Source organism: Oreochromis aureus, linkage group 18, assembly GCF_013358895.1.
Source record: "Oreochromis aureus strain Israel breed Guangdong linkage group 18, ZZ_aureus, whole genome shotgun sequence".
Classification (NCBI taxonomy): domain Eukaryota; kingdom Metazoa; phylum Chordata; class Actinopteri; order Cichliformes; family Cichlidae; genus Oreochromis; species Oreochromis aureus.
The window spans coordinates 15,781,691-16,025,839 of record NC_052959.1 but is presented as its reverse complement, the minus strand read 5'-3'; the positions used below and the strand labels follow the sequence as shown (position 1 = coordinate 16,025,839).

General features: G+C 40.5%; 16 protein-coding genes, 1 long non-coding RNA gene and 2 other non-coding genes across 32 annotated transcripts in view; 6 read left to right on the top strand and 13 right to left on the bottom strand.

Moving 5' to 3' along the window:
* Nucleotides 1-12,116: 12,116 nt before the first annotated feature.
* Nucleotides 12,117-23,879, bottom strand: LOC116316948 (solute carrier family 12 member 9-like). Its single transcript, XM_031735589.2, has 14 exons — nucleotides 23,454-23,879; nucleotides 21,475-21,609; nucleotides 19,881-20,018; nucleotides 19,695-19,801; nucleotides 19,237-19,438; nucleotides 18,934-19,041; nucleotides 18,036-18,147; nucleotides 17,551-17,708; nucleotides 16,984-17,066; nucleotides 14,607-14,731; nucleotides 14,299-14,491; nucleotides 14,016-14,190; nucleotides 13,620-13,766; nucleotides 12,117-13,473 (listed from the first exon to the last, which is right to left on the bottom strand). The coding sequence occupies exons 1-14, from the start codon at nucleotides 23,653-23,655 to the stop codon at nucleotides 12,587-12,589; spliced, it is 2,772 nt and encodes a 923-aa protein (XP_031591449.2). The 5' UTR covers nucleotides 23,656-23,879; the 3' UTR covers nucleotides 12,117-12,586.
* Nucleotides 23,880-24,001: 122 nt separating this feature from the next.
* thpo (thrombopoietin) lies at nucleotides 24,002-30,338 on the bottom strand. Of its 3 annotated transcripts, XM_039602600.1 has the most exons (6): nucleotides 30,308-30,338; nucleotides 28,006-28,217; nucleotides 27,793-27,917; nucleotides 27,518-27,604; nucleotides 26,680-26,844; nucleotides 24,002-24,879 (listed from the first exon to the last, which is right to left on the bottom strand). In XM_039602600.1, the coding sequence occupies exons 2-6, from the start codon at nucleotides 28,016-28,018 to the stop codon at nucleotides 24,733-24,735; spliced, it is 537 nt and encodes a 178-aa protein (XP_039458534.1). In that variant the 5' UTR covers nucleotides 28,019-28,217; nucleotides 30,308-30,338; the 3' UTR covers nucleotides 24,002-24,732. The 3 variants fall into 3 exon arrangements, with proteins under 3 accessions (XP_039458534.1, XP_039458535.1, XP_039458533.1); XM_039602601.1 differs by lacking the exon at nucleotides 30,308-30,338 and having other exon boundaries at nucleotides 27,518-27,568; nucleotides 28,006-28,308; XM_039602599.1 differs by lacking the exon at nucleotides 30,308-30,338 and having other exon boundaries at nucleotides 28,006-28,303.
* Nucleotides 30,339-34,759: 4,421 nt separating this feature from the next.
* On the top strand, nucleotides 34,760-89,098 carry clcn2a (chloride channel, voltage-sensitive 2a). Its single transcript, XM_039602598.1, has 24 exons — nucleotides 34,760-35,234; nucleotides 52,267-52,432; nucleotides 62,157-62,288; nucleotides 62,883-63,011; nucleotides 63,364-63,497; nucleotides 63,861-63,941; nucleotides 66,784-66,862; nucleotides 69,596-69,721; nucleotides 71,141-71,225; nucleotides 71,672-71,773; nucleotides 74,763-74,847; nucleotides 77,079-77,234; nucleotides 77,563-77,632; nucleotides 77,721-77,831; nucleotides 79,430-79,643; nucleotides 79,823-79,956; nucleotides 80,251-80,495; nucleotides 80,838-80,949; nucleotides 81,040-81,086; nucleotides 83,691-83,759; nucleotides 84,298-84,336; nucleotides 84,427-84,531; nucleotides 86,091-86,177; nucleotides 86,301-89,098. The coding sequence occupies exons 1-24, from the start codon at nucleotides 35,184-35,186 to the stop codon at nucleotides 86,814-86,816; spliced, it is 3,075 nt and encodes a 1,024-aa protein (XP_039458532.1). The 5' UTR covers nucleotides 34,760-35,183; the 3' UTR covers nucleotides 86,817-89,098.
* Nucleotides 49,136-51,839, bottom strand: LOC116316961 (zona pellucida sperm-binding protein 4-like). Its single transcript, XM_031735607.2, has 8 exons — nucleotides 51,470-51,839; nucleotides 51,194-51,381; nucleotides 50,926-51,023; nucleotides 50,276-50,433; nucleotides 50,010-50,202; nucleotides 49,785-49,932; nucleotides 49,615-49,690; nucleotides 49,136-49,321 (listed from the first exon to the last, which is right to left on the bottom strand). The coding sequence occupies exons 1-8, from the start codon at nucleotides 51,750-51,752 to the stop codon at nucleotides 49,203-49,205; spliced, it is 1,263 nt and encodes a 420-aa protein (XP_031591467.2). The 5' UTR covers nucleotides 51,753-51,839; the 3' UTR covers nucleotides 49,136-49,202.
* Nucleotides 89,099-92,530: 3,432 nt separating the features above from the next.
* fam131a (family with sequence similarity 131 member A) lies at nucleotides 92,531-98,303 on the bottom strand. 2 transcript variants are annotated; one of them, XM_039601721.1, is made up of 5 exons: nucleotides 95,386-95,893; nucleotides 95,097-95,208; nucleotides 94,825-95,007; nucleotides 93,594-93,731; nucleotides 92,531-93,488 (listed from the first exon to the last, which is right to left on the bottom strand). In XM_039601721.1, exons 1-5 carry the CDS (start codon nucleotides 95,437-95,439, stop codon nucleotides 92,950-92,952), a joined length of 1,026 nt encoding a protein of 341 aa, XP_039457655.1. In that variant the 5' UTR covers nucleotides 95,440-95,893; the 3' UTR covers nucleotides 92,531-92,949. The 2 variants fall into 2 exon arrangements, with proteins under 2 accessions (XP_039457655.1, XP_031591507.2); XM_031735647.2 differs by lacking the exon at nucleotides 95,386-95,893 and adding an exon at nucleotides 97,852-98,303 and having other exon boundaries at nucleotides 92,532-93,488.
* Nucleotides 98,304-100,247: 1,944 nt separating this feature from the next.
* Nucleotides 100,248-122,401, bottom strand: eif4g1a (eukaryotic translation initiation factor 4 gamma, 1a). 4 transcript variants are annotated; one of them, XM_031735641.2, is made up of 31 exons: nucleotides 121,941-122,401; nucleotides 120,121-120,247; nucleotides 119,932-120,018; nucleotides 119,707-119,739; nucleotides 118,289-118,459; nucleotides 116,652-116,751; nucleotides 114,643-114,794; nucleotides 114,339-114,428; nucleotides 113,128-113,197; nucleotides 112,138-113,037; nucleotides 111,960-112,048; nucleotides 111,651-111,846; nucleotides 111,180-111,313; nucleotides 110,461-110,580; nucleotides 109,700-110,068; nucleotides 109,337-109,483; nucleotides 109,014-109,250; nucleotides 108,699-108,803; nucleotides 106,853-107,131; nucleotides 106,652-106,769; nucleotides 106,463-106,562; nucleotides 105,922-106,235; nucleotides 105,694-105,815; nucleotides 105,412-105,584; nucleotides 105,187-105,312; nucleotides 104,823-104,904; nucleotides 104,586-104,684; nucleotides 104,109-104,252; nucleotides 103,913-103,994; nucleotides 103,478-103,618; nucleotides 100,248-101,759 (listed from the first exon to the last, which is right to left on the bottom strand). In XM_031735641.2, the coding sequence occupies exons 2-31, from the start codon at nucleotides 120,193-120,195 to the stop codon at nucleotides 101,578-101,580; spliced, it is 5,037 nt and encodes a 1,678-aa protein (XP_031591501.2). In that variant the 5' UTR covers nucleotides 120,196-120,247; nucleotides 121,941-122,401; the 3' UTR covers nucleotides 100,248-101,577. The 4 variants fall into 4 exon arrangements, with proteins under 4 accessions (XP_031591501.2, XP_031591502.2, XP_031591503.2 ...); XM_031735642.2 differs by having other exon boundaries at nucleotides 114,646-114,794; XM_031735643.2 differs by lacking the exon at nucleotides 119,707-119,739.
* LOC116316994 lies at nucleotides 108,892-108,966 on the bottom strand. Its single transcript, XR_004199213.1, has one exon. It is a non-coding gene; the product is annotated as a small nucleolar RNA SNORD66 (small nucleolar RNA).
* Nucleotides 109,581-109,658, bottom strand: LOC116316995. The gene has a single exon (XR_004199214.1). It is a non-coding gene; the product is annotated as a small nucleolar RNA SNORD66 (small nucleolar RNA).
* A 2,294-nt stretch (nucleotides 122,402-124,695) lies between the features above and the next one.
* Nucleotides 124,696-132,360, bottom strand: tfa (transferrin-a). Its single transcript, XM_039602326.1, is given in 19 exon segments — nucleotides 124,696-125,026; nucleotides 125,150-125,200; nucleotides 125,203-125,341; nucleotides 126,157-126,338; nucleotides 126,424-126,491; nucleotides 126,825-126,975; nucleotides 127,175-127,339; nucleotides 127,949-127,969; nucleotides 128,068-128,164; nucleotides 128,269-128,337; nucleotides 128,339-128,436; nucleotides 128,524-128,677; nucleotides 128,784-128,956; nucleotides 129,320-129,375; nucleotides 129,472-129,601; nucleotides 130,828-131,019; nucleotides 131,149-131,251; nucleotides 131,976-132,127; nucleotides 132,218-132,360. Coding segments are annotated over 19 exon segments (2,085 nt in total). The 5' UTR covers nucleotides 132,258-132,360; the 3' UTR covers nucleotides 124,696-124,982.
* Nucleotides 132,361-133,342: 982 nt separating this feature from the next.
* Nucleotides 133,343-139,685, top strand: LOC116316957. Of its 3 annotated transcripts, XR_005609067.1 has the most exons (4): nucleotides 133,343-133,515; nucleotides 133,662-133,708; nucleotides 134,757-134,883; nucleotides 139,395-139,685. It is a non-coding gene; the product is annotated as an uncharacterized LOC116316957 (long non-coding RNA). The 3 variants fall into 3 exon arrangements; XR_004199211.2 differs by having other exon boundaries at nucleotides 133,343-133,708; nucleotides 134,754-134,883; XR_004199210.2 differs by having other exon boundaries at nucleotides 133,345-133,708.
* A 1,767-nt stretch (nucleotides 139,686-141,452) lies between these two features.
* On the bottom strand, nucleotides 141,453-156,632 carry ubxn7 (UBX domain protein 7). Its single transcript, XM_031735599.2, has 11 exons — nucleotides 156,525-156,632; nucleotides 151,359-151,512; nucleotides 150,987-151,051; nucleotides 150,789-150,854; nucleotides 150,530-150,642; nucleotides 149,169-149,315; nucleotides 145,715-145,805; nucleotides 145,114-145,244; nucleotides 144,275-144,782; nucleotides 142,601-142,680; nucleotides 141,453-142,466 (listed from the first exon to the last, which is right to left on the bottom strand). The coding sequence occupies exons 1-11, from the start codon at nucleotides 156,628-156,630 to the stop codon at nucleotides 142,305-142,307; spliced, it is 1,623 nt and encodes a 540-aa protein (XP_031591459.2). The 5' UTR covers nucleotides 156,631-156,632; the 3' UTR covers nucleotides 141,453-142,304.
* Nucleotides 156,633-158,514: 1,882 nt separating this feature from the next.
* Nucleotides 158,515-164,671, bottom strand: ppp1r7 (protein phosphatase 1, regulatory (inhibitor) subunit 7). 2 transcript variants are annotated; one of them, XM_031735606.2, is made up of 10 exons: nucleotides 164,573-164,671; nucleotides 163,763-163,858; nucleotides 163,526-163,581; nucleotides 163,237-163,302; nucleotides 162,930-163,060; nucleotides 162,665-162,827; nucleotides 162,392-162,508; nucleotides 162,203-162,307; nucleotides 162,007-162,093; nucleotides 158,515-161,372 (listed from the first exon to the last, which is right to left on the bottom strand). In XM_031735606.2, exons 1-10 carry the CDS (start codon nucleotides 164,610-164,612, stop codon nucleotides 161,196-161,198), a joined length of 1,038 nt encoding a protein of 345 aa, XP_031591466.1. In that variant the 5' UTR covers nucleotides 164,613-164,671; the 3' UTR covers nucleotides 158,515-161,195. The 2 variants fall into 2 exon arrangements, with proteins under 2 accessions (XP_031591466.1, XP_039458504.1); XM_039602570.1 differs by having other exon boundaries at nucleotides 161,230-161,372; nucleotides 162,199-162,307.
* A 4,653-nt stretch (nucleotides 164,672-169,324) lies between these two features.
* Nucleotides 169,325-175,571, top strand: LOC116316980. Of its 2 annotated transcripts, none has more exons than XM_031735635.2 (6): nucleotides 169,325-169,482; nucleotides 171,217-171,399; nucleotides 171,491-171,748; nucleotides 173,579-173,677; nucleotides 173,952-173,969; nucleotides 174,253-175,571. In XM_031735635.2, the coding sequence occupies exons 1-6, from the start codon at nucleotides 169,368-169,370 to the stop codon at nucleotides 174,324-174,326; spliced, it is 747 nt and encodes a 248-aa protein (XP_031591495.2). In that variant the 5' UTR covers nucleotides 169,325-169,367; the 3' UTR covers nucleotides 174,327-175,571. The 2 variants fall into 2 exon arrangements, with proteins under 2 accessions (XP_031591495.2, XP_039457761.1); XM_039601827.1 differs by having other exon boundaries at nucleotides 169,428-169,789; nucleotides 174,253-175,567.
* A 431-nt stretch (nucleotides 175,572-176,002) lies between these two features.
* On the top strand, nucleotides 176,003-180,068 carry cdc20 (cell division cycle 20 homolog). 2 transcript variants are annotated; one of them, XM_031735588.2, is made up of 11 exons: nucleotides 176,003-176,125; nucleotides 176,471-176,681; nucleotides 176,811-176,950; nucleotides 177,026-177,122; nucleotides 177,232-177,357; nucleotides 177,890-178,086; nucleotides 178,183-178,277; nucleotides 178,373-178,610; nucleotides 178,725-178,850; nucleotides 179,366-179,483; nucleotides 179,598-180,068. In XM_031735588.2, the coding sequence occupies exons 1-11, from the start codon at nucleotides 176,018-176,020 to the stop codon at nucleotides 179,774-179,776; spliced, it is 1,635 nt and encodes a 544-aa protein (XP_031591448.2). In that variant the 5' UTR covers nucleotides 176,003-176,017; the 3' UTR covers nucleotides 179,777-180,068. The 2 variants fall into 2 exon arrangements, with proteins under 2 accessions (XP_031591448.2, XP_039458467.1); XM_039602533.1 differs by having other exon boundaries at nucleotides 179,366-179,556; nucleotides 179,598-179,708.
* A 575-nt stretch (nucleotides 180,069-180,643) lies between these two features.
* elovl1a (ELOVL fatty acid elongase 1a) lies at nucleotides 180,644-188,095 on the bottom strand. Its single transcript, XM_039602535.1, has 9 exons — nucleotides 187,800-188,095; nucleotides 183,858-184,086; nucleotides 183,197-183,287; nucleotides 182,810-183,000; nucleotides 182,643-182,723; nucleotides 182,449-182,505; nucleotides 182,261-182,366; nucleotides 182,009-182,148; nucleotides 180,644-181,868 (listed from the first exon to the last, which is right to left on the bottom strand). The coding sequence occupies exons 3-9, from the start codon at nucleotides 183,255-183,257 to the stop codon at nucleotides 181,560-181,562; spliced, it is 945 nt and encodes a 314-aa protein (XP_039458469.1). The 5' UTR covers nucleotides 183,258-183,287; nucleotides 183,858-184,086; nucleotides 187,800-188,095; the 3' UTR covers nucleotides 180,644-181,559.
* Nucleotides 188,096-190,245: 2,150 nt separating this feature from the next.
* Nucleotides 190,246-199,586, top strand: bokb (BCL2 family apoptosis regulator BOK b). Of its 2 annotated transcripts, none has more exons than XM_031735612.2 (5): nucleotides 190,246-190,711; nucleotides 191,131-191,458; nucleotides 192,440-192,568; nucleotides 196,119-196,282; nucleotides 198,534-199,586. In XM_031735612.2, exons 2-5 carry the CDS (start codon nucleotides 191,236-191,238, stop codon nucleotides 198,657-198,659), a joined length of 642 nt encoding a protein of 213 aa, XP_031591472.1. In that variant the 5' UTR covers nucleotides 190,246-190,711; nucleotides 191,131-191,235; the 3' UTR covers nucleotides 198,660-199,586. The 2 variants fall into 2 exon arrangements, with proteins under 2 accessions (XP_031591472.1, XP_039457620.1); XM_039601686.1 differs by lacking the exon at nucleotides 190,246-190,711 and adding an exon at nucleotides 190,810-190,968.
* Nucleotides 199,587-200,483: 897 nt separating this feature from the next.
* thap4 (THAP domain containing 4) lies at nucleotides 200,484-208,854 on the bottom strand. Its single transcript, XM_031735597.2, has 5 exons — nucleotides 208,691-208,854; nucleotides 202,286-202,439; nucleotides 201,810-201,919; nucleotides 201,043-201,146; nucleotides 200,484-200,901 (listed from the first exon to the last, which is right to left on the bottom strand). Exons 1-5 carry the CDS (start codon nucleotides 208,713-208,715, stop codon nucleotides 200,785-200,787), a joined length of 510 nt encoding a protein of 169 aa, XP_031591457.1. The 5' UTR covers nucleotides 208,716-208,854; the 3' UTR covers nucleotides 200,484-200,784.
* A 151-nt stretch (nucleotides 208,855-209,005) lies between these two features.
* Nucleotides 209,006-214,798, bottom strand: agxtb (alanine--glyoxylate and serine--pyruvate aminotransferase b). Its single transcript, XM_031735596.2, has 11 exons — nucleotides 214,444-214,798; nucleotides 213,860-214,052; nucleotides 213,671-213,735; nucleotides 211,976-212,076; nucleotides 211,818-211,888; nucleotides 211,647-211,731; nucleotides 211,423-211,521; nucleotides 211,162-211,231; nucleotides 210,048-210,143; nucleotides 209,705-209,833; nucleotides 209,006-209,371 (listed from the first exon to the last, which is right to left on the bottom strand). The coding sequence occupies exons 1-11, from the start codon at nucleotides 214,717-214,719 to the stop codon at nucleotides 209,264-209,266; spliced, it is 1,293 nt and encodes a 430-aa protein (XP_031591456.2). The 5' UTR covers nucleotides 214,720-214,798; the 3' UTR covers nucleotides 209,006-209,263.
* Nucleotides 214,799-225,717: 10,919 nt separating this feature from the next.
* The window catches only part of kif1ab (kinesin family member 1Ab), a 23,441-nt gene continuing 5,009 nt past the window's right edge, over nucleotides 225,718-244,149 (top strand). The window contains exons 1-38 of one of the 2 annotated variants that reach the window (XM_031735640.2): nucleotides 225,718-226,041; nucleotides 227,134-227,308; nucleotides 231,617-231,690; nucleotides 231,924-232,103; nucleotides 232,224-232,292; nucleotides 232,538-232,716; nucleotides 232,805-232,916; nucleotides 233,235-233,312; nucleotides 234,901-234,966; nucleotides 235,064-235,081; nucleotides 235,167-235,245; nucleotides 235,338-235,416; nucleotides 235,746-235,888; nucleotides 237,243-237,373; nucleotides 237,569-237,648; nucleotides 238,503-238,578; nucleotides 238,682-238,761; nucleotides 238,856-238,962; nucleotides 239,045-239,128; nucleotides 239,263-239,443; nucleotides 239,531-239,603; nucleotides 239,710-239,800; nucleotides 239,888-240,036; nucleotides 240,458-240,636; nucleotides 240,818-240,955; nucleotides 241,039-241,157; nucleotides 241,275-241,360; nucleotides 241,498-241,633; nucleotides 241,771-241,948; nucleotides 242,271-242,361; nucleotides 242,515-242,633; nucleotides 242,721-242,776; nucleotides 243,054-243,162; nucleotides 243,282-243,348; nucleotides 243,449-243,533; nucleotides 243,632-243,737; nucleotides 243,846-243,869; nucleotides 244,005-244,119. In XM_031735640.2, coding sequence (XP_031591500.2) covers nucleotides 227,203-227,308; nucleotides 231,617-231,690; nucleotides 231,924-232,103; nucleotides 232,224-232,292; nucleotides 232,538-232,716; nucleotides 232,805-232,916; nucleotides 233,235-233,312; nucleotides 234,901-234,966; nucleotides 235,064-235,081; nucleotides 235,167-235,245; nucleotides 235,338-235,416; nucleotides 235,746-235,888; nucleotides 237,243-237,373; nucleotides 237,569-237,648; nucleotides 238,503-238,578; nucleotides 238,682-238,761; nucleotides 238,856-238,962; nucleotides 239,045-239,128; nucleotides 239,263-239,443; nucleotides 239,531-239,603; nucleotides 239,710-239,800; nucleotides 239,888-240,036; nucleotides 240,458-240,636; nucleotides 240,818-240,955; nucleotides 241,039-241,157; nucleotides 241,275-241,360; nucleotides 241,498-241,633; nucleotides 241,771-241,948; nucleotides 242,271-242,361; nucleotides 242,515-242,633; nucleotides 242,721-242,776; nucleotides 243,054-243,162; nucleotides 243,282-243,348; nucleotides 243,449-243,533; nucleotides 243,632-243,737; nucleotides 243,846-243,869; nucleotides 244,005-244,119 — 3,843 coding nt within the window. In that variant the 5' untranslated portion in view covers nucleotides 225,718-226,041; nucleotides 227,134-227,202. Of the gene's footprint in view, nucleotides 226,042-227,133; nucleotides 227,309-231,616; nucleotides 231,691-231,923; nucleotides 232,104-232,223; nucleotides 232,293-232,537; nucleotides 232,717-232,804; nucleotides 232,917-233,234; nucleotides 233,313-234,900; nucleotides 234,967-235,063; nucleotides 235,082-235,166; nucleotides 235,246-235,337; nucleotides 235,417-235,745; nucleotides 235,889-237,242; nucleotides 237,374-237,568; nucleotides 237,649-238,502; nucleotides 238,579-238,681; nucleotides 238,762-238,855; nucleotides 238,963-239,044; nucleotides 239,129-239,262; nucleotides 239,444-239,530; nucleotides 239,604-239,709; nucleotides 239,801-239,887; nucleotides 240,037-240,457; nucleotides 240,637-240,817; nucleotides 240,956-241,038; nucleotides 241,158-241,274; nucleotides 241,361-241,497; nucleotides 241,634-241,770; nucleotides 241,949-242,270; nucleotides 242,362-242,514; nucleotides 242,634-242,720; nucleotides 242,777-243,053; nucleotides 243,163-243,281; nucleotides 243,349-243,448; nucleotides 243,534-243,631; nucleotides 243,738-243,845; nucleotides 243,870-244,004; nucleotides 244,120-244,149 lie in introns of those variants that run through there. The other variant, XM_039602548.1, reaches the window with a different exon arrangement.

Below are 244,149 nucleotides of genomic sequence, written 5' to 3'. Positions count from 1 at the left end.
GTCACATAACTCAAGTAGTAAAATTAAATAATGAATAATAATTATATTTTGGTGTGACAACCGTTCCTCTTAGAGTTGTGGTTCCTTCAGGTAGGCATATACACAGGTCTCTTCACTTCTGTCTCTTCATATAATGAGAGGATGATGTTGAGGTCAGGGCTCTGTGGGGAGGCACACTCTCTGCAGGACGACCTGTCCCTCTTGTGGCTGAATGTAGGTTTTTTTTGCCTTATTTTATTTTTTAGATATCGTGGACTTAAACAGATACTGAGCTACAGGGAAATAATAATAATAATAATAAAACAACAACAACAACGACGACAATAATAATAATAATAATAATAATAATAATAATAATAATAATAATAATAATAATAATGATACTAATAATAATATGTGTTGAGGTGGCTGTGGCTCAGGAGATAGGGCAGGTCACCTATTAAGCTGAAGGCTGGGGGTTCCCTTCTTGTCTTCTCCAGTGCCAAATATCCTTGAGCAACATATTAACTCCAAGTCTCTCTCTGATGTGAATTTGTATGAATGGTAGATAGTAGGGATAGAAACAAGTGAATGTGGCATGATTTCTATAAAAACAGTGCTTTGTGTGCTCAGTTTGGGTAGAACAGTGCTATATAAGAACCAGTCTATTTCTTAGTTAATAATAATGCACCTAAACATTTTACAAATGTTCATTTTTCACCAGCCATTTTATTAGATACACCCATTCAATTGCTTGTTAACATAAGTATCTCAGTTATGCAACTGAGCACATTTAAAGCATGTGGACATGGTCAGGACGACCTGCTGAAGTTCAAACTGAGCATCAGAATGAGGAAGAAAGGTGATCTAAGTGACTTTAAACATGGGATGGTTGCTGGCAGCAGATGACCTACTCTAAGTATTTCAGAAACTCTGATTTTCCTGGGATTTTTCCACACATCCATAGGGTTTACAGAGAATGGTCTGAAAAAGAGAACATTTCCAGTGAGTGGCAGCTGCGTGAAAATTTCCTGCTGATGTCAGAGGTTAGAGAGGAATAGCCAGACTGGTACAAGTTGACAGGAAGGCAAAAGAAACTCAAGCACAGACATGTTAGAACGAAAGTATGCAGAAGAGCATTCTCTGAATGAACAGCATGTCCAGCCTTGAAGCAGATGGACTAGAGCAGCAGAAGACCATGCTGTGTCTGGGTCTTCTGTCAGCTAAGAACAAGAAACTGAGGCTACACTTCACAAAACAGAAGACTGGAGAAACATTGCTGATGCAACAGCCAGATGAAAAATAGTATGAACATTCAGAATTTGGCATAAGCAACATGAAAACATGGACCCGTCCTGCTTTGTATCAGTGATTCAGACTGGTAGCGGTGTGATGGTGTGTGGGATACAAGCCACAGCCTATCTGCATATTGTCGCTAACCATCTTTTGATGGCTACTTCCAACAGGTAGCACACCATGTGACAAAGCTCAACACATCTAAAACTGGTTTATTTAACATGACAGTCATATCCAATAGATCAACTTTAGGATAAGTAGGAACAGGAAATTAATCTCATGGATGTGCATCAAACAAATCTGCAGCAACTGCGTGGCGCTATCACATCTATGTGAATCAAAATCTCTGAGGAATGTTCCAGCAACCATGGGGAATCTGCAGAACCAAGAAATGGGGATGTTCTGGAGGTAAAAGGAGGCACAACCCAGTACTACAAAGGTGAACAAACTGATGGTACATGTAGCCTGTACTCATGTTTAAAAGGCTCTTGTATATAAAGTATATCTATACACTGGTAATTAGTCCATTATACAGCAAGACATGATTCAGATTTTACATACATGAATGCATAAAACGTTCATATTGCCCAGTAACAACTCTTAGCACAGTCAGAAGGAAGCAATTCAAAATCTTCAACGTTAAAATGTCCCTACAGGGGTCTCTTTTGTACAGACATCAGCCTGTGGTGAAATAGCTTGTGGTTGTTGACTTGTCTTTTGCCCCAAAGTCTTAGTGGTCGATCCCAACATTCATGTTTACCCTTCACTTTTGCTCCAGTTACATTATAAGAAATTTAAATTGAAAATCCTTACAGTTAAACACATTTTGTGGTTGTGTTGATGCTTGCATTTCTTCCTGTTCTGTATTTACAGTAATGTATCACAGGTTGCCTGTGTGAGGCAGTGCCAAGTTTTAAATGTGTGGCATTGGAGTAGCTGGTGTAGCAGGCACTTACATTTGTTCCAGTTGCCACTAAGTAGTGTGTGTTCACAGAGGCAGGAAAAAATCAGTCACATAGTGGCTTCCCACATTCTTCTTAGTGAAGCTTGGTGACATATTGGAAGTCTTTTGTGTTAACTGTCTGTGGGTGTATCAAAAAGCTCTGTGATTAATACTGAGATCTCAAAATAGGTTGCATGAATTTACCCACATTTATTGTTACTTACACATTATTCATTTTGCAGTATGCTTGCCATGAGAGTAGAGTATGTGGCCTATGGCTCATATTTATGTACAGCCAGTTTATTTTTCTACAGTTTGCTCCTCTGTGTGATATCAACAACCGATTATGTTTCTGTGAACTAATCCAACTGATTTATGTGAAGCTATCTCTCATCCTACACTGAATATCTCATCATGTGTAAGAGGCTGGAGCATATCCCAGCTAACCTCAGCACGAAGACAGACAGACACATTACACACACCTAGTGGTCTGTAGTCTCCATCTGGCCTGCACTTCTGGAAACAGAAGCAGCTGGAGGAAGCCCACACAGACAGAGGGCGACACGTGCTACTCATCTTTTCACACAGAGTCACTAACCATAAAGCTACCATGCAGCCCTCCCTCATATTCCTTTCATGATACACTTTCAGCTAGAAGGCCACTGATCATACATGCATCCACCGTGGAAGGTAAAATACAATGCAAAGTCATATTTTGCCTTTATCAGCTGCTCCCTCTAGGGGTCGCCACAGAGGATGATCTGCCCCCTGGCATCTCACCCTTTCCCGAGCTTCCTCCTCTGTCACACTAACCCTCTGCATGTCCTCCTTCACAGTATCCATGAACCTCCTCTTTGGTCTTCCTTTTTTTCACTTGCCTGGCAGCTCCATAATGTGTCCCATATATCCACTATCCCCCCTCTGCTTTAGTCAAAACCATATAACTTTGTCATATTGAGTCCTCTGACTTCCTGAGCATCTTCACCCTCTGCTGCTGTCTTTTATCCTTCTGTCTCCAAACCAACATCACTCCTGACACTCATTTCAACCTTCTGTCACTCCACTATTTTTCCCACTCCACTATTTTTTTCACCTCTCTTCTGTGCTGTCTGGTGTTTTGAATGGTTGGCCCCAGGTATTTAAACCCCTCCACCTTCACTGCCTCTGCTCCAACAGCTTCACTGTTACAGTGCTTGTGCTAAAAATCCTACTGGTCAACAAACACTGCACCTCATGCACTGTTCCTCTGACGTCTGATCACTGATTCAGAGACATACTGTGAGGCACCAAGTTGGTGATAGCACAAGGTATAAATAAGGAAGCACCGTAGAAGATCTCATCCCGTCACAATTTTCAATCTGAAAGTTATGTTGTTTTGTATTCACAAATACAATCAAGAAGGTTTTGAACATCTATGATTGTTGGACATCATTGATTTCAAGATTTGTAAAATGATTGCGTGGTGCACACGTTTCCAAATGAGCCAGCCTGGTGTAAACCCTTTAAATAAAACCAATAGAGCACATAAAAGTGTTTTGCGGTATACTTCTAAACTATTACTGAAACCAAATCAAAATAGTTGTGGTCTAACTTCCGGTATCATTCAGTTCACCATTATCTGGGTCCACAGATCATCTGTCTGTGCTTACACAGAAAAACTGTTTCCATATAAGGAAGAGAGCACCAGATGGCAGAAAGAACCAGCCAGATTTGACTTGTGCCAGGTGTGTTGTGCCGTGCAGCAGACTGAGCCAGGGCAATGTGAAAAGGTGAGAAAGCAGGCGTGCCAGACATGTCCAACCTCCCAAAAACAAAGATGACACAGACATGTCCTCTTGCATTCAACCTCCCAAAAAAAAAGCGACAAAGATGATACCCAGACTCCAGTCAATCCATCAGTATAAACTAAAGATTGCATTCAAAAAAAGTAAAGTAACAGACAGACTCCCCACAACCCTGCGTTAGGAAAATGGAAGAAAATGGATGGATGGATGGATGGATGGATGGATGGATGGATGGATGGATGGATGGATGGATGGATGGATGGATGGATGGATGGATGATTAAAGTGCTTCCAGTGCCACTGCTACAAAGCTCCAAAACGTAAACCTACTAATCCACTGCTACGCAATCAGTGACGCAGACATCCTAATATTTCACTGAACTGGGATTAGTAATACCCATGTAAACCGCTGATGGCTGACAAACATTATGAGACATCATGATGCAACATAAGCAGCTCCCTTGTTTGGTCCCTGGATGTAAAAGAGTGAGACTGACGCAAATCAGCCCATCGGTCCATGCTGCTGTCAAGGCCTCCATAAAAACAAGGGCATCCCCGCTATGTGGGGGTGGCGTGAGACAGCCACTGCATGACCATCAGAATCACTCAAGGCAAACAGTGAGTCATTTAGGATCATACAAGTTACTGTTGTAGGCATGTGATAATATTCTATTACATAAAGTGATCTAAAGGAATCCTGATAAAGTCAAGAAATGAAGTCTGACAGTGGCAACTTCCTGAGCTCCAACAATCAAAAGTGGCTAATAGACTTCTAGCTGAGCCTGTGGAGGATGCTGAGACCCGAGGTCATGTTTTGTTCTTTAAGTTTCAAAGACCTTTATTGGTAAATAAATCAAGTTTTTTTTTTTTTTCATGTGCTATGTGCAGAGGTGTTTTTTTTCTGTTCTCAAACTGATCTCCCTGTTGGAGCTCAGTCTGGGAGGAGTTATTTTTTTTCTCCTTATCTTTCCTCATGTGGTGCATTTTCCATTGTTATACCTCTCTGCTAAATTTGATGAAATCTGGTCAACTGAAACTTCCTTGATTGGTATACATTCAGTTTATACCGAGCACATTTACCTTAATAATGAATTATTTGAATTAATTAACCTTTGATTTTAAATATTTGACTTGCATGTTAAATAAAATAGTTATTTTGTGTTTATTGAGGGTGAACTGAAACTTCCTTGATTGGTATACATTCAGTTTATTTTTATTAATAATGTTGAGCATATTTGATTTTAAACATTTATGTGGCAAATTGAAATAGTTATTTTGGTTGTCAAGAATTTTATTTATTTGTTTATTTATTTATTAAAGTTGAGCATATGCTAAACATTTATGTGGCAATTGAAATTGGGTTGTCAATTTATTAGGGACACCTCACTGACACAACTGCCCTTCAAGAAGGTTGTTATTTTCTTTTTTTATTATTTCCAAAATCATCTGATAGTGCTTCCTAAACTTTGTGTTCATTTTGGTGAGCACTGCCGCCTCACATCAAAAAGGTTCCTGGTTCAAACTTTAGCTAAGACATCTCTTTATGACATTTCCATGTTTCCACTGTGCCTGTGTGGAGTTTCTCCATATGCTTCCTACTACAGTCCAAGGACAGCTCAGCAGAATAAAGTGCTGTATGACGGAATAGTTTAACGCTTACCATCAGACTTGAAATGCCACTCCATGTTGGTCTTTGAAGGCGACAGGTTGTGTCGCTTTTTAACTGCACTGTATTATACAGAGAGGTGTTTCTGTTATCAAAAGGACCATCCATGTAATGAGCTACACTTCAGCAGCACCTTAAATTTAAATCTGAAATTAGACCAGTTCTCCAAGAGGGTTAAAAATGGACATTATAACCTTCATGAAGGAAAGTTTATTTAGGGAAAGCTGCATCAGGTTCGGCCAAGTGCCCCAGTTTAGCCACCTGTGTGCAAAGAATAAAGCAATGTGATACAGTAAACGACTATCAAATAAAAGCAGTGAATAAGTTGAAAGCAAACACCAAAGCTATCAGTATTTTTATTGACACTGTGCCCAAGGTCCTGCTGTGGTCTCAATTGATAACAGTTATATTTGCTTTATGTAGGGCAGCAAATGGAGACACAAATGCATCTAAAACGAGTCACTTCCTCCTTTAAGTCATGACCAAATTTGACAAAAATCTGTCTATTTAACTGACAGAACAAACTCATAAAGCCTTCTTTTGTTTATCCCCCAGTTACAAAATAAATAATATGCTAGGAACTGACTATTTATTAACATGTATTTAACCAGGAAGTGAAACTCTTAAGATCAAGTATTTCTTTGGCAAGAAAGATTCTAGTAAAATCTCAACCTGAACTAGGCCTGTGGATGCTGTGGCAGCAGGAGGAGAAAGAATCGTACACTTCCACAGGACTAAACTGTCGACATATCCTCCCAGTCCGCCCACTCTCACATGAAGTGGAGCTATTTCCACAGTAACAGCAGTTTGAACTACGTCACTAGCGCAGATCCAGAGAGTAGAGGCAGATGATGTGGGAAAATTTTACATCAGCGTACATATATTGGCAGCACTATGCGGCCAGCTCCCACTCACACTATTTTTCACTTGAGTGGTCCTCATACTTTAAGAAAATGCAGCTGATGGTTAATCAGAACTTATAGATGTGTCTTTTCAGAGGTTTAATAATGACAAGACTACAGAGGAGACGTCAGAGAAGGAAATTCAGAAAAGACTTGATAATACCACAATTATGCTTGAAGACACGTGAGGACAGTTGTGACAAAAACACACCGTCATCCATCAGCTGTTTAAAGAGTATGGAGTACTGCTTAAATGCCTAGAACGCTGGTGAATTACACCCACCGCCACTTCATTAGGTACACCCATTCAACTGCTCTTTCACGTAAATATCTGATGAGTCAATCACATGGCAGCAATTTACTCCATTTAGGCATGTAGACATGGTCAAGATGACCTGCTGAAATTCAAACCAAGCATCAGAATGTGAAAGAAAGATGATAAACATGGCACTGTTGTTGGTGCCAGACGGGCTGCTCTGAGTGAATACTGTTGATCTACTGGGATTTTCCCACACAGTCATCTCTAGGGTTTACAGAGAGTGATCAGAAAAACAAAAATTATCCAGTGAATTAGCTGAGTGGAAATGCCTTCTTCATAGGGGATATTGTGTTGGCACACTTTGGGCCCCTTAGTTCCAAATGAGCATCATTTAAACACCACAGCCTACGCGAGTATTGCTGCTGTCCATGTCTATACTTTTACAACAACAGTGTATACATTTTCTGATGGGTGCTTCCAGCTCACATGACCTCAGTCTGGTTTCTTGAGCGTGACACAGAAACAGTCACCAGATCACAGACCAATACAGCACCTTTCGGATGTTGTGAAACAGGAGATTTGGATCATGGATGTGCAGCTGATAAATCTACAGCAACTGTGTGATGCAATCACGTTAATATGGACCAAAATCTCTGAGGACTGTTTCCAGCACCTTATTGAAACTGTGAAACAAAGAATTAATGCAGCTCTGAAAGAAGCAGGCAGTTAAACCCAGTACTAGCAAGGTGTGCCTAATGAAATGGCATGTTAATTTATACGTGAAATATACTTCCTTTCCCAGACTGCTCTTTGTATGTTAATGGCAGTTTGCAGACTGTTGTTCAAAGACAAAGTAAAAGAACCAAAAATCGTTGTCATACTGCTTGTAGAGGATGATATGCAATACAATACAATACAGTTTTATTTATATAGCACATTTAAAAACCCAAAGGCACACCAAAATGCTTCACATTAATACAGAAAATCAACATAAATCAATTAACAAAGTACAGATGGGGCACTGGCACTAGCACAGACAGGAGGCACTAATAGACCAGAAAGGTTAAGTAAAATAGGTATCGAACCTCAATTCAGAAGGAAGGTCAGTTCACGGATACAAAATATCAACTAAGAAGTTAAAAGAAAACAGCAGTAAAATTAATTAGATTAGATGGAATAAGGGTATTAACTGGTCGGAAGCCAGGTTAAATAAGTAAGCTTTCAATCTTGATTTGAAGGATTGGATAGAGTCTGAGGCACAAATAGAAGCAGAAGCATTTAATTTGCAGAAGCATTTGATTTGCTTTCACTTATAAATTATACAATACATCCTATGGAACGCTGCTTATGGCTGTAGAAACAGCATACAAACTTTTGGGCTGGCATAAAGTAGGGAATCGAGCCAACAGGAAGACGAGCAGACCGACCATCTCAAATCCAAGCCAACATATTTCAGAACAGAAATTTAGCAAAGATATCGTCATCCCAGCAGCAACATATGAGCAACTATTTTTAGTCATTAGCATTTTTGCTGCCATATCTACAATCATATCTACAATCTGCTTCTCTGATGTTTCTCATACCATTTATGTGAAGTTGGAGGATTGATCGGACCACCTGAATTCTATGTAAGGTTTTGGACCTAATTTAAACCTTTTGTCAGGAGGGCATTAATCTATCCCCTTCTCTCAAACTGTCTATAGTATTTTGTTTTTTGTACACTAATTAAAGACTAAAGGCAGGTCCAGTTTTTCTTTTCTTTCATTACTGATCCTTCTTTATACTTTTCATATATCAGCAATTCTTCATTCAACAGCTGGTCAGTCGGAAGTGATTCAACCTGTGGGCATGAAGGAATCCCCCTCAAACCAGTCCCCAGTGCTGCACGAGAAATACGCGCTTAAAGCAAAAAGCCTTCTCCATGTAGGAGGCATGTAGGACTACTGCACGCTGTATCCAGTCCAAAATAGTTGAACACTCCGAGTTACTTTTATGACTGCGAACGTGACATCCCCTTATAGTGCTCAGAGCCCAGGCTGCCTCCGCCTGTGAACACGCTCCCTCCCACACGCAGTTTGTCAGTGAGGTGTAGGCGGGTGTCGATACACTTATACGAAAGATATGCAGCTCTGCAGCAAATGTGACGTATGCAACAGTTGGCACAGTCTTTTCGTCACAAGATGCATTATAGCTGTTGCCCACAATCACTAAATCTGCTGTTGGCAAATTGCATCAGCCAGCTCAGTGTCATGCCAAACTGGTGGGCAATTCATTTTCCCAATGGGAGCCACACTGAGGGACTGGGACTGTTGTGGAACACCGCAGCAATAAACTGAACTCGTTTCTGCTCATTATTCACTTTATCTCTTTATAAACTCTCTATAAGCTTTGCAGCTCTCCGGTCAGCTCAAATGACTGAGATCAGGTGCTCATTAACATTTTCAAAGTGGAGCAAAGGTGGTGACACTGGGTGGATACACAGCTGTTTGGTGCTGAAGTGGGGCCCTCAGTATTTGTCTTTCATTCTGACTAATCCTCTGAGTGTGATTTCTCTCCATTTAACTGCTGTGTTTAAATCCTTGCCCAGCAATGAGACTCCAGTAGTCTTTTTGTCATCTCCTCCTCTGTCCTCTCCCTGACTGCCAATGCCCATTGGACTTGTTCCCCACTCAAATCAAGCTGTGCATACAATTACTCTGCATGTTTAAAAGAGCAGCTAAGTAGAGAGTTAGACTCTGTATGTATTTAACCTGGCTTTTTTTTAATAATTACATTCAAGAAACCAGCTGTTCTTTTTGTGGCTGCTCATCTCATTCACTGCTCCTGGAGACTTGACCAGGAATCTCTCTCTCTCTCTCTCACACACACACACACACACACACACACACACACACACACACACACACACACACACACACACACACACACACACACACACACACACACACAAAGAGGAGAGTCTGATTGTTTGGAAAGATTTAGGTTCAGGGGTGGATACTAGAAGGTGTTTTCATTTGTGAAAAACCAGTAAGTAAACATAATTGTTTTGTTAGGAGCATTTTTCTTTGCTTTTCTTATAACCCCTGACTGGCTCTTATTTGTCATTTTGGACACTGATGTGTCAAGGAAATGTGTGTAGATTTATAATCCCCAAAATATATATAGATTTTTAAGATTTCTAGCCTTTAATTTAGTAATATTTCACTTCTAACTGCCGAACATTGTAATGTTCTACCGTAAGCAAGGCTAACAGGCCTAAAATGGAAAGATTTGCTGCACCAGAAGCCTGTAGACCAGGGGTGGAGAACTCCAGGCTTCAAGGGTCGGTGTCCTGCAGGTTTTAGATGTGTCCTTGATCCAATACAGCTGATTTAAATGGCTAAATTACCTCCTCAACATGTCTTGAAGTTCTCCAGAGGCCTGGTAATGAACTAATCATTTGATTCAGGTGTGTTGGCCCAGAGTGATATCTAAAACCTGCACGACATCGGCCCTTGAGGCCTGGAGTTCCCCACCCCTGCTGTAGACCAATCCCAACATTATTAAATCAATCGCAGACAAGAAAAAAACTGCACAGGTTTGTATTGCACTCCTTTGTATTTTAAGCAATTTATAATTTAAGCAATAATATTTGTTATTTCAGTCACTAATATAGGTTGGATTCTACCTAATCAAGCATCTTTACTTTAACACTCAGAAATCTGCGAGTGTTTGGAGCTCAAGATTAAGCTGTTACAAGCTCTAAAAAAATGTATTCATACCCAGTATTTCACATTATGTCAGAACAACAGCACTTCCTTACTTTTTTGTTCATGGACTACAGCAATCTGCATTTAAAAGTATCACAGCCTGGAAGTGTTTTTATTAGTCTGACCTTTAGCTTAAAACCTTAAATATAAAAGATGGGCCAGACTTGATGTGCGCCCACAGTCAGATCACAGGTGCTGGTGCACTATTGCTTCTTTGTGACTTCTAAGTAAATGCACTCATTAGAAAAGTGGAGAAAAAAGGTACCTCGGTGTCCTTGGATCTGCCGCCATCTGTGAACAAATTCCCTCCCACATACTGTTTGACAGCAATGTGTAGGTGGGTGTTGTTTTCTGCTGTAAACCCATTAGAATTTCTCTAAATGCGACATGCCGCTGGCTCTTATTCAGTATGCACCGCCTCACCCACCACAGCATACATGTGCGCAACAATAGTGTCATTCAGAAAATCTTCACTGTATTTTAATTATCTTTTAAAGCAACAGATGAGTTTGTCTTGTTATCAAATAATCTACATCATATTCTTATTTTAAAACTATCTTGTGGCACAAAAACACTTGTAAAGATCTAACATCTGCACACTGGATTTATTCTGGGGGCAGACAAGTAAAAATCCCATTATGAAATAATTATAGTACAAAACAGTCTGACTGGATAAAACAGTCATGTCTTTAATGATCATCTTCAGTAATCACTCACAGCTCAGGCTGGAAAAACTAAGTTAAGTCTTGAATTTAGTAGTTCAAAGAAACTTCTTTAGCAACAGCATTGTTTCCTGGAGATGCTGATAAGGAGTGCACAATGAGTATTTTGGGGATTTCTTGATTTTCCAGCCTTGCTCAGCTCACACCACAGCATTTCAAGGTGGTTATAGACCAAAATAGTTTCTTTTTCTTTAAACCATCTGTTCATTTAATTGTGCACCCCAGGTCAATGTCATGTTGCATGACCCAGCCTGTGGCATAGCGCCTTGACATTCTCCACTAACATTTTTTGACTTAATTTTAGCTCCCTCAGTGCTAAACAAATGGTGCTTTGGTGTTTGTATACAGCAAACATCATCCTCCTAGAAGTCGTATCCAAAATAATAATGAAAACACTTGACTCCAAGTTTAATTTGGTACACATAGGACTCTATTATTAGTTTAGTTAGACTGACTTGGTCCATAATTACAACTCAAAAGGAGATCCTGTCAGCCCTGAGAAGTTTTCAGACGTTTTCCTGGGAACTGCATTCTATATTTTGGCAAGAGAGCCGATCATAAACAGACCGACCACGTGGAGAGTCTGTTCTAAATGAGCAGATCACTCTATATTAGCTTATTTGTAGTACACATTCAAATAGATGGTATTTGCACCACTGTGGTGCACTAAGAGCCTTGTAAATTCTTACTTGTATAGCTGTGATCACCGTGGCCAGTTTACTAGGCAAATATTGCCCTCTGCAGGTTCAACAGGTAACACTCAGGTGTAACTCTGTAAAATCAAGTAGCTAACAACTATTAACTACAAACAGGCCATTCAGGTAATACAATCATTTATTTTTCTATAAATCTGTGCCAAATTTAAAGCACACAATAGCAAGATGACACCCAACTGTGGCAGCAATATTTTAGCAAATAAATGAGAATCTAATACATCAATATATAATCAGCCGTCTACTAATACAATCATCTCCTCTCACACAAAAAAAGTGCAGATTAATTTTCTTAGTGCCACTATGGCCTAATCTCAGTTTCAAAGGGATAGGCTCAGCTCCCTAAAGCATTCATGTTCGTTGGTGTATTAGTGGGGGAAAAAATAGGTGTGTGTGTGTAACATTCATGTTTGATTAAAGTTTAAAACTGAGATTTGCGGCATCAATGTTTTTATCGTTTGTGATACTGTGGTTGACGGCTCTAACATGTTAATAAATCGGGAGGCAACAGGCACAGCTCCATCCATGAACGATACTAGATTCTGTTAGTCGATGACTAAGAGTCAGTAAAATTCTAGATGTCAGTTGTAACCACAGGAGTGACTCCGTGCACGAGCAATGTCGGCCCAAGGTTTCGACTCAACAGGTCCACCTGATGCAGGTAGGCACGGTAACGGCTTCTATCAGCTGTGGGGTGTGGCAAATACAAGAAACGCACAGCTGGCTGAGGGACACCATGACGGCAAATCATATCGTTGACGGCACAGATGTACTCATCTGTAAGTTGAGAGGCATTATTGGGATATGTCTGGTTACAGTCTTCTCTCTCATCTTCCTCATTCTGTTCGGCCCTTTCTCTTTGCCTCTGCCAGTGCAGCACCACCACCTCATCCCAAGCCACCATCTGCACCTGAGCTGAGATCCTTAGATCCCTAAGCATACCCTGGAGCTTTGCTTCCTCCTTTTCTTGCAGACTGTAGCCAGCCTCCATGCACAAGAAGAGTCGGAGTCTCGCCTGGTTCCAAGCACGGGAATCGTGAAGCACGCAAGCCAGCTGGAGAAGAAACAATGAGCAGATGCCAACATAACCATGGCTGTCCGGCTGAAGAAGATTCATAGGCCACACATCAATGAATGGCCCGCCCACACCTCTGATCTTTCTTCCTGTCCCTAACACTCTGTCCCGGTTGAACTGGTCGAAATACCGAGCCAGAGTCACATTCTTTCCCATTTTTACAGCATCAGCAATCACAGACACGTATTCCTCTTCCTGGAGGTCTTTGGGGTCCTCAGCACCCCGCAGACTGGGAAAGAAGGGAGAGCGTTGCACTCCAGGGTCTTTGGTTGAACAGACCGTATCAAAGCTATGGCCTGTAGACAGGAGAATATGACCTTGGAGGTGGTCTTGAGGAGTGCAGTCATCATAGAAACCCAAGACAAGGGTGTTGGGCCTCATTCCACCTAGAATTAAAGACTTGTATCAACTGTACTTTGAATAAGAAAAATATGAATGATAAAATTATGTATTTTAATGAAAATGCTGCCATAACTACTGCTCAGTGATAGACAGGACCTAATCCTACAACAGTAAAGGTAAAGCCACCTACCAAAGCCAGAGATGAAAAGCAAATTCTGAACGCCGTGTCGGACGGAGTCGGCCAGGGTCAGGTTGACAAACGCTTTGATTTTCAGATGATCCACTAAACAGAGCCAGGAGTCATATCGACTCTGCAAAGGATCAGAGGGCAGCTCATCTGCACACACACAGAGGCACACACAATATAACTAGAATCAGATTTTCATAAGGAAAACAAGAAAACTTCTGTTTTAACACTTTTCCCTCTCACTGTGAAATCTTGTTAACTTTAGGATTAAAACTGATTTACACTCAGAAATAACAGCTCTTTTCATCAAAGACTATCACTGAGGTACAAATATCCCCCTGTAAGACCTAAAGTACTCAAGAATCCACTAGATCAGGCTCCAGCGTACACATTTCTTACCCAGCAAACCGAGCTTTATGTGTCCAAGCACATAGAGGCCGCTCTTCTTCAGATCATTAATGAAAGTCATGAGGCCTGTACAGCTGCGAGGGTTTGCAACCATCAGAAGCACCTGGGGCCTCCAGAACTTAACATGGTCCTTTCGCACATCCAGCATCAATAAGTACTTACGCACCTTGGTAATTACGGGAAAAAAGTAGTAAATAATGATTAAAAATAAGTGATTCATGCATATTTAAGTCATATTTGTGATTCATGTGAGTGAAAAACACTGTTTATGCACCTGGTGGAAGATGAGGGCCTGGCTGATGTAGCCCCAGTTGCTGATGGGCCCCAGGTAGTGGATAAGCATCAAGAGTAGCAGCATAAAGGCTATGCTGGCAAATGCATAAATTGCATTGATCAAAAATATCATGATGAGGCAGCCAAGGATGCCCAGAGTGCAGGTGTGCCATGTAAAGAAACGGAACGACGGTCTAAATAAAAAACAAAAATGAAAGAACATGGTATGAAAATGTTCCATTGTGGTTTTACCTGTGCAAATAAAATCTAAAGCAGAAAGGTAAGCCACTGCCTTACGCTGCACTGTACCTGAAGTTTGGTGCAGAAGCCCATTCGAGAGCCAAACAGGCCAGGTTCACAGCAGCATACACCAACAAGAAGAAGATGGCTACAATACCAGCAATGGTGTTCAATTTACCAGCAAATAGCACCATCTAGTGGGGGCGATTGGAAACAACAGGTTTTAGTGAAAATTAAGAGTGGCTTTAGTAGAAAATCTCAAACTGATATGCCAGTGAGACCAAAAATTCTTCTCTTTTTTGTCCAGAAAAATATCCAGTCAAATGATACCAAGGGAACAGGCTTTGACACGCATCACTAAAATGCAACAGAACAATGTTTGCAACAATAAAACTCACCATACGTAGACTATGATAGCTTTGAACCCCCAGCTGCCTCGACACCACAAATTTAAACAGCTACACTGTATCTGAATGTACAGGATAAAATTTAAAATACAAAAATCCTTTCACTCTAGCTAATGAGCCGAAGCCAAGCAGCATGGTACTGAAAGAATTCACTTATTAGTTTGACAACATTTAGCTCCGTCTCCCTGCCAAAACCTTTCAAGCTGTGAGTCCTCTTCACTCGACAAATGAGCGAAAATCTGAAGCTGAGCACAATGATGCTCAAAGTCTTTTTGCATCACTGAGCAGTGGCTGAAGAATGAGCAAAGTTAAATGAGCTATCAGTTTGTTGTCTGCTCTTGATTTTTCTTCCTCTGTTCCAGCTTTAAGCTTTCATTTACAATCATCTCCAAACAGCACTGCACCTTTAGCAAACAGTGTATGACGTCAGTGCTGATGCAGCATCACTACACATATCCTATTTTTATTTTTTTCCACCTGTATTAGAAACAGAAGACAGGGTGGATGTGGAAAGCTTTTCTTTTCTTTTTAAAATTACTTTTCTTAATATGCTATTACTGGCTTTTTCACTAGTTTCCTCAAATTTTATTCAGGGTCCATAATTCAGACCAAGAGAACAAGAACCCTTCAAAACGTGACTTGGACACTAAGTCTGGTTAACTTTTGAATCTGAGCCTTCGGCACCTTGGCAAAGCTACAAGAAGCCCCCCAAGCTTCGCCTATTCACAGTTGCCACTGTAAACATGTTCATGCATTTGAGGGCGTCTACACGTCTGATGGCAGAGCCATACTTGGCGAATGGGCAACAAGCTGGTGCACTGATGTGCATGACCTTGGTCTTAGAAGTGTTAAGGTATAGACTGAGTAGCACTTTTGGGTCTGTGCAGAAATTATTTTGCAACTTCAATCGTGTCTTCAAGAAGGCAGATGTTATCTGCAAAATCGAGGTTCTGAAGGATAACAGCTGCATGCTGGGAACCTTCTCTGAGTGGGGCCATCAGTACTGCAATGCGTGTAGAGTATGATTGTAAAGGTGCAAGTGGATTTCCCTGAAGGACACCAGAGTTGATGGTCAGTATGCCCCATTTCTCACTCTGGGGTTAGTTCAGGAGCTGAGGTATTGGCCCTGACTGACTATGGGCCAATGTTGATCATATTAATGTACTAGTTTGAGCAGAAGGTGGTTGTAAGTAAGGGTGATGGCATCTACAGTCTTCAAGAAGGGTGAGGTTTCCTCTTGTTAGTATACCTGACAGACCTCAACATCAACATCAATGGAGAGAAGTTTTAAAAAGCAGTATTTTCCAAGTGTTAGGTCTTCCTTCACCTTTATATGAAATTTTCTTCAGTTTTCTTGCCAGAGAGCTCAAAAACTAGTTTTCAAAGTGATGATCAGGTAAAATCTGACCTAATCAAAGACAGGCTGCCGTCTGTGGTGATGTGAATGAACTCTGCAGTGTTTTCAGTTAGTAGTTAATGAGTATGTCCTACGAAGAGGTGATTAGCCACATCTGCACCCAGCAGTCTTTTTGTGCCATCCTAAATGTTTCCAGGAGGAGCCCCATCACCTACAGAAACCTACTGAAGATCTTGAGTGTCACCCGCAATCACCGACTCCCTCATGATGGCCATGTGATGCTTTAACATGAGATGACTGGGGCTGTCTCACTGTGGGACAGAGATGTTAAGAGGTAGTGGGGCAGACCATCTCTGACTCTCAAGAAACTGATTGAAGAGGACATTAGACTGCAGAAAGAAAATGTGTGTCATGCTGAACTGAGGTGTTTGGAAGGACTTCATAGTATAACCAAGAAGAATTGGAGGATGATGTGCCTGCCCTTTACCATTCATCTATTTTCATGAAGTATTTAGAATTGGTTGCTGTATCCTGGATTACTGGGTACGTGTAAACGATCAGTGTAATTAGGCTCAGCCTATGAGCTAATGAGATATCTGCTTTCAAGGTGAGACTGTCTAAACTTCAAGCACAGAGGAAAATGCAATTTGATGTAACATATGATGTTATACTGATATCCTACCTGCACAAGCAACCAAGAGACAAGCACCGAGACCCAGGGGTTTCCACTTTGAGAGGTTTTCCTTGCCAGAGCCAGAACACCACCTGCAGAGATTTAGACAACTAACAAAAGCAAAGTCTCTCTGTCTGTTTCGCTCATCGTCCCAAATCCAATAAATAACTGAGTCACCACACAAGGATTTTTTTTTCCTTCTGAGAAAGTCAACACCGCGTGCCATCTGTTGTCAAATGAAGCTTTCCAGATTAACATGTCTCCACTTGGAAAATGACACATGATGAAATTAATAACAAGTGACAATTTCTCACATTTGAGATGGAGACCCAGCTCAGCAGATGGCTGAATATTAAAATGTCGACTCAGCTATAGAAGACCAGATGAGTTGGATATGCTTTTATATAATCCAGATCAACACTTCAGCCCTGATCATTAGTAATGAACTCCTTTTTATTACAGAAAAGGTCAGCATCCACATCTGATGGTTTCTTATAGGAAATTGTTAATGTTAGAGACAACAAGCAATACAAATTACAATCATCAGTCAGCAAAACACATGCTCAAGAATCTCACCAAACAGGTCATCTTTGGACAGGGCGTACAGCACCCTGGAGGCTCCAATAAGGTTACTCATTGCTGCAGACAGGGCCGAGGAGTAAATGCCAACTGTGACCATTGGTGGCAATATATTAATGTCCCCCAGGAAGCTGTAGTCTCTTTGGAGAAGATAACTAGGAGAAATTAGGGAAATTTGACATGTGAAACTAGTTGTAAAGTCTAAAAAGTTTATTAAATTTTAATTACATAGTTCTAATTCACAACAACAGTCACCTCAAGGTGCTTTATATTGTAAGGTAAGGATGCTACAACATTAGAAAGAAACAATCAGACGATGTCCTGTGAGCAAGCACTTGGTGACAGTGGGAAGGAAAAATTCTTTTTTAACAGACACTGTTTTGTTTTCACAGATCCGACTCTGAAAGCAGTGACTGTCAACATTTTAAGCGAGAGTAGTTGTTTATACTTGTTTCAGAGTGTGTGTGTGTTGTGTGTCTAACCGGTCACAGGACCACGCCGCCAGCAGACTCAGCACATTGTATGTGATGAAAGTTGTAAGAACAGCGGCAAGAGTTCCTCTCGGGATGGAATAGCCAGGGTTTTTCAGATCACCTGAAGGAGGAAAAATAAATCAGCATCCATGTTGAACACATTTAAACATAGTAAGATTAAGGTTTGGCCAAACTCAGACCTTTCCCACATTATACACCGTGTGCCGAATCTGTGCCTGGATCCAAGAAAAACCTGCAGTTCTAGAGATGCGTTAGTCAACACATTATTTTGCTCTGCAATCAGGCGATTACCTACAGCTTGTTATGTACACACAGCATATTTTTCCATTTGCCCTTTCAGGCTGTCAACAGTTGCTGGTAAATACAGTGCTGTGAAAAAGTATTTTTCCCCCTCACTGATTTCCTTGCATGCGAGTCACATTTGCATGTTTTATTTCAAACAGAATTTAACAATAGACAAAAATAACCAGAGTAAATACAAAATGCACTTTAAATGTTTAAATTATTTCCTTTAAGAGAAAAAAAATGCTATTCAAATCTGCCTGGGTCTATGCAGTAATGTAACAAGTTATTTGATGAATAACTTGAATTTGATGATCTGTGTGACAAATATAAAAACAAAGAAATTAGGAAGAAGGAAAATACTTCTACACACCACAGCAGCTAAAAAAAAAAAAAAGGTAAATTTTAAAAACAAAATCATTGTAATTTATTTGATATTAATAACTACAGGTTTTTACTCTGTGGCCTCTAACAGGACTTTCTTTTATGGCTTTTGTGAGAATTATAACACGCAGCATGTTAAACTTGTTTTCATCATTCCTGAAGTGACACACAGCTAGAGAAAGGCACCACTGCTTCCCTAATTTCTTTAATGAAGTTTTACCTGACATGTTGGACCCTGCCATGATTCCAGTGCAGCCGTTGAACATGACCGCAAACACTCTGGCAAAACTCATCATGGCACCAGTGGTGTAGTCCACCGTGTAGGCGGCTAAAGGGAGTGACAGGAGGGTCGACTGTGACATTTATACAAACAACAAGGATGTTTGAATGTAAATGTCAGCATTTTTTACTAATTCAAAGCGTTAGTGGAAAACTGGATCTGTAATTGCATTTTTGTTCTCCTTACAAAGCAAAAACTAAATAAAAGCCAATCAACACATGTGGTGACATGTCCAACGCTTACGGAACAGGTTTCCCTCCAGCGTGTGTAGCCTGAAGCCAGTATAATTGGCAGTGCTCATGCTGGTGGTGTTCACTGCAGACGTATGTGGCAAAGTCACCACGGTGGGCCCCACAATGAAGAAACTAATGAAGATCGAAGCCAGGACTGTCATGACTACGATGAAGATAACGAAGGTGGCTTTTGCATAGATGTGGGCTCCCACCTGTAATCATAAGCTGGTAAAGTTACTCCACTTAAATATATCTATACATTGTTTCTATGCATGAATCAAAAATTCAGATATAAATATCAAAAGAAAAGTATAAAAAAAAATTTGGAACAGTAATTATTGTTGATTTAAAACATTCAAATTCCTCAGTTCTAAATCTTTATTTGTTTAACTCAAAAAATACAGTGAATATATCTCAGTAATTTTAGAATATATCTAAAAGAAGGGCAATGAAAAACTGCAATCTCACCAGACACACAATGAAACACAGGAAAAGCAGGGTGGTGCCATAAAGCAGAGACCACCAGTATCCTGACGGCAGCACGTGATGGTGACCTGCAGCAGCTGCAGCACCCTCTGAGTGACAGTAAAACAGAGTTAGTACATAAACGAGGCAACACATCTACATGTCCCATCCTGTCCCAATGGACTTCACCTTCTGGGACCCCGAAGGTAGATGTAATAGCCTCGACCAAACCCAAAATGTAGAGAGCACTGCTGCAAATGTTGGCAAGGAAAAACATGATCCCAATGCTGCCACCAAACTCTGGACCCAGGGCTCGGCTGATCATGTCTGGTGGTCCAAGTTGAGGAATTTCTGACTTGAGGGTGGCAGTGGAATAATTAGTTTTCCCCTGGGGGGTCTTAAAGGACCGAAATGACCAAGTGTCACGAACATGGATGAATGCTCTAAATTAGAATGAAAGTTTTTTCAATGCTTCACTTCTAATCTCCTGAGAGAGAATACAGTGGACCATCATTACAAGAAAAGAGAAAGAGCTAATGGTCTACGACTGCTGGAACTGATCGTGTTAATAAGGATGGATTTTTTTATTGCATCCCAGGACTTATTTAAATAGTCTTCAGTTGTCCAGTTTTAGTGAGGCTGTGCAAATTGTTGCCTCAGCTTTCTGATCTCGCATTCATTATTTTCCTCCGTAAAACTTAGAGATGGTTGTGTTAAAAAAATAAAAAATAAAATAAAAAAATCCAAGCAGCAGGTTTCTGAATACTCAGACCAGTCCGTCTGCCACCAACACACATGCAACATTCAAACTCACTTAAATTTTTTGTTCCCCATTTTGATGCTCACTTTAAACTTCAGCTGGTTGTCTGAACAATGTTAAGTTACTGCCAAGTAACTGGCCGAATAGTTGTTTGCTGTCGTAAACGGTTGAACAGGCGTACCTAATAAAGAGGCTAGTAAGCATATAAAGTTTGAGACAATGTAATATTTAAAGGTAAGCCACTGCATCAGTTAAAACCTAATTTATGAATTATTTGCAGGCTTTAGGATTATCATGTATTATTTTATTTTGGGAATGACGTACAAGGGATCATCTCTTCATTTAGAATAATAATAATAAAAAAAGAACAGTGGGCCAGTAGGTGAGCAGCAAAGCTCAAAGGAATAATACTGATTTACTTTTGACACTGGTGTCTTTTTTTTATTTGAATTTTAACCATCTTTTATCTAGCCTGCATGAAAGTACACATGGACCAAAGCTAAGACACCCTTTAAAAGGTGCACAACTCAAGACAACTTGCTGCCATCGCACAATTAAGCAGCCTAATTTAAGTGTGGCTGCATTCTCTTAGAACCTGAATTTGAATGACATCTCCTTCACGTCTTCCCTTACATAACCTTAAGACATTTTCAAAGTCAAGGGAAGACCTTTGACTGCAGCCAGATTCTTAAATATAAAACGGCAAAGCTTGGTCTCAATACTTCCCCTTTAAGACGGCATCTAAAGACCTGAAAAGAAACAAAGGAGACACCTGTGCAGCTGTGCAGCTTTTTAGATGGATGATACAAATTAGCAACATAAAGAGGCAATGAACTAATCATGTGATTCAGGTGTGTTGACCCAAAGATCTAAAACCTGCAGGACACCGGCCCTAAGCCCACCCCTGAGCTGAGGATTAAGCAATCAAATCAGAGGGGAAAAAAAAAAATAAGTGTGTTAATCAATTCTTAACCGAGGTGTGATTTGAAAGGCCACTCCCCTCTCTAAGCAATAAAAGGATACAGTAGGCACCTCCAGCATCTAGAGCCCCATTGGTGGAGATTGCACAGACGGAGAGCACCGTCATTGTGATGATGAAGTAAGCCACCAGGAGCATGGCAATAGAATGGTACAGCCCTGCTTGGCCCACAACAAATCCTGTAATAAGCAAGTAACAGCACATCTTTCACTGAACATCCATTTCTTTATCTCTTTAAACCTTCTAGCATCATTTTTTTTAATGATCAGACAAGAGAAATATCAAACATTTGCTGCAGTTTGAATGCTCATGAGCACAGCTTGCAGTAGTTACTTCTCCAAACTCAGCGCCCTTATTCATGAGTACAGGTTGGACTGTTTTACAGGCTGACGTGATAACAGAGCCTGACTGCACAGCTTCAGTATCAGTCTATTTTCTACACATGTAAGCACAATTTTCCTCAAACAGTCAGTGTGCAGTGCAGAGTGGAGGCCCGAAGTCTACTCAGATTCAACAGGCATGGAGATCTTTGAATAGCAAGCCATAATCACCTCAGCTGCATTCATGTCATTGGGAGTAGATTACCGTTTTTCCTCGATTTAGCTTTTTTACAAATCCAAACGATACAAAATGCTGCAGCCTGACTTCTAACATGTTTCAGTAAGCAAGCCCAGATTACTCCTGTTTTACTTTCCACCTACTCCCACTTTATTTCAGAATTTGAGTTAAAGTAGTCATACTAATCTTAACACCATACAAAGTGCTATGGTCCAGACTATTTATCTCAAATTCTTGCTGCTTGCAGGATTCGCTAACAAGCTCTTTAGTAGTTCGTTAGGGGGACTGGGAATAGTCTCCCACCCCAGCTATGTTTTGCTATTATTTACTACGATTTTTCTTTTTGTATATTATTTTGTTGAACAGCGCTTTATGACTATGTCTGTGGAAAGCATTTAATAAATTTAAGTGCTTAACAAACTTAGTAGACAACCCAGTGTAAGGCTTATGCCACAGCTGCCCCACATTAACAGTATTGGTAATGACCAAAATCAGCTTTTACGTTTCTGTAATGGTTAATCCACCAGTTTACACAAGCTATTTAATGGAAATATTTTAAACACTAAAGTTAAATTATTATTGTAGAAAAATAGTAAAGCACTTTAAAGAAAATTATGTTGCCAAATTACAGTTATTTGCTTGCATTACTGAACAGAAAAAAAAATAGTTTGCAGTCAAATGTTATGCTCAATTGATTTCCTATTCAGTCATTTTTAGTTTCAAACAAGTTTTTCACACATTTCAAAAACATTTGTGTTTTCTTCTTTTGTATAAAAGGTGTATCATATATCATAATAATACACACAGGTCTTCAGACAGCTGCTTTAAGAAAAGGTCCAGGCATTTGTAAAAGCAGATGAATGAGCAGGCGCGACAAGAAGGGTATGACCATTAGCACAAGGTTAAGTTTAATCAGCCCACATCTCGCCTGAATATCCATTAAATACACCCACTAGAAGATGAGTTGGGTGACCTATAAAACCTAGAGGCCCAGGCTATTTTAGTTAAATGCCACAGGTTTAAACCCCTAGAGGCGTTTGATATTTTATAAAGTTATTTTATAAAAACAACTTTATGGGAGTTTTTTGTTTTATAAAGTTTCTAAAGGAGAACAAGCCAAGAACCAAACCAAATCAATTCCCCAGTTTGCACCTGTGGATCCTCACAGAGGGCCATAGCACAGGTGAGGCATTGATGTCCAGAGAAAATGAAGAAATAAGAGTTAACCGGTGATATTAGTGAACTAATCATCAGCATTAAATTCAACTAATTTTTAATTCTCCATAACTGAGGAAAAAAAATGGGTGTGGGGAGTAAAATATCTTCATATTCTGAAGTCGGGCATGAATGATTGAAAACCACTTATTTGGCTTCAAATAATCCACTGAACACGTGTCAGGACTAATTTTTGTTGAGGTGGAGACTTTATTTTTCAGTCTTTAAAAGATCTCCTGCTGATACTCACCAATCCGCAGGAACACAACAACGCTGAACATGGACAGTAAAGTTGGAATGACGACTCCAAACAGCACCCCGAGCTTCTGAGCCGCCCTATCCTTGGGTCGTCCGGGGTGTACCCCTCCTCTGACCCCGGCGCGTTTAGATCCATCAGGCGGTTCGCCGCTGGTGGTCAGTCGGTAGTGTAATAAAGGCGTTTTTTCTGACATCGTAGATTATCAATAATAACTGGTAAGTGCAACTTTATTTAAAGAAAAGACCGCGTCTATTGTTGCTATGGTGAAACGTGCCATCCACGTCGAGAGCCGCCATTTACCTCCACGCCTCACCTGCACGAGCCCTTCACCTTGGGCAGGTAATTTGCTAATTGGAGAAAAAAATGACGTTGCTTCCTGCAAGGGCTCGTCCAATAATGTCCAGTCTCGTATCCTTATAATTAGCTTCTTATTTGGTCTTATTTGACAACAATCAATTAAAAAAAAAAAAAACAATTAAATGATTAGTAAAAAAACAAACAAAAAAAACAAAAAAACAGTTTAATGTCTTTCGTCTATATTATAAAAGTTCTGCATCACAATTATTTTGAATAATGTATCTTTAAATGCAAAATATATGAATTCTATCGAGAAATTTCCAAGAATACAGAGATTTCCTGTACTGGAAAAGGAAATAATAATCATATTAATAATAATAATGCTAATAATAATAATAGCATACTTCTTTAGCAATGCTCTTATTTAAAGTGTAAACAAGATAAGATTTAAAAGTGCAAAGAGAAAAACAAACTTCTACTATAAAGATATTGCAGTATTAGCAGGACTGAAGAGCAACAAAAAATGTTGGAATAAGTCTCATTCTGTTTACATCATCAAGCTGAAAAACATCTGGAAACAGGATTTAGATAATACAGATGTTGTCTGAAGGCAATATAAAAACGCTACATGGCAGATTTTAGCCTGTTGTAGGATCTACAGGCTTACAGTCATATTTAAAGCATCTCCACTGTCCTGAAGAATGATACAAAGATAAAACTAAAACAAACAAACATAAAACGCCTCAATATACATTCATTTTTCTTATATTCATATTACCCTGGCTTTGCTTTCTCTTAATGACCGACAGATAGTGAAGTATTCACTCTCTTCTGGCTACGGAAAACAGAACATCCATAACAGTGACTTCTGAGAAAAGGTGAGGGGAAAAAATGTAGATCAATCCAGTTTTTGCTTTGATGGGCCTCCTTCGTTAGCGACCCCCGGCTGCAGTAGTGAAAAGCTGCTTCCGTGTCACTGGGAATTGGTGCACCTGTGCGCCAGGCCAATCATGAACCACTCCAGCTTGGCTGAGATCAGCAGGTTGTAACTCACCAGGACTGTTCTCAGACTCTGAGTGCTTCGAGGAACACAAGACAGTGATGGAGTCACCACTGGCCCCTGGTGGTTGAAATAGGAAACACAGCAATGATGTGTAGTTTTTAAAATGGAAATGGGGAAGAGCATGAAGCCTGTGAAAATGTTCGGAGTCACCTGGAAATGAGCTTGTTGTTGAACTGGGATATTATTGACAGTAAGTGGTTTGATGACTGTCATTAATGAGCCTCGTTGTGTTTTAATACCACATTCTGTTACCTAATATTATAGTTAAAAAGATCTATTTCCTATTTAATGACAATTTTTTAATTGTAGTAGCACAGCTGATTTTTTTTCTGCTGTTTAACGAAACTTTAATTGAGTTAGTTCAGTAACTGGAGCGTCAGTCTTTTTATGGATGATTATAATTGTAAAATGGACAAAAAGTGTGTGTAGTACACGCTTTATAGAAAAGCACAAACTGACTCTAAACAGCATAAAAATGAAGATTAGATTAGATAAGCATCCAGATAATGGTCTTTGAGGCAGAGCTGTAAATTAAAAATAACACCCAACTAAGACTGTCCACTAAAGGGTAAAGACGGGCTCACAAATAGGATGATAAAATGGGAGATTTGTACAGGATGCTGCTTAGTTGGAGCCAGGTTGCTCCTACAACAGGACCGAGCAGTAGATCCAAACTATTTAGAGAAGAAGCAGGTAGCAAGTATCCTGATGGAGCGGGCAGCACACTTGTGAGAATGACTTCATGAGGCTTGAACACGCTGAAAATTGAAAATACTGGCGGCCAGCAGTGGTACTCCTCAGCCTGCTAGCACTTATGATATAAATTTGAAAAATCGCAGATGATTTTCAGGAAAGTTGAACATCTGACTTTGACTTTGAGGTCAACGTCACTGGGATTCAGACTACTTGGAGATTTCTAGCAGATACACAAGTGGTATGAATCTCAAAATCCTACGTCACCTCATTCATAAGTTATCACATTCACAGTCTTGGGTTACCACACTGCCAGCCTAGCAGGGTGACGACAATACACCATCAGCCTTTTACATCTGAGGGGTAACAAGGAGGCTGCCAAAGGTTTGACATGCTTTGTCGTTTCTTTGACATAAACAAAGCAAAATATTCTTATTATTTCAATTAAAAATAATTATTTCTATATTTGTTAGTGCTGTACTAAATTTTCTATTCACTTTACACCTGATTGGATGATTAAAAATATGAGTTTTCATGTCAAATATAATTTCTTTTTGGGTGAACAGCAAACCTGTGCTCACGCACATTGAGCTTAAGTTTGTGGTCTTGCCCTTATGACTTCTGAGAACGACTTTCTCACTAACAAAGTATGCACCGCTATCTTCTTCATGTCCTGAGGAAGGAAAGCTCGGGTCACACAGCATAACATCATCGCTTCCAGTGCACGGAGATTCCAGAAAGACTTACAGACTTACGAGAAACCAGGATATTTCCACGCCAGAGGAAACTGATAATGCCTCTGAATCACATGCACACCAGTGGTAGAGAAGCCCGTTACATGTGTTCCCTCACGATGTGCGAACTTGTATCAACACAGCACGTGTCGTAATGTGTCTGATGTGCTTGAGTGACAGAGACACTCAGTCAGCTTTTGGATTTGCAGGTGAGAAGACATGCAGACTTTAGTTTGACAGTGAAAGCTTCTATGGAGCTGAAATGCTACGTTGCCTAAAGAAAATATCTAAATCCAAGACATTCAGAAATTTTGTGGCCAAATTTACAACTAGTTTAACATTTGCACTTACACTGAACGGCAAATCGGTGCTTACTGGGAGTGCTTGTGAGCTTGTTTGCATGCAATTTGTCACTGTGAGTGCGTCTTACGCTCAGCTGAAGGCGGGTGAGGATGAGCAGGTAGTTGTTGATGTTGTTCTCCAGTCTCTGCAGCAGCAAAGCGCCACATCCTGCCGGTCTGAGGCTCCTTTCAGACTTCACACCCTCGACAAGAAGCCTCAAAGATGCAACTATCTCTCCTCTCTTCTCCCGCTCCTGCAGTTACATGCGCATTCAGAAAAGGGAGGAGAGATAATAAAATGTTTGGCAGCACTTCATAATAAAGCCAGTGACTTATGGTGCAATTTTCGATCGTTTTACGTGTAATTTTTCTTGATTTAGGGTGTAATTTTCAGTACCTAAAAATACTTAGAACAAACAGGTTTTAAAGGAAAGAAGAAACAAATTATACTTTAAGTATTTTGCTTAATGTGTACCTTTGGTGTATATCAGCATCCTAATGTTTCCCAAATTACCCAAAGTTGACGCGTGAAGCCTAAATATCTATTAGTAATATAATAAGGGGAGGTTAAGATTACATAATGAGGAAGTAGTTTCTGTCTTTTCCTCTAAAAAAAGCCCAAAGGTATTATTCTACATATTATATTGACAGTGTAATCTGGGCCTGCTTTATAATAACCCAAAATGTGTTCACTGCTAAATGCTCACAGTATAATTTGTTCCTTAATTAGTTTTAATCCTCCAATTTGATACCAAGCTGTTCTGTTGTGCCCATTGTGCTGAACATTACACCCTAAATTCAGACAAAACACACTGTAAATACTGGGAAATTACACCATAAGGTGTGGGCTGTGGCACAAAGTGCTACCAAATGTTTTAATCAAATCTGCTGCGGTGGAGGATGGATTCATATGTGTGCCAACATTACCGATTTGTGTCCCCAAGATGCTGCGTGAAGCTCGGTGCAGGGTAGCTGAACCTGTGTGGAGAGGGTTGCCGAGCCATTACAGTTACTCTGCAACGGAGGAGACATGGGAGAGACAAGTGACAGAGACAAGACAGACAGGTGGACAGGCTGACTACAGGTAACAACAGACAACAGACGGATTAGATACAGCCTCCAGATGGAGGTTGTGAGACAACCCATTTCTTTAAAATAAATTGATCTTGAAGCCAGAGAAAGAGAGACAGTGACATTCTTACCAGTGCACTGGACATCTCAGGCACAATATTCAAAGCCTTTCTGGCTGCTCTACTGCACACAAACTCTGTGGACTTGGTCTCACTGTCCCACACTTCAGAGGCTATCATACAGAGCAGCAGAAGTCCTGGATAAGGCCAGAAATACATGCTGAAACTGAGCCGTCCCAAGAAAGTTTGTAATAAAAGACTCATAAGTTAACCTTTTGTACTCACTGCTTAAAGCCATGCCCTGCTTGGCTTCTCCTTATGAGTCCACATTTGTCCCATTAAGAGATGTGCCCAGAAATTGAAAATGTGGAAAATGCCCAGAGTCTGCTGTGGTGTCCTATTTGTCTTCTCACCACTTGATTTCCCACCTTCTCATTCAGTAGTGGGAAGTGCGAGTGTTATCTAGCCTGAGAGCAGGATGTGCTCCAACTTCTCTGCTGCGCAGCATAACAGAATGTTATAAACTGAAAGTGGCATTTTATTGATATCAGTGAGACTATTTTGCTTCTGAATTGGCTGTCGTAGTACTCGGGGAACAGTATCATTGCTGGAAAACAGGTTAATGATCTATTATTGTGAAAGAATCCATTGACACAGCTGTCCTGAAGGATATTTACTTTTCGTCCAGGTTAGCGCTGGCCAACAGAAGCCACAGCCAGGGTACATAAACGTCCCCAAACTGTCATAGGGAGCTAAAGGCGCCAGCAGGTGTGTGTGTGTGTGTAAGCACCATAGGTGTATAACCTGTGTGTGATGACATAATGCATGCGTGACTTAATGTGTTTAGAGAATTTGAGGCGCCCTAAATGCTCAGCAGATTGCAAATGTTTAATTTTTTAACAAAAGCTTATAGAAAGACACAGTTTGTAACTTCTAAACAGGCATGCGGTCTTTGCAGGCAGGACAAGGTGACATCACTGGCAACGTGATTACCCACTCGAGGATCGCTTAATAGCCTGTAAACATGACAGAGAAGGAGAAGTGAACAGTCTGCACCCGGATGCATGCAATCACCCACCGGGTTGCGCTACCTTTAGGGTCGCAGCTGGAGGACGAAGCGGTGAGGCTCCAGTTCAGCTGCCATGTGAGGGTTAAGGTTAAAAGGAGGCGCATTAGCTGTCAACACACATGGACAGGAGACAGCGTGGGGAGTGCACCATTCATCCTCATTTTCAGTCACACGCGCGCAGCCTCCTACCACCTCAGTCTGGACATTGACTGAGCCCCCCTGTCTTCACCTTCCTGCACCCGGGCTATTTTTGCGTGTCATGATTAAGACGCATGACGCTTAATATGGGACCTTAAAGTGTCTGCGCGCGCGCGTGGTGGTGGTGGTGCCACATGCGAGCAGAGAGAGAGAGAGAGAGAGGGATGCAGAGCATGACCGAGCATCAACACTCAGTCTATGTTCTGTTTCCCCCCTCCAACCTCCTTCTGTTTCTGCAGTCGATCCCGGCCGCTGTTAATTAAGACGAATGCGCGACGCGGATCCGCATATGATGAGCGGAGCGCCTGGATTTCTGCACACGAGGAGAAAACTGCGGTCTGTAACACTGACGGTACCCGCATTGCATCACGGACACGACACCCGGTACCCCGCTGTCTCCCTCCCACCTCAGCAGGCGCAGATGAGGAGGCTGTAGCATCTTATCATAGAGTTTCTTTGACTTGTGCTGCCGAGCTCTCAGGCGGCCGGCTGCTGTTGCTCATGGTCTCCAGATTCAGCCAACAGCTGGCTGCTCCTCTGTGAGCCGTTCTGGAGGCGCAAAGCCGGTAATTACGCGCGGTGCTGACAACTTTGGCGCGGCGCTGTATGGAATGCGCACCAGCAACAGGCCATTCTCTGGGATCTACTGAGATTTCCCTTCCTGGGAGTAAAGTGTGATCTTCGGGAGTCATCTGCAATCAGATCGCCTCATCGACTGAGTGAGCGCTACAACCTGTGGCTTTGCGCCACTTTATTTCTGTCAAAATCGGGCTAAGGCGCAATGGAAGGACAGAGCTGACGGTTTTGAATACGCAGCCCGGAGAGCAGGAGAAAAAAAAAGGGAGAGAGGAAGACAGCAGCCCAGGGAAAAAACGTGAGTGCACAGCTGGATCAGTGTCTCTTTTCTGTCTTTTTTAAAGTATCAAATGTCACAAAATGTTCCAAAGTTTGCTCATTTCAGGGTCAAGGGCAAATTCTAACTGAAGGTCTAACTGGGCTTTGGTGTATTTGCTGGTATTCAGGTTTCGTTTTGTCGTTATTTCTTCTCAGTTTTCTTATTCTCTATCAGCTGTATCAACCAACAGGAATGAAAGACAACCGAGAAACTTGGCACACAAAACAGAAGGGGCACAGGTGGTTGCACATCTTCATGTTGCAGAGGAATGACTCAAGGTGCTTGTGGCAGTGTGGCTGTATCATACATCCATGCCAAATGTTCCATAACAAAGCAACTTTCCCAGTGATCGTATGTATACACCACCTAAACATTCACTTAATTCTAATGACAGGCTTTTTATATAATACGGAAGAGCTTCTTACCTCATGTAGACACCGAGGATCACTGGGTAAGAAACACATCAATCTGTCTGTGGGTTTTTTTCCTCTTGTATGCTGGTGCCACACTGGCCTCCATGCACAGGTGATAGATTTCTAAAAACTCCTGTAGAAATGGAGAGATGTGGGTCAGTGTGCTGGTGCTCGGGGCTGCAGAGCACCCAGTTTCTCTGCTGTCAGGACCACAATACACACAATACCTCTGCCCGTTTATGAATGCCAGGTCCTTGATATAATGATGCCAGTGACACATATTCCTCTCAAGGTTATAATGCAAGGCCGAGTTGGAAGCCCACGGTGCATATGAACACGAAGAGCATGAACAATTGTTTTTTGTGAACGTGTGTGTTTCTGTGCGTGTGTTTTTAGGTAAAATGCCTCAGTGGTCTCTGAGGGCCTGGTTCATTTTGGTGCCTGTGGCCCAGCGCTTTGAACCGGTTGCCTTGCCAACAGCCAATAAGCTGCAGCCTTCTGCAGGACCGTCAGCCAGTCAAACTAGTCCCCACAGGAAGTTATGTCTTAAACCTGTAAAATAGTATGACGTTTTTTATTCAGGATGACCTGAGACTGGTTCAATTTTTTAATGTGAGAGCCACAATTTCAGGAATTTATTAGCAGCCTGCCGTTTTGGTGGTAAAACTTTCTAACAGTTCAAGTAGCAGTTTAGAAAAGACTCTTTGGTTTGGCTTTAAAAAAAAGTTTGAAACGTCCTGAAACCAAACAGAAAAAATATTGGCAGAAATGAAGTTTTGGGGTTTTTTTGAAGCAGTGAATCCCTGGAACAGTGGTTATCGTTTAGGTGTGAGGCCCACTTGGCAGCACATCTGTCAGGGCAGTAGATTTCACTGCCAGTATGTAGCACCTCTGAAAAGCCTTCCAGTGAAAGCCCAGAGAGATGAATGCTTGCAGTATAATTACTCCGCACATGTGGGAAAAGGAAATGATCTGAATGTGTAGCAAGTCTTCTTGTGTGAGCGTTTAGAGGTGGATACTAGCTCTCCTGAGACACACACATGAACAGATGGGTGACAAATTATAGGAAAAACATGAACACTTGTGCAGGGTTTTCTGTCTCAAATAGGCCTTTGTGTGTGACCGTTGATTAATCTGCACAGAGGAATGGCAATGAGCCTGTGTTACTTTACCTAACAGAAATCTGTGCATTTTTCTGTATTTTATACTTGAATAAATTAAACACTACTTAAAATATAGTCCGTACAATCATAGTAGTTATCTTTTTTTCCCAAGTCCACTTCTGCCTTTAGAGGAAAAGGTCACTCCAAAGCATGTTAAAACATCACATCAAGAAACATTTCTATCCTTGTAGGAATGCGCTCTTACTGAATGACAATGCCCATATTCATTAGTATGAGAATGGCATGAATCATGAGCTGTGGCCTTTGGAACAGTGTGTTTGGTAGGACAATGACCCATCCCTCCAACTGAGCTCCAGAGATTTTTAATATCAGTTCAGAGACACTTTGAATCTGTTCTGGCAGCACGCGGTGGCCCGACACCTTACTAAGCCACTTTGTCTTCTTTTTTGTTCTATTATTTCTTTTTATTTGCACCCATCTGTTTATACACACCACAGTTTTATGACTCATAGGAGGAGTGGTTACAAATACTTAAAGGCGATCTGTTGTAGTGTTCATTAGCACAGAGCAGAACTATAAAATACTTCTTGTGGAAATGTTTGGCAGCAAGTTTTCATGCAAAATGCACTTGCAGGCAATGCATATTCTTCCTCAATCCATCCATTTGTCTATTTTCTTAACCGCAGCTGCACCGGAGCCTATTCAGGCTGTTATTAGACCAGAGGTGTGATACACCCTGCTCGGGTCTACTAGTCTGCTGCCTAAATCTATAGGCGTAGAATAAAGTGTGTTAGAGAGGGGAGTATGAGATTTCAAGTGAACTGCAAAGTTATGATTATAATTTATTCTATATTCTGTAATTTGGTGTTTTAAAGTTGGTGCTGACAGCACTATTCAGCACATTTACCCCAAAAATTGGTTCTTTGATTTAAAATCTTTCAATTTCACATCATTATTCATGCGATTAGATCACATCCGCTTCAGTTTTGAACCGGTTTCCATGTGCTCGTGTGTGCTTTTACTTATTTTTTATTTATTTCTTTACTTTTGGACGAACTGTCAGAAAATACTATTGTTGCGTTCACTGACTGAAGCATGAAAAAGCTTTGCAGAGAGAAATGCATTTTAGTTTCCAGCACAATATGAGGCATTTTCAGCTCGCACATTTTCCACATAAAAAATCTCTTATATTTTCCTCATTTCATCCTGAGAGTGTGCTGCCTTCGTGCTTCAAAGAGTCAGAGAGTTACTGTCATTTTAGCTCAGATTGCATCAACGTGAGAATGTTTAAAAATTTAAGGCCACACAATACAGATTTCTCATGTGAAACTCAGCTTAATTGTTATGGGAGACGCTAAACGGCCCGAGAAAACAGTTGCATCTTGTCTGTGGCTCCCAGAGGAGATTTCTAAAGTCAGTGAAAACAACTTTGATCATGTCATCGGGGTTATGTTCGGTTTTAGCACAAAAGAGTACAACACCAACTTAGTTACCCCTGCTCAAAACATGGAGGGACTCAATTTGCCCACACACTTTTCAATTTGAGTTTTATCACACATCCTGACTTACTTTTTGAAATATCTATGAAGGATTTAATTCAGATGCTTTGACCTTCCTTCAATTTTGCCAAAAGGTGATTGCTGGTATTTAAACTGATGTAAATGACTTGCTGACCTGTAATCTCTCAAACATCTGACTTACTTTTTATCAAGAAATATCTATGAAGTGATTTTTAATGCAGTCAAAAATCTCATTAAGATTAAAAATCTGCTTTTAAAGAGACAGCCGACCAAAATACAGGAAAAAAAAACATGAGTGAGTGAAATAAGTATTTGATCCCCAAGCAAAACATGATTTAGCACTAGATGAAGAAACCCTTGTTAATGAGTACAGCTATAAGATGTTTCTTGTAGTTGCTCACCAGGTTTGCGCACATCTCAGGAGGGATTTTAGCTCACTCCTCTTTACAGAAGCTTTCAAAGTCTTTTAGGTTTCTTGGCTGGTCTGGAGACTTGCTAGGCCACTCCATGACCTTAATGTGCTTCTTCTTAACTTACTCCTTTGTTTCCTCAATGATCTGTTTTGGGTCACTGTCATGCTGGGAGGCCCATCTATGACCCATTGTCAGTGTTGTGACTGAGGGACGCAGGCTCTCGACGACAATTTTGACGACAAAATTTGATTAAGTTCATCTAAATCTTTTACTTTTAGTCAAATTTTAGTCAACTAAAGATCACTAGGCTAAATCTAAAGTTGATTTTGTTGACTGAAATATAAATTTTAAAAGTTTGTTGTGTTTTTATTAGTGAGAAGTGCTCCACACGGTTTACAAAACGTCTTGTTCTCCTTGACATCAAGTACAAAATGTGTCCATATCTGCTCTTCTCTTTCTCCAACCCCCCCCCCATCCTGTTTCTCAGGGGCAGTTAAAATGTGCGCACCTAACCTTACTGCACAAGGAGATTACCTCTGACCAGATCACTTTCACACTCATCCCGCTTTTGTACACTACTTAATTAGTTCTGATTGGATCTCATCTCTCCAGAAAAGTTTCATCTTGTTTTTATTCATTGACACAAATGTCAGTACATTTCCATCCCAGTTTTTGTGCTTGTGCATTCGTTTTTATTTTTATCAGAAGAAAAGGTCATTGATAAAAACTGATCAAAATTATTGGTCAGTAAAATAAACACTGTTGTACATGGCCCCGTCCTTTCTCCCCTCAATGTAATGAAGTCGCTCTGTAACCTTAGCAGAAAAACAGCCATAAGGAATAATGTTTCCACCTCTGTGCTGGATGTGGGGATGCTGCTCTTTGGGTCATACACAACACGGAGGATCAGCTGATGCCAAACAGCTTGATTTTGGTTTCATCTGACTTTCTCCTAAGCCTTCTCTGGATCATTTATATGTTTCTTCCATTTCCAAATAATCACACCAACAGCTGTCACCTTCTCACCAACCTTCTAATCTGCTGGAGCCAGAATTCCTGCTGGGTTGGGCATCACTTCTTTGACTCAAATGTGTATGACACCTTCAAAAATTCGATTGGTTACAGCCTATTAAGCCCAAAATATAAAAAATATACAAGGACATTAAACGTTAAAAAAAAGCCCAACAACTACAACAAAAAACAACAAAACACCAGAAATGACTTTTTTTGTCACAACACCTGGTCCTGACAGGACTTCTTTGTGACACTCATTGAGCCATAAAGCTAAGCCCACTACATTACTCATCACACTTGATCAATCCAGTGATGACTCAAATCAGGAGCAAAGGAGAGCTGGGTCGTCCATGACTATCGCACAAGAAAAAGAAAAAAAAAATAAAACACTACACATCACTGTTTGTCCGAAACAATCTCGGCAGAGCCGCAGGCTATCCGACGCCCTCGCACTAAAGCACGAAAAAATAAAACAATAAAATGCGAACATCCTCAAGTCCAGTAAGTCCAAAGAGAGACAGACAGCAGCAGCAGCACAGTGAGAGTGGAGGAGGGAGGCGGTGTATGCAGTCCAGCCTCACCAGCGCTGCTGTGACGCTACAGCCGGCCGTGGCTCTCTATCCGGTGCACCCACCTCGCTTTGCACCATGCAGGAGGTCTTACGATAAAGAAACCTGTTACTCTCTGCACACGAGATGGCAGGCGGCAGCACACAGTCCTCCTCCTCCTCCTCCTCCTCCGCAGACTGATTAGCGGGCGACTCCTGAGAGTCTCGGATTTCTTTTTTGTGGGGGTCTTTAATGAGGATATTGCCGCAATGGTGAAGGACAAGGCCGAAAACAGGACGCTCCAGTACCAGCAAACTTTGGTGAGTTTCGGATGAGGTCACAGATCTCGGTTTGAGTCGTGTAGAGGGTTTTCATGGATGCTTGTTTGACTGGAGGACGGGCGCAGCTGGTGCCTGCTCAGCCGTGTCCTGGACGAGAATAGCAGGAGAGTGTGCAGCTCCTGTGTCCAACATTTCTATACAAAACCAAATAAGATATATATCTTTTTTTTTCACTTTTAAAATGTGAAGAAAGGGCTTCGGTGTGCTCTCCCTCCTGTGATATGTAGCGTCACTCGCTGCTCTCCAGTCATTCACCTTGATCCACAGGTGTTGCATCACTCTCAGCCTCTGCCTGCACCCACCTTCCTAATTAATCCCTATCAATTCCGATGTCACCAAACCACGTAAGATTAATTGGTTCGGCTTGCAGTATCTCATGTTTTCCTATCTCCATTAACCTCATATGTGTCCTAATTGCTTATTATTTAGATGTTAATACCCTTGAAATACATATCAGAGCCTGCGTGGTGCATTTGTATTCCAATCACGTCCTGTATTTTCTTATCTTCTCCATTTCTCCTGCACATCTTGGTGTCCCTAGTAATGCCCCCACCCTCCCCTCTTTTATCTTCCTCTCAGCCCTCCTGTCTGTGAGAGTGGCCCCTTGCACATATGAACTAAAAGTGGAGTGTTTCTGAATATTAATTTCCTCGTGCACTAGTTTTCCTCACTTATGTCATTTCACTTGGCTGACAGTGATGCCCTGGAGCACTTGAAACAGTGATATTCAGATAAAGGGAACGAGAGAGACAGACAGATTGGGAGGGAGTCAGTCAGGCAAAACAGTGGATTAAAGTGTCACCCTTCACTGCTTTGTGAGCCTTGGTCTGCAGTTGTCTTTTAGCTTCTGGTGACGTGTTTTTGAGTCTCGCGTGGATTTGCACATGTGGACTTGAGATCTGTTGGTCAGTCTGTGTTCGTGCAGCGGCGTAGGTGTTAAGTGGTACAGAGGTGTTTTTGCTGTTCTTGTTTGTGTGGGGATCGATGCCGCGCCGTGTGCCTGAGCGTTAAGATCAATAGTAATGTAAAATGGCAGTCGGTGTCTCTGAGGATTGGAACGTGCCATCTATCCCCAGAACCTCCTCTGGCCATAGGACTGCGATCAATGGCTTTATCATTCACTCCCTGTACAGCAGTCCATTACCCCAAAAATAGATGTGTGTGTGTTTCTCCACATGCTTGCCATGGTGCAATGTGTCTCGTGATGCTTCTTCCCATAGGTACAAAGTGGCAGCGCTATTCCTCACATACTTTTGTGCAGGTGAAACATCTGTGCTTCTCCCAGGGAAAACTGAGAGATGGATACAAATAAAAAATCTGATAAGTAAAGGCTCGCAGTGTTTCTTCAAAGTGTGGCTGCAGTCTAAAATTGGATTCTAATGTTGACAAAAGGATCTTTTGTGTTTTATTGTTTGCCATCAGCAAGATTCAGAGGATTTTCAGTAATGCTTGGATTTTGGCAGCAGAGGAACACGGGTGCTGTAGCAGGACTGAGCAGATGACACGGAGCAGATAGAGCGATATGGAGATCTGTTTGATAACTTCTGCCGGATGAGGAAGCGCAGAAACACCATCCCTTCATTTACACGTATTATAGTCCAAAAAAAGGCTTTCCCCTCCTGTATTTACACTATACTGGCAAAAATCTTTTAATACACCGAGCAGCAGTTTTTACAAGACAATGAGACAAAAATAAACCTTCAATTTATTTCTGCTGTTGGAGCTGGAGCTTTTACAGCCTCTCAGTGCTGCTGTGACAATCCATTAAGAAAAGCTGTGCTGGGTATTACAAACTTGCCATATAAATGGTACTAACAACTGAATAATTGATACAATTACATTGCAGATGGCCATGTTTGCATTTCTTATTAGAGCCACCCCTAAAGTAAACTGATTTCTGAGATGTAAATAATACCCACTGATATACTGTCCACCGATGCTGCACAAAACCCTAGCTCTTGGAAATTGCTTTGGAAGGAATTCACAGTCTCCACCGATGTCTCTGAGCTTATTATCCAAACAGAAGAGCAAAAACTGAGAAAAACAAGTTATTAATAACCATTAAGACTTTCACAAGAAGGAAGCATGAATGAATTTGATAATTTTAGGCAGTAGCGGTTGTTTTCTGCAGGAGGAATCTGCGTGTGACAGGTTGAAAGCAAACAACAATTTGGTGCATGGGTCACTGGCTTCTACAACTGTCAGGTGCAGTGGAATGCTGGCGGCTGTCTGCCTCCCCGCTGTCTCGTGGGACGGAGGAATGGAGCAGGTAAAGTGAAGAAGAGGCAGGTCAGAGACTGAAAAGAAAAGAGACGGGGACAGACGGTGTTGTGGTGACTTGGTTGTCGAGGTGTTGCCGCTTCCATCTGAAGCTTTTTCAAAAGCCTTTTTCAGAGGTGTGGGAGGTCTGAATGTGTCATTGGGTTTGCGTGTGTTTTCTCTTTTCAGAAGCGTGGGCAAGTTTGCTCTATAGGTCCTGCATGTGCAGTTAGTTTGTGATTATATGTGAGTGTGTGTTTGTGTGGGAGGGTATGCACTGCACCTACGCATATGTCTGCCTACGTACACAGTCTTAAACGAGTGCGTGGTGAAGTCGTTGTCAGAGCAGATGTCAGCAACAGCCCGTTCGTGTCCTTCCCGCAGCAGGAGGCTTTTACATTCAACTGCTGCAAGGATCAAAGTCATCATCCACCTGAGAAGGAGAAGCCAGCCACGCTCCCCTGCCACTACCACCGCCAACACCACCACCAGAGCACTGCAGCGCCGCAGAAATATACAGCACCTACTGTACACATGTTGAAATATCTTTTTTAAAAATGTATGGAAGTCTACACAAGGTGTTTTTTGTTTGTGTTTTTTAGTGATCCAATTCTTGCTATTTAAAAATCACTTTCAACGTGTGTGTGGCCGCTGAATATATAAAGCAACATTACTGCATTTTTATGTAAAGAGAGCACACAGTGGCGCACCAGGACAGAAATCAATTTGATATTTTCCCAGCGAGACCAAATTTTGGCATGTGGATTTCAAATTCTTGTATGGATTATGGAGATTTCCTCAAAAATGTTACTTTATTTAATACAAAAACCCAACTTACGTGCATCTTTTTCATACATGCATGCATACAAATACAGTGCTAACACACTATTTTCATAGCCTGTTAGTTTGCACAGATTGCCTCTAGATCAGCAGCGAGCAGGCGCTCTGTCTACAGAAAACTGGACTCACCAGTGTGAGTCTGTTGCCTCTCTTCTTTCTTTTGTATTGTTTGGTGCAAAGTGTCACAGACCAGTTGGGTTGGTAAATATGAACATGCTGCTTGCAGTTTACTTGTGTCACTCTGAAGGATTTCTGCCTTTTGGAATTAACAAAAGTGTTACCATTTCTCTCAGTGCCATTTGGTGTGGCTAGCTTCAAAAGTTGCCTTTGCGCTCTATGATGAGAGCTCTTCAGGATTCAAACACTGTACATTTATATTCATATATTTTCAGCCTCTTTCTCTGTTGTTGTTGTACACACACACATACACACACATAAAAGCGCTGTCTCTTCAGGGGGGTTTAGTTGCTCATAGTCAGCATTCTGTTCGTTCTCCCACACAGACGCTGGCTCGAGTCCATTTCAGGTCCTGTCACTTCCAAATAGTGCTGTTACCTGCACACAATTGAACAGGCCACTGCAGAGACTGCAGACAGAAGAAAATCTCATTTTAGGCGCTTCTTAAAATAGCCCGTGCTCATTGTACTGTGTTCACGAACCAAATGGTATCCATTAAAAAAAATGCATAGTAGCCATTAAAAATGTTTAAATGGTTACATGCTCTGTGGTGCAACTTCAAAGTGGATGCAGGGGACAGTAACTTAAAACTCAAATAGTGAAATGTTGACAAACCAAAATTCATGATGAGCAACGTGTAAAACAAAGCAGGGGAAGAGTAAAAGTGCCCAGTAACTAAAAATGCAGCAAAGGTCAATGTGGGGGGCAATATACATTTATCCTATGATAATGACGCCATAGTTGGTTGATGTGGCGATAACTAATTTAACTAATTTATATACTGTTGAGTAATACTGAAAGCACAACGTCAGGCTAAATGTGTAACTGTGCTGACGGGTGAGTGATTAGGGTGTACGGCAGGTCCTCAGATTCCAGGCCACCTGGATATTTTTTGTCTTAAAGTCATCCCACTGCTCTCTTTCCTTACACTTCCTGATTTTCTCTCTACTGCAGCTCCCCATGTCACTGGATATATTCCTTTTCCTTTCGGTTTAGGAGAGATTGCCGCCTGTGTGGAACGTACAGGAGGCGGCACACATGACAAGCACTCGCTTGCTGTAAAATAACTGAGCTGTTACTGCTCTGTTCTTATATTAGTGCCATCAAACGTCATAGAGATTTTATAGTAGAGAGCTGGCAGGTTAAAAAAACCTTCGTGACAGATCTTAGCCGGGTACGGTCTATGGGTGTAGTAATAGCTTCAAGCACTATTTTCATGACTAATTATGAATTTTCTCCATGATTTCTAATATTCAAATTAAAAACCTGCTTTTTCATCCCCTGAAAGTTCAAAACCCAAAGATATTTAGACTCATATAACACAAAGGAAATCAGCATTTTCTGACATTTAGGCATCTGTTGATAGACTAATCAGTCGAGTCACTGCAGGGTTGAACTTCAATCAAATCTAAAAGAGCAAAATGAATAAAGTTCAAATAAATAACAACATCAAGGCTTGGCTGAAGAGGTACCGAAGTTTGCAGGATTGACAGTTCAATATGAGAGAGGCCCGAGGGAACCAGATGACTCCAATTGGATGGATCGTGTGTGTGCGTGTGTGTGTGTGTGTGTAAACCATGAACAGATGAAAAAGAGGCATTGGGGAAAATAATATATGAAACACAGTGCAGTATTGAATTTTTGCAGACACCTGACTGCTAACCACATGATGCTGACTTGTCCGTCGTTTTGGAAGTGTTACATTCATGGTGACAATGTAAGGTCAAGTGAATAAGGCCTCAGTCACACAGGCCAGTAACCCCCTGGCAACAATATTAAGGTTTGCCTGAAGATATTGTACAACTGGTCGTGAGGGAAATTGTGTTTTGTGACTGGTTGCAACTGGTTTGATAAGTACAAGATTGACACGCATCACCTGTAGTTTGCATGGAGCATGCTGTTTTGGTCTGCAGTTATTCTACAAGTGCAGAGCCATCAAGAAAGTTTAATTCAGATTAAATGGCTCTGTCCTAGCAGTAGTGAAAATGCGAAACATGTGACACCAAACGGAAATGGTAACCACTTGCTCTCGTAATAAAACCTTTTGAAACATGCTGGTTGCAGCAGTAAAGCACAGCTTTTATTTTGAAGGGGAACATACTCCGCTTCGCGTTTTAATACCGCTCAGCTAGTAGTTTGCAAAGTCCTCTGTGCAAACTACAGGTGACTGCAGCAATCTGTTGGCTGCTGAGAAGGTTTTAGGTGCGGCACCCGCTTTGGCACCAATTTCACCTGGTGACAGTTTTTCACCTCCAATAATCACTCACCAGGGAATCCATATTTTTCCTTTGCGACCTGAGGCTGTATCACGTTCAACTCTTAAGCAACGTGTGCATGACGTCACCTACCAGAAGCTTTTAAGTATAAAACACCAAATTTAACGACAAACAGAATGTACACACATTGTTGATCAAAAGTATCTTTTAACAGTTTGAATTGCACTAAATCAAATTTAAATGCTTAAAATTTAATTGCATATGCAAAAAACAAAAAATAAGTCTGACTGTGTTGATGTTAGAGTCTCTCACAGTCTTCCAGCTGTCTCCCATCCCGTGTTCTGCTTTCCCACTGCTGTGATTGAAGTGCATTTTGTAATTTTTTTCCCTCACACGTGTGCACAAGTCTGCTCGACTACAAAAAGGTTTTCTGCTGCGTGTGTAATAGAGCTCTGACTCACGGTTAACTATCCTAAAAGCAGCCTCCTCTACCTGCATTAATGTAAATGTAGACAGTCGAGTGAGTCGAATGTGTCACTTCCTCCTCTAATTCAATTTTCCCATCCCTGGAGGCTGCAGGGTCCAGATTAGCTCGAGTGCTTTAGTCCTCTTGTTGTTCCCCTGCTCTCATCAATACACACTCAGCATGCGCTTAAGTAATCACACGGCCTTAACGGTATGTAGGAGTTTAAGGGTCTAAAACAGCCGTCATTCTCCCTGCGGTGATGGGTCCACGCCACAAAACAGAAGAGATTAAAATCACGCCATGAATATGTATTAATAAAAAGCAGCAAGGATGGAAGTTTTTTGATGTTCCAGCCTTCATCGTTACAGCGTCAAATATTTGTCCTTGGTGTCGCCTCGTGGTGAATAAATTGTCTCGCAGCGCCCCTGAGAATTGCTGAATCATATAGAACGTTTTAGTTAATCTGTTGTTCTGGACTCGCACATGGTCGGACTTAGAAAGGCGGGAGAGTGTGGTGTAACAGGGAAGTAGGGGGTTTTACGCAGTAGAACGTCGCAGGACAAATGGTCCTCGCTTCTTGTTAAAATGTTGGTGGTTGAATGATTTGGAAAGCTGTGTTCACACTGCCAAAATAGACTGACTACTAGTCATTTGAAAGGACGTGGGCATTATAAAGCTACAGACTGAAGCCGACACTTGCTGCTGTGTGATGGACACGATGAGGGACTGATCAAAGTTGAGAGAGCCTCAGTTTTTTAGCAGCATTGCTTTAATACTGTAAAGCTCAACGAAGCGCATTTATTCATGTTCGCAGACACACACGAGTCCAAATATGATGTTCATGAGTGCTAGAGCAACATTTCAGTATAGCTAACCATGCCTGGCTGTTTAATAACTTTGCTGCTTGTAGTGTTAATCAGTTTAGGGTAACTCTGAGGACAGATTTGGGCTTTTTTTTTTGTTTTTTACAACCATTCACAAGTGATTAAAATTTAAGGTGAAGCCAGAAATTAATTAACAGTTTTACTGTTGATCATAAAAAAATCAACTGTAAAACTAACAATAGGTTTGTCAATGCTCGCTTACAGAGAGGCTACACAAGTGCTAATGAATGATTTTGTTGTGTATAATTGGCTAAAAAAGTCACCACCTGGATTTAACTAAGCAAACAGGTTAGAGCCCGCAGTAATTAGATAATTACTATAGTGATTACTGTGTTTTGGCTGATAACAGGGTATTTAAGCTTAACTGATGCAGTGTGTAGATTTGCATTTCATTCTCATTACATATTCTGTGGTTATAAAAAAGATGTTCCTACGTGTTCAAATTATTGGTTTTCTCTAAGGAAAGAAAACAACTAGAGAGATTATAGATACTAAAGCTGGATTAAGAACTGTCCAACTACGTTACTAAAGCCAGGGAGGATAGTGGAGAAACATTACCTTCGAAGATGTTAAGAAACAAAACCTCATGAGTCATTGTGATTGATTACTTAGATGTTTCTATAAAAACGGTACAACTGGTGTTCATATTTAATAGCGAAAGTAAGAACATTTCAAAATGCACAGTCCAAAGAGAACTCTGGAGATTGGGACAAAATCAATTATCGGTGATGCTAATTGGAAAGCAAAAGGTCTTCAGTTTGCTAGGGAGCATAAAGATTGAACTCTGGATCAATGGAAAAAGGTCATGTGGTTCGATGAGTCCAGATTTATCCTCTTCCAGAATGAAGAGAGTCAGATAGGGAGATGCAAGTCAGATCCTGTCTGTGGGGCCGGTGTTTGATCAGAGGTTGTTTCAGTCGTTTAGGTATGTAGTTCAGCTACATGATGGGTGCAAAAAATTAGGTCAGCTGACTACTTGAAACATACTAAATGACCAGGTTTTTCCCTCATCAGTGGACATTTCTTTCCCCCCTGATGACACTCAGATGTTTAAGATGACAGTGCCACGATTGGGCTCAATAGCAAAAGAGTGGTTCACACACACAAGACCACAGAGCCCAGATTTTAAGCCATTTTGCTGCAGTGGTCTAACTCTCCCCTAATCAGTACAAATCACCAAGGGCTTGGTGAAAAATTCCTACACTCTGAATGATAATAAATATGATATTGCATAAACTCATTGAAAAGATTCAATGGTGAATACATGCCAAAAAAGGAATGAGTGTTTTTGGCTTACAAACGTTCTTCACATTGATGGGAGAATGTTATAAATCGGTGCTGCAGGCTTGAAACACAGGCAATCTGTTACTGATAGAAGCGAATCTACCAAGTATCATCACATGAACCAGCTTTGCAAAGCACTACATTGAGTCATGTCCTCAACGTTTTTTGTTCTTTACCATAAACGGGACCGGCAGCTGAAATCAGTCAAAAACTCAAGTGCACAGACATAGTGTCAGGCTGGTGAACAGTGGAACATAAAACAGGTAGCTATGGATGCACGAACAGAAACTGTTAGCAACCAAAAGTATGCAATAGAGTAAATATTGAACTCCATTGTGATGTTTTAGTCACTGGTGTTTTGTTTCATGCGTTTCCATCTTGGTTGCCCCAAGAAGATACTGGTGAAGGTCTCACCCAGAAATCAAAATACTTATTTGGGCTGCCAGGTTTGGTTAAGCCAACAGAAAATAAAACTTTCAACTTTTACTTGAAATGAAACATTTGAAGTGCGTGTTCAGGTCAGGCATCCCGAGTGGCTTTTTAAAGGTTCCAGGTAGAACCAAGTGCAATTGATGAGGGGGGTGGCATAACCATATTATATATTAGCTTTTTCTATAGTGTCTATTTACCATTAATAATGATTAGTATGTCTGCCATATGTTAAGTTTATTAGTTTAGTATCCATACAATGGTATGGTTTTGTGGTCAGCTGCAGTCTATTGCTGCCAGTTAATATTAGTGAAAGCTTTGTGAAACAGAAATGTTCAGAAGGATTGTGCGCAAATCATATCAACTTTTCGTAACATTTTAGGACCCTTCTCCACAGCGACACCTGCTGGCCTTTTACTATTGTTACATTTTGATAATGCTTTTGTGTTAAATGACACAGAGGTGTTGCACAGTTCTAAACAAGGCTATTTACTAGACCATATTATCAATAACTATGATCGGCACAGCAACAAAAAACAAAACAAACAAACAAAAATCTCTAATTTAGTGCAGTGCACAACAAAACAATTTATAAACTAAATACAGAAATAAAAGAGGTGTCATGGCTGTGCTGTGGCAGGCAGGAAGTGGGTCCAAATACAGGACTCGAACAGGAAAAGGTAAACTTAGAACGGCAGCTTTATTCGCTGGGAAAACTCCTCCATAAAAATAAACTCAGACAAATCAAACCAAAACCCTGAGTAAAAAAACTAAGAACAAAACACTGGGGAAAGTAAAAGCCACAGAACAAAGCTAGAAACCAGAACCATGGCTAGACTTACAGCACATAAAGACATACGACGCAACAAAGGGCAAAGGAAAACACAGGGCTTAAATACACAAGGGAGTAACGAGGGAAAGGGAAACAGAAGGGAAACACAGCCGGGACTAATCAGACATAATGAGACAAGAGGAAGCAAAACTACATACACTGCACACAGGACAGAGACTATCAAAATAAAACAGGAGACAATCACAAAGACAGACTTGACACTGAGACATAGAGACATGACTGACTGGGGAGACAGAGGGAACATGGAGACAAGAGTGACTAGACGTGGAACACGGGAAAGTAACAGAAACCTAACTCGTAGGAACTAAGAATAAACATAAGCAGAAAACATTAAAAAGACCCCAAACCATGAATAACAATAATCAAGGAATATAAGTTAACCAACAAACACAAAACACTGGGTCATAGACCCAGTACCGTGACAAAATGCCACTATGTTTGTTGTGATAACCACACAGGTTTTGTGGAAATGAACGTTGTCTTTGTAGGTATGCTAAACGTAGTCCTTGTGGAAGATGTGTCCTGTGCGGTGGATTGAAGTGTGAATGAATGAGTCAATGATAGAAAATGAAGATCAATAAGAGAAAATCAAGTAAAAAATGTCTAATGTCTTAATTTGTCATATGTACAGATTTTTATTCAATATTATTTCATTTTCTGTTTTTCACTTCTCTCTTAGCAAATTAAGTCACATAACTCAGTTGTTGCAAGTTGATGCAGGAATTTTTTAGTTTTTGCTGAGATAGAAAGTCTTGGATATACCACAAATCCACTTGCCAGTAAACTAGTGGATCATATGCCCTTGGAACAAATGATTAGTGAGGTATCTTTTGACCTCTACAGCAGGATCACCAGTTGCACTGTGGGTAAAATGAGCTTCTCTAACCTGGCTGTCAAAAAACATTCCCACAAACTGTCTCTTGCTGTGGTTTCTGCTAGGGATGATGATGGCTTTTAAGCTTTCTGGGAGTTTGCGGTGTCATCAAGTTTGCTCTACACTCTGTCAGTCAAGCCTAGCAGCAGGTAAGCTACCTGTCAAAACCAGGGTGAAAAAAACCTCACTGAGCTCTGGTGATGTGACGTGAGTTTGGAGCAGTCTTTTGAAACATCCGCACTTTGTGAACTCGACACAGCATCGAAATGTCAGTACTGAGCGACTCCTCACTAGTTGACTTTAGAAGCTGCTGCTGGAGCACTTGTGGGAAAAAACGTCTAATTTTGTTTTTAATTCATTGCATCACTCTAAATTTTAATAGAATAATAGTAATGTTTTATTTTGAGGTATGTTGCTTTTATTGTGATAGTGACAGAGGAAGAAGAGGCAGAAAATAGAGGAGGCAAGTATCTAAAGCAGTAATCTGTTGCATGGGATATATGCACCCTAACTGCTGGTTACCCGTGTTTGTTATATTTGAAATTGTAAAAATTAATAAATGTTCTGTTCTTTTAAAAGAAATGTTTTTCTGTTACAATCATAGGTGTGGGTTTTTTAGTTCAGAGTATATCAATTGTACTATAAAAGCAACAAGACAGATTTTTCTTTGTTTTTTTTTATCTATGTGTTCATGTTTAAAAAAACAACTTTTTAATATGACATAACAGCCACGATAGTTGCCTCTGATTACTCCGCTCCACTCAGGCTTTTGCTGCTATTTAACCAATTAACTGACACCAACTTATTCATTGCAGACGTGCCTTCTTTCTCTCTGTGAGCACTGTGATCAATGAGAAACCAGTCAATACCAATCAGCAGGAAGCAGGAGCCGAACTGGTTTTAAAGGGTTCAAGTGTGGGATGCTAACCGACTGATGTAGATGCAGAGGTTATCCATGTGGGAGTTAAGCTGGTTGCAGATAACAGCTCATTTAACCCACAGGGTCCCACCTGCTGCTCTCGCCGGGGGCCGTGCTCCAGATGGCCTGTGATTTGTTTCACACAGGCCGAAGTAAGAAGCACTAACAGGCCCTGTTTATACTCCCAGTGGGAGTTTGTCTGATGCTCGTGGCGGATTTGTGTGCAACCATGTGGGTGCATGAAAATTTGTTTGCCACCTTATAAAAGTCAGAGGGAATAGAGTTTCTGAGTGTAGTGATTAACATGGAGATGCTACTTTGCTGGTCAAGATCTTTAGTTTTTGACTGATATGAGTCATTTAATTTAGGAGGTACTAATGTATTTGAATTTTATCTTCTATCTTCTGTGTCTAAGTGCTAAGATTCATACTCTGATGAACACAGCAACTCGGGGTTCAGTATTTTGCCCATGGACACTTTGGTGTGCGGACTGGACCCCCCATGCCTGGCTATATTTTGTCAGTTTTTGCAGCACATTGTTTCTTTACACTCATGCTTTGTTTTTTTAGAGGTTTCTAGTGCAGGTGTTCAGCACATGCATGAACAAATACTAAATCTTCATCGTCACTGACCAGATCAGAAGCTTTTAGCAGTGGGGTTCCTCTCGCTGATAACTGAGAGCATCATTGGCACCTCAGCTATGATTCACAGCACTGCTGCTTCCTTATCAAAGGACACTGAAGAATCGTAAAAGCCAAAAGAACAATTCATGTGTCACAATCAAGCACCAGCCTCCAGAGCTGAACAAAGTAGCAAATATGGAATTGGCATAACTTGCAGTTCCTCCAGTTAAGTTGCTGAAAAGGATTCACCTTCCCAGTACATTCACCTGTGGCTGATCCCAACAAAAAAAACAAACAAATACGGGCTCGACCCATTCATGTCACAGAGCGCAGAGTTGGACACACTAGGCTTTTCGGCTAAGCAAGTTAAAAAAAAAAAGTTAAATATAAACATAATGTGATGCTAGTACAAGTTATATTATTCAAGTGTCTCTCCCCCACAGTTAAGGCTGGAGTAGCAGAAACTTACTCTTTATTATCCGCTCCACTCACCGTTGGAAACGGAGTCATGCGTGCCACTTACACCATCAATGAGTGGAGTCAGGTGGAGCCCCCTGTAGTTTAAAATTGGTCAGCCCTCAGAGGAGCCCTCCCCCCGTCTGTCTGTCTGTAAGGCCTCAATCTTTGGAACATTTTCATAAAGCAGAATTATCTGGAAAAAAAAAAATTCCCTGCTAACCAAAACTGAAGTGAAATTGTAGTGTTAAAAAAACAAAACAAAAAAAAGCCCCATAAAACCAGACGGTGTCATCATGGTCACGAGTCGTCTTTTATATAGACTGTGGTCATAGTCGTTGGCTGGAGGTGACATTATCACACTGCTCTTTCTAAAAGGCAAAAATCACAATCTTACAAGAAATATAGACTGAGTAAAACGTGCATGATGTCATTATTGCATGATTGTAGGACATGCTGAGTTTGATGTGAAGTTGTGTCACAAAACCTGAATACGAGGTTTTTAAAAATATTCTTCTTCATTGTACTTTCAAGACTGAACAGAGTTCATCTCGTTTACTAGAAACAGAGATGGAAATGAATTTTCAAAACAATCATACACCCTATATTTTATCAAAATGAAAGCTTTCATTATCTGGAGTTTCTCATTAAGGACAGAAATTGATCATTTACATGAACAGCTCCATTTTCCCCCCCAAATAATAGTTTTCATGACAACTGCCCCCCTACCCCCAGCCACCCCTTGTGTTTTTCTAACATTTAGCATTCCACACAGCACCTATTTTTAATCTATCAACCCGACAGCATTTTTAACCAGTGGCAAAACATTTTCTACTCTGTTTATATCCACACAGCAGCTGTTACTGCTCGCCATCCAATGGGCCAATTCCTCTGAGAATTTTGCAGCGGTGCTTAAATGCAGTGCCCTGAATATGATACATAGCTGCATCATGTTTCAATGATTTCCAGCAGGTTAGAGGTTAAAAATAGAGGGAGATGGACATCTGACAGCACGGTTCTCTGCGCGTCAGACTGAACCTATACAGCTGCTCTGCTTTCCCTCTGCACCTCCTGTTCATGTGAGCAGAAAGACAGAGTCTGGAGGAGTCGTGATGCCCATCTCAATGAGAGGAGGAGGAGTTGAGTGGGACACAAAGGGAGGTGGTGTACAGAGCAGTGGAGGAGAGATGTTGCAAGTTGTAGCATAGAGAAATCTACAGGGACCGTTATCAAAATAAAGTGGAAGCAGAAGAGGAAGCAAGAAGCCTACCAGCAAGTCTTGAGTCTCATCTTAATGAGACATGGTAGGAAAAAAGCAAATCGTATATCAATACTTTGCATCTGATGATGCTAGTCAAGCACATTTCCTGACATGCAGTTTTTCACAACTGAAAGTAAATCTGCTGTGTTATATATTGCATTGAACATTTGAGTATAGATTTTCCAAGCATCTAGTTGTAATGCAATCTTGCTGCCTTGTCAGCAAGAATCAGGAAAACAGGGTGGCACCTTCATCATGTTACTGGCTTGACTTTGCAAAATATCTACCTCAGCAAAAGTTAGTCACCTTCAAGAGGTGATTTGAGACAAAACCCAGTTGTTCAGCATGAGCTTTTAACAAGCTTTTTATTAAAAGTGACAGCCAGAAACGGCATGCCAGTGGAAGGTCATCCTTTCAGTTTAGCGTTCAGTGCTGCTGTGGTCTTCTCAGTCAGGATCACTTCACCACTTGAGACTAGAGCCCTCTGGCTCTGGGAAACTCTCCTTGCTGCAGATACTGCTCTTCCTGCAAGGCAGACATTTTTTTCTTTAAGTGCTGAAAAGGAAAATCTCACAGAAGTGCATAAGTGAATAAGTGAATATGTAAAGCTAAAAATTCTAGATGCCATTTCAGCTCCTCCGGGGGGAAGCCTTTCTACCTTTGAGTGATTTAAGCATGAAAATGCCAATTTCAGTGCGTTCTGCCTTCTTCAAGTGTAAAAGCTCTGGAAAGTTTAGCTAAACTTGCATAAAGCTGAAGATTTCTGGAGTTCTGTAATCTTAAAGTGGTCAGAATGCCAGGCGCTTTAAGATACTCACGCTGCCGATGACAGTACTGCTCACAAGAGTCCATGCTGGTTGGATAGCACACAGCTGTGGTGCAGTGGATGAACACCTTTTTGGAAGAAGAAAAAAAAAAAAAAAAAAAGTACATTGGTCAAGAAAACAGTTTCTGTGAAGGGACCCTATTTAAGTAAGCTCTGCTGTACCCTGTCTTTCTGTGGATAGAAGTCGTTTGGATCCACAAATGTGAACATCTTTATGACAAAACGTTTGTGGTGGGTCGGGTACTGAAGCCCAGAGGAGCCGTCCACATGAATCACTGTGGTCAGGTATTTGTCATCATGGTAGGGACACCTGCAGCAAAGAAGAATCCCACCTTAGCACAAAATACAATTAAGTGTACAAAGTCGCATTAGATTGCTTTTATATACCCGTTAAACAGAAGGTCCCACTGTGGCAGGCTCTCAGGATTTGTGTTGGACGTGGCCCAGCAGTGCTCCAGGTTCAGGATGATGTTTGGGTCAGACCTTGCCAAGATGCGCACCTCAACATAGACGGGTTCCCGTAACACTTTGGTGACTGGGTAGTCTGACGGGGCATAGAAGGAGCTGTACGCTGCCACTTCTGCAAGCAGAGTAATAGTTTTAGTGCAAACAAGTTCATTTCTGTACCGCTTCATAGGGGTCATGCCACTCACCCTCCACACATCCTTTTGTGCGGCACTGTCCACTTCCCAGTCTGAGCTCCACTCTGAGAGGTCCTGCAGCAGCAACCGGTACAGGAGGAGGAACAGGGTTCACCTCCAAGACGAGAGCCTCTGTGGCTGTGCCAGAGTACCGACACTGGAACAGTAGCCTGTCGGCAGAGCACAACTTTGCGGTATTTAAGCAGTCAAAGGCCCACTTCAGTGTCAGTCACTTTAAGAATTAAATGATAGAATGAATGGAAATCAAGTACAGGTTAATTGCTTTGTAGTGTGGCACGATATTAGTGCAATAGGATCAATAGGTTCTCTCTTTCAAGTCCAACGTGTACCCACTGAACTGCTTAAGCTTTTTGGAAAAGATACCTTAAACATGCACTATCAGAAGTGTCTGAACCTTTTAGGGTTGACCGTCATTTTATTTATAGCACATTTAAACAAAAGCTGACTGGCAGTGCTTTAGAGACAGCACATTTACGCCACAGCTGCCAAAGGAGAAAAAAAAAGGTTTACAATACATGAAGCTAAAGGGGGTTTTACATCAAGTTAAATCAAAAATAAATAATCAGTGCTTTTGTGTTGTCATTGTGTTCAGAATTTGCCAATTAATGACTCAATTCACAATTCCCATTTGACAGACTCACTCAAAATGGCTGTCCCTGGTGATTGAGCCTTTTAGGCCAACTCCTACTTCATATGAAGACGACATGTGGTTTTCATAAACCACAAAACCATCCTCCTCCTGTGGGAAGAGGAAAAAAGACCAGTTTTATGATTCAAGATCTCCCATTTTTCATTAAGGTGCCCATCATCAGTTTTGGTATATTTTGAGGTTTTGGACTATGTTAAAGTGATGAATCAGATCAGATTGTATTTTCATATCAAAGATGATCTAGATAACCCTCCACCTACCGTAACTGTGGTGCCACATGCTGTCACAGGGAACTGAAAGATGGCGAAGGCAGAGGTGCCGTCAACAGGGGTACAGAAGACATCGTCAGTCTCCAGCAGGCCGATTGAGTCCAGTTCTATGGGTGGCAGGGTGGCATCTCTAGCCACAACCACCACAAACTGGCCATCCCTGGTACACTGCACAGTCACTGGGAGACAAGACAATAGATGGGTGAAGGTCTGCTCCGTTTCACACGACCACCAACATGAAAAGAAACCTCACCAAAGCACAAATACCTGTTTTCCCATAGTAGCACCGTAGCCCATCAAAGCAGCAGTTCATTTTTTCACATTGTTCAGGGGTCAGATCTGGAGTCCCACACCGGATCTTCTGAGCCTCCTCTACCAGGCATTTATCAAGAGGAGCTGCAGTTGGAGGGACATTTGGCTGTTGTTGAGACCACTGAAAAGAATGAGAAGTTTGGGGTTTCTGCAGAGGAATCATCCAGGAATGCTGCGCAGTAACACAACAAACACAAACAACCACAACAACACTGAACAGCAGCTTGAAAGGCTTCATTATGGTGTTAATAACTAACTACACACTGGCCAAATCTACAACAACCACATCTATGGCTGGGATGCAGTCTTTATACGTGATTGATTGTGTGTAGTTTGCTATGAACACCGCCTCTCATTGTTAGTAGTCAATTGTGTGCCAGCCCTGCAGAGTTAATCAGCTGGGAGCTGACAGGTGGAGCTTATTGTCTGCTCATCTGTCTGAAAAGAAGTCATTACACGACTGCTGAGTCAAAGCTGAGTGATTTTTTTTATTTATTTCTAAAGGAGAAATAAAGAGGAAAGCTGTGAATGGAGTTTCTATTTGCAGTCAGTGAATTTTCCAACACCTGGGTCTGTTTACTCAGAGCTTGAACCTTAGCGTGTTTACAGAAGCTGAATGTATTATTGTGACCCAATACAGTATTAATTCTTAAAGTGCAAAACATGCTGTATCACACTGACATTTCCTACACTGGCTTCCTCTGTTACTACCAGTGTAAAAACTCTTTTTTCTTTTCTTTTCATCTATTCAGATGTATGGGCGGTACACCCAGGAGCTGGGTGTGTTTGCCAAGGAGGAGGCGGCGCGCCTACGTGATGGAGGGGTGCGGGACAGCGGTGGAATGAGGAGGAACGCCAGCGTTCGTAGTCGTGCTGATCTTCTGGAATATGAGAAGGACCCCTGTGCAAAGTGCCAGTGTAAGTGACGATCACTCTTCTAACCCCTAACCCACATTTTAATTCATAAACCACATACAGACAAATTTGATTTTTGGTGGGCCAGGCCAGTGAAACAGTTTCTACAAAATGTTTCAGTTTTTCCATTTTCACCTATTCAGTTTATCTAAATGTATCACTAGTTCACAACCGTCACCTCAAGTCACTTTAGATTGTAAGTCAAAGACACAGTTGTAGAGTACTGTGCATAAGTCTTGAGGCAGTCCTCATTTCTTTGTATTTTGTTGGGAAAATGGGAAAAAGGTGCAGCAATTTATTAAAATTTGCAAACGCGCCTGGAAATACAGTATATAAGGCACAAACAAAGTTTGTACACTTCTAACAAGCTTGAAAGTCAATATTTGGTATGACCATCTTTATTCTTCAACATAGCCTGAACTCTCTTAGGCAAGCTTTCTTGTAATTTCTTCAAGTAGCCTTCAGGAATAGTTCTCCAGGCTTCTCGAAGGACATTCAAAGCTCTTCTTTGGATGTTGGCTGCCTTTTGTTCCCTTCTTTGTCACAATGATCCCACACTGCTGCCTAAAGATACAATGGTTCTTTTGAAGTTGTCTGCTACGTGTAGATACAACACTTGTTCATCCCTTGAGTTTGGTGCCTTTTTATCCTTGAATGATTCATAGGTCAGTGTTGAGTGGCTTAACAAAACAAAACAAAAATTTCCTCTGAAAATGGTCAGCCACAAGGACTGGAGTGAACAAAACCGCCAATGTCAATATAAGAAGTTTGAAAGACCTTCAGAAAGCCTGGAGAACTATTTAAAAAATGCAAATCATAGAAACATATCGGCATGGTGTAGTGTGGGTAATGTATTGAAAACTGACAATGATTTAGACTTTAGAGTTTGGACAAACACGGTCATCTCATGATCTGCTACAACAATACTTTGTGGTTAAGAATAAAATTCTCTCCTGCTGGACTCTGAATGTTTGATATCCCTCTTCAGACTCAGGCTACTAGGAGAAACTGTGCAGGTAGTGCCTGAAGGTCAGACCAATGATTAACTAAAGTGAATCGTGTGTGTGCGCACCCCTAAAACTGTGATTTCAGCTCTCCACTGAGCATTAAGGTCGTGTGAAAGTGACGACTTCTTGAAGTGTGGCACAGCAGCTGCAAGAGATGGAGAAAAAGGTACTATAGTTTCCTGATAGTATTCCCGATGGTGTCAGACTTTTACATCCAATAAAAGTTGCTCAGTTTAAGAGTCCCATCATGGCAGTGATCAGGACAAAAAGGCAGAACTGAGGCTGATAAACGTCTTAAAGAGTAATACCCCCACATAACCAACAAGAAAATCATTTGCATTAAAAAACTAGACTTTCCTTACAGAATAGATCATTTACATGTCACAGTAAGATTTTCTAAATAGCTCATTTTAAGTGTTTTTCTGCTCACACCATACTACCTGCATGCGACTTGCATGTTTTATAAACGAGGCCCAAAGAGAAGAATTAAATGTGTCTGATCTGAGCAACGACCTCCAGACACCAAGGACTGTCTCAATGTCAAAGACAGGGACAGCGTCCTCTGCTGGCAACCAGTGGCCCAGATTGTGTTCGTCAGTGTGTGAGTGTATCTGATTGCTTCACTTTGTGTTTACGCTTGTTTGTGGTAGCAAAACGCTGATCTGAGCCGTCAGATTATTTTATGTCTAGTCTTCCCAGATGACTGCAGATAAAGGAGTGGCACCAGCAGAGAGCTCCACTTGAGACCGATGTACTCTACAGTAATGGAGTGTTTTGTGTATTTCTGTGTGAATGCGTACATCTTCCAAATGTAGTTTGAATGACTGTGATACTGTTTTTCAGAAAGTCACACTGTATTTGTCATTTATCAAAGCTATCAGCTCTACAAATGAAATCATCGTATCTTAATCAATCCAGGCGAAACCTTACGGATAAATACGTATCTTAAAGCTGGAGTGTCTGTTGAGCGAGGAAATATTTTAGTGTCTCCTTCGAGTCGAGTCGACCTTCTTTCCAGAGCCTTGTACTACAAAGTGAGTTTAACACAGCCAGGGTATCTTTTTGTTATCTGAATTCACTTACCCTAACACAGGCATTCAGGATAGGCAGCAACACAAAGGTAACGATCTCACTGAGCTAACCCTGGGTTTCCCTGCACATTCACGTGAAAGAGGTGGTGTTGGCAGCATCTGACCATTCACAAGAATGGCTGTGCTTTCAAATGAAGAACTTGAACTATACTATGGGGAAAAATATGACGAGGTTAAACACAGCAACACAGCTCCTGCAGACAAATCAGCAGTGTGAGTTTGCGTGAGAGGAAAAGCACTTTAGAGTAATATCGTATTAAGAGTGTCTGCTTTAAGTGCTTTGGTCAGTAAGGCTGGAAAAGAGCTGCTATATTAATAAAGTGTAGCCTATTTATAGCCAGGAAAGAAAGCCAGTAAAAATGCATAGTGTGTGAGTTAACAGACCTATCAATAACACGGCTCTGTCGTTAAGATAAGGGAGATTGGGAGACTCTGATAGATTATGAGTATTTGATTACATTAATGTTTAAAAGACAGTTTTAGTTTTTATTCTTTTAGCAGCAGCCTCAGTGGTGTTTAACAGCCTGACAGTAAAGAACAAATATAAAAACAGAACTCAAACTTAGGCTAAGTTTACGTGCAAGTTTGAGATGAGGTCAGCCAAACATGTTAATGTTATGATGTCAATATACCCGGTAAGAAGTGATCCACAACTCATAGTATTAAGAATCCAGGGTTAACGTTAAAGTTGCCTGGATAAAAGAAAATCATGCCTCGTAGTACAGAGCTCTGCTGGTGCATTTTGGTTGGTAAAACAAGGAAACTGATTTATTCTATTTATTATTTTATTTATTTTTTAATTTTTGTAATTTCTGATTTTATGGAAAAAAATACTTTCTCCAGCACTTTATACTATAGTAAAGATAATTAAAGATCCTATAATAATAATAATTCTTAAGGTGTGCTTTGCTGCATTTGCATTTATTGCCAACACCATCAGCAGCTGCAGCTGTAGGAGCAGTTTAATAAAACTGTCTGTGCCCACTCTCTATAGTTTGTGTCAAGATTGTTTTTTTCTGCTTAGACTCCAAACTTGGTAAAGTGTGAACATGCAAACAAGGGCCACATTTTTAAATTCAGTTTGACTTTCACTCATATTTGTTTAATATATCATTTTCAGGTAGTATCACAGTTCAAGGCCTCCTTCCTTATAGTCATGTGGAAAAAGGCTTTAAGAAAATAAAGTAAAGTAAACAGCCTCAGATGAACAACAGCACGATATATTACACCATGTCATTGTTTATTTAACAACAATGAAGGAAAAATGCAGCAGCCATGTGTGGAAAATTAAGTACGCCCTTACTACGTCCATAGGAACTGAGGAGGGTAAGTGGCAGCCACAGCCACAACCTATTTGTCAAAGCAGAAGTTTTGACACTTTGCAGATCTGCAGCTTTCACATGTGTATCTAACACATCACACATCATAGAGAGATGGCATGGCCTTTGGAAGTATTGAGAAATGGCTCTCTTAAGTGTTCCTTTGAGCGGCTCAAAGATTACGGCTATTAAAATCTGTTTTTCAGACCTTTTTCTGGAGCATAGAGATTCCTCCCAATTCTCTGAATCTTTTCATGATACTGGCACTGTGGTGAAGTGGTCTTAGCTCACAACAAGAACTATCCTGTGTGGACTGCATGTTCTCCTTGTGTCTGCATGGTTTTACTACTGGTGCTCTAGTTTCATCCCACCACCCAAAACATAGATGATGGGCTAATTGGTGATTCTAAACTGGCCATAGATGTGAGGTGGATAGAGGTCTGACTGAATGCATGGTTAAATGTGATCATACTGTCAGCCACTGTCAGTCCACTGTGTACAGAAGATGAAACTGAAGTTCTCCTTATCAGTATAGCTAACTGTTTAGAGTGGCCAGACCCTCCTTATCTTTACCCTTGAAATAAGTAACAATAAGGACTTAATAAGGCAACATGATTGATTATTCCCAGTTTTTGTTGCTTAATCTTTTGAGATTTTCCCCCAAACAGAAGCTTTAGCATCACATACTTTTTCTGTCTTTTGAGTCTTTATTTTATTATTAGTCTTAATTTTTTGTTTCTTTGCTTTATTGATGTCTTTTTTTCCTCCATTTTGCAATTTCTGCACTTTTTTGGAAACTGGATTATAAATACTTAAAAGTTCCACTTGCAGTTTACCTGATTGTTTTTCAGAGGGGACACAGATTTATTGAACTCTATTAGGAACTGAAAAAAAAGTTATGTAAGACAAATAACTGAAAATAAAGTGTTAAAATAAATAATCACTCTCAGGGATGGCTCTCAACAAGGCAATAGGAGGGAAAGGCAGTGTTTGTTTTTACTCGTGCTTGCGTAAGTGAGCCAGCGTGGCTGCTTTCCAGTATCCATCTCTGCCTCTTTGCCCTTGTGACTAGTGATCTGATTAAAGAGCGATAGATTGCACTATAGGTGAAAGCTGCGCTATATCAGCACAGCGTTGCTTGCTGGCTGTAACGGAAGCCATTTAAAACAATCAGTCAGATCAGCAGCCAGCCAGAGTGATTTGTGTGTTCACTGTCTGCCGTGTGCGCTCATAGATCAAGAGGTGTTTGTATTTTTAGACTCATCTTTGGAGAGGCGCTCAGGCTGGCCGGGCACCGCTGCTTTCATTCTTAGGTAATGTGTACTGAGAGAGCCTTCAGATGTGGTGGAAGTGGGAGTTTTAGTGCTTTCCTCTCATGCATCTGTGTGGGAACATCATATCTGTGGGTGATGGACTAGTGTGTGCCTTGGTTCGTATCAGTAGCTGGAGGTTTTTGAACAAGGCAACCTACACATGCAACTAAAGGCTGTGCTGCTGGTTGTGATGGTGAGCTACAAAACATGTACTCCCCTCACTGTGATTATTTTTGCCTCACAGAGTGAAATTTTGGTGCATTTTTGTAGCAGGTATTAATCAGATCTGGGACTGCAGGTTATTCCAAGGTTCAGCCTCAGTGAATAATATCACAGCTAGTGTTTCACTGTACATTCGAGGACTGTAAATCTTTGAAAAGGGCTGTAGGTGAAAGATCTCCTGCATTTTCGACATTATTAATGATTAGGGTGATGCAATGCAGGACTCGCAGAGGTGGAGAAAGTGTCTGGCGTTGGGTGTGATTTTTAGTGCGGGATCAGGAGAAGACATCTGTGAACGCCACTGAGCCTGCGGATGTGAGTCTGAGCCAAGATGCACATGGAAGTATGTGGTGGTGCAGGTGCCAGACTGTGTGTGTGTGTGTGTGTGTGTGTGTGTGTGTGTGTGTTGTACTTGTATAGCTGCCTTTATGAGGACCCCTACAAATTTTAAGACCATCAGAGTGGGGACATTTTCGCTGGTCTCAAGTCAAATAAGGGACACTTCATCCTCCAGTTTAAACAGATGCATTTTTCCCTGTTGCCTGTAGTGCTGTTTATCCATCTAGATTGCTGTTATGTGAGTTTCCCAGTTTTGCTTCAGTATAATGGAGCTAAACAGGACCTGCCAAAAGAACCCTAAAAAGAGGGTAACCCAGCAAAGCAATATAGATGATTAAATGAAACTACACGTGCCCTTTTAAGATTAGGTTTCATATTAAAAATATTTTTAGATTATGCACTTTGTTGTGATAGTTAAGGTCAGGTTAAGAGGCTAGGGAATGCATTACGTCAGTGAATGTCCTCTTAAAGATTACCAGTTTGTTTGTGAGAAAGAGATTAAAGGGAATACATACAGAGAAGCTCTGAGAATTTCCCCTATTTCTTTTATAAAAGAGTTTCAACTGAACTGTCAAGTAAAATGACACAATCTAGAAAACCATGTCATCTCATATGTTTATCTGCTAAATATTTTCCAGAGGCATGTTTTCTTTATAACTCTGTGTGATGTGTCAGATTGCATGTTTATCCCATGTTCATGTGTAGGTTCTATGCTGGCTGTTTGCCATCCAGCAGGTGGCCTAGCAGCTGGACAGCCTGTCCCGTCACCCACACAGTTGTGCCTCATTTCCCTCAGGAGACGCTGCATCCCATTGTGACCCGCTTCCCGGCCTAGAAAGACTGCTGCAAAGTCCTTTCATTTATCATTTTCCTTGTTATGGTTTTTGAATAGCAGCATGCCATTCAAACAAGATTTAACACTAACAGTTCTTTTTTTGAGCCATATCAAAACATTATACAAGCAGCATAACCACAAGATATCTTGATGTGAAATAATAAACATTATCACGTTACATGGTGGAGGCAGAGTAATGTGACTCATTGTGAACTCAGTGAACTCACTGTCATGTTCAAGAAAGCAGTTTGAGATCATCATCAGAAAGCCATCAGAAAATGGGTACACTCTGGTCATAATCAGAATACTTTATTAATCCCAGAGGAAATGATGTGGTCACAGTTGCTCCAACACAGTTAGAAAAGTAACTAATTATACTAAATTAAATAATTCAATAAACTACAAGTTACAAAATACGGCAAAAAAGCTCTAAGAAATATAAATAGCTGTGATTATAAATATCCCAGTATATTACACAAAAAATATATAAAGTTGACGTTAAGATGCCCTTCTTATCATATTGACTTTTCTCTGTAAAGAAAGTGATATTAAGGGTCTGCAACTATTGCAGTGCATACTTGTGCTTTAGATGGAGGAATTGTACAGTGAGATGCCACAGGTAGGAATGCTTTCCTGTGTCATTCAGTGGTGCATTTGGGTAATAACAGTCTCTCACTTCTTCTGTGACTGGCCAGCACATCATGGAGTGGGTGGAAGGTATTGTCCTCTCGGTAACTGGCCTTGTGGATCTGTTTATAGAGGCCAGTGGGGATAGAGCTATGGTCAGCAACAATTCTCAACTAGGCTGTGGTGTTTAAACTATGTTCATTTGGTACTAAGAGGTACAAAGTGTGCCAAGAAAACATCCCCCACACCATTAGCTCACTACCATCAGCCTGAATCATTGATTCAAAGCAGGATGAGTCTTTCTTGTTGTTTACCCCAAATTCTAAAATCTGAATCGCGCAGCAGAAATCAAGACTTAGACCAGGCGGTGTTTTTTGAATCTTCTGTTGTCCAATTTTGGTGACTCTATGTCGATTTTAGCCTCAGTTTCCTGTTCTTAGCTGACAGGAGTGGCACCCGGTGTCCTCTTTTGCCGTGTAGCCCATCTGCTTTAAGGTTTGACATGTTTTACATTCAAAGATGCTCTTCTGAATAGCTTGGTTGAAATGAGTGGTTCTTGGAGTTGCTGTTGTCTTCCTACTAGGTCTTTGGCATCAATAAGGCATTTTCACCCAGACAACTGCTGCTCACTGGATATATTCTCTTTTTGAGCTCATTCTCTATAAACCCCAGAGATGGTTGTGTAAGAAAATCCCAGCAGATCAGCAGTTTCTAAAATACTCAACGTCCAATAACGATGCCATGCTAAAATTGATTTAAATCCCCTTTTTCCCCATTTTGATACTCAGTTTGACCTTCAGCAGGTTGTTTTTAACTATGTCTGTAAATGCATTGAGTTGCTGCCATGTGATTGGTTTCATTTAAAAAGGATAAATCATTTCATAAGACAGCTCAGTACTTAAGCTTTTAGCAAATGTCAGCCAAACGAACATTTATTTCCAATTAGTCACATAATCAGTGGCGAATAAAAAACTTTTTCCTCTACAACCGTTTCCATTTCCTCTACGAACAAGCTGAACAATTAACAAAAAAAGTGTTTTTGGTTTCTCACTTGGCTGTAACGCTGTCATGAAGTGTGGATCTGGCAAATGTGTTAGTAGCACATTTTTAGCTCCTCTGGGGACCGGCACATCTATGAATGCTCTGGATATTTGTGAATTCCAGGCTTTGGCAGTGTCCGCAGACAAGAGAGGAGAAATGAGTCCAGCAATGCTTCTTTTAGCTGACCTAACCCAGAGTTATAGATTATAATGTAATAGTAGAATTTATAACCATGACCTAGCTTTTTTTTGTCTTGATATTGTCATATTTGAGCAGAATGAAGATAATGTGATACTCTCATTCTCTCATGTGCAAAAATGATAACATCTCTCTGCTCACTGCATCTTTTTATTCTCTTGTTTCCTCCATTAAAATACACATAAAATCACTCAAATTTTGTCCAGTAGTGACATAAAAAATGTATTCAGTTATTTTATTTAAGACTAGTGTAACACCATGATGTCTCATGCTCACTGAACCACTCTTTTACAATTTGAACCCAGTGAATCCTGATATAAATATGCCTGTGCCATCAGTGAAAGAAAACTCCACTGGTAGAAACACCTTTTTGGGCACATAATGTTTCTGAACGTAAACCTGAGCACCTGAAGCAACTCCAAATCAAAACACCGCCCCTACAGGCTTGTACGGCAAGCACTAGTCATGATGGGTGCATCGCTTCATCCAGCTCTCTTCTTACTCTGATTTGACCTTCACTGTGAAACGGGTCAAATCTTGAATCAACAAACCACATGAGCTTTTTCCATTGCTCCAGAGTCCGATCTTTATGTGGCAAATTGAAGCCTTTTTTCCAGATTAGTCTGACTGATAAGTGTTTTTCTTAAGTCTATACAGTTGTTTATTGCCAATCCTTCCAGATCCCTTTGCAGTGTATATGTCGAAATACTCTTACTTTCACAAGGAAATACAGTTGTGAGTTCTTTTTTGGGTTTTTTGGTTTTTTAAGACTTTATGTTTACGTGATCTGTTATCAAAATCATTCAAGAGTTTTTCTCCAACCATATTTCTTCTTAAAAGATCATAGTTCGCCACTGTCTTTGGTATAGTTTCAGGAATCTCCTTCGTTGTTTTCATCACTTAATGCTGGCCAATAATTTAGTTACTCACTGTCCCATTAGGGTTAAATAACTTGTTGCCAACTGAAACATATTAATTAATGCAACCAATGGGTGACTGAGTTTGTAGGACCAAAAGAAATTAAGTTCCTTGAATGCAACTAGTTGTTGTTTGTTTATATTACTGAGTTATTATTTTTCCATATGTACTAGAGTTGAGTGATCACGTGACTTTAACAAATATGACAATTAGTAATTTTTTGTGGGCTAGTTTTTTGTTTAACTAGCTCACAAGAAATTTAGGTTACATTTACCAAAGAGAAGTCATATTTCCTCTTTAAAAGCTGGGCTATGGCAGGCAAGCATAGTCCTAACAAGCTGGTTAGTCTTAGTAACAGTTATCTGTGGGGCAGCCGACAGTTTTCACTCTAAGAATGTCCATCCATCCATCCAGTTTTTACCGCTTGTCTGGTTTTGCGGCCCGAACCTGGTTAGGCATATCTATACAGATATGCTAATATGCCTGTATATGTAGTAGCCATATGTCTATGCCTATTATGTTTAAATGAATGGGTGTATTAATCTTTTATTCATAGCTTTTTTAACTCAACCATTCAACATCATATTGCAGTTTTTAATCTTTTTTAAAAGTTTTATTATTTAAGCTTCCTTTTTTCAGCTTATTTATAATTCAGTTTGATTATTTATAATTCAGTTTCCTTCTTCTCTCCCTTCTCTTTTCTCCTTGACACTGGTGTTTCTTTGAGTCGCATACAAATAAGTATATCTCTGCAGTCTCATCACATCTGGAATTTCTTTACTTTTGATTCCCTCTCTCTGTGTCTTTGTGCCCTCAGTGTGTGCATCTCGCTGCCAGAAGTTCTTGATCTCACGGGTGGGGGAGGACTGGATCTTCCTCATTCTGCTGGGGCTACTCATGGCTCTGGTCAGCTGGGTGATGGACTATGCCATCGCCTTCTGCCAAGAAGGTAGGAAAGAGATGCATACCAAAAATGAGAGAGAGATCTGTGATGTGAATAGAAACTATACAATATTTGATAAAAATTCCAAAAATGTCGCAATAAATTATAATAAACCAGATTATTTTTCCTGATATTTTTTCCTAAAAGTGTTCAAACACAACCCAAACTCGTAAAAAAAATAAATAAAAAGGTTGACACATCATTAACTTTAACAAAACGCTACTCAGCCATGACTGAGCAAACACGCCCATGCTGATGTTTTCCAGCGCATCCTCTCTGAGCATCAGAACATTTTTTAAAAAGATCTTTTCTTCAGGTACGAGTGAAAAAAATAGATGGCGATATACACAGCTGGCTTAGTTTAGTAGCTTTCTTTTTTCCTCTGTTTTCTGAAACTGTAAATTTGCTCGTAGGATGAAAGAGGAGCTGCTGAGGGTGAGGAAATCAAAGGCAGAGATTTGGGGTTAGAGCAAAGAGAAGCAGTCGAAGAGAAGAAGAAGAGAAAAGGAGTCAGAAAATTAATTGGGAATAGTTTTTGACTAGTTTAGTTTTGTACTGCATGATACTGAAATGAAGTTCCTTATATATGTGTGTGTGCAGCACAGAAGTGGATGTACGGTGGACTGGACAGTAACTTGCTTCTGCAGTACATTGCCTGGATCAGCTACCCTGTAGTCCTCATTACTTTCTCTGCAGGATTCACACAGATACTTGCACCTCAGGCTGTGGGTAAGACATGCACACAGAATGTGGACATAAACATATGTATTTATATTCATATTCTAATTCATGGTCTTATTTCTGTGTAATGTAATTGGCTCTGTAGTGCTCCATAAGGGCTCCAAGGACATGTGCTGTATGTCTTAGTGATTGCATCTGCAGGAAATCCATTAAATATAGCTCTGATGAGATGTGCATACTAAAACTATATGAATATCAATCAGCTTTTCCCCTTACTGCCTCCTCTTGCTCTTCATTTATTCCCCCACCCCCAACCCACCCCCCTCTGTGTAATTGCTTTCTTTCAACTCATCTTTTCTCTGCACTGCATCATCCCACCTGGCATCTTTTCATTTCTCAGGTTCAGGTATTCCAGAGATGAAGACCATACTCAGGGGGGTGGTCCTGAAGGAGTATCTGACTTTTAAGACCTTTGTTGCCAAAGTGATTGGTCTGACCTGCGCGCTGGGTAGTGGAATGCCTCTGGGGAAGGAGGTAGAGAGTTTATTTTTCCCCTCGCCTTCACCCATTAGAGTCTTCTTGGCTTCACAAATTACAACCAATGAATTAAAGGCTTTTTTGTAGGTCTGGAAGATTTAATAATCTTCTCTCTTCTAGTCTCATTAAAGTCAGAGCTGTCAAAATAAAAGTGTGATTTACTGCTAATAGCAGTTACATTTCCCATCCAGGGTGTAATAAAGCAGTTTGAATCTGCATCTGAGCGTGGTTTAATCGTGGAAAGGTTTTTGAGTAATGCTCTTGATCTTGGATGCAGCATGCTCTGCTTAGTCTTTAAGTGTGCTTTTAGTCGTATCCTAACGTCTTCTAACGTCTGCCTTTCTCTATCCTCTCTCACAGGGACCCTTCGTTCATGTTGCCAGTCTGTGCGCCGCTCTCCTGAGCAAATTTATGGCTGCCGTTTTTGGTGGGATTTACATGGTGAGGATGGAGAACATATTTCAAATTGATATGCAGATGTCCCAGCAGATTGCAGCACAGCACTGTGTTTGAGGGCTTTCCGCTTACTTCTATAAAAAGTGTCATATTATCATCTGTGATGAAATCTAATTTATGAGTTCTCCGATGTCTGCAGCTCAAGTCCACAAATGTTTTCAGTCAGTTTGAGCCTCTGATTTTAATGAAACAGCAAAACTGTTTTTGGCTCTTTACAATATTAACAAAAAAAGGCTTGAAAAATTGGTGTGAAAAATTTGAAATGTATTTCTGTCCTCTATTCATCAATTGTCATCACTAGTTGTTAATTTTGCCCCTTTTGCACCCACATTCAGCTGCAGAGTCACACATGCTGATATTTGCAGTAAGATCCTGTTTAGATGCTAACTTTAGCCTCAATATTGGGGAGTGTTTGTTTCCCCAAATCTATGAGTGGGCAAAAGTGAAAGAGCCACTGTCTTACATTACTATCAGTAACGCTACAACAACAGATTCATTCTAAAGATAACTGTCACTGGTCTAAACTGTATGAAGAGTCACTAAAGGTCATTGCCGCCAGAGACCAGTCAGTGGCCCGCCTGGCAACCTCCGGTTGCTAGGGAAAAATGTGTATTTCCTGATTGGTCGTCATGTGGTTGCAAGCATTGGCTAGGATACTATCTGTAGCAAAGAGCGTACTACACCAAAACCCTCCTTGTGATTGCTTTGGCCACTAGTTGAGTAAAAGTTGCACCTTTTGAAATGTGTTGGACGCAGTGGTGAAGCATGATTTGAAGGCAGGGAGTTTACAGGGTGCTAGTTTAACTAAGTTAAACTTGTCAGTGCATAACGAGAGCTCGATAAGTTCTCACAAGAAGTGGGGACCCTCCCCCCTCACCTTATCACACTGCCACTTTAAGACCAGCAGGGGTTTCAGAGGGACGTAATGAGTTACAAATGAACTTGTTAAATTACACATTAGAAAGTGAAGTAAGGATTCATTCATATTCAGTTTTATTTATATAGTTTTAACTCATAACAACAGCCATATTAAGCCACTTTCAATTTTAAGGGAAAGACTATAAAATATAAGATTGGTTGGGAATGGTGGGAAGGAAGAACTCCCTTATAAGAGGAAGAGACCTGCAACAGAATCAGGTTGAGGGAAGGGCAGCAGATGATATTACAAACTATGAAGAACAAAACGCAAGTTAATGATCTTTAGTAGTGGGTTAACATGTACGAGAAGTAAAAAAAAAAGTGGTGGTGGGTTCTTAGTAATACCTGTGCGATGCTTGCTAAATCACTGTGACTTTTACTTTCTACAGTAATTAACTAACACAATAAAACAGACCAATCAGATTTTCATGTATGCTGCATGCATGTTGGAACTTTTTTTGGAAACTTGGACTGCAGATGGGTCTGTTTTTGAAGCATTTTGGGTCAACTAGGCTATAAATCAAATGGTAATGACAGTGAACACTAAAAGGTTCAGCCATTTTTCATAGTGCATGTTTGAGGTATATTTTTTCATTTAAAAAAAGAGAAATCATTTATGTAACACAAGTCAGTGGGTTTCATACTTACAAGGTGCAACAAAGTACAGCACTGATCCAATTCCAAGTCCTGAGAATGAGCCTAAAGCTAAACTGAGCTAAACTACTTTATTATCATTTCCGTGTGTAAACTCAAACCAGCAGACAAAGAGCTTACATGTGAGTGTGTACCACGCTTTACTGAAAGAGTGCCGCTGATATGTGTACATACACGTTAACTCACACAAGTGGGAGGCAAATAAAAGCAAATGTGGAATAAATCATGTAAATCCTTAAGCCCGTAATTTCATGATTCATCACCTTCCTCCTTATTTGAGTATAATCATTGTGAAGGGCGAATAACACACGCACATGCAGTTTTTATTTGAAAAATCTTTGACATTTCTTCGACTTTCTGCCGTTCCCCAGGACAGACTCTCACCTCCACTCATGTGAGACTTCACCCTGAGCTTCTGTCTATTTCTACACTGGATACTGTGATGTGCCTCTCCTCCTTGCATCAACAGCCACATCAGTGTGGAGGAAGATAGACTGCAGTGATGTGAAGGAAGAAAAACACGTGTCAGCACAGTTAGAACGACTCAAATAGTGCAGGGACCACTAAACCTAATCAGTCTGGGAAAATGTTAATTCAGTTCACAGTAAAATCAGGACTGTGTTTGCTGAAGCTCATTCGCTGCTTGTTTGAGTCTGCTTGCTTTGGATAATAACTTTGGATGTCTTCCAGGAGGAAGATAAAAAAAAAACATGAATTTAAAAAAAGGTAACCACTACACTCACACGTCTGTCCTCTTTTCACTTTTACTGCTAAAGGAAGAGCCCTTTGAAGGAAGCAAGGTACGAATGCATGACTCGGATAGTTTCTTTATTTCCAATCCCATCAACATTAATCCAAGCTGTCCATTTGAGAGCTGAGACAGATTGATGTCTTTCCATTTGTCTGCGCTGTGTTAGATTCTGTTCAGTGAACCGTCGCAGAGAGGCATCGATCTGTGTTGCTTTTGCTTCGACACAAACATCTCATTTCATGATTTCAACCCTCAATCATGGTTTTTCAGTTATAGCCTCCCATCAAACTCCAATCATATATAAGTAATCTCATCGAATGTGCGCAAACACAGCAGCTTTGCAGTCAAACTGCTGCGTTTGTAAAACAGAACTGGTTCTGGATGTACGTTTGTGGCATTTGCAAATAAGCGTGCACCTCTTGGGATTTGAATGTGTGTGTATTTGCTTGAATGCACTGCTCTGCGTGTATTGGTATGTGCGTGTATCTGACCCTTGTTGGACAGAATGAGTTGAGGAACACGGAGATGCTGTCGGCTGCCTGTGCAGTGGGTGTGGGCTGCTGCTTTGCTGCCCCTATTGGAGGTAAGTCAACACGACTGTAGCCTCTGATTGAACTGGATTTAATTATGTGAGACATTTACAGGAGCTAATTAGATGAAGAGAATATTTACCCCACTAGCAGCCGAAGATGCCAGTCTTAGTCAGTATATTTGTCTAAATCCAAGGTTCTCAAAGTCTGGCTCTCAGTGTAATGGCTGTCCATAGGAAGGAATATTGCTCATTTCATTCATTAACAGCTTACGTCATCCTATGATACAGCAGCACAAAACAAGACCAACTCTTCTCTTCAATTTTAGCACTTTTCTTTTAATGCTTGATGTCAAAATGCATGTTTTTTAGGCTACATGTGAAATGGTTATTAATACAGTTGTGGTCAGACTTTTACACATACTCATCATGGGTATGACGGTCATGCTAATTTTGGCCTTTTAATGATTTCTTTGAACTGTACTGTTTTTTTCCAGAGTGGAGTGAGTGTAGGCATACACCGTTTCTAACTAAAATCTGCAAACACTCCTCTTCAAATGCTCTTTTCAAGCTTTGCTGGAGTTTTTTCCTCTCCTCCACTCGCTCCTTAATTGGGTGAAGTTGTGCCAGAAACTTTGCTCTATTTGTCATTTTATTAGGAGAACTTAATTGGTAGACTGACACGTTCTGGCCTTCTCCGGGATCCCAATTAAACATATTACACACAACATTTTAAATTAGGTTGTAACCACAAAATAACCAATCTTATACAGCCACATATAGATTAAGATATGTGTAACACCATATTTGGTCCTGAGGGTACACACGTCTTCTTTTAGGCCCTCCACTTTAATTGATTGATTGATTGATTGATTGATTGGCTTAAACCCACATGACTATATGACCCAACCTATTGTTATATGTGTGCCTCTTTGGCTTTATATGTGTATTTGAATGATCACTTGTTTTGTTTTTCTTTTTTTCTACTTAATACCGATCCTCTTTAACTGCTGTCGGCAACATATTTATTTTGATAGACCGCCACAGCTCTGACAGTGAAGTTAGCACTGCTGAAGTTTTAACACCTTCATCTCTTCTGTTCTCACCGTTTTAGCAGACTAAACCTTCCTCATACTGATGAATGAAGTTGGCTTCAAGTTCAAATGTTACATCCACCGTATTCACTGATGGTTAATATACAGTCCCATGTGGAACTACATTAAAACTTAAAAACTGGTTTTCATTCAGAGAAGCAAACTCTGTCATCTGCCAAATGCTCATATGTGCATGAATGTTAATGTTTCCTGTAACCTTTAGATAACCTTTTGAGCATTGTTATCAACTTTTTACTTGATCACCTCTTTAAATTACTTTGAAAGTGATCTAAATGATATTTTATAATACTAATGCACCAAACTATGACATGAAAACAGTGAGGAATTGTTGTACTTAGCGTTAAACCTACAGATAATTCTCAAATTTGTGGTGCTTTTAGTGACTTTGAGCAGCTGAGGAGCTTCTCCTCTGCAGGAGCTGATAGGGATCAAAGTGGGTTAAAAAAGAGTGATTAGATTTATGTCTTTAAATGGATGACGATGTGTCTTAGTGGTCCTGTTTAACTGTCGGCTGTTGATACTTGTGGTGCAGGGGGGATTAGGATTATGTTTTCTCAAGGGTGTAGGTCATAATCATCCACATTAGATCCACGTTAAAATCCTCAGATTAAATTGATTTTCCGTGGATGCTCACATGATGAATCATACTTGGTATCACTCAGTGGTTGTTCTGCATTCGACTGCATCTTACCATCTTCTTCAACAGATGGACTCGCCCACTTATGCAAATGCTAAAATTTCCATTTTTTTTCCTGAGAACTTCAAGTACTTCTCGACCTTTGCTCCAATACTGTTTATTATTAGGGTGAATTTCCCTCTTCTGTTTCATTATCAGTTTTTGTTAGACCTCATTTTCTTCTTTCTTAATTGATATTCTTCATGAGTCGGGTTGTTCAGATGGTTTTAATTGTCGTGTGAATTAACTTCTGTGTTTGAAGTTTGCTTGCTAAATTAAGGTGCCCATTCTTTCACAGCGGTTTGAATAGAGTGACATGTTCTTTAGCATTTTAATCTATGCTTAATGACAATGACAAGACTAATAAAAGCTGTAAAGAGGACCTTAAGTTATAATTATTTTGATCAATGTCTTCTCGTCTGCATCGTTTGAGCCATATAGAATGGATGCTTGTGGCCACAAGCGACAAGAGGAACTTGTTTTTGGGGCGTGATTGACACCCTGTCTCATTTATTTAGAACGACTAGACAAACTCATACTGACAACAGTACAGTATGTACTGCACATTCACCGAGACACGATTCATGTAGCTGTGTGGCATTTCCAAAACAAGCAAACAAACAGGTCCTGCGAGTTAGAAATCTTTGTTGGGTTTTTTGCAAAATGCTGAAAATCCATGTGAAAATAACAAAAGATTATAGCCGTGATGATCAGAGCTGAAGTATTTAATTGATTCACTGAGTCACTGAAGCTAAATATGCAGCTACTGTGGCATTTTTATGTTTTTCTAAAATGTTATAGACTACATGAATCATTTAAAGAAGGTCACGATTTTGGGAGATTAACTGATAGTTAAATAATTATAAGGTGAAAGCCTGAGAAAAGCTCTTTGCTAGAATATCTGATATGAAATAAAGTTGAGAAATTGCTGTTTTCTTGGCTGCAGCTCGGCTCTGGGAACGTCTCACTCTCTGTATGTATGGTTGTGCGTTGCAGGGGTGCTGTTCAGTATTGAGGTCACGTCAACATTTTTTGCTGTGAGGAACTACTGGAGGGGCTTCTTCGCTGCCACCTTCAGTGCCTTCATATTCAGAGTGCTTGCTGTCTGGAATCAGGAGGAAGGTAAAGTACAAAACAGAAAATATCTGTTTATCTTCCTGTGAGTTTTTATGACTCTTCTAGTTCTGCTTTAAGAAAAATATCATAATATGCAATTAAACTAGTTAATTTAAACTCACCGACCCTTTCATTAGGTACATCTATTCAACTGCTCGTTAAAACAAATCTAATCAGCCAGTCACGTGGAAGCTACTCAGTGCATTTAGGTATCTAAACATGGTCAAGATGACCTGCTGGAGCATCAGAATGGGGAAGAAAGGGGATTTAAACAGCTTTAAATGTTGCAGACTCCAGACTGCAACATTCCAGACTCCGGTTCCAGACTGATGCTCAGAGTACTTCAGAAACTGCTGATCTACACAATCCACACAACTATCTCTAGGGTTTACAGAGAATGGTCTGAAAAAGCAAAAATATCTAGTGAGAGGCAGTTCTGTGGGCGAAAATGCCTTGTTGATGTCAAAGGTCAAAGGAGATCGGCCTGAATGCTTCAAGCTGACAGGAAAGCAACAGTAACCCCAACAAACACTTATTACAACCAAGATGTACAGAAGAGCATCTCTGAAATTTACTACATGTCAGTCATTGAAAGAGTTGTGCTAAAGCAGCAGAAGACCACACCAGGTGCTGCTTTTGTCACCCAAGAACTGGAAACTGAGGCTACGATTTACTTAGGCTCACCTAAACTGGACAATAGAGGATTGGATAAACGTTGTCTGGTCTGATTAATCTCAATTTCTGCTGTGACCTTCAAATCATAGGGTTAAAATTCAGCATGGACAACACAGAAGTATGGCTCCATCCTGCCCTGTATCGGTGTTTGAGGCTGGTGGTGGTAGTGTAATGGTGTGGGGGGTATTGTCTTTGCACACTTTAGAAAAAGCATCGTTTAAACACCACGGCTGGCCTGAGTATTGTTGCTGATCATTTCCACAACATGTCACGAAACTCAAATCATATTAAACTTATTGTCCCTGAACATGATGCTAAGTTCATTGTACTTAAATGGCCTCCTTTGGGATGTGGTAAAACAGGGGATTCACATCATGATGAGTCAGGATCATCAGGACATGATCAGGATGTCTAGCTGACAAATCCACAGCTACTGTGTGATGCTATCATGTCATGTTTCCAGCACCTTGTTAAATCTCTGCCATTAAGAATGAATGCATTTCTGAAGGCCGAAGCGGATCGTTTTCATATAAAAGAGGGAAATTACTTGAAAAGGGAACCTTTCCAATTCAGTTTAACGAGTTACTAGGTGTACCTAATATGGTGGCTACTTTAATGAGACTGTATATAAAATGTAATTCAGTATATGTAAGTATATCTTTAAGAGGCATGATGAGGTAAGTGGTTGTCCAGTTTTCATTCGTAACAGATTGCTGTATAGCAGAGTGAGAACAGTCTTCTTTTTCTCAGAGACCATCACTGCTCTCTTTAAGACCCGTTTCCGTCTGGACTTCCCGTTTGACCTTCAGGAGCTGCCAGCCTTTGCCATACTGGGGTGAGTGTGTTTCTCTGGACTGGCGCCACATTAAACGGAGCCCTGATCCCCGAGCAGCTTCTGTTACTGACGAGATCTGAGCTCCTTTTCTGCCGTTCTCCCAAGTCTTTTAAGAGCCTGAAGGTTGATTTGTATTCAATGAATGGGGCATGAAATTAACTTTTTACTCTGCTGATTACAAGCAGAGGCTCTGTCCAGATCAGAACGTGCCAAATGTGATTTGTTTGATGTATCTTAATGGAGAGAAACGATGAATTAACATCAGTTGGCTTCCTTGAAAAGAGCTTCCAACTGTGACTGACTTAACCAGGCATAGCAAAACTGTAGCTTTGTTTCATTTGTGGTAATTCTTTTTCCATGTGGCTGCTTTTGTTTTGCGCCACAATGCTGTTCTGTTTTACCTTCAACAGGCCAAACAAGCCGTGTCTGTGTGTCTGTGTGTGTAGGATTGCCTGTGGTTTTGGGGGAGCTCTGTTTGTCTACCTGAACCGGCTGATAGTCGAGTGCATGAGGAAGCAGAAGACAATTAACAAGTTCTTGCTGAGGAAGTAAGTATCTCATCCCAGTCTTACACAAAATCATTAAACATTTGTAGATTCATAGACCCAACGTCCCCTTGTCCAGCTTAAAGGAACAGTTTGACATTTTTGGAAATTACTCACAGAGTTCGATGAAACGATTAATACTGCAACTGCCAACAGAAAACTAGCTTATCTGAGACTGGAAACAATGACTGTGGATCTTTCACAGGGTACTGAAACTAGCTAACCACTCATCTAAAGCTGACTAATGTATAACATCATTTTTTCATGCTCTTACTCTGAGGCACAAACTGTCTCACAAACTCACAAACATTCTGTGAATTTCACCACACACACTTTCTCCCTCATCCATCTTCTTTCAGCTGTTCCCTTTATGAGGCTCTAAAGCAGTTCATCTGCTTCCATCACACCCTACACTTAGCATCCTCTTCTGCAACACTAACCCTCTGCATCTCCTCCTTCACCACATCCATGAATTCTTTACCAGACATGTCGACTGTCCCTCATCTGCACATGTCCACACAATCTCAGCCTTGCCTCTCTAGCTTTAACTCCAAACCACTGATTTACTCATTTCTAATTCTGTCCATCCTGCTCACTCCCAGCTCTGCCACCTCCAGCTCAGCCCCATGTCTTTTTATCAGGTCTCACTACCATCTTGTAAACCTTCTCTTTAACTCTTGCTGCTGTTCTTCTGTCACAAATCACCCCTGACACTCATCTCCACCCTCTCCATCCAGCCTGCACTCTCATCTTTGTCTCTCTTGTGTGTAGTCCTTTGCATTGAATGGCTGACTCCAGGTATTTCAACTCCACCTTCACTACTTCTGCTCCTCCTTCACTGCTACACTAGTTACATCTGCCTCCCTCTCATCTACACACATATATTCTGTCTTACTTCTACTGACTTTCATTCTTCTTCTCTACCAAGCATACCTCCACCTATCCAGAGTCTTACACTTGTTTCTTACTCTCACTACAAAACATAATGTCATCTGCAAACATCAGAGTTCACAGAAAGTCCCGCCTGACCTCATCTGTCAACCTATCCAACATCACTGCAAACAAGAAGGGGCTCAGAGGAGATCCCCGGTGTAATCCCACCCCCACCTTGAACCCATCTGTCACTGCTGCTGCACACCTCACCACAGTGTCGCTGTCCTCATACATTTCCTACACCACCCTCACATACTTTTCTCCCCCTCCACAAAGACAGTGCAATTCCCTGTTACCTCCTCAAAGCAAACACTGGATCTGTATGAATTCATACTGCTGCTCACTGATCATCACTTCTCTTCTCAGCCTAGCTTCAACAACATTTTCCCATATCTTCATGGTATGCCTCATTAACTTTTTCCCACTGTAGTTACTATAGCTCTGCTCTACACTTAATCTCCATTCCTCACAACCTATCTGGTTAAAAGGTCCACTACCCTCTCTTCTAGACATCTCCATACTTCCAGAGTGCCGTGCTTCATCTTCTTCAAAGCTGCTGCACTTCCTCATTCACTACCTTTCTTCCATCCGTTTTCATCACTCTCATTTTCTTCATCATCTTCTCAAAGTGTCTTTCTTCCCGCTCAACTCTTTTCACTTTTATCCATACAAAACTAAAGTTTTAGAGCATGTGAAGAAAGTCCTTCAAAGAACTTATTGTAAAACAGCAACTTTTCAGGTTGATGCTTTGACTTGTGTACAGAGGAGCCAAATAAAGATATAGCTTGTAACTCAAGGAGCTTTGAGTGCAAGGCTAGCTGTTTCCAACATAGACTGTATGTAAAAGATGGACATGGCAAGTGTCACCTCACTTGGAAGCCTCAAGCTGAGCATTTTTGGGTGTCACCATCTGTGGGAACTGGGAAGTTATAAAATGAGTATCATGTTGTATTCAAGAAGACATAAATTAGTGACTGAAATCATAAATTCATTAGGCATTTTACTACAAGCTTAACCTCCTCCTCTTTTTACCCCTCCCGTGTTGGTTTCCATTTTCCACATATGTGGACATCACATTTTTGGTTATTTTGACCAAAATACATCAATTTTGCTCTTCATGGGCCTGATATCCACTCCAACGACAAGACATTATACTGCTATTGTTCTATCAAAATTTTAAATGAATATCCTCATTTGTGGCTCTCATTTTTCTTAAAAAACAAAGTATAAGGGCAAGACCCCAAAAAAAGATGCCCCAAGAAAGATCTGGAAATTCTTTGTTTTAGTGTACATTCATTGGGTCCCAAGGTCAATATGCCCAAATATCAAAATGACCGAGAGAAATTAAAATGCATGTAACCAACCGAAGAGTTCGGGTCTTAGATCGATGTAGCGGTTCGAGGTTAATTTTCCACTAGTCTTTTTGAAGGTAACGGTGGTCCCCGTGGTAATCGGAGCACTGTGGGAAATAGGAAAATCCCGGGAACACTTTGTGTTGGTTTCCTGGGAACAGCTAAGATTCAGACTGCTCCCAGACTGTTCTGCCCCGAGCTTGAAGGATAAATATATATATATATATATATATATATATTATACTCTTTAGTTTCCAGTCTTTATACTCAGTTAAGCTATCATCTGTTGGCTTTAACTTCATATTTAACAAACTGAAATACTAACAGTATTATGATCTTCTCATCTAACTCTGCCTTAAAGCCAATAAGCTTATATCAGATATTAAAGACACATCTAAAAACACAACCACACACACTGACACATTTTAGCTGGTTAAACTCTAACTAAACACAAGGATCATGAAAATCCTGCCCATGTGCCCCTACGCTTCTATTTAAAATTGGCCTCACACTCTATGTCACAAAGCTAATGTAGTCCTGGGAAATTTAGGTAAATCCCTTGTATGAATTGGGTCGGTTTCACACACGTCATCGGGAGCTATTTATACACTATCTCTCTCTTTCCACACCACCAAGAAATTAGGTATGCACATACAGTGTGTCAAGCACACTCATTAATGACCCCACAGTCCATCTCTTCCTGTCAGGCGTCTGGTGTATCCTGCGCTTGTCACCCTGCTGATCTCCACACTCACGTTCCCTCCGGGCTTCGGACAGTTCATGGCTGGACAGGTGAAAAAATACTTTCACACTCCTTTGACAGTATGGAAGCATGCAATGACTGTTGTGAGATGATTGATGGTCATTTTAAATGAAGCCTACATAAAGGCTTCAAGAGGGCTTAAAGGCTATTCCCAAAGCACGGATGTAGTCAGATGTAGTCTAATCACCGGAAATCAGAAAAGGAAGTCTGCAGCAAGATCTTAATTTTTATTTATATATACGTTTTTTATTATTTATTTCAGCAGTGTAACTCTGCATCCGGGAGTGGAGTGGGGATGTTCCAGAACTTTTCTTCAGTATTAAAAGCAGCTGTCAGTTCAGTTCTATTTCATTTTTATCGCACCAAATCACAACAACAGTTGCCTCAAGGCACTTCATATTGTAAAGTAACAATCCCAACAATCAGAAGACCCCCTACGAGCAAGCACTTTGCAACAGTGGGAAGGAAAAACTCTCTTTCTACAGGAAGTGATAGGAGAGGGACAGGACAAAAGACACGCTGTAGAAGTCAGAGATTATTATTAACTAATTATTAAATACAAAGTGATGTATAAACACATAGTGAGTGAAAAGAGATGAAGAAGAAGCACTAGGTCCATCATGGGAAGCCCCAGCAGCCTATACCTATTGCAGCATAACTAAGAGAGGATACCATACGCCTATCTGCTTTTTTAAAAACAACAGTTTTGAGCTTAATTTTAAAGTAGAGAGGGTGTCTGTCTCCAGAATCCAAACTGGGAGCCGGTTTCACAGAAGAAGGGCCTTCCATTGTACTTTTAAACATCCTAGGGGCCACAAGTTAGCCCACTGTCTGAGACTGAAGTGCTTTTTTAGGGTGATATGGTACTATGACATCTTTAAGATAAGATGGGCCTGATTATTCAGGACCTTTTGAGAAGAAGGACTTTAGAATTGATTCTGGATTTAAAAGGGAGCCAATGAAGCGAAGCCACTATGGGACAAATATGCGCTCAGTACACACAATTGTACGCAGTTTAAATAATTCAGTCATGTCAGATCAATTCACGCATTTATTTTGCAGAGCAGTTACCGGCAAGAATATACATCTAATCCAGCAGTCACCAAACCACTATCACCACTCTTCTATACGCAGAGCTGTTGAATTTGTGTGGGAGGACTTTTTACCTGCGTGTTATATCCTAACATTTGTTTTTGAACATCTCCATATTTTGATGACTTTTTTGGAGCTTCCATAAACAGCTGCTAAATGTAATCACAGCACTTTGAATAACATTGAGAACTTTTATCTCCTTAAAATCCTTCCTCATAAAAAAATGACAAAAACGGTCAACACTTGGCCACAAAACTGCTCGTGAGTCAGTTTTGTGGTTACTTCTCAGTTTATTGAGTTGATTTTGTGTGTCCAAGGGAAAAAAAGGTGTAATCTTTTGTGTAATTTGGCACATTTGAAGCACAGATGTCAAAGCTTACACATGACGGAGCAAAATTGTTCACACTTGTTCCTAATGATGTTATGCAACAGTGGTGCAGCGATCAACACCGTCTCCTCACAGCCAGTAGCCACTGGGTTCGGACCTTCCTGGGTGGAGTTTGCATGTTCTCCCTGTGCCTGTGTGGGTTTCCTCCCACAGTTCAAAGACATGCCTGTTAGCTTAGCTGGTGATTCTAAATAAGCAGGAGGTGTGACTGCGAGAGTGTGTGGTTGTCTGTCTCTCTGTGTTATCCTCGTGATGGGCTGGCGACCTGTGCGTCCTGCTGGGATAGACTCTGACGCCTCCCCGCAACCCTAAGTTGGATAAGCGGTGGATGGATGGAGTGTTTCAAGAGATGTGTCACAGTTATCAAAAGTAGTCAGTAAATTAATTGCTACAGATTACAGTTTGAAAGCCTGCAAGCTGGATTTTTAAACAGCTACACAATTTCTTCTAAATTTGAAAGAGAAAAATCAGAAATACTTTGAAGTGCCAAGTCTCCAGTGTACTATGAGTAGGTTTATATCAATATAGAAAGAACTGTGTGGGTGGAAATAGCCCTTTCTAAGACAGAGAGCAAATAGTATGGGTTCACATGTAATTGGACCCCTGGTTACTGAATGTTTCTTTTTCCAGGGGACTTGTATTCGAACACTAGACTGCTAGAGTCTCCTAAACAGATCCTTCTGACGTTAGAGAGCCAAAACAGATATTCAGATTCAGGATGCTTCTTTTGTGGGTATGTCTGTGTGTGTGTCTGTGTGTGCTTGCGTTTCGATCTGTCAGCTGACGCAGCACGAGTCTCTAGTGGCGCTGTTCGACAATCGGACGTGGTGCCGTCAGGGTGTGGCGGAGGAGTTTGACTACATCAGCCACCACCATGCCTGGAAACACCCCCAGGTCAACGTCTTCATCACGCTCATCCTCTTCACTGTTATGAAGGTAGGCGACGTGAAAGGCTTTTATGCACTGAAATCAAACCGGCGACGCTTTCAAACTAACTGTGACGAGTTGTGCTTGTCGATTAGCTTTAGTGTCTTTGAGAGCTTGGCAGAGGTCACAGCGGTGTCTCCTGCCTCTTCATCTAATCCCAAAGTCACTCTGTGATAATATCAGGGCTCTGGGAGGGTCAGACAATCAGATGTGGGACTGTTTTCTCTTTTCATAATTAATGATAGTATTTCAAGACTCCGTCTGTATGTCTAATCTTGGTGCCTTGTAAGATTTTCAGAGATGGTTAAGTCTGTAAAACTCTGTCTCCCTCTTTCAGTTCTGGATGTCTGCTGTGGCCACCACCATGCCCGTTCCATGCGGAGCCTTCATGCCTGTTTTTCTTATTGGTGAATTAAACCTCTTTCTCTTTTTTAAATGATTTCCACTGCACTGGTGAACCTTAAACTAATACGTTCTTGCTGTATTGGTGTGCAGGTGCAGCATTTGGCAGACTTGTTGGTGAGATCATGGCAGCCATGTTTCCTGATGGTATACATGCTGCAGGCGGCGTGTATCCCATAGTTCCTGGTGGTTATGCTGTAGTTGGTGAGTGACTCTATTTCTATATTGATGTTTTCAGATTTAATTAGATTAATTACATAGTTTCTTTTTTGTGGGGATCCTGTATTATTATTATGTATCACAGCTGGAAAAGTTGTCACTGTTTTCACTACTTTATCGGTTTGGTCAGAAGATTGTTTCTAATATTACTTGTAGTATGACTCTGTTCTGGGACGTACAAAGCCAGTGTTGGGGAGAGCAGCACAAAGACTAATTGCTGAGTTTTTCAATTTGTTGTTTTAATTTTTGTACAATTAGTAGTACTGAGCGAAAGTCTTGACCCACCCCTCATTTCTTTACGTTTCACCTCCGAGCAGCCAGACTTTTATGCCATTTTTAACAAGTTGTCTCAAGCAATAGTCTCCAAGTTTCTGTTTTTCTTTGGACTTTTACACTCATTTTCAGTCCAGTCCTTGTACCTGACTGTGAGGAATGTTTTGGGGGTTTTTTGCTTGTTAACATTGACCTATGATTCATTCAAGCATTAAACAAGGTAGCTCAATGAATGAACTCATTTTCTGTCTACAGGTAACAGACAATTTATCAAAGAATCAAATTTAAGTTGTCTCTTTAGGCACTTTGTTACTAGGAAAACAAAAAAAACCAGTTTCTTTAGTTAGTTTCTTTAGTTCCGTGATAAATTCCCAAATTAACTGTGTTCGATAGCCATAAAATAGTAATTTTGCTCAAACAGGATGATTCCCAAAGAGCTATTACCTGAAAATTTGGCATATCTCACCATGAGTGTGTCCTTAAAAGGAAGCTGGACAAGTTGAGAAAAAAAGGAATTAGTGGCAGGCACAAAAAAATCTACAGCAGATGAACAGTCTCTGAAAATAGGAAAAGATCGAGCAAACATCTGTCACAGGACCTGAGAGATGCATCTGACTCTTTGGGTGATCCATCTGCTGTTCACTGAAGGCTCATTAGAAATGGTCTCAGTGGAAGGATGGCTGTCAAGAAGCCATTCTTGAGGAAAGGAAATAGAGAGAAAAGGCTGAGGTGCGCAAAATTACAGAGGAACTGGACTAAAAATCAGGTATTATGGAGTGATGAACCCAGATTTGAATATATGTATGGTGAAAGTCAGGAAAGTGATACAACACAGTGTGTCTGAAGCCATCTGGAGGCACTGTCATGATTTAGTGCTGCGTCTGACAGCTTTATTTTTTAGTATGACAACGATCCCAAACACACTGCCAGTACAATAAATTCATACCTGATGGAAAAACACACAGTAGAACTCAACATTGGAGAAATGGTGTGAGATCATCTTGACAGAGAGCAAAATAAAAGGCAGCCAACATTCAAAGAAGAGCTTTGAATGCCCTTCAGGAAGCCTGGAGAACTGTTCCTGTAGACTGTTTTAAAAATTACAAAAGGCTTGCCTAAGAGAGTTCAGCTATGATGAAGAATAAAGGTGGTCACACGAAGTGTTGACTTTCAATCTCATTAGAATTGTATAAACTCAGATTTTGCCTTATATTCTGTATATCCATTAAATTTCCATCTTTGCCATTTAGCTCCATGTAAATGGCTTTAAGGAGACTGACCGATATAAAAGATTTTCCTTTCATTCACAGGTGCTGCTGCTCTGTCTGGAGCGGTCACCCACACTGTATCCACAGCGGTCATAGTGTTCGAGCTGACCGGTCAGATCTCACACATCCTGCCTGTGATGATCGCTGTGATCCTGGCCAACGCCGTGGCCCAGGCGCTCCAACCATCGCTGTACGACTCCATCATTCGCATCAAGAAGCTCCCTTATCTGCCTGAGCTGGGGATGGGACATCACGAGTGAGTCTGCTGCTGCTGCTTTCCTCTTTTCCAGTCATTCTGCACCTTCATTTGCTTTTTTTATTCCATTTCCTCTTCATCTCCTTTCGCTTATCTTCCCGTTCATTTCCTTCCCTTATGTTTGCAGGTGTCCCTGCTCTCGCGTCTCATTAACCTCTATCTTCTCCTCCATGTTTCAGGAAGTATAATATCCGTGTGGAGGACATCATGGTCAGAGATGTGCGCTACATCACTCTTAACTCTTCCTATCGGGATCTGCAAGAGATGTTAATGACCGGTCAGCTCAAAACGCTGGCCCTGGTTGAATCCAGAGGTAAGAGCATACACAGTATGGGTATGAGCTCATCACTGTGCTTGTGCTTCCTAATTAATTACAAGGTCCCATTAAGAGACATGTCAATGCATTCAGCACAAAGTTATGACTTATTCTAAGCCCGAGGCAACTCACATCAGCAGTACTACAGCACTAAAAAGTCCCAGACGATACCGACCTCTCTTGTCTGATTTTCTTTTTAAAATGTGCTTTTTTTGTGTTTTCACAGCCCCTAATTAATAACTTTACTCCTCCCTTGCCATTGCCTCTCCCATGCCCTTCCTTCTCCCTCAGACTCCATGATCCTGCTGGGCTCCATAGAGCGATTGCAGCTCCAGTCTCTCCTCTCGCTCCAGCTGTCACGCCAGCGGAGGCTGGAGTACCTCCGCCAGCTGGCGCAGGACAACGGCACGCACGATCACCTGCCCAGTCTTACCAGTGACAGCACCCCCAGCTCTCCCTGCACCCACACCCACCTCAACTCCTCGACCAATTCCAGTGCTCGCCAAGCGGTCCGCTTCTTGGTGAGCACTCAACAGGTGTGAGGCGTCCGGGGGCGCCAGGGCTGGGCTGGGGCGAAGTCTGGATTGGGTTGGGGTTGTAGCAGTAGACTAAAAGTGGATCAGCATGTGTGAAGCATGTAGCAGTAGGTAAAGGCACAGATGGAGTTTTTGGACAGCTGTTGTGGTAAGTGCTTACAAGCTGTGTGAATGTACTTCATTTGTACTTTAACATTAACACGTGTCTTCTGTGTCTCTGTCGTCTGTGCCCTTACCTGTGCTGTCCTGTTCGTTTACGTGCATGTGTATTCGTCCTTTCTGTGTCTCTCTCGTTTTTGTTTTTGTCCTTTTTTTTCCTGCGTTAATGTATTTTCCGTGTAGATCTCCACAGAGGAGTCTTCATCCTTCAGCCCGGTGGTTTCCAATGTTCAGCTTCCTCTGAAATCCGCCCTGAAAACCGTGTCTGCCATCAGCGACACAGAGACGCCAAACAGTATGTATTTTACAAAAAAACAAGAACAAAGACATAAAAAGATCAGGGTTCAGATTCAAATGTCTTAAACCTTTTTTTTCCCCCTCTGAGGCTCTCAGACCCTTTCCTGTGCTGACCAAGACAAGGAGCTGCTGGAGGTGAGGAGAAGCAGAGATTTTATAGATGCATGAGTGCGAGTGTCCTTTAAGAGTGCGACATGCACTGTACGAGCGGGGATGTGTGCGCTCTCTCAGTCCTCACATGTACCGTCCACCTCGTCGTCCTCCTGCTGCTGACAGGCAGGATCCACCCACAGACAGCAGGGTTTTCCTGTGTAATCTCATGCTGTGGTCGAAGCTTTTTGTGTAAAACTTCTATGAATCATTGCACCCTCACCGCACCGCACAGCCACTGCCAGTCAAACGTTTTTTTTGAACATCCTACATTTTAGCATTTCTTTTTTTTCTTAGTTTTATTTAAAGCGGTGATGGCGTCATGCAGTGTGGTTTAAAAAATGTTTCTTATCTCTTTTCAACACCTTTCAGCACAGTTCAGTCCCCGGCCACTGCTGTGCTGCCAAACGTTGTTCAAATGCACAATTCTTTTTAAAAATCGGGTGTAGATCAATCAGAGATATCAAATGTGTCACCCTGATGGTTTTGGACATCATAGGAGATTTCATTTTGGGAAACAAAGGCTTGGGTTTGAATATTTCGGTCGCTTCCTTTAACAACAGTCTGTAAACATCTGGGAAGTGAGGAGATCAGCTGCAGGACTTTTTACAAGTGTTGTCCCATTCGTGTCTGATTGAAGATTCCAGCTTCTCAACAGTTCTGCATGTTTCATATTTTTTGTTTCATGATGTTTCAGATGTTTTAAGTTGGCGAACGGTCTGACTTCAGGCAGATCAGTTCAGCACTCAGACTCTTCTACTGTGAAGCTGTAATACATGCAGGATGCAGTTGAGCATTGAATTACTGAAATATTTAAGGCCTTCCCTGAAACCCTCATCTAGATGTTGCTCTAAAATCTGTACAAACCTTGATATGTACGAGTTGTACATCGGCTCTAATGCACCTCAATACCATCAGAAATGCAGAGGTTTGAACCGAGAGCTGATAACAAGTTGGATGGTCTCGCTGCAGGGTTCATGTCTTCCAAAAAGAATTTCAAATTTCAAATCGTATCATCACTGTTTTCCACTTTGCCTGAGTCCATTTTAAATGAGCTTTGGTTCATAGGAGGCAGCAGCATTTTTGGATCATGTCCACATGTGGCTTCTTCTTTGCTGTTTGTTCCTCAATTTAAACATTATTTTCTGTGTTGTGTTGTAATAAAATTTGGGTGTATGAGATCTGCAAATTTCCAAATTTGAAATTAGGATTGTAGATTAAAAATTAGCATTGCCCTCAGAAAAAAACCCAAAAAGTAGAAAAAACTGACCTCAGTGTCATATCTTTGTTATTATGTTTTTTGCTTTTGTGAGAGTTTTCTTATCATTGGGGTGTTATCAGGGTGATTTTTTAGAATTATTTGTTCATTACTTTTACCATCTTGTCTTTTTGGTGTAGTTTCAGTTATTTTATTGTTTTCTGTGTGGAGTTTGCATGTTCTCCCTGTGCCTGAATGAGCGCTCTCCAGCTTCCTCTCACAACCCAAGACATGCAAGTTACATTAATTGGTGACTAACTGACCGTAGGCATGAACATGAGTGTGAATGGTTTCTGTCTCTGTGTTAAACCTGTGATCGGCTGGCAGCCTGTCCACACTGTAGCCTGCCGCTCAGGCCAAGGCGGTAGGCTCAAGCCTCCCTGTGACACTAAATTGGATAAACATTTAAAAAACGGATGCACGGATGGACAGAGAAAAGAAATGTAGCTCAGGTATTACAAAAAACCCAACAACCTTTTGTAGAGAGACTTGACTGACACTCATGTAGGCCTTAATAGGCAGGTTGTGTTGACAAATGTAACCATAGTATCTGAACCCTGAAATAATTGCCAGAAAAGTTACTTTGATAATAAAAAACTTTATTGGATCTTCTGACAATTGCCAAATAAAATGATGGTGATGATGTAGAAGTCTCAAAAACTCACAAAAACTATATGTAGCAAATATGATACACGAGGCATTAAGGCAAAAACTTAAAGACATACTACTGTTTATTAATTTTATTTTAATTAGTTTATGTTCTTTTTAGTTCAACTATAATAACTTTAAATGGTACCAAACAAATTAGATTCATACACTTGTCAGAACATACAGAACAGGCGAGGGATTGATGGATCAGCAGTTTTTGCAGTGCGGCACTTGCTGCTGTGGTCAGCAGTGGTGATGGGGGTGGGATAAAGTCTTTTCTTTTTTTTTATCCAACCATTTGAAGAAGCAGCCATTTGTTCATTAAAGAAGCTGATTGAATAAGACATTTGCTTTCAGCTGCAGAGCTCCTAAAGGGACGACACGAGATATTAAAATACTAAAATATAAGATGTTCAAGCTCCTTTTTCCTGGCAGTGCATCATCCGGTATTGTATTAACCATTGGGCTTCTTGTACAGATTCTGTGCCCTCACCTCCATCTGTGGTGTAGTAATTATACCCTTTCAGCAACATTGTGCTCTCATCACAAAGACTTCTCCCAGCAGAAGTCAGACTGGGCTCCAATGTTGCAGTGACGCCATGTTAAAGGGGAAAAACTGTCCGCTTCCACTGACGCTGTGTTAATGTTGTGCTGTGTTGATGCCTTCTCTCCCCGGCTGGAAGAGCCCGGCTGGGCCGGCTCCTTCTGAAAAAAGAAAGCCCAAGCCCAAACGTGTGAGGATCTCCATGGCGGTAAGATTGTCTGCCGCCTAGAGACTGTTGCTTAGTAACCGTTGCCTTGCGACACACACGTAGTGAGTGCTGGACCAAAATATTTGTGGTGCACAAACCGAGAGCATTAGAGTGCTTTAGCAGAGAGAGCGAGAGAAAGTGTGTGTGTGTGTGTTTTAGAGAGGTGTGAGGTGTGAATGTCTGTCAGTGTTTCATCAGCTTTCACTCGGCTCTGAATGCCTTCTCTGTGCGACTATGTGTGTGTTTTTTATTTAAAGGTGGTTGATTCTCTGAGTTTTATTGTTGTTGTCAGTGTAATTTTCGGGATTCTGGCTGCACAGAGATCAATAAACCAAAGTTTTCCTTCAGCCTCGGATTCTCGTAGACTGGTAGATATAAATGCTTCACTGGTTTACAGCCTGTGTCTTTACTACACCACACTGAAGCAAACACATGTACACTAGATTTTCAATCAGGTGTTGCGTTTTGAACATTTACTTTGTATAAATCTGTTTGTTTGTAGAAGCAATGAATGAATAACTGAATTTTGGCTTTTTAGGACTCTACCGAGGTGGAAGACTGCATGACCCCCTCAGAGGTGAGCCCTACACTGACAAAAGATTTAACATATTAAATGAGCTTTCTTTGAATTCAGAGTTTAGAGGTTTCAGTGTCCTCCTAACTGCAGATAACAGAGTGGGAGGAGCAGCAGCTTGACGAACCGGTGGATTTCAAGAACTGTAAGATTGATCCGGCACCCTTCCAGCTGGTGGAGCAAACATCTCTGCATAAGGTGCAATATAAACAAACAACTAGCAACACAAATTAAATACAAATTTTAACTATAAATCACACACACAAAAAATGTGCAGACATTATGCTCCTTCAGTTACATTAGCACGATGCTTTTAAAATATTACGTCAGTGTGAATGTAATCGCGACGTAGCTGCAAAGTTCCAGCTTTAATGCCAGCTTCTGGTTTTGTCTCGTTCCTCTTCTACGCAAACAGTGGTAAGTGTTGCAATTCTGCTCACTTCTGCTGAATGCATTCTCTCTGATACCAGCAGACTTTAAAGTAGAAGCTTGCATTGGTCACTGGAGGATCAGTTTCACAGTGCAGAACACTGAATGAAAAAATGCAAAAAAATAAAACAAAGCAAATCGTGCAAGTGGTCATAATGGGACTTCAAGTGATCTAAAAATAGAAGCTGTGCCAGAAGCTGTCTGGACAGGCCTCAGAAGATGACCTTTGAGGGCATATAAAGTTTAAATCAGGTATGCCTTTTTATGGGCCGACCTTTTTCATTACACCTCATAAAATGAAAATGGTCCCTTTGGTCTCACAGACTAATATGCAGAACACATCACTAACACTGCTGATGTTAGAAAATCCATGAACCCACTCTTTTTTCTTGTTTCTTGAAAGGCTCCATACAAATCTAAGTTTTTAATATTATTATTATCACAGGCGGGTTTTGCTAGTAATGATAATTACTAGTTTTTGATTTCCTCGTTTTCTTCCCTCTTGTACGAAAACACAGACAGTACGGTGCTCATTTATGATGTTATTCTTTTCATCTTTCTTATATCACTGCATATAATCAGATGGCAGAAACGGCTTCTCATAAACAACAAACAAATTAATATTAAAAACACAGACTCATTGTTCTTCTTTTGGATTTTTGGACTTTCATTGTATAAGTAAATGGACTGGTTCTTGTGTAGTGCTTTTCTACTCGAACACAAAGCGCTTTATATAACATGTCACTTTATTTTCTGTCTTAAGTGCATTCTAGCTAACATTCACGCTTAGATGAACACATCGAGATCAGCATGTTGCACAAAGATGGCACATAGGGATCGAACCACCAACCTTCTGATTAGTAAATGAGCTCTCTCAAAGACAGCTGTGTGCACTGTATATGAGCTTATTATAGTAAGATTATTATTATTATTTCATAATGAAAAGCACTTTGAATGAATGTGTGCTGATTACTGAGTTCAAACTCTAAACTGCTGCTCCCATGAAATCAGCCCTTTAATGGTCCAATCCAACACATTATACCAAATTAATCACAGCACCCATGAGCTTACCTGGTTTTACCTGAAGACTGTTGCTTCGATTCCTTAACCTCCTTTACGATTACCTGTGATTGTCATGCATCATAAATCGCAGCGAGCTGTGGTTAGTTGGTTCAGTTTTATGACTCGAGGACCGTCTTGTCTGACACCGTGTCCATGTTGAAAAGGGAGAAACATGATGCAGTTTCTATAACCCAGATCCAAAATGCATGTGAACCCCCTTTGAGTCTGTATCCAGGGCATGACCCACCTTTCCTCCTCCTCCACAGACTCACACCATCTTCTCTCTCCTTGGTCTGGACCACGCCTATGTGACCAGCATGGGACGACTGGTTGGAGTGGTTTCTCTCAAAGAGGTGTGCAAGTGTGTCTGATGAAAGCTGTTTTATTTATGTGTTCATTAGTGCCGCCTCTTTCTTCACATCTTTTCTTGCCTCTCCTTCCTGTCTTTCTTTTTTTCGGGCTGACCGCATCTCCAGCTGCGTAAGGCCATCGAAGGCTCAGTGACGGTGACTGGAGTGAAAGTGCGCCCTCCGCTGGCCAGTTTCCGTGACAGTGGGAACACCACAAATGTATCCGAGGTAACTGAACTTCACAAGCTGTGCATCCGCCACAGGGGGCTCTCTTTGCCACGGGAACCCAACCCTCCAAATGTGGAGGATCAGCCAGATCTCCAGTACAAAGAGATCCCTGTCAACTTTTCGGACGAAACAAACGTGCAGTTCGAAGCCAGCCCCGGCGACATCACAAATCCGTCGTCAGAGCTGCCGCTCCAGGAAAGCCCCTCGTTCACAGAGGATCAGTCTGAGTTTACTTTTGACTGCAGCCCCTCCCACACTGAGGAATCGGAGCTGGCCTGTGACTATGACCCCTCCAACCAAACTCCTGAGCCAGATGAAATGGAGCAAGAGGAGGCGCCTCCGTCTCTAAACAACAGCCAATCAGAACCTGGGGGGGAGGGTAGCACAGGCCACACTGAGGATCAGTCGGAATGATCAGATCCACACTGTCGCCTCATGAATGTTGACGTTTCTTACGTTTGTTGGGGTCACACTCACCTCCAAGTCCAGCCTAGATACTCGTGGTTCAAACGTGGTTGTGGTACGACAGTGAGCGAGTGAGAGTGAGCGAGAGCTTGAAGGATATATGAGGGATAAAGCTGGTTTTGTTTTATGTTTTTAATGCTGACACCTTATTTCCTGGAAGGACCAAAAGTAGCACTTTCGGACCAAAAGAGTCAATATTTACAGGGTATAAAATTCAAATGTCAGGATTTTTGGTTTTAAAATGTTGCTCTGCTCCACCTGCCGAAGACAGTGAAGTTGAATCCACAATTTGTAAACTGGTTTCTCCATCCATCCAGCCATCCTTACCTGTGAAACCAAGAACACAGTACTCAGTAACAGATTGGTGGCTGGTAAGCATACCCTGAATAATCTCCGTTCCGAGCTAATAAAGGCCATATTTTACAAAAAGAGCGTCATATTATATTATAAATAATCTGTAACTAGCGTTTGACCCAAAGAGTCATCAGAAACTTTGGGAAAGGGTCACTTTCACGTAGACAATACACTATTCTACACTTTTCTGGTGGTCTTTCTGCCACCAGAGGAGTCGCCCCCTGCTGGCCTCCATAAAGAATGCCAAGTCTGATTGGAGGGCTCAGGGGGTTGGAATGAGAGGGCTCTTTGTAGTCTTTTCTGCTGTGTTAACCTGGATTTATGGTCCAGTAGCATTGGCTTTAATTTTTCTCCCCTGCTTGTTCTTCTTTTCTTTATTTTTGTTAAATGCCAGCTGCTGGACAAAGAGTTTATACACATATGTGCATCCAGCGGTCCATTATCATGAAATCCAGCTGTCAGCTTGCAGCTGGTTGTAGTTGGAGATGATGAGTTTGACCTCCTTATCTTCCTCTCTTGCCTCTCTCTATCTCCTCTTTCACTCCTCCAGTTCTTTTAATCAGTGTTTCTCTTCTCCTCCTTTTTTACCACCTCCATAATCCATCACGGCTTGGTGCCTCATCTTTGAAGCTCACTTCTAGAGCATCACAAGTGTTTATCTGGGGTTGTCTACTCCTTCTCAGCTCCTTGTCTAATTGATTGTGGTCAAGGGTCTAAGCAAGAGCTTTACTGAGTCTGTACTTTACATTTTTTCTTTTTCTTTTTTGTGCTTTAAAAGAGCTCAACTTTTTATTTGAGCTCTTCCCTGAGTCTTCTCACTTGCTGCTTTTGCCCATCTTCCACAAGGCCAGTCTGCTCCTTTTGAGATCTGTTCCCCTCCTTGAGACACTTTATCTCTATGATGGCAGAGCAGAGGCCATCTCTCAGTCCCTGCACAGCTGAGTTTTGAGGGGAGTTGGTCAGTGTGCTATTTCACACTGAAGCTGCTCTCTTTAAACTGCATTAGCCCAAATCCCTTAAAGATGGAAACATACTTATCATTAAAGTCCAGGCACACAAACATTAAAACAGCAATATGCCAATAGGATCCTTTTTCTCATCTTATTTTAAAGCACAAAGTACGACGAGGACGAGGATGAAATCACAGAAAAAAAGAGTTAGGAAGGTTTGTGGAAAAACATGAAAAAAGGGGGCTGAGTCTCATCTGTGACTGCTGCTTTTGCACTTCCTTTAGGGCTGAACATTTCCTTTTTTTGTCTGTTTTGTTGGTTTGAGGCAACAAAACTTGGTTTATGCTAAAACAAAACCCAAACAAACAAAGAAAACAACAACTATGGATTAAAATACACAATTTACAAAAATAAAATGATGCTAAAGGGATACCGAGTACTTTCACATGTAATGCCTCAGTGTCAGTGTGGGTGACTGTAGGGACGAGTAGGGACTGAGAAGGTTGTTCTCTATGGACAGCACTCATTACAGTAAAAGTCATCAAGGAGCAAAACTGTACTTTATTTTATTTATTTTAGCTATGGCATCACATCTGTCACCCACCTGTCTGTCCATCCACAAGTCGTAGGAATCGCTCCTCCGACGACAGTATTAGTCAGATTTTGTTTCATTTAGCTCCGTTTGATCGAGAATGCTACTGTTGCAGCAAGTTGGTTCATGAAGTTTCTTCCTTCCTGGATATTCCACAATCAACTGTAAGTGGTTTTATTGAAAAGTGGAAGTGTTTAGCAACCACAGGAACTCAGTCCCAAAGTGTCAGATTACATAAAGTGACAGAGTGAGGTCAAAGAGCAAAGAGCTTCAATCCTCCTCTGGCATTAACATTTTTCAATTCAATTTTATTTATAAAGCACCAAATCACAACAACAGTCACCTCAAGGTGCTTTATATTGTAAGGGAGACCCTACAATAATACAACAGAGAAAAACCCAACAATCATATGACCCTCTATGAGCAAGCACTTTGGTGACAGTGGGAAGGAAAAACTCCCTTTTAACAGGAAGAAACCTCCGGCAGAACCAGGCTCAGGGGCGGCCATCTGCTGCGACCGATTGGGACGAGAGAAGGAAGATAGGATAAAAGACATGCTGTGGAAGATCAGCACAAAAACTGTGCACTGGGAGCTTCATGGTGTCACAATGTGCTGTGTGGCAGGCAGGATGAAGGACCCAAATGCAGGACTCAAGACGGAGAAATAAACTTAAAATGGCAGCTTTTATCCTGGAAAAAACTAACATTAAATACAAAACTAAACTAGACACAGGAAGCAAGAAACTTCAACTAGAAAACAAACCAGAAACTGTAAACTTGGCTATGGCTGGAAAGCCGGAGAGAAACGCACAGCATAACAAGGGTACGACACAAGAAAGAGCAAAGGAAAACACAGGGCTTATATACACAGAGGGATAACGAGGGAATGAGACACAGGAGGAGAGCACAGCTGGGAGTAATCGGACCTAATAAGACAAAGGAAGCAAAGCAGAATACAATGACAAAAGACAAACTGTCAAAGTAAAACAGGAAGTATACGGACTTGACGCTGAGACAGAGGCATGAACTGTGGGACGGAAAAAAAAGCACAGAGGAGACATAACACAGACACAGGGAAGGCACTCTGACTGAAACTAGAAGCTAGAACAACAAAATATAACCTCAAGAGAACTAAAACCATGAATAACAAATAATCAAGAAATATATATTACACTGGGTCACACCCAGGACTATGACACGTGGCATGGGTTTCCATAGACCAGCAGCTCCTGTATGTGTGGTGTGTAGGGGGCCCAGTGCGTTTGTCCACATAGTGGACACTAAATATCCATATTTAGTTGGATGTGTAAAAGGGTAACAGCTGAGTTGATGTGGGCCATATATATATGTATATACCAAGATATATACATATATACACATATATATATATATATATATATATAAGACATATATATATATATATATATATATATATATATATATATATATATATATATATATATATATATATATATATATATAAATATATATATATATATATATATCATATATATATATATATATATATATATATACATATATAATATTATATATATATATATATATATATATATATATATATCATATTTAAGGTGAATTACCAGTTATAATTTAAGTAAAAATGATTTTAATGAGGTAAATGATAAAAATCAACAGTAGCAAAAACTACATGCAGAGGTTGACTGCATGAACCAGTAGTCTGATACAAAAACACATAAACTGCTATCCTGTAATATCATCATGTTAGAGCATTAGTTGTTAGGATTATTTTTAGTGTGGATTAAATACATTTACATGGCCAGAGAAGTGTGTGAGGGATATAACTCCTGTTGACTATAATAGAGGAACACCCCCGCCCCAGCCCCCGGAGCAAGAATGGTTTTCTAACGCAGCTTGTTTTTAGATAACATTTCAAAAACGTAGTGAAAAATAAAGAAATCGTATTAGAAGCTATGTACGACTTCAGATAGATAGATTAGGAAGCGTGTGGTGGAAACTATAGCAACTGATTCTATTGTAATAGAGAATCACGTCCAGCAGTACAACACTGTGGTTCATGAAGTTTCCAGACCCACTAACCTACTTCCAACACCACAGGCTGCTTTTGTCAAGTAAGATGGTGTTAGTTTGGTCTTTTTTCTGGGATTTGTTGACAGCAAAAACACAGAACACCACCTCCAGCTTTATCTTTTATGTGTGTATGTGTGCATATATATATATATATACGTGTGTGTGTGTGTGTGTGTGTGTGTGTGTGTGTGTGCGAGTGCAACCTTCTTTGCCACACTCAAATCTGGATCAGACTCGTAACTTTTGGGTCTTCAAGCCAAATCAACATCCTGTAAACATGATGCCAAACATTACAAGGACAGAAACGAGTGACGTGCGATTAACTGCGAGTGGAAAAATCAAAACAATAAAAGAAAGCACAGAAGAACAAAGAACATTTCTAATGAGCACACGATGGTATGACTTCAAACAACTACCTATTCACTAGCGGTGGGTTTATATATCCGAGGGTCATAATGTTAAGACGTATTGCGGTGTTGTTTTATGTGTTTCGGTGATAGGCAATAAATTTACATTAATAATGCAGTAAAGGTTCAGACTACATTATTTATCACACTCTGCTGTCCTGTCAGAGCTTCATGTTGCAGCATATCATGAGGTTTGGGTGTTTTTTTTCCTCTTTTCCTGCTATTAAATACTGGTTGCATCAGCCCCCAGTAGTCCACAATGAGCTGGGAACTATAAACACATCGACAAAGGCAGCTTCCAAATGTCCACCAAGCTTTAGTACAGGGCTCTAAAGAACAGTGAAGCACATTGTAATTACCATGACTATAATTTAATGCACATGTAGCCTTGTCTGGCTTAACAAGGGCAATGCAGACTGAACTGCCTCTACTTTCGTGTCTAGCGATGATGAAGAAACAACGCTTTGGCTCTGAGTTACAGGAATATACTGGCTGTTGTATAGAGAACACACACACACACATTTATACGTATAATACACACATATACCGTACCGTATGTGGCCTGTAGATATTAAACATCACGATATGTTACCACGTGTCTTTATGACATTTAATCCAGCCTGGCCTCTAATGCAGCGTTGAGAAATGTAACTACTGTTTGAAGCCCGTGACACCCACAAGTCCCCCCCAAAAAAGGAAAAAAAAACTTGTAGAGCTACAAGCGTGTGTGTGAGTCCTTGTTACGACCTTCAAATGATGTGTAAGTATTTTTGCTTCATGGAACGATTTTGAGCCATATTTCAGTCTCCTGTGATAGCACCGCAGCACATCAACCAGCCCTTTTTTTTGTTTTGGTTCGAGTATTTTTTTTCTCCTTGCAGGCATCTGTGCAGAGATTTATTAATGTCTTAACTTTTTTTTTCTTGTTTGCATATAGGAATGTGAAGTAGTGCTTGCCATATAAGATTAATTATAAAGGAGTTAAACTTAGAGAGTGTATAAGCTCATTCGCAGCGTATCTAGTTAAGCAATAAGTCTGTAGTATCTCCCTTTATATGGCACTGGCCTGTACATGCTTTGTATATATATATGAAAGAGTTACACACATGCTATTGTACATAGGAGAATTATGCATTTGCAATCAACAGCCATTGTTATTTTTCAGAGGACATGAACTTGTTTTTGTACATGAGTGAATGATTAAATTTAAAGAAAAAAAACTGCATTTAAAGGGTAAACGAGCAGTCGTGTTTCTTTCTTGCGTTTTTGGATTCCGGAGAAGAAATAAAACAACAACAAAGTATCTTCTTTCAAAAACTCATATTTATATATGCAAGACATTCAGGCATTCAATATCAAACAGAGCCCAACCCACATGACACAACGTGACCCAGAGGAAACAACACTAGAAAATATCCATAGAAAACCAATGCAATAGCAACACATGACTGTTCACACACACAAAAAAAATAAACGTACAAAACTTAGTGAACAACAGCATTACATTCTGATTGAACTCTCTCAACATATTGACTGTTTACAGCAGCGATAAACAGTGGAGCAAGATCAGTATGAAAGGCCTGGAGGATGAGAGACAGGAGACAGAATGAGTGGAGGAGGAAGGAGAAGAGGAGGAGGAGAGGTGTACAGTTTAAGCAGAATATCCAGAATCAACACAGACTCAAGGGGACAAAAAGGTGGACGACACATCACATCAAATACTCTTTTTTTCCCTCTGCTTCTTCTCTCTCTTCTTCTTCCTCATCGAATGACGCCACCCCGGAAGACGCCCGGTCAGAGAAAAAGCTCCTGGGGCTGCAGTGCCACACCCGGACCTCGTGAAACACGCTGCCTTCCTCCTCCTCCTCGTCTTCCTCGTCCTCCTCTCCGGGAGACTCGGAGTGAGAGGTGGAGTAGCAGGAGTCAAACCTGCTGCTCCTGCACCTCGGCCTCCACTCGGGCTTGCTGTAGATGCACACCTCGCTGCGGTGCTCCTGCAAAGGAGCTGGCTGCTCCTTGAGGCTGTCCAGCCTCTCCTCCTCTTCCTCCTCCTCCTCCAGGCACGTACTCATGGAGTCGCTGGGCAAAGAGGGTGAGTTGCTTTGTGATGACTGTGGGGCATTTTCAGTTGCTAGCCTGCCACAGGGCAGGCTGCTGTTGTGGGAGCCCAGGGGACCGTCGGATGGTGGCGTCTCAGTGCGGTCCACCCCGGGCGGTGCTCCAGAGGTGGAACTGTAGATGGTGGCTTCTAAAGGAGGAACAAAGAGTCAGAAGACCAAGGAGCAGATTCACTGATGAGGTGACAGAGTGCAAAGATGAGATGTTTGATGCAGAATGATGCAAAGTTGGATACCTGAGTTTTGGCTGGATACCGTGTGAGTGTGTCCGCTGATGTGGGAGTCTTCATCATTGAAATCTTCCTCATCATCTTCATCCACAGATGCCCATGCACGTAGCTTAGCCTCCGCGATGGCAAACTGCTCGGCCACTCCTAGCAGGAAAACAGGTCCGACAAATGAAGCCAGATTAAGGTGTCAGTTCAAAATCTAAACTCTGTATTTTCTAATGTTGTCTGCAATACGGTGAGAAAAACAGTGAATCATCTAGCTTTTCTTTATCACAACATCTTATACGGGACAGGGACAAAGTGAGTATTCTGGTGATGGCGTGGACCAGCTGATAGCTCAGCTTATACATATACATGTATAAGCTGGGTTGCCATTATACATTATACATGTTAAAGGGCAGCGAGGTCCCACAACACAACCATGCCAGCAAATATAAATTACTGCAGATGGAAGCAACAATTCTTGATTTTAATGGTCCAGGCAATAAAAAAGGGAGAGGGGAGGAGTAAAGGTGAATTTCTATCCTCCTATTATTTGCTAATTTACCTGCGTGTGACATTGTCTGAGTCATCTCTGCCACCGATGTGTTACTATGAGTCTTAAATAAGAGCTTCGAATCAGAATTCCCAGGGTTACGTCTACAAACAGCTTCAAAAACTGATCCATAACAAAGAAACTAACACGTGGTTTTCTGCTTTTACTTAAAGCGACTCAAAAAATTCATTACACAAAATTATTTCATTCAATCTAATATTATCATAACTATAACAGCTAATTGTTTAGGTTCATGAGCTTCGCTGTGTGGCATACGCAGCAGCATATCAGTCACGCTCTCTCTCTTTCTCCCTCGATCAATCCACACCGATGTCACTGGTGCCACAGATGATGAGTCACAGCAAAACAACAGGAGCTGCTGTACCATTGGTGGCCAGTGAAGTGATTGGGGAGAGTGTCTAATAGGCCACCATCTGCTGCCAAGACAAGCCGTCACCCAGGAGACATGACGGTGGGCGGAGCAAACCGCTGACATGCAGGAGTTTTAGGCCATTAGATGCATCACAGAAGGTGAGAGAAAGCCAGACGATGATGCTGGAGTGAGAGGATGCACGTCCCCCCCCACACACACACACAAAAACGTACAGCTAATTATTGTGCACATTTGTCTCGAATAGCATTTTAATCTGAATATCAAACATTCTGCTGGCCGAGAGGTCAAAAGGTCAAAGAAGTGAGTACCTGCAGCAAAGCGAGCCTCCTTCTCCCCTTCAGTCAGATTGCAGTAGGAGCTGAACTGGGAGTGTGCGGCCAGTGAAGGAGCTGCAGGTTTAGGCCAACCTTTCCACTCGATGAGGTGAGCGACCCGGCCCTGAGCCAGCGAGGTGGGCTTTGTCATGTGGTCTCTCACTGCCTGAGAGATACCTGGACGGGGGAGAGGTAAAGGCCAGAGTTTCATGTTTAAATTCACAGCATATAGATGATAACAAGGCTAGTGCTAGACAGGTCATTACCATTCAAGGAGGATCTGGCAAGCGCTGCAAACTCATGAATGCCGGCAGATTTCCGTGAGTCTGCTGGAGATTTTCCGGACTTTGGAATCATTTCAATCTCCTCAAATTTCACCTGTAAAAAAAAATATTAGTTTTTAGAAAGAAAAACTAGATTTGTGCGCCACATTCAGAATTAGTCTGCTATTTCAGTATTCCCACACTTGTTTATATTGTACAGCTTTTATTACAGATGACACCAAATGTGGCGCACAGACCGAATTCAAGAAATAAAACCTCTGGACTTTCCTACCGCTTCCTCTCTTCTTGTCTCCATTCTTTCTCTACTCCTGGACCTCAGCCTCATCGTGGATGTGCGGAGATGGTATCACGGCACAGCGCACAAACGACTAAAAGTCACAGCTTGCGTTCACTGGTTTAAACCACCGGCCAGACAAGCAAACAGCAATGGCCTAAATTTACCGCACAGATGCTAAAGCCACGATAAGCCTGTGCAACCGGTTAGAATGGTTGGGGTGGAGGGAGGCGAGCGCAATTGTGGTGGTTTCCATGCGTCTGGGCAAACATATGGCGTGTGACCAGCACGGGTAAGCAGCTCCAGCCGGGCCTCCTCATCGCAAAGCTGCAGATTAAAATGATAGCGCTACCTAACTAACTCCACAACAAACACACATGGCCACACTGAGCAGATGCGATGGGTCAGCAAAATCTACGATGTGGCTTACAGTAGCCGGAGCACAAGAGGGATTTGTAACATGTCGTGTTTTCAGGCCATCTGACTAACAGGAAAGGCAACTGTGAGCACGTGCATGAGTGGACAGATATTCTTAAGCAGATTGGTCTCCAAAGCGGCTAAGAAAGACGAGGCCCCTGACAGCATTTAAAAGCTCACACTGAAGTCAGCCATGAAAGTAAATGTGTGTCAGAGGCAAACGGGTGGGTAGGGACTCTGGGAGGACGTGATATGAAGGTGCAACCAGCTCTGTTCAGAGGAAAGCTTCAGTTGTTAAACACCTGTGAGACGTCACTCATGCTGAAGGCTGATAAACACAACACATGTCCAGCATGTACGGCTCTGAGCGGCTCCCTCCAGCGAGACCGACAGCTCGCCTCTTTAATCATGCAGGCACAATAAATCTACAGCTTTTACTTGAACCTGAATATCAAAGGCAGCCACTGCTGCAAATGTGGATTAGGACATATGGAAATTAAGTCTGCCTTGACTACAAATGGAGACGTATCCAAAACTGCAAGTGACGTGAGTTTTAGCCCTGCAGTTTTCCCTAATCTGTTCTTTCCTTTAATAATTTAAAAGAAACTGAAAATGTCAGGGAGCATGGAGAGTCTGAACAAGATTAAAGTGTACTCATTAAGATTTCCCTTATATTTCTGTCAGACATAGACTGTAACAGTTTCAAACTGTAAGATCAGAATATGTGAGCGTGAGCCAAAAGCCTCACCTACCTGCTGCTCAAACCTTCTGTCTGGAAGGGGCAGCCTATCAGAAGATAGGTGTCTAAATGGGAGGGGCAAAGACTAAAACTATTAGTCTTTATTTCAGAGTGAATATATTGTACAGGAGAAATAAGGGATATTTTGAACCATGCAAAGCCACTCTAGTAGAATTCTGGGATCAAAAATATGGTCTCTTATTCTTATTTAAATCTTATTTCCTATCCCATTGATCAGCTCAAACTTATTATGGGAACCTCTAAAAAGCGTGCAGGGTAATAGACGATGATCACATCTCTTCATTTACTTTGTTAATTTAATTTGTCTGCAGTTTTACTATTTTAATATTCGTCAGCCAGTAGGTGACCAGAGAAAAATGGAACCTTCAATAAACTTAATGAGCAACTATTTATGATGAAAAAATGTCAGTTTTTGTTTCTAGTCAATAATAAATAATAATAACAGGACAAAATAAATGATTTAAAAACATCACATATGAATTTGTAAATCTTGTGTTTCATTCTTCCCCCCCCCAACTAGTGCACCTGCATATAATTTGGCCTCTCTGGAGCAGTTAATTACGTGAGGTGCTTTTAAGCGTGCGCGCACACACACACACACACACACACACAACACACACTTCCTGATTGCCATCCCCACCCCCCTTTTTAATTTTTTTTATTTTTACATCTGACAAATGCTGCTAATTAGCACCTATGATAATAACAGCCACATGTGTAACTGCGCTTCTAATTAACTCGCTCTAGGCCTTTTTTCCCCTCACAAGGTGTTTGGATTATTTTGTCCACTCCCTGCAGAGGCAGACCAGTTTGCGACTTCCTGACATTAACATATGCGTGACTAAACATATACAACAGGGCTGATGTGTCGTCTGACACCTCCAGAGACACTGATTGTGACTTAGGGGACCAACAAGTGGAATCGAGCTAAGCCAGCGTGTCTGCAGCCAAACATCTTCAGCTCGGAGGAAGCTGCAGTGCTCATATGTGAGGAGGGTTTTTTTCTTCTTCTGGAAATGGTGCATTCAAGCAACAGAAGCGGAACGCTGATGGCTGAATAACACATCACCCCGCCATTGATGAGAGAGCAATCCCGCGATTACGCAGAAAATAACGCAGGAGAAGTGCGGATGCTGCAGCAGCAGGTCCCCGGGAACCTCTTAAGTCTCCATCTGCATACCAATAGCTCCATAGCCGCATCGGGTAAACACCAACAGCACCTCTACCGCTCTGTCGGGGTTCGTGTGGTCGGAATCGTTCCCCGCACAGCCACTCTCGGTACCTACCTGTAAGTCGGACCGCGGCGGCTCATCATAATGCCTGTAACGTCTCCAATCCGATCAACAGATGTCACCGCGCTATTCGTCCTCCAGCTGCAGAGTCTGCAGTAGAGCATTAAAGCGACGCTGACGGCGGAAACATCTTCCCAACTCCAGCATCAGCTACATCTCCGACACAGACGGACGCACCATTTGTTGCTCGCTATGTGGGTTACATAGGCTGTCCAAATGTCTCCCGATGGCAAGCGTCATCAACGCAAGGCGGTGTCATCGCACCCGCCCCCCCCCTCCATGCAGCCAAGAAGACACCGCAACCTGCAGCTTCAGTCTTTCCTAGAAACCGCACGTTTTTAATCCCTTTTCGTCTGCTAGTAAGGCACCAGCAGGACGCACGCAGGGCGGATGTATTGAAATTTACTTACTGCAGTAAAAATTAAAAAGGGGGTGATCGTTTAAAAAAAACGGGTTGCCATCACGAGTTTGACCTTATTTGTCCAGTTTTGTGAGCGACAAGATGCACAAATCAGACCTTTTTCTTCTTCTTTTTTTTTTTAAAGGAGCGAAAGAAAAACATATTAAAACCGTGATCCGAGGTTAAAGGTCAAAACCGTGCAGCCTCCGACAGTGAGCTCTCTAAACATTTAATAAAAGGTCCGTTCATGCATTTGTATTGTAATTCATTTATTATGTGTTTATATGGCAGCATATCCTGATCTGGACCAGGCCTCGACAATAGTCACAATGTCACTTAAAAATAAAAGTGCATCATCTGTTACTCTGTCAGGAAATGTATATTTTATATATGGAGGGTATTTGTAAACAACTGCTTATTCAAAACACTTCAAATGAATTTCAAAAAGTGACTGACAGACATAATTTATTATTGATGATTTGCTCGTTTTTCTGTGATTTGTATAACTTTGTGGTTCTCAACCATTTCCTGTTAACCAGAAAAAGTTCCTGAACCACAGCACTTTAAAAAAAAAATCAATCATTACAAAAATAATTGAGAGAATTAAAATCCAAATTGTATTTGGATAAAAAGTGACGCTGCATTAGAAAATTACCCCCCCAAAGAAGAGAGAATGGCCTTAGTTCATTTTATATTTTGCACATGGTCGTCCTGCCCCACCTGCAGGGTTGTGGAGACACTGAATTTGAAGGGGTTAGTTTCATGTTCTGGTAAAGGGAAGTAACCACTTCATTAGGTACACCTAGCTGGTACTAGCCTGGGCCCCTCAGAACTGCCTGAATTCTTCATGGCACAGATTCAAAGTGCTGGAAACATTCCTCATTGATTTCGGTTTGCACTGACATGCTGGCATCACAGAGGTGCTGCAGATCCAGGATGCAAATCTCCCATTCCACCACATCCCAAGGGTACTCTTTTGGATTGAGATCTGGTGACTGAGTACAGAGAGCTTATTGTCACGTTCTGTAGCATATCGAGACCATCTCTCCACACCGTTACATATTCCATATGTACGGGGTACGACCAAGGGGGGTCGTACCCCGTACATATGGGGTATCTCATGATTTGAGAGAACCAAGGTTACACCGTAACCGTACGTTCAGGAAGCCAGTTTGGGATGATTTGAGCTTTGTGCGTTATTCTACTGGAACCAGCCATTACACTTTTCTGTTGCACTGTTGTGTCTGCATCATTCTGTTCCGTCTGGTGTTGCACTCTGTTTTTTTGCAGTTTTTGCACACCTGCACTTTATTACGTAGTCCTATGTTGATTGTCTGTTATATGTCATATGCACCATGGTCTTGGAGGACCGTTGTCCTGTTTCACTGTGTACTGCACATGGTTGGAATGACAATAAAGCCACTTGCCTTGACCAGACGATGGGTACACTGTGGTCAATAAGGGATGAACACGGTCAGTAACAATACTCAGACTGTGGTGTTGAAGTCATTCTCAGTTGGTACTAAGGCGCTCAGTGTGCCAAGAAAAACCCACCACCAAAGGTGACCCAGTACTGTGCCGATAATAAAAAGTGCAGCTTTTCCCATATTTGTAGGTCTGCATGGATAAATCTTCAAAACTAGAAACTGATTGTAATATGGATCAGTAAAACCACAGTGGAGGGACTCGTTTTTCCTCTCATCAAACACGTATTTTATTTTATTCTAATTGTAATGTTGCACTGTCCACTTCCTGCTGTGACCAAATTTCCCACGTGTGTTAACTTATAAATCTTCAAAACTAGTAACTGATTGTAATATGGATCACACAGTGGAGGGACTGACAAAAAAAAAAAAAAAAAACTTAAAAAAAAAAAAAAAAAAAAAAAACCTGAAAATAAACTGGTCGGGTTTCAGATGAGAGTGGCCTTAGTTCAACCGTAAAATCATCATCAGAGGCATTCCAACACATTTCAGACACAAAACTCGGCTCAGCAACTTAATAAGTCCTTTATTTGCAATGTTCCATTACCTTTCCAGTTTCCGATGCAAAAGAAGCAATAATTTTTTTTTTAAATAACGAAAGCGGGAAAAAAAACAAAAAAAAAAAAAAAGAAAATATTTACAAAATTCAAATAAAACTAATAATCAATGGATTATCTAAAGCACCTCTCTGCATCCGGACAACTGCGGTTTCTGCTGGATAAGGAGACACTGCAATTACATCAGCAATTTGTTTCTGAAAAATAAAACTGAAAAAGTTTATTATCATCATCATCATTATTATTATTATTATTATATATTTACAGAACGCTCCTGAAATCCTGAAACTAGTTTCCACTTAAAGTAGAAAAGGCTTTCGGATCATTTCTGTCTTTTTTTTTTTTTTTTTTTTTAAACTTTATATATTTTATCAAGTCAATTTTCTGTAGATTTCAAGTTTTAACGGTGATTGGGTCGTTAAGTGTCCTCTACAACAGCTCAGGTTTAAGTACAGAAGAGGTAAAAGATGAAGAGTCAGTCAGTGTGGTACACTACTGGGGGATGGGAGAGAATGGCTTTAAAGAGGAAGCATTAAGACCACCCCTAGTAGTCAAGGTCAAAGGTCAACATCAGCCCTCTGTATTTCTGTCCTCTGCTAGTTTATCATGATAGGAAACGAGAGAAAATAGACAACCTTTGCTTTAAAAACTCCATCTGTCAAATTAAGTTTAGTTCATGTACACTGTAACGTTTTGTCCACTGAATCGTTAATAGGAACACACTTCAGTCATGCTGCACACTCCGGAAAAGGACAAGGACATAAGAGCCGTGTCGGGACTGAACAAATGTTATGGCATGTTGATAACCACCCCCCCCCCCCTCCACCAACCCACCCATCCACCCGCTACACCTCACGCCCCGCTGTTTCCTCTTGTAGATCAGAAAGGATGTTTGTCATTAGAATCGTCTAGAGGGGTGAAAGAGCAGCCCGTTGGTTTGCTTTACTTTGACATAGAAAGTTTCGTAGTGATGTGGGATACTTCACACCTCGCTAATGAGTAATCCTGCTGAATCCTGCATTTTCAAGTTTGCTTTGATGAGGACACTTGCTGTGACAAGCAGGTGGGGAAATAATGAGGAAGCAGGAGAGGGAAGGTAGAAAAGAAATGATTGTTTTTCTCAGTCCATCCCTCCAAAAAAAAAAAAAAAAAAAAAAAAAAAACACAATAAAGATTTATCCTCATTGAGGATTGATTCGAGTCTGCCTCTCTGGCAATACTGTCCATGACTCTCCGTGGTCGCCTGCAGAGCTCTGGCGGCAGCTTTTAGTTCAGTATTTTACTCCTTGTCAGATTCCTCCTCGGCCTCGCGGAGCCAGGTGAAGAAGCCGGTGACCGACTTCAAGGCCACGCCTTTGCCCGTCTGCTCTGCGGGGTCTTTGCTGGATTCCCATTCATAGAAGGCCTCCTCTTTAATGACGTCCTCATCATACAAGGCGTCGAAGAACATCCGCAGCAGGTCTGCAGAGACACAATTAGAGCTGTTAATCAAGCTTCTATATTTTAAAATTACTCTATTTGCACTGAGTCAGGGACACTTGAAAAGCTACAAAAAGGTAATCAGTAGGTCAAATTCTAATTGACACATGATTCTTTTAGTGATTAGGCTTTTCTGTTTCAAGCCTGCAATCCAGCTTTTAATGTCATTAAAAAAAAAAAAAAAAATAAATAAATAAAAAAAATAGACCGCCTCCATTACTTTACTGCCTTCAGGGAAAAATGACTCAGGCCCTCCAGCAGCAACATTAAAAACCTTCAGTCTCCTCTAAATGTTGATACCCTGAATACAGAGCTGCTGTATGCATGATGATTTTGTCCGTTTTCACCCTGAGCAAAAACAACCTGGAAATACAGGCAGATCTTTTCTGATAAGGAGCTGCTTTTCAGACAAATCAACAAGGTCCATTTTTTTAATGCCTGTGATCATCACGTGACCAATTACACATTACTTAAAAGCAGCAGCTGTTTTTTGTTTTTGTTTTTAACCCCCCCCCCCTCCCTCAAGCTGCACCCAACAGGACATAGAGGTAAACATTAAACATCTCTTTCTATGAATGATATCAAGTCATTGCAATGCAGAGAAACATTCCTGTCAGGGAAGAAGCTGCAATCAGTGTTTGGCAAAGGAAATTTTACAGATCCTTTACTTATCCAGGTAAAAACTCTCGCGAACATTAAAAACGTCTTTTTAAAGAATGATCTGGGAAGAAATGACAACATAACATTGCTGATCTATTAAAATTATTTCAAGTGGTCAAAAAGGACTGGATTAATTAGAAAGTAGATACAATAATGCAAATTTACAAAGATACTTTGTAACAGTCGATTTTGTAGTTTTCACTTAGAAACTGATTGCAAGTTTTTTTTCCCTTACTTTGGGGAAACATGTACATGCCAACAAGACTGCTTAGAGTGACGTGAAGGCTTTTTAAAATTGAGGGCAACATAAAGAACCGCAGCATTGAATTTCCAGCAAACAGCTGATTTGGTTACAAGTTCCTGCTCGATTACTCGAATGACAGCTACTGTCAGCTAAATTTGAAACAAGTTCACAGGAAAGATTTCTGTTTGATTTGTGCTCTTCTAACAAGCTCACTGGACTTCAGTGACATTTAAAAAAAAAAAAAAAATCTTCTCTGAAATAATTCAAAGACTGAGACTTGGAGGGAGTGAGACTCATCCGGAGCACATTTATCACTAATAGTTTACAAAGGCCAATAAATTTGCCATCTTGTGCCATTATCTGAACCGATTTATGGTACATTCCTGCCGCGTCTCGATGCACAATCAAGAATCCAGGTTAAAAATAAATAAATAAATAAAAATCTCAGAAATAATCTCATTATCAGTGGGAGGTACATCTCATCACTCATCCATGTGACTTCTTTAAGTTCCCCCAACCTTATAATCAGCCCAGCTGCACGACTGAAACCAGTACTGCTGCATTACAGTGAGCTTCGAGATCAGTTTCGTCTCTGCTGATTCTCATGAAATTTTGGATCATTTGCTTATGTTGCCAAAAAGACGCAACAGCTGAGGAAACCACATTAAAATGACATTTTGAATCATTGGCGACTTTGACGCCTGGATTTAACAGATGCTTCAGTATCCGAATATTTATAAGTGAACCAATCAGATGTTCGGCAGTATTATAGTTCACTGTAAGTGGGGAAACTCACTTGCAGGCTGCTCCATGTGCACCATCAGAGCCTGGAGGGCGTACAGGGCCTGCAGCTCTTTCTGCTCGTCGTACAGGTATCTCTGCAGCAGAGAGGCTCTCTGGCCGATCTGCTGTGCATCCACCTTGTACGGGTTGTCACCTGAAACGAAGTGAACAAGTTTTTGTTTAAACCAGAAAGTGTGATTTTTAAAAATAAGTGCTATTAAAATTTACTATAAAATAAATCAGATTTAATTTATTAAAAAAAAAACATTTTCCATACTTAAGAATTTGAGCTTGGGTCGTTGTGAAAAGGAAAAAGACTAAATCACACACACACACACACACACACACACACACACACACACACACACACACACACACACACACACACACACACAGAAAATAATGTGGGAGAAAAAGAGGCAGCTCGTGGTGTATTAGTCATACTTACATATGATAGCAGACTGGCACACTGATGTCATCAATGCTCGTACAAACTGGTTCGAAGCAGTCTGCTGCTCATCCAAGTTAGCCTGAAAATAGAAAACAAAACGCAGTTGGAGAGAGGGAACATGAACAACACTGGAAAATAACAGCACGCACAAAGTGTTCAGGTCTGAAAACACTCTGTACTGCCTCACACACACCTCAATCCAGTCTCTGATGCGTTGATTGTTGGCCTTGTCCTGGAGGAGTCTGTCCAGCTGTTTGCTGATCTCCTCTCCGCTGAGGACCTTCTTCTTACTGGCCTCTTTCGGCTCCATCTCCTCTCCCATGGTGAACTCCACTTTCTGAAATACAAAATACAACGTGTAAAAAGATAAATAAATAAAAATAAAAAAGCCTGAAGACATGGAGTAACTTGTTTCTAATTGTAAATCCCCACAAGCAAAAATCTCTTTTGCTTTCATCTCTGCCCACCAGGTAGACTCCAGCTGTGTTTGTCTGTCTTTGGTGCTGTGCAGGACGTGCTGCTTTCTCGTTACTATTTAAAGCTTTGTTATTACAAAATAGACCAATTATAGCTGCTTTAAATGTATCCTAACATTTTTAGACCACTAAACAAAACTCCAAAAGTGCAGACAAGTGTTTTATCGTCTAAAACCCAAATGTGTTGCATGTACCTGATCGGTGACAAACTTGTTGACGTCTTCATCTTTGGGCAAGAAGTCATTCCAATTCAGCCCAGCCTCTGTCCACAAAGCCCCGACCTTCTTGGGGGTCTTAAGGGGGGGAAAAAAGGGCCAGAGAATCAAATATCTGTGGCTTTTATTTCTTTTCTTTTTTTCTTTTTTTTTTTTTTTAACCAAAACCAAAAAACATGTGCAACACAAGGTAATAAAACGATTGTGTTCGGTTACCTTTTCTTTACAAAGCAACTTGAGGATCTGTACCAGCAGCACGCCGGCCTTCCCCAGAGGCACAAGAGGCTTTGAGATCTCCCTGAAGACACAGATGCACTGAATTAAGCTCCCATTTTCCTTACAGCTGGATTATAATTCAGTTTATCTCATTTGAAAGCTGGAAATAAGTGACCTAGTTTTAAATTTAGCTTAAAATATTTATTTCCGAGAAACACCGTCAACAAAAGAATCTCTGGAAAACGATTCCAACACTATTTATCAGTTTAAAGATGTCCATTTCTATCAGACTATATTCTCAAGTCAAAGTACTCGAGTTTGCTTTCACTTATTTGAAATGTGACTGCTGACATTAAGCTCTCACCTGAACAGCTGTCCCATAGGGAGTCCTCCCTCGTGGAGCATAGGAGTAATAAGCTCAGCCAGGTAGAGCCAGATGTGAGGTATATCTATGGCCATGTCTTCTGCTACCTCCAGAATCTCTAGTAGCCTGCAAAAGAATTGGCTTTAGTTTTATTTGCTCGAGAACACCCCATCGAGGGTAGATTTTAGTTGAAACCAGGCGACGTTCTTCCTGTTACATGCTTACCCTTTGTAGTATTGCTGCGTGGGCAAAGTCCCGGCCTTTAAAAGCTGGTGCAGCAACAGGCCCATGTGTTCCCGAGCGATGGTGCTTCGTTCAAGCGTCGACTCCAAGCCGTTCCGCACAAACACGTACAGCAGCGATGTGCTATTGAGCTCCACCACACACTGCAATGCCTCCTACAGCACCAGAGCGACACAAAGCAACGCTGTTAACACGGTTCATTTCTAAACATGGAAGTATAACTGCGATAGTTAGAGGGGAGTCTGCACGAGACTGTTTCTGCACCTTGACATCATTGATGTGGAGGTATTCTTCAATGATGGCATGCGACTTCTTCTCCACTTCCTCTTCAGTCAAAGCAGGCTTGGGGAGAGATGGAGGAGGAGTGGGAGCGCTCTCACGCTTAACTGAAGAAAAAGGTGAAAATACAACTTGAAGCTCATTCTTCTTTATGTCCTTTTCTTTAAACCACATCTTTCTCTAGTCAACTCATTTTAATTCTTTATTTCATACCTGGGACGAAGTCACTACCCTTGTCCCGACTTCCTCTGTCTCTGCTTCCTCGGTCTCTGCTTTCCCTGTCTCTGCTTCCCCGATCCCTGCTTCCTCTGTCCCGACTCTCTGTCATGCTGGCGACGCGGCGCACAGATTCAGTCGAAGCCCTGCCGTCTCCTCCCCTCCCGCCGCGCTCTTGCGACTCTCTGCTGAAGCTTCTCTTGGTGATTTGGTTCGCTTCCCGTCCTTCGCTGCGATCGAATCTGTCAAATCGATCCCTGTTGCGGTCGCTCCTGTCCCTGTTGCTCCCGCGTTCGCGGCTCGAACTCGACCTAATGGTAAAAGGAGACACAAAGAGGTCATTTTAACAGGCTCAATCCGATACATTTGTAATCATGTTGAACGGTACCACTAAACTTTTTGTATTTTTTGAGACCGCAGTAGGCTCTTGTATACAAAGGGGAGGCCAGATGGAGGAAGATTAAAATTTGTGAACCGAGTACTGAACTAAAGCAGAAGCAGACTAATTCATGAGAAAATATTTGTATCTTCTGAGTACCTTTGAGGAACTCTGCGATCAGAGTCTGTTGAAGACATCAATGACCCAGACTGTAGGGCAGAGAAGCGGTTGAGAGTGCTGGTACCCGGACGCCCAGAGTCTAAAAAGATGGAAATGAATAGATTAAGAGCCGAACCACAAACAGCCACTAAGCAATGCTGTGTTTTAGAAGAAAGCTGAAGGTCTTACCCTGGTCTCCACTCGCTGGTTTAGCTCCAGTTCCTCCGCTGCTGCCTTTTCCCCAGCTGCCCCACATGCCTTTGCCACCCGGAGCCAACAGCTGGTTGTTGAAATCCATAGCACCAGGCTACAGGAAAACAAAAAAGTTAGATTAATTCTCAAGAGGCCTGAGAAAGAACTCAAGCTTTCACATGAATTTTCGGACGTTACCTTTGTGATCTTGCTTAGGCGGGTGGTGTCGATGGGTCTGTTCTTGGAGATGGGGACTGTGTTCCACCCCTCATCCTGAGGCTGGCTGGTCCGGCCACCTCCTGGTGTGTGAGGGCCTCGGCTGCCCATGTTTCCTGTGAACCTGTCTCTGCTTTCCTTCTTGGACATGAGCTGCTGCTGGACTTTCATCTGTTCCCTGTGCTCCTCCAGCTCTGCTTCCTTGTGAATCTGATCAATTGTCTTAGGACCCTGGTCTCCTCTACGAGGCACCCAGTTATTCTGTGGATCAGAGACAGAAGACAATTAACATTCGTGAGCCACTCTGGGGTGTTTCCTGTCTGTGTTTTGGATTACATTTGTAATAGTATAACTGTTCTGATAGGAGAGCCTGAGACAGGAGGCACATCCACCCTCAATAACACAGTTTTAGGGGATGTGCGTCAAAGATTTTCATTTTTAAGCCCTTTGTGACATAAAAGAAAAGGGAAAAAAAATGAAATCCTTGTTCTATTCTGCAGCTTCAGTATGATCAACATAAACCGCTTTCCAGTGTCCCTTCTGTTCACAGCGAATCTCTAGAGCGGCACAAGAATTGTCGTCACCAACTACAGGCCAAGACGTTGGAGATGAGATAGTGAAAGGTATTAAATCCAGTTCTTTTGTATTCTTTACGGCCAAAAAAGGACACGGCTCACTGTGGGGATTCCACAGCTGAATTATCTGGTGCCCGAGTCCGACCCCAGTATTAACAACAATGAGCTTTCATCAAATATCCCCAAACTTTACTTTTATTTCTAATTACCCAAATTATCATGGACATGTCACCTGAAATCTACTTAACAGATTTTATAATTAAGTTCAATTTCCACTACTGAGCCAATTTAACGGTAACGGTCATCAACTCAGCGGACAAATAATTTAGAATTCATCCAATATGCACAATTTTGCTTTTTCTTTGAACAGGCTTGTGCCTACCTTTAAATCTTTTAGACCGGTCTGTTGTCTGCCTCATATCAAATCGTACCTTAAGCTCCAAATTAGTCCCCTCAGCCGCAAAAGAATCCGGGTCACTGGCACCAAGTATTAAATCCAGTTCTTTTGTATTCTTTACGGCCAAAAAAGGACACGGCTCAAAGTGGTCTTTTACTCAAAAAATGATCTTTAATTTTACATATTCCGGAATATGGAGACTGAGCACAGAGACGATATGAGCCACAGTCTGAAGTACAAACAGGAAGCCTAATTATTTATACACTTCCTCTAGATGTCACACCCACTTGCAAAAGCATGCAGTTTCCTGTCAGTACTTGTCAAACAATACAATCAGCACATAAGCATTAAATATATATATATTTAAATCTCAACAAAGGGCAAGCAGCTGAATGCTATCAAGAACCACCACACCAGTGACATGGTTAGATATCCAGCAGGTAAGGAAATATGAGAAGGAAAGAACTGGGTCTAGCTGATTTGCAACGTGAACACCGTAAACTTTCAAAATAAAAGTGAGGGGGCTGCTTGCTGGCAAATCTATGCCTGATTATGCTGATGATGACGTTCTCACGGACAGAAAAAAATAAAAGTTTTTTCAAACTAACCCCTGAAGCCCTTTTCTGAACCGAGTACTCACTGTCTTATTTTAGCACTGCTTATGGAACAAAACAACTGGGTGCGCATCAGAAGTTTGTGAGTGTGGTCTCTGCTATGCAGCTAGCCTTGTAAAAAAACCCTTAAGACTGTACTGTATATACACACTGAGATACATACACTACTAACTCAAGTCATAATAAATGCTGGCTATCACTTCTTTATTGCTCTAAAATGTTGAGTATGATTTAACAATTACCTTTCTGAGGTCCAAAACATCTTGCAGCATGAAGCGGATTCTTGATGAAGTCTTTCTCTCTTTAATGATCTTGTCCATCTGATTAAAATACTGATCCATGCGAGGCTGTCGGGGACACAGAAAAGAGTGAATTTTATGAGGTACAGGTACCAAATGACAAACTGTGTGTACCTAACGATACATCGAGAACTGCCTCCTCAGTTCCTCAACCCATCACTATTGATCAGTGGCCCAGACACGTGGCACAAAAACAAGGTCATCACAGGAGACATCTTAACGTGTACATATATCAGTGTTAGTCCATGCTTTACTTACCTTTGCCTTCTCAAAGTCCAGGTCTTTACCAATAGTGGACAGCAGTCTGCAGAGACACTCGAGAGACTCCTCATCATGATTCTTAAGTAGTTTCACGACACAGTCGTGCATGATTGGCTCTGTCAGCATCTTAAGCTTGAACAGTTCACCAATGAACTTTATGTTGCCCAGTGAGCGGCGTCGAGCTTTATCTCTGGCCTCCTCCAGCTCCACCCTGAAGCGCTCACGCTCCTCACCCTGCGGGCAGATATAAGTTTGTGCTTAGTGTACGAGTCATATGATAAGTTTACTCTAAATCTGAATGGTGGTTTGACAGTTCTTACGTCTTTGGCAGCCTCCAACTCCTTTTGCTTTCTCTCAAAGATCTCATCATCATCCTGGTCCTTCTCAAACTCTTTCTGGCAGCGGTTGAGCAGCAGTTTGCGGAAGTTCACAAAAACTCCTGGCTTGTCTGAAGTGGGGACTTTCAGCTGGTGGAAGACAACATTCAACGTCACCAGAGGGTTTTAACCCTTTTTTTTTTTTCCCCATTCAACGACATTTAACAAATATGTAGCTGAGAGTATGCTCCTTCAGTTCCTCAATACCATCACAAAAAGTTCAGTGGCCCAGACACGTGGCACTAAACAGAAGTCATCACTAGAGCATATGATCAAAGCACAACATCCAACCTTCACTAGACTCACCCCCATAAGGCAGCGGCACATGTTGGCGTAGGCCACAGAGAAGTTGGGCTCTGAGATGGCCTTCTCAAAGATCAGGTCGATGGCTCCCTTCAGCCTCTCCTCCGTGTCTATCGTCAGTTCTGTCACTTGTTTCATCAGCTCCTGAAACTTCTGTGGCGTCAGCTTGTTGAGGATGCTCCGCAGACGCTTGAACAGCTCTCGAGTCTTAGCCTGTTCTGAGTCCTCCTCTTCAGGCTCATCAACACGGCCACGAGTGGCCTTTTTCACAGAGGGCTTCCAGGCCTTCTCAGCCTTGCTGAGCTGCACGTCGTCATTTAGCGACATGCTGGTGATAATTTTTTTGGTTTGAGAGCGACGGGGCCCGGATGGCTAAATGGAGAGAAACGTATAAATATTTAGAAAAGCTCGTAGAAAGAAACTTCTGAACTAAACAAAAAGTTTGCGCCAGAAATCGCTGCCTTTGCAAACAGCTTGTCTGCCAAACGTAACATCACAACTGCTGGCATTCATTGCACTTTTGTGTCATGTCAGCTCATAATGCACCTCTTTATCTCAAAAAACATCAGAGACAAGTACACCAGCACGTTAGTGACAAAACAGTGTAGGACAGGCACAGAGGGAGATTATTTTACTTCAGGGCATCACGTCTCAAGTGCAAAAGTATAAAAATGGTGTGCTGACGACACAATTGGCAAACCTATTAACTATAATGCAAGTTAATGCTTAAAAGTGTCTTTTAAAAAACTGTAAAATTGGCTAACCGGGCCACGAGGTCCTCCCACTGATCTGCTCCCAAGGTTCCCTAAATATGAGGGAGTAAAATCAGGACCAGTGTTCATCAGGCGAGATGGGTCAGCAGGTCGTAGTGGAGTCTTGTTCACCTGTAGTTAAAGAGGCAAAAATAAATAAAGTAAAAATCACCCATGTATTAGCACAAAGTTTAAAATACTGGCAGTCGGCAGCACTACCCCTCAGCCTCCTAGTAGATCAACATATGGTATCAATTTAAAAATCCCAGATGACTTTGTTCTCGAGTTTTTGCATTCACAAGATTTTCAGGAAACTTCACCTCTGACCTTGAACTTTAGGACAAGGTCACTGAAATTCAAACTTGGAGATTTTTAGCAGATGCACCTACTGATGTGAATTTCAAAATCCTACATCGCCTCATGATCGCATTTACACCCGCCCGCTCACCCGCTCTGTGTGGTGACAACAATACCCTGTCAGCCTTTAACAAAGCTGCGACGGCCCGGCACAACGCGTCAGGTTACAAAAATCGGGAGCTGCACGACTGGCTGAAGTGCCTCAAAGATTGTGGTGCACTTTATGATGTGAGGTCAAAAGTTACAGCTGAGGGGTAAAAAAACCCCAAAAAACTGCCATATTCTTCAATTCAAATGTTGAAGTCATTAAGAGAGCAAAATGGGACACTTGTATCGTTTCTACGTTCTTTTACACAAAGCTCAACATCACCTACCTTATCCAGCACCACATCACTGATGACAGGCAGGCCCTCAGGCTTGTGCATACTGGCGCTGATGAACTGGCAGCCCAGGAGGAACTCCCTGTCGTACCGCTTCTTGTCCTCCGGGTTTATCGGCTTCCATTGTTCTGCATAACGTACAGGAATTATGCAAAGGCACATGATTAAAGGCACATCTAAAATTTATCCAGATCTCCTGGGCACAGCTTTACTGTAGCTGTGCTCTGAAAGATGGGTATGATAATCCACACTGTCAGTTTTCACACTGTGCTTAAATCAAACAAGGGCTCATCCTTTCGGCATATAAAGGCAGGCACAAGGAAAAAACATACTTAAAATTTAATGCTGAAATAAATTATATTTGCCCTAAAACCAAAGTATGTACAGAGTTTTATCAGTTTCGCTTTGGGGAAAAGATTAAAACATTTAAAAAAAATTTTAGCCTTTCAAGCTTTCAAAGCATACCTTGTTTGTACTGGTATTTCTGCTCAGTTGGCTCAGGTGTAGCTTTAGACTTGTCAGGTTCTGCATTCTGCTTGTCCTCTTTCTGCTCCCAGGTCTCATCTGCCACTTCGACAGGAGGTTCAGCTGGCGCTGGAGCTGGAGCTGGAGGGTTGGCCTGAGTGGGCATGGGTTCAGAGGCAGGCTTAGCACCCTGCTCCTGCAAAAAGAAAGAGAAGATCAAGTTTTCTAAGAATCTGTTGTTTATTGAGAGTAAAAGGATGGACACCCAGTTTAAGAGCTCTTTGGACTGTCGTCTGATTATACACAAACCTCTGTGAAGGCATCCAGGAGATTTCCAATGGCCTCCTTCTTGTTAAACTCTTTCATGTTCTTTTTCTTCTTTGGCACAGACGTAGCAGCTTCAAAAGGAAGGACAAAGTGATGACATTAAAATTCAGATAAAACAAGATCAGGCATGTGACAGCCTGAGAAGGGGGGTTAACTGTACCTTGCATAGTAGATTCTTCTGGGCAGCTAACAGAGGCAGGAGGGGTATCCTCACTTTTCTTCTTGCACTCTTCCTCCTCCTTCTCTTCAGCCTCCTCTTTCACCTCCTGGGCTGCTGTTGCTGTTTTAGCCATAGGTGTGGATTCCTGAGATTGAGAAGCATCTGGCTGTTTGTGGGGCGTAGTGTCTGAAATTGCATTATCCTTGGGCAGTTCTTCAGTCTCCTGAGGAAGGCCGTTGGGGAGAACAGGCTCTGCTGCCTCAACTTGTGTGGATTCAGGTTCGGGTGTAGAGCGCGGAACGGTGTTCTGGGTCTGTGGGGCAGCAGGCTCCCGTGCAGGTGGGGGAGGCTGGGAGACTTCAGTTGCCGTTTTTGTAGCCATTTCTTCTTTATTCTTTCTTTCTTCTTCAAGGTTGGAAGAACCTGTTGCTGCAACCTCAGCTGCAGGCTCCAACTTCGTGGTGGCCACCTGCTCTTCTTTTTCCAGCTTCTTCACTTCCTCTGTTTTGGATTCTTCCTTTTCTGGAGCCTTCTCAGCTTGAGCTGGAGCAGCCGGTGGTTCCTCTATTTTCACAGGGGCTTCTGGTGCTTCTGAAGGCTGTGAGGTTGCAACAGGAGCATCTACTGTATCAGAAACGGTAGTGCTGACTTTATTTACTGCCTCAGCAGGAGTAGTGGTCAACGTTGCTCCTGGAGGAAGGGAAGGAGGAGACTGCTGGTCCTTTATCACTGTGGATGGCACCTCAGTAGTAGCTACGGGGGCTACAGATTGTGCAGCTAACTCAGTAGACGGCACTATTTGGCTATCCACTTCCTGTTTGCTCTCCAACACAGGCTCGGCGTTTCCCGCAGCAAGAGAAGGAGGGGTTTCAGCACTAGTAGGACCCTCTGTGTTGTCATCTGGACAGCGAGAGACGTGACAATAAATGACGAGAAAAAATTTACAGCCATTTATTTTTCACCAAGTCAAACTTAAGAAAATATACTCACCTCTGCTCGTCTGTGCAATCACAGGCTGGGCAATTTCCCCATTGACCTGTGCAGGACTTGCATCTGGTGCCTGCAATCACAAAGCAATAGCGGCCTTTAATAAATAAAATAGAAAACCCACCACACAGGCTTTTAACAATGAGCATCAACACACATTCGCTGCAGTTTGTTACAAGTCTGGTGGATATTGTCTGAGGTGGTATTGATTCAGACCCGTTTCTTTTCTTTTTTTTTTCTTTTTTTTTTCTTTTTGTCTGTCCCATTTGGTTCTTAAGCCGTCAGAATTGTTGTCTGAAGACCAACAAGGATACCAAATGGATTTATTTTGCCAAATGGATCATCATGGCATTGCCGTAGTGGTCCATTTGATCAAATTTTTTTTTTTTTTTTTCTCTTTGTCTTTGTAAGTGCCCTTTCTCACTGTCCCTTTTCCCTTCTGTTTTTCTTTTCCTTCCTCTCTTTCTTTCTCCCTTTCCTATCCCCCAGTCATGTCTGTCCCATCTGTAACAACTGAAAATAAAATAAATAATAATAACAAAGTTTGATCAAACAGACCCGTTTCTTTGAAGGCTGCAGTGTCGCTCAACTCTATTAAAAAGCGACTCGTTTGTGTTGCCCGTTTCCCCTCCAACTAGCGACTTTCAACTTTGACAATAGCTCAACGCATCAGTGCATATTTGTTTGCATTTGCTTTGACTCAGCATAGTTTGCTTAGTGAAACTGACCTCAGCTGTGCTGACTATTAGAAATTACCATGAAGATAAAAAAAAGCCATCAACACAGTCGCAGATGTATTTTTTAAAAAAATCCACAACGGTGCCTTTATGTACAGACAAATTCATATTCCCTCTTTTTTAAAGTAAAAAAAATATTAAATAATAAAAAAGTGAGAGCAATGATCACCTAATAACATCTTCTTTTGTTGCCTTTTTATAACTTCCCTTTGTTTTGTCTATATAAAGCAAAACGTTGGCTTCACATTGAGAAAAATTACTTTGTTCTAAAGGAAATCAATTTACAGTGAAGACAAAATGAACATGAGAAAAACATAATGAAGTTCTGTGCTTTACTGTTCTTTTAATTTACTTTAAACACAGAGTACCATATGTCAGTACAAGATAGCCAACTATATTTTAGATTTCTGACAAAAGACAAATGTATAACACCATCATTACTCTATTTAAATCAGTCACTTCAAAGTAAAGTCTTACCTGTGGTGTCGGTGTGGTGGAGGACATTACACCCGACAGGATCTCGTGCGTGATATCGCGCCCGCCCTGGTTGGGGTCTCGTATTGTTATCTATTAGAGAAAAGGCAAATGACATTAAAATACAAACAATGTGCAACCATCCTGCCACTACTGATCTACAGCTGCCGACCCCCATCATGACAAATACTATTGTTGTTTTCAGGTTAAAAGGGAAAGTTCCACATTGAACACACAGTACAGTGTCTCTCCATTCAACATTTTTGACCTCATTCAAGAGGTGTGCTGTGCTTTTGTTGGGACATACTACCGGTCTGCGTTCTCTCTTCATTAGGCCTTGTGACTGTGCAGGGGCTTGCTGAGGAGGCGGGACTTGTAGCTGTTGCTGGGCGGACAGCATGACCGCTGAAGGCTGGACAGATGGGGGGTACTGAGGCGGAGTTGGATAGTATGCTCCAGCTGTAAAGTTGAAATGAAACAAAGAAAAAAATTACAAAATAAATCATAATAACTCAGAATAAACAAGAGTTTCTAAGAATTCAAACTAAAAGAAAATCTGTATGTATTTGTTTCATTTGATTGAGATAATTTTTTTCTACATTGCTGATAACTGTTGGGGGAAAAAATGTAAAGGTGCAATAGCAAACATTTGTACATGTACACAAAGTGTGGTTTCAGATATAAACGTGTACTTAAAGGCTAATTTGTGGGTTTATTTTTTATGTTTTTGGTCCACATTATTTATTAAGTTAACAACAAAGTCTATGAATTAATGATGGCTGAGTTTGACTACTACACAACACTTTACTACTTCTGTCTACGATACGTGATGAATTACAAAGATTGAAACAGCGTACTTTACATTCAGTTGTGTAAGGAGGCATAACTGCCATTTGCTCTTTACATTCACATCTATCCAGACTTTTTAAAGCAATTTAATGGGCCGGCACCAGAAGCTGGAGCCACCAATTCAGCATCCAGCCAAATTTAAACATTTACAAGTAGTATTGCTGTACAGAAAATTACTTCAAACTGAAGCTGGGTTTTGACCCTATACAAAATTCCATTTATTTAGCTTCTTAAACAAGAAACACATGGAGAAAAAAAAAAAAAAAAAAAGCCATAATACCCAAGCTGTCATCACCACAGAGGCATCACTAGGCTACACGCTAAAAGTTTCAGTTAAAGTTTTTCTCTGTATTTGCTACAACTACATTTAAATAACATCCATCGTCGTGTGTACGTGACCTACACGTACAAAATAAGAAACAGGAAGACACGGTTAGAGACAGGAAGTGCCACAGAAGCCTGCTGACCACCACAAAAGCACACACTACTCACCGGGGTAGCGCTGGGAGGCGAGAGGCGCACCGTGGAGAGAGAGACGGCCGTTCTCTCGCCCGCCCCCTCTCCCCCCGCCACCCCGCCTCTCCCTCGCAGCAAGAGAGGGCTCTGAACCAACGCAGCAAAGGAGAGGAAGGGAGTGAGGGACGGGAGAGGGAGGAAAGAAGGAGAGGGCAGGAAGAGAGATGCAGAATGTGTTAATGAGAGGATCCAGAGGAAGCAGGGTGTTAAGAAGGTCCCATGAAATGAACAATGCCTCTACTGTACACTTACCTTGTGCTCTTAGCATATATTTATTTTCAAATAGTTCAAATTTTGAAGTGCACTACCATCACACAAGGGTTTTTATAAGCAAATACAATGGGGGTTTTAACTTAGCCAACAAACCCCCACTTATCTATACGTATATATAAAATATCTGTGCATTAGTACGAATGTACTAAAGCAAATCAGTTTTTGTAGCAGCTGCGTTTCCTTCCTAAAAAGTGCAGTTCATTCATATTTAAATAGGGTTTCTGGCAACGTTAGCTCCCACACAACTCTTCTGCTGCTGTATGTAGACATGCAAAAAGGAGAAAACTGCGGTCTCAAAGCCATTTCATGGAACCTACAAGGCAGCGTAAGGTGCAGAAAACGAACACAGGCCAAAGCAGAATTAAGCCCGACTACATGCACATAAAGCAGTGTTTGGACTCAAAGGCATATTAAAAAAAAGAAGAAAAAGAAACACACACAGAGACAGACATACTACAACAACAAAGACAATTAACCCCCATCACAGAAAAAATAAAAACAAGAAAACAACCCACAATCGGCCAAGCAAAACCACCCCACATTCAGGAATACTTCACAGATGAGGAATTCTGCATGTGGATGTGGTTTTAAATACGAGTTAGAACTTCTCCATTAAGTTCTGTGTTTAAACTGAACGCGTTTGTGGTTCGGCTTAGTCTTGGGGTTAAAAACCCTTACCATAAGGAGGGTATTCAGCAGGGCTAGTTCCAGTATAGAAGTTTGCTGTGCCGCTGGTCACAGGATACTGCTGGGTAGGAGGCATGTATGGACCTCGGTACTACAGAAACAAGACAAACAACAATTAAGTTTTGAGAACCTCACTGCAAAAACCTCTATTAAAAGGACTTTCAAATATTAATGTAGCTCATCGTAACAGGTTTTCAAACTGCATGTCTCTCTCGTCCTCACATAGGATCACAAGGTTCAGACAAATCTCCACACCAGCGCTGGTATAGGAGAAGTCAAAACCGAAAGCAAAGAAACTGCCAAGTTTTTGGTTTGGTTTTTTTTTTTTTGACAAAGTCTCGTGTTACTACATGTCGTCTGTATAATTAGTGAATCTCTGAGCTTTTGTAAGGTTATCATTAAAATGGCAGTAAAAACCAACACAATTATATACAGTGTTCTCAACTCAGCTGTGATGGCAGCAGCAGCGGGAGATTACACCAAAATAAATAAATACGTTTTTAAATTGTGAGGTGCACAACCAGCAGAATCGGCTGTGATGTCACCTTTGTTTTTGGGTGTGGTTCGCTAAAGACTGGAAGGTGGGCATAATGAAACTCTTTAGAAGACACTTTGGATGAGCCATCAGGACTCCTAAAGCCCTGAGTGTTTGTTCTTCACTATTAGCGCTTTTTCCACTAGTGAGTACTTGGCTCGACTCGGCTTGGTTTCAGTCTTTTTCCATTACACCTGAGTACCACCTAATGTGCATAGGGTCGTTATAGCAACGTGGTCGAAGGGCCTAGGACGTTATTTGTACCCGACACAAACAACACAACAATGGAGGACATCGAGGTGAAGGTATATCCTTGTTGCTGGGTTACAAAAGTCGCCATTTTGATTTTTGTGAAGGAGATGCTCTCATGACTTAGAGTGAAACTATTAACCAGTCAAACAGTGGCGTGCAGTCTATTGACATCACATTTTCAGATCAACAGAGCATTTGGAACCCCAGCCGAGTAGGTACTAAAAAAGTACCTGGTAGCGCCCCCTAATGGAGAACCCTAAAAACAGAGTCGAGCTGAGTACGTACTAGTGAATGAGGGCTTTGTGTGTTTATACACCACTCTGCATTTAATCGTTAGTTATTCTTAATCTCTCGCTCTCTTGCACAGAGTGTCTTTTGTCCCGTTTTCCTCCCACCACCCCCAACTAGTCACGGCACATGGCCGTGTGACAGAGGTTTTTTTCCTGTTAAAAGGGAGTTTTTCCTTTCTGCTGTCACCAAGAGGGTCATTTAATTGTTTGACTTTTCTCTCCATTATTGCAGGATCACTTTACAATATAGAGCACCTTGAGGTGACTGCTGCTGTGATTTGGTGCTATATAAATAAAACTGAATTCAAGTTTAAAATGAAATCTGACACTAAAAAGACACCAAACTGACATGAAGAATACTGCGACCTTCCAACATTAAACATACAAACAATAATGACAAGCAATAAGCTCAACCTGTTACTATTAAATTCAATTCATTCAGAAGGTAATGTGACTTTTTAACACTTATATTTGGGTGATTGCAGCTGTTATAATAAGTATGTATTCATCACTCGGGCTGGCTGCAGAGTAAAACTCGTGTGTGCACCAACCTGTCCAGAGGGAATGAAGTAGCCTTGAGGAGAGCCAGCAAAAGGCTGGGAAATCATCATCATTTGTGAGCCGGGTGGGTAGACATGAGCCGGTGCAACAGTTCGAGGGCCACTATTTCCCGGTACCCTTGGAGCACTGGTGGCCATGGCGGGTCGGTTCTGATAGTAGCTCTTTAAAAAACAAAAACAAAAAGATGAAGACTGCATCATATCAGCAGCAAACTTGTAGTTCTGAGTGTGCATTTCATAACAATGGTATTCCTGATTCTTGCTTTTACATCTTTCTGTGTGTTTGCTTCGAGTTGCGCACACGCCCTTACCCTTCACCTGGAATCTACGCACTCACAGCAACTGCACATGTGCACGCTAAATTCAATTCTGGGTAACTTGGGAGTTTAAATTATCCTGAAAGTCATGACTTCCTGCCACAATGAGGTTAGCACAAGTTAACAGGGGAGGGACGAAGAGAAAAGCCGTTACCTGTAATGCTCTGTATCCACCCTTCAGCCGCGCAACACATGAGCAAAGAGCAAGAAAGGGAGTAAGATTAAGGTGAAAATGAGGACCGGACACAATGAGGGGGACGTTTGAATTTACGAAACGAAGGAAGAAGGGAGGAGTATGAGAGGTAGCAGTGTGCCTCGCAGTCATGATGGGTAAGCTCAAACAACTACAGATGCACATGCAATCGATTCTGGACAAATCATTATAGAAACACGATCCCCTTCTAGTCCTGCAGGGCCCTACTTCTGGTAGGTTAAAGAATCACATTAAGGGCTGCAGGCACATGCAGTTTAATTCATTTTAATATCTGGTGGCAACAAGGCCCTTTATCATCGTGGGATTAGGACAAATGTGGTGATCAATGCAAAACAGTGGCGAGACGTGGGCTGTTTTCAAATGACAGCCTGCTGCACAATTTAGACCGTATCAAAAATGCTTACATTTCTCAAAATTTTCACAATAATACAATTCATATCTACAAACCAGGTATTTATATAAAGCATGGTCTTATGCACGATATGCCGAGTGGACATATGTTGGTAATAAATTAAGATGAAAGGGGAAAACAAGGACTGAGGAAAAAGGAAAGAACTTTGGGGGCACTGGAAAAGAAAACTGTGTTGAGTTGAATTTTCAGCTACTTAATTTATATCATAGACTTACTTGCAAAACGTAGCTTGCATTAAAGTTACATAATGTTTATTACACAATCTAAGGGCTTTAATAATAATTTAATGTTGCAAAAGAGCTCATTTGGATTTGAATGTGTTTTTTTAAAGTACGCTAATCTAAATGGCTGTTTAAAAGGACGGATCTAAACACTCATCTTATCTCCTTCCCCAATTTGTATCTGAAAGCATGCATTACACTAAGGAGACAGAGGGTATGTGAGGAAAAGTAAGGGGTGTTAGTACCTGTTGATGTAAAGTACGGGGCCCAGTAGCAAACTAGGACAGCAGAAGAGAGGAAAGAAGTCAAGATTGACATTCAAGGACAAAGACGGCAAATAGCGGTTATAACACACATGTTGAGGCAAAGCCTTAAAGCAGAAGAAGCCATGTCAGAAACTGTTGTGAAAGAGCAAGAGAGAAAGGGGTTCTCAAACATATCAACAACAGAAAGCATGCTGTGAACAATACCTGTCTTGGCTGTGGTGCAGAGTTCATTTGTGGAGGTGGAGGGGTTGCAAAAACAAGAGAAGGTGGCTGTCCAGGGCCGTAGGCAGCCTTAATAGGAGAGAATAGAAGAGGAGGGAGGGGGGGGAAACGGTTACTAAACTCTAAACTACCAAAATAAATAAATAAATGAACTATGTTAGTGGGTCTCACCTGTGTCAATCCAGGGGAAGGGGCAGGATTGGGGACAGAAGTGGGTCCCGCTATAGGCTGTGGTGGTTTGTTCATTTCACGTTCTTTTATGGTACTGCATTAGGGTGGCGATGTGGTGCCAGCCTTACTGGGGGAAAAAAACGAGCAAGAAATAATGTCAAAATGAGAAGAACATGAAATTACTTTGAGCTGAAATGTGATTTTTAAATATTTGCAAGCAGGCACTGGTATTCCAGGTGTTTGTTAAAAATGCTAATTACAGTCATTGAGGTTGGATACTAAAGATTACTGTAAGGAGACATGTTTAACCTTTAGTGTAGCAACATCTAACCAAGCAGCCAGGGTGTGGCCTGCAGTTTCGCCTATGATAACACCACCACCTCCCCAATCTCGTTCCCTTGCATTTTTACAGAGCTCATACACGGAGGCAATTAGTGTCTTTCCCTCCTCCATCCTTGATTAAATCAGCGGGTAACACAATTATGCGTTTTATCTTCTATTCAAAGCTTAGGTTGAGTAGATAAGGGTTCAAATTTCTTTAAAATAAATGGCTGCCTTAGCAATCAATGCTAATTTGTCAGTTATTAAAGCTCACACGCACGCTGTTTTTGAGTGAATCTAAGAAAATGGATACCTCAGGTCAAAGTTCATTTACTGTGTGAACAGAAGCTTAAGCGCCCCCCTCGTTTTTGCAAATAAACCATACAAAAGTCAATATTGACTGCCGTTTTCCCATGAGTAAATGACGGCTGCGGGGGGTTGAAACTGAAAAAAAAGAAAAAAAGAAGCTAGAATCGCTTTTAAAAAATTAAAACTGTCGTAATAGCAGAGGACGTGTCATACACCATCCACCTGCTGACACAGTGACTATCGTCAGATGCTAGCTGGTGCCATGCTTCTTTTTGACAGGGCTTCAATGCTTCCATATGGCGCGCCAGCAGCGATGGCTAACGGGCTTATGATTCACGATTAAATGTAAACGGTCTTGTATTAGCTGACATTTACAGTAAAACACATTTTTTATGGCCTGCTAACGAATCAGAGATGCCCCGGCGAGGTTGGCTGGATCGTTAGCCCACAGCCGGCTAATGTTACGTGTCCCACCATCACAGACATTTTACTTAGTTACGCTACGTGGCTGAGTCCGCATTTAACCTTAATGTACACAGAGCCCGGTCGAACAGTTTTACTGTGCTGATTATATGAATACACATTTATACCCAAAGGCCGGGAACAGTGAAGTAGTTAGCTTTGTCAATAATGCTGCAACACGCGACAGCGATTAGGTTAAGTTACAGTCATGCTATTGTTGGTTAACACTGGCTAGCGGTTAGCCCGACGGTGTCCTACGGGGTGTTACAGGCCTGGCGACACCAAAATGAAACAGTGTACCTGATGTTCAGTGTTAACGTGGCCTAATATTTTGGCACTGAGGGCACCGGCTTTAGATTCAAGACAAACTGTAAGGAAATTGACCCAGATCGCAGTAAACATTTCTTTCTTTTTATTATTCTTTTTAAACCGAGAACCGAAAAAGCGTTAGGGTTAGCCGTAGCTGCCCCACGAAGCCCACCAAGATAACCAAACCAAAACAGCCAACGCTGTTAATTTAGGTAACTTTAGGTTAGCGTCAGCTCTAAATAAAAATACTGAACTGACGGAAAACACTCGGATAAGTTAGTTTTACCGGGACCCAGGGGAGGATTAGCTTGCTAGCTCTGCTGATGTGTGTGGACGGCCAGGGCCTGCTCAGCCCGTGTGCCTTTCACAAAAATGCAGCCCCGCTCGGGGAACTAGCATACCGCAGGGTTTCTTCTTACCAGGAATTATAACAGTTACTGTGTTGCAGGGTAGGAACTCGGGGAATCAGCCTCGGCTCAGTCTTCTGTTAATGAAAGCGGTGGTGCTGCAGTTTCCTTGTCCTTTAACTCCAACAGAAAAATGATGCCCTTCTTGGCTAATGACTTAGCAAGCTAGTTAGCTAACCGGCAGATGGGGGAGAGTGCTAAACTGTCACTTCGGTTTAAACCCCCAGGCGTGCAAAAGTGACAGTGCTCAAAATCAAATAATATAGTCCTTCGGGAATACTATTGACAACTCCGATGGCCCCAAGAAAAGCCTCTGGACCGCAGGTCCATGATCAAGGCGTCGATGGTGATGGATTGCCGGTTAGGTATATACACAAGTATCGTGTGAGGCGGCTCAGAGAGAGGCCATAGTGCGATGTTTCTCCTGTGCGAAGCCGGTACGCCTCCGAGTCGCATGGGTAACTTCCGGGGAAATTAAAATTTGATGCAGTTTCCTTGGTCATGTGATGCAGGAGCTTGACTCCTTTGATCAACCGAGGCCTCCGTATTCAAAGTGAGTCATTATCTGGAACAACACTAAGCTGATATCTTTAACTCTTTTACGGTGTTTTAAAAAAGCGCATTTGAGTACTTACATTTCCATCACAGCTGGGACATGATGTTGCTGAGTAGACTGTGATTAGCCTCTTGTCGCAGAAAACAATGAAGTTAGCTTAACTTTATTTTACTGCATCGCGTTTGATTGGGAATATGATCATTTCTATTTATTTAATGTTAATCTGTTTAATATCATGAAATAAGCACTAATGTATCTGATATTAATTTTAGTTGTTTAACAAAGCAGTAGTATGGGAATATAGTACAGTACTGAGCGAAAGTCTCAAGCCATTCCTCATATACATACATACATACGTGTGTGTGTGTGTGTGTGTGTGCAAGCATTCATGGAAATAAAGTATATACCATTCCCATTGTCTTTAGAGTCACTGTCCTGGTTGAAAATGAAGCCGATGCCAATGGAATGCTTTCCAGGTGGTATTGCATGGTAGATCAATGGATCAGTCCCTTCACCACTGGCTGAAATGCAGCCCAAAGCATGACACAGCCTCCACTGTGTTATACTGATGACAGTGTACACTCACTGTTGTACCTCTCTTCTGACCTCTGTGCACACTCAAAATGACTTGACGAAAATTTCATATTTGGATTCATTACTGACCTGTTGGCAAGGTTATTATACTTAACTGAAACGAAACTAAAAACTGATATTGTATGGGGGAAAGTTTTTAGTTTTAGTTTTAGTTAACACAGCTAAAACTAAAAACTAGACCTTGAAAAAAAAACTTGTCAACTTGGAAAACTAACTAAAATAAAATAAAAATAGTTAGTTTTAGTATTTGTTAATGTGGTAAAATGTGGTAGAATTTGTTGTCATTGTTGTGTTTTTATTGTAATAAATGTTCTTGTGCAGTTTTGCATACCTCAGCCTTTTCTTATTGCTTCCATTTCTTGAGCATGGTTTCTTGAAAGACGGCCCTCCAGTGAGACCATTTCTAATGAGGTTTCAGTGAACAGCAGAGGGATCAACTGAGGGCCAGATGTGTCTGTCGGGTCCTGTGTCAGGTCTTTTCTGGACTATTTTCAGATTTCTTCAGAAGATGACTTTCAAAAACTTTTCATTTGTTGTTGATATTTTTTTCAGACCTGCTACTCATTCTTCTGTCCTCCACTTGTCCAGTGTCCACATATTTTCTTTAAGGATACACAGCACACCGCACTAAGATATGCCAAACTTTCATGTTGCGCCAAGAATACTATTTATTTTATGCCCATCGTACAGTGTTGCCATTAGCCTTTTTTGTGGATTCACCCAAACAAATGGCAACAAACTATATGTTTGGTCTAGTTTTTCAATGTAAAGATATATAAAAAGAAATATAAAGAAATAAGGAATGGCTCAAGACTTTTGCTCAGTGCTGTATAGATATAAAAAGACCACTTTGGACTGAAACTTGGATGTTTCACTATTTTCTGACAATATATAGAAAAAGTATAAAAGTATTCAGCAGATTCATGAAAAAAAATCAGCTCCAGCATTAACTGATGTAGTTTTCCTTCTTTTTGTCTTCATGTACAGTACAGGGTGAATATTACTAAATGTACTGCATATCTGAATAGAACTAAGTTGTGTCAAATAGGAATCATATTCAAAAGCTCCTTTTCCCATGTTTAGCTTAATCCAACCTTGAGTTTGTTCACCAGCCAAGTGTTAACAGGGGTTTCCAGAACATGCCAACCTGCTGTGAAGTCTCTATGATGGAGCAGCTTCACATTGTTCATGCCACAGGATTTTGTAAATTATCCAAAAGTCTTCCAAGTATCCAAAAAGCAGAGGTGCATCCATGTGCTTAAATATAGACTGGTAACAATTTGAAGGTAGCTAGTGAAATCACATTTTGCTAATAAAATGGAGTCTACAGACATACTTATTGTATTATAATTGTATAATGTACATTACCGGTACTGACAGTCATTCTGCTACATGTTTTTTCACCTAATGTTTCATTTTTATTGAATGCACCTTCAGACAGCAGATTTTTAAACCTGCACTGGAGCCAGCGATTCAGTGTTTTTGGTACTTGCAGTAAATGTGATAATATTGTCTTTTCTTTTTGGTTCTTTTGGTAACAATCATTAAGGGAGAAGACAGAAAAAGATCAGATAAAACACCATCAGCGTTGTAAGAAATTGTGCTTTCACCATGAAAGAGCATTAAAATGTCTTTATTTGAGAAAAGTCAGGCATGTGTTAACAAAACATAGTTGATCTCGTGACAAATGCAGTGTAACATGCTGTTTCAGCAGCATAAAAATAGCTACACGTGGAGATGATCGTTTCACATATTGTTGATTGGCAGGACTGATGATATTTAGTGTCAACTGTGCTTCTAAAACAAGTCTATAGTAAGATCAGAAGAGGAGAAACACTATGTTTGGGTAAGTGCAGGAAGTAAGTGGGTAAGATGGCTGAATCACTGTGTTGTCTACATCTCCATTAGCCTTGCTGGCAGGCATGGAATGTGCAAGACTTTTCCAGATCTGTTGGGAAGAGAGGCAAACAAAAACAATTGGAGAATGTCCAGTATGAATGTTATTTTATCTGGTACAAGATGATACAAGAGTAACATTTAAATGCTAAGTAATTTCTGCAGTAGTACAAACCTGAAGCAGTATCGCTGCAATGTCTCAGTGCCTTCATGGCATCCATGTAAGCTTTCCCAAAAACTGCTCATAGGTTCTTCCCTCTGGTACCTCCTGGAGACACTTAGTGGAGTCCTTGAAGAGGAGGTTCTTTCCATTTTCTGACTGGAACATTCTGAATGAAGGATCAGTCCCGCTGTTTCCAAATCTGGCCTAAGAACAAAATTTAGGTTTGAAGCAGTTATTTAGTTTTTAGACTTCTATTACACTGGTTACTTTACTCATTGAAACCGGCAGAATGTGGAAAAACAGAAGTCATCATGAGTTTTGTAACTATTGGTTTTTGAAATGCCAAGGTCCCCCCACTTGAGATCAAGTGCAAGTACAGTCATATCAAAAAGAAAGTTTTCACAGGACTCTATGCAGTTGTGACAAACTAGGTACACTCCATGATTCAGTAGCAAGTAGAATCAACTTTGGGAGCAGTAACTTGAAGTGTTTGTGACATTAAGGCCAGACGTTTCCACTTTGGTCTCGTCCTCCCAGAGAACATTGTTCCAGAAGTCTCTTGGTTTGTTCAGATGCAACTCTGCAAATATAAGCTGTGCTGCTATGTTCTCTGTAGAGAGAAGCGGCTTTATCTTTCCAAACAAGCCACATTTGCTCAGTCTTTTTCTAATTCTGCTGTCATAAGCTTTAACGTTTAACATGTTAACTGAGGCCTGTAGAGTCTTAGATGTAGCCCCTACAAAGGGACAATGTTAAAGTTGTCAGAGTTAATTGGCAACTATTTGGAAAATCGGTTAAAAATTCATTGTTGTGCTCAAAACAGAATGCCAAACAAACTGTATGCAGCTTCTGTAATGACAGGATGCTTCTCTATTTCAGACTCAGCATCTGTGTCGGCTAGAAAAGTTGAACCTTGATGTAAGATTTTTGCACTAGGAATTCAGTGCTTTGAAACAACAACAATTTTATTTTAAGCTCTTATTTCATTTCAAGTAGCTATCTTAGACTTTATCACAAACCTGCTGTTCCTGAAGGATGCGGACCACCTTACTGTGGCTTTCTGGGCGAGTCACCACAGCGTGTGCAGGCACCTGAGCCAAGTGACAAGTGGCATAATCACTGATCTCCACTGGTCCTTTCCCAGGGCAGATGAGCTGGTAATCAGAAGATCTCAGATTACGAGCCCAGTCTGGACCGTTACCTTCGGTAAAGAGAGGTGGAGTAAAGTTTAGAAGCTGTTGTAATGTCATCGGAGCAGGTAGTGCAGATCAGTGCAGTCCTCTTACCATCGCTGTTTTCTGTCACAGTTGTGTGTTTAACGAAGGCAACATCACCACCACCCTCAACCAGACACCTGTAATGATATGCCATACATCATGACTTTGGAGACAAAGAGTGAAGTTGGGGGTAAATGGCTAACCAATTAAAAATTACACCTTATCATTGCTAAAGTTCACAACAATTTTAAAAAAGATTAAAAAGTCCTGGTTTTAGGAGGAAAACATGCTTCAGCTCTTGACACATTCTTGGCTGTTTACAAAAGAAATATATAAGAAAAAAAAACATAACAGTAGCTGCCAAGATTGAGAAGAGCTGGTTCTGTTGTTTTCCAGTGCTTCCTGTCTCTTTGCTAACTTTCTCCTTATACACAAACTTGTATGCGATGCCATTCTGTTTCTTGCTGTACCTAAAGGCTCCAGCATAACCGTAGTACTTCTCATCCGCGCTGGCTTTGCATTTGGCCTCGTCTCCCACAGCTTTACCGCTGCCGACACACAGAGAACAGAATGGAGAGTTGGGCTCTGCTCCGGGGGCACAGCCGCTACTGAAGAACTTAGCTGAGGAGAAGAAGAGATGCAGAAAGAGCTCAACAATCAGCAAACCTCTCTTTTGTCAAGGTTAATGGAAAATTGTGGCTTTTGTTTAAATATAGATTAATCACATGAGTTTTACATCTCCCCTTTTTTGTATCATTTCTGTGGGTGGCTTTAAATTTCTTTCTGTTGGTAAAAGAAGGAGAAGCTCGCAGTCACTCACTGAAGTCACAGTCATGTTCTCTTTTGTAGATTTGACCCATGGGGATGTTCCAGCCAGCAGTTCTGCCGATGCCTGTGTGGCAAGACTTCTTGCCTTTCAGATTCTCCCAGGTCACCCCTGAACCCTTCTTTACCACAGCAACAGCATAGTATTTGGAGCCTGTGACTGAGAGTGGATACGGGAAGTAGACATTTCAGATGATTCAACTGGAGAGAGACATTCATATAAATCTACTCTGTTTGTGACTTATTAATTTGAAATTAATCCACTTTTAAAGGTCATCTTTCATTATAATGGTGGATACTTACAAAAGCTGAGCCACTAAAGTTTTAAACAATGTACAAGCAATGCTTATTAGCTAAATGCTAGGTCTCCAGATTTATGTAAATGCTCAGTTTTGGGATTTTTTTTAGTATATTCTTTTTTTTATTTTGGTTGTTTGTAATGCCATGAAGAGACTATATCCTTAATATATGATGAAGACAAGCTCCATCCACCTGTTGTTCAAAGCTTCAGAGGTTTCAGAGGATAAACTAAGGGGTCACTAATGAATAAATAAGGATTCCTTGAACTGGTTGTTCATATAAAGCTAGTTAAATTATAGTTGTACTTGTAGTAGTAGAGTGGTAGAGTCCAAGGATAAAAATACAAATCTGGTCATCAGCACAACAGGTCATTGAAGTTGTGTTACAATTAAAATGATGCACTTCACGAGACTTTTTAAAAATTTGTCCACATCATAAAAAGAGGAGGAAAAAGATGAAAGTTTACTACCATCAGAGCGGCTGCACAAGTCTGTGAGAGGAGACAAAATGAACAAATATTACTCATATAGAAAAGGTGAAACAAGACACAGGATTGTGTGTGTGTTATTTCTTCTTCTTGTTATCTACCTTGATCATACTGCTCCACCATGACAGGAACCAGGCCACACTTTCCAGCCGTAAACACCTGACCTCCATCCACGGCTATTGCGTCGGCCTCTTTACGCTGCAGGGGCGATTCAAAGCAGAGATGAACGTCACAGAGTGGAGCAAAAAATAAATAAATAAATAAAATAAAATAAAGATTTTGATATTTCCTCCAGAGTTTACCATAATCTTCTTCAGGCACTCTTCAACTGTAGAGGCGCTCTGGCATTCAATGGAGGTGGTCACCCCCAGACACACTGCTGATGCTCCACGTGTCACACTTGCCCTTGGTCTCAGCATGGCCCACAGCACACCACCTAATGGCAGGGGATGCATCGTCTGATGCCTGCTCTGGAGACGGAAGAAAGACTTAGACATAAGTCAGACCGACACCTGACTAACAATTGTGTTTCTGTCTGTCTTGCTTGTGTTCTTTACCTTTTTTAAGGGAATGGACGATGCTCATGTAGTTAGCACCCAGATACAGGAAGGAGTCTGTGTTTGGGGGCACCCTCAAGAGGTTCACTGTTGAATCTTTGAACATCAGGTTCTTGGCAGGCGCGTAGGCTTCAGATGAGAAGAGGTTAAAGCTCTGAAAAGGCAGCAAGTGAGATGATTCATTAGGAAAGCAATGAGGCTGCTGAAACACAAGGAATCAGAATACGTTGAAATGAGATGTTATTCAGTGGACTTCCTACGTGGTCAGTCTGAACTCGGTCAAGGGTCTCCCAGATAAAGTCGGCCAGCTGTGGATCCTTGCGAGTAACAACAGCGTGAGCTGGCACTCTGGCCAGGGAGCAGGTTTCATAGTTGTCAATAGGTGCTCTGGTGTTGTCCTTGCACAGCAGCTCGTACATTGGCTTGTCCGATTCTGGAAGTGTGACATGACACAGGTTTTACATCAGTGTTTTTCACAGTTATTCTTTCCCATATTTTGTAGAAGTTTCAGGGTGTTTAAGACCATTTTAATCAATTGAGAAAATGACATTCTTGGTCAATGTGATTGCTCTGAAATTTGCTTTGAAATTCTGCTTGACTTGCCCTTGACATCATTAACAAATAATTTGTTGCAGTGTGTAACAGTTGTATTTGTATGTTCTTTATGTTCATCGCTTTTCAAAATGAAATTTTTAATCTCGATGAGGCTATTTTTTTTGATGAATTAAACCTGACAATGCTATGATTCAGTGCTTCTTTACATGTTCGAATGGATAAAGGTTGTTGTGATACTGACCTGGCACAGTGAGATGCTTCACAAAAGCCACATCTCCAGCTCCCTCGACCAAACACCTGTTACAAAAGTCATATTATTACAGATAAAAGGTTCGGCTAAATGTGTAGAAGTTTATGTTCACTAATGAGAAGCATTAAAAAGTGGACACTGACTGAAAGGCTCCATTGTAGTCATAGTAAGGCTCCCTCTGGGACCTGGAGCAGTCTCCCTTGCACAGTTCACACAGCTTGCTGCCTCTTGCTGCCCCAGGGACACAGCTGGCATGGAAGAAGGTGCTCACCGCTGCATAACAAAAAAACAAGGCCACAGTCATAATTTAGAAAAGAAAACCAAAACACTGACAGCACAGCCAGAGTGTCACCACTGTCTCCCTTTAAAGACAAATATTAAAGTTCCCATATGCATTTTTATTATTTAGAAGTTTCATATTATACTGGCAGAGCTTGCATCCTTGTGCATGGGATGGATTCACTCTGGATACACCAGTTTTTTTCCACAGTCCTGACTTAGCCCTGTAACAGACTGGCAATCTTTCCCATCTCAAACCCTGAGAGCCAGGCTCCAGCTCCTGTGACCCAGAATTGGTTAAGAATTAGATGGATGGATATTGATTTGTTTAACTGTCTAACAGTGGACCACATCAGTCCAGCTCTGAGGTCTTTACACTGGCTGCCTGTCCGTCAGAGGATAGATTTAAAGTTCTGATGCTGGTCTATAAAGCTCTGATTGGTTTAGGACCAAAATACATCAGTGGCCTCCTGACCCAGTATGAACCTTCCAGATCCCTCAGGTCATCTGGATCCGGTTTTTTATCAGTTCCCAGAGTCAGAACCAGACACGGAGAAGCTGCATTCAGCTTTTATGCTCCATATATCTGGAACAAACTCCCAGAAAGCCTCAGATCAGCTGAAACACTCAGTTTATTTAAATCCAGGTTGAAGACTCACCTGTTCTCAGCTGCATTTGAATAAAGCACCAAATCCACACTGTTAAGCTTAAATGTCAAAACTTACATTTTAACTACTGATTTTATCTACTGCTCCTTCCTTTTTTCTTATCAATTTCAAATCATGCTTTTTATTTGTTTTTGTTTTTTAATGTCTCTGTAAAGCACTTTGAATCACCTTGTTGTTGAATTGTGCTATATAAATAAACTTGCTTTGCCTTGCCTAACATAAAGGCCTAACTAGTCTAAACAGCCTAGTTTTTGAACTTCATTTAATTATATTTAACAAATAGAAGTGTTATAAGTGATAAGTTAAAAGCGTTGGCAGGTAGATTTTATAATCTCTGGGCAGAAGCTAGGTAGCCCCTTCCCTGTCTGTTTCTACTTTTCCTGTAGTTTTGATCCCATCAATAAATTCTTGTCAGTAAAGCAAATAAGTGTGTTTAATTGTTTCTCAGGTGTCCAGTTTCTCATTAAAAGGTCTGATCTTATTGTCCTTTGACCATAAATGCACTAAAACTGTCAAATGTTATTAGCTAACCAGAAACAAAAAGTCCCTCACCTTCCTCCAAAGGTTTGTCTTCAATGCCACCCCACTCAATAACATTCATGGACACCAGAGATCCTATGGGAATGTTCCAGCCTGCAGATTTCCCCAAACCAGTGTGGCATGATTTCTTCCCCCTGAGATCTCTGAAGCCAAATCCAGTATTCTTCTTTGCCACAGCAACAGCGTAGTAGCAGGTGTCCGTAGCTGAATGAATGAAAAAAATGGATACAATATTATTGAAACAGTTAAATCACATTCACATAAAACAGTAAACATGTTCTTGCTTGAGCTTATTTCATTAGGCTACTAATGACAGCTGATGACTGGACATACCCGTGCCATAGTCCTCAGCAATGATGGGATGGAGGTCGTAGTTGTTCAAGCCAGCAGTGTAAATGTCCCCACCATCCACAGTAATGGCATCTGCTTCACCAGCCTGCCCGAGAGTATTTGTTGTATGACTGAGGTCAAGTCATTTTTACAGAGAATTTCACTGAATGAGTTGAAGGCATTGGTAGTTTTTTCCCCAGTAAATACTTAGAAAATATATGTTATTCATCCTCAACAAACACGATACAATAATTTTGAGTAAAGCAAGTCATGCTGAAATATATAAAATCAAATGTTTCTTTATTCATTTAATTAATCATTAAGGAAAGTGTGCTTGGTATAAACTGAATCCATGCCAATCACATAAATTAATTTTGATAAGCTTCCATTAAATTTAACATTTAAATTGTATTTATGCAACAAAATTACACGCAAAATTTAGATGTAATTAAAATAGTTTAAGTCAAAGCATTTTGGACAATTTTTAACTATTTTTCTCGAACACTCCACAGCAGATGCAGTTAGTTTATCTTTAATTTACATATGTTTTAGTAGTAGTTCTTTTCCATTATTTTCTTTTTTCGGTATGCATTAATTGGTGAGAATGCAAAATGGCTTTACAGGAGTATGAGCCTACTCGAGGAAAAGGGAAGAAATACTCATAAAATGAAGTAATTACATTCACTTATTTTTACTTAAGTAACATTTCAGAATAAGCCGAGCACTGTGAAGCACTTCAGTTATATTGCGTTTATAACAATTGCCCAGGTCAAAGTCTATTATTGAGCATTTGTGGTTAATTTGGTGCTCTGGATGTAAAAAGCGCTCACCTTAATGGCAATGATGCACTCGAGGGTGTTTTCTTTTTTCACACAGGAGAACGCAGGAGCCGCAGCGGCGAGATCTAAACATTTACGCAATTCTTGGTCCGACTTGACGCACCATTTCACCTTCTGAGAGCCGGGTGCAGCGAACGCGCTGGCTGTTAAAACACATGGATGTCAGTTTGGATTGAAAATGTGATGTCATGTGTGTGATTAAATATAGTAGTGCGGGGCTGAAAAGCTTTTACCGAGCAGTCCGAGCAGCGCCACTAGGAGGAGAGGCTTCATGTTGGGCGGTGGGGTCTCCGGATCAGCAGAGCAGAGAGACTGGGAGGCTGCTCGGGCTTTTATAGCAAACCTGAGTGGACCGGGACAAAAGATAAAAACGCCACAGTTTGCTCAGGTTTCCTAATGTGTGCGCGTGTGGGGCCGCGCGTGTGGGGGCGCACGTGTGTACTTTAGTGTGCAAAAGACCGAGATTAGGTTTCATGGACAATCTGAAATTGCCACATAATACGAAATCACATTTAGTCATCTGAAACAGTTTGTTTGCACAATTTGAAATCAGAAATATTTAGAGATGAGCATATTTAGGATACACGTGCAGGACCAAAAATCTTTGTTTTCAGGTGGAGAAATAAAAGCAGCTGATCGGTTGATCGACTTCAGGGGTTAAAGGTTTGGTCAGAGGACAAAACATTCTGCAGCACAGAGTTTAAACTACATTTAAGAGAGAAAAAAAGTTTTTAATGCAGTAAACCCCAGCATTCTGGTCTCAGGACTAACCAGCCACGTGAAGAGGATTTTGGTGTCTGAATACAAGTATTTATGGCACAATGTGAAAATACTCCACTACATGTAAAAAGCCTTGCAATGGAATATCTTCACAGTCATGCTGAAGTTAACTTAAAAAAGAAAGAAATAAAAAAAAAAAAATCTAAATATTGGTTTCAGAATATAACTCTGGACTGCTTAAAATAGAGAATTTAATAGACTGATGTGATGTTTTGCAGGAAAGAATGGATTTCCTAAAATATTTGTTGTAGAAACATCTTTAAAAATAGTGCAAATATTTTAATTTTTAGTAAATACGGTGGAGTAGAAGTATAAATGCCACCAGACTTTATATAGCACACAAAATATTGTATTTCTTGAGAAAATGTCTTTATGTTGCAATTTGTTTTTAAATTTTAATATAATTCTCTTTATACTGTGGCATAAACGTTTAATTCAATATTTACAATTATTCAGCCTCTAAAATCAGAACCTGCAAACTTTTCTTTTCTTTTTTTTTTTTGGAAAAGTTGCAGTTTGTGTGACCCACTTGGGAGCCGTGTTTACAGAGTCAATATTACCTAATGCAAGCACTAAGGTTCATGCTGATTTGCAAATTTGACCAATAAGACCGCTTCCTTCATTCTCAGCCATCAAATATAGAGATATCACTTAATACCTCTCATAATACATTTCATGTTTAATGACGCATGTTCGGTGGCGTAACTTTGGAAGATCCAAAACGTGATTCTGGATGGATTTAATACTTAATGTAGCAACAGTACTGTATTTGTTGTATCTAGAAATTACTTAGTATTTCTGGAATTAGGAGACATAATATTAATTTACCACTCACAATGAAGTAATCAAAACAAAATATTATTTATTATTGTTAACTAATTAATCTCATTTTTACAGCTCTGCAGAGGACTGCACACCATCCTGCATCCACAGCCAAAGCCGGTGTAAGTGAAAACTAATCTATTTTTTATTTTGCATCATCTGCTTTTCTTTTTTGCTTGTGCATTGTTTTATTATCCAAATTCATTTTTATTCATGCAGTTTTTGTTCTGTGCTGCTGTGTCTGTGTGCAACTTTAAATGTCTTACCTGGCTGAAGCAGGTAAAACTTAAAGGAACAATAGGAAACCTAAAATAATGATTTTTAATAACAGAATAAGGTCCAGTGAAGATGATGAGTAGCAGCAGTAGCTTCATTATCACTTATATCAATTTTAGCCATTAATAAAATTGATCATTTGAACAAAAAGCACAGCTCTTCCATGCATAAATTTTCCTTTTTTTAAAAAGCAAAACAGGAGGGAAAGAAATATTTATGCAGATTTTGCTCCCAGCTCTAGATATAATAACACATCATTTTGGAATAGGTGATTGCAAGTACTAATATTGCTATGGTTAAATTTACTTTACATTATGAAGAATTAGTTCAGCCATCTTATCAGGGTCTCTGATACTGTATTATTCACCATCAGCTGGGAAATCAATATGATAACCCTGAGTATTGAGAAATATTTACATCTAAAATAAACCCATTCCACAAAGAGGACAGTTCTGAGTAGGGAAAGTTTGAGTGCACATTTTGAAGGTGTTGTGTTGACCTTAGAGTGGGCTTGCAGGAAGTACGGCTAAATAATACAAGCAGGGAAAGTACAGCTTGCAAAATGTGTTTTTTCAGGTAATCAGCACAAATGTGTGACTTGGAAGATAAACTAGCAAAGCTGAAATGTGTACAAAGGTGAGTCTGCAGATTACACAAGTCTTTATTTTGAGAGATTAAAGTCCTCAAAATCAAGATAAGCTTACTTTATAGACTTATCTATGAAGTAGAAACTGATCTCCTGCCAAATAAATTTGCACCTTATCAAATAGTTGTAATACGCTGATAAAAACCATATTTCTGTGCTTTAGACTATCAGTTACATTTATCATTATTATAATTTTGTATTTAACTTTATTTTAATAAATCATGACTACTTCCCATTCTAATCAGCAGGACGAAACAGTATGATGATGTGGGTCATGATGCTCAGAGCACACTTCACTGGACATCTGTGGGAGATGCAGGGCAGGAACCTGGCACCGGTTGACTGTCTTTCTTTGGCTGTGTTTGTGCATGCATGGTGAGCATTTGTGAGGTTTTGTAGTTCTTTTTCCTCCCCAGATCTTCAGTTCCTTCACTTCCTGCCCACAGTACGTATATGAATTTGTGAGTGATGAGTTTTTATGTTTTATGCAAACTTGGCATCATGATTGCCCCATAGCTGAGCCATCATACTCCAGCTTTGTGACACAGCAAAAACAGGGTCAGGACACAGCCGGGGGAAGGGGGCTGTAGTGTTTGACTGGTGGAGGAGGAGGTGGTGTTGTGAATGACGGCCTCCTTGTAAGAAAATCCATCAGTCAGTGATACAGAGAGGGTCGGAGTCCAAGTAGCGCCAGGCTGCCATTCACTTTTTGTGGAATGATTGTATTAATTGTAGGACTAAATCCCACGAGGAGACACAGGAGTCCAGGTTAATCATTTCTGTGTATAAGCATCTCTTTCTATTGCTGGAGTGTGCAGTGTGTTTCTATCAGGTATACACTGGACAAATATTGCTCATTCAGCTGATCTGATGCGGTATTTGCTGCAAAGGTTGTTTATTTTCTTGCCCTGTTTTGTGTCATGAACCTAAAGAACTCAGATGAACCAGAAGAAATACAAATGAGTGTTGTGGGCGTCTGAGGTCTGTAGCCTGGAATTGATCTTGAATTATTTTAGCCCTCATTATCTGTCTTGTAGTCTGCAGTTGAATCTGAATGCTGTGCTTTTGTTAATCCTTGCTGACACTTCACTCAGAACTAATTGGGTCATGACTTGTCTTTCATTTGTGTCAATGGAAAATTGTACTTAGTAGTCAGTATAATCTTTTAATGGTATAAGTTTCCATATATGCTTAGAGGTGTATAATCGATTGTGTAGTGATAGGATGTGTGATCTTTAGTAGGCTTTGTGTGATTCCAGAGTGTTCTGGTTTTCACACCCACACTCTGGGAGCATGGGAGAGGTCATACCTTGTCTTATTGTTTTATGGTAGGATAAACGTATCCATGCCTGTTTTAGGCTAAGTGCATTTTGTTTAGATGAACTGCTGGACTTCCAGGCCAGTAGGTTTAGGGAAGTCATATATGGGGTCATGCCTTGACCACACACCTAAACATCCACATTCCAATGTAAGGAACAAACACCCACTGATGTATAAATAAAGGCCAGGGCAGTTTCAGAGTGCGTGTCACAGAGCCCTGCTCTGTGCTGCCCTCGTATACAAGTAAAACTGTGTTTCTCCTCTCTGATTCTCAACTGAAGAAGTGTTTTAGAATAATTCTCCTGACAATTTGATTCCACAAAACTTTATTAATCCTAACAGAAATTAATTCATCATGGTGCTTAACTCCTGCCACACACACTAGAATTAAACATTTACTCTATAAAAAAATCAAAGAAGTTTATTGCTGTCAGTCCCATCTTTAAAGGACTTTGAGGTGCTTGATAACACACCTGGCAAGCCCGTAACATACCTGTCCAGCTTTTGCAGGCAGGACCGTTTCTTGTTATAAGATCAGAAAACAGAACCAAATAAAATCGTCACACAGTTCTATATTTTTATATGTGGCTGTGAACATGAATTTGAACACCATTATTTGTCTTTGTAGCTTTGTGATTTAACTTTCTGAAGTGTAGGATTATTGCGAAGGACTGCGTATCAGAGATTATTGTTCGCTAAGTCATTCTGACTGTGCTGAGTCAGAGGAGATAAGCTTATCATCCACGGCTGTTCTCCTAGAGTACACAGAGCTGGGGAATGACAAAGTACTGTAGTCTGCATAAACGGGTGAGCTTCAAGAGCAGATGCTGTGTTTTTTTATGGTCATCTTTGTTTTTATGGTTTTGTTCCACTGCGCATGCAATAATCCCTTCAGGTGCAGGTGAAATGCTGTGTGCTACTGTAAGATGTGAAGGCGATTTCAAGGCAGGCGTTTGAGTGAGAGGCAACACTGGAGTTAACTGTGACACATGAGCCAGGAGTGATTCATCTTGATGCCCACACATGAGTACACTTTCAAAAAACATCCATCTCCTCCATCAGGAATCAGAGACACCGGGCTCCTCAGTTATTCATACTGTTATTACGTCACTGATAGAAATGGTGACTTTAATTGCACCTCCAGTAGAGATTGACATTAAAGTGGAAGGAGACATATTCAGAGCTGCTTCTCTGAGACCTGAACAGCCGTCATTCTGAATTATTCCTGTTATACAGTCAACTCCAGGAGGTTTTGGGCAATGTCACCACACTGGAGTTTAAATAAACAATGAAGATGTTATTAGATTGAAGTGAAGACCTTCTGCTTTAGTTCAAGACATTGAATAAAATTATTGTGTTAACTGTTTAGGAATTTCAGCGATTTTTATAAACAGATCCCCATTTTCAGAGGCTCATAAGTGGTTTTAAGACTCACAGGTACTTTCAAGGCAAGTTGAGGCCTGTTCCCTCATCATTTCATGATATACTTGGCAAAAGATCTGGATTTCACTCAAGTCTGAGTGCAGATGATGTCATGGTTAACCTGTAGGGAAATGATAGGAAGACTGGAGGATCTTCCTGAAGTGAGTTACTCAGGTGTGTTTTGGGAAACTGGCAGCCAGTTATTGAAAGATATATGGTGGTACCCTGCTTCTTTTTGCTCCTGGGCATTTTCAGATATTCGTATACTTTCCCCAGGATCTGTGTTTTTACACAATCTATTGCAGGTCTACAGAAAAGCCACTGAACCTCCATGCTAGGTTTTCGTTCTGGCATACACAATTACATGCAAGGATCTTATATGAGCTAATTTGCATCTCTTCCTGTTATGAGCTGTACTCAATGGATTTCAGTAAAGTTGTAGTAACTTGTTGTAACTTTTTGTTGTTTGAGTTAAATCCATTTCATTAAGAGTACAAAAGACAATGTGGAAAACCTGTAAGAGTCTAAAAACTCTCCAAATATGCATAAATATAAGTGGGTACTCCATGGAGGTCATAAAATTGGGACTCCTAAGGAACAAATCAAAGGTCACCACATCAACAGCATCTTCACTGGAGCTCCTATAAAGTTTTCAAACTCTGAAAAAGCTCCCCAGGAGACAGAGAAGACTAAAATCCCAGTCTGGGTACTGGTTCATGTGATGTCCAAACTGAACTTTATGTCTAAACTCATCCCAAAGCTGGCTCACTGTTTATTAACTGTTATTGATTCGTTCTGAGAATGAGCTAAGAGGTAATCAGACAACTGGGGTCACCAGCCTTTTATGCAACAGACAAACCCTTTGAACAAACAAGGCCTGAGGGCTGCTGTCCTGCTGCGTCATTAAAATTTCAGCACCGATTAATCAACTCGGCTTCAGTGTGAAATTAATTTAGGTCATTGCTACTGGATGTGGGGTTTTAAACTGTTGCTCCTTCTGTATTTGGAGGTACCAGAAAATCAGCAGGGGAACAACATAATTTCTGTGACTGACAAAGTGAAAAAGAAAATCCATCAGTTTTAAAGAGTTTCCTGCTCTGATGGTGTGGTTTTGGAACGCACAGTAATCTCAGACTTGCGAAACTCCTGATGGGCTTAACGATTTTTCGTGGGGGGAAATGGGTTTAGCCGTTCTGTTTTAGTCAGCGAAAAAGTTTCCCTTCACCCTCCTGTGTTTATTCACCCTTGTCCTTTACTCAAAAAGCAGGAGGTGAACGAATGATTGTCTCATACTGTATTATCCACACAGCGAGGAGAATGAAACAGACTCAAGAGTCCTCATCTGTTTGCACAGCTGCACATTGTACTCTTTCGCCTCTGACCATTTCCTCCCACAGCTGGCACTGTTAATAACAATTCTAAGGTGTTGTCCAGGGATTTTTCTTTTGGAAAGATCTAATTCTGATCTATGAGTCACAGCAGTGGTCACGTATTAGTTTAAAAAGACCAGACAACTGTTTCTAGGTGGGTGTGACAAACAATATGTCAACCCATCAAACTGGAAATAATTGCTGTAACACAAAAAGTTGATGCCAGTAATGCAAGAGCATCAAGTCTTGTATTAACTGTGAGATTTCTTATCTGTCAAGAAAGATGTTTTGATTCAGGGACAAAATTTGAAGCAAACATTCAATTTGCAGCACATTTTTTATCTTAGTTGGGCCGGACCAGTGAAACTCCCCTTTCGGTTAGTAAAAACAAGTTTAACTACACACTTGGCTGTGATGTCTTAATAAAAGCAGCCATGTAATTTCAACAGTATATCTTAGTTTTTCTATATGTTAAAGAAATGCTGTTTGGGCTTAAACTGCAAGAAATAAATACATAAAATTACACAACAACGTCTGGTAGCTCAGACTGTGCTCTAATTACAAAACATGAAGTTTCTGTTAATTCACAGAAAATATTTTTTTTGTTTTTTTATTGTGAACCCACTTTAAAAAAAACCTTTTTTAATAGCTAATGGAACTTTTCTGTCATTTAATTGTTTATCTGTCACTTAATTACTTTGGCGTTGTATGAATGGCCATGGAGGAGACTTTATCAGCAAGAAAAATGAATTAAATCTAAATCTAATCTTCCAGGACTGGACGCCTGAGTGAAAAACCTAAACACTGAAAAATCTCTGGGAAGGGAACAGCTCATACTCCACCACAGAAACCCCTGCACCAGTTAACACGTGCATGACTCCAAGTGACGAAACGTTTCTCCCACTGAAAACGCTACGTCCAGATGAACAGAATCAACTTTTGGACATTTACTTACCTTGATGATTGAGAATGCATCAAGATACTTCCTAAAACTTTTTTTTTTTTTTAATAAATCTGAACACAGTTAAAACTTAAAACGCTGCTTATAAAATATTGGTGTCAGTGTCTTTTTGGTCTTAGTGGTCTTTTTCACCTGCTTTCGGGGACTTGTTGGTATTTAAGGTACGTTATCACCACCATCTGTCCATATTAAGAAACACAAACCTGCTCAGTCTGAACAGACACGCAGAAAAGTCTTTAACAGCCTAACAACACAAAAAGAATCAAAATACACCGCTCCAAAAAAATAAAATAAAATAAAAAAATTACAGGAACACTTAAATCACACATTGGGTCTTGATGACAAAATATTCAGGCTGAAAGTCTTTACTGATACACACTGTGTAATTTGCTGAGAACAAAATGATGTAACAAAAGCCAGTGGAAACCAAAATCATCAAAACCATAAATGCTGGATTCAAAATCACACCAAAAAGTTCTAAATTTAATTCAGAGTCATCAGACTAATCTGGCTCAGTAATGTTTACAACCTCAATGTGCCTCCATGCACTTCAGACATCTGGGTATGCTCCTGGTCAGACAGTGGATGATGCCCTGGTACATCTTCTCCCAGATCCTGGATCAGAGCATAAGTGAGGTACTGGATAATCTGTGGGACTCATAAAAATTGTGCTCGGGCCATGAGACCTATGCCTTTACCACCCTGGCTACACACTGCCCACACGAGGTAAGGCATCACTCTGCACCAGCAAAAGGTGTAAAAGTGAATCTGAGGATTTCATGTCTATACCCAACAGCTGTTGGCTAACACATGGAGGTCTCTATGCAAGGAAATCCCACTTGAGTCCACCACTGCCCAACCTGTCATACTAGATAATGTTGCAGAAAACATTCACCACAACGTCTTCAGACTCTTTCATGTTGTTTAAAGGTTCTCTGCTCTCATCTGTGGAGAGAACAGGGCACCAGTGGCTAACCTGCAAGCTCTGGTGTTGTCAGGCCATCACCAGTTGAGCTGCTCAGTGCTGTTAGCACACGTCCTACTAAAAACTGCTGGGTATTCATGCCACCCTCAGGTAGTGTTTCTGATGTGTTTCTATCAGAAACATGCTCAAGTATCCCAGTGGAACTCATTTTGTAGGGCTTTGGCAATGCTCCTCCAGTTCCTTCTTGCATCAAGAACCAGATACCAGTCCTGCTGCTGAGCTGATGCCCCCTCTGTGGCTCTGTCTAGTTCTCCTTGTGCAATAACCCATCTACACCTTCAAGGCTGTACTAGGAGACAGAAAACCTTGCAACTGCCTGTTTGCATATGCTATCACAGAAGAGCTGGACTAACTGGTATCATTTCATGCTACCACTGTTGGCAAGGGCACTTCCAAAAAGGAGAACTAGAGGAAAATCAGTCAGGAGCAATAGTCTGTGGCCTTCCCTGCACAGGTGGGAGTTGCCTGTCCAGTGCAGCTGTTGTCACTTCATCTGGACCAAACCAGGTGGATGGATCCCCATTAGGAGCTGTGGCTACTAAGTGAAAACCCCTGATGTTTAACCATCCTTGTTATACTGTGATGATCAAGTGTTCCCGTCATTTTTTTGAGAAGTGTACATTACACATAAGATGTAAAATACTCTTACTGGTATCACCGAGGCTCCATGAATAAAACATGTCAAAACGTAGTATGGACACACTAAAAATGCTTAATCTTTAAAGTGAGGTGCACTACAAATTTGTGTTCTCAGTAGTTCCAGCTGAATCTGACGTTATTTACTCTGTTAGCTGTTCAAAAGTTTGGGGTTTTAACTTTAAATTAAAGCCACACAAACGATTCAAAATAATTAAAAAAAAAAAAAAAAGATGAAGCAGAACCTCTCTTTTTGTTTTCTGGTGGTTATATTTCAACATCAGCATATTTTCTTGGCAGCATATAAAAAAGAAAGGAAACAATGACTACATCGAAATATCAGTCTCTCTAAGCCATCTCTGTACAGTGTAGGTGTGACTGATGAGATGTACCACCTTTTATTCATTCCCTTCTGTATCAAAAGACACATTTTCACAACTTTGTAATTTTTGGACCTGGCCTCTTAGCGCCCCTGCCTTCCAAATAATTACAACTGTTTCAACAATGACTGAGTGAGAGACCAAATTTGGGTCAAAATAAACAAGAATGAGCCTCCCTTTACCTGTCCCAGGTAGAGAAAATAACAAGAAGAGCTAGAAAATAAACTCTGACTGATTTAATGTCCTTTCTGGGAGGTAAAAGTCTCTTTGTACAAGTCCCTGGTGGCCCATCATCAATTAGTGATCTATTATTTGTGTTTTTTTCTTCTTTCTTTTTTTTTAAACTTTTTAATTGAAGACGAGCTATATGATATATATTCTGTTCTGATAAGCCTCAGTTTTGAAAACTAAATGAGGCCTGCCTCAGAGCAGAGTATATAGTTTATTAAAAACATTAAAGACTGCTGGCATCCACTACACCTTACTGGCCAATTGTAGAGCACTACAAAGGTATTAGGCTGTCAGTAGAGACGTCAGTATTCGGACTAGTGGAGTGGCGGTGAAAGTAGCCCATCCACCCTTATCTGTCTTGGCAAACACCAGGGCCACCTCCAGAACAAACGGTTATGGGATCAAGGCCAGTAACATCATCCCACATCATTGGTGAAAGGGTGAGGTCTACCAGAGATACAGACAAGCGAAAAGTGAGTGTGTCTGGAAGGCTAGTTCCTCTCCTGCACAAATACAGTCTCCTGTGGACACAGCCCTGCCTCCTGCAGCGTGATGTCATAGTCCAAGTGGGCGAGCTTCCTTCTGGGGAAGTTGGTGACGAGTTCGAAGCGTTCGTTAGGATAACCCTTGGACTGGACATGTCTTACCAGGGCCTTAAAGAGAGAATATAATTTGGAAAGTAGGGGAAAAAAAGATTTTAAAAAAATGTTGCCATGTTTATTAGGCATTCTAAACATGTACTATTGTTTATTTTACTTGAATATCAGTGATTTTGGGGTTCACTCACCAAAAGTTTTGCTTTAGAAGACAATGAAATTTGCTCTCTCTGTCCATCGGGGTAGCGGAGCATCAACCTGGCTTTGGGACCTATTAAAAACAAAACAATTTCTAAGATGATGCTGTCAGAACCGAAAAGCCACTATACTTAAAAATGCCAGAACACATAGGTCAGAAAGCATAAAAAACACACATCACATAGATAAACAATGGATTGATCTTTGACCTAACAGCTACACCTGTGTGTCCAGCTGAGAGACTGTGTTTAGATTTCTTAATATGTCCAAGAACAAACACAGGAATCACTACTCTAGCAGATACTTCCATAGACAGTATGGAGGAGGCTGGCCTAGAGGGTCTGAAAAGCGAAGCCAATATAAATTGCCTTGAACTTGCATTCTATTTAATGGTCAGCAGAGGGCAACTCCTCCGACTCATAGACTATAGTTCTATAGAGGCCTTGTCACGCTCTGCTTTCAAAACGACGAAGGTATTAGGCTGTCAGTAGAGACGTCAGTATTCGGACTAGTGGAGTGGCGGTGAAGGTGGCAACAGGGAAAAATGCTCGGCTTGAGGTTTTATGACACGACTTTACTAACCAATAGGTGACGTCACAGTAGCTACATTCATTGCTTTTTCTGTCTACGTTCCTGAACTACAACCACTAGAAGGTACCTGCACACAGATATTACACCAGACTGTCATTAGACAAGACGAGTGAAACCACTAACATACTAATCACTTGGGTCTCGCCAAGTAAAAGCAACACACAACCACCACATTCTGCAAGGGATGTGACTGTAGAAACCGTCAGCAAATCTAGTGCCGAGTACCAATCTTCACTGGTCATATATGGTACATATTTTGATTGAAACAAACACTCCAGCAATAAAACTAATGTTAAATCCAGCCAAAGGGATCAAATAGTACAGTAGGATTAAGGGTCATATCACAAACAATATGTTGGCATAAGTGGGATTTAATACCCTGAGCAAATTTTTGGGATCCAAACTTGTGGTGTAACGCAGATGCACACAGAAAGCATTGCAGTTTGCAGAAAATTCGCCTGAAAAAAAATGTGACGTGAAAAGATAACATCAACATCAAGCGATGATGATGATGGTCCTGATGTTTCTAAACAAGAACATCATCAAATTCTCATGAGAAGGCAGCAGTAGGGACAATTTCATGGTTTGATCAAGGAGTTGAAGCAGCACCACGACTGCTTCTGTAAATATTTCAGGATGTCAGCAGGACAGTTTGAGCTGTTTTTGAAAGAGTTGGAACCGCAACTGAGGAGGAAGAGAAATAATTTCAGAGAGCTGATTGACCCGGAGCAGTGTCTAGCTCCGAGCCTGTGGCTAAACAGCATTATTTTACTATTTCCATATCATTGTATATTCAGTATTGATGCACTTTGAACTACAGTGCAGTAGTCTGTCTGGGCAGATCTGTTTATTTTTCCAAATGCGAATAAAAGTCACAAATTCATCCAGTGAAATAGGTTGACACTGTAGTGCACAAAATATTCGGACAGAGTTTGCAAGTCCGCAAAGGCCTTTAGATTTTTGTTGTTTTTTTAAAGCAAACTTGCTGCTCAGCTTATTATGGTTGCATCGAAAACAGACACACACACACACACACACACACTCATGAAACCTAAAATACTTTTCATTTGTCGTACCATTGTCCTCAGGACAGTCCACATCACAGGTTGTGGTGGTGCTGATCTTCGAAGTTCCTGCGCTTTCAGGTAGTGGGGCGCAGTGATTCCCACCAGAGTCTGAATCAGGCTGGGGATGACGAGGCCCGGGAGCCGAGGGCTCCAGGTGGTTCTTTTTGCTCTCCTCTTTCTTGTGACTGTGGTTGTTTTCTTTGTACGGTGATTTTCTGTAGGAAGAAGTGGAGCTATCAGGATGAAGACGCTGCTGGGCTGCAGTGGCTGCAGAGGGGGTCGCAGTGTGTTTGCCGGTCGAACTTTTCTCTTCATGGGGTGCTGGCGTCTCGCTGTCTGAGCCGTCAACAGAGAAAGGCCCTTCGCTGTCAGAGAAAGGCTCTGCATCCGATTCGTCGTCTGATCGAGGAGAATCGGGGGGTTCGGGGACATTTGAGGACTCGTAGTGGGTCTCTTGTAGAGAAGCTCGGATTGCTGCCTCCAACTGACTGTCTTCACTGGCATCGATTAAACTCTCCTAAAAGATAAAATAGTGTACAACTGTTAAAAAAAAAGTAACAAAGATATGAGTAAAGCAACACAAAGACTTATAACAATATGGATGGCTGCATGACACTGACAACATCAAATATCACAGCACTAAAATATGCTGATATGGATGATAGCATGACATTTATCCAAACCCTGAAGCTGTGATGCAAAATCCTAAAAAACATCCCAGATGCCTCTAAAACTGATCAGAGGTGTGACTGAGGAAATTCCAGCAGAGTCACAGCAGGAGCGAGGGGCTCTTATTAGAGCAGAAACATAGAGGGAATTAGAGGTGACACATGAGATGAGAGACCCACAGAGCGAGCTCGTTTGGCAGGAGGTGCGTGGCAGGACGGCCCGTCGAGCTGCCCGTGCTCTGCCAGGAAGCCAGTTGCCTGCTCCAGGAACGACGCCACATCCAGCTGGTTCCACTCCACCATTTTTTGACCTAATGTGAACATGGTTTGAACAGAACTGGTCAATAATAACAGCCACCAAAAGCAGGAAATAATTAAGTATTTAATTATAACAAAAGAGAGAGAGAGACGCACACATCAGTTTAGATCAACAGTGCAGATTTACGCAGTTTATTGTGACATAATATCAAATTGTTTGTCGCTTTAGTATTGCTTCAATCCCATTTCCTGATATAAACACTGTTATTCAAGCTTCTTGAAGACTACTGACATTTAAATTATTTTTCATAACACTATTCACGTCTTACAAAAATTATGCATGCAGACATCATCTTTCTGTGCAATTATAATAAAAACTGCTTTCATAAGCCTCTCAGAGTGAGAGCTGTACTTTAATCTTGCCAGTAAGTCACTTATTTGTTTGTTTTCTTGATCAGCTGGAAACAACTCAATGGTCTGAGTGTGTTCGTACATCACCAATCAGCCTTCCACAAACACTCACCTGTGCGTGGATCCAGGATCGAAATGTAGGGAAACTTGTTCAGCTTATAGAACTGGATGTATCTTTGTCCCTCTTCACTATCATGATATACCTGCAGAGAAAGAACATGAACAATAGAATATAAACTGGACTTAAAGTGTGCCCACACTGTATAATGCAAAGACGGGTGGACTGCTTTGGAAAAGCACCTCCCTCCACAACTTTCCATCCAGGGCTCGCAAAATTTCAAAATCCTTGGTAGCCCTTCGGGCAGGCACTCTTCAGTTTTTGGTAGCCCAAAATAAATTTAAGTAGCCCGAATAAAAAAGAGAGCAATTTTTTTGATTGATGTTTTGTTTCCTTTACAATATTATACATTAAAGTATAATATTGTAACAGAAACAAAACATTAATCAAAAAATTGTTGAAACACAAATTACAACATTGTATAAAAATTACAATCATTAACTCAAATACTTGGTTCTAATTGAACAGAAATTTCTATGAACTTGTAAGAACTGTGTAGAACATGAATCAGTCTGTGTCAGATCCTGAATTTGAAATTTCCACTGAAGTCACGGGTAAGAGATAAGTGGAACCAAGATCTAGGATATTTGCTTTTAGAAGTTTGCAAAGACTGCTAAATTTTGCCAATGGTAGTTCACTCTTTGCAACATAGTACGCTGTTCTAAACAGATTTTTCAGGTTTATTTTTAGTATGTTATTTGCAAATGGTGTTTGTTCTGGGAAAGATATTGCAGACTGAGCAATAATGCATTTCTTGCATTTCTCATGGGTTCTAATGGGGGTCTTTCTTAAAATTACTGGTCCCAGTAACAAAGGCGCTTGTCGACTCAGAAATCGACGGAAAACCAACAACACACCTGGCAGAACATTATGTTATTTACACGGGTGCACATAAGTGGTCCGCATGTGCGCATTCGCTGTCAAAATAAAAGACGCACACCAGATAAGAAGATGCAACGCGCGTTTGCGCCCATTAAAAGGCACTGTTTTTGTCCGCTAGAGTGGGACTTTCACGGCACATTCTACACCAAATCTCTGTGCGTTCATCATTTGTTTAGCAACCACTTTTCCGAGAATACGCTTCTTTTGCGGTTCGGACTCCTTCTGACATTTCTTTGGAGGTGGGGGAACACCAAAGTAATTGCTTAAAGGAGCTTCTTCGACATCTTTAAGAGTTCTAAACAAATGTCTGTCCTCCTCCAGAAAATCATATGTACGCAAACACGCGTTGCAACTTCTTATCTGGTGCGCGTTTTTTATTTTGACAGCGAATGTGCACCTGCGGACCACTTATGTGCACCCCTGGTTATTTAGCTTGTCATATTGAAGCCACAGAAATTCTTTTGTCCATGAAACCATAAAGCTGCACTTTCTTTTTGCCTTATAGTCTGATTTGTCATAACTTTTCCGTTTTGTGGTAAGCTTTTCTTTGGCTGTCACTTCTTCACCCTGACCTGTCTTATTTGGCTCAGCAGAACTAAAATATATATCCTGCTGCTTTTACACACGCACTCACATAACACTCAGCGATTCTCTGCGCGATCAACCTCTTACATGTTTAAGCTTGCTGTGGGAGATTTCACTTGTCACGTTTGCATAGTAAGCTAACGATTGATGAGACGATGTCAGAGGAATTGGTGCGCAATTAATCGTCACTCACCAATCAGTACTGTCGCTCTCTATACACAGTTCGCGCGATTGCAAAGTGAAAGCAAAAAACAAGCGCAAATTCAAACGCGATTTCAATACGTCACATATTGACAGTGGCTCATCGATGCCAATGACATAATTACCCAGCTACATGTCCGAAAGAATGCAAAAGCACTGACATATATTTTTCCTTCCTATGATAGCCCGACGGGCAGGGCTGAGATAGATTTTGGTAGCCCGACTGGAAAAATCGCTAGCCCTGGGACGTCGGGCTAGCGATTTTGTGAGCCCTGCCATCATCCACCCATTTTCTTCCACTTATCCAGTTCAGAGTTACAGTCGGGCTCGAGCCTATCTCAGCTGGAGTACAGCCTGGACAGGTTGCCAGTCTGTCATGGGACTAACACAGCGAGACTGACACACTCACATTCACACATGCAGCCAATTTAGATTTACCAGTTAACCTAACATCCATGTCTTCTATGGACTGTGTGAGGAATTCAATTAAATTCTTTTTTATTTATATGGCGCCAATTCACAGTAATAGTCGTCTGAAGACAATTTATATTAGGTATATATAAGATAAAGACCCTACAGTAATTACAGTATATGACCCCTTATGAGCAAGCACTTGGTGACAGTAGGAAAAAAAACAACTTCCTTTTAACAGGAAGAACTCCTGCATTTATGCATAGAACATGAAAACTATTCACCAAAAGGCCCAAGCTGGGACCATCTTGAGGCTAACAGCTGCACCACTGTGCTGCTCCTCTCCATAGCCCATGACTTTGAACTTTTACTCTCACTTTAAGCCCTGTAGAGCTAACAGGACCAGAGTTTTCTACTTCTTACTCTGCCACACCCCACTTCAGAAACAGAAAAGCCTCACTCACCAATACCCACCAACCTTTTACCTCTAAGTGGTAAAATTGCTTCTTTTTTTTGTCTTTTGTTTTTTTTACAGCTCTGAAAATATACTTTCCCATCTTTGCTCAATGATTGCTACTTCACCTCACTACACCTACCAGTAGGGGTAGGTGTAGTGAGGCAATTTTAAACACGAAACAGACTTTAAACACCTTTGATCAACAAGTACTGCATTTTCTAAAGACTATAATCCACATCTTACAATATGACATTCCAGCAGTTGTTTCGCCCCACCCACGAACAAGCCAGTCGTTTGCCATCTGCTATAAGCAGCATGTGACTGCAGTGACACCTACACACAGCAGACGTGTAAGACGGTCTCAACTGCTCGGAAGCAGGCACATCTGCTCGTTATTGTGAACATGTAGGCTTGATGTACTTTTTGGTTTGGCTTGCTGTATTCGTTGCAAGAATTAGGGTGGTATTTGTTTAAGTGCTCTGGTAGCATAAACCAGAGGTGTTGATTGTGGCACTGCTACAGACTGAGCTGCAATTAATGTTATACCATTGTTAAATTTTGTCCATACATGGGAAAAAATACAACATGCATGATAGGTATGGCCTACAGGTTTAAAAAAAATCGTTTTATACCCTGTGTAGAACAAAAAACCCAAACTTTATAAATGCATGTCTTTGGTCTGTAGGAGCAAGTACCCAGAGGAAACCCACACACACAGGGAGAACATACAAACTCCATGCAGAAAGGCCTGCGCTACCCAGTGGATTCAAACCCAGGACCTTCTTGCTGTGAGATGATGGTGCTAACACCTAACTACCAAACTGTAGATGGATGGATGGACTAAATAAATTCCCTCATGAATAACGCCATGCATCATAGAAAACACCACACTGCGCTCTTAAAACCTCATACCTGCCAGAATATGAAGTGTTCTCTGATGATGGTCTTCACTGAATCATTACTCCACACATCTCTGTTCAGACACTGGCAGGCAAAGTCCTGAACATTTTGTATGTTGATCATTAGCCATTTGTTTTCCATCTGTCCACAGTCTTTAGCCTACAAACATAAAGAAAGACATATGGAATTAGAGGGAATTCACGATTTACAAAGACAAATTTACTTTATGATGGAAATCATTAAGTCTGCAAGTCTTGATTTAAACGCAAAACATATCTTTTGCTTGGTGGAGAACAAATAATAAAATTAACTAAGAAAAAAGATTATTTACAATGAACTGAAACCTTAATTTCAACTGGAAATAGTTCAAAAACTACAAATCAAATGCTGAAAGTGAAAAATTCGGTTCTTGATTCTTGTGTGTGTTGTTGTGTGCAATTCTGTCTGTAAATGAAATTTTTATTGAAATTTTTTGTATGTATTCTGATGAAAAAATATTTAGGGGTGGGGTCGTGTTAACAATCCATTAAAAGACTTAGTGACTGTGACTCTGAATATTGTGGTAAATACTGTCAATATATAGAAAATAGTGTATAAAGATTTAAAATATGTCACATTTGACCTCTGACCTCTCCTTCAAGGTCAATAGAATGATCTGAAGGTCAAAGTGATAATAATTCTATATAGAGATATTTAAAACTATGTTTCTTACTGCATGTATTTACAAAATAAAAAAATAAAGGCAATGATCTTTTTGAGATTCTAAATATCACGTTACTACGACTAAAGTCGAAGTTCTTTGAAACCATGCTAAAAATTCTACTGTCTTTGTTTATATTGGCATACGTTTAGGAAATGATACTGGTACATTTTCTAAATAATTACAAATATCTATTTTTGGCACCAACTCCCTAAAGTTAGAAAAAAGGAAAGTCCCCTTAATGGTGGCGTATTTTGCTCTAAAACCTGTATATATCATCTAGCATTTCCCAGTGTTTCCTTAGGTGGGGGTCATGCTGTTTTGAAATATCTGCCCCTTCCAAAGCAGTCAAACTAGTGGGAAAAACATAGTGTGTCCTTTCCAGATGATGAGAAAAATTCTAATTTTAAGCATTTGATGTTGTTTCTTTCACTACAAACACTCAAATTTGTGTTATGACAAATAATTGCAATCTGCTTTTACACAAATTTTAGTCCTCCCAACTTTTTGGGGGAACAGGTTTTCGCATGAGCGGTGTGCGATCACAAGCAAGGAGGCATGACATTGCAGGTTTTCACCATCTACCTACTCAGTCATCATCTAAAATTTGGCTGAAAGTTCACACAGGCTGAATAAAGGTGTGGGGTACAGTGTCCTGTGAGTGACTCCTCACCGTCTCAAAGCTGCCTTTGTGCATGAGCTCAATGGGAGGACGGAAAAGGTCTGCCAGGGTGCTCAGTTTCTTATCCACTGTTCCACCGTTACGCAGCTCCTGTTCCTGGCGGACTAGGAACAGAAAAACATTCATTCAGTCATTACTGGAAGTTAAGATGCCACAACAGAAAAATGAGACAGACTTTAATGGTGATTGTTAGGAAACAGCACTACCACATTTGATTTGCTTTAACTTGTACATTTTGGAAAATACTCACTTGTTTCCGTCTGAAAGTCTCGGAAACCATCAAATATTGATCGAGCAGGTCTTCTTCGCTTTGGCACTGAATATATGTAATAAAAAAATAAATAAGTAAACAAATAAAAAAATCATCATCATCTTTACAGACAGCTGGTAGTCTACATCAAGATTTCTTTGCCTTAAGCAGGACTGACAAATAAAAGCAGCAACATACCTCCAAAAAGGGGTTCTGGTTCCACCAATATGTCCTGCTTCTGAGGAATTGGAGCCCGCACTTCACTGAGGAAGGCATGAAGGCAACATATACAGAGTTATTTATGTAGAAAAGCAATCAGCTGTAAAAGATCTATAATCATATTAGAAACAATCAACATTTAGTATGATAAGGAAGCAATGAAACGAATGCTATTTTTCGTTTCCTGTCAGCTTGTGGTAAACACAGATTCTAAGCTTAGATAAACAATCAGCAGAAAATTTGAATATTTCTATTTTTGAAATAAAACATGATCAAAGCAAACAAACTAACTCTGTGGATTTTGTTTTACTTTTGTCTGATGTAGGCTTGTAGAGAAAAGTCACAGCTTACTCTGTAGAGGGCGCTCTGCTGCTTGACGCTGCAGAACTGGAGCTGGTGCTGGGCTCCTCTGCAATCCCGCCTCCATCTAGGAACATGGTCACTGCCATCTCCAGGTTGTTGTTGCATGCTTCCAGCATATGTTTTCCTACGCTCTCTGTGGCTCCTGGAAGAGAGTTAGATATTTAGGCACTAACCATGAGCACAATGCATTCACAAATGTTTACAGATTAACAAATAACATTGAGAAATTCATAGTGGCACATTGTATTTTAGAGCCAAATATCAGCTGACCGATATTTTCAACCAGTAGCTATAAGGTATTTGCTAATATATCCATATTGGAAATCTCATAGATGCCGATAAATAAAAATGAATAACGTTGTATAGTTTGCCCACTAGAGGGCACTCTGTTTTTTTCCTGTTGGCAACTCATGTTTGAATCACCACAAACAACAACCTGCTAATCTAAGCAGACTTGGGCAGAGTATAAAGGAGTAATCTACCACTTCTCGTGACAATAAAAGTTTATTTTTAAAATTCATTGTCATATTATCTTAGTAGGGAATCATAAATAACCACACATGACAAACATTTTTTGTTTTGACTGCCTAAACAAAATAAAACAATATACTGGCTGAAAATCAAATATTGGTATTTGTGTTAAAAAAAAATTATTGGCCAGGCCCTAATTACATTAGTGTGATAAAATATTTTTTTTATATTTTTTTGGTATAAAAGACTGTCAAGCAAACCAACACTGTCACTAAAACCTGCCATAAATGTTGCCATAAGACAGTCTGCTATTGGTCTGCAAATAAATGCGGTCAAGCTGGTAACTAAATGCAGTCTATTTTAGTTAATACAGCAATTAACTGTGACAATTTGTTGAAAATCACATATCTGTTGCTGTCTATATACACAGAAATTAACATTTAACAGTTACACTCAGCAACCTTCCTGTTCATAATTCATCTTTAATTCAATTTATTAATAAATCACAACAACAGTTGCCTCAAGGTGCTTCATACTGTAAGGTAGACCCTACAACAATACATACAGAGAAAAACCCAACAATCATATCACCCCCTATGAGCAAGCACTTTGGCGACAGTGGGAAGGAAAAACTCCCTTTTAACAGGAAGAAACCTCCAGCAGAACCAGGCTCAGGGAAAGGCGGCCAACTGCTGCAACCAGTTGGGGTGAGAAATATTACCAGAATACAACCAGTGGGCAGCCACTTCAGTCCTCCTCGAGCTGTGCTCACGACTCATTCAGACCGATGGCAACATGTTAGCAATCTGTCTACATGAATAAATTAGACGCAATTATTTGTAAACTTCCAACAATCTCTCTGAAGCTGATTGCAGTCAGTCCAAGTGAGACTGTTACTGTTTGCAGAAAGGTTACCACCTATCAGGCAACCCGTGCAATCACCAATGCCATAAACATTTGGTTAGCTCAAGTTGTGGTCACAGAATATAAAAATATTAAATACAGCCTATTATCTTTATATACAAGGAAGCCGTTGTCCTATTTTTACTCATTTGAATTAGCCATTAGCTGTGAATTAGGTAGTTGCTTTGTCAAGCTAAGTGTCACCAGTGTTGGATAGTTTTTCAGTTGAGTTGATTTAGTTTAATTTTGCTTGGCTAACGTTATCTCGGGATGGTGGTGCATTAGATCAGCCTCCTTGTTTGCAGTATTCCCAGGGTATTTAAACTTTTTTAAGAAAATAGCAATATTTAGTGTCCCTGTATTCATACAACATCACTACACAAAATATCATCATACTTCGCTCTATCATTTTTTTCCTCAATCCCTAGTTACTATATTACAATGCTCATGTTTTTCTGAGAGTGGTATATCACAGTCTAGCTATCCATCTTTCACTTGTGAGGTCACATAAGGCTGGAGCCTATCCCAAGTTTCATAGAAAGGCAGGGCACACTGGACATGTTCCCAGTCCATCACATTCACACCTACAGCCAATTTAGAATCACCAATTAAACAAGCATGTCTTTGGACTATTAGAGGAAGCTGGAGTACCAAGGATGGATTCCAAAGCGGTACTAACCACTACACCAAGGTGTCACCAGCATCTAGGGATGGGTACCGGTTTCGGTTCTGACATAAACGGTAGTAACCAGACCGAAAAGCAGCGCACATTTTGGTGCTTTATTTCGGTGCTTTTTTTTTTCTTGAGATGTCATACACTTTGGATTCTAGCCAATCATTTTACCTTTACAAGGATAGTAGGCGGGCCCAGGTGCGTATGTTCTTTTAGAGCAGAGCTACAGATTAAAATGCCCAAGGCGAAGCGGTCAAAAGTCTGGCTGTACTTCACAGCAAAAGATGCAAACTCAGCAGCCTGCAACAAGTGCTTTAAGCCCCACGCCCGGTACCATGAGCAAAAGGAGGAGATCACGTTTAATTGGTTATAACACGGGTGAGAAATATAAGTCCAGACGTGTGGTATCCACAGAAACCTCTGAATCTCAGCTAAAATGTCATATAAACCATTTCTACAACCACCAAACTCAACGAAAACAAGCCATGATTAAACGAGCAGTTATGTAAATGCGCACAAGTCCGCTATACAAACAAGGCGAACCAGAAATTCTCCAGACTTCATGTAACCGGCTAAAGATAGGCTGGTTATCTTCCAGCGCTATCACCAATTCCAAATACCAAGTTTCACCACACTCTGACCAAAATTCACTGAATGAGCGGCAAAAGAAGACCACAAAAACACACAGCGGCGCAAATGCGCTAAGACAGACATTGGCTTACCGTCCAGATTTCCTCCGTTATTTTCTCCGGTAGCCGGTAGCCATGTGATTATCAGCAGTTACCACGCCTACCTAGCTGCATCAGAGTCGTTTTCCGTCAACAACCTCCATTTTAGACCCACCTATAGACACGTGACTGGACAGACGTCACATGCAGTAAATTTGGGCCCACGTGGGTTTTGGCATTACAACGTCTGATTGGTTGACGTAACGTGAACATGGCATCGTTACTGTGACTCTACTGGCTGAGACTCTGAGACTGAAGAAGTCACTTGGATGAGTGACGAAACGTTTCTCCCACAAAACGCTACGTCCAGATGAACAGATTCAACTTTTGGAGATTTACTTCCCTGGATGATTGAGAATGCATCAAGATATTGGCTCAAACAATTAAAAAGAGGTGTCAATCATGCAAATTGACCAAAAGAAACCAAAGTTACAGCCCCTCAGATTTTAAAGGGCCAGAGACCAATTAAGTGCTCCATGGCAGAAAAGGCCCATTACCATGTAAATGTATGGTTAATTCTTCAAAAACGCATTTTTAAAAAAAAGCATTTTTAGGCATGTTAATAAAATTAATTAATGACTGCTCTTAAATACCTAAAAAAATCAAGTGGCATGGTGTCCAATTGTGTGCAAGAATTGGACATTTTTGTACAACGTCTGGATATTCATGTATTGACAGCTGTAATTTTCACTGTTTCACTTTAAAAACATAAATCTTTGCACAGATGATGTTTATATGTTGTTACGGTTCTTATCATTTTGCAGAAAAAAAGAGACTGCTAAAAATAAAAACATGAGAGGTTTTTGGACGAAGTTTGTGTTCTCCATTCTTTAAGCACAGATTCAAGCACCGTTTCAAAAGTACCAATTTGGCACTGGTATCGGATAAAACCTAAACGATACCCATCCCTACCAGCATCACATCAAACTCATGACAGTGAACCTTTTGTCCGCTTTTTTTGTATTATACTGGATCAAGTCTTCTTTCTGCTTTATGCAAACCTCACCAATAATTTAACAACACTGTCAGCAGTATCAATAAAATCATATAACTGGGCGAAAGCAAAGCACAGAGTGTGGCAAACAGCAACACTGACCTCATTAAAAAATCTTAAATGTTCAAACTTCACTGTGTAATGCTATAAGTGTTCCACATAAGGCCCAGAGTAAAGTTATAACCAGCTCACTAAACATTATGAGTACATACACACGTGTTTTATTCACTCAAGGGATTAAATGCTTTTATTATCATGTGACAACATAGTCTCGTAGTACTTAGTAACTTGGTAGTATCTTAGTATTTGATTACTTGTTTTTCCGTATATGTGGTCACAGAAGCAACCACATGTCACTTTGACAATGGACACATTTATTTTACCTTTTATATTTATTTTGATTTTAAATGAAAAAAAAAATGCTTTACTTATTTAACTGAGTTTCCCCAACTTTTGGGACAAAGAAAGCACATCTTAAACTAACGCTATATCACTATAGTGAAATGAGTTAACGCCAAACAACCGCGTGATAGTTCAGTTTCAGTTCAGAAAAGGTTTGGTGGGCGGAAATGCTCCGCATATACCACGCGATGTTTGGTAAATAAACGGAAATGTGCGAAAACACCTGAACAATGCAAAAAGCCTTAATGTCACACATGGCGGTAGTCCACAACGTCGTGACAGTGATTTGGACACTCCACATCTGAATGAACCTGTAGTATTTATAAGCGGAGTGCCGCGGGGCGACGATGAGATTTCGTCTGTACTGCGCATGTCCGTATCAAGTAGCAGCCCCTGAACAGAGTCTCCCTCTTCTTTGCCGCTTAATAACTTAAAAAACACCGTCCACTGTGTCAAAGTGCTGATAAACTACAGATAGTGTCTGCGCTGACACTCGGAGTCCTCAGGTTGTGACCAATAAATAGTGTCTGGGGCCACAGCCAGAGCCATAGTGACAGCAACAACATGAAGTCTGGCTGGTGGTGATGAAGAAGGGAAATGTTGAACAGCCGACCTCCATTCCACATTATCGAGCAACACGCCACGCAAAAAAAGAGCATAAAAACCGCTCTAGGTTAGCGAGATTGTGTCTGTAAGGAGCACTAACAAGAAAAGCAGACATTTTTAAGTGATGATTAAAAATAACTTTCAAAGCTGGCGGCTTAAAGGTTCATTTTCCGAGTCTTTCACTTGAGTTTAGCTGATAACTGCCTGTGCTTTTTCCCCTCTGCAAACCACTGGCAGCGCAGGAGCAAGAGCAACACTTAACGCCCGTTTTCTCATCTGCGCACGGATTTCAAGATTTATCCGGCGAGGGAAGTGTTCCTATATGAGCACAAAAATCCACTGAGTGAAATAAACGCTAATTAAAATGTTATTTTTACCTGTTATTGCTGTGAATTGTTGTATTAACCCGTTCACCCCCGGAGCTGAGGTATCTCCGAGCGCCGCCATCTTACCGCCACAAACAACAACATAGATGAGGCGCATGCGCAAAGTCGTAATTTTTCCCCTGCCCGGCGCGACGCGGACCCCATGCGTAACAATAGTGCTGCATTCTGGGTCATGTAGTTTTAATGAACTAAAGTCAATTGCCGTTGCTGGCTTATTACGTAAAAAAATACGTGTGTTGGAATTTTACACAGTTTTTATACAGTTTTTTTATATTATATTATATTATATTATATTATATTATATTATATTATATTATATTATATTATATACCCTTCTACCTTAGTAATAAAAATTAATAAAATTTCTCTTTATTTTCCTGCTATTTTGCTAAAAATATAAACCTTTCTTTAATTCATATTCAGAAACTGAGACCAGCTAGTTACATTTTCTGTGCTGTAGACACAGAGTTATTCATATGATAATGTTGTGTGTAGACTGCTATATTTCATACATAATTTACCTGGTCATAATTCAGTCAACATATCTACACTCATCTACACTCACTGGTCACTTCATTATGTACACCTGTTCAACTGCTTATCAATGCAAATATCAAAATCAGCCAATAGCAATACCATAGCAGCAACTCAGCATATTTAGACATGTAGACAAAGTCAAGATTACCTGCTTAAATTTAAACCAACCATCAGAATGGGGAAGAAATGGGATAGTTGTTGGTGCTAGACGGGCCGGTCTGAATATTTAAGAAGGTGTTGATCTGCTAGGGTTTTCCTACATAACCATCTCTAGGGTTTACAGAGTATGGTTTGAAAATAACAGAAAATATCAATTGAGCAGCAGTTCTCTGAGTGAAAATGCCATGTTGATACCACAGGTCAGAGGTGACAAACCAAACTTCTTTCAGCATCTCTAAGTAAACAATACGTCAAACCTTAAACCAGATGAGCCACAGCAGCAGAAGACCAAACCGGGTGCCACTACTGTCAGATAAGAGTTCCTACAGGCAAATTGAACAATAGAAGACTTGAGCACAGATCACCTCAAAATGGTTTCTTGAATAAGTTCACTCTGTTCAAACTGCGTACACAGTCACCAAATCTCAATCCAATAGAGCACCTTTGAAATGTGGTGGAAGTAGAGATTTACATCATGGATGTGCAGGTGACAAATCTACAGCAACTGTGTGATGCTGTCATGTCAACATGGACCAAAATCTCTAAAGGATGTTTTGAACATCATGTTGAATCTGAATCACAAATAACTAAGGCAGTTCTGAAAGAAAACAGGGAACTAACAAGGTGTATCTCAAGGTGTAACTAATGAAGTGGCAGGTGAGTGTATCTAGATTTTCAAGAAATTAAGTTTTAATTAAGGAATTAAGTTTTGTTTAAAGTCAAAGTCCAGTAACTTTAACTTAAAAGAAACTCATTATGCTTTTCCTTATTGTCAGATACATACATAATGCATGCATAAACAAAAAGACAAATACTGCTAATAAACATGGCCAAAGTTTCATATGCAAAAGCAGTCCCTTTGAGGCCAGACTTTATGGTCCACATCACACCCTTTATATATTTTCCTGCTCTTGAGTCTGTATGATGACTCATGATGGACGTCCCCTAAAATGTGAGCATAGCAAGCCCCACCCACCTGTGATTTAAACCATCTGTTTGCTGGGGGCAGCCAATAGGATGAGTTCTAATACACAGGAGACCCAAAGTTTGGCTTAAATGGCTATGCAGCTAACAGCTTGTTTCAGACAGATGATGAGCTGCGGGGCTTCATAGAGTGTGTTGTTATTGTTTTGGCTGTTAATATAGCAAATCTAATTTATTAAGCAGCTGTCATAATAAAGGATCCTTTAATACCCAGCTACATAATCATTTGACAGTGAATTAAGTTTCACAGCTGTGCTTTATGAGACTCTTTATCTTTGAAATTAAAACTACACAAACCCGCTTCTTAAGTAGTGTCATTTTATTGTTATTTGCATCATACATTCAGTTTGAAAACGGCATCAACCAAGCCCAAAACCTGAAGACTCAGTCCTAACAACAAGGAGCAAACAGCAATCTGAACAGCTGCTCCTTCAGTGACCAGTCAGAGTCATGTCATCTTAAACTATAGTATCTCGCACAGATCTGTTGTGTTGCCGGGTGAAAACAAAACAAGAGGAAAAAGAATGTCACTTTACAAAGGGAAGGTGATGATGGCACTGACTTTCTACATCATGGCATGTCCAAACTCTATTTACAAATACACAACGTGATACTTTCAATCCCACTGGCCAGTTTCAGTCAAGCTGAATATAAAAATAACATTACATTCATTTCAATTAGCAAGAACGTCAGTGCTGATAGTCTGATAATTGTTCTACTGTTAATTTATGCTTACGATCACAAGCAACTGGATTTAAAAAGGCTGTGATCATAATCACAATAAACAGCTGTTCTACGATAGAAACCAACATTTCAGCGTGGGTTTTAGGCTACAGTGGGAGATTTAAATGCCAACTCAGGGTACTTTTAACAATTCAAAGGTTTCCAATGAATCCAAATAAAATCAGGTTATAATTATGAGTGCAAAGGGAGCACTTAGTTTAGCACTTCTCATTTAATACACATAAATTTGATGCTTCTCTACTATATTCACGTGTGAACTTAAAAGCCCTGAGGTGGGGAGTTCATATTTCATATAAAAGATGCATCGCATTTTAATTGTACCAGGGATAAAACCAAGTGCACTCAAGCATATACAGGAGCACTATATACAGGAGACCCAAAGAGTAATCTATTAACTTTGGTTCCAGGCAGTCATTGTATTGTTTGATCTGAGAAAATCCTGTATTAAATCTTGTCAATAAATACACAGAAATTCTTTTTTTTTTGAAGCCATCCTAAATGCCAAATGAATCAATGCAGTGTCTTCACACATCTGCCGAATGTAGTTTAGTAGTTTATAAAGACTGTCTGTACCAGCAGCATTAATAGTCTATCTTACATTAGTTATCATGAGATCAAACCAGCCAGTAGAATGTAAATGAAGGAAAAATCTACATTTTGATTTTATCAGTTCAAATAAACTTTATGAGCATTTTTTTAGCCAAAGAAATCTAAAGCTGTAATCTATGAAGTATTACAGCCACATTAAGAAAAAAAAAATCAATCATTTTGAGAAAAAAAGTCAAAATGTGGAGAATACAGTTGTTGTTTCGAGACAAACTAGCATGGTTTTCATACCCCCTGAGTTAGTAAAATCGTACTTCAGAATCAGTTTGAGTAACAAGGAAGGAAATGATTTCTCTTTTAAGGACGTTGAAAAGTTTATACAGAAACACACAAACACAGAAGAGCTGATTTATACAAAATGAAATGGCTGGCAGTGGACAGATGCGAGGTTACCCGTGGTTACACTCTCGTCCAATAAAGAGGATGCATGTTTGATCACAATTTGTTTCACTAGCTCATGTAAACAAGGCATTTTTAGAGGGTAGTGCGACCGTGGCAGTTGGTCTCAAAACAACAACGGTAATCTCCACATTTCGCCTTTAATCTCGAAATTTTATCTTTATTCTCAAAATGAGCAACAATGTTTTTGTTTTTCTCAATGTGGCCCTAATATTCTGTCATAGTAATCAGTGATGCATTAAAGGCTAAAAAATTAAAATAAACTAAAAGTGACGGCACCACTGATTACAAAACCATCATTATGGACACATTAATTGTTCTTACATTCTCATGAGTTTTATTTACTGCAGAGGTCAGTCTTGTTAATCAGCAAATGGATCTATAAGCTGTAAAATCTCTGAACAAGGAACAGACAAGGCTGCTGGACATGGAAAAAAAATCCCCCCTTCTGTAAGTAACAGAACCAGTTTATTGAAATGGTAAATCAAGCCGTAAAGGATCCGCTTTCCATCATGCTGCTTGATGTCAGCATGATGTCATTATGGCGCTGTGAGCTTCGTTTTAGAGGCTTCCCAAACTGTCACAGTTGTTAATAAATTTGGAACAGTTTTGAAGCTTGGTGAGCCATATCCTAAAGTTTAACTTAAGCAGCTTCTATTATGTTATAGACTTTCCCTTTAACGCTGAATTGTTCTTTTACTCGATGTGTTTCAACACCCCCGCCCAAAAAACCCCCCAGCCTTTTTCCGCCCAACCGAAAGAAGTAAACTCCCAAAATCCCTTAAATATACAAGAATGCCTCCAATGTTAAGAATTCCTCTGTTATGATAACAGTGAAACTTCAATAGTGTGATAAATAAGACTGATTTCATAATTTCCTGAACTTCATGACTGAGAACAGCACATCCCAAATGCAAAACAACACAAGGGGGGAAAAAAAGTGCAGAGGAAAAAAAAATGTGGAAATGAGTGTACGGTAGTTTTTCATTTTCACAGGTCCACCTTAATAAATAAAAGCTTCCACACAAAAGTACAGATCAAGGTTTGAATGAGTGCATACATGCATACATGTATGTTGAGTGAGCAGTGGGTGAGCTATATGTTGGAATGTGTGACGCGGCTATATAATTGAGTGACGCCAATGTGAATCGAAAGGTTGTCGTTTGTGTAGGCAGGACAGGCAGGGAGGTGAGGGAGAACACTGAAGCTGGCAGGTAAATCGTACACTGCAGCTTAGAAGCGGATAAAGGTGGCGTCGATCTGGCGTACGCTGGGCAGCGCCAGCATGATCTTTCGCCGGTACTGTGGATCCTTCTGTAGAGGGTTTCTTTCAAGGTAGACCGTCTCCAGAGAAGTGGCGTTCTTCAACTCATCAAGGTCAGACCAGTTATCTATCTGATTATCGTTCATCTGAGGAGATAATACAAAACAACAAGAGCAGTGAGGTTGCACCATCGGCTTAACTCATAACAATATAAGAACTACACACTGAACGTAGCAACAAAAATTTACTTTTAAGAAAGCTTTGTTTTAAATGTGCTGCTCAACAAAAAAAATTACGTGATACAAATACACGGGTACTTTAACTAATTATGTCTTACTTTGAATTTTCTGTCATTTATTTTGTCATTTTTGCTCTCTGTCCAACCAGCCCTCTGTATGTCCGCCTTCATTACATCCACCCACCCTGCCTCCACTCTCTTCTTCACCTCTCTGCGCACTGTTGTTTTGAATGACTGACCCTGGGGAATTAAACTCATCCACCTTCACTTTTCTACCCATCTCCCAGGTGTCTCATTCCTCTTTTCTCCAGTGCATACCTCCACCTCAGCAGGATCTGTTCCCTACCCACAATGTCATAATTTTTATTAACAAGCAAAGGTGTAGTTAATTATTTGATGATGTTTGCCTTTTAATGCATGCTGACGTTAAATTTTCTATGTTCTAAGAAACTTTTCTTCTTCTGCCAAACTGTCAGCAGTGAAGATGGGCTGTCTGTACTGAGGCTGTACATTAAACAACATGTCAAACAAACTATCTGTACCCAGAACTCCTGCAGCTCCGTCAGGTGGCTGATGTTTTCTATTTTCTTTACTCGATTGGCTGCGATGTCGAGGGTGGTGAGTTTTTTCTGTTCGGAAAAACAAACATTGCTGTTACATGTTTGCACAATTCAACAGTATGGAACCCTATTTTTTTTATGTGTTTTGGAAATGTGGGACTGAAAGTTTATAACTTACATTGTTTTCCAACCCCTCAATGACCTCAACGCCATTGTGGCTCAGATAGAGCTCCTTCAGGTTGACAAGGTTCTGAAGCCCCTCAATTTTCGTAATCCGGTTGCTCTGCAAGTAAATGCAAACCCAATGATTATCTGTTGTCTGGATCGTGTGCAACTGTAATCAAGTGATGAATGTATGTGAGGATACCTGGATGCTTAAAACAGTCAGGTTGTGTAAAGCGTCCAGATTTTGAAGCCTTGTTATTTTATTAGTGCCAAGAAACAAACTTTGCAAAGATGTAAGTGAATCCAGGTTTTCAATGACCTGTGAACACAACAACATGAAAGCAACACTTTAAAAATCACATCACAACTTACATTTTCCAACAAATCGTCATTTATATTTTGCAAACAAAACCCATTATTTACATAAGGAGTTCAAAACAACTTCTCAGTGCAGCACAGTCCCTTCGTATCTCACCCTAATGCGATTGGAGCCGAGCTCCAGCATCTCCAGACCTGTGAGGTGCTCCAGATTCCCAATGCTGCTAATTTTGTTGTGAAGCAGAAAAAGTTTCTTCAGCCGAGTCAACTGCTCCAAACCCTCCACCTTCCTCAAAACGTTAAATGACACGTCAAGCTGCCTGTGGGTTGTCAAAACAACAGTCCCTCTCAGAATAAATATACCTTGATATGTGAGACCTTTGTTCAGGCTTACGTAAGAAGCACAGTTTTGTCAAACTTACTCCAGCTCCGTGAGGTTGTGCAGATTCTCCAGTTTGCGGATCTGATTGTCATAGAAATCTAGTTCCCGCAGGGCACTCAAACTGTCGAGGTTTTCTATCGTTTTAATGAGGTTCTGCCGTAAGGAGAGCGTCTGCATGCAGAGGAGAGGCAAAAATAAAAGAGGATACCATCAAGAGCAGAATTATGGCGCATTAGATAGGTCCTTATTTTAGATATGAAAAAAAAAATGCAGATGAAACCAAAATGCCAATAAGACTCAGGCGGTAATGACACTGCCGCCAAACGCATCACCTAAATAATACTTACTTTAGCCTTCTGTAGCACCTCTAGTCCTTCAATCTTTCCAATACGACAGTGAACAAGATCAACATCCTAGAAAGAAATATAGACACTGTAAGAGATCAGGCAGTCTATGGTTAATTGGCGTTACAGCACAGCACCTGCATACAGATTTACACAAAGAAGTTCAAATTTAAAAAAAAAAAACAAAAAAAACACTGTTATTATGAGCTCTAACACTATCGTATTCACTTTCTTAAACTACAAACAAAAGTCATCAGAGATGAAAGGCATTTTATTCAAAACTTCCACTGACCTCTTCCTCAGGGTCCAAAGTTATCGTGTCCATGTCAACAGGAGACTCTTCTTTACCTTTAATATGAGCAAGAATAAATGAAATAAAATTAAAGCATCCACTGCTATCAAAAAAACATATTGCCACATAAAGATTTTATCTAAGAAAGTATCCATGTGAAAATAACACAAGCAGCACGCCTAATTTGTAAAATAAAGCACATTCTGTGTGGCTGGGTAGGAGGCGATGATGACCTACTCGTAGCAGTGGGCTGATTAGGGTCCACATCGCCATTGATGCTCTTCCTCCTGGTTTCATCATCACCAGACTCCTCAGACTCTCCCCTCCGGTCCACTACAGTACGCAGACAGAAGAGAGCCTCAAAACCTCAACAAAGATTCACAGCTTCCGACCGGTTACACACACATTTAGATGATGCCAAGCCCAGGTTTATCTGGAGCAGCCACCCTCTGTCTCCACTATCACTAGATCGTGATAGTGCACATTTCTGTGCTCTGCAACGCGCTCAAATTGTGGAAAAATGTGTGGAAAAATGTGTGGAAAAATGGGATAGCACTACCACAGATTTTACCTATTAGTATTAAATGTTGCGGGATGTGTCCCAGCTTTATTTTCATTTTTTAAAATCAGTTTGAACGCGCGTTACCTACTGAACACACGGGCGACACATTGCTAAGCACGTTAGCCAGCTAGGTAGCTGACTGTATCACAGCTAGCAGCTTTTAAGAGCTGAATCTGAAACATGTTGCATGGTCGAGGAAAAAATAAACGTCTATGACCATGGGGTACCCAACACACCCTTAAACGCCGCTGTAGATGGCCTTTATAAAGATAGCATGAACTGACGTTAAATTAATATCGCCAGCTAGCGTCTTGTTATTAGCCTGTAAGCTAGCAAAGCAAGGATGAAGGTTTGGTTAGTCACCAGAGAAAAACATCAAGGAGCGTGCTCAGATGAAAAAAAGACTCTTTTATCCAAATGGCTGCCAGGCTAACAAGCTATAACGATCACAACGCGGCTGCACCCTTGAAAATTTGGCTACTCACCTTCCATTTCTTGAAGCTCTCCAACAGACAGGGAAGCCATGTTTCCTGTAAACACTACTGACAACCGCGCAGCCAATCCAGTGGAAGCATACGCTAACATCAGACACAAGGGGGCGCTGAAGGCCGCTGGAAACGAGCATCAACAAATTATACGGTAAGGTATATATAACTCAGGACATAAACGTAACACTTGCATTATTCAGTATATAATTTCAAATGCAAGCTGCTTTTATTTCCTCTCTTTTTCTGTAACTTATTGGATTTCACACGGTACACCTGAATATAAATCTGCTAGACTGCACAGTGCAGTTTTTTTTTTTTTAAAGGATCTGTTCAGCAGATGTTATACATGCAGTTAGAGCTGGACTGGGACAAAAAATCGGGCCTGGCATCAGGTTGGTAGAGTTGTTGTAGGGTTAGTTCTTAGTTGCCCTGCAGCATGGGACAATTAAAAGCTACACATTTAAAAGCAATTAGCAATGACTCATGATCAAATCAGCCATTCATTTCATCTGAATCCTTGAATCTCTACCTTCCTAATTATGTCCCTTCATCTATTTTCTTACCACGTTAATTTCATCTTCCTCTGTCGCTTCCTCGCTTCTCCACAGCTGGTGGTTGCGGCAGGAGCACAGCTGTGACTGTGAGGTCTGGTTACTAGTTGTTACTACTGTTCTGCAGCAGCACCGACACCTAACATGTTGGTTAATTTTAGCATTGTAACCCCTTTCAGACTGATAGATGTTAATAGCTTTGTTTGTCTGCAGTTTCTTTAGACTGCGACCAGTAACTGTATTAAAGTTGTTTTCCTTGATTGTGACACAGTGTGTTTCTTTTGAAATCTTATCCTACTTCACTTTGTCAGACAGGGTCTAAGTATATTCTTGATTCAGCAGGTCTGGCATTAATCAGGCCTGGGTGTGGGTAGTGAAATTGAGCTCTTTTTTTTTTTTTTTTAAATGTGTTAATTCAGTTACAGGTAATTCATGATTTAATAAGGTTGCAGTTAGTTTCTTACACAGGGCTGGGTAGGTTTGGATAGCATTTTCTCTTAATAAATGAGATCATTTAAAAACTTTATTTTGTATTTACTCTGGTTATATCTAATATTAAAATTTGTTTTACAATCTTAACTTTTTAAGTGTGACAAATATGCAAAAAAAAAAACCAAAAAAAGAAAGAAAGAATGTAAAGAAACATACTTTTTTAGGGCACTGTATGTCTTTGTAGGTTCTTAGTCATCCAGCTCATGGTAGGCTTAAGTGCTTGAAATGAAGGCACCTGGATTTCTTTTTGATTTATGAAGATGTTTCATTTCTAGTAGGAGAGTCCCAGATAGGATTGTCCTGTTGGAGGTGGTTCTGAGTCACTCACACACCCTGTCATCATGTAATTAGTTAAAAGTCATATGAGCCACGAGTGGGAATCACGGCAAGGGTCATTAAAGTGCCAAGACTCCTTGGTGAGATATTACCCCACCTTGCCATCATGTGCGCCAGTGAGGTCAAAGTGTATGACTATCAGAATCCCCTCCACTGCAAGGTTGCATACTGCAAAATAAGTCCAAATGCATATCCCATGATGCATTGAGCATTTCTGCTTTACTCACCTCTTTTATCTGTCTACCCTGTGTACCCCCAACCAGTCACAGCGAATGGCTGCCCCCCTGGTTCAGCTGGTGGTTTCTTCCTGTTGAAAAGGAATGTTTCCTACCCAGTGTCACCAGCTGTTAGCTCATAGGGGGTCATCTGATTGATCATCATCAGATTTAATTGTTGGGGTTTTTGCTGTATTATTGTAGGATCTTTACCTGACAATATAAGGCACGTTGAGGCAACTGTTGTTGTGATTTGGTGCTATATAAATAAAACTGAATTGAACTGAATTGAATTTCTTGTATCTTGTGATTGGAAGGTCTGTTATTTTATTTGTGTTTCAAGTGATTATTTGGCTCGGACTGTAAAAATGTCGATGTTTATGTAGCACATTAATGACTCAAAAGCAGGAGAGATGACAATTTAAAGTGAGCAGCATAACCACTTTACATATACAAGGTGAAAAAGGGTGCTTGAAGTAATTCTGTCTGATGTAACATAAAACAGCCCTGTCTCTGTTACATTTCCTGCACTACCACAGCAGGTTGTTTATACGACCACTTCCCATGCGTGCTGCGTACCGCCCATCTTAAGAATTCCCTTGCATAAGACTGAGGCACTGCTGTCATCCACAAAAGACCTGATTACAACATCAGCATCCAGATAGTTAACATTTCTAAAAACATAACAAACAGACACTGCCGATTTGAGCCCATGGTGTCTAATCAATGTGTTTCTGTTATGATGACATGAGTGTGATTGTGTAACGTGTTAGATATGATTTTTTAAAAAAGGAACATACAATTCTTACTTGACATGTTATCGGGGGTAAGCAGAGGTGTGTCAGCCAGGATAGGAGAATAAAGGTTGTTTTCATGCTTAACTAGCAGCTAAATATGTTTCTAAGCTGCACCTCCCAGAATCATTGACCAGTCATCTCAAGACACAAATGTAAATATTAACTCTTCAGAAGAGTAATGACAAAATTAGAACATTTGTTTGAAAGTTGAAGGCACAGCAAACATATAAACCGCAGAATGTACCATATACAGGTGGGTCCATAAGTCATTTTTTCCTCGGTACACCAGCACAAAGGATTTAAAAAAAAAAAAAAAAATTAAGGTTAAAGACTATACATACTGTAATCTGCTAAAGTATTGTGTCAACTGTTTGTACTACAGCAATTCTTATGCACTCTCCCCCAGAGGCTAAATTGGCAGAGAACAATGTAATGGCCCCATGAGGATCTGTCTGGTCCCTCGTTATTCCATGATACAAAGAGGAGTAAATGTATTTTAGTACTAAGCGCAGACATCTTTTTTTCCTCCTGTGGTGGCTTCAGTCTGCTGATTTGTTTTGCCTTTGTATTGAATTTCCTCTTTTGAGTATATAACTCGATAACTCAGAGACATCACAACCCAGCCTGAAGTTAAGCGCACTGACTCCATAATCCACAAATGTATTTATTCTTAACATTTGCACCAATTCATACATGCATTCCAATGCATTTTATTTCGATCACATTGCTAATTGGAAGGTCAGGCTCCTCCAGCATGTATGTCAAAGTATCCTTGGGCAAGATATTAAAACCCAAGTTGCCCCAGATGCATCCATTGAAGTATGTGTGTGCAAATGTTAGGCAAAGTGCTTATTGACATAGAAAGAAGCACACGTACAAATGTTTGTGTGTATGGCTGAATAACACTCGTAGTAAGAAGATGCTCTGAGTGCTCACACAGAGTAGAAAAGTGCTATACGTAAAGTCAATTTAAGCATATAAAATGAGTTTCATTGTTTACACTTTCAACACATCTCTGACAGCAGCCAGCAGCTGTGTTAAACATTCAGACTGTGCAATATCACCCAACAGTTTTTCATTGAATGCTTGTTTCATCTCCCCATCATATGCTGCTACTCTTTATCCATTTGCACAATACTATGTCACTTTTAGAATCACCTGCACTGATAGCTAAGCTATTTCTTTTTCAGGATTTAGTTATATTGTTACTTGCTACAGTTATTCGATATCATATTTTGCACTATCCTACTGTATATTACTGTATACTTGTATTCTATTGTACATATTGTATATCTTATTACTCTGTTCCTCTGTCTCTCTTGCTGCATTGAGCATGTGTATGACAAAAGAATTTCCCTCGGGATAAATAAAGTTCTTCTTATCTTATCTTATCTTATCTTATCTTATCTTATCTTATCTTAAACTGGACTGACTGCAGGATTTGAGCAAAGGGTGAAATCTGCTCTCAGGGATAACAGGCTCAGGGTTATCCCTCAATAAACACCTTAAATTTAATGCATCTCCCTCAAAACCACACTCACTGGCCACTGTATTAGGTACACATATCTAGTGCAGTGTTGGAGCCCCTTTCCCCTTCAGAACTACATTGATTCTTCCTGGCATAGATTCAGCAAAGTGCTGGAAACATTTTCCTTTTCCTGTTCTTAGCTGACAGGAGTGGCACCTGCTGCAGTCTTCTGCTGTTCTAGTCCATCTGCTTCTAGGTTCATGCTGTGCGCTCAGAGATGCTCTTCTGCGTACCTTGGTTATGAGTAGTTTTTCAGTTACTGTTGCCTTCCTACCAGTTCTAAGCGGTCTTACGGCATTAACAAGACATTTTCCCATAGATAACTGCTGGCCAGAGCATGTCTGCCACCAACAACCATGCTCAAAGTCACTTAAATCATATTTCTTCATCATTCTGATGTTCAGTTTGAATTTAAGCAGGTCTTCTTGATCAGCTCTACATACACGGAGTTACTGCAGTCCGATTGGCTGATTGGATGAGCGTACCTAATGAACCTGCAAGTCAGTGCATACCTGCCGTAGAAACACAAGCAGGGTAGAATAAAGTAATAGAAACATACAGGTGGCAGTCGAACTAGAGTCCTTGAATAAGTCAGAGTCGTGTCAGGGTTCAGAATTCGTCACGTGATAGGCGGTGACGGTGCTTATCGGTGGATTTAAATTAGGAGACAGTCCGGCAACTTTTGACAATTATGAATCTATAAATGCGTTGAGTTACAATATTTACATACAAATGGAAAAAATGAAAAAAGATGACGCCATGGCTCTCATTTTAATTATTTACGGTTTCCATGGTTACCCAGCTCTGTTTTGAATTATCAGTCGAGTCCTTTGCTCTGACTTCATAACTTCGCTGTTTTGAAAGCTACCTTAAATGACCTTTGACTGCCCCCACGCCCCCCGCACCACCACCACCACCACACACACTCACAACAACTCCACCTCACCGGACAGCCAAAAGAAAAAGCAAGGCGGAAGCCTGAAGTCAGGTGAACCGAAACGTAAAAGCCTAGAGATAAGGATCGGGTCTATCCGACTATTGCTGTCGTTGTGTCTGTGGAGTAGTTTCTGTTAAAGCCTGATGGACTGGTCATCCTTCGAGCACCATTTTAATGGAGAAATGGCTTAAAGCACACTGTAGCTGTGGAGTTTGTGCTTCTTTGACGGATGAACAATACTGAATCTGACACCGAGCTCCAGTTACAGTACAGTCCTGTACGCGTATAGAAATGTATTCACTGCGCTTTGTTTTGATCCTATTATTTCACGTATGTCGGAGTCTTCCTGTCGATGCAGGTAGGAATCACGTCTTTAAAAAAATAAATATGGTTTCACTGTAATTCATTAAATGAATAAATAAAATGTATAGGATTGCTTAATTTTTTGACAGAACAGCAGGGGCGGCTTTCAGCAGCTTCGAAGAGTGCACGAATCCACCCCTTTTCTGTTAAATCTTCGGGTGGTGGATTTGACTGGATTTAATTCTTTCACAGGTCGTTTTATTTGTATGTGCAGGACTCCTAGGAATATAAAACAATGTCTGGCCATGTAAACAGAAACTGAAACGAGCGAACAAACAAACAACCAAACAAAAGTTTTCTGTGTTGAATTGTATAAAGTTATACGGATACAAAACAGGCAACTTGCACAGTACATGATTCTTTTAGAATTGCATCAATTGACAAATGCAGTGAATTTTAAAATATGTATATATAGAGAGAGGGAGAGATGAAAAACAATCAAAATATACCGAGGGATGTGACGCTGCAAAGCATTTCAAAGAGCTACACTTGACACCGACTTGATTTATTGTTGGTTATTTAATCACCTATAAACACTGTGTGACAGAATGTAGAAATCACCGCATCTTACTGTTATTTCGCACCCTGTGGTTAACATAAAATGTCTATCCTGCTCCAGAAAGCAAAGTATGGTAAATGCAAAATATTTCCTAGAAATGCTGTTAGCTTTTGCTTTCAGTTTTGCTTTTGTGAAGTGAAAGTTAGATGTGTCAGTGCAGTGTGATTTGGTTATTCTCCCTCTAAGGGAGGGATTATGTAATTGGTTCTGTTTGTAGTGCCCCGCAGTTTTTTAGGATATCATTTTCAGATTTTGTGTGATGGTAGATACCAAAAATAGCTCGAGATCATTTAATTTAGGTGAAAATTGGGTCAAGATCAAGGTTCAGCAAAAACTTCATATTACCCAGATTTTTTTATGGATCGTCTTCACACTTTACAACAATATACTTGTGGGACACGAGTACCTAGGCTGGCTAAGCATTTGACTTTCATCTTCCTTTTTAGCGCTCATTGACAGTTTGCCCATTGGATCATCTCCAAACCTTAAAGCAATATATTAGTCAATGGGGACATAAGCACTATCTTTGTTTGGGCGCTAAAGCCCGCCCCTCCACACCCCCCAATACAATGTTATATGACTCTACAATGGCACAAAAAGATTAATATACTACAGTAGATTTTCATATTACCAATGAAAAAACTTTTTTCCTCACAGCTCACACATTTTCATCTCCTGTGACACCATGTGAAACATTTCCATAGGAAACTAAAGCTTGCTGTTAATGATGCTCACATGATAATATGAAAAATGATTGTGTGTGGTTCTATCTCTCACGCCGTCTCCATTTTTCCATTTTTTTTCATGTGTTTTTAAAATTTACATCTGTTTTTTGTTTTTTGTTTTTGCCCATATTACATTAGATACCATCGTACTTAAGATCCAGCAGTGGAGGGGGGCAGGAAGTCAGCAGGTTGAAGAGCAAGTCCTTCTCAATGGAATTCCTTTAATGGGCAAAAGCCCAGAATTCAATGCAGTTATCAAAGCCGTATTAGATGACACACTCCTAACATCTCTTATCAGTTTCAACCAGACCTCTTCAATAAGTAAGAAAATCAAATTGTCTTTTTCTATAACTGAACGTTTGTGTAAGTGAGATTGTTGTCACCAGGGCCACAACCCATTAACTCTCAACAGGTAACCAGACCATTCTTCGTTCTCGAGAATGCACGTGGGAAGGGTCTAAGCTGCGCTGGGCAGATCGTGTATTTGCTGACGGCCAGTTGTACCTGACTCTCAACCACAATGACATTTGGACAGCCCACGTACAGGAGGCGGTGGCCATCAAAGTGGTTTGGGACCAGGAAGTGCAGCAAACAAGAGCAGAGAGACTCGATCTGCAGGAGGGATGCGTCAAGCTGATGAAGCATTTGAACCCTTCTGAGAAACAGTCAGGTATGTTTTCCTTCAGGCTGTTTTCCTGCCTGCTTTAAGCGCTGCGGAACAAAATCAGTTGAGTTCATCAATAAAGTGTTGAACTTAGAGAAGCTTTTTTTACTCCTGCTCTGACTGCCCTTTTTAAACTTGTCAGATTCTCCAACAATAACTGTAATAAAAAATTTTTTATAAGCAACCCATAAGTATAATATGCAGTAATTCATGTCTGAATACAAAAATAACAAAATAATTTCAATGACATATACTTGAATGATACACTGCTCTTCAAAAGTCTCGAGCCGCCCCTCATTTATTGTTATATGTTTCTAGGAAAATGGGAAATAGGTGCAGTGACTTATTGAAATGTACATTTCTACAATTCTGTGCAGTTCTAACAAGCTTGAAAGTCAATATTTGGTATGACCACCTCTATTCTTCAAGCTTGACTCCTTTGTTCACAGTGAGTCATTATCTGGAACAAACACTAAGCTGATATCTTTAACTCCTTTGCAGTGATTACAGACCTAAAACATGAACACTTGAGTACCTCCATTTCCATCACAGTTGGGCAGACTTAGTTAAGAATAAGAAGACTATGTTACTGGGTCGACTTTGATAAGCCTGCTACAGTAGAAAACAATAAAGTTAGCTTACATTTATCCTTACTGTGTCATATTTGATTAAGGATATGCTGAAATTCCTTATCCAGAAACAGAACATTTATTTATTTAATGCTAATCTTTTTAATATCAGAAAATGCGTAATAATGTTTGTCATAATCATTTCAGTTGTTTAGTTTTAAAAGCCTCTTTGAAAGTAGTAGTAAAGGAATGTAGTACAGTACTGTGCAAAAGTCTCGAGCCACCCCTCATTTATTTGAAGTGGGTGCAACGATTTATTCAAACATGTGCAAGCGTGCACGGAAAAACTGTAAAAAAAAAAAGAAGAAGGCAAAACCAGTTTGTCTAGAAGCTTGAAAGTCAATATGATGACCTTTATTCTTCAACACACGCTGAACTCTCTTAGGCAAGCTTTCCGGTCATTTCTTTAAGTAGTCTTCAGGAATAGTTCTCTGGGCTTCTTCTAGTGCGCCACTGTGGGTTTTTCTATATAGATGTGTTTTTACTTCTTTGGGATCATTTTTAGGCTGAAAATGGAAACTGGTCTCATTAAGATGCTTTTCAAGGGTTGGTGGCTGAAAATTTCTACATTTATAATTTCATCAATGTTGACAAGATCTCCAACACCACTTGTGGAAATACAACCCATAACCATGACAGAGCCTCCAACATGTACTATTTTATGTCAGTCACACTGTGTTGTCTTTTGCATTGTTCAGAATCAGCTAAAGAAATGGGAACAGCTGGTTGTAAACAAAGAGCCTAAAAGCACAATTTAAAATTGGTTCTTTGCTAAGTTTGTTATAAGTGCTCTATAAGCAAACATAATACCGGTTTATTGTTTGAGGTAGGTTTATGCTTAAGTGATTCATAGGTCAGTGTTACATGGCCTTATCAAACAACAACAATAAAAAAAATACAACAGATTTGTCTGAAAATGGTCAAGCAGCCAGTGTCCAAAGAAAACCTTTGAAAGCCTGGACTTGAACTGTTGTTAATGACCAGACAAGAGTCTGGCTTGAAAACAAGATATAAACAAATAAGGGGCGGCTCAAGACTTTTGCACAGTTATATATGGCGCTAAAACAGAAAAATGGGCATGTACTCAAACAAAACAACTTTGTTTCATGCGGTTACAAGAGTTCACCTCCACATACAGGACATACGTGTTTTGCAGCAGAAATTTTTTTGTTGACTGTCAGGTTACAAATTTAACATATTTTCTTAGTTCCAGGAATTCTTCACCTTCATCTTCTGATCCCAATCCTGGCGCTCATTGTGTTTGGTGTACTAACTATGGTCAGCTTCGTTATCTACAAAATAAAAGGTGGGCAATAAGAATTTTGCTTTCTTTCTATTTAGATGTCAGCACATGAAGTTGTGCATCCTTTATTCACAGTTCACTGCAGGCTTAATGTAGCAACAAGATCCATGTTTAAGAGGTGACTGCAGTACAGTGTTGCACATTGTCATTTAGCAGAATGTGCTGACCTTTATCTCTGCCCTAACTTTAAACTGTCACATGATTTTAATGAGTCTTATACCCAAGAGAAAATTAAACTATGTTCCTGTGTTTTTTCTTTTTCACACTTGCTGTCCAGGTTTCAGGCACCCTGGAGGTAAGAAACCTACAACCATCATGTGTTCACTTTATTTTCATGCATTTCTCAGCTCGGAGTCCTAGTGAAAGATTCAGAAAGTTAAATATTAAGTGAAGTCAAACAGACTCCCTTTGCTTTTCAAAGGTGTTTATGGCCCAGTCATGTGGCCTGTCTAAAATGACTGTAACTACCTAGTCAGCAAATTTCTGCATAAAAAGTATCATTAGAGATTAAAACCACATACTCGTGAACTCAGTAACATGTCACATACCATGATCTGTGTTTTTTCCTTTACCCACAGGTGTCATTGGCTCAATTGTACATTACCACCGAGACATGAATGAAATGACTGAAAAGGACCGGGAAATTGTATAGAAGTCTTCTGTTACGATATCTCACAACTGCAATAATACTAAAGAAATCTGATGATATTTCCAACATATTTTTGTATGAAAAGTGATAGCGTAGCTCCATGAATGTCAGCAGGCCTTTGCTGCTATACTAACAGTGATCTGTAATTCAAACTTTAGGTACCTTTCCTGCCTGCAGTGAAACATAAGCTTTTGTTTTTTGCTTAAAAATTGCACAGTACTCCTTTTTATGCACATAGACTATTTAAACGTTATATTGTTTTGCTACTGAGAGACTGATCAAAGTGTCAAATGCTGGATGTTTTGAACCAAAAATGTGACTGCAGTGTGTTTACTTGAAAAGCTTCCAGTGTAGTTCTCTTTATACCAAACACTGTTGGGATTCCTTGGCCATGAGATTGTTTAAGTAAATTACTTTTTTATTTCCTGCTGCCTTATTTAGTTTTTTTTTTTTTTTTTGTTGGCAGGAATAAAAGTGGAATAAAAGTGGGTCTGAAAACCCACTTTTATTCTTTGGCTTTTAAATCAGAATGAGTTTGTATTATTTTTATTTATCTTATTTCTCAGTCAAATCGTCTAATTTTATGATTCTTTTTCTTAACTCTTATCATGTCTTCCTATGTTTTTATTTCTTTTAATTATCTTAATTGTACAGCACCTTGGTTAATGGTTGTTGTTTTAAATGTGCTATATAAATAAATTTGACTTTGACTTTGGCATGTCAGGTGTAAGAGGAGAGCAGAATCAAAGAATAATCTGGAATTCACATTAACCTTTGATGGTAAGAGTTATCACTTTATTTAAAGTAAATCCTGATCATGTAACTCAGGGGGTCCAACTCCAGTCCTCAAAAGCCAGTGTCCTGCATGTTTTAGATGTGTTCTTGATCCAACACAGCTGATTTAAATGGCTAAATTACCTCCTTAACATGTCTTGTAGTTCTCCAGAGGCCTGTTAATGAACTAATCATTTGATTCAGGTGTGATGACCCAAAGGTGAGATCTAAAACTGCAGAGTTGGACATCAACAATGCAAACAAGAAAATGACTTGAAATCTAAATGAGAGTGCGTAATAAATAAAAAATATTTTATCTGTTCAATAATAAAGATGTTTGTATGGGGTGCTTCCTTTAAGCTGTGGTCCAGACCTGTGAACAGGTGTGTCAAGGTGACTGAAAACAAAGTGTAAACATTAAAGAGCAAAGATACCACATTTTATCGGACTATGAGAAGATTTTTGCTTCATCACTCAGCCAATATTTATATTACAACTCTCCCTGACCTTTATATTTACCAATATTAGATTCTTTAAAAAAAAACCCTAAAAACAGTTTCTGGATCAAACTGATGGGCTTGGACATCAGTAAAAAACTTTTCTTAATATTTTCGTAATAAAGGATCCAGTGTGATGTAGAAATTGCTACATTCATTTATTTATTTTACTAGAAAAATATACTTGATAGCGGTTTCGTGTTTTAAAGTAAAGCATCTTACACGTCTTTAGTTTTTTGTCGCTCTTTTAATTCACACTGCGCAAACTTAAACTACAGATAGAGGGCGACACCTTTAAATGGAAAGGTTTCTTTTCAGATGTTACTAAAGGAAAGTATCATTGACCAATCGCGTTAACGCATTCGTAAACGTTACCATAGCAATGCGCCGAGCTAACGGCAGCTGCTTGAACTAACCAATCGCATGAGCGCTCTGTGGCATTTAAACGTCGTGGCGTCATACGCACGAAATTCAAAATCAAGAGAGAGACGAGAATTTGTGCTTCCCTGCATTTCACGTTTTCTCGACGAGGTGAGGTCATTGTGTTGATTTTGAACCTACAGAAATATACTTTTAATTTCAAGTACTAGTTTTAAGTTTATTTTGTTTATACATTAAGTCAGTTTAAATCGGTTAAGCGATAGTGCTAACGCGTTTTTCATTGGATTCATGCTACACAATCGTTTACCTTGGTCACGTTAAGCTAACGTTCAAAACAGGAACAGAAGCACAGCGAAATGTTTCAAGCGGACGTGATTTACTTTTTAAATCAACAGATGCTATCCTATCATTAGATTGAGCATCGTAGCTGTCAGTAAGCCATTATATCGTTTCACATCAGATACGAACTTACTGTTTATCTGTCGTAATGTCCAGGTCTATGAAAACGTCGATAAAATGGCGCAGTTTGGGTTTGAGAACGACGTTCACAGCATCTTGAAGCTGGACATGCCGATCACAAACGCTCCCATGGCGAGGTGGCAGAGAAAGGCGAGCTCATCAAACACATCCGCCCTGAGCGGCTTGTCGCCGGGAAAGTCTGCTAATGTATCCCTGAGCTCATCAAAAACACCAAGCAAAACGCCAGGTAGTGTATTCGTCTGCATTCATACTCGTGTGTCGGGGAAAGCTTTGCAGTTAACTTTGCAAATGTTAACCACTGGTGTGTGGGTTTTTTTCTTTTCTTTTTTCTTTTGTTTTTGTAAATGGATATTAGGCAAAAACAAGAAACAAACGCCATCCAAGATGGGGGGTGATCGCTTCATTCCCATTAGAAACAGCAAGCAAATGGATGTGGCAACTTTCCTTCTGACAAAGGAGAATGAGCCAGCGGACACAAACCCATCAGTTACATCAGTAAGTTGTATAACAAACACTTAAGCTTCTATTTGTATGAGGAGGATGCCAATCAGTGTGGCTCTCTATTTGAAGGAAACCCAGAAAGCGTGGTCTGTGTCACTGAATGGATACAACGTTGAAGATGCAAAGATCCTCCATCTGGGAGGGAAGCCACTTAATGCACCAGAAGGTAGAAATATGTAACTTTCATAAATATCTGCTATGTTGAAGGCATATTATTTTTTTTTTTTTTTTTTATTTTTTATTTTTAAAATTCATTGTCGCTTTCTTGTTTACAGGCTACCAAAACAACCTAAAGGTCCTCTACACTCAGACAGCAACCCCTGCCTCTATTAAAAAGTCCAGATACATATCTTCAACTCCTGACAGGATCTTGGATGCTCCTGATCTTAGAAATGATTTCTGTAAGTTGGACACTTAAGTGGATTTTAAATCTCTATACAATTGACTTTAATTACAACAAATCTTTAAATGATACCACATATTTACAGAAATGCAGAGAATGGACACTGATGAATAAATTCTAAATGAGGAAATGTTGTAAGTTCAGTTTGAAGTCCTAATTTGTGACTTCCCAGCTGGAATTTTTTTAATGTGACTTCCCACTAGGAAAGTTGGAGCAGCCCTCCAACCTTATGATCAAAGATGCCAGCAGTGCATGTCATTTTTTTTGTTGCCACTGTTGTGTATCTATGACTGGCTATATAAACACTATCAGGTCACGACAAGGCTCTGTCATGAATGTGCTGCAGCAGCATTTAAGTGCAACAAATATTTGTGTTTTTCTTTTTACTGGAACACAACTTGGGAATGTTGATCTAATTCCTGATGCAAATGGAATTTGATGTTGCATAAACATCCTAGTTTATTAAATCAAGAAAACTTTAACATTTAATATTAATGTAGGCTTTTTTTTTTTTTTTTTTTTCCCTCCAGATTTGAATCTACTCGATTGGAGCAGTAGAAATTTTCTCGCTGTGGCTCTTCATAACAGTGTTTACCTGTGGGATGCAACTCAAGGAGACATCATTCTTCTCATGAAGATGGAGCGTGAAGAGGACTACATCTGCTCCCTGGCCTGGACTAAAGAGGGAAGCTACCTAGCTGTCGGCACCAGTGACTGCAAGGTTCAGGTCAGTGTGGAGATCATCGTGCCACTTGAGTTAAAAAGAATATGGGACATTAACAGAATAAGTTTTATTTTTTTAAACTGTATTGATTTCCTTTAGTTGTGGGATGTTGAAAATCAGAAGCGCTTGCGCAGCATGGCCAGCCACACAGCAAGGGTTGGAAGTCTGAGCTGGAATGACCATATTCTTTCCAGGTAAAAGTTTCTCCTACCAAAGTCTGTAATATCCCCCTGGTGGTTTCCATTTTTGCACTCAAGTGCGCATTCTCTTCTTTCACCACCCCCCACAGTGGCTCCAGATCAGGACACATCCACCACCATGATGTGAGGGTGGCAGACCATCACATCAGCACCCTCACTTCTCACACGCAGGAGGTGTGCGGCCTTAAGTGGTCCCCTGATGGGCGATACTTGGCTAGTGGAGGCAATGACAACTTGGTGTGCATATGGCCCCGTGCACAGGAGGGCAGCGCCGGCAATGACAGCCAGCTGATCCGCTGCTGGAGCGAACATCAGGGAGCAGTCAAGGTGGGCAGCAAACAGAAGTTCATTATGCTAATTTTCTCCCTTTTCCTCTCCCTTCCTGCTTGTTATGAGAATTAAATGAAGGTGTGTGTGTGTGTGTGTGTCCCGTTGTTCTAGGCTCTGGCCTGGTGTCCATGGCAGCCAAATATCCTTGCATCTGGAGGTGGTACTAGCGACCGCCACATCCGTATCTGGAATGTAAACAGTGGCTCCTGTATCAGTTCACTTGACACTCAGTCCCAGGTAACTGCTTCCTTCCAGACCAGGGATGTCAAACTAATTTTACATTTGTGGGCCACATACAGCTCACTTTGTTCTCAAATGGGCTGGACCAGTGAAACTCTGTGTAAAGATGTTTAAACCTTTAATCCCTGAGATGTCTTAATATAGAATGCAATTTCAACAGGACATCTCAGTTTTTCTATATTGTAAAATTACATCAAGATCTCTCCCAGAATTTCCCATTTTGTTAATGCACAGCATATTTCACTAGTTGTAAGGGGTTAAAATGAACAATTCTGCCTTAATATTAGGAATGAGCTACTGTAGTGTGGAAGGTCTTTATCAATAGGAAAAGCTGGTTCAAGTTCAAAATCTACGCTCTCCCTAGCTTTGTCCAGTGGGCAAAAATGGAGACTTTACTTGGCCAACTCTGGCCCCTGCACCTTGTGTTTGACATCCCTGTTCCACACCCTTCAGTTTTAATGGTCAATGTGTTTAGTGTTTGACTAAATGTCTCATCCAATCCAACTTTTCAGATCTCATCCCTGGTGTTTGCACCCAACTACAAGGAGCTGGTCTCTGCTCATGGATATGCCCACAACAATGTTGTTGTCTGGAAATATCCCTCTCTCAGTAAAGTCGCAGAGCTCAATGGTAAACAAGTCCTGTCCATATCTTTAAAGGCACATCCAGTGAACTAAGAACCTGTTGTTCCTCCTTTCTACTGGTATAATTTATGTAAAAAATTTTTTTTTTTTTTCCTTTAAGGCCACGACGACAGAGTTCTGAGTTTGACTCTCAGTCCGGACTGCTCTACTGTTGCTACTGTTGCTGCAGATGAGACCATTCGCTTGTGGAAGAGCTTTGAAATGGATCCCATTAAGAAGAAGGCTAAAGAGAGGATGGTGAAATCAACCAGCAGTGTCATTCATCAGTCAATCAGATAATTTGTTTCAATGAGGTTTTAAATCTATGAGTTATGTTTGAGTTATCTGCATTTTTTTTTTTTTTTTTTAATTTATCCACAATAAAGGGAACCACCTGGTGTTTGCCTGCGCTGCTCCAGTTGGTGGTTTAAAGTGTTGATGGCCTATTTTTATTTATGCAGGTCTACTGTTGTGTTTACAGTACTGGTGATTTTTCAGTCAGTTTTTAAAATGTATTTATAACCTAGTTGGGTTTTAATCAGAATGTTCTGTATACCTGGGTTATAAATAAACACTTTACCACATCTGCTTCCCTCTGTGTTGCTTGATGTTGCCAGGACCAGTTTAAAGTTTACTGGTGGGTGTTTGTGTGGTGTTTTTGTTTATAAAATACATCCTTAAGATCTACACCTAAATCTGTTCATTGTCAGACTAGAGCTGGCTTGTGATGTAACGATAAACAAAGTTGATCTATTATAACAGATCACTTCCCTCCTGTGATTATTTCATTTTGTCTTGATTTATTCTACCTTCCTGTAATGTGTGCTCAGTTATTCTGTAGTGTTGGTTGATAAAATTTAAAGACTACCTTGGTAAATGTGTCTAAAGTATCTAAAGCCTGAGGATGCATTTCATTTTCATTGATGTATTTTATTTTTTTCCTTTTACAGTAAATGCAAATTCCTGAATATTGCCACAAGGTGGCTCAGTCTGAATAGAGAACTGAGTGCTTGCCATTAAGTTAAAAGGAACACTGACCAGTGCTGATTGGGCTCATATGCAGAATATTTTCTTTAAAATATTTGTCATATTGCAAAAATGAACAAGCTGTTTTTGCATTCATGTACATTTTCTTTGGGTTAAGACTAATTGATGTGCAACTGTAGCTAAATTTTCTTTTAGAAAAGTCCCATAATGTTATCTTTAATTGACCAAGAGTTAAAACCGCATAAAAGGCCTAACCTCTGTTCCTCAGAGGACACATACAAGTTTAAAAAAAAGTAATCAGTAGCAGCAAACATTGATGGGTTTCAGTATATTCATACTTCTTTAGTTACAATTCAGAAATAACAGCATAGAAAGCCTATTAACTTAAAGCACAGTGTGCAAAGAGAACAGACCATACAGAGTTGTAAAACTCAGACTGGATTAATACAGATGAACATGCACAGCAGTGTATGTGCACTTATTCAAAAAAAAAAAAACAATACTGTAATATACAGTATAACATTGCTTTCCCATAACTCTTAAAATTGAAATTTAGTTTAGGCGTAACATGTTTCTGTCACAGTGCACACCATAACTGCTTTTCAAATTACAAAGACCTTTAAATTTAGTTTTATTTCAAAAGATAAATAAAAAAAAAAATTTAAATATTTGACATTTACAGTGAAATCCTTTTTTTTGGGGGGGGCTAACATAATTGCAGTTATTTACATGTACTAGTCTTGTGTGAAAACTGTGCCGTACGCCCAAGCAACAAAGGCCATGTTAGCAAAAACAGTGCGGATCGAGCCCGAGTCGAAGAATACTATCAGTGACAAAAATGAGCACCAATCTTCATACGGTATTCATCACAGTTACAGCTTACAAACACAACGTGGGCAGGTAGAGATCACCATTCATATCCCAAGAACAGTGCATGTACTTTCACAAAAGACCAGACTTACAAAGAAACTTAGATGAAGCATATTGAAGTCGATGTCAGTCCAATACGCCAGTAGATATGAATGATGAATTTAATGGTGTTAATATCAACTAACAGTCTATGTGTCCTTCTCGTTTCCAGGCGGGGGTCACCACGTTAGACTTCCTTGACTTTGCCCATGAAGATTTTGCCGTTGGTGTAGTGGTGACCGTTCCCGTTCTGAAGGTGCTTGCCGTTTGCCACCACAGTGAACGGTTCGCTGGTTGAGCCGTTCTGTTTCGACTTTTCGGGTGTGAGGGGAAGTCTTTTGCCCTTTATGTAGGCCTGCACCCAAAAGTGAGAGAACAGGAGGAAGAATAAGACCCCATACATCCAGATCAGGTGGATCCACAAGGGCACTTGATAGTCACACTTTTCCATGAAGTAGTATTGGCTGATGTGAATGGAGACCAGAATGAACTGCGTCTGTAAAACAAGAGGGGGAAACAAAAACAAAGCCCCCCTAAACATTAGTTTTTGTAAAAGAGCTGAGCTGTAGCCAAAAACCAGATACGTCATTCATTTGAATATGTTGCTGTGGAAAAAAAACAAAAAATCCAACGTACAAGCTGGATTGCGGTCATGTGCTTCTTCCACCACAAGTATTTCTGGAAGCGAGGCCCTGCAGCAGAGAGTGCGTAGTAGGTGTACATGATAACATGGACTGTTGAATTCACCATGGCATGGAAGGAGCCCATTCCTCCAGCTTAAGAAGTGGGTAAAAAAAAAGATTACATTAATGTACATCTGCAACATGTCACAGAAAAGTTGTGCTGGTCTTGCACTGTCAATGTGTTTACATGCGTTTGTAAGCTCACCAGGTGTCAGGGTGACGCCCCACCACCACGTCCAGGGCATAAAGGAGTGATGGAAGACGTGGAGAAATGTGATCTGACCTTGTTTCTTTCTCAGCACAAAGAATACCTGCAAAAGCACACATGGGATCAGTCACAGTTAACTGATCAAAAGGCCAAAATAATAAGAGGAAGATGAAAAATGCACCTACTGTGTCAAGAAGCTCAATGAATTTGGAAAAATAAAACAGCCAGGCAACTTGAATCATCTGTGGAAAGGAAGAGGGCTGTGATGTCAGATATCTGACACTCAATCACAAACAAAATAAAATAAAAATAACAAACCAAACAAAAAAAAGTTAGCTTGAGACAATGAAAGCTCCTCTGTAAAAATGTACTGACTTACCCTAAGAGTCTGTGGGCTGGTGGAAAGGTCAATGAGGTCGCATCTCCATGTGAAGGTGGTGGCCCATCCAGACATCATAAACTAAGTGTAAAAAACACGCCAGCAGCTGTTAGCACTGACGTCACACCTGTATCAAAAGAGAGCAAACAAATACTTTTTCGTCTTACCTCATACACTATGTAGGCATTCAACAGAACCATGGAAACATTGTAGATTATCATGGCAGTGTTGAGGTGGAAAGGTTTGCGATTTGCCATCACGCGAGGCCCCACGTACAGGGAGAAGGCAACATAACCCAGGAGGATGGTCGTCATGTGCACGGGGCTCTGCATCAGAGGGTAATCTCTGACTCTGGCATCTGGAAAACGCATACAGGAAACACAGGCATGTTTTAGTCCTTGAGTCATGGTTCCATACTGGAATATCTGGGTGGGTCCACCGGCACTTCAGGTCATACATACTTTTGTGCCGTTTCACACCTGATGATGATGATGAAATAAAATGTTCTGATTTGAACAGATTGTAGGTGTGAAGAGAGAAAAGAAGAGACTTACCAGTTCTTGATTGTAGATAACTGTGGAATTTAACAATGCTTGTTAAAGCCTCTCGCAGCATGGTGACTGCTTCTTTACCCTTTCAAAACACCTGGGGGGAAAAAGAACAGTACAAAAAGACAAAGAGTCAGAGAACAGGAGATGAAACGGAGCTGAAAGAGAGGTTGGTTGGGCAGGTGAGCAACAATATGACTGCTCCACCTGCTCTCCCACTGACTGAACAAACAGGAGACAGCTGTATAGCTTCAACAAACACCCCTGAGTGCCCTCGGCTCCAATCTTTCAAACAAATATACAAGAAAAAAAGAAAGAAAAAAAAGAGCGAATTTAAGAATGTCTTTCACAGCTCAGACTTTTCAAAAGAAGCCCTTCGTAGATATTTTCGGCAGAATTGTGAAAAGTGATTTTGGATGACGGGCTTAAAACAATGACACGCTCATTGGGACTAACAGAGCAAGTCAAACAGGTGAGGCAAAGAATTGGCCCATGTGGCCACATGAGTGAATGAAATATGAGCAGATCATGAAGCTCAGGTAGTAAAATTGTAGAACGAGACAAAATCATTTATGTTGTTTTGAACCAGATCAAGCTTATTCTTCAGTTTTGACAAGAAGCCACAAGGCTAAAGGTGAAAAGCTAAAAGGTGTAACCAGTGACTCACCCTCTGAGCACTCCTGTCTGCGAGGAAAGCGGCTCCTCAGCCACAGCCGGCAGCACACAATCCAGTGAATCCAACAGATCTGCGACACCCGTGAGAGCGATCAGGCAGAAAAACCAGAAGCATGAAGGGATTTTCCGTGGGTTCAAGCCTCCAGCTGTCCTCTGATGTATGATATTTACACAACCACACACAAAAAGCCCAACAGTAGCTAAAAGTCTTTAAGGAAAGACTGAGAAAGAGAGAGAGAGATGAGTATAAGTGACAGGAGAGCTATGACAACTATGGGACTGGGCTCATTCAGCTCAATTTAAGCCCCATGGTTCTACTTTGTAGTTTCACAACCACACCCTGTTTCAGTGCTTGGCTCCACCTCTCTGTCCACACTGAGACTGCCTGTGATTGGACTGCCTCATCAATAAGCGGTAGGCCCCCTGCATAAGACACCCAGAGCCAAAGGCGAATACCTCCATTGTTACTTAATAAGCTCAATAAAATGTAAGAAAATAAACAGAGTTAAGAGAAAAAAAATGAACTGATCTAAAAATACAGATTGCCAAAAGCCATGATATAAATAAAGTAAAGAGATACATGAGGATAAAGTAATAATGTTATTCTTCATACTTGATTTAGGTTAAAGGTTGCAAACCCACACAATACACTCACAAACTTAATGACACATTTGGATTTGCCCAACCCTTGCAGCAGTTTGACAGGCCCTCTGGTGCCTCTGGTTCTACCTGTTCCCCAAGCACCAGCGATGCTGGGCGTGAGGCCTGGATAGTGCTAGAAATTCACTCGGCACCACAAGGTTAGACGGAGAGGCAGGTAGGAATGAAAGGCATCCGTGCACGTGAAAGAGGGAGAGAAGGAGGCGGGGAGGAGGGAATCAGTGCTGTATGTTTACATATCATATGACACTTTAACACTAGGTGCACGCAGGTGAAAGCGTGAAAGACATAAAGTGAAAAGAAAAGTCAAATTGTTTTGCATATGCAACGCATTGTATCAGAAAGTAAAGACTTTCCAACGCGGGCAGTTTTAGTTTCAGATAGAGCCCCTTAAAAACTCGACAGGTGGCTTCTTGAATGTGCCATTCACATTCATGGTAGGCACCAAATTGTAAGTGTAATACCCTGATCTTGTTAACATATTAACAGTTCAGTTTCACCCAGAGACGGGGCCCATTTATGGGCAATGACACTTATGTGTTAAATCATCCATGCATCGGTGGAAATGTGACAAAACCTTGAACTTAAAATGGTCATTCAAACCAAGTCTAACTGTGCAGGGATGCAGCATGAGAGCAACATGCTGCTTATTGCAGTGTTTTTGCCCTTTTTAAGCATAAGCTGACATGAATGTGAGACTAGGTGTTTTTGTCTCCATGGTCAGCAGTTTTCCATTGCTGCCATATTCCTTAATAATACAACACACTCCCTGTCCATCTTGGTCCTGTGACTGTTAAACACTGACTTCAGTTTATCGCATATGAGCTAACAAACAGCTAAACAAGCTGACATTCAGTCCCACTGTGCAGCACAGATAATAGTTTCCCTCACTTAGCCAATTGTGGAAAATTAGGCAGGATGGGCCTCATCTGGATGTGGAAAAATGAATGAATGAATGGGGTGTGAAATGTATGGTTTTCAGGGGGTTTTCATTCTTTAAATTCTCAGCTCTGTGCTTAATAGCAGTGAGGATTGCTTAAGAAGTCACATGGTCGCCCATGTTCATACATTCTCTCTTCAGTGATTCTGTCATTTGTGGAATCTGGCGCTCCAGAGCATTTGTGCTGTTTGTGAAGAAACACAATCGAGTTCACGTGTGGTTAGCGGTGACCGAGTTATGTAATTCATTATGTTTATGTGTAAATATCCCAGCATTGTCATTTTTAATCCGTTGCTTGTTTGCAGCCCATCTAAACAAAACTGTATAGACACTACCAAACACTGGAGCTGAAAGTCACTTTTCTTTTTCTTCTCCCCTCCCCATGTATATGAAAATTCAGGTTTGTGATACTGATCATATGTGTGAAAAGGTTTTTTCTTTCTTATCACTGTTTTCTTGCAATAAAATCCCTCACTCGGCAATTGTTAGGCTAATAACCGAGACAGGTGCCTGTCTACGATGGAAAATAACTGGAGTCTGTGATCTTGAGTAACTTTTCAGTGGCAAGTTTTAAGTGAGGAATTTCAAAAGCCTGACAAAGCTTTTTCATATTGTGGGTATTCTAGAAAAATCCATTCAGTGCTCTGAGTTCAAGCTTGGTTTTATTTATTATTTTTTTTTAGGATTTGTTCAGTTAATTTTGATCATGTAAACAGTATACAGAAAATCATTTAGAAAAAAATACTATACAAATTACTGCAAAACACATTATAGTCTCACTTTACCCATTCTAATTCCCTTTACATGTAGAAAAGTATTTAAGTGGGACTTTAAATAAGTTATTGCAGGTGTCTGACCCTATAAATGTATTTATTTTATTATTTTTGATCATGCATTTAAACGTTAAAGCCTTGAAAACTATTTTATTGTGCAAAACTGACTGGACCAAGAAGCCACACTGAAAATCTTTTGAGATCATATGTTCCCATTCACTTGAGTGCACTCCCAGTGAAAACAATGACTTAACTTTATAATGCTTCATTTAATCCTTATGTGAATAAAGCCTGCATCAGCAATAATCAGCATGCCAAGAGAAATAAACACTCTTTCAGGGAATCACCATGCAGAAGTCTAATCTGTTTGCAGATCATTAGCTTGGTTTTGAGGAGGAAGGGCCACCATTTGTCACTTTTAATTTCTTTCTTTTGTCTAAAGGGGGGTAAAAGTGCAAGACAAGACAAACGTCTGGTGTGTGATTGCTCTCTGAGTGACAGAAGAAGAAATTCAAAATATGTGTGTGTTGTGCATTTATGACTGTGCGTTTGTCTTCCTGAAACTGCAGTTTTCCAGCCCTTCTGCTGCAGACCTAAAGGACAAGATGTTTCTTTTTTCCACAAGAGTATAGAATAACAAATAAATCACATAATGTGAAGCAAGAAGTTATTCAGACTGACTATGTGTCAGAGCTGTATCCCTGACCAAACTTAAAAAAGGTCCCCAAGTTGCTTTTTTGTCTGTCGAGAGCAAGTTTTGTAATTATGATTTTGGCATTAAAAAATGTTTTCTGTTTATTTTTTTTGTATCACTTTGGTTCTCGTGGGATTTTATTTCACTCTGAGGTCTTTCTCTAATCATTCTGTCCGGACAAACACAGTGACACAATGTTCCTTTGGCCTCTGAGCATTTTGTCCTGGAATATTTATACTGTCAGAGTTTAACTTGGCAGGTGTTACATAAACATTAACCAATTGTAGGGTAATCATCTGAGGCATGGCATCCATTTTCAATCTTCTGCTGAGATTTGACTTTGTAAATCATCTTTCTGTGCATTTAGCTTACAATGAAAATAATAAAATCTTTTTCTTTATTCGGTTCATTTATGAGGATTTTTTTTAAAGAAATCTGAAAAGATGTAGTTTAAAACTACAGCTTATTTAACACCTACACTTATACAAAAAAAAATCAACACGTAAGGAAAATTAAATCTTTCACTGATTTAAATATAAGATCACGACAAAAGAGAAAAAGCAAGGATACAAGAGACCATTGATAGTTTCAGAACCTTTCAGAACCAGAGCATCTTCACGCTAAACATTTATCACAATACTGAATTTTTATATTAGTTTTTTTACTACTTTTTTAACAGTTTCAGTGTACTACACTTAAAATCCAGCGTTTTCTTATGTTTCTATGTTCACATTGTTTGAACCTGTGTTTGCACAAATTGCTGTTTTGCTTTTATGTAATTCTCAGCTGTGGATATTTAAAGAGGATAAATGGCTCAGTTCTTCAAAACACATCATAGCATCAGAGTTTGCATGATACCGTTTGTACCTCCTGTGAAGCCAAAACTTTAAATGTAGCCTCTGCTCTTCATGGTGTGAAAAACTGGTCGCGCCACAGAAGCCTGTATTGAGCCTGTATTGAGGAGCAGTGGTTTAAGACCATAAGCCTTGATGTGTGTGATCTTCTTCTTTCAGCTGGGGTCAAAAGCAAGTGTACTTCCTGTGCCAGTCCCAAGCTTGGATAAATGTGGAGGGTTGCGTCAGGTAGGGCATCCGGCATGAAATCTTTGCCAAATCAAACACGTGCATCAAGAATGTGGCACGATCGTGTTGGTGTTGTTCCCAGATCATCATGAAAATGTTGTTCCAGGATCAACATTGCAAGTGACCAATCAGAATGTTGTGACGTCATACTTTTGCGACTTCGGGAAAAAGTGCCGTAAAACAAAAAACTGCACTTAAGCTGCGAGAAACCGCCTCTGTCCACCGATCAACGGACCCTGACCCTAACCCTTTAATAAACGGTAAGCACAATTGATATTGTCCTTTCAACATTGGAATTTCATAAATGCAGGAATGGCTTGGCGCGCAAAAGACTAACGTCACAACATTCTGATTGGTCACTTGCAATGTTGATCCTGGAACAACATTTTCATGATGATCTGGGAACAACACCAACACGACGATATGGAATACAGCTCAGTGATGTAAACAATGGGTTTGGACTTTTTAATCTCCCACGATCTAAAAGCAAGTTTAACAAACAGATCTTGTGTTTGTGTTTTTCCGTGTGAACCCTACAAACACTTTTTTACTTAACTGGAGGAAATCTGTTGGAGCGCAGAAAAGGAATAATTTGAAAAAGATAAAGTAGTTTTGGTTACACTGGCATTGGCTTATAGTCCAGAAGATTGAAGGTTTTCCCTGGAAGTAATATAATTTGATGTAGAAGGTTGTCATTCTTACCGGCTTCTAGAAATATTTCCATCAATGGTGTTAACAAGTTAATTATCTATACAAATCCAGTTTATTATCTGGGTCTGTTCTCATTTCTTATTATGTCATTTCTGACTCCAGATATCCTCCGTTTTAAACAGTAACAGAGAGCTCACACATCTGAGAATCAGTTCAGATTTTGTGGTCCTGCTCCAAAGGCTCGGTTAAGTATCCTACATTAATACATCACATACGTGTATTAGCTTTGAACAATTTTAACTATTCAACAATTATTATTAATACTATTTTGACTATTTAAAAAATATATATTGTATTGTTTTAATTGTTATTGTTATCTAAAACCAACTTCATCATGATCTTTATGAATCCTGTCAGCTAAACAAACTAAAAGGGAGAAACAGCGACACCGCATGGCCAAATAGAAAATTAATGAAACCAGCTCAAAAAAATTCCTTTGGATTATTTTTTATGATTTAAATAAAACATGTGTGCAATTTATAAGCAAAGTTGCAAATCTTATTTAATCTTATTTTTACAGTCTTTTCAAATAAAAACTTAAATTTAACCAATGCTATTCCACCTGTTATTTTTCATATAGTTTACATTGTAATATTTCTTTCCCATTTAGATCACTTGTTTTTAAAAAGCCAAACAAACTAAATTATAAAAGCCCTCCTTAATAACAGCACACACATACACACACACACACACACACACACACACACACACATCTTAGTAAAAACATTGCTTTCCTTACCCCTTACCAAAACCGTAACCTTTAGAAATGAATACCTAACCCTAACCTATACCCTAAACCTAACCATAACCCAACAGTAACCCTAACCCTAAAAAAACAATTTTTGAGCCTCAAAAACGCTTTTAAATTTGTGAGCACCGGCATTTGGTCCCCAGAAGTGACTGTTGTCCCCACAGGTATAGTGTGATGCTAATTTTTGGTCCTCACAAAGATGTTTAAACAAATACACACACACATTCACACACACAGCAGAAAACAACAACAAATAAAAACCAAATGAATAAATAGCTGGTCTTCTCTGACTGAAAAGATGACAGAAAATATAAAGACATTAAGAGTTTTTTCTTTTGTGTTCCGTGACTGTAGCAAATATTTCTTTGTATGTACTAAGTATGACAGTGCAATGACAATAAAGAGTTATCTTATCTCATTACCTTAGATAAATAAACAAATAAACAGATCAGGATGCAATGCAGTAAATCTACATAGATATTACCAAACAACACAAAGCCCATGAGCTTATTCTCACATGCAGAGCGGGACATCTAGCGCCGTGTAGGAGCTCTGCAGGGGATTGACAGTGGCACACTTCTGGCTTCAGGAACAGTTACATGAACTTTGGCAGGTGATCGGCTCCTGAGTCACACCTGTGCTCAAATCACAGCATAATGGTGATTTGCATCAGAGTGTTGAAACCCTTTTTTTTACGGCTGAATATTAGAAACAATGCGAGTGAACTGGCTATTCTATTAAAGCCGAGCTAATCGCCCCTCAGATTTGTGAATGAAAGTAGTTACAGTTGAATTGTCTCCCTCTGTCCGCCGGGGTGAGCAGCTGCTTGTGGTGGGAGGGAGGCGGCGGCTGTCAAACTCCTTATCCGGGCTTTTCCCGGCTCTGAAACGAACACACCCACCGCGCGCCAATGGCAAGGTGGAACAACAGGTAGGCGTCCTCCACCCGCCTCCCCCCCCTCGTTCGGTGCGTCTCGGAGAAACAAGTGGACCCACTATCCGCTGCGTGAAAATGAGAACAGAACTTCGCCTGTTGTTTGCTTGATTGTCTGGGCCGGTTTGTCTGCACAGTGGAGGAGTTTTTATGCGCTTGCTCTGACAGTCCAGCTTTGTTTGAAACACCTCGGAGATTCGCTCTGAAACGTCTACTAATTAATAAATCGGAGGTCCATTATCGGATAAATCGCGTTTGCGACATCAGGCGCGGGTGTTTGTCATCATGTGGATATGCTGATGGTAAGTGTGGTCTTTTTCTCGCGTGTTAAAGCGGTTCAGGGATTTAAAATTCGGGTTAACTTGTGACTGCAGTGAAAAAAGCTCGATGGGGTTGTGTGTGTGTGTGTGTGTGTGTTATATTGAGACTGGGAAACAAAATATTTCCTCAGTCATTTTGTGGTATCGCTGCTTGTTGTTGCATAATCCAAGAAGTGTAGCAATAAGTTGACTATCCCACCATGTGACTCACAACAATAACGCCTCCATCATATTCTTATGTAAGTTTCTGCTCCAGTTTTAGACTCTGAATGTCTTTATACACTCACCCACCATTCTTGTGAATTAAAAAAAATAAGTGTGTAGTAGCAGCAGGGATTTTTAATCACCTGCTTCTTTTTCCTCTTATCTGACCTGTTTTCATCTACTCCTATTCCTCACAGCTGCCATATTATCTTCACCACTGAACTCTGAGCTGATTGAAAGAAGTCAGAGGCTCTCTGACTTACAGATTCCCCCCCCCCTCACCCTCACCCCTGCATGAGGACATGGAGGTCCTGCGCAGGTCTTCAGTGTTTGCTGCAGAGGTCCTGGATGTGTTTGACCGATCACTGACCGAGAAGGAGCTGGTGTCCCAGTCTAAGGCGCTGTGCAGAGACTACATCCTGTCGAGGCTCAACCAGAACGGGTTGGGATGGTCCAAAACTGAGCTCAATTTTTCTCCCTCGAACGCAGCGCTAGCTGAAGTATCTATGGTGCTTCTCTGTCTTGGTAAGCGCAGCAGTTTCCATAAATGTCACCTTATCGATGACCTCTGAACCACGATTGCCTTGTTTGATCATGCCAGTTTTTTAACTGATTTATTCATTATTATTGCTGTCATGAAAATAGGCCTTGACATTTATAAGTAAGTAGGCTGGAAGACTAAGAATTCATTATCACATCCTCACAGTGTTAAGTACAGTTTGGGACTTTCTATCCAGATCCTTATCAAAAATAGGATAAAAGAAAAGGACAAAGAGTTTTTTTGAGATGTTTTTTTCTTCTTGTCCAACAACCATACTTAAAATAAAAGGAAATGTTGTGTTTAAGTCATTGTTTAAATTTGAGCATCTCAGCAATTATTGACATTACATTTCACGCATTTGCAGTCTAACATGCAGTCCATTTTCGTGATCTGCCGATTAGCTGCTCATCTGATTGATTATTTGTTTGGCCCATAAAATGTCAGAAAGTAGCAACGGTTGTAATGAATTTCCACCTGCTTTCAGAGAAGGGTAAAGAAACCAGAAAATTGTAAATGATCAGAGACTGAATTTGCTGATCACCTACATTATGATCCTATGTCTCTATACTGGAGTGTTTGCTACATTTGCATTATATTAAAGCAACACTTTAGGCTTATACTCCACATGTCTATACAGCCTGTACTGAGCATTTGAAGCTCTGATGAGCTCAGACCAAACGATGAGTCGAGGATTATATCTGCATGTGTGAGAACAGCTTGAACCAAAACCAGGCAGCAGCGGTCCAGCCCTCCTCTTCACATCTATCTTTTCTCAGCACTCGGGTATCTGAGTGACCTCCTGCCACGGGAAATGTTTGAATTTGATATTCAAGCAGGTTAAAATGTGTGACGTGCTACACTTTCACCTGTTTTTAAATCTCCTTTGCTCAGATTCACTTCCTAACAGACTTTTCTCCTTTTCTTTTTTTTTTTTCTTCTGTTTCTGCTCTCCCTCTGTTACCTAGGCGATGAGCTGGAGTGTATACAGCCCAGTTTGTACAGGAACGTGGCGCGGCAACTCAACATTTCTGTTGCCATGGAGAACATGGTTTCGGATGCCTTCATCGGCGTAGCAACAGAGATTTTCTCAGCAGGTACAAGGCTGTTATGAAGCTCAGAGTGTTGATGATGCATCGCAGTAGAAATTAAAACAGCGCAGGAAGTGACCTTCACTCCTGATTGCTTATGGAGGCACTGACTGTGGACCTCTGCAGCTTTCACCAGGCTCAGGCTCAGAGCGAGTGGGTGCGAATCAGATGTAGGTGGAGTGAGACTCCATCTGAAACACATAATTAGTCCTACATCCAAGTTTCTAAGTTTAGACATTAGTTTACTAAATTGAGCCCAAGTTTGGGATGTGGATGCTGAACATAAAAGGGCTTCTTTGGCAGCATTGTCGTGTCTTGCTAAGAGGGCTCAAACATTTTTCTTTAATGTTAATTTGTTACTTTTCATATTGAATTAATAGAGTCGTCCTGTGACAGATTGGCGACCTGCACAGGATGTAACCTGAACTGGATAAGCGGTAGAAAATGGATGGATGGTTTAATGTAGCGTAAAGCCAGCAGGTCCCATCTTGGGCCTCACAGAAAGATGCACAGGAAGTAAAATTAATGCAGGGTGGCAGGGGATAACGGTGCTGCCTAAGAAAAAGTTTTGGGCTTTCTAGTTGGTTTTTGGCTTTTCTGAGTTTTGACCTTTCTGAGGTTACATATTCTTAGGTTATCTTTAAGTTTTCCTCCATGTTGCTTCTGGTTTCTTTCTGTAACCCTAAAAGGTGTGTGTTATGTTAGGGGTAGCTTGCTTCTCGCCCGCTGTCAGCTGGGACAGGCTCGAGTCTGGTTGGATGGGCATTTAAGAAAATAGAATGAAGGACGGATGGCAGTACAAGGTTCACTTATAGAGTCTAAGAAAGCTAGTTGGTAACTCCATAGTGTGCTAAGGAAGGCGGTTCAAAATCTAGGAGACACAAATCCCTGGGTGGGTTGCTTCAGGATAATTATCGAGTGATGATCTGTGGTGATCTCTTCCAAATAAGGCTAAAGCTGAAAGAAGAATGATCTAGCTACTTATAAGATATGTGACATTATTCAGATGCTGAATTTTTTCTGCATTTTCTCAATTTTTGTTCTTAAATTTTGCACAAATACAGAAGCAACTGCTGTTGTGCACAAAGGAAATCACGAGCTCCAGCTGTACTCTTTGGTGGTGTGATTTTTAAATTCGAAGTAAATCTTCTTGTAATTGTGTCCTCACATAGTTCAGGTGTTGTTTTTGGCAAATAATTCATCTGGTTGTTGTTGTTGTTGTTATTATTATTACATCCAGTCTAATATAGACACAGCCTTACTTTAATACCCTTATGTAAAAATTTGCAGGTATCATCCCAGAACTGCCATAATTTTTAAAATAAGTTGGCCAATAGGTGAAAATAATTTTGTTTTTTTTGTATTTTACTTTTTATTTACTCCCTCCTTTTTTGCTAAGATCTAGAGTTATTTATTTTTAAAAAAAAGTGAACTTTGAAATAACTACCAAAGATGACTCGAAGTTAATGAGCTGGCAACAGATAAACATCCTCTGCTTCCTCTGCTAAATGTCATCCTGTCTCAATCTATGCTGATGTAGCTTAGCAACACATTCTTCCTCGTGCAGTTCTTCTTCTTCGTATTCTTCTTCTTGCTCTTCCTAGGAGTCTCCACAGCCGGTCATCTCCTCCATCTCACCCTATACCTACCTCTGTCTCACCAATCCTCTTCCATTTTAAGTCATATAAATCACATTGTGGCATCCATGAAACTTCTCTGCGGTCTTGCCCTTTTCCTTCTGCCTGGCAGCTCCGTGTTCAACACCCTTTGCCCAGTATGTCCACTATCCTTCCTCTGCATGTGTCCAAGCCATCTCCGCATTGCTGAGGTTGTTACCAAACTGCTCTGCCTCAGCTGTCACTTTCTGATGTACTCGTTTCTTTAATAAAAATATATGGTTAGCTGTTCCTGTGGTTCATTAGATTAAAACCAAGGAGAGATGGGTTAGGACAACAGCAGCTGGCTCTGGCTTGAATGTGGAATTTCTTACTTGATTCACGGTTGTTACCTCTGGATAAACAGCCTAAGTGGTTCTTCCTGTTATTCCTGGCTTGGAGTGATTTGTGCTAATTAAGTGAGAACAACATTGCAGAACAAATGTCTCAAAAAGCCTGTTGGTTAAATTCTAGATGAGTGTATTTGGTTGAAGTCGATCATGCTGGTCTCGGTCTTGTGCCTTTTTTTTTTTTAAAGTTGTCTTGACAACAGATGTGTTTTGTAAACTGTCCAAAGAAGGAATGACATTTTGAAGGATCCAAATAAAGAGTGACTTTATGTCCTCTGTACGCACCTCGGGGATAGATTAGAGAGTCTGGTAAAACTTTGGCGCGGGACCAGGAAAGATCAAACACAGACTTGGTTAATGACATTTTCATGCTTGTGTTCTGGATAAATGTCTGCTCTTTTTGACGTCACGAGGGTGTCATTTTTAGAAACGGCGTGGGATTCCTCCTCAAGAACAACAAACTGGTGAACCCAGGCAGCCCCAGCCCTCTGGGACGGGTTGAAACTTGACTATAAATATATTTTAAAAAAAGAAGGCATGTGTGTTTTTCCTGCAGTCTTGAGATTGTTTTAAAACCACCCTTTAAGCTTTTAGTTAGTCATTACTTTGTGGTGGACAGAAAGGAATGACATTTTTATGGCATGTGTGGATCATATCCACATATCTTCCTTTGGAAGCAGTCGCCTTCAGTAAAATCAACACGGCTCATCTCTCCTCCATCCATCTTCACCTGCCTCCCACTTCTGTTCTTTCTCTTTCCGCCCTCCTCTCTTCCAGCTTTATCCCCGACAATCTTGTCTCTATTCTTGGCCCGCTTCTCAGTAGGGAGGGAGACATGACGTGCTCTGACAGCTTCCACGGACAGTTATCTCATTTAAGCTCACCCAGAGCTCTATCCTTTAATAGCCACACTCAGAAGCTGTGGCTCAGCTCTCAGGAGCAACCATGACAATGCAAGCAGGGCTAAAGGGGGCCAATGCCATTAAGCCCTGCACTGCATCACTGACGTTCGTTATAACAATCCCTCTTTGCGCTGGAAACTTTGCCTGGAGTGGCCGGATGCCCTCATTTATCATATTGGACTGTTTTGAGGTCTGCGCCTCTTGGAACTAAATTAAAGTAAAAACGGGACAAATACTTGGCCTTTTTCAGCTCCGCTACTTCTGCTGCATTCACATTTCAGTTTTGAACCTGTTGACCTTCCCGTATCTGAAACTGCGTCAGTGGCAGTGCAGTCTAAACCTGTTTATTTTACAGCCTGGCGTGGCCTTATTGATAGCATTAACACCAGTTTGTTGACTTTCATATTTACAAGGTGCACCAACTGCCCTGCATGCTTCCTGTCAGGTCACAGAATATGTAGCTGGAAAGAAGGAAAGAGACGGGCGTTGCTTTGTGTGGGAGGGAATGTTTATAGTGAGGTAAAGATGGCAGTTTGATTTTCGGTGGCTGCAGCTAAACAAAATCCAGATCAGCTTGAACTGTGGAAGCACTGATACACAGATATAGAATAATTAAACATAATCCACTGGTGTCTGTTTTTTCCTGTAGGCATAACATGGGGTAAGGTGGTGTCCATGTACGCCGTAGCTGGAGCCCTGGCAGTGGACTGTGTCAGACAAGGCCATCCGGCCACAGTGCACATCTTAGTGGACAGTCTGGGACAGTTTGTCCGCAAATTCCTGGTTCCCTGGCTGAAGAGACGGGGAGGATGGGTAAGTTTCTGCCTCTCTAATGACAATCTTCAGTAATTAAGGCCATGACGCAAGCCCAGTTTTCACTTCAGGGAACCGCTCAAGATTAAATATTACAAATGACGGTCAAAAGAAGAAGAGAGTGCACACTGTCTCCAGTTGTGTTTTACATACCTCTCACATCGTTGTGGAGAAAATTTGACCTACTGTTTTAAACAGCGGTGCATCAGTTTATTGATATTTGCTGGCATTCATTTATACACAGCTCTCTTAAAGGTTGAGGTCTGGACTTTGTGTCATTGCAACATCTTGCTTATTATCTTTTTCAGTAAATCTGGTATGTCTTGGGTGCTGTGCCTGTAGCATGACCCACATTGGTCCAAGCTTTATCTGTCAGACTGATGCCCTCACAGTCTTGTTTGATATACAGAGTTCATAGTCAACTAAGTGACTCCAAGGTGCCCAGGTCCTGTGATTAGAAAACAAGCCCAAATCATCAGCCTTCCACCTCCGTGCTTAGCAGTTTCTATGAGGTGTTTATGCTGTTTGGTTTTCCTCTAAACGTTGTGCTGTGCATAAAGTCCAAACATCTCCACTTTGGCCTTTGTTCCAAAGCTCTTGTGGTTTTTTCACATGAAACTTTGCAGACATAAGCTGTGTTGCCATGTTCTTTTTTAGAGAGATGAGGATTTCTCCTGCCAATTTTTCCAAACTCGCTCAGTGTTTTTCTCATTTTAGTGTCATGAACTTTAACATTCAAAATGCTAACTGAGGCCTTTGGAGTCTGAGGTGTATATTTTGGGTTTTTTACAGTTTCTGTGAGCTTTGTACTGTCTGACCTTGCAATGAATTTGCTGGAACGGCCACTCCTGGGAAGAATAACAGTTGTTTCAAATGTGTGCAAAGGTTTTGACAACAAACTGCCACAACTTATTTTGAGGACCAGATCATTTTAAAAAAATATATTCTTTTGATATGTAAAAATATACTTTTGGAAAAGGGTATACTGTCTTGTGTCATATGCCTTGTATCATTACTTCTGCATGTTGCTGCAGCAAAGTTTTGGGCAAACATGACATGCATAAAAAGTTGACATTTGAGATAAGACAACGATTTGCATTTGCTTGTTTTTTTTGGGAGGGGGGGTTGATGCACTGCTTTGTACATGCATGCTGATTGTGCATGAAGCTCAGTCAGCTTTCAGTCGTCTTTCAGCAGTCTGAGCTACAGGGATGTTATTTGCTTACTCTGGCTTCCTGCTGGTTGATGATGAAAAATTTCTCCTGTAAAGTGGAGTATTCTTATGCTTGATTTAAATAATATTCAAACTCAGTTTTATTTGACTTTAATGTGTGTGTGTGTGTGTCTCTGTGCATCTTCCCAGTCAGACAGTATTTTTACTTTTAGTGGACTGACAAAAGAGACAACAGATTGCAATAATAAATGCCACTAGTGAAATTGCCTTACGACATTCAAGTCATTTGAATTTCTCAGTAACATTTAAAAACGTTTTTCTTTCAGTCTCACAAATTCAGGTAGAACCCCCCCCCCCTCCAAAAACCCCCCTGTAATACTAGTGACATCTATAGACTAGAATTAAAATACTGACATCCTCACATAAAATTAAGGAAAATAAAATATAACATTTCATCAAATTTGTTACAGTTTTCAGTGAATGTTTAAACAGTTTATTTTGTTATTTGTAATTCCAATAACTGCAATTTAATCCCACATTAAGTGTGATTTTTTTTTTTTTTTTTTTTTTTTTAAAGTGCTAAAAACTCAGTTCATTGCAACTGTATTCTTCACTAAAATGCATCTATTCTGCTCTTTTCCAGCTCCTTGGGCAGCTTTGCATGATTAACATTTCAAAATAATCCTTATTGACCTTAGATCAGTCCTCGTAGTAGCTCCTCAGTTAATCTGCTGTCTAATTTTCTTCCTGACTTATGATTGGCTGTTCCCAATTGCGTCTAGCCAGAGCTGATGAGAAAATCTGCTATCAGTGACATCATACAGATTTAAGAGTAGAAAAAAACCCTCATCTGAAATAGTGTGCAAAGCATCTGATGCTTTTTGGCTCATAGGAATAACTTGCACAAACACCTGTTCAATATGAGTGTCCAGTGCATTCTTAAAGTGTATGTGTGAAATTTTATATATCGGAAAATAAGTGGAAGCTCAAAGTTTCCTTTTTAATATTTATACTTAAAGAAGTTTAACAAGTTTGTTTGTGGGTTTTTTTTAATGTCCCTTTTATTTCTTTTTTAAGGTGGAGATCACAAAATGTGTGGTAAAGAAGGATCTTTCCCCTGAAGAAAACTGGCTGTCCTCCGCCTTTGAGTCCCTCAAGTACTTCCTCACCACCATGTACGTCTACATCATGAAGGAGCCGTGAACGAACACAGAGTGGGAGGTGGGAGGGTGGGGGTGTCTTGCGTGGGATTAAAATCTCAGACTTGTCAATAAAAAGCTGGAGTGGAGAGGGTCGCTGTGATTGATGGGGATTGAGCCTGCCGGCAGATTTCAGTCTGCTGCGGTGTATGGCATTCAGCAAATGTTTGACCAGCAAATGTTTGTGTTCTCTCAATGTCGGCCGAGCCCGTGAAGTGGTTACCCTTCATCCAAAGAGTAGTCACTGTGACATTTAAGAGCATATCGCTCCGCCTCGATGTATTTTCTCACTGCTTTAACCGGTGTAGTAAGCAAGGCTTCTCCAGTGTTGTTACGTGAGGCTGTTCATACTCCAGAGACAAACACTCAGATGTTTTAATGTGGTGTTTCTCAGAATATTCACACTTAAAGAGGCGAAAACTGTGTTTGTGATGAAACTGACGCTCAGCTGGCTGGGTCCTGTTGTGAGGTTCGAGTCTCAAAAAGTGAGTTCACGCCTCAAGAGTAATGTCAGGTGGATTCAACTGTTTACACTTCATGGAGTAACTCTATTGTACTTCACCAAAGCACAAAGAGAGTCTCTTTACAAATATGATCCTTTTAAAAATAACGAAGAGAAACGTTGGATCTCATTGCGCTTATTTTTGGCCAAAGAACTCAAGGAATGGTAATATATGAATATATATATATATACTGAATGTGCATATTTTTGTGGACATTGATTTCCTTTTAGATCTGTAAATAGTCTATTTATGATTTTATTTTTTTATTTAATGACTTGCATTTCAAGGCACTGCAGTATGAGGATGCCACTACAGCGGCTTTTTAGGATGATTGTGTGTGATGGGTGTCACTTTAAGTGTGAACTTATAAATGTGTGTGTCTAAGAGTTTTTATGAAACCTATAATAAACTTGAAACTTCACATACGGGACTTTTGTGATGCTTTTGTTATTACAGGCGCATCCTTACTCTTGCTGTGAGGAATTAGAGGTAAAGAATGGCCCTGTAGGGTGAAGAGGTGAGGGTGTTTATTGCTGCCTGGGTCACTGAGGAAGAGTTGGATTTGGTTAAAAAGAAGCGGCTTAGATAACTTTGAAAACCCGAGGCAGACAACTGGTGGAAATGGTGTTAACAGGACCTCTTTGTTGCAGGGAATTAGTTGCTTCCTTTACCCAATTTGTCACTCTTCTTACAAAGGTAAGAAAACAGAGCAACAGAAGTTTACACGAGGGCTTATAATATCATGCAACTAAAGACATCAGAGCTTTAACTGTTCCTCAAGGTGCTCCACAATCCCAGCTCTGTGTTTGCATCATATGGCTCTTTCTATTTAAAAACCATGGCTGTAACCGTCATGTGTCAGCCTGCGGTGTCTTCTCGTGTTTCCAGTGCCGATGCCGATCTTGTGTGTTGCGGTGCATTAACACAGGCTAATCCGATTTGTATCATCCATCAGGACAGAAACACATTAATAGACTCAAACAAGCAAAGACAAAATGAGTAATTTAATTTATCCAGCACACGAACAGTGAAGCTGCCCCCTCGCAGACATGGATGTCTGTGAGCACACACGTGAAAACAGTAATAATAATAATGCATTGGATTTATATAGCGCTTTACAATGCCATTATTCATTCACGCTCACATTCATACACTGGTGGGGATGTAACTAGCTTAAGATTAAGTCTTTTTTTCACATAGTGCCACTCAGAAAAGGTATAAAAGAATGTTTCCCACAGCTGAAGCCCACATTCAGTGGGCTTCAGGCTTCAGTGGACAGTGCAATGCCTCCAGCTGCTTTAGCTTACAATTTTATGATAGTGCAGTGACAGTCACATATAGTGCTTTTATTATCTTCACATTGAAATAGCTTTACAGATTAAATATACACCATGAACACCCTGATATTGTCTGTGATGTTTAACTAGTGCTTAAGATTAAGTTTGATTATTTCAGTTCAACAGGTTATTTATGCCACAGCCTGTTTACCACATAACAGTATAGAGGTATATCTCTGTAGATTTGTTTATGTTTCCCTTACACAGCTGGAATTATTGATCGAGTGTTTCCAGATATATTTATATATCTGGAAACTTATTTCAGTGCATGAGAAGCCCGCCTGCTCGCTCAAGACGATCGACGGTAGGTGATGCGCAAGTGCTGCATCAGGGGCTGGTTGTCTGTTGCCATAGAAACTGTCTGCTCCAGCTTCCCGTCGGGCCGGAGCTGAAACACTCTGCAAATCTAAATGAAGAGGAAAAGGCAAGCAAGGCGAGCAGGAGTCATTTTATTGATCACAAGAGGTTTGATGGCCAAGTGTCATATTTAATCTTCTTATTTCTGCAGCTCAGTGAGTGCATCTTGCAGACTTGGGATTAGCTTTACCTGCTTTACGTAAGGCTCCTTTGCAAAAGAGGTTCGGGCTAGTTGCTGGGACTGCAGGCTCAGCTGCTGCCCTGTCAGCTCTCCCTCCTCGATTTCCACCAGACCTGCACCAGACGACACAAGAATATCGTGTGGGTATTGAAAGGAGGGTAAATCACTGGAAAAAAATAATTAATTTGCCACAAATGTGATCTAATAAAAGCTTTTTATCACTGCAATAAGATTTAAAAAAAATATTGTTAGAAATCGTTTGCTTTCCTGTGGTTATTGAATGCCATAGCAGGAAAACACAGATGTTCTCAACAACATTTACTCAGCCCTGTCCCTGTAAGTCTGAATACCAGGAAAAGCCAGCCAACACAATCCAGACATTATTGTGTTGTTTTTTGCACTGAAAGACACTTTTGGTCCCCTAAGCAGGATTTATCCAGAGCAAAAAAGAAAATTACCAGCACTGTAATAACATTTTTAAACATTTTGTCAGTTCATCTTCATTTAAAAATACTGGTGGCCACCAGTGCTGAGACCAGTGTTACCGCTCAGCCTCCTGGTGGACACACCAATGGTATCAGTTTCAAAATCCCATGATGACAACATGCCATCAGACTGTAGGGGCTACAGGGTTGTGGGGTGGGTACTGGTGATGATTAGCGAGGCTGATGCACATTTACAAAAGGTACATCTGGACTCATCAAATCACATGACCTTTACAACTGAGTCCAATCTGATTAAAAAAAAATTGGTGAATACAATGACGTGAATTTCACCTGAGTTCTGTGCAATGATGAAGGCCACTCTGTTAGTCCCCGGCTGCATTCGAACAAACCCACATTCTCTGTGCATTGGCTTCTTAGACTCGGCATGAAATGCATTGAACCTGTAAAACACGACATCAGTGGGAGATCATGTGATGTCCGGTGACGAGCTCTCATTTTCGGCAGATGTTATTAATTTTATTCCAGTTGAATTTAAATGAAATACACACAAACTTAACATGTACACAAAAGACATTTTCCAGCGTGTTAAACTTAAGCATAATTTATGCTTAAGTTCTCTTGAACTTAAGCATAAATTATGTTTAAGTTGTATGCAATTCTGTTCTCTTGAAACACTGAACTCAAAGTCACACAGTTCACTCGTAAGATATTCTGACGTGCAGAACACGTCAGTGACCTTGCAGTTATATTGACTGAATGATCCAATCTATAAAGTACTTGAATTGTCACTTCTTCATATAACCTACATGAAGTTGATGACTGGTTGTCCTACATGACTGAAATGCAGCGTCTCTGTGTAACGGAAAGGTTTTATGGTGGGGAAGGAGCCCTCTCCTGGTTCATCACACTCCCAGGTACCCAGAAGCCATTCCAGAGGGAGGAGGGTGGGGTTCAGCTCCACTGATGGTTAAAAAGATGAAGCACAAGACACAAACAAACTAATTACGCAGCACTACTAAAAAAGAAAGGAAAAGAAAAAAGAAGCTTCATCATGTAATCATGTAACAGAATAATTTTCTGAAGGATTCAAACTGGATTTGTTTGATTTGCTCCTTGGGCGGATAGACTTAAAATCTAAACCATCTTCAGTTAAAAGAAAAATGTCTTTATTGTCATGGCATGACCATGTTTAATAACAGAAGCTCTCTTTAACCAAAAACATTAGGATTTTTCAATTTTTTCAACTTCCACTGGGATTTTTTCTTATTACTTAAAAAAAAGGCAGAAAGTCAAGCACAGAACACATTTTTGTTTATCAGATGGACAGAGATAAAAGCAAACTGCACACACTTTTGTTAAGTAAGATAACCCACGCTCTTTGTTTAACTACGTGCAGACTCAAAGACCAGGGAAAAAAACTCCGACAGGAATGTTCAAACTTGCATACATCTATTTTTAGGGAACCAGAAGAGGGAAAACACAACACTACATACCAAACAGTGGCTTCCATCCAAAATGGCTTTAAAAGAATGAGCTTTTTGGCCAGTTTCAACAAATATGGAGATTTTGTAGCCAGAAAAAGAAGTCTGAGGCTAAATCACAGGAAAATATGTCATATTTAGAGAAATGGTTATAATACAGAGCCAGATACTTGGACAGGCAGACTTTACCAGAGAGAAATGTTCCCAAGCAAACAAAAGATGAGCTAAATTTGTCACGTCATTCAGTGCAGTGGAACAAGGCATTAAAAAAAAATTAAGATTTACTGAGACTGATAATATCCACAAATCACTCTTAATCAGTTTTAGGAAGGATGATGTACATGGCATGCACAGTCTCCAAGCAAACCGCCAACAAACATGACTGGGTAAAAAAACAACAACAACACCCCCCCCCAAAAAAGACATCCTGTACACTGGAGAAATATTCACATTACTTCATTTTTCTAAAAGCATTACACAACATTTTTTCAGTTTATAGCCTTATTTCAAAATGTATAAAGTTCATTTTTTACCTTAAGGTTCTACAAACAATATCATATAATGACAAAATGAAGAAAGTTTGCTTTAAATTGTTGCAAATCTATTAACAATTTGTATGTGTAGATATATCTACACATATGGAGAGAGAGAGGGAGAGAGGGAGAGAGAGAGCCTGAGAGGTTTTGCAAAGAATAATTGGAGAAACTCCCCAAAAGTAGGTGTGCCAAGCTTGTAGCATCAAACTCAGAGACTTGAGGCTGTAATTGCTGGCAAAGGGGCTGAAGCAATTTTTTTTTTTCACTTTTTTTTCTGGTAGAATTTTGAAAACTGGATTTAATCCATGTTGGAAAAGGGCTGCAACATGATAAAATGTGGAATAAGTGAAGTGCTGTAAATACTTTCTGGATGCACTGTAAGCAAAATTATTGTAGTCACCGCACAAATGTGACATGGCCCAAACAAGCTGTGGAGATTTTCCCTCAGGAGGAGACATCTGTTATTATTTTATTAACTGTAACCCTTATTTTCCCACTCTTTACAATGTCACAGCTTTTTAAACTGTAATAATAAAATGATGATTTTAATTCAAATGATTGGAGTACAAATGTGCCAGTTTGTGAAGGGGAATGTCTGCTGCATAGTGGAACTCTTCATGGTGACTCGAGCGCACTACAAGTCTCTGGCTTTACAGCAAAGCTGCTTTTTCCATAAACTCATCGTTTTCCATTTTCGTTGTGATGTTCAGCCATGTTGTTTTTAGCGGTTATACCCCTCTTTATTTGAGGTTTGAGAATTAAAGTTTACCACCATCTTCCGATGCCTTAGGGTATTTACACCCAGGTGGAACCAGTGGAAGAATCCACGCAGAACACAATACTGCTGGAGGATCATGACTTACAAAACAACCTTTTGGCTCCTGAAACGAGCTAAGCAACAATTATTATGCAGAAACATGCATGTTCTATTGAAATTACACAATAGGGAATGAAAGCGTGGCAGTAAGGTAGCATCCACAGTGCTGTTAATTATCTGAAAGCAATATTCCTGGTGGAAAAAAAGTTTTTTTTCTTTAAACTAAAGATACTTTCCAGTACCACATTACCACATCAAAAGCCTCATACAAGATAAACTTCACCATTACTGGCTATTTCAGTTTGAGCAATGTGATGTGATCCAATAATATAAATATTCATTTTAAAACACTACCTCTCAATCAAGTAAAATAAACTGCAAAAAAGGTTTTGATGATTTGGAAATAAGTGAAGCTGCATTTATGAATAACATAATATGAGTACATAATCTGGTCACTTTCATTAGCATTCTGGATAAAGCAGAGGCAAGTCAAACAAGATGGTAAATGGAAATTTCCAATCTCACTAAAACCTTGAAGCACCTTACAATATGAGCCATTCACATCAATCACTCACACAGGGACACTTCAATGTGGAGATGACCTGGTCAATTCCTGAGCCAAAGCATAGAGGGGCTTTCTGCCAGAAGTTCCATTTTTCCTTTAAGTTTGCAGTGTGAGTCTGGTCAGGTTTAAGTACCCAAACTACTCAGTAGGATTTAGTGGAGAAAAAAGAAAAAGAAGAAAAGGTCATGGAATTGGATAAAATATGTCCTTTCAACAAGCTAAAAGACATCCTACTGGTTTTGTGGACCGAAAGCCTTGAAGGTCATCTTCTTCTAAAAGTGCAGCTGAGGTGTATCATCATAGGGAAAGGGCTGAGTGTGGAAGAAAGTCAACTAAGGCTGCACGCTACGAGAGCGAAACAGTAAAGACATCAAGAGGAATTCACTATTTTTCCATTAGAGGCAAGACTTGTTAACTGCTGGAAGTGGTGGCTGGGGTAGGCAGTGCCCATTCTGAGGAATTAATGTGATTAACAAGTTAAACGAGTCTCTGAACGAAGTCACTTTATTTACCTACAAGCCCTCTCTTATTATTCTTGCTTGGTGTCTTAGGTCCTCCCTTAGAGGTGCGAGAAAAATAAGGCAACGCAACAGGCGTTTAACGTGTTATTTTAAAGCAACGTCAATTTGAAAACACAGCTAGAGTTAGTGCTCCTCCTAAACAATACAATTAAATACTTCTTCACACCCATGCTACAGACTCTGTTAAGTGAACTGAAGAACCAGTTTAGCTGCTCTCAGTGTTCCAACTAAAACACCTTTTGGTTCTTCTCCATTTGTCTCTCTGGTTTCTAAAATCTACCAGTCCCTTATATAGTTTCACAGTTGATCTTATGTTTTACCAGCTCTGTGGTTTTTTTTAAGTCACCTGTTCACTTGGTGGACTTCAACGGCACCATTTAAAACATGCAGATTAGTCCCCCGCTGTGTTCCCACCTGTTCCATCCTCTCATTATCCTGCCTGTGTATTGAAGTCCTCAGTCTCCCTCTGTTTAAACATTTTCTTAATTGCTCAAAAAGTCTCAGTGAAATTAAAATACTTTTGCCAAGGGCTAATCCTTCTTTCCCGGATGGACTCTTTTGCCTTGTGCTATAGGCTACAGCTTCATACTGGTCATAGTAAAGTCTCAGTTTCAAATGTGAAGAGAAGAATTTGAACTGCAGGTTTGAGAGAACGAGTTGCAGCAAGAAAGCCATTGCTAAGATGTCAGAATAAGACAAAGAGGCTTGCCTGGGCCATGAAACACCGCTATTGGAGTACTGAAGACTGGAAGAAGATATTATGGACTGATGAATCAAAATTTGGAACCTTTGCTTCATCACGCAGGATCTTTGTATGGCTTCGAGTAGGGAAAAGGATGGTTCCACAGTGTGTGGCATCAACTGTCAAACATGGAGGAAGAAGTGTGATGGTCTGGGGCTGTTTTGCTGGATCCAGGGTCGGTGACTTGTACAGAGTGAGAGGCACCCTGAACCCAAATGGCTACCACAGCATTCTGCAGTGCCCTTTGGTATGTGCCTAGTTGGTCAGGGATTCATCTTACAGTAAGATAATGACTGAAAAAATAAACCCAGTGTCTGGGTAGTAATCAACAATGTAATCAATAGTAATCAACAATAGGGCCGTAATGATGCACTGAATACAGATCTTGATTCGAATGTGCTGTATTCATTTAGTCACACATTAGTGCAAAGAACTCCACATGCATTAATCAGTGCATGCTTTATTGTGCACACATGGTCAGCACTCTGATCTAAACTGCAAAATATTTACCGTTCAGCTGTGTGCAGGACCTCAAAGTTATAGATCTTTGCTGCACTGCTGCATCTCAGCGCACTAAAAATCAGCTCTGCTGAGTAATTCTCTTTGGCCTCGTTCAGCCACTCCTGTGAAAGTGCTTGCCTCCAGACCTGCAGGTCAGGTCACAGTGAGGTATCCAGGTCGAGCGGGAAAACTGTGACCCACATTTGGGAGCTGCTCTTGTTTTATGCCTCACTGTTCCTTAGTAGTTTCTTGTGGGATTTCTGCTACTGAATCTTATCTGTAGGAGCTGGTTCTTGAAGCTGAAATTTTAGTTAAAAAAAACAAAAAAACATCACCTCTATGTCCAAAGCTTTGCTGTTGTCATAGAGAATCAAAGGGCACTAATGCAGACAGGGAGCCTTATTAGCTTTTAAAACACATTTGTATATTCCCATCCAGGAGGAACGAGCCTTCAAAAAAAAAAAAAAAAAAAAAAAAAATAACAATAATAATAATAATAATAAAAAAAATCACACTGCATCCTACACTACAGTTGCACTGTCCTGTGACAAGACTTTGAAAGTCCATGATGAATCTTCTCTGAATATGCTACATCGCTGGTCAAACCAAAGCCCTGCGTGACCGGCTCATTTGGTTTAATGATGGAGGGCCAGAAGGCAGAAGTGGTGTCCCACAGGAAGAAAAAGAGAGAGATAACTGAAGCAATTTTGGATGCTCAGGGCTCTAGAGTGTGACCAATTTGGTTGCACATGCGACCTAATTTCTCAATGGTGCAACTAAAAAAAAATCCTAGGTCGAACCAGCCGTTTGAATAAAAAAAAGAAAAAAAAAAAGTCTCCACAACTGTGAAAGTCTCTGTGTGGTCAGACACACATTATGCCCACATCATGGTCTAAACCAGTCAGAGTCAAAATTGAATCGAATCGTATTGATTATAGAAATCATTGACGATACCCAGCCCTAGTAAGTAGCCTGGGCTGTGAATGTAGCTGTGGGTAATGAGAAAAGATGAAAAGAATGAATGATAACTTTTTTTATTAAGTTAAGGCCTGATCCGTCTGAAATTCACAGCCAGTGCTCTGACACGGAGCCATCAACTTCTCAAATTATATATAAGTGTATATGTAGTGTATTTCAAAGAGAGTGGTTTGATCAGTTTCCCTGGCTAAGATACAGTAAAGCTGACAACATGATGCACTGCATTTACTTTCATGAGTTTGGAAAGACCATGGCCGGCAATCCTGCCAATACATTTCAGATTGAAACGCTTAAACGCACAGAATATCCAGAAAACACATTATATGCTGCGATAAATGCACTGCCCAAGTGTCCCCTCTCCCCAATGCCTTTTAGCAGCAGGTAGCAGCAAACAGGCCATCAGAGGAGGCCGAGATGATGATTACGTTTGACACTGCCTACAATATTGCCACAGAACTTTAAGCATAAGCACTTTTTCGGTAACTTATCTTATCTTATAGAACTGTGCTCCAAATAAAGAACTTTGTGTTGACAAGATTGTTAGTTAATCATTTACAAACAGAATTTTTTTAAGTGAACATGTAAAACTGTGGGGTTAAGCGATGCGGTTGAAAAATTTTGGTGCACCTAATTTTTGTGCTGGTGCACCTAAGAAAAAAGTCTTGAGCCCTGCACTAGGTGGCGGTAATGTTGCTGCAAACGAAGGTGTTCATTTTACAACAACCTCTCATGTAAATGGAAACCTTAAAACTAAACGCTGTTGATATGAAAGATAAAACTGAGGACTTATCCTCACAGGACCGTCGCAGGAGCAGCTCGGTCCTTCCGGTGGTAGTTTGTTTACTGTTAACGAGGCTAACTTTGAAGTTAGCTTGGTTAAAGTGCAAAGAGAGTTCGAATGACACAAAAACAAAAATACTACACTTAAAAACGCCTGAGCCTTTATAAGTAACATCAGCACAGTTAGCTTGTGCTTACAGGAGTTAATGACGGTTGAGAATAATACTACTAATATTAAACTGTTAAAATATTGTTGTTGTTTTATTCAATTTAAAATAAAAATAACCTACCCGTGTTATTGACAGGACAGGCCATTAATCAAGGAGGCTACAGTCGGTTTCGGAACAGACAAACTTAGCCAGTACTACAGAAACGTCACTCCACGCACACCGCGGTGTTGACGCAGAATGACGTAGATTTACGCAGGGCATCCTGGGAAATGTAGTATGCACAGAGAAGTATTCTGTTTTCTTCTTTCGTCTGCTCCCTTTAGGGGTCGCCACAACGGATCATTTGCCTCCACCTCATCCTGTCCCTAGCGTCCTCCTCTGTCACACCAGTCCAGCTTTCATTCCTCTTCTCCAGAGCATACCATGCAGAACAGGTGTTTGATAAAATAAAGCTCATTTTATTGACATTTTCAGTGCACTCACCATGGGCCCAACAATATCTGTTTATTTATTTCATCATTAGCCTACTTATACAAGAAAAGCCTGTGTTTTTCTAAAATCTCTGTAGTCAAAAAAGCATTCCCAAAATGTATGCACAGTTCCAACTGTCCTTCATACGGACACACTGAATGTTCTTTTCTTAAAATTCCCTAATGAATTAGTACATAGTCGGTGGTTTAGGAATATAGGCTCTTAGGCCTTGCTCTTTTTGCAGTTTTTCAGAGCATCCGCCAGGGCGTGCAGTGCCATGTCAGCATTAGTCTTCTCACAGTTGTATCCCATCAATCCAATCCTCATCACCTAATTGAATGAGAGATGGAAAGCACATTACATGAGTATACTCTGCAGCAATTCAGCAGGATGATTCAGAAAGCTGCTCAGACACCAAAGTGATGACTTTGCTGTTGTTAAAAAGCCATTTTAATTAAACCTGTCACACAGTACCTGGAAATGATCCTTAAACATTATGTCTTTGTTTGTCTGGATTAGTTTGATTCAAGACAAGATATGCATGTTAATTTAAGAGAAAAGGACAACAGGACAGGAAGCCGAAAGGCTAGAACACCCTGAACTGAACCGAGAACTACACATCTGAATTAATTGCCACCAATAATGACTGTAAAATTAACTCACCATGCCGATGGAAGGGCCCAGTCCTCCTGTCATCTCAATGCAGTGGTGTTTCATGATGTATGTCAGCATCTCCCTCCAGTCGTAGCCTTCAGGGATAGCAATGGTGGTGACGGAGGGAAGTCTCAAATCCTGCAGGACACATATAAAAAATGGCTTTCGTCACAACAAAAGGGAGGAAAACTGCTCCAGTGAGTTTAAAAGCAACATAAATATAAAGGTAAGTTGTACAGTGCTGTTTTGTTTGTCTTTGTTATTTTGTTTCATGTAAATATCCCCTTTATTCTCTCTGTGTATCCATGTTTTCATGGCACCAGAATGGTATTTTCTTGTATTTCTGTCTCACTCTTTCGGGGACGAATAGCTTGAGGCCCAGATCCTCCAGTCCTCTGTACAGGTAGGCTGCTACCTCCTTGTGCTTCTTCCAGGACTCCTCCAGCCCCTAGAGGGAGACAAAGATTGATTGTGTTTAGAAATAATTACCTAAAAGGGTAGGGAATTGATTATTGTTAGTGTTCCTGTCAATAATACCAACTCAGAGGTTACTAAACAGACAAGGATGATAACATTTATTTTGTTTGACTGTGATCACTCAGACGCCTGGAGTCTAAAAGACCATATAACTACCAAAGGAAACATGCACATTTTGCCTCACATAATTTACTCCATTAGTTAGCACAAACATAAAAGAGAAGGCAGTTCACTCACTGAAATACTGACTGTATGAATAAGATGCATAACAAAAAATCCTTTATAACATACTTTTCAGTAAGATCATTTCAAAAGACAGCTCACAACCTCAAAAAGCTGAGGCACTGTCCATTAATTGGTAACAGATCAGTAACATGATTGGGTATACAAAGAGCATCTTAGAGAGCAACATATGTTCCCATGGCTTCATAGTAGCAGAGCGTTGCTGTCCAGACTTGTCGCTAACTGAAAACATTTGGAACATGTCGCTAACTGAAAAACATTTGGAACATCATGAAACAAATGAACAGATTCAACTTTTGACAAATTAGAAACAAAAGATACCAGGACGGTTGGTTGAGCAGCTAGAATATGATATCTGACAAGAATGGGAGAGCGTTCCTCTGGGTCTCTTCAGCTGCCAGATGCTTACAGACTGTTTTTAAAAGAAGGGATGCTACATAGTGGTAAACACGACCCTGTCTCAGTTTTGTTGAGACATGTTGCTGCCATCAGATTCAAAAATTACCCTCTTTTCTTAAAATGATGCATTTTGTCAGTTTAAACACTTCATATGTTTTCTGTGTTCTGCTGTGAATGAAATATGGCTTTATGAGATGCAAATCGTTGCATTCTGTTTCATTAGCATTTTGCAGAGTGTCTGGAACTGATTTGGAAATCGGTGTTGTATAAAAAGAATAACAGAATCTAGAAATTACAGATTTTTTGTTCAGAAATGTGACTGAAGAAGTTGGGAAATATCCCTTTACCCTCTCAGCAAGAATGGCCAGACTCTCTCTCAGGGCGAAGAATCCAGACACTGGACCAGTGTGGTGGTATCTAAAAGCAAGAGCACACGTGACACAATGACACTTTTACAATTTAAAATTTAGTTTCTTGAAAAATATTTTTGAAAAATGTATTTTTTTTCTCATTCTATGAGTTTTGCTGCAACATTCAACATTAAACTAAAGTTTAAAGGGAGAACTCCCAACGATCAGCTTGTAATCAGTTCTCTGTTGTGGACTTACACCCTTGCTGGTTTGCCATCGCAGCCCCAGTAGTTGGACAGATGTGTCATATCAAAGAGGTAGGAGACTGGTTTTGTTTTTCTGTTAAACATCTTGTGGCTGTGCAGAGACAATAGCATTGCCTGAATTACTTTTTGCATTTTTTTGTGTTTTTAAAGAAAAATATTTGTAACAATTTAGGATAGGATGTATGCATAACCACTCCACACTATCTCCCTCCTTACCATGCTCTGTCATTAAAAGAGATAGGTGCTGTACCAGGAGGTGCATTCAGAGCCTTTTGAGAACCAGAATACAGGATATCGATATCTGGAAACACAATAAAAGATGGATTAAATCCCACACGGGCGCGTCTGATGGTAGGAGAGGAAGTTGATCTTTCATCACCGCCTTACTTTGCTTGTCCATAAAGATTGGTGCCGCACCGAGTGAAGCAACTGTGTCGACTAGGAAGAGGCAGTCATGTCTGTGTGAGATGTAACAGCGAGCAGTGAGAAATATGAAACTATATTCTGTAATGTGCTGTTTGAGGCTGATGTGGTAGGAGGCTCACTTTCTGCAGATGTCTCCAATGCCATCTACTGGGTGACAGAGACCAGCAGAGGACTCCCCGTGTGCGAGGAAAAACAGGACAGGCTTGTGCTTTTTTATGGCCTACGGCGAGACATCGAGACAAATTTAATCATGCATGCATGGTGTAAATGAATCTTAGTGATTTACCCAACTTAACCCTTACATACTGTTCAAATTTCATACCTTCACAGATTTGTTTCTACCATGGCATCCTTTCCCTCATAATATACAAAATGTTAAAGTACAGCTCTATTTAGAATGTATAGATAGCTTTTCTGACATTAATAAATAAATGATTAAACCTTAGTTAATGTTTAGAGGTTTTCTAGCACCCTTTTTTGCAGAAAAAACATCTAGTATCCCACAATATCATGCCCCGATTTATCTAAGGCATGAAGACATAACAGCCATAATGATTTGACTATATTTTATTGAAAGTGACTATGGTAAGAACATCCTGGAAATGCTAGGATTTCTTATATAACTCTGTATAACCATTACAACACTCATCACTGCTATATGGTTAAAAAAATCTTAATAACGACAACATATTATATAATACCATAATAATGAATATTTAACAATATTAATTTAACATTAATTAACACTTTGAACACGAAATGTGCTTATTGCAAACTAGTCTGTTTGTTCACAGTAGTGGCAGGAGTGCGTGGGACCTGCACATGTGTTTCACACACTCCCTGAAATGGCAGCTCAGGTGCCTTTATTATCTTATGACGCCCTCCAGGCTTATTTTGGTCTTGGTCTCTGTTCTAATCTCACTTAGAGCAGAATAAATAGATTCTAATACATTTCTTTTCAGATTGAGTAGTTATATCATGGGTGGTGTGCTTGCAGGTGTAAATGTAACATATTTTCCATTGTTTAGAGTTTTTACTGGTCTTACTGGCCACTCAAAGTCACACGTTAACTATTCATTATAACAAATACCTCACATTCATGGCCAGTATAGAGTCACCAGTTAACCGAACATGGATGTCTTTGGACTGCAGGAGGATCCTGGAATACCCAGGAGAACATGCAACAACCACCCCGGCCAGGATTTAAAACAGGAACCTTCTTCCTGTGGGGCAACAGTGCTAACCACCCTATTTCAAATCTTGTACTGGTGTCAAGGCACCATGTCTAAATTCACCCTCTGACTTCTGTAGGATTTTACAGACAAGCAGGTCCATGTTTCTGTGAGAACTGGGGCAAATATTGTGGGGACAGACAATTCTGGTGACAGTGTCATGGTCAACCTTTAACTCTGTCACCACTGGCCCATAAAAAATACACAGACATGTTTTTTTTGTGTGTGTCTTTGTACACACAGACATAAAACATACACACTTGGGAAGTACAGTTTCACAATTGCAAGATTCCCTAAAACCACAATTTTCCTTTATTTGACCAACACTGATAGACTTGACATCCATTTGAAAAGCTACGGGTCAAATCTGATCCAGAACAGTGTCGGTATGCAAAAATATTTAGTGCCTGTACAAAATCATAACATTTTAAAATAACCACTTTAGGAAAATTAATCAAATTTAAGGCAGAAAGAAAAGACTTGAACAATAAATAAGAATTAAAAATCTCACCATTAGTTTGGCTGATATTTTTTTTTTATATACATAGTAATCATTTCTCCTTCAACGATGTGTTTAAATACCTGCTCAATTTCCGTATTGGTGAAATATCTTCCAGGCGTTTTTACCATTCTGTGTACATTGGCACCTAGAGATAAAAAAATATTCGCTGTTAGCTACCGAATAAATACATATATTGGCTAACAGTTAAAAAATCAGTATCAATGTAGTGTATTTATTAAGTGTGCGTAAACCTGTGCGTAAATGCTTACCCATTCTCTCTGCGATTTCTGCAACGCGCTCTCCCCAGATCCCGTTGATGGCTATGAGCACGCTCTCTCCGGGCTCCACCGTGTTGAATACCGCACACTCCATAGCCGCGTGCCCGGAGCCGCTCATAGCTATAGTCATGTTGTTCTCTGTCTGAAAGGCGTACTGGATTCCTTTCTTGATGTCATTCATGATCTGTGACACGAAGTGAAAATTAGAAATAATTTTTAAGTTTAATTTGTCAAGAATGGTCACTGTTGACGCTCAGGTGAACTGTGCGTAATTACGCACAAGCTCACGTCCTAAGGATACATTTGGTCTTTTGTTTTTTTTTTTTTAAATTTTAATATGAAAGAAAATACAGAGAAATTCTTGGTGTGAGTTATTTGTGTGCCAAAAACAAACTTAAAATCAAAACATTTAATCTTATAAAGCTGTTTTAGTAGTAAAAATGATAATTAGGCTTTTTCAAAGAAAAGATGGAAAACAAGAATATCCACTGGTCACAAACTTAGAGAGCTAGTCCAGATTCCCATAAAATAATTTGAATCTCCAGTATAATTTAACTCAAACAAAAAGCATTTACCTCATACATTTCTGGGTGCAGGTGACCAATTATTGGCCTGGACCCTGCAGCTAAGATGCGTGGAGGCACGTTCGAGGGTCCCGGTCCGAACAGGTAACGAAGAGGCACTTCAAGTGGTCGCAGCATGCATGCCGGCGGCGGTATAGTGACGGAGGACATGGAGCGGTCCAGGCGCAGCAGCACTGGCGCGCTCTTCGCGCCCAGCGGACCTTCGAGGGCCGCTGATGTCTGCTGGGCGAGCAGGGCGCCACGGCTGAACAAAGCCCGCTGCATCATGGCTAGTGACCCGATACTGAGAAGCTTGCGCCCGGTGAGGTCACTTCTGCGAGACAGTTAGACTGAACCGGAGTGTGTGATAAGGTGAAGATTTAAAACAAACAGGTCTTTGACCTGGTGGCCACGGAGTGTTGTGCGTCACACTTAAGGGTTGGCACCATGTGCGTGACGACATACCAAAAAGCAATGCATGTAGTAATAAGAATGTACTGTTCTACACATTTATTTATTAATTTATTATAGCCTAGTTTTTGTTGCTTCCTGCTCTCATGTTAGAGATAGTGGAATCTTTTTAACTTTTTTTTTTTTTTTTTTTTTAACTTTTTAAAAACTTTTTAACAGCCTCTCAGTTCATAATCTTATAAGGGTCTTTTAATGTTGGAAGAACTAAATGTGGAAATTAAAAAAACATTTCGGGAAACCTTTCATTTCCAACACTGTCCTGTAAAGACTCAGAGGTCTACCACAGCTTTTACAGTTTGGATCCACCACAACTGGTTTTGGTGACTCATTTCTGGTCTAAATCAACACACCTGACTCTTGAACTGTGTGGAAAAATGAAGTCCTACACTTGGCAGCTTAGAACCAGTTGAGGTGAGTTTGTAGGTTAGCTGATTTTGTAACCGCAAGTATTCAGTCTGCAAAGAGGAGTTTCCTCTCAGAGAGCCAATCTGCTCTCTCAGATTGGGGCAGGGAAACAAACAGCCACACACCTACTAACCCACCCACCCATCTACCCATATGACGCTGGGACACACACTCCAACAAACAGATCAGGCTTATTATCTAATGTGTATAAGCAGTGACATATGCTATTATGTGGGGTCATTCTCTTGATAAGATATAAAAAATATAAATGATCATATAGGTATTACACAAGTGTTTTCTTGTTTCCAAACAGAACAACAACCTATAGATTTTTTTTTTTTTTTTTTTAGCACTGTTGGATATCTGAAATCCGGATACATGAAGTAGGACAGCGAGATTATATTTTTAAATTAAGAAAAAAGGAAGTTGTTATAATTTTCAGAATGACTGGGCACTCTTCACTGCTTCCTCCAAGCTGAACCTCAACATATCTTATTTGTGGTGAAACAGTGTCTATGCATCAAGCAACAGATGCATATTGGATAGCAGTTTCCAAAGCATTAAGTTGAACATATAACTTGATCAGGAGTTGTTCTCTCCTACTTTATACATTTTTCTACAAACTGACTACAAATAAAATCTAGTGTTTGATTCCTTTACTTGAAGCGAATGGACTAATACTGCAGCAGTTTTTTGTCAGCAGGGTTAGTAGAAGGTTCCCATCTCGAGTGTGTCTGGGTAAATAATTAAACCACTCGTAAATAGGTGGACTTGGTTTATCCTATCACTGGCCTTTGCACTGGACCCAACACTCAAAATCCACTAAAAGAGAGCAGCAGAAGGAGGAGGAGGAGCAGGGGAGTGATCAACAAAATAAAGACTGTGAGCTCCTTCCCATCTAAACACAGTTAGACTTTTGGAAAATGGCAGTTTTTATGTTTACTAATTATCACAACACTTACTAACTGTTATGATGAGAAAGTAGACCCTTAAATATGATTTTGACCACAGTCCAGTGCAGCCAATAGCATGCTATATTTTACTTGAGGCATGTATATTTTTCCCCTCAGTCTGTACTTTACCCCCTTCACTCCCCCAAAAGATCATGAGTGACCCCTGCGCAGGGGTGGGCCCTGATAAGATCTGATTGATTGCACCCTTCATTCTGCTTATGGGTCAGACTTCTCTGATTGATTCGGGTGAGGGGAAAAAAGGAGAACTACGCAAGTTTACAGTGTCAACACAAGTATTTTGTCCAAACAAAGAGTACACAGTTTAAAAAAAAGGCTTGCATGTGACTCATGGAAAAGCTTCACAGCTGTTTGTCCGAGATCTCCTGCTTCAGTTACCTGCCAACAAATCTGACCATTAGCTACTCTCTGGGATGAGTCTCAAAACAATATTTAATGTGAAAGTAAAGCTCAGTAAAAGCATTCTTTAGGGATGTGTCCACTTTTAAGATGGGAATAAACATTTTTTTCTTATCAAAAAAAAAAAAAAATGCAGGCAAAGCAGAAATATTTCCAGGATACTTGCTTCTTTGTTGTGCAGTCCTTTGGGTTCTTCATTCAGATCCAGCCAAAGTTTCAGGTCATAAATCCACTGTGACTATGAACTGCTGAGACAGCTGTTCTGGATTAGCTCGTATTTCATCTTACTGAGTCTCTCAATGAATTTAAAATGAGCTTTAATATTTTCACTTTGAATTTACTGAACAAAAAAAGGCAATTTTCATAAAAGTTGTGCATCCCTGTTTGTTTGTTATTTGGCATCCCCATTTATACTGTATTTGGCATAGTTAGCTGAATTTGGGAGGGACTACTAATCTCAGCTGATATACCCAAGATACAGTGGTACCAAATGTTTTTTTCATTTGCCTTTTAGACCCCAGTGGGATGCTGGGATAAAGGCCTGGGCTCTTGGACCTTCACACAGCTGACTGACCATGACATGAACATACTCTGAGACGTTCAATTTGTACTAAAATTTTCTTCCCCTGGGCACCCTCTGTGTTTACTGAACATGTGACACTTTTTGGCTTTTACTTCAGCTGTGCTCAAACTATTATGACACCAGACGTCATCCTGCAGGTTTTCTCAAATTGTCATCTGACTGTGTTGTTACGAACGTCAAGCCTATGTTTGTGAGTTTTCCCTCCCACTGTCCAACACTGCACTGAAAAACTACTTTAACAGCCACAGGTCTACAGTATAGGAGATGTTACATGAGCTGTCATGTGTGCTTTCTTGCATGGAAAATCTTGCTTTCATCAGGCTGAATTTGAAAATGATGACTGCTACTCACACAGGCTGCCCCTACTCAGTTTAGCCTGTGCTTGTTTAAACTGTCCAGTACTCTCACACAGTCTTTGAATAACCAATTATCATTCAATATGTTGTATTTTATAGTACATAAATCACCAAAATATCAACATCAACAACAAATCCTGCACAAACAATATAAAACGAATCACACGGACATCACATGGAGCCCAACCTTTATATTTCTACTTTTTCAAGCTTGATGTTTTCCTGCAGCCTCTTTAGCGTGCAGGCAAACTGTGTGCTAAACACAAAAACAGTTTGTGTGCTTGATCATATTTGAGCTGTTTGAAATGTTGAATTTGAAAATGATCTTTTTTCTAAGTAACTCGGTTTATGCTCCTTCCAGTGACAGAGGGGTTACATTACTTAAATTTGTTGAGTTAGTATTTTCATGGCACAATAAGCACATTAAAAATGAACCTATTTTGTATTATTATGTAATGCAGCAGTCTGTCAGATGAGTTTCTCAATAATCCTGGGTGAAAGGGAAGTTTTGAGCAATAGTGAACTGATAATTAACAGACCTATAAAAGGTTTACTGAAACCAAATCCAAACAAAGTGCAAAAAACATCGAAATGACAGGCAAGCTGTGGTGCTTGTGGCCACCAGTAGGTCAGATGTCAACTGCAAGAGGAGAGGCGGACGATGATGCATAAGGACAACTTTCATAAGAACACAAATATTTTGTCACACAGTCAACAGACAGTGCATGTGTGAGCATGTGTGTGATTCTGGCAAAAATGGAACCTGATAAGTAAACAAGATGATGTGCAAACAAGAAAACGGAATTAAAGTTTAACTCAGACAATTGACAATGATTCATCTGATAAATGACCAGCACTGACAGACAGTCTCTTGAAACAGACCCAGATTGTTCCAAATGACAAATCATAGGTATGTAAAGATTATTGAGGCACAAATATCAAACCTCTTTCAGAAAGTTACAGAAATTGTGAGACTTCTCTGCACATGTGACCTTTTCAGAGCCACTGGAGCTGAAGCTTTGCCTTAAAGGCATTTCTGACATCCTGGCTTGAATACTGTGGCAAGAAAAAGGAGATCATTTTGTTATAAAAACACAACTAACTAACTATAAGAAATTATTTGTCAGCATGTCAGTATGGATGAGTGACAGTGTATGTGGAAATGGAAAGAAAGAACCCCAAACAACAGGTTTGGCTGACAACGCTATTCAGTGGAGCGAATCAATTACAGGCAAATATGCGATTTGTGTGCCCAGACGTGCACACACACACACACACGTCTAGTTTGCTATCCTCGTGGGGACATCCCATTGACATAATGTTTTCCATAGCCGCTTACTCTAATCCTAACCATCAAAAATGAATGCATATCCCTAACCCTTACCCAAAACCTAACCATAACCCAATTGTAACCCTGATACTAAAACCACATTTTGAGTGTGAAAAATGCCTTCAACCTCATTGGGACCTGGATTTTGGTCCCCACAAGGGCTGCTGGTCCCCACCAGTACACACACACACACACACACACACACACACACACACACACACATACACACATGCAGGGTCAAACACTTAGTACATATGATTACCCTCCAGTAAACTCCTCCAGGACAAAGTGCAGCCTATCCAAAACAGACAATTAGGCCCATGATTTTCTAACATTATAGTGGAACAATACTGACAGACAAGCGATTTCTGGTACTTTTAGCTGCTCTGTAAATGTGCATTTTGTCCCAAACTGGAGTGCAAAAATTATGGTCCAAATGGAGGCAAACTTAACAACAAAAACAAAAAAGTCATATATGAGGCCGTAAACACAGCACAAAATAGAGAATACAGAAAAACAAAGCAATAAAAAAAAATCCAAACAACCACGGGAGATCACAGAGTGACTCAAACACAGAGAGAGGCACAAGACACTGAGACAAGGGAAGACAGGACTATTTATACACAGAGGGTGATTAGGGAAGTGCTGAGGGAAACAGCACAAGTGCAGACAATGGAGGAGGAGTTGGAACAGGTGGTGACCAGGGCGTGATGGGTCTGCAGTGATGTTACCTGCTTATTTTCTGACTTCCTGGTTTTTATAAATCCTAAATTTACAGTGATTTTTTTCTGCACACCTCATTTACCATTGTAGTCTGATTGAGCAGAGAAGAGACGGGATTGTTGTGGAGTAGAAACTAAAAAAATTGTAAGCAAGGCACAAGAGAAAACAGGAAATGATCCAAAAGATAACTAATAAGCATAAACACAAGAAACGCCAAATGTAGCGACTACAGGAAAACAAACAAAATGTCGTTGAGAGTTCGAGGTTGGGTTTTGTTGACTTTGTCTGACACGCTGCCAAAAAAAAAAAAAATCCTCTGTTGGTCCAGCAAACACAAAAAAGATGCATTCGATGAAATTCAACTCATAATAACGTGCACGAAATATATTATTACTGTGATCATGCCCCCCCCCCCCCAAATAAATAAAAAATATATAAATATATATCGATAAAACAAAACAACATTGACAACTAATATCACAATTACAGATTATCAAAAAAAAAATAACATCATATATAGATCACACTTCAAATCACAAATCCCGTTCTCTCTAATGATGTCGAGATGCACTGAAAAAAAAAGTTCTTTCAATTTACTTGATTTTATTGTGTACATCGGTCCCACACAATATGACTGACTTAATTTTCCACTTTCCCTCAAGTAATTAATGCTTGTCAAATCAAAGTATTTTATTTACATCAGATTACTTTAAAAAATCATGTTTGATGTACTAATATTAATCTGTTACCATAATATCAATGTATTGCATAATGTCAATATATTTTAATGTTTAACACCAACTTATTTTTGATTGCCAGTGAGTGCGCAATGATATTGTGTAATGTAAACACATTGCAATTATGTTCCTGCAACACAAATTATGGCTTTAAATCCTACTTATTTTTTCAATTGAAATATTAACTGATCGTTATTGACAAAAAGGCAAAGACCGTGAGTGCTGCTGAACAATTCACCTTTATTAAAGTGTAACAGCAGTGAAAGCAGCAAGCTGCCATGAACAAGTCCAAAATCACATCAATAAAAAAATTGTTAACACATTTTTTTAAAGATAGCCTGCAGAAATAACTAAAAGAAAAATTTAAAACATTTGAAATATTTCACAAAAACTGAACTTAGCAGCAAATAAAAGAAAGTGCTTATAGATGATCCTGTCATCTCTTACATATAACATTTGTATTAATTACACAATTGAAAATTTAAACTAAATTAAAACTACCTGAAAAAAGCAACACGCTTTTATGAATAAACAGATTTACACAAATATAACTTGTGTATTATCTGACAACAGTTTCAGCTTCTGTACAAGTATTTACCTGTACAAGATTTCAACTAAGTTGAGCCTTAAATGACATTGTTACATAACTAATACCAAACACCTACATGAATCTTAATCTTCCTTTTAAACATATAAGCAGGACATTAAGGTTGACTCAGAACATATTGCTAAAAATCGTCAGTAAAAATTTCTTACAACATGATACCAGAAGGAAAAATCATCCTGCATTGCAGTCACATGAGGGGAAAGCAATAAAAACATAAGCTGTATAACGTTACTGAACACAAAATGAAAAACTGCAAAGAATTGCAGAAGTGCAGTCTTTGACTTCTCAATGAAACAGATGGTTTTTGAAAGCAAGAACTTTAGAGAGTTTAGCTCCATCCAGTTCCATGAAAACCTTCTGGAAAATGTCAAAGTTGTAGCGGAGGTCAGCAGGGTAGGCAAGGTTTAATGCATACATGAGTCCAAATAGCATTATCACAGCAAACGCTACATTATCCAAATTCTTCGCCACCCTGATGCCTGCAAGAACAACTCTTGTTCTTCTGCTGAAGCTTGCTCTTTAAGATAAATTCCAACAGTGGTGTCTTCAACAGTCTCATTGATGGCACGTTCTTCCATGCCCTGTAAAAAAGAAGCCATGTTAGTCATTTCATGCCAAGTAATATGACACACCGTGGAAAGTCCAAAAAAAAAAAAAAAAAAAAAAAAAGTACATACCACATACTCCCGGATAAGCATGCCAGGGTCTTCACCCATGTAGATACACACTCCTTGACACACTCACGTCCAGCATCAACATCTTCACACTGAAATGAAATGTATGTAATTAGCATCTTCATTCAGCCCCTGTCCTTCATTTAAGTTTTAATAGTGTACTTTACATGAATGTTTTTAAAGTAAAGGCACACAAATTAATAATAGGTTTACTGGCAATTAATAAGTTGATGTAAAAATACAAAATGAGAGAATTTATCATGGGAAAACATCTGAAATCTTCCACAATTATAAAGTTTCATCCAAAGAGGATCATATTAAGTGAGTGTTGAGGCTTTATCACTTACATTATCCATTTGTGCCACAATTCTTTTCGGTATTAGTCCAAGCTCTCCTCTTCTGTTGACCAACTTCACCAGGTTGCCCAAGTGGAGATCCAGCTGAGCCAGGAACTTTGTTTGAGGGGGATGGTGGCAATTCTCTTAAACTCAGCGTTGATCTGAAAACATGAGCACAGAGGAATGAGCTTCAAAGGTTTAATACCTGGAAGAAGGCTGCAATCACTCATGCTGAAGAAATGGGCTGTCAAATAACAACTGTGCCTTAACCATTTTAGGCTAATACCACCAGAACACCGTGTATGAGGCAAACCTTACCTCATGGAAGTCAAATAGAGCAGGCCATCTTGCCATGAAAGCCTCCACCATTGGTGCATCACGAACAACTTCATGTCTTCTGTATGAAAAGTCTTTTCCATCTCTGTTACTCTTTTTATGTCCATGTGGTGGGCTTTGACATGTCAATACCTTTAAGAGTCCCTTTGTCTGCTACTTCTGAAACTGAGGTAAGGTTAAGAAACTCATTCCAAACAAGGAATCCATAAACTGAAGTCTGAAACTGCCCTGAAGACCACACTGTCTCTTGACTTCAACGATGAGATCCTCAGTTGATTCAGGCGCCCATTAGAGAGTGAGCCTTGACAGGTTCCGTCAGCCAAGACAGTCTTTAGGACCATAGGACTCCCCATAGGATTCTGTAGGCAAAAAGAATTACATATCAGACATTCAGAAAGAATCATTTCAGTTTAGTTTTCATACAGCTATCCATACCCAATAGTCAAAGTTATAAAGATCAGACATAAAAAAAAGAAGAATTTATCTAATGAAATACATGTGACTGAACCTATTACACTTATCTGAACACCTTTTATTTCTATATGCCTTTTAAAGTCACAATGTGGACTGATCCAATCTTATAGTCAACCAATGGATAAGTATCAAGGAGTTCACAGAGTGAAATGAGAGTGAATATTCTTGTGGATACTGGGCTGAGCTCAAAAGCTCTGTCGTGCTCTCTGTACCAGCCACCAAGCTCTCTGCCAATGTAGAATATGCTGCGGTACAAAGGCAGATATGATTTTTCAGTATTCTGGCAATCCACCTGCTGCCCTGTGGGACAGTACCATTCCCTTTCTATAAGTTATAAAATGGTAAATGGCCTGTATTTATATAGCGCTTTTCTAGTCCCTAAGGACCCCAAAGCGCTTTACATATCCAGTCATCCACCCATTCACACGCACATTCACACACTGGTGATGGCAAGCTACGTTGTAGCCACAGCCACCCTGAGGCGCACTGACAGGGCGAGGCTGCCGGACACTGGCGCCACCGGGCCCTCTGACCACCACCAGTAGGCAACGGGTGAAGTGTCTTGCCCAAGGACTGGCGGCCGAGACTGTCGGAACCAGGGCTCGAACTGGTAACCTTCCGATTACAAGGCGAACTCCCAACTCTTGAGCCCACGATCGCCCGTTATGCCCTTTAATGTCACACACTGTGCAAGGTTGACCTCTGAATGTCAGGAATATGTACCTAATGACTTAAGTTATCTCCTCTTTAAGCAAATCCACTAGAAAGGCCGATACAGCTGAGACCTCTAATTCAGACTTGCCAAGAGATGGGGAGTTTAGATGGTAAGCTATCATTATCTGATGTTTTGACTTCTGTGATAATAAAGGTAAAAATTCCACCATCACAAAAAAAAATTAATTTTAATTGAAAAAGGTATTCCAGTCCAGAAGAGCATTAATGGTTTCTTTAAAGTACCAATCTTTCCCTCATTTATACATAATGTTTTGAGAAGCAGCTCGCATGTTTCCACACAAAGTAGAAAAAAGGGGAAAAAAAGGGTCCTAACTTTTGTTAGGACAATGTTGGAAAATTCACAATACATCACTTAATAAGACATACTCTGTTGAACGAACTTATCTCCTTGTAGATATCTGCTGTATTATTTGGGCTTGACAAATAGTCAATAAGTGACACTTCACCTAAAACAATGACTAAATGGAAAATGATTTGGCATTTATGGGCACAGGTTCTTAAACCCACGTCTAAGGTGGCAGGATCCTTATTATAACTTGAGTGCGTATCAGCAGCAAGAATTAAGCTATGGCACTGTGGCGCTCCCAGCTTCTTAAACTCTGACGGTTACAGCCAGACTAATTAGCCACTGTAGCCATAACTAGCACGAGTAACACAAACACTATTGCGCTCTCTCAGTGACTTTTTAACTTGCTAAGCCATCAAAAACACCAGTGCTCTGTGTCACATACATAAATTCCATATCTGACCGACAACAGCTGCTTTCTATGTGCAATTTGTTACTATTTTTCAGCTTTAGCCACAAAGCTAATACCAACCTTAGCTAGCACTGTAAAACAACATGTAGATGCATTACAGATTACTTTTCATAATGCACTACAACAATTCTGTGAAAACGTACCCAACTAAAACAAATGTATTTAAATTACTTACCTTCTCAGTATGCCTGACTCAGTGCCAAAGGTTGCATGTGGCTAAACAGTCTTCCAGAATCTGGCGGTCAATTGCGCTCTTCTTAAATTATGTTGTTGTCTTATTGGATAAGACTCTAGGTCTTATTATCCAATCATATTTAGTTGTTGTCTTTGAATATATTGCATCATTTCCGGTTGTGGTCAAACATGATTACAATGGTTTTAGTATTCTAATTTAGTCACTTTAAATCAATGCAAGAAAATGAGTAGTCTCAGTATTGTTTATAATCAAGTAAATGGTACTTTATTAAATCATGTAAATAAGAGAAACATGAAAGGCTTGTGTAGCATTAACTAAATTCATTTGTGGAAATTCAAAAGCCTGCCAATTCCCATTTTTTCAGTGTGTAGGCTAGAGAAACACAGGGGAGGCTGGAATAACAAAGTCAAGACAGAAAAAAAATTATGTTACAAAACTTAACAATCGTCAGTAGAATAAACCTGACCTTGTGCCTCTGCTGTGCTCATTTCTGAACTTACACCAGCATACATCATATCCTGTCACCTGTCAGTCTGTTGGACACACCCAGGAGCCTATATAACTCCACCCTTTTGACCTGGTACCTTCTTACCACCAGCCTGAGAACAAAGAACCTAACAGAAAGTCATCCATCCACCCATTAATCACTCCATCTGTTAACTCTACCAAATCGACACTGGTCACAAAGATATCTTATGAATTCAGGATTTTTAAATGTACACACCACATCACCAACTTCAGTGTAGTTTTTTTCGCTATCCTTATGTCACAAAACCCTTGACACTCGCCTCCACCCGGCCTGCACTCTCTTCTTTACTTCTCGTATGCAATGTCAGATGCTTTGGTGATATATAAATATAAACTGATATTTAAAAAAACAAAAAAAAACAGGCTTCCTTTACATTCTTCTGTTTGTCTCGTTGCACAATTTCTGCTCAACTTTCATGTAAATTTTGTGCTTGAGTCGAGCTTCGTGTCTGATTTGTGTTTCTCCAAACCTCCAGACTCACGGTTTGTCAGTCATATTTGCATCTCTAAGCTCTGCTGTGGTCCATCTCCTCTCCTCTCCTCCTGTGCTGCATCGCTTTGCCTCGTGGCCGCCCGCCGCTGATGATGCTGAAGCTGATGTCATCACCGCCTCCCAGCATCCCTGGCACAGCTGCACCGCCATTTTCCCTGCGTTCAGACTGCCTGACGGACAGACTGACGGCCGGCCGTCGGAGCGTCCCGCACCCATCCTCCTGTTTATCCGTGCGGCACCCCGCTCCTCCCTCCACCCCATTCCAAGTCTCCCACTCTTTTCTAACTGACGCACCGCTGCTGAAGCTGAGGCACGGCGGATTCTCCATGTATGGGTGCGTGAGGGGAAATGATGCTGTAGGCTAACCAAAGGATAGAGCGAAGGACCAAAATACGAGCTGCAGAGGAGAATCGGAGGAGGCACCAGAGGATCCTGCCGCTGTTTTGAATGGGAAGGGGGATTCACCATTTGCGGCTGTCGAGTCTGAGTTGCTGAGGTAAGACGCGGCATGTTTTTTCAGGGAAATAATGGGTGTCACGCCTCGGTGAGGACAGGGTATTTGTGCGTGTTGGTCATTTCGAGGCTTTTGTGCGCTTAAGAGACGCTGCGTCAGGGTGTTTGGGGTATGATTCAGGTCCTGTGTTAAAAACCCAGTCAAAATCGCTTAAAAAAAACAAATCTGCCATCTTACTGAGTGAATTGGACGAGCAAAGGCGCTGATAAAGGCTGGGACTGTCATGTAAGCTGTAATAATGTGTGCTGACCTCCTTTCTGACGCAGTCTGGGATGAATTGGTGTCTGAGCTGTGTATGTTTACGCGGCCTGTCGTCGAGGTGCGGCAGGCACAGCAAGATGGAGGAGACAATATTTACATGGCTTACAAAATATCCAGGAAATGTCATCGGTTAAAATTCTTCTCATCCTCAAATTTATCACGTATCAGTAATGGCTTATTGTTTGGATGTTAAGCAAGATTTACCCCCTTTTTTAATCGACTGAGGCTTGGATGTGAAGGTGTTTGTGCGGCGCGCTGTCTGGAAGCGATGATACGTTTATAAATGATTGTAAATTAGCTCATTAACTAAGAAAAAATTATTGTAGGGGTTAAGAAGAAAGCAAAAACTGGTGTATTGAGCTTATTTTGGAAGGCGCAGTGAGAAGCACCTCATATTTCAGCCGTGGAGGGTTGTGCATTATTTTCAGTCAGGCCTTGATCCATGGCGGTGATGCTGGCAGGGAATAAGCAGCCATTTTACTGTAGAATAGCAGAGATGCTGATGATCATCCTGCCAAATGTTGGCCCAGCCATTTAGTCAGCAGGAACTGGGTGTTTCTGCCTGAAGACAAACTGACTGTGATTCAGGGCCTAAAAATGGAAAATGGTGTCATGTGTATGTCTCAGCTGTTTGTGGCTAAGAAAGCTGCATCACCATTATTAAAAAAAACAAAACAAAACAAAATAACAAAAACGAGTAAGAAATTTGTAAAGATAATGGATTAAATTCTATAATATGGAGTCTTAATAATTTATGGTGTCATATGTGCTGTAATTGCTAATGAACCCCTCTGTCATTGTCTACCTGTGCAGGTGCCAGGTGTGCACTGGTAGCCACGGGGATCTCCAGCTCTTCTGCTCACTCACACGTAGACCTGCAACATGGCGGGGGCTTCCGTGAAGGTAGCGGTGAGGGTCCGGCCCTTCAACTCCAGAGAGATCGGGAAGGAGAGCAAGTGCATCATTCAGATGTCTGGGAACACCACGAGTGAGTACACGAGAGTTCAGCTGGTAGCGCCGAGACTTTTCAGCGAAGGTTTAGAGTCAGCTTGACTTTAATGTTTGAGAGTTTAATTATGCCTTTTAACTGAGAGAGGTGCTTAAAATGTAGTTATTATGCAAACTTATAAAGTAGATTTGCACATTTTACATTAAAAAAGAATCCTTATTTATCTTACACTAGGTGTCAGTTTATCTGCTATCTGAAACTACACATTTGAGCTCATTTGCCTTAAAGCCAGCCTGTGAGGTCTGAGTCATCATAACCCTAACTTTGTGAATATATAATTTGTTTGTCTGTGTGTGTTCTCCCCAGTCTTGGTGATCAAGTAAAAAAAAAGTAACAGTCCTTCTAACTGACAGCCATCCAAAACTGTTAGATGGATAGATAGATAGATAGATAGATAGATAGATAGATAGATAGATAGATAGATAGATAGATAGATAGATAGATATAATTTATTTCGAACATGAAAATATAATTGAAATAACAACAGAACCCCCCCAAAAAAAACAAAACTTAAAAATCATCAAGTTTTCATGTATATATCTATGTCTACAGAATACGTGTGCTCGAAAAGGAGTAGGATGAAGTTTACACTTTTCTTGTTCCCACCCCCTTATTTCAAATTTCATTGCTTACAAATTCATATCCAGGATTCAACATTATTTGATCATATATGGTTAACTATGTACAAGTCTAACACATTGAACATACACAACTAAAACCATTTTCATCATGTAAACCAGAACAACAACAAACTACATTTTTACATAAACGAATCACCCTGTCTATAACACCCGCTTAACCTCTGAGCTTATTTTATATCTATGTGACAAACACCTTAATGAACACTTAAGGTTGGGTTACTCAGACCTTGATCTATAAAAAATGAGGACACAATGAGACAACTCAGTCACTGAGAGGAAGATTTCATATATTCATGCAATTTATTATTTTTGAACAATCGTGTGAATTTTTGTATTGATGTACTTGTCTTGATTTCATCTGTACAGGTGTTGCACACACTAACTCCTCTGACTGTAATGCTCTGATATTTTACATTTGTCCTTACTACTGGCTTGCTGAACATAAGGATTCCTCTCAGGTCATGAGTATTTGGTCTTATTTGGAACAAGTTCTGAATGTTGTGGGGCAAAGATTTATTTGCTGCTTTGTACACTGTTTGCGCAGTTCTGAGGTCAACCAAATCTTTACATTTGAGAATATTTAATTTTGTTCACATTTGTTCCAGAAGAGTCATTTTCGTTTTCTCCAAAATACAGAATTAGGGTTGGGTGACTCATCACCAATGATGATGTAGATCTCGTAGGGTTAAGTTCACCCTCCCTTTTAAGCCAGCTTTCTTCTGATTGGCTGCCCCTTGCAAATGAAAGGTTGGAACAGCAAGTGTATAAAGTATCTTTGCTCACAGCCTGTGATGACCAAATTCAGACTATCCCCTTTCAATGACATCATACAGAGCCAAGAGTAGAAAAAACTTTATCCACACAAGCATCCAGCCATGTAAGAGTATATGTATGACAAAAAAAATTGGTAAAAGCATTAAAGGCCCACTTTACTGAGGATCTAACACTGAATATGTTGACACAATGGCACTGCTTTAATTGAAGTTTACCTCAGTTACTTAATTACTCATTTCCTCATTGACATTTTGATTCATTAACTTTTATAGTCCTCTTTAAAAAAACAAAAATCAGCCCTCAGGTGTAGGTGTATAAATAGAGCATGAGGTGGAGATTTAAACCTGTGGTTCACTTAAACTGAAAAGCACCAGAGAAGCACTGTGATGTGCATTTAATCTTTAGAGAAGAACGCTATCTTAGCTTTTCATTGAGGAATAATAAGTGCGTGTGTTTTTAAGAAAGGTAAGTGGCCTTTTGTGTGGAAAAAAAGACAAATTATTATTAATTGCAGAATATTTACATGTGTTTTGTCTTAAAGATCAGTTGACTGAAAGCTCTATACTGTATAACCACCAACTTTAAGTCAAGTTGTGTAATTTTCCAGGACAAAATACAAACAGAATACTTTGAAAAATGCTGCAATCTCCAAAACAAAAATCCCTTAATATAAGAGATAAAAAAAGCATTCAGCATTTCTGACTAGTTTGTATGAGGTGTTTATGGAGCATTTTTATTCTGTTTGTGCTTCAGAATAACAGGCGTTATGTAAATGTAGGCATGATTAATAACAAGAAGAATATTGAATATTCATTTTTAATTGGGCAGTAGGATAAGGCTGTTCTTAGCTTCTTAATTTTACAGTACACTGATTATATAGCACTCTATTTTTAAAACAGATGGAGCATATGACACGTGTTTATGCGAATAATTACAGCGTTCGATTCAGTGATTACGAGGCTGAGTCTGAGGTGCTTCACTGAAAGTCTGACTTGTGGTTAAAGTGATCCTCTGATGCTGTTTTGGTCCCATTTCTGTGACCCACTTTGAAGCATTTTTAGTGTTTCACCTCGTCTCGCAGGCTGCTTTGTCCTGCGGCGATATAACAGCGGGCAGGGAGGCATGCAGCATTTTGGCAGCTTGAGAAGGAAACAAAAGCTTCAGTCAGGCTTGAAACCCATCAGTGTGTGTAGGACGTAGCGACAGCCGCGGCTCTCTTCTCTCGTCATACGAGCTGCACGGACCAACAAGGGCCCGTTGTTCTGGTCGAGTCCAGACCCGAGGTCAGCTGATGTAAGGGTGTAGGAGAGAGCAGGGGTATGTCAGCCTGCTGTGCCTGGTTTTAATGACCTCATTAAAAGCCAGAAGATTCAGGCTTGCATTACTTCAGCTCGGTAACTTCACATGTATCGAGTGCTAAGAGCTTTCTCTCCTCTTAACAGGACTGATTCACTGACGCTGCTGCTTTATTGAACTCGTCCACAAGGGGTGATACGGTTTATTTAATTTGCAGCCAGAAGAGCAGCTGCTCCTCCTCAGAAAAGAGAGCTGTGGTTCAAAGTGATAGAAAGAATATTCTTACTGGACACTTTATTAGGTACAGGACACTTTACTAGTACCAGGTTGGATCCCCGTTTGTTGTCAGAATTACCTTAATGGCCTGTGGCATGTATTCAGCAAACTGCTGGAAACATTCCTCAGAAATGTTGGTCCCTGTTGACACGGGCACAAAGTGTGCCAAGAAAATATCCCCCACAACTTTAAATCGCCAGCAACCTGAGTCATACGAGGGCGGGTGTATCCGTGCTTTCATGTTGTTTATGTCAAATTCTGACCCTACCATCAGAATATGACAGCGGATATTGAGACTCATCAGACCAGGAAACGTTTTTCCAACCTTCAGTGGTAAAAATTGTTCCATTATGGTGCGCTCAGTTTTCTGTTAAGCTGACAGATATGGAAACCAGTGCGGTCTTCTGCTTTTGCAGCTCATCTGCTTCAAGGTTCCCCATCAAACTTCCATTCAGAGATGCTCTTCTGCATACCTTGGTTGTGACAAGCTTTTATTTGAGTTACTGTTGCCTTCCTATCAGCTCGAAGCAGTCTGGCCATTTTCCTCTTTGACCCTTGCCACTTACTGAATGTTTTCTGGACCATTCTTTGTAAACCTGGGGACGATTGTGTGGGAAAATCCCAGGAGATCAGCAGTTTCTGAAATACTTGCACCAGCCTGTCTACCAACATCCATGCCACATTCAAAGTCACCTAAATAAACTTTCTTCCCAATTCTGATACTGATAGTTGCTGCCATCCGACTGAGTGATTAGATATTTGCATTAATGAACAGTTAAACACGTGTTTCTAATAAAATGGCCAGTGAGTATGCATATTAATGTAAAATGAAGGTTTTAAACAAAACCTTTCTTTATAATAAGAACTGGATTGTAATTATCTGTGAAATATGCATAAAGAAGACCAGTAAATAATAAAAATGATAAGACAGGACTTGAACTAACTGTGGGGGAAACACACACACACACACACACACACACACACACATCATTATTAGCCACACTGCTATGGATCAAATAATAGCCACACTAAATAAAAGAAGAAAATCAAAGCAAACCCATGAGCATTTAAACACAGCATGCATATAGAGTGTGGGTATGCGACGAAATTAACCAGTCACAAAGACTGGGTGATAAAATACTGATAAAGATTCATAGCGGGTATGAATTTTTTCAGAGTTTCCTTCTGGTTTACTGTATGTAAACTAAAAAAGCCAGATTAGGATAGAATGAAGAACATTCAGCCTATCAAAGCGACTCCGCTTTCGATGCGTCTAATTGATCTGTTTTGATCTTTTTAGCAATCCTGAATCCAAAACAGCCGAAAGAAAACAAGAGCTTCAACTTTGACTTTTCCTACTGGTCACACACCACGGTGAGTCTTACAGCTTTCATCAAAGGAAATACATCTGCATTAGAAAATAGAAGGATCTGCTCTTAAACAAGTCCCCAGTGACTAATCGCTTCTTTTTATTCCTTTTTTTTGACTCCAGCACACTGTTTGATATTTAATGTGTGTTAGAATAATGAATATTTATGCTATTAAAAAATGCTAATTTTCAGTCTCCCCCCCTCTTCGTTATCACTCCGCTATCTCCATGTCCGCAGCCTGAGGACGTCAACTATGCGTCCCAGATGCAGGTGTACAGAGACATCGGAGAGGAGATGCTGCTTCACGCCTTTGAAGGCTACAACGTGTGTATATTTGCATATGGGCAGACGGGTGCAGGCAAAAGCTACACCATGATGGGCCGGCAGGAGAAAGACCAGCAGGGAATCATTCCTCTGGTAAAGCAGGAAGCAGTTTTAAATACAGTTTAATAAAAGACAAGTTTGTGCCGATTTGACTTCAACACAGCAGTTTGAACTCCTTAAGTTGTGAAGTGACAGTCGCATTTCGTTTTCTAGCTGTGCGAAGACCTTTTCACCAAGATCAGTGACAGCAATAATGACAACAGCATGTCCTACTCAGTGGAGGTGAGTTATGCTAAACTCTGATATACCTTTTGGCAGGCTTTGCTGTTTGCATTTAAAGAACTTTTTTCAGGTAGTTTAGATGAAACATGTGAAACAGAACCAGAAGCATGTTATTTTATCAGATAGTCAGAAGCTAATTCGTTCATTTTTAATCTTTTATTGTTCCGGGAGCAGCAAGTCACTTAATATAACTGATTAATTAGTCATTAAACATCTTTTATGACTGCCTTCTCTTCTCCCTGCAGGTGAGTTACATGGAGATCTACTGTGAGCGTGTGCGTGACCTGCTGAATCCCAAAAACAAAGGAAACCTGCGTGTCAGAGAGCACCCGCTGATGGGACCCTATGTTGAAGATCTATCAAAGCTAGCCGTCACCTCCTACAATGACATCCAGGACCTGATGGATTCGGGAAACAAGGCCAGGTAAAGCGTTAAATTTAAGAAACATTTGTTTATATTTGATAATTATTATTTTTAAAAATCCATGAGCATATATTTTTGTTTTTTTCAGGACTGTGGCTGCTACCAACATGAACGAGACAAGCAGCCGCTCCCACGCCGTCTTCAACATCATCTTCACTCAGAAGAAACACGACATGGAGACGGACAACACGTCAGAGAAGGTCCGGACACACTTCCCGGCACTTACCCGGTCTCGCAAATCACCCACAAAAGAAGATTTTATTTTTCCATGCTTTTGACCACAAACAAATCAATAAGGAGAGTTGAGGCAGAAATGATTTTATGACCTTTTATGGCCTGTTAGGAGGCCGTGTATGCAGTACTGCTATCTGCTGAATGTGTTTCTGTATTGACTGATAAACCACGCTTTACTGCCAGCTCTCCTTTTCAGCCCCGGGTGGATTGTGTTTGCTGTGGTGGATATTTAGTCCTTTTCAGAGAGGGCGATTCATTTTGAAAAAAAAAAATTGTCTTCCTAGGTCAGCAAGATCAGTTTGGTTGACTTGGCTGGCAGCGAGAGAGCAGACTCAACTGGAGCTAAAGGAACGAGGCTGAAGGTGAGATGATGTTGCTGTTTCAGTGCTATGCAAACAAGTCTTTTCTTGAAGAAGTTGTTCATTTTCATCTAATTTCTCTAAATATTTGTAAAATTTGACAAAATCAGTATTTAATATTCCCTTTCAGGGGGTTTAATGGTTTTACAAATGACTTTGAGCATTTCATTACCGGTTGTAAGGTTAAAATATATTTTATAATCTTCTAAAACAAAGGGCACAGTATGAAAAACACAATAAGTAACACACCAAAAATGTAAATATTGTGGAAGAAGTTAAAAATGAATAAATACACAAGGATAAAGAAGGAAAGTAAAAAACAGATTGAAAAGCTCATTGCCTATGTTTTAAAACAGACTCCACAGTTTTCTACAACAAAATAAGAAACATAATTTAAAGTTATAATTTAACTTTATAATTTAAAGTTGTACTCATAAATATGCACTGATTGGTACCTAATTACATCTTTCAACAAACTGATCCATTTTCATAAACTTAGAATTAAAAATACGTAGCAGCGGGCGCTGATTTTGGACACCGCCACGTTGCCCCTCCATCAGTGGCTGAGACAGATGTCGCTATTTCACTTAATCGTGTTTTATGTAGGTAACTATAGATTGGCTACATATCTGTTATGCCTTGTAAGTTGCTTTTAATTTAAAGATCACAACTAGCACTTTCAAATTATGTACATGTCATCATCTCATTATGCCTTTCTCTTTCTTCTCCACTGCTCCCTCACCTCCATCGTTTCCGCCTCATCTTCTTCCTCCTCATCTCAAGCCTTAAACTGGCTAGTTCACACTTTGGCACTGATGAACAGTTTGATTACATTCTCACATCATATGAGAGTTTATTTGTTAAGTGTCCGTGTCCAACAATGTTAGGTCAACTTCAAATAAAGTTTCACTAATGCCAGCTAATAGAGGCTAATAGAGGCTAATAGAGGCTAACAGAGGCTAATAGCAACTAACGGCATTGCTTAATAAGAAAAAAGTTCAGAATATTTGCAAAAATCACCTCAATAACAGTGAAAAGTCATCTGCCTTTTTTGTTTTACCGGACCTGCATCCTGTTTCTTGCTCTGAACTCTCTACTGAGCTTAGCTACGGCTCTTTGAGCCCCGTTCTCCATGTGTCCGTAATGGGTTCTTCCCCGACTCAGAAATCCCATCCTGAGCCTCTCCACCCTGCAACAATTTGCCAACTTCAATTGGAGTCTTCTATATACTCATCTCTCAACCTTATCTAGCTAGCTCATGTTATAGCAGCATTTATATAAAAAAAATAGTAAAAACAATATGTGTTGCTAGGCACCCAGGCCTGTTGCCATTGTTTAATGCAGCATTTTACATTGATTTCATTTGGGGGTCAAATTTCCTCCATCATTGGTTCCAGGTATAAATGATTAAACGCCCCAATCAATTTCATCTTCTTTTGAGTTACATGACTTTTAAAATGCCAAAAGAGTAAAAAGGACCCCTTTGGTGGTTTTAGTGTTAATTTGAAGTAATACGTCTAAAATTTACTCGTGATTAGATGGAAAAATACATGAAATGGCTGATTTCTATTTTTTGTGTGTGTGTTTGCAGGAAGGAGCAAATATCAACAAATCCCTGACCACTCTGGGAAAAGTGATTTCTGCTCTGGCTGAACTGGTATGAACTTTTACACTTTGCTAAAAATCTTACGTTAAAAACTCCTATTTTGTGGCATTTAAATTACAAATACTGGTGTTTCTTCTTCTCTTCTTAGGACTCTGCACCAAACAAGGTTAGTATACAGCAGCATGCAGGGTATATGGAGCATCTTTTTTTAGGGTAAACTTCAAATGTTATTGTGACTCCTTTGTTGATAGAACAAGAAAAAGAAGAAGGTTGAGAGTTTCATTCCCTACAGAGACTCGGTGCTCACATGGCTGCTGAGGGAGAACTTAGGTATGCAAATGCAACCAGAAAAAAAGAGGCTTTAGCATAAGAAAAAGATTTTCTGTGTTACTTAATGAAATATATTTGTGTATCTGTTTTAGGAGGAAACTCTCGCACAGCCATGGTGGCTGCCCTCAGCCCTGCTGATATTAACTATGATGAAACCCTGAGTACCCTCCGGTAAGAAAAATATCATTAAAGCTCTGTTTTTGGGATCATTAAATTTGACATTTTTGACTGTAAATGCATTTTAAAGCTAATGTCACACTGTCATACTGCAGGGTCAAGCAGATGAATAGAAGTGCTGATTAGATTAGATTTTAAACTCTGCATACATCTGCAGAAAAGTGGAGTTCATGTTGGGTAAAACCATTAATGGACACTTCACAAATGTATTTTTCTTTTCAACCAGCTGTGAAGCACCATCCTCATTTATATTTCATATTATCTGCTCACTGTTATTCAGTACAGAGAGGCTGAGGAATGATAACTTATTGACCACCTTTCAGGTACGCCGATCGTGCCAAACAGATCCGCTGCAACGCCGTGATCAACGAGGACCCCAACAACCGCCTGGTGCGTGAGCTGAAAGAGGAGGTGGCTCGTCTCAAAGACCTGTTGTACGCACAGGGCCTGGGCGACATCATCGAGAGTGAGTGTCATAGCAGCTCACGCACACGTGACACACACGTGCACAGGAAGCTGGTAGTTAAAAGCTTTTGTGCAGGTTATTTTTTTCTCTCAGTACATTGAAGACAGAGGCTTAACTTGGAATGTGAGCGCCACTCTCACACAGTCTCTTCTCTCCTCTGTCCTATCAGCGTATCGCTGCACTGGTCCTGTCATCACTGGTTTGAAATGTGTGTATAACTGTAGCAAGCCTGCGCTTTGCAGCTAAAAAGAAATGAATCCCAAGCCGACTTTCCTCCTCCACCACACCAGAGACCAAACTAACAGACCTGAGAGAGTGTAACTGGAGTCAGACGATGCACTAATTCGATTAAAGAAAATGCAATGAACTTTAAAGAACAACTAAAATTATCTTTGTAGTTAAATCTTGTTAAAGCTGTAATCCATTGGCTTTTTTTCTAAGAGAAAAAATGGCCTCCTTTCTTTTATCCATTCATTCAGATTTCCATGGTGTTACATGTTTTCACTTCCCAAAGCTCGAAATACTTTTAGCCACAAAAGTATGTGACCCTACAGTGATGCTTTTTTTAAGAGATGCTGATAGGAGAACAGCAGAAACTGTCAGATTCAGGGTTGTCTTGAATCTTGCTGTTATTTAACAAGATTAGTGACCATGGAAGAAAGGACTGACTGGGAGGATGCCATTTTAGATTGTGTTTTGCAGTCTGGTCCTCTGTGTGTGGAGCTGCTGCATTCGATGCTGTGAGTCAGGTGCTTAGAGGCCTGCACCGCCGGGATCTTTGCTACAAACGCTGTGCTAAACAGCTTAAAAACATCAGTTCTTCTTTCACGAAAATAAAAAAAACAACACTCTGTATTTGGTCCTCATGCACTGCAGTGATATATCTATTATTTTTTTTAGTACACTTTGTCCTAACCGTGCTTGCTTGCGAGCTTGTTACGTGTGTTTGTGTGCAGTTCAGTGTCAGAAAAAAAATCCCTCTGGTATTTAGCATTCAGTCTCTGACATTGTATGCCGTGTCAGTTTGAGTTGCTCTTTTTTTCTCCGTCTGCGATGGCTTTGGAAAGCAAATACGTCTGCTTCTTTGATCCATTATTTGAGCTTTCTCTTCTTTTTTTGTTACCCTCCCTGTTGTTCCCTTATTTTAATTTCTTTTCCTTTTAAATCCGTATCCCTGCGTGGTCCTCTCAATCCCCGATGTCTTTCCTTGAATACCTCGCGTCTGCTCCTACATTCCTTCCTTCCTTCCTTGCTTTCTTCCATGCAACGCCTCTCTTTCTGGCAGACCTGTGCGATTACAAGAACTTTGTGAATAATCGCCAGGCTGTCAATCAAAGGGGTGATCTCTCCACAGTGACCAATGCCATGACGGGAATGAGCCCCTCACCCTCGCTCTCAGCCCTATCCAGTCGAGCCGCCTCCATCAGCAACCTCCACGATCGCATCTTTAGCCCGGCCAGTGAGGAAGCCATTGAAAGGCTCAAGGTAGGAAAAAAAAGGGAATGAAGATGCATAGATAGAAAAAGTTCACTGCAGCAAAAATGGATCTGGGTTGTGTGAGTGGGAATGAAGGGAGGAGAGGGGCTTAGGTGTTTGGTGGGAAGACTCTTTGATGAATACGAGAATGAGCAGAGGTAATACTTCCATTTTGAGAGCAGGCTGTTTCTCCGTCACCAACAGGAAACCGAGAAAATCATCGCAGAGCTCAATGAGACATGGGAAGAGAAACTGCGCCGTACTGAGGCCATCCGTATGGAGAGGTTTGTCCAAGCTCTTTGTGCTGTTTGATACTCCATGAATGCAAAACCACCTGAAATTATCATTAAATTTAACATTTGAGTATCTGCCTGGCTTTTCAAGGCAGTGCACCTACAAGTAAAAAATCAATTGTCCATTTTTGATTGGACTTATTTTGAGGACATGTTAGGGCAGTGAGCATGAGTGTGGTAAATTACACATTTGCCTAATGAGCAAAAAATACCAGGTTTTGATACCAGGAGGAAGTACAGATCGCTGTGCGGTTATGTCGGGAATGCATCTGGTGTAAATATCTACCAAATCAAATTGCCTAAATTTTTTTTTATTATACATTGTGGAGTTTTTTCAGTAGAAATTCACAATGTTTTTGGCCATATGACAACAGCAAAATTAATTATTACACCATGAGATTGACATCTCTGAAAGCTTTTAGTGAAATTTCCTGTTCATATCCCTCTGAGGATGAATTTCTCTCACCGTCAAGTGATCCAAACGTCCTTCCTCACAACTGAAAAATAGTTCCAACATTAAGGCTGTAGTGACATCGTTCCTGAAGGAGGCGCTTATACAAGTCAAATTTGTTTGTATAGCATTATCAAACATAATTCAGAGTGTTTTACAGAGGACTACAGACATGACAGGATATGCTTTTACCTAAAGTTTTGCAAATTATGGGACTCATCGATTACAAAAAACAAAGAAGCACATGAAAAGTGTGAGTTTGTATACAGTTTGTATAAGGAACACAAAACGTTATGCGTTGCATGGATAGATTTAATGAAATTAAAAAAATCTGCATTATTGTAAATTTCCATCTGAGTTCATATATTGACTCCAACTCTGATTAACTCTGTAGAGAGGCACTGTTGGCTGAGATGGGCGTTGCCATGAGAGAAGATGGAGGCACAGTCGGCGTCTTCTCCCCCAAAAAGGTACAGGTCCTCAGCCTGTGCCACGCACTCGCCAAACAACTTCTCAACCTCTTGAACGATCAGTCCAAACTCACACAAACACTGAAACATATTTCTCTTTCAGACGCCTCATCTGGTGAACCTTAACGAGGACCCGCTGATGTCCGAGTGTCTGCTCTATTACATCAAAGATGGCATCACCAAGTAAAGAGTTCTATAAGTTCAACTTGACGTGAAATCCATCCGGATACTGTGCAGTTTTTAGTAGTTTAGATATATTTTTTTAATCTTCCTTCAGGGTTGGCCGTGAAAATGCCAAAACTCGCCAAGACATTGTTCTTAGTGGCCATTTTATCAAGGATGAACACTGCACCTTCAGCAGCACCACCGGCCCTCAGGGAGAAGGTAAAGTCTCTCACTGTAGACAAATATGCTAAAAAGATCCGTCTTTCCAGTCACACGTACATTTAACACTTTTCTGCAACAGGGTGTGTCATTCTTGAGCCGTGTGAGGGAGCAGAGACATATGTCAATGGCAAGAGAGTGACATCACCCATTGTCCTGAGGTCTGGTAAGTATTAGATTGTCTTTGATTTACTAATAAATTTGGCAAGTCCTGAAATATGTGTCTATTTAAGCAGCGGTGTAATTTTTAATGCCTGAGTCAAATGTTTCAACTTTCATGCTTCCTGCTGCATTTTTAAGGAAATCGCATCATCATGGGCAAAAGCCACGTGTTTCGCTTCAATGACCCCGAGCAGGCTCGTCTTGAGCGGGAGAGGACGCCGTGCGCCGAGACACCCGTGGAGCCCGTCGACTGGGCCTTCGCTCAGCGAGAGCTGTTGGAGAAACAAGGCATCGACATGAAGCAGGAGATGGAGCAGAGGTGGGTGTGGTCGCATGAGTTGTTTTAATGATATGAATATATGTTTTGGGAAAGTTCTTTGGTGTTGATGAAAATGAAATGTTGCAGGCTTCAGGAGCTTGAGGATCAGTACCGCAAAGAACGAGAGGAAGCCAGCAACCTGCTGGAACAACAGCGGCTGGTGGGAGCTCGCACGATCGGCATCCATCATCAATAATACCTAATCAGTTCTAGGTGTTATGTAAATCCACACCTCCTCTTGATCTGTACTGCATGTTTTCTTTCAGGACTATGAGAGTAAACTGGAGGCCCTTCAGAAACAGGTGGACTCTCGGTACCTGGAGTCACCTGAGGAAGAGGAGGAGCCTGAAGAGGAAGGTGATACTATCACTTTAATTTTTTTTTCTTTTAGTTTCGGCATCAGACTTTAATTTTATTCACATCAAGGTCTCGTGTATCCTCCAGTGCCGTGGACGAAGCGTGAGACCGAGCTGGCGCTGTGGGCTTTCAGAAAGTGGCGTTTCTATCAGTTCACGTCCCTCAGGGATCTGCTCTGGGGCAACGCCATCTTCCTCAAAGAGGCCAATGCTATCAGTGTGGAGCTGAAGAAGAAGGTTAGATGTTATTATTGTTGTAAGATATATGCTTTGGCAGTGCAATGATATGTCTTTGTGCTATATTTCATTGCACATTGTGTTAATTTTCTTGCAGGTCATTGCTTTATGAGGTCTGAAAATCTTGATTGCTGGACTCGAATCTGTCATTATTTCCCTGACTTTAAATATCTGTCTTGTACTCACTGACATTGACGTTACTGTGCATGTTGTCATTATTAGTTATTTATTTTTAACTAATAAAAAAGGCACATAAAGGATTTAGGTCTTTGACAGATGTCATATATGCAGTTTAAGTATTTAGAAAAATACTGCAGTTTCTCAGCTGTTCATTTTTCTCATTTTCTTTTTGGATTACTCAAATAACTGTGAGCTGCTGTTCTAGTCTAAATTATGATGCAATCTCGTGTTTTCTTCACAGGTGCAGTTCCAGTTTGTCCTCTTGACAGACACTCTCTATTCTCCGCTGCCCCCTGACCTGCTGCCTCCCAGTGAGGCTAAAGAGAGAGAGCGGCGACCGTTCCCTCGGACGATAGTGGCCGTCGAAGTGCAAGATCAAAAGAACGGAGCCACACATTACTGGACTCTGGAAAAACTGAGGTACTTAAAGGTTTTGAGAGTGTGGCTTGAAGCTCGTTTCATGGTCACAATTTAATGTTCATCCCTGTAGAAAACAGGGCAGTTCTGTTAATTGAAAGCACTGGTCAAAGTAGCTGACAGTTGATACACGTGTCTGCATGTCAGCACATACTGACCTGTTGTTTTCTCCTGGCCCTTGTAGACAGAGGCTGGACCTGATGAGAGAAATGTATGATCGTGCTGCGGAGCTGCCCAGCAGCGCCGTGGAGGACTGTGACCACGCCCTGACAGGAGGCGACCCCTTCTACGACCGCTTCCCCTGGTTCCGTCTGGTCGGCAGGTCAGTAACATCCACAGATTTAAGTTCTTTTACTGCACAGTGAGGACGCCCACAAACCCATCATCACTGTCCCTCCTCCTCAGGGCTTTTGTGTATCTGAGTAACCTGCTGTACCCGGTCCCTCTGGTACATCGTGTGGCCATTGTAAGTGAGAAAGGAGAGGTGAAAGGCTTCCTCAGAGTGGCAGTGCAGGCCATCTCAGGTACAAATAAAAATTAGCTGTCAGATGCTGCACACATGTCCTCTTCTGTTGTTTTGTGTGTTTTTGGAAATGCTTGTTAACTATGAGCGTGATTTGTGCTGTTGTGTCTCTGTTTAGCTGATGAGGAGGCGCCTGATTACGGCTCTGGCGTGAGGCAGTCGGGCACCGCAAAGATCTCCTTTGAAGACAAACAGTTTGAGAAGGTACGTCTGGGCTGGTGTTGTACAGCTGAGTCCTTCTCATCAGATTAAAGTGGAAATTTGGAGCCTGAAAAAAGAAATTCTAGTGATGTTCTGCTTGTAAAAAGAGGCAAAAGCTGATGATTTTATGTTCTGTTTAGTTCCAGACTGAGTCGTGTCCCGGAAGTCTGTCGCACTCCAACACCTCGCAGGAAGAGCTGCGAATTGTGGAGGGAGAAGGACAAAATCCTGAGACTGGAATCTCTGCAGATGAAGTTAACAACAACACCTGTGCAGGTGAGGGGAGGGCGACGACAGGGACACGGTGGTCTTACTAGAAGTACCTCATGAACGGAAATATATTTCATAGCTGGCACATCTAATGTCAAAATGTCCATGCGTTTCTGAGTCTTTCCTTCTTCTGTGTCATGCAGCCACACTGGATGCTCCTCTAAGCCCAGTGAAGAGTTTAGGGCTGGATCTTCCTCTGGACCTGTCTCCAGAGAAAGCTCTGTCCCACCTCAAGATCGGCAGCACTTTCACCTTCAGAGTTACCGTCTTACAGGCCTCGAGCATCTCTGCAGAGTACGCCGACATCTTCTGCCAGTTTAAGTAAGTTAAAGCAAAGTTCCTGGAGTAACATCGTAACATTTAATTTAACAGTTCTCGCTGAATGCCTCGCCTAGTTCTGTCTTTTGTCTTTATGCAATTAGATACAAAGATTTTACAAATTTTACCTTACAGGTCACATGTTTTAGAGGTCAAACTCTAATCAAACTTAATGTATTTTCTAATTTACGGATTAAAGTCTTTGTAGTTTGAGAAGCTGACAGTGAAGTAATCTGTGCTGTTGTTAGCCAGATGCTTTGGGTGATATAATGTGTAGGAAAAAAAAAAGGCAGGTCAGCTGATGAAATGACCTCACTGTTTTCAGCTTCATCCACCGTCATGACGAAGCCTTCTCCACTGAGCCGCTGAAAAACACCGGCAGAGGGCCCCCACTGGGCTTCTATCATGTCCAAAATGTAAGCAGCATTAAACACTTATATTAACAAAGACAACTGATTGCAGTTACTGTTCACTTCCTCTTGTTATTTGACACATTATGTTAGCAGTCCATTTGTACAAACAGCTTTCTCAAGGGTTCATTCGAATATTTTTCTCTCTGCCTCCGATAGATCACAGTGGAGGTGACCAAGTCCTTCACGGAGTACATCAAGACTCAGCCCATCGTTTTTGAGGTGTTTGGACACTATCAGAAACAGCCGTTCCCTCCACTCTGCAAAGATTTAATCAGGTCAGGAAGAAATCTGACCGGCTGACTTGAGATAATTTGATGGAAAAAAGTTTTTCTCACAGTTTCATGTTGGGGTTTTTTTTTCAGCCCACTGAGACCTTCCAGGAGGCAGTTCCCTCGGGTAATGCCGTTATCCAAACCAGGTTAGCAGTGACATTTCATGATGTATTTTATTATGTATTAACAATAGCCACCACAATCTAACTCCTACACATAAATCTAATGATCAAAAAAAGGGGAAATGAATGAATGAATAAATGAATGAATGAATGAGTGCTCTGCAGGCTTCTCTGATTCTGCCTGTTTCCATTTTAATGAGATAATTATTTAATTGAATCATCTATCAGTGATTTCCGTGTGTGCTTGATTTAATATTCTTAGCAATAAATGAATGAATCTGCATCCTCTTCATTCATCCAGTGCCTGCCACCAAGCTCAACACCCTGACTCGCTCCACCGCGGGACCCTGTCACGCCAAATACGATCTCATGGTCTTCTTTGAGATCTGCGAGCTGGAAGCTAACGGAGAGTGAGTCCTGTCTGTTCCTGTTGCTGCTTAAATATCTAAAAGGGAAAGCAAACACATGCATCTCACTTGTTATAATGTTATAATACATGTGTTAAAATGTATTATCCCTCTGCCTCCAGTTATATCCCGGCTGTTGTTGACCACAGAGGTGGGATGCCCTGCCATGGGACGTTCCTTTTACATCAGGTCTGACCGTGTTTACCTCTGCTGTCACAGTGCTGACTAAGCTCTTCATTTTAACCACTGAGATACTAAATCCACTCCTCATCTTCTTGCGACTCCACAGGGCATTCAGAGAAGGATCAGAGTCACAATTGCTCACGAAACAGGGAATGATATTGAGTGGAAAGAAGTGAAGGAGCTCGTTATTGGTGAGTACGATATATTTGGCCACTTTTGTCAGATTTTAGCAGGAGGAGCTCAACAATCAAAAAAAGGACCAGTCTCATCGTCACTTGTTTGCCTGCAGGTCGTATTCGAAACACGCCCGAGGCTGATGAGACCATCATAGACCCCAACATCCTTTCCCTCAACATCCTGTCGTCTGGATACTTCTGGCCAAAACATGATGACAAGTAGGACTTTGTTTTTCTGGTCTTCCTTCAAAGCATTTTTCTCTTTGTTTGCTCAGTATCTGGAGAGAAAGGTTTATAACTCACCTTATTTCTCTTTGCTAATCACAGTGTCTCTCTGGGAGTTGATCACAGGTACCATCTTTTTCCATCTTTGTTTCTTAAAAACAACATGGTGCATTTGATCCTTAAGCTTTTCATGCAATGACAGACTTTTTCCCACCATAAACGTCACAAAAGAATGATAGATGCTGTTTTTCCTCTCTGTAGAACTTTCTATCGATTCGAGGCCGCATGGGACAGCTCCATGCACAACTCTCTGCTTCTGAACAGAGTCACACCCTATGGGGAGAAGATTTACATCACCCTCTCTACTTATCTAGAGGTGGGACAGTGTTCGTGCATTGTTCTGCAA

Coding starts and splice junctions, on each gene's coding strand:
- LOC116316948 (XM_031735589.2), bottom strand. CDS start 23,655: ATGTCAGAAAAAACGCCTTTATTACACTACCGACTGACCACCAGCGGC. Junction 21,610..23,453: donor TGTTGTGTTCCTGCGGATTG/GTGAGTATCAGC, acceptor TGCTTATTACAG/GATTTGTTGTGGGCCAAGCA. Junction 17,067..17,550: donor GTCCAAAGATGACCTGTTTG/GTGAGATTCTTG, acceptor AAATCTCTGCAG/GTGGTGTTCTGGCTCTGGCA.
- elovl1a (XM_039602535.1), bottom strand. CDS start 183,257: ATGCTGCGAGAGGCTTTAACAAGCATTGTTAAATTCCACAGTTATCTA. Junction 182,724..182,809: donor ATGCCTACATAGTGTATGAG/GTAAGACGAAAA, acceptor TTTTACACTTAG/TTTATGATGTCTGGATGGGC. Junction 182,367..182,448: donor TCATTGAGCTTCTTGACACA/GTAGGTGCATTT, acceptor GTGCTTTTGCAG/GTATTCTTTGTGCTGAGAAA.
- eif4g1a (XM_031735641.2), bottom strand. CDS start 120,195: ATGAACAAACCACCACAGCCTATAGCGGGACCCACTTCTGTCCCCAAT. Junction 114,429..114,642: donor AGAGAGAACGCAGACCGGTA/GTATGTCCCAAC, acceptor TTTCTCTAATAG/ATAACAATACGAGACCCCAA. Junction 106,770..106,852: donor GCCTAAGCAAGATCACAAAG/GTAACGTCCGAA, acceptor GTTTTCCTGTAG/CCTGGTGCTATGGATTTCAA.
- agxtb (XM_031735596.2), bottom strand. CDS start 214,719: ATGATGCAGCGGGCTTTGTTCAGCCGTGGCGCCCTGCTCGCCCAGCAG. Junction 213,736..213,859: donor AGAAATCGCAGAGAGAATGG/GTAAGCATTTAC, acceptor TTTTATCTCTAG/GTGCCAATGTACACAGAATG. Junction 211,732..211,817: donor AATCTTTATGGACAAGCAAA/GTAAGGCGGTGA, acceptor TTGTGTTTCCAG/ATATCGATATCCTGTATTCT.
- clcn2a (XM_039602598.1), top strand. CDS start 35,184: ATGGTGAAGGACAAGGCCGAAAACAGGACGCTCCAGTACCAGCAAACT. Junction 71,774..74,762: donor AACAAGTTCTTGCTGAGGAA/GTAAGTATCTCA, acceptor TCTTCCTGTCAG/GCGTCTGGTGTATCCTGCGC. Junction 80,496..80,837: donor TCTTGGTGAGCACTCAACAG/GTGTGAGGCGTC, acceptor TTTTCCGTGTAG/ATCTCCACAGAGGAGTCTTC.
- bokb (XM_031735612.2), top strand. CDS start 191,236: ATGGAGGTCCTGCGCAGGTCTTCAGTGTTTGCTGCAGAGGTCCTGGAT. Junction 191,459..192,439: donor TATGGTGCTTCTCTGTCTTG/GTAAGCGCAGCA, acceptor TCTGTTACCTAG/GCGATGAGCTGGAGTGTATA. Junction 192,569..196,118: donor AACAGAGATTTTCTCAGCAG/GTACAAGGCTGT, acceptor TTTTTCCTGTAG/GCATAACATGGGGTAAGGTG.
- LOC116316961 (XM_031735607.2), bottom strand. CDS start 51,752: ATGAAGCCTTTCAAGCTGCTGTTCAGTGTTGTTGTGGTTGTTTGTGTT. Junction 51,382..51,469: donor GTGCTACTATGGGAAAACAG/GTATTTGTGCTT, acceptor CTTGTCTCCCAG/TGACTGTGCAGTGTACCAGG. Junction 49,933..50,009: donor TGGGACCTTCTGTTTAACGG/GTATATAAAAGC, acceptor TCTTTGCTGCAG/GTGTCCCTACCATGATGACA.
- ubxn7 (XM_031735599.2), bottom strand. CDS start 156,630: ATGCGCCTCATCTATGTTGTTGTTTGTGGCGGTAAGATGGCGGCGCTC. Junction 150,855..150,986: donor ACCAGAACCCCTTTTTGGAG/GTATGTTGCTGC, acceptor ACATATATTCAG/TGCCAAAGCGAAGAAGACCT. Junction 150,643..150,788: donor AGACTTTCAGACGGAAACAA/GTGAGTATTTTC, acceptor TTCTGTTCCTAG/TCCGCCAGGAACAGGAGCTG.
- thpo (XM_039602600.1), bottom strand. Junction 27,605..27,792: donor CTGAGATGTCCAGTGCACTG/GTAAGAATGTCA, acceptor CCTCCGTTGCAG/AGTAACTGTAATGGCTCGGC. Junction 26,845..27,517: donor CATCTTGGGGACACAAATCG/GTAATGTTGGCA, acceptor ATGTAACTGCAG/GAGCGGGAGAAGAGAGGAGA.
- cdc20 (XM_031735588.2), top strand. CDS start 176,018: ATGAGCGCTCTGTGGCATTTAAACGTCGTGGCGTCATACGCACGAAAT. Junction 178,611..178,724: donor AACATCAGGGAGCAGTCAAG/GTGGGCAGCAAA, acceptor CCGTTGTTCTAG/GCTCTGGCCTGGTGTCCATG. Junction 179,484..179,597: donor TAAAGTCGCAGAGCTCAATG/GTAAACAAGTCC, acceptor TTTTCCTTTAAG/GCCACGACGACAGAGTTCTG.
- ppp1r7 (XM_031735606.2), bottom strand. CDS start 164,612: ATGGCTTCCCTGTCTGTTGGAGAGCTTCAAGAAATGGAAG. Junction 162,308..162,391: donor TGACTGTTTTAAGCATCCAG/GTATCCTCACAT, acceptor ATTTACTTGCAG/AGCAACCGGATTACGAAAAT. Junction 161,373..162,006: donor CGGAGCTGCAGGAGTTCTGG/GTACAGATAGTT, acceptor TTATCTCCTCAG/ATGAACGATAATCAGATAGA.
- thap4 (XM_031735597.2), bottom strand. CDS start 208,715: ATGGCCTGTCCTGTCAATAACACGG. Junction 201,147..201,809: donor CATCATTGCACAGAACTCAG/GTGAAATTCACG, acceptor CGTCTGGTGCAG/GTCTGGTGGAAATCGAGGAG. Junction 200,902..201,042: donor AGGAGCCTTACGTAAAGCAG/GTAAAGCTAATC, acceptor CTCTTCATTTAG/ATTTGCAGAGTGTTTCAGCT.
- LOC116316980 (XM_031735635.2), top strand. CDS start 169,368: ATGACCTTTGACTGCCCCCACGCCCCCCGCACCACCACCACCACCACA. Junction 169,483..171,216: donor AGGCGGAAGCCTGAAGTCAG/GTGAACCGAAAC, acceptor ATATTACATTAG/ATACCATCGTACTTAAGATC. Junction 171,749..173,578: donor CCCTTCTGAGAAACAGTCAG/GTATGTTTTCCT, acceptor ATATTTTCTTAG/TTCCAGGAATTCTTCACCTT.
- fam131a (XM_039601721.1), bottom strand. CDS start 95,439: ATGAGGCTGAGGTCCAGGAGTAGAGAAAGAATGGAGACAAGAAGAGAG. Junction 95,008..95,096: donor TGCCAGATCCTCCTTGAATG/GTAATGACCTGT, acceptor TCCCCCGTCCAG/GTATCTCTCAGGCAGTGAGA. Junction 93,489..93,593: donor GGTATCCAGCCAAAACTCAG/GTATCCAACTTT, acceptor TTCCTCCTTTAG/AAGCCACCATCTACAGTTCC.